General features: G+C 43.3%; 8 protein-coding genes, 2 long non-coding RNA genes and 2 other non-coding genes across 24 annotated transcripts; 10 read left to right on the top strand and 2 right to left on the bottom strand.

Moving 5' to 3' along the window:
- Positions 1–140,472: 140,472 nt before the first annotated feature.
- rapgef1b (Rap guanine nucleotide exchange factor (GEF) 1b) lies at positions 140,473–216,367 on the top strand. 2 transcript variants are annotated; one of them, XM_036976897.1, is made up of 27 exons: positions 140,473–140,786; positions 173,602–173,747; positions 178,144–178,322; positions 182,415–182,571; positions 182,921–183,012; positions 183,112–183,252; positions 191,263–191,377; positions 191,763–191,949; positions 192,634–193,176; positions 193,331–193,548; positions 195,977–196,135; positions 208,773–208,934; positions 209,478–209,570; positions 210,001–210,083; positions 210,396–210,504; positions 211,316–211,391; positions 211,777–211,861; positions 212,079–212,171; positions 212,554–212,668; positions 213,441–213,511; positions 213,640–213,724; positions 213,823–213,917; positions 214,102–214,180; positions 214,400–214,501; positions 214,660–214,757; positions 214,891–215,019; positions 215,383–216,367. In XM_036976897.1, exons 1-27 carry the CDS (start codon positions 140,759–140,761, stop codon positions 215,531–215,533), a joined length of 3,591 nt encoding a protein of 1,196 aa, XP_036832792.1. In that variant the 5' UTR covers positions 140,473–140,758; the 3' UTR covers positions 215,534–216,367. The 2 variants fall into 2 exon arrangements, with proteins under 2 accessions (XP_036832792.1, XP_036832793.1); XM_036976898.1 differs by lacking the exons at positions 195,977–196,135; positions 208,773–208,934 and having other exon boundaries at positions 140,474–140,646; positions 140,733–140,786.
- A 3,917-nt stretch (positions 216,368–220,284) lies between these two features.
- Positions 220,285–248,581, bottom strand: uck1 (uridine-cytidine kinase 1). 2 transcript variants are annotated; one of them, XM_036976892.1, is made up of 7 exons: positions 248,244–248,581; positions 225,095–225,254; positions 224,682–224,778; positions 221,270–221,412; positions 221,004–221,098; positions 220,755–220,803; positions 220,285–220,678 (listed from the first exon to the last, which is right to left on the bottom strand). In XM_036976892.1, exons 1-7 carry the CDS (start codon positions 248,445–248,447, stop codon positions 220,488–220,490), a joined length of 939 nt encoding a protein of 312 aa, XP_036832787.1. In that variant the 5' UTR covers positions 248,448–248,581; the 3' UTR covers positions 220,285–220,487. The 2 variants fall into 2 exon arrangements, with proteins under 2 accessions (XP_036832787.1, XP_021457547.2); XM_021601872.2 differs by lacking the exon at positions 248,244–248,581 and adding an exon at positions 226,158–227,164.
- Positions 227,778–230,204, top strand: LOC110523287. The gene is made up of 3 exons (XR_005051662.1): positions 227,778–228,267; positions 228,493–228,723; positions 229,926–230,204. It is a non-coding gene; the product is annotated as an uncharacterized LOC110523287 (transcript).
- LOC118964537 lies at positions 230,326–231,113 on the top strand (the record flags this gene model as incomplete). Its single annotated transcript, XM_036976528.1, has 1 exon — positions 230,326–231,113. A coding segment is annotated over exon 1 (729 nt), but the record flags the coding sequence as incomplete, so codon positions are not given.
- LOC118964536 (vicilin-like seed storage protein At2g18540) lies at positions 231,300–231,938 on the top strand. Its single transcript, XM_036976527.1, has one exon. The coding sequence runs from the start codon at positions 231,300–231,302 to the stop codon at positions 231,837–231,839; it is 540 nt and encodes a 179-aa protein (XP_036832422.1). The 3' UTR covers positions 231,840–231,938.
- Positions 232,346–234,297, top strand: LOC118936652. The gene is made up of 3 exons (XR_005051663.1): positions 232,346–232,530; positions 232,756–232,986; positions 234,019–234,297. It is a non-coding gene; the product is annotated as an uncharacterized LOC118936652 (long non-coding RNA).
- LOC118936653 lies at positions 236,439–238,209 on the top strand. The gene is made up of 3 exons (XR_005051664.1): positions 236,439–236,623; positions 236,849–237,079; positions 238,112–238,209. It is a non-coding gene; the product is annotated as an uncharacterized LOC118936653 (long non-coding RNA).
- On the top strand, positions 238,512–240,043 carry LOC118964741 (golgin subfamily A member 6-like protein 6). The gene has a single exon (XM_036979091.1). The coding sequence runs from the start codon at positions 238,571–238,573 to the stop codon at positions 240,041–240,043; it is 1,473 nt and encodes a 490-aa protein (XP_036834986.1). The 5' UTR covers positions 238,512–238,570.
- Positions 244,074–245,451, top strand: LOC110511258. Of its 2 annotated transcripts, none has more exons than XR_005051661.1 (3): positions 244,074–244,458; positions 244,654–244,716; positions 244,861–245,451. It is a non-coding gene; the product is annotated as an uncharacterized LOC110511258 (transcript). The 2 variants fall into 2 exon arrangements; XR_005051660.1 differs by having other exon boundaries at positions 244,620–244,716.
- Positions 248,582–248,739: 158 nt separating the features above from the next.
- On the top strand, positions 248,740–267,020 carry LOC110523286 (golgin subfamily A member 6-like protein 22). Of its 10 annotated transcripts, none has more exons than XR_005051658.1 (11): positions 248,740–248,941; positions 249,384–249,562; positions 250,720–250,824; positions 250,967–251,116; positions 251,344–251,583; positions 261,659–261,766; positions 261,992–262,222; positions 263,627–265,637; positions 266,183–266,294; positions 266,490–266,547; positions 266,697–267,020. XR_005051658.1 is itself a non-coding variant. In XM_036976882.1 (8 exons), the coding sequence occupies exons 2-8, from the start codon at positions 249,497–249,499 to the stop codon at positions 265,580–265,582; spliced, it is 2,856 nt and encodes a 951-aa protein (XP_036832777.1). In that variant the 5' UTR covers positions 248,740–248,941; positions 249,384–249,496; the 3' UTR covers positions 265,583–265,805. The 10 variants fall into 10 exon arrangements, 1 of the variants encoding a protein (XP_036832777.1); XR_005051654.1 differs by having other exon boundaries at positions 266,490–266,552; XR_005051657.1 differs by having other exon boundaries at positions 266,456–266,547.
- A 2,027-nt stretch (positions 267,021–269,047) lies between these two features.
- On the bottom strand, positions 269,048–278,927 carry LOC110519478 (low choriolytic enzyme-like). The gene is made up of 11 exons (XM_036976887.1): positions 278,794–278,927; positions 278,585–278,650; positions 278,386–278,439; positions 278,174–278,242; positions 277,990–278,039; positions 271,721–271,802; positions 271,499–271,613; positions 271,155–271,327; positions 269,831–269,912; positions 269,422–269,543; positions 269,048–269,310 (listed from the first exon to the last, which is right to left on the bottom strand). Exons 1-11 carry the CDS (start codon positions 278,828–278,830, stop codon positions 269,306–269,308), a joined length of 855 nt encoding a protein of 284 aa, XP_036832782.1. The 5' UTR covers positions 278,831–278,927; the 3' UTR covers positions 269,048–269,305.
- A 4,289-nt stretch (positions 278,928–283,216) lies between these two features.
- Positions 283,217–287,006, top strand: LOC110523297 (golgin subfamily A member 6-like protein 6). The gene is made up of 3 exons (XM_036976885.1): positions 283,217–283,303; positions 283,529–283,759; positions 284,824–287,006. Exons 2-3 carry the CDS (start codon positions 283,622–283,624, stop codon positions 286,777–286,779), a joined length of 2,094 nt encoding a protein of 697 aa, XP_036832780.1. The 5' UTR covers positions 283,217–283,303; positions 283,529–283,621; the 3' UTR covers positions 286,780–287,006.
- Positions 287,007–288,358: the final 1,352 nt, after the last annotated feature.

Below are 288,358 nucleotides of genomic sequence, written 5' to 3'. Positions count from 1 at the left end.
GACCCAGATAGAGGCAACAGACCAGCAGAATCTCAATGCTATTGAGTCCTGTAACCCTTCTGGTGGCCTGTACATTTGTTCTGATGCATTGACGTGTTATTGACAAGAAGCGGGACGGGGAACAGTGACAAATTCAAATGTCAACGGTGGCAAAGGTGAGTCCCCTCTCCTCCCCTTGCTTCCTCTCTCTGCGTCCTTAAGGTGGTGTGATGGGCTAACGGTTCCAACGATTGCCGATGAAAATGCTGACACCAGAAACAACAAGGACATCAGAAAGAGAGAGACAGGGAGAGTGAGAGAGACAGGGAGAGAGAGAGAGACATAGAGAAAGAAAACAGTGTTAGAAAAGGGGAGAGAGAAAGATAGACAAATGAAAGAGAGATGGAGAAAGAGAAATGCAGAGAGAGAAAGAGAGAAAGAGAGCAGAGCTAGAGGTGCATTTGACATTTACTCTTCCTGTTGTATACGTCACCTTCTCTGACTAGAGGATAAGACATTACAGTAGTACAGCATCTGAGAAACAAAACTCTTCTAACCAGGACACCTTCTCAGTGTCTTCTGGCCAGGACACCATCTGAGTGTCTTCTAACCAGGACACCTTCTCAGTGTCTTCTAACCAGGACACCTTCTCAGTGTCTTCTAACCAGGACCATTTCTGAGTATCTTTTAGTCAAGACACCTTGTGGCTTCTAGCCAGGATATAGATTCAGGAAGTTGACGGGTGGATCGTTGACAGCCGCCTGGCCTACCCGAGCGCAGCAGCAGAGGAAGTCTGGCCACAGAGGAACCCCTGTCAGCCAACCAGAGTTAAGGAGAGCCTGTGATTGACAGCTCTGTCTTGGTTGCCTCAGTTACATCTACATTAAGTCATTTCTGTTTGCATGACATGCATTTTAAAACTAGCGATATATCATTATTATGGGAACCGCTATAATTGGGTATTCAATAGTTTTTGTCTGGCCTGGCATGGTATCATTTTGTTTTAAGGAGTAGAATGTTAGCAGTAGTTTAATTTGGGGCCTGTATTGATAAAGCGTCTCAGAGTAGGAGAACTGACCTACAGTGGGACCTTTTGAATGAATGGATAGGGGGATATGATTCTAGATCGGCATTTCTACTCTGAGAATGGACCCTGATGTCAGATACAGATGTACCACAGTTGTTTGTTATATCTAGTCAGCTTTACCTGTACTGTAATGATGTGAGTGACAGTGTTAAGTCCAGTAGCTTCACCTGTACTGTAATGTTGTGAGTGACAGTGTTAAGTCCAGTAGCTTCACCTGTACTGTAATGTTGTGAGTGACAGTGTTAAGTCCAGTAGCTTCACCTGTACTGTAATGATGTGAGTGACAGTGTTAAGTCCAGTAGCTTCATCTGTACTGTAATGTTGTGAGTGACAGTGTTAAGTCCAGTAGCTTCACCTGTACTGTAATGTTGTGAGTACAGTGTTAAGTCCAGTAGCTTCATCTGTACTGTAATGTTGTGAGTGACAGTGTTAAGTCCAGTAGCTTCATCTGTACTGTAATGTTGTGAGTAGCAGTGTTAAGTCCAGTAGCTTCACCTGTACTGTAATGTTGTGAGTAGCAGTGTTAAGTCCAGTAGCTTCACTACACTAATAGATGGATGCATGATTAATATAATTCTTAAATACATTTCTTGGTAGTCCCAAAACATTGCTATCAGGTTGTAAATCACAGCTGGCCTGGGTCATTGTTTGCTGCCTCCATTCAGGATGCACTGTTTCAGTTTCAATGACTCAATACTCTGTACAAAAACTGTCGAATATAACTAAGGCTGTGAATGTCAACATAATCAAACTAGCAAGGGCAATGACCACAAGTCAGTCATAATGTGGCTAATAGGCTATGTATTTAGCAAGCTAAAAACACAGAGCCTAATGTTAGATGGCTACAGTAGCTAGCTAGTGGAGGATGTCATGTCTTTGGAGGTGTGAGCCAGTGACTTTTTCCCCTCATATACATTTTCAGTGGCTACCCTTACAAAAAAAGATTGCAGTCAGAGTACAGTATAACTGCAGTACACTGAAGGACAATTAAGAAATAAGGCGGTGTGGTATGTGGCCAATATACCACGACTAAGAGCTGTTCTTAGGCACAACGCAATGTAGCCTACAGCATAGAAATTGAACAATCATTATACGTCCTTCAGCCACACAATATGTAATGACCCTAAACCAGTCCGGCCTGCGGATATAACCACTGATATAACCACTGGGACTGCAGGTTATGAGTCAACTCGCACATCACTAGTATATGTCATTCCCAAACATTTTAAGAATTTATGAAAACGTGAAAAGGACCATATCTATGTGCTCGCTTGTCAGAAAATGTTTATAAAAAGTGTAATATTCTTCCTGGGGGTCTATGGTTTATATTAACCAATTTGAATAATATTTCATGTTGCTAAAATGCTGTCAGTTCCACTTGAAGTCTAGTAGCCTAGCACTGTACTGTTTGTCCTCAGCAGACCTGAAGGAGAAAACACCCTGTACACAAGCCACAACTGATACAGCTGCCTCAGGAAAATAGTTGTGTTTTATCCCTCCTTCTCTCCCTCCCTCTTCATATCTCTCCCTCTCTCTCTCCATCCCCAGATTCCCCACCCCTCAATCCTCCAGACAATTATATCCTCCTCCCTCCCTCCCTCCCTCCCTCCCTCCCTCCCTCCCTCCCTCCCTCCCTCCCTCCCTCTCACACTTTCTCCTACCTCCCTCCCTCCCTCTCGCATTTTCTCCTACCTCCCTCCCTCCCTCCCTCTCGCATTTTCTCCTACCTCCCTCCCTCCCTCTCCATCTCTCTTCCGGTGGTGGATGATTGGCCCAGACCCGTGAGCTATAGTCCTCCAGATGGCCGGACCACAACAACTGACTTAAGAACAGCTGATCTCCTATCCCACACATAACTTAATGGGTGTTACTCCAAGACACTGATCTAAGTTCCGTTGTATTCCCCCCCCTAATGGTTAGGGGTTGGATTAGGGAGGGGATGCTGGCTCTAGGTCAGTGTCAATGGTCACAGAGGAGAGAGACTGAAACAGGGACTATTTGAGTCTACATTATCCCTAAAATGTGTTGTGTTTTTTAAAAGTGAAAATAGAGATGTACGGCCTCTGTGTGTCCCCTCCTTATCCCCTATATAGTGCACTACTTTAGATCAGAGTTCATAAGAACACACCCTATCCCCTATATAGTACACTACTTTAGACCAGGGCTCCTAAGAGCACACCCCGCCCCCTATATAGTGCACTACTTTAGACCAGGGCTCCTAAGAGCACAGCCCACCCCCTATATAGTGCACTACTTTAGACCAGGGCTCCTAAGAGCACACCCCACCCCATATATAGTGCACTACTTCAGACCAGGGCTCCTAAGAGCACACCCCACCCCCTATATAGTGCACTACTTTAGACCAGGGCTCCTAAGAGCACACCCCACCCCCTATATAGTGCACTACTTTAGACCAGGGCTCCTAAGAGCACACCCTATCACTCCAGGGTTGTTTAAGGTCAGGAGACCTGTGAAGAGAGAGAGAAAGGGATGGAGAGGAGACCGATAGAGTGCTCACCAGAGCACGGCTGACAGCTTGTGATGCCACATTAGTCACGGGTTGCGTCTCAAATGACACCCTCTTCTCTCACCCTATTCCCTATATATATAGGGCACTACTTCTGACCCGAGCCGTATGCGTCTAGGTCAAAAGTAATGAACTAAATAAAGGAATAGGATGCCATTTGGGATGCATACAATGTGTGAGGAGTGGTGAAGAGACTTCTGGGGTGTGTGTGTGTGTGTGTGTGTGTGTGTGTGTGTGTGTGTGTGTGTGTGTGTGTGTGTGTGTGTAGCCTGTTTAGCGGCCATCTACACTGTCCGTCTCTCTTAATGAACGTTTTGGAGCAGGAGCAGAGCTGATGGCCCGTGTCATGTTACTTCACACACACACACACACACACACTTACATAATGAGTGTGTTGGAGGAGTAGAGCGGATGGCCATGTTCCTTCACGCCTCTCTCTGTGTTTAGAGTCTGTTTAGTAAATGGTTAGAGGGGGAAGGGGAGAGAGAGATCTGGTAGAGGGGGGAGGGGAGAGAGAGAGAGAGAGAGAGAGAGAGAGAGAGAGAGAGAGAGAGAGGGAGAGCGGTAAAAGATGGAGAGAGGGAGGAAAAGAGAGTGAGACAGTGGAAGAGCGAGAGAGTGAGTGAAAGATGGAGAGAAAGGGAGCAGGGCAATGCTAATTGGGCCAGAAGAGGCCAGGATCAAGAGAAGGAGAGAATGAAGGAGAGAAGGAGAGAGAGATGAGTCCTCTCCTCATCGTTTTGCTTAATGACGCGTCTCCGAGGTAATTAGCAGACTGTAATTAACGCCTGGATGACCCAGGTCTCTCTGGCTCTGGTCTCTCTCTCTCTCTCTCTCTATTTATCTCTCTCTCTCTTTCTTTATCTCTCTCTCTCTTTCTTTATCTCTCTCTCTGACACTCTGCTTCCACCTCGGACTGGCATGGACACCACAAACAAACCCAGATGCCAACCTATGGTTTAACTGCATTGTTCTCTTAGGAGTGTGTTAGCGATGTGTGTGGGTGTGGGTGTGGGTGTGTGTGTGTGTGTGTGTGTGTGTGTGTGTGTGTGTGTGTGTGTGTGTGTGTGTATACGTGCATGTGTGTATGGCAGGCAGGCAGGCAACCTGTGTTTGGTACACATGGTCTATTGTTTCGTGTTGAAGTGGGTCTGACTCCAGGCTATTTTAAATATTAAGACTGAGTGGTGTCTCCACATGTATATTTAACACACAGGCCTTTGTGCTGATGGAGAAGTAGCACAGGCCCATGTGCTGATGGAGAAGTAGCACAGGCCTTTGTTCTGATGGAGAAGTAGCACAGGCCCTTGTGCTGATGGAGAAGTAGCACAGGCCCATGTGCTGATGGATAAGTAGCACAGGCCTTTGTGCTGATGGAGAAGTAGCACAGGCCTTTGTGCTGATGGAGAAGTAGCACAGGCCTTTGTGCTGATGGAGAAGTAGCACAGGCCTTTGTGTTGATGGAGAGGTAGCACAGGCCTTTGTGTTGATGGAGAAGTAGCACAGGCCTTTGTGTTGATGGAGAAGTAGCACAGGCCTTTGTGTTGATGGAGAGGTAGCACAGGCCTTTGTGTTGATGGAGAGGTAGCACAGGCCTTTGTGCTGATGGAGAGGTAGCACAGGCCCATGTGCTGATGGAGAAGTAGCACAGGCCTTTGTGCTGATGGAGAAGTAGCACAGGCCTTTGTGCTGATGGAGAAGTAGCACAGGCCCTTGTGCTGATTGAGAAGTAGCACAGGCCCTTGTGCTGATTGAGTAGTAGCACAGGCCCTTATGCTGATGGAGAAGTAGCACAGGCCCATGTGCTGATGGAGAAGTAGCACAGGCCTTTGTGCTGATGGAGAAGCAGCACAGGCCTTTGTGCTGATGGAGAAGTAGCACAGGCCTTTGTGCTGATGGAGAAGTAGCACAGGCCTTTGTGCTGATGGAGAAGTAGCACAGGCCTTTGTGCTGATGGAGAAGTAGCACAGGCCTTTGTGCTGATTGAGAAGTAGCACAGGCCCTTGTGCTGATTGAGTAGTAGCACAGGCCCTTATGCTGATGGAGAAGTAGCACAGGCCCATGTGCTGATGGAGAAGTAGCACAGGCCTTTGTGCTGATGGAGAAGTAGCACAGGCCTTTGTGCTGATGGAGAAGTAGCACAGGCCTTTGTGCTGATGGAGAAGTAGCACAGGCCTTTGTGCTGATGGAGAAGTAGCACAGGCCTTTGTGCTGATGGAGAAGTAGCACAGGCCCATGTGCTGATGGAGAGGTAGCACAGGCCTTTGTGTTGATGGAGAAGTAGCACAGGCCCATGTGCTGATGGAGAAGTAGCACAGGCCTTTGTGCTGATGGAGAAGTAGCACAGGCCCATGTGCTGATGGAGAAGTAGCACAGGCCTTTGTGCTGATGGAGAGGTAGCACAGGCCCATGTGCTGATGGAGAAGTAGCACAGGCCTTTGTGCTGATGGAGAAGTAGCACAGGCCTTTGTGCTGATGGAGAAGTAGCACAGGCCCTTGTGCTGATGGAGAAGTAGCACAGGCCTTTGTGCTGATGGAGAAGTAGCACAGGCCTTTGTGCTGATGGAGAAGTAGCACAGGCCTTTGTGCTGATGGAGAAGTAGCACAGGCCTTTGTGCTGATGGAGAAGTAGCACAGGCTTTGTGCTGATGGAGGTTCCAAACAAAACTAACTTACCTACCAGCCTTTACCACGAGCAGGTCCTCCCCCTACCAGCCTTTACCACGAGCAGGTCCTCCCCCTACCAGCCTTTACCACGAGCAGGGCCTCCCCCTACCAGCCTTTACCACGAGCAGGTCCTCCCCCTACCAGCCTTTACCACGAGTAGGTCCTCCCCCTACCAGCCTTTACCACGAGCAGGTCCTCCCCCTACCAGCCTTTACCACGAGCAGGTCCTCCCCCTACCAGCCTTTACCACGAGCAGGTCCTCCCCCTACCAGCTCTCACAGTCTCACGTCAGAATTAGATGTTCATCCATGTTTCTCAAACGTCAAATGTCAAAGTTGTTGCGAACACCAAATTTCAAAATGTTCAAGGTTAAGTTTAGTCATTAACTTAACATTTTTAAAGGTTGGGGTTAAGTTTAGGCATTAACTCGGAATGGTAAAGGTTAAGGTTTGGGATAGGCTTAAAACAAACAACAGCAAAAAACGACTTTATATTGCTGGATTCAAACTGGCAACCTTTGAAATCAGAGGCAGATGCTTACGCCTATCCGCCATCCCCCCCACAATGCCCTAGCAAAACCGAAACCTATTTGAAGGTAACAGCGCTCAATGTTGCCCCTAGTGGTCGGTTTCCACGTCATCTACCGACATGCTCAGACATGGATGGACGTAGAATACTGACTTGTATTATGGGAGACCTGGAGGGACTTACAGCCTCAACATATGTCATACTCTACAGTATCTTTCTCTCTTTTTCTTTCTCTAAACACAATACATTACATTTTAGATACAGTATAAGCTTGTTAAACATAACCTTTCTGTATGCTGTTGTATGCAGTGTACACTTTATCTATGCACAAATGGATACACACACACATAGACTCACACAACCCCCCCCCAATACTGTAGAAATACACATACAGATGGTGATACCAAATACAAATATGCCTTTGTTGGATCCCCCGTCTATTTAGCATTAATAAACCATGGTATGTTGGGGAGACATTCATTTCAGACAAAACTAATCTCCAAACACACACTTTGTCGTTAATAATACAGGTTGGAATCTATCTATCCCCGTCGCCTTCTCTCATTCCGTCTGTGTCTGCACCCCTCTTTATCCCCCTCTCTTCCTCTTGTCCTGTCTGTTTCTGTCCCCTTCTTCCTCTCTCCTCTCACTCCCCCTCTATTCCTCTTGTCCTGTCTGTTTCTGTCCCCTTCTTCCTCTCTATCCCCCTCTCTTCCTCTTGTCCTGTCTGTTTCTGTCCCCTTCTTCCTCTCTCCTCTCTCCCCCTCTCTTCCTCTTGTCCTGTCTGTTTCTGTCCCCTTATTCCTCTCTATCCCCCTCTCTTCCTCTTGTCCTGTCTGTTTCTGTCCGCTTCTTCCTCTCTCCTCTCTATCCCCCTCTCTTCCTCTTGTCCTGTCTGTTTCTGTCCCCTTCATCCTCTCTATCCCCCTCTCTTCCTCTTGTCCTGTCTGTTTCTATCCCCTTCTTCCTCTCTCCTCTCTATCCCCCTCTCTTCCTCTTGTCCTGTCTGTTTCTGTCCCCTTCTTCCTCTCTCCTCTCTATCCCCCTCTCTACCTCTTGTCCTGTCTGTTTCTGTCCCATTCTTCCTCTCTCCTCTCTACCCCCCTCTCTTCCTCTTGTCCTGTCTGTTTCTGTCCCCTTCTTCCTCTCTCCTCTCTATCTCCCTCTCTTCCTCTTGTCCTGTCTGTTTCTGTCCCCTTCTTCCTCTCTCCTCTCTATCCCCCTCTTCCTCTTGTCCTGTCTGTTTCTGTCCCCTTCTTCCTCTCTCCTCTCTATCCCCCTCTCTTCCTCTTGTCCTGTCTGTTTCTGTCCCCTTCTTCCTCTCTCCTCTCTATCCCCCTCTCTACCTCTTGTCCTGTCTGTTTCTGTCCCATTCTTCCTCTCTCCTCTCTACCCCCCTCTCTTCCTCTTGTCCTGTCTGTTTCTGTCCCCTTCTTCCTCTCTCCTCTCTATCTCCCTCTCTTCCTCTTGTCCTGTCTGTTTCTGTCCCCTTCTTCCTCTCTCCTCTCTATCCCCCTCTTCCTCTTGTCCTGTCTGTTTCTGTCCCCTTCTTCCTCTCTCCTCTCTATCCCCCTCTCTTCCTCTTGTCCTGTCTGTTTCTATCCCCTTCTTCCTCTCTCCTCTCTATCCCCCTCTCTTCCTCTTGTCCTGTCTGTTTCTGTCCCCTTCTTCCTCTCTATCTCCCTCTCCTGCAGTGAGATTGGGTTATGTAGGGGCTACTCCATTACCCGTTCTAGTAATTCTATGTCTTTGGCCTGCTCCTTCAGGGGTGGTGAGGGGCACTGGAGATGTAATGTTGATCACTACTTAGTTATTAATTGAATTTTAAAGTGACCTTGCGCTGCTATTGATCTGCATTCATAAAAATATGACAAACACACACACACCCTCCACAGACTCAAGGTTACCGCATTAGCCAAGTAGCTAAGCGCAGTATCAGAATGCTTGGGTCTGTGGCAATGCTGTTGGGGTTTGGTGACGGCTGAAGTTTCAGAGTTTTGCTGAGCAGAGCAGTTAGGTAAGGGAGGGGAGAGGAGAGGAGAGGAGGAGAGAGGAAAGAGGGGGAGAGGAGGAGAGGAGAAAACAAAGAGCAGAAAGGTGTAAACATAGAGGGGGAGTGGAATGGTATTAATGAAGGCTGGGAAAGGGGGATAAAGAGATGGAAAAGAGTGTGTATGTGTATGCATGTGTGTGTGTGTGTGTGTGCGTGCCTGCATGTGTGTGTGTCTGTGTGTAGGCAAAAGTGCCTGATAGTTCTCTGACCTATTTTACTGAAGACGGAATGTATCTGGCCTGAAGACACACACTGAGACGCTCCCTCTGCTGTTTCACACTAGCACTGCAGCACAAACTGTCTCCCTTGTCAAACTCAACTCCTGGGCTCTGACTGAAAACGTTATGTAACGTTATGCTTCCACTGCTTCCATCACGTGGACTGGGAGATGTTTCGTATTGCGTCAGATAACAACATTGACGAATACGCTGATTCGGTGTGCGAGTTCATTAGAACGTGCGTTGAAGATGTCGTTCCCATAGCAACGATTAAAACATTCCCTAACCAGAAACCGTGGATTGATGGCAGCATTCGTGTGAAACTGAAAGCGCGAACCACTGCTTTTAATCAGGGCAAGGTGTCTGGTAACATGACCGAATACAAACAGTGCAGCTATTCCCTCCGCAAGGCTATCAAACAAGCTAAGCGCCAGTACAGAGACAAAGTAGAATCTCAATTCAACGGCTCAGACACAAGAGGCATGTGGCAGGGTCTACAGTCAATCACGGACTACAGGAAGAAACAGCCCAGTCACGGACCAGGATGTCTTGCTCCCAGGCAGACTAAATAACTTTTTTGCCCGCTTTGAGGACAATACAGTGCCACTGACACGGCCTGCAACGAAAACATGCGGTCTCTCCTTCACTGCAGCCGAGGTGAGTAAGACATTTAAACGTGTTAACCCTCGCAAGGCTGCAGGCCCAGATGGCATCCCCAGCCGCGCCCTCAGAGCATGCGCAGACCAGCTGGCCGGTGTGTTTACGGACATATTCAATCAATCCCTATACCAGTCTGCTGTTCCCACATGCTTCAAGAGGGCCACCATTGTTCCTGTTCCCAAGAAAGCTAAGGTAACTGAGCTAAATGACTACCGCCCCGTAGCACTCACATCCGTCATCATGAAGTGCTTTGAGAGACTAGTCAAGGACCATATCACCTCCACCCTATCTGACACCCTAGACCCACTCCAATTTGCTTACCGCCCAAATAGGTCCACAGACGATGCAATCTCAACCACACTGCACACTGCCCTAATCCATCTGGACAAGAGGAATACCTATGTGAGAATGCTGTTCATCGACTACAGCTCGGCATTCAACACCATAGTACCCTCCAAGCTCGTCATCAAGCTCGAGACCCTGGGTCTCGACCCCGCCCTGTGCAACTGGGTACTGGACTTCCTGACGGGCCGCCCCCAGGTGGTGAGGGTAGGCAACAACATCTCCTCCCCGCTGATCCTCAACACTGGGGCCCCACAAGGTTGCGTTCTGAGCCCTCTCCTGTACTCCCTGTTCACCCACGACTGCGTGGCCACGCACGCCTCCAACTCAATCATCAAGTTTGCGGACGACACAACAGTGGTAGGCTTGATTACCAACAACGATGAGACGGCCTACAGGGAGGAGGTGAGGGCCCTCGGAGTGTGGTGTCAGGAAAACAACCTCACACTCAACGTCAACAAAACTAAGGAGATGATTGTGGACTTCAGGAAACAGCAGAGGGAACACCCCCCTATCCACATCGATGGAACAGTAGTGGAGAGGGTAGCAAGTTTTAAGTTCCTCGGCATACACATCACAGACAAACTGAATTGGTCCACTCACACAGACAGCATCGTGGAGAAGGCGCAGCAGCGCCTCTTCAACCTCAGGAGGCTGAAGAAATTCGGCTTGTCACCAAAAGCACTCACAAACTTCTACAGATGCACAATCGAGAGCATCCTGGCGGGCTGTATCACCGCCTGGTATGGCAACTGCACCGCCCTCAACCGTAAGGCTCTCCAGAGGGTAGTGAGGTCTGCACAACGCATCACCGGGGGCAAACTACCTGCCCTCCAGGACACCTACACCACCCGATGTCACAGGAAGGCCATAAAGATCATCAAGGACATCAACCACCCGAGCCACTGCCTGTTCACCCCGCTATCATCCAGAAGGCGAGGTCAGTACAGGTGCATCAAAGCTGGGACCGAGAGACTGAAAAACAGCTTCTATCTCAAGGCCATCAGACTGTTAAACAGCCACCACTAACACTGAGTGGCTGCTGCCAACACACTGACACTGACTCAACTCCAGCCACTTTAATAATGGGAATTGATGGGAAATGATGTAAATATATCACTAGCCACTTTAAACAATGCTACCTTATATAAATGTTACTTACCCTACATTATTCATCTCATATGCATACGTATATACTGTACTCTATATCATCGACGGTATCCTTATGTAATACATGTATCACTAGCCACTTTATACTATACTATGCCACTTTGTTTACATACTCATCTCATTTGTACATACTGTACCCGATACCATCTACTGTATCTTGCCTATGCTGCTCTGTACCATCACTCATTCATATATCCTTATGTACATATTCTTTATCCCCTTACACTGTGTACAAGACAGTAGTTTTGGAATTGTTAGTTAGATTACTTGTTATTACTGCATTGTCGGAACTAGAAGCACAAGCATTTCGCTACACTCGCATTAACATCTGCTAACCATGTGTATGTGACAAATAAAATTTGATTTGATTTGATTTGATTTGATTTATTAGATCACTCCAATATGGTATCCTTCAGGACGGATACATTCTGAGTAAGGTTTTCAGATTGGTCCCGTGTAACGGGTAGTGCTTAGATTGTGGCTGACCCTGGCACTACTTCCACCTCTTCCTTTTCTTGGCTCATTCCAGATAGGATTCGCTTGGTAAGAGCGAACAAGAGAAGTGTACAAGAGAAGAAGTATACCCACAGATATTCAATAGCTTATAGCAGCTAGCTAGCTAGCCTTTCCATCAGAAGAGTCTATCAGAAGTAAACCTGCAGCTATTCAATAGCTTGTAGCAGCTAGCTAGCCTCTCCATCAGGGTGCTCTACTGTCCCCCCACTCGGTTTGGCTTGTGCCATTTTGTTTGGGGTTTGTCCTTGTTTTAATTACTTGTTACAGTCTACCAACCTGGGTGGTATTGGTTTGGTGGCGCTGAGGGTGTGTCCTAGTTGTCTGTGTAACTTGTCTGTCTGCCGGAACCCTCCCAGTTTAGCCTTCGGGCTCTGGCACCATGCCTAGATCGGGAAACTGTGTATGCTTCCCTGTGTTTTTGCCAGTCTTTTTGCAGTTCTCCCCTAGGAGTAAGCAAGGTGTTGCGAGGCGCACCACGTTTCATCTCTCACAGGGCACAGTCATCTTGCCTAGACTCTTGTGTTCCGCGCTGGATGAGCTATGCAGGACTAAGCACAGTTATTAACACTTCCCCTTAAGTCCTGCCAACCTGAACCCCCACCTATATAGCGGAGATAAGCTATGTGAGGTAGAATGCCCTGTCCCTTCACCATCAGGCAGTTCACACTCCACGTCTCCTTACTAATATACAGTATTGTGCAGTGTACACTATAGACACAGCAATATTACACTTTTGGCTTAATTTTCCACTATTGGGTTGAGTTTATGCTAGCCCCGCCATAGTGAAATTACACAGCTGATCTCCTATCCCTATCCCAGTTGCTGGGTTGCTGGGTTGCAATACTTTCTATTACACTATCTGACAGTGCAGACAGTAACTATCATAGTTTCCCATGGAAACACATCTCAGCTCTATTACACTGGGTTTACTGTAGTTCTGTTGCACTACTTTACAGTGCAGACAGTAACTATCCCTTCATTGGAAAATGACAGCACTATTACACTACAGCTTTTTTCACACAGTGTGTAGCTGGGTTTACTATAGTGTTTATGTTGCACTACTTTACAGTACAGGCAGGCACAATCCTAGCTAGTTTCCCTTGGAATCTCACAACTCAGCTTTCAGGTTATAGCTGAGTTAACTATAGTTCTGTTACAATACTTTACAATACAGACAGTAACTATCCTAGTTTCCCTTAATTCCCACAGCAGCTAGATTAAACTGCTGTGTGTGTATCTGGGGTTAACATATGTTTCTGTTACACGGCATGGCATAAACTACCCTTCTCTTTTTCCCACAGAGAGAAACGACCATTTCCAGTATGGTGTTTCGCCTTGAGAAATGCAAGGTGTCCCTGCCCACAGGCAGTGGACCAAGTCTCAGAAGGGTGGCACTAGGCAGTCACCTTGAGGTGCTTGCCACCGAGATTGGCAGTTTTTCACAGGGCCAAAGGTCAAACTGAAAGAGGTAAGTGGTATCCCCATAGGTACTGAATACAGTGATGGAAATTCTACAAATTCGATGCCAGCCACGGTTATAGTTCAGGCTCGTCTAATGTCTCAGGGTCTTCTTGTGTTGAAGCTCTGGTTGACTGAATGTTTCTGAATGAGATCAGATGAAAGGTGTGTCAACCCATTCTGGCCAAGGGTTCTGTATGACAACCACATGAACTGGTCATTACCGTTGTCCACATACACCACTCTCGCTGTTGCGGGTGAACTAGGAGCTTCCTTCCCCCAGTTTGTTGTGCCTGGCTGGTGCAATGGGCACTTAGTTTTCACAGATAGTACGAAAGCTTTATCAGTTTTCGTTTACTATGGTGAGAGAGTTCTGGACGTGGGCCTATTCAACCAGACTCTTACATTGCATGGTGAACACTGTTATTGCAGAATTTATATTGGCCTGCTGGCTTTTGCCTTTTGCTGTGGTGGCACATTCTACTGAAGGAGTAACTGTCTTACCTGGACGATTGGATATTCTGCCCATCCAGGTGAAGAGTCACCTGACCCCTATCTTTTTATTTCTTTTATTTTATTTAACCTTTATTTAATTAGGCAAGTCAGTTAAGACCAAATTCTTATTTACAATGACGGCCTACCCCGGCCAAAACCTAACCCCGATGACACTGGGCCAATTGTGCACCACCCTATGGGACCACCCCACGGCCAGTTGTGATACAGCCTGGAATCGAACCAGGGTCTGCAGTGACGCCTCTAGCACTGAGATGCATTGCCTTAGACCACTCGGGAGCCCCTACCTTTACCTTGGGATGTCCATAGACTCGACTCTCATGAGGGCACGTCTCCCTCAGGTGAGAGTAACAAAATGGAGCCATGCCGGTGTTAGAGTGCCAACAATTACTTGGCCTACTGACGGTGGCTTCACTGTTGGTTTGGCTGGGCATTCCCCATCAGGCCACTCCAGCAATGGTTCAACTCCCACAACCGACACACAACACAACACAGACACCGTCGACAGTTGGTGCTGAGTGCATGTTTGAGGACCCTATTGAAGTGGCTATCCCACTCCTTGCTATTAAAGGGGGTGAGCCTTTATCAGAGTCCACCACAGAAAGCTGGTGTGTTCTGAAGCTTCTCTCAGCACTACCCGGTACACAGGACCAATCTGAAATCCTTACTCGGAATGTAATCTGTCGTGCTGAGGGATACCATATCGGAGTGATCCAATAGCTCACATAACCATGGTTACATACGTAACATTTGTTACTAGCTATCAAATCCTTGCTTCCTCTGTCCTTGTATCCTCAATTCCTGTCAAAGCCAATTGAAGTCCGAGGGAGGGATCTTGGATCCTCTCCTTCAAAGAGTTTTGAGAGGAGTGGAGGAAACAAGGACAGAAGAAACAAGGATGTTCTCTCTAGAAAACATTTAAACGTGTTAACCCTCACAAGGCTGCGGACCCAGACGGCATCCCTAGCCTCGTCCTCAGAGCATGGGCAGACATGCTGGCTGGTGTGTTTACAGGCATATTCAATCAATCCCTATCCCAGTCTGTTGTACCCAGATGATTCAAGAGGGCCACCATTGTTCCTGTTCCCAAGAAAGGAGGGCTCTCAGAGAGTGGTGTCAGGAAAATAATCTCTCACTCAATGTCAGCAAAACAGAAGAGATGATTGTGGACTTCAGGAAACAGCAAAGGGAGCACCTGTCACGCCCTGACCTTAGATATCTCTGTTTTTCTATATATTTTACGTTAGGTCAGGGTGTGACTAGGGTGGGTACTCTAGTTTTTGTACGTCTAGGGTTTTTGTATGTCTAGGGGTTTTTGTATGTCTATGTTGGCCTGATATGGTTCCCAATCAGAGACAGCTGTTTATCGTTGTCTCTGATTGGGGATCATATTTAGGTAGCCATTTTCCTCATTTGTGTTGTGGGATTTTGTCTATGTATAGTTGCCTTAGTGCATTCAGTAGCTTCACGGTTCGTTCGTTCGTTCGTTCGTTCGTTCGTTCGTTCGTTCGTTCGTTAGTTTGTTTCAGTTTATTAAAATTATGTGGAACTCTACTCACGCTGCACCTTGGTCCGATCCTTACAACGAACGTGACAGCCCCCCCCTATCCACATCGACGGGACAGCAGTGGAGAAGGTGGAAAGTATTAAGTTCCTTGGTGTACACATCACAGACGAACTGAAATTGTCCAGTGTGGTGAAGAAGGCACAAACAGCGCCTCTTCAACCTCAGGAGGCTGAAAAAATGGGGTATGTCATCGAAAACCCTCATTACCTTTTACAGGTGCACTACTGAGAGCATCCTGTCGGGCTGTATCACTGCCTGGTACGGCAACTGCACTACCCACAACCGCAGGGCTCTCCAGAGGGTGGTCCGGTTTGCACAAAGCATCACCAGGGGGAAACTACCTCCCCTCCAGGACACCTACAGCACCCGATGTCACAGGAAGGAAAAAAAGATCAAGGACAATAACCACCCAAGCCACTGCCTGTTCACCTCACTTCCATCCAGAAGGCGAGGTCAGTACAGGTGCATCAAAGCTGGGACCGAGAGACTAGAAAAACAGGTTCTATCTCAAGGGCATCAGATTGTTCAACAGCCACCACTAACACAGAGAGGCGGCTACCTACTTACAGACTTGAAATCATTGGCCACTTTAATAAATGGAACACAAGTCACTTTAATAATGCCACTTTAAGAATGTTTACATATCTTCCATTGCTCATTTCATAGTATAGGATACAGTATATACATATCTATTGCATCTTATCCGCTCTCTCACTGCTCATCCATATATTTGTACATTTATATATTCTTATCCCATTCCATTACTAGATTGTGTGTATTAGGTTTTGTTGTGGAATTGTTGATATTACCTGTTAGATACTGCTGCACTGTCTGATCTAGAACCATAAGCATTTCGCTACACACGCAATAACATCTGCTAACCATGTGTATGTGACCAATGACATTTGATTTGATTTTAGAAATGTTGTCAGACAGCCCTGAATGATTTGATTTTAGAAATGTTGTCAGACAGCCCTGAATGGCTACAGTCTTTCTGATCAGTTTCTAATTTAGACCTTTAAAACTAGCCAATCAGCAATGTGCATTGCTAGAGGTGGAGATGAAAACCCACCTGCAGTCCTCGATGAGTATAGTCAGAGAAGGAAGAGGAAGCGAGACATCTCCTTCGCTTCTTTCTTCTGGTTTACACCAGTCATTGAAGTTGACCAGACCAAGCTGCTGTCACATTGGTGTCTACCGGTGATCCATCCCTTAAGTAGACCAGAACGGTCTAGGTAAGACATCTTCATTTATCCACCATCTTTGGTACAGTTTGATACCACCCCCACCCCCAATCTTTAGGATATATTATTTTGGCAAGTTCATGCAATGCAAAATTCACTCATTTGTGGAGCCCGTCTCTCTACTCAGTCAACTTGATTCCCCAACTGTGTATCCCTCCCTATGCATCTGTGCCAGAGGGCTCTGGTTAGAAATATATAATGTATGCTGTGCATACTCACGCAATTTCCCTCCTCTACCTCTCTCAGAGCAGTCACAAGCTTGCCGGGGACAACATGAGAGACACACGATCAAGAGAAAGTGGGGGAACGACCTCCCAATCTCAGGTGTGTCTCACTACAGTATCTTTCTCTCTTTTTCTTTCTGTCTTTCTTTTCTACCCAGCAGCCTGCCACCTCCCCATCTCCTTGTCTACTAAAACTTGGTATTGTTTGACTATTGAGTATTGTTTGACTATTTTTGACTATTTGTCATCCATTTTGAATCAATAGCCTATTTGCCTTGCGGATTACTAAGCACTTTTTAAATGGATAAGGGACCTCACCAACTGATAGTTAACTCAAATGTTTGAGGATTATATTAACAGTGGACTAATTACCAAAATAGAGTTTTTGAGTGAAGTTATACTTTAAGTAGGCTGATTTCACAAGTTGCCTGAAATCTGTTGGCTATCTTTTACATAATCTATTAACTGTAGAAACGCTGCGCCTCGATGGACCCCCCCTTCAAGATAATGAGTAGTGATTCTGACCAACATTCTAACAGGGTAACAAATATATTTACTATATGGTATCGCAAAAATGATGATTTTATTGTGTTTATGAAGATCTTGGCTAGCATTAGAATACGATTTGTATATTTCAAATAAAATAATAACATTTTCATTAGTTTGTTACTGAGCTAAACTGACAGACACACCTCCAACAACACATAAAACCTCATATAGTTCTGCCCAACTAAAAGTTGCTCAACTAAAAGTTTTGCGATTATGCTGCGGAACTTAGAGGTAATTTGTGGTTTAGTACGGTACCCTGCGTCACCACTTCATTGCTCCAGACCAGCGCAAGGCGGAGTTAGAGCACTGATTATGCTTTTGAGTCCCAAGGCGCTACTGTGTCTAACTGACAATGAAAGGCGACAAACTAAATAGAAACGGATAATTGTGCACGACTTCAAAATTGAATTTCATTGAACTGAATGATGAGGATGAAGGTGATTGAATTTCATGCGCACACCCTGAAAAATACACCCTTTTTTTGTTTCTACTCATCAGTATTACTTACTAAAACTGTTACTCTAAGGTTTTTATTCTAAGAGGAAATAAAATGTTCAATTATAGTCCATGATATTCTTAAGAATATATATGTATGTGTTATGTGTTGACTGAATATAAGCAAGTGATGTCTGCTAAATAATAAGGTTGATGGTGCAGTCATGTAGCCTCGGCACCTACATAAAGCTGAGTGACTCAGTCATGTAGCCTCGGCACCTACATAAAGCTGAGTGACTCAGTCATATAGCCTCGGCACCTACATAAAGCTGAGTGACTCAGTCATGTAGCCTCGGCACCTACATAAAGCTGAGTGACTCAGTCATATAGCCTCGGCACCTACATAAAGCTGAGTGACTCAGTCATGTAGCCTCGGCACCTACATAAAGCTGAGTGACTCAGTCATGTAGCCTCGGCACCTACATAAAGCTGAGTGACTCAGTCATATAGCCTCGGCACCTACATAAAGCTGAGTGACTCCGTCATGTAGCCTCGGCACCTACATAAAGCTGAGTTACTCAGTCATGTAGCCTCGGCACCTACATAAAGCTGAGTGACTCAGTCATGTAGCCTCGGCACCTACATAAAGCTGAGTGACTCAGTCATATAGTCTCGGCACCTACATAAAGCTGAGTGACTCAGTCATATAGTCTCGGCACCTACATAAAGCTGAGTGACTCAGTCATGTAGCCTCGGCACCTACATAAAGCTGAGTGACTCAGTCATGTAGCCTCGGCACCTACATAAAGCTGAGTGACTCAGTCATGTAGCCTCGGCACCTACATAAAGCTGAGTGACTCCGTCATGTAGCCTCGGCACCTACAAAAAGCTGAGTGACTCAGTCATGTAGCCTCGGCACCTACATAAAGCTGAGTGACTCAGTCATGTAGCCTCGGCACCTACATAAAGTTGAGTGACTCACTCATTCATGGCTTTGGATCAAAATAAATAAGTACCAACATTCTTTCTGATAGTCTTTAATAAAGAAATGTTTTGGTTATCCTGACCTGGACACCATGTATTATACTTGCCCGTTATGGGCTATTAGCAGGACAATAGACTCTTGCCAACACTTCTCTGTATTTTCATACTTTGTGCAAGGCAATTAACCTGCATTAAAAACTTTGTAGATGGGGCCTCCCGAGTGGTGCAGCGGTCTAAGAAACAAACTCCGTTGCTACAGATGCTGGTTCGATACCCGTGCCGGCAGTGGCGGATCTAGCTTGTATGGCTCCCTTCCTTGATGCAAAGTCATCAATTACATCATAAGAAATCTGCCCAGCTATTGCATGGTTAATACTGATGACAGCAAGGCCACTAAGGCGTTCTTGTGACATGGTGGACCTCAGGCAGGATTTGATGAGCTTCAGCTTTGAAAAGCTCCTCTCTGCTTCAGCTACAGTCACTGGAAGATAAAGACACATTCTGAAAGCTTCCTATGCAAGCTGTCTGCCATCCAAGTCTGAGTGTTCTTTATAGTGCAGTGTCATACTAAGGACCTCACATTGTTCTGTCAGCTCCTCATTTGAGAGACTTCGGAAGGTTGACAGCACTCCAAACTTCTCTCCCACATTTTCCAATGTGGAACATCTTTCCTGATGAGCTGAGGTTGCAGCATCAACAACGACATTGAAACATGTCACCTCCAGCTTCCTCAGTGCATCCTCCGCCTTTTTTGTTGTAGAACGGACTCTACGTTTATGCCCTCACAAATATCATTGGCTGACATTTGTGCAGTCAACACACTTGTTGCCCTGTAGTTGCTGAGACCTATGTCTGTCTTTCTGAGAAGACTGACTGCAACATCCACATGCATACTGGAAGACTGCATTAGCTTGCTCACATGTTGGATATGGCTTAAGATGTTATACCACTGTACAGATGCTGAAGCGGTATGATCCCACCTCCTCTGACAAGGACTGGGCCTCATTCTTTATCACAGGGTCTTTGATTTGATCCCTCACCTCAATCAGAGCCTCTCTCCCTGCTGCTGCCTGATACCTCAGTGGCTCAACACTCTTAACTTTACTCTCCAATCTTGTCTCAGTCCACATCTTCAAAGTGATGTCCACATGTTTTTTCAGGATGGTCACCAAAGCCCCGACTTGTATGTTCTTGACAGCTGGCCCTCGCTACATATTCGTCGCCATACCCACTGGATCCAGGTCATCTATAAGTCTACGCTAGGTAAAGCTCTGCCTTATCTCAGCTCACTGGTCACGATAACAACACCCACCCGTTGCACGTACTCCAGCAGGTATATCTCACTGGTCATCCCCAAAGCCAACACCTCCTTTGGCCGCCTTTCTTTCCAGTTCTCTACTGCCAATTACTGGAACGAATTGCAAAAATCGCTGAAGTCTTATATCCCCCTCACTAACTTTAAGCATCAGCTATCTGAGCAATTTACCGATCGCTGCAGCTGTACACAGCCCATCTGTAAATAGCCCATCCAATCTACCTACCTCATCCCCATATTGTTTATATTTACTTTTTTGCTCTTTTGCACACCAGTATTTCTACTTGCACATCCTCATCTGCACATTTATTATAATTTGCTAAATTGTAATTACTTCGCTACTATGGCCTATTTATTGCCTTACCTCCTTACTTCATTTGTACACACTGTATATATATTTTTCTATTGTTATTGACTGTATGTTTGTTTATTCCATGTGTAACTCTGTGTTTTTTGTTGCACTGCTTTGCTTTATCTTGGCCAGGTTGCAGTTGTAAATGAGAACGTGTTCTCAACTGGCCTACCTGGTTAAATAAGGGTGAAATAAAAAATCCAATTGAGAATCTGTGGTATGACTTAAAGATTGCTGTACACCAGCGGAACCCATCCAACTTGAAGGAGCTGGAGCAGTTTTGCCTTGAATAATGGGCAAAAATGTGATGTGCCAAGCTTATAGAGACATACCCCAAGAGACTTGCAGCTGTAAAAGGTGGCTCTACAAAGTATTGACTTTGGGGGGGTGAATAGTTATGCACCCTCAAGTTTTTTTGAAAGTCTCAAGTTTTTTCTGCAAATCAAATGATACAAACTCCCCAAAAATCCATTTTAATTTCAGGTTGTAAGGCAACAAAATAGGAAAAATGCCAAGGGGGGTGAATACTTTCGCAAGCCACTGTACATCACGTTTACATAAATGAATTATATCTAACGAGCTTTCAACATTGTCTCCCATTGTTCCCTATCTTGGACATTTATCATACACATCACTCCCAACTGTCTGCTTAAGCATGTAGGCACGCACGCTCTCAAACACACACACAAGCACACACACACACACTTGTCCAGCGAGAGGTTAATGGTGGATTGATCAGCTGTTGTTAATCACCAAGCTTTGTGATTACCTGGCAGGGTACTATTGATCCTACATCGATCGGCCATCTTTGCTCCATCTCCCTGTCCCTTAGCTCACTGTCATTTAGCGCTTCGCAGGCACAATATTGTAATTATGTCACCCCAGGCGTCTGCTCTTGGTCAATGACTCCCTGGCTGATAGTTGTGTTATTATACGCTGTGTCCACTCAGCTAAAGTCAGATTTGCAGAGCCGTGTCAGAGGGTTGAGTGTGAGTTGTAAATCTTGGAATGAGGTAACTTGCTGTCTCTTAGGGAAGCCTTGGATCTCTTTTTGTCTTTCAGACCTTACTGTTACTGAGAATGGTGTGGTTTTGCACACCCAACTGTAGAAAAGAGACTGGACAAGAAAAGTGTCAATGTTGCCATCCCAGAAGTTTCCTTCCACCACATTCAGACAGGCCAGGTAAGAGGCACAATGTGGTGTCCAACAGTTAAGTAATTTTCATGCTTTCTTAATGCTCCTGTGATCTTTCTCTTTCTCCATGCCCCCCCCCTTCTTTCTCCATGCCCCCCCCCCCCTTCTTTCTCTATCCCCCCACCTTCTTTCTCTATGCCCCCCCCTTCTTTCTCTATGCCCCCCCTTCTTTCTCTATTCCCCCCCCTTCTCTCTCTCTGCCCCCCCTCTTCTCTCTCTCTGTCTCCCTCTCTCTTACCATAACCTCCCGGTCTCCCTCTCTCTTTCTGGGGCCTGATGGTGCTTTGGCTGCAGCCTCCATTAAAAGCCTGTCTGAAGTAATGAGTTTAAACTCAGAGCACCTGTCTCAGGACAGGAGGGAGAGCTAGAGGTGTGTGTGTGCATGCACATACATGTGTGTGTATGCACATACATGTATGTGCATGCCTGTGTGTGTGTGTCAGAGCTTTGAGTGTGTTTGTGTGTGGGTGTGCAGCAAGGCTTTGAGGTATGCTTTGACAGCTGTGAATTTAATAAGCAAACGTTAAAGGTAGAAGGGAGGGAAAGAGGGAGGGAGGGATGAGTGGGGTCTTGCATATGAAATATTAATGACTGTTTCTGCATTTTCCTCAACGCTGCTTGATAATGTCTCTAGTTTCCAATTCTCCTGTTTCACCCTGAGCAGGATATACTTTAGAAATATCTTTCTTTTGTTGTGTCAGTTCAAACTGTTCAGCTGTTAAGTGTGTGTGTATTCTTGGCAGCTTTGTATGGCATAAGGAATGATGTTTTGGTGCCTTTTCAGGTGACTGTGTCTATGATAATTTGTGTTTGAAAGAAGTATGTCAACATCAGCCTATGATGTAAAATAGAGAAAATAATGACTCCTAATCCAGCATAAGGGATATTCAATATTAGGAACAGTTGAATATATGTTTTTTAAGATGATTTTTAAGATATTTTAATATGTACACTTGTGTTGGTGCTATCTCAGTGCTCTACCTCAGAACGATGGAGATGAATAGAGAACTATATCGGTACTCTTATCTTATTGAGTGGATGCTCACTCAGAGGAAAAGTCTAATTTGTTTGCGATCACAGAAATAATTTTCCTGGCTAATTTATTGGGCACTTGGGCACTATGACGCTAAACTCTATATCTCCCTCCCCCCTTCACTCCATTCCTCCTTTCCCTCTATCCCTCCCTGCTCTCCATCCATATCTGTCTCTTTATCTATTTTTCTCACTCTCTCAGACACACACATGCACACTCCTCACTGCATGCATCCTAATGAGAGAGAGAGTGAAACAGAGAGACAAAGAGAGCGAGAGAGAGAGAGAGGAATATTGTATTTTCTCTCACTTCATCTGCCAGTCGTCTTCATCCCTTTAGAGTGTGTTCAGTGATCATCTCTCCAGTTATCTTGAGACGAGAGGCCCTTTCATAGCTTCTGACTAGCTAGTGGGTTTCCAGCACCAGTTACACAGGACTAAATCACGTGTGTGGGACAGCAAGATGCTCCTCCTTTTAGGATCTGCTGGATCTAGTGCATATGCATATGTTCTGCATCAGCATCGAATAGCCCCTGTGATATGCAACTTTTCAGGGAATTTAGGAACCAATATACAGTCAGTTAGGAAAGCTAAGGCTAGCTTTTTCAAGCAGAAATTTGCATCCTGTAGCACAATCTCAAAAATGTTCTGGGACACTGTAAAGTCCATGGAGAATAAGAGCACCTCCTCCCAGCTGCCCACTGCACTGAGGCTAGGAAACATTGTCACCACCGATAAATCCACTATAATTGAGAATTTCAATGAGCATTTTTCCACGGCTGGCCATGCTTTCCACCTGGCTACCCCTACCCCGATCAACAGCCCTCCACCCCCCACAGCAACTCGCCCAAGCCTCCCCATTTCTCCTTCACCCAAATACAGATAGCTGATGTTCTGAAAGAGGTGCAAAATCTGGACCCCTACAAATTGTTCTGGCTAGACAATCTGGACCCTCTCTTTCTAAAATTATCTGCCGAAATTGTTGCAACCCCTCTTTTTCCTGTAGTCCACAATCATCTCCTTTGTCTTGATCACGTTGAGGGAGAGGTTGTTGTCCTGGCACCACACGGCCAGGTCTCTGACCTCCCTATAGGCTGTCTCGTTGTTGTCGGTGATCAGGCCTACCACTTGTGTCATCGGTAAATTTAATGATGGTTTTGGAGTCGTGCCTGGCTGTGCAGTCATGAGTAAACAGGAGGTACAGGAGGGAGCTGAGCACGCACCCCTGAGGGGCCCCTGTCTTGAGAATCAGCGTGGCAAATGTGTTATCTACCCTCACCACCTGGAGGCGGCCTGTCAGGAAGTCCAGAAACCAGTTGCAGAGGAAGGTGTTTAGTCCCAGGGTTCTTAGCTTGTTGATGAGTTTTGAGGGCACAATGGTGTTGAACGCTGAGCTGTAGTCAATGAACAGCATTCTCACATTGGTGTTCCTTCTGTCCAGGTGGGAAAGGGCAGTGTGGAGTGCAATAGAGACTGTATCATCTGTGGATTTGTTGGGGTGTTATGCAAATTGGAGTGGGTCTAGGGTTTCTGGGATGATGTTGATGTGAGCCATTACCAGCCTTTCAAAGCACTTCATGGCTACAGACGAGAGTGCTACGGGTCGGTAGTCATTTAGGCAGGTTACGTTAGTGTTCTTGGGCACTATGGTGGTCTGCTTAAAACATGTTGGTATTACAGACTCAGACAGGGTTGAAAATGTCAGTGAAGACACTTGCTAGTTGGTCAGCGCATACTCGCAGTACACGTCCTGGTAATCCGTCTGGCGCTGCAGCCTTGTGAATGTTGACCTGTCTAAAGGTCTTGCTCACATTGGCTGCGGAGAGCGTGATCACACAGTCTTCCGGTACAGTTGGTGCTCTCATGCATGTTTCAGTGTTATTTGCCTCGAAGCGAGCATAGAAGTAGTTTAGCTCGTCGGGTAGGCTCGTTTCACTGGGCAGCTCTTGGCTGTGCTTCCCTTTGTAGTCTCAGAATGGTTTGCAGGCCCTGCCACATCTGACGAGCGTCAGAGCCGGTGTAGTACAACTCCATCTTAGTCCTGTATTGATGCTTTGGCTGTTTGATGGTTCGTCGGAGGGCATAGCGGGATTTCTTATAAGCTTCCTCGGTTAGAGTCCCGCTCCTTGAAAGTGGTAGCTCTAGCCTTTAGCTCAGTGCGGATGTTGCCTGTAATCCATGGTTTCTGGTTTGGGTATGTACTGTACGTACAGTCAATGTGGGGACAACGTGATCGATGCACTTATTGATGAAGCCAATCACAGATGTGGTGTACTCCTCAATGCCATTGGAGGAATCCCTGAACATATTCCAGTCTGTGCTTGGAAAACAGTCCTGCAGCTTAGCATCTGCTTCATCTGACCACTTTTTTATTGATCTAATCACTGGTGCTTCCTGGTGCAGATTTGCCAAATGGAGCGCGAGGGAGTGTTTTGTCTGTGTGTGGAGTATAGGTGGTCCAGAGTTATTTTCCCTCTGGTTGCACATTTAACATGCTGATAGAAATGAGGTAAAACTAATTTAAGTTTCCCTGCATTAAAGTCCCCGGCTACTAGGAGCGCCGCCTCTGGGTGAGCGTTTTCTTGTTTGCCTATGGCAGCTCCTTCAATGCTATCTTGGTGCCAACCTCTGACTGTGGTGGTATGTAAACAGCTACAAAGAATATAGATGAAAACTCTCTCGGTAGATAATGTGGTCTGCAGCTTATCATGAGAAACTCTACCTCAGGCAAGCAATAGCTCGAGACTTCCTTAGATATCGTGCACCAGCTGTTGTTTACAAAAATACATAGACCGCTGCCCCTTGTCTTACCAGACGCCGCTGTTCTATCCTGCTGGTACATTGTATAACCAGCCAGCTGTATGTTGATATTGTCGTTGTTCAGCCACGACTCCGTGAAGCATAAGATGTTACAGTTTTAAATGTCCTGTTGGTAGTTTAATCTTCCCAATAACTTGTCCAAAGATTGCATGTTTGCGAGCAGAATTGAGGGGAGTGAGGGTTTAGTTGATCACCTCCTACTCCTCAGAAGGCAGCCTGCCCTCCGGCCTCTCTTTCTCCTCCTCCTCTTCACACAGATCACTGGGGTCGGGGCCTGTTCCAGAGGGAGCCGTATATCCTCCGCCTCGGGTTCGTCAGAGTCGTGAAAGAAGGAAAAGGATTCTGCTAGTCTGTTGTGATAAATCACAGTCCTGATGTCTAGAAGTTATTTTCGTTCATAAGAGAAGGTAGAAACATGATGTACAAAAATAGTAAAAAAAGAAGTTACAAACAACGCAGATAAATAAATAAAAAACGTTGGGGGCACGTAAAACATCTGCCTTCTGCTTCGGTGCCATTTTTACATCACTGTCACCAATGCATCCTTGTTGGCCGAGCTCACATACAGGTTTTTGTGTTCACTATGTTGTATCGACATACTCAAGTGTTGTGTGGTGCTGCAACTGTTAAATGATATACTACTGTTCATTGAAACAGGATTGTACAGTGAAATAGGGTATGCCGATTGTTTGATTTGGGATCTCTGGAAAACCATTCCATAGATGCGGGGAATGGGAGGCACACTTTATCTTCCTTTGTTTATATTAAATAAGTCAGATTCCAGGCCCCACCTCCATACTTACACTACTCCTGATTGGATGTGATATGAGCGCGTGTGTGTAGCTTTCCTTTCGACTCAGGCCAGGGAGTTTGAGTCCTTTTGAATAGACGACAATAGGCAATAAACTATGACAGGCCTTGATCATTGTGAATTACGGGAGGGGACCTAAGGCCCTGAAACTACCAGAGTATGGTAATGTGTGACTGTGAGGAGGGGAGAATGTTTGGGAGGAGGTGTGGGAAGGAAGAATGTGTGGGGGGGGTGGGAGGGGTGAATGTGTGGGAATGTGTGTATGTGCATTCGTGCATGTAATTATTAGGCATTAACTCCAAATGGTTAAGAGAGGCTTAAAACAAAAAAATCTAAAACAACTTTCTATTGCTGGATTCGAACACGCAACATTCATAATGCCCGAGCAAAACTGCCCAAGCAACAGTGCTCACTGTTGCCCCTAATGGCCGGTTTCCACTTCATCTCCCGACGACCAGGGACATGGAAGGACATTGAATACTGACTTGGATCACGGGTGACCTGGCTGAGCCACCGGAGGGCAACCCCGGAGGGCAACCCCGGAGGGCAACAGTATATAGACGTTCTTTTTTTTCTATTGTGTTATTGACTACGCTTGTTTATTCCATGTGTAACACTGTTGTTGTTTCTGTCGCACTGCTTTGCTTTATCTTGGCCAGGTCGCAGTTTTAAAAGAGAACTTGTTCTCAACTAGCTTACCTGGTTAAATAAAAGTGAAAAAACAACACAAAGAGATGCAACAATTAAAGTTTTTTCAGTCAATGACGTTTTGCTTTTGATGTGATGTGATTGGTGTGAAGCCAAATCCATACTGGCATCCCTTGACACTTTTTTGGGGTGTGCCAGGACCATTCACAGTTGAGCTCACTCAGTTTAGCTCAACGCTGATTTGCCGTTATTTATTTTTTTACTAAGGGAGACAGATCAGATAGATGGGGTACACATATAGAGAGAGCGGCACTGTTTCGCTTGCTCGGATGCTTTCTCCGGTGAGATACATTCAGCCTCTTGTGAATTGAAAGACAATTATGGAACACAGAGAGACGAAAGATTAGTTATTTTATATGTTTTTTCTTGGTAAATTGTTGGGGAAAGCCTGGCTTCCCTTGGCATCCATGAATACACACCACTATAAAACTAAACATCCAACTTTAAATGAATAAATAAATAAAACACTTTCTGCACACAAGTAAAAGGAAGGCTAACAAGGTCATAAGACAATTAACTTTGTTTGTTTTCCCATCCTATTCCCCCATTCCTAATGTACATTAGGCATTAATTCCACCCCCTCAACCCTAAGATTAGACTTCCCAACACGTCCCAGTAGGGGCGCCCACCCCCTTTCCCACTTCCCGCCTCGCACTGCATCACACCACAATAATAATACAAAAAAATCCACTGCCCTTCTCTCTCATTTCCCAGATGCCCCAGCGCGGTCCCCCATAGTGTCTGTGTGTACTGTCTCTCTCCTCTGTTCGTATAATACCCAAAACTGGCAGTGAGCCTAATAATATTATAGGCAGTGAATAGACAGTTCTACTCAAACACAAACACCCTCATTAGTAATCTCACCACACTAAGACAGCAGATAAAAAGCTCTGGTGTGCCTGTGTGTATTTAGTATTGTTTTATGATGAGCTTACGCTATGCATTACACCACTCATCTCATCAGAGTTAGGAGGCGTGTGTGTGTGTGTTGAAGCGTCGTTCGTAGAGACGAGGCGACGTGGAGCAGAGGGGAGGATGGGAGGGTGTGTGTGTGCATTAGTGATGGGGGGGAAAAAATTGCTACAGTAACATATCAAAATATAATTTGACGATATATCGTAAACTTATAGTTTTGGCAATATCGCAATATCATTTTTGTCTGTACCAAAACTCCAGTATTTTCCTTCATAGCTTGTTCTCCAACTTCTTTTTAAAAAGGGAGCCAATTTGTTTTCAGCACTTTCATGTCCATGACTGATCAAAACGTGTTGTCATGGTTCCCTCTTGTCCCTCTGCAGCAGACATATGATGAGCAATATGTTTGGAACCTTGAATCAAAATAAAATCACAGCATCGAATCACAATACATATTGTATCGGCACCAGAGGAGGCTGGCTGGAGGAGCTACAGTATAGGAGGACGGGTTCACTGTAATGACTAGAATGGAATAAATGGAACGGTATCAAACATATGGAAACCACATGTTTGTCTCTGTTCCATTTATACTATTACAGACATTACAATGAGCCCGTCCTCCTGTAGCTCCTCCCACCAGCCTCCTCTGATCTGCACCAAAGTATCATGATAACATCGTATCGTGAGAACGCTGGCAATTCCCAGCCCTAGTGTGTGTGTGCGTGTGTGTGTGTGTGTGTGTGTGTGTGTGTGTGTGTGTGAGAGCACAGTGAGGATGGGAAGGCCCACTGAGAGGCTTTTGTCTCTGGAATATATGTGATAAAGAGAATATATGGATGAAAAGAGGGAAGAAAGGATAAATGAAGTAAAGAAATAAAGATTAATTTGCAGGTGTCTAGGGGTCAGTGAATGTTCCAGAAGACAAGTTTGTGTAGTTAGACTGTTACAGTGTCAGTCACTATCTGCATCAGATCATAGTCCTACACCTGTATCCACAGAAACCTGAAAGTTAACATAATCTGCGGTATGTCATTTTCATATTTTGTTAATTGGATTGCCACAATGTTCCAGAAACTGAGTACATCCTTTTTGATCTATCCGTAAGTAGATTTTTTGTGGAAACCAACCCCAGAAATGTGAGTACTAATTTACTCTTTCTATCTGTCTGTCTGTGACTGTTTTACTCCCTTTCTCTCACTCACACACGTGCACAAACACACACACACACACACACACACACACACACACACACACACACACACACACACACACACACACACATATATATATATATATACAAACACACACAGACATATACACACAAACACACACACCTCTTTAGAGGTGTTAAAAGCCATTGTGGTGATTGGGTGGCTGTTGATCAAGCGGCTGATCAGAAGACCATACATTGTACCCCCGTACTGGGTTCTGGTCATACTGTATGGTTGTGGTAAAATAAAGCAAATGTATTTGACAGGAGAGAGAGAGAGTGTGTGAGTGTTACTAAAGTTATCTGTCCCCATCTAAGAATCACTGTCCTTACTGTCACCAATGCATCCTTGTTGGCCGAGCTCACATACAGGTTGTTGTGTTCACTATGTTGTATCGACATACTCAAGTGTTGTGTGGTGCTGCAACTGTTCAATGGTATACTACTGTTCATTGAAACAGGATTGTTCAGTGAAATAGGGTATGTCGATTGTTTGATTTGGGATCTCTGGAAAACCATTCCATAGAAGCGGGAAATGGGAGGCACACTTTATCTTCCTTTGTTTATATTAAATAAGTCAGTTTCCAGGCCACACAGCACGTTCTTACACTACTCCTGATTGGATGTGATATGAGCGCGTGTGTGTAGCTTTCCTTTCGACTCAGGCCAGGGAGTTTGAGTCCTTTTGAATAGACATAACATGAGGTAACTATGACAGCCGGGACGGCCCTTGATCATTGTGCATTACGGGAGGGGATGGCCCCGAAACTACCAGAGTATGGTATTGTGTGATTGTGAGGAAGGGAGAGGGGGGAATGTGTGGGAGGGGGTGTGGGAGGGAAGAATGTGTGGGTGGGGGGAATGTGTGGGAGGGGGAATGTGTGGGAGGGGGGATGTGTGGGAGGGGGTGTGGGAGGGGAGAATGTGTGGGAGGGGGGAATGTGTGGGAAGGGGGAATGTGTGGGAATTTGTGGTAGGGGGGAATGTGTGGGAGGGGGGAATGTGTGGGAATTTGTGGGAGGGGGGAATGTGTGGGAGGGGGTGTGGGAGGGGGGAATGTGTGGGAATGTGTGGGAGGGGGAGTGGGAGGGGGGAATGTGTGGGAGGGGGAATGTGTGGGAGGGGGGAATGTGTGGGAGGGAAGAATGTGTGGGAGGGGGTGTGGGAGGGGGGAATGTGTGGGAATGTGTGTACGTGCATTTGTGCATGTAATTATCAGCAAATACACCAGGTTTTCCCATTCACCACTTCATACACACAGATTATACACACAAATGCAAACACACTCGTACAGCAACACACACATTTAAATAAGTACATAAGCTGTCACATACATGAGGTATGCACACACAAAAACAACAGGATTTTAACGATACAAAATATACTAGGTGAATAATGAAAGTTTAATATTCAAAGTACAACAGAGAATTACACTGAGATTTAAAGTGGTTGCATCATCTACAACAGGGATGTCAAACTCATTCCATGGAGGGCCTCGTGTCTGTGGGATTTGGGTTTTTCTTTTCAATTAAGATCTAGACAACCAGGTGAGAGAAGTTCTTTACTGATTAGTGACCTTAATTCATCAATCAAGTATAAGGGAGGAGCAAAAACCCACAGACACTTGGTCCTCTGTGGAATGAGTTTGACATGTGATCTACAAGGAGCTGAACAGTGTTTGGAATGAGAAACTGAAACTTTACTGAAACTGAAGAGAGGAAGACTATCAACTAGACCAACTAGATGATCAAATATTTTGTGTGCCTTTCAAACTTTTTTGTCAGCGTTTTGTCACCTGTCTTTGTTTCTCGTGAATCAATGGTACATAAGTTAGCGTTCAAATAGTGTTCAGTGAAAACAATCAAAGTAAAATATACACTACAGGCCAAGGATCAGAACATGGATCAGTATGTCGATGGTCTCAGGGGTCCTTGGGACTCGGACGTCAATGAACGTGACAGATTATTCATTTAAATCTATCTTAATTTTCCACACATGGGGAGAATGTAGCTGTGCACCTTCCTTCCTTCCTCCCTTACTTCCTTCATTCCGTCTTTCCTTTCATACTTCATTTTGTACTTATTTTCTTACTACTTTCTTATTCCATCCTTCACTGATCTGGCATGACTGAATAGGTGAAAGCTATGTTGTGAAACCCTTCCATTCACCCATCCAGTTTTGTATCAGATAGTATTCAGGAAGACGTTTCAACATCTCTGTAGTATAAGCTGGGGCAATTTAAATTTGTACTACATAACTATGTGTGTACATGTGCTTTTTGGAGACCCGTCTGACGAGAAGTTCTAGATTTGAACATGATATCCCAGACACAAAAGAGCTGTATTCGAAAACTGATATCAACATACTGTACGCTACATACTCAATTAGTATACTACAGTTGAAGTTGGAAGTTTACATAAACTTAGGTTGGAATCATTAAAACTTGTTTTTCAACCACTCCAAAAAATGTCTTGTTAACAAATTATAGTTTTGGCAAGTCGGTTAGGACATCTACTTTGCATGACACAAGTCATTTTTCCAACAATTGTTTACAGACAGATTATTTCACTATCACAATTCCAGTGTGTCAGAAGTTCACATACACTAAGTTGACTGTGCCTTTAAACAGCTTGGAAAATTCCAGAAAATTATGTCATGGCTTTAGAAGCTTCTGATAGGCTAATTGACATCATTTGAGTCAATTGTAGGTGTACCTGTGGATGTGTTTTCAAGGACCTTCAAACTCAGTGCCTCTTTGCTTAACATCATGTGGAAATAAAAAATTGTAGACCTCCACAAGTCTGGTTCATCCTTGGGAGCAATTTCCGAAGTCCTGAAGGTACCACGTTCATCTGTACAAACAATAGTAAGCAAGTATAAACACCATGGGACCACACAACGGCTAACACCGCTCAGGAAAGAGATGCGTTCTGTCTCCTAAAGATGAACGTACTTTGGTGTGAAAAGTGCAAATCAATCCCAGAACAACAGCAAAGGACCTTGTGATGATGCTGGAGGAAACGGGTACAAAAGTATCTATATCCACAGTAAAACGAGTCCTATATCGTAATAACCTGAAAGGCCACTGCTCCAAAACCGCCATAAAAAAGCCAGACTATGGTTTGGAACTGCACATGGGGACAAAGATCATACTTTTTGAAGAAATGTCATCTGGTCTGATGAAACATATATAGAACTGTTTGGCCATAATGACCATCGTTATGTTTGGAGGAAAAAGGGGGAGGCTTGCAAGCCAAAGAACACCATCCCAACCGTGAAGCACAGGGGTGGCAGCATCACGCTGTGGGGGTGCTTTGCTGCAGGAGGGACTGGTGCACTTCACAAAATAGATGGCATCATGAGGAAGCAGAATTATGTGGATATATTGAAGAAACATCTCAAGACATCAGTCAGGAAGTTAAAGCTTCGCAAATGGGTCTTCTAAATGGACAATGATCCCAAGCATACTTGAAAAGTTCTGGCAAAATGGCTTAAGGACAACAAAGTCAAGGTATTGGAGTGGCCATCAAAAAGCCCTGACCTCAATCCTATAGAAAATCTGTGTGCAGAACTGAAAAAGCATGTGTAAGCAAGGAGGCCTACAAACCTGACTCAGTTACACCAGCTCTGTCTGGAGGAATGGGCCAAAATTCACCCAACTTATTGTGGGAAGCGTGTGGACGGCTACCCGAAACAATTTAAAGGCAATGCTACCAAATACTAATTGAGTGTATGCAAACTTGCGCCATCGTGCATACATTTATTTTGTCCGCCTACACCAAACGCGATCATGACACGCAGGTTAAAATATCAAAAAAACTCTGAACTAATGGCATTAATTTGGGGACAGGTCGAAAAGCATTAAACATGTATGGCAATTTAGCTAGTTAGCTTGCTGTTGCTAGCTAATTTGTCCTGGGATATAGACATTGGGTTGTTATTTTGCCTGAAATGCCACAACCGACCGGAGTGTGGACCTCAGTTCATCTTTCAATCGCCCACATGGGTATATGGTCCTAAAACCAATGAGGAGATGAGAGAGGTAGGACTTGCAGCGCATCGAGCGTCACAAATAGAACCAAATTCTGTTTTAGCGCCTGGCTACACTGACGCTCGTGAGCAGTGTGGGTGCAATTATTGAATAACATGTATGTGTACATTTATTTTGCAATGCTCCCAAACGCGACGTGTCCGGTCTGGTGAGCATGTTATGGACAAGATTGAAGATAACTTGATTCCATTTTAGCTGTAACGACGTGCGCTGAGAGTCGGGAAGCAAGTTCAGGGAGTGAGTGTTTGAAATAAATAAAATAAACATAATACAAAACAAATTTGAACAGCACACAGACAAGAACCAGAAACAGAAACAATGACGACTGGGGAAGGAACCAAGGGGAGTGACATATATATATAGGGAAGGAACCAAGGGGAGTGACATATATAGGGAAGGAACCAAGGGGAGTGACATATATAGGGAAGGAACCAAGGGGAGTGACATATATAGGGAAGGAACCAAGGGGAGTGACATATATAGGGAAGGAACCAAGGGGAGTGACATATATATATATAGGGAAGGAACCAAGGGGAGTGACATATATAGCGAAGGTAATCAAGGAGATGATGGAGTCCAGGTGAGTGTCATATTGCACTAATGCGCGTAACGACAGTGAGAGGTGTGCGCCTTAACGAGCAGCCTGGTGACCTAGAGGCCGGAGAGGGAGCACGTGACATTAGCAACAATGTCTTCAGAACAGGCACAAATGTATACATGTTACAATATTCACGTTGTCAGCCAGAATGGTAGCTAACGTTAACAATGTCAAGGTAGTTAGCATGGTTGATAATAGCTACCATGAATTTCCCTGCCTGTTAGGCATTAGTAAAAAAGCTGTGAAAAAGTTTGACTCTTAGCTCAGCATTCATGGAAAATAACTGTTGTGTACATGTTTTTTCAGTAGGATTCCAGAAGAGCCACAGACCGTCCAGGGGCACAGACAGGGGTGGAGAAAGAATTGGACAGGATAACCTTGAAAGGGCAGCCCGACAGCAAGAAGAGGCTGGTCGAGATGAGGGTTATTAAAAATCTTTAATCTGTGGTACTGTTTAAAGATATGTGGGACGCTAGCATCCCACCTGGCCAAAAGCCAGGGAAAATGCAGAGCGCCAAATTCTAATAAATTACTTTAAAAATCAAACTTTCATTAAATCACACATGCAAGATAGCAAATTAAAGCTACACTTGTTGTGAATCCAGCCAACATGTCAGATTTCAAAAAGGCTTTTCGGCGAAAGCAAACGTTGCTATTATGAGGATAGCACCTCCGTAAACAAAGAGAAGGCATATTTCAACCCTGCAGGTGCGACACAAAACAAGCTTCTTTTGTTGGCACTCGAATATGTCCCATAAACATCACAAATGGTCCTTTTGTTCGATTAATTCCGTCAATACATATCCAAAATGTCCATTTATTTGGCGCGTTTGTTCCAGAAAAACACCGGTTCCAACTTGAGCAACGTGACTACAAAATATCTCAAAAGTTACCTGTAAACTTTGCCAAAACATTTCAAACTACTTTTGTAATACAACTTTAGGTATTTTTTTATGTAAATAATCGATAAAATTGAAGACGGGATGATCTGTGTTCAATACAGGAGTAAAACGAACTGTAGCATGCTTTCTGGTCACGCGCCTCTATCTAACAGTACACTTCAAGTGACCCTTGTTCAATATGGCTGTACTCCTTCATTACACAAAGGAAAAACCTCAACCAATTTCTAAAGACTGTTGAAGCGACAGGAACTGCAAGAAGGTCCCTTCGAAATCTGGATTCCCAATGAAATTTAATTGAAAAGAGTGACCTCAAAAAAATAATAATCTGAATGGTTTGTCCTCTGGGTTTCGCCTGCTAAATAAATTCTGTTATACTCACAGACATGATTCAAACAGTTTTAGAAACTTCAGAGTGTTTTCTATCCACGTCTATTAATAATATGCATCTCTTATCTTCTGGGGATGAGTAGCAGGCAGTTGAATTTGGGCATGCATTTCATCCGGACGTGAAAATACTGCCCCCAGTCACCAAGAAGTTAACTGTTTCACAACATAATCATATATCACAACATTTGGCTGCATTCTGTAATTTCATGCTGACTTTATTCTTATCATTACAGGCTAAATTGCAAGAGCTGTCCTTTGACGAAAGGGAAGAGGTGCAGGAGCTGGCCGCTTTCCGTCTACCTGGAGTGATGATTTTTTCCATCATGGAGTACCAGAGAGCTATCCCAGGGTATCTGGACAACCTCGCTAGTGCACCTGCATGAATTGCAGGGAGACTCCTGCATCTTACAACACACAATTGCTGCCATTTCACCACTGCAATATTCCATTTATTTATTACCAAGCATGTTTACATAACAGGTTAACACTTTCCATGACTACACATTAATTTATTCTTCATTTGGATCCCAATTAGGAAAAATACTCAATGGGGATGTCTTGGTAAGTAGTTTTTTGTGATTTTTTTTCCTTGGTCTGGGTGATATCACTTTGTTAGAATGTTTCCCTTACATTGTGCTTTTGATATTTTGAGGAAGGTTACAGAGACTACCTTGTATTCTTGTTTATCTTTCTAATAAAATTATTTGAGCTGATCTGTGTATTCAGACCGACTTGTTTTGTACTATTTACATAAGGGTAGTCCATCCATCTTTCTGGATATCGACCCACTTGTACGTGTGCTAATTTGAAGTGTAAGAGCAGGGATATCCAGGAAAAGAGAACAGTTTAGTAAATCCTTCTAAAAAAATATTCTAAAAGTACAATAATGATAACTATACGCTAGATTAAAAAAATCACAAATATTGTTTCTTGCACAAGTTTGTTGCCCACACAAACTTCCCTTATTTATATGATTCATATATTTGGTTGTAGGCCCACCTCATTCAACAATAATGTTGAGTATTCTGTAGGTTTTCACACTTCCCGAGAACCACCAAATCTGACAGCCGGAAAAGCTCTGGTCCTTCCTAGCTCAAAGGTGTACTTGCTGCACCGTGTGTTGCGTGTCTCCTGGAAGTTGTAGCATTACTATCAGTGCAGAATTGTAGTGTTGACATATAACAGCGATAACATGTATAATATTGTAATGAGTTCTAATAAACTTTTTTTGTTTTACATTATTCAAATCTTTTTCACAACCAACACTTGCATCTTGTTGCCCTACGCATTCTCCAAGGCTGGACGATGGTTACAAAGGTTATAGTCATGTGCTAAGAGTAGGGTTCCAGCCTCATAGACTGGAGGACGGAAAGCAAACTGAGTACATGAGTATGTGATTCTGGAAGAACTCCAGCTCAGATGTAGACCTGGATCAGGGATGGCATACTTTTGCCCCAGACCCAGCTAACACATGACATCAATAATCAACTAATCATGGGCTTCAGTGTAGAATGCAATTAATTTAATCAAGTGTGATAGTTATGGGGCTGGGGGAAAGTGTAACACCAGGTGTATGAGTACTTTCCGACTGCACTGTATATCTAGCAAGATATATTACCTAGCTAACTATGTTTTACCTTTCCAGCAGAAAAAAAACAAATTCTGGTTCGGTTTTGAATCCCTTCAATTCTCTTAGTTCTCTCCTCTGTGTGAGCACAAATCCGAGGTGTACTCTCTTCTTCCCCCGGGCTCTATAGCTTTTCCCTTTTGCCTGTCTGCTTCCTTTGGCTTAGCTGGAAGAGTAACGCTAGTTGCTGCTGGGTCAAGTCATTTGCCCCTCGTGTCTGCCATGTCTGTAAGCTAGCTACAGTGCCTTGCGAAAGTATTTGGCCCCCTTGAACTTTGCGACCTTTGCCACATTTCAGGCTTCAAACATAAAGATATAAAACTGTATTTTTTTGTGAAGAATCAACAACAAGTGGGACACAATCATGAAGTGGAACGACATTTATTGGACATTTCAAACTTTTTTAACAAATCAAAAACTGAAAAATTGGGCGTGCAAAATTATTCAGCCCGCTTAAGTTAATACTTTGTAGCGCCACCTTTTGCTGCGATTACAGCTGTAAGTCGCTTGGGGTATGTCTCTATCAGTTTTGCACATCGAGAGACTGACATTTTCTTTCCACAGATTCTCGATTGGATTCAGGTCTGGACTTTGACTTGGCCATTCTAACACCTGGATATGTTTATTTTTGAACCATTCCATTGTAGATTTTGCTTTATGTTTTGGATCATTGTCTTGTTGGAAGACAAATCTCCGTCCCAGTCTCAGGTCTTTTGCAGACTCCATAAGGTTTTCTTCCAGAATGGTCCTGTATTTGGCTCCACCCATCTTCCCATAAATTTTAACCATCTTCCCTGTCCCTGCTGAAGAAAAGCAGGCCCAAACCATGATGCTGCCACCACCATGTTTGACAGTGGGTATGGTGTGTTCAGGGTGATGAGCTGTGTTGCTTTTACGCCAAATATAACGTTTTGCATTGTTGCCAAAAAGTTCAATTTTGGTTTCATCTGACCAGAGCACCTTCTTCCACATGTTTGGTGTGTCTCCCAGGTGGCTTGTGGCAAACTTTAAACAACACTTTTTATGGATATCTTTAAGAAATGTCTTTCTTCTTGCCACTCTTCCATAAAGGCCAGATTTGTGCAATATACGACTGATTGTTGTCCTATGGACAGAGTCTCCCACCTCAGCTGTAGATCTCTGCAGTTCATCCAGAGTGATCATGGGCCTCTTGGCTGCATCTCTGATCAGTCTTCTCCTTGTATGAGCTGAAAGTTTAGAGGGACGGCCAGGTCTTGGTAGATTTGCAGTGGTCTGATACTCCTTCCATTTCAATATTATCGCTTGCACAGTGCTCCTTGGGATGTTTAAAGCTTGGGAAATCTTTTTGTATCCAAATCCGGTTTTAAACTTCTTCACAACAGTATCTCGGACCTGCCTGGTGTGTTCCTTGTTCTTCATGATGCTCTCTGCGCTTTTAACGGACCTTTGAGACTATCACAGTGCAAGTGCATTTATACGGAGACTTGATTACACACAGGTGGATTGTATTTATCATCATTAGTCATTTAGGTCAACATTGGATCATTCAGAGATCCTCACTGAACTTCTGGAGAGAGTTTGCTGCACTGAAAGTAAAGGGGCTGAATAATTTTGCACGCCCAATTTTTCAGTTTTTGATTTGTTAAAAAAGTTTGAAATATCCAATAAATGTCGTTCCACTTCATGATTTTGTCCCACTTGTTGTTGATTCTTCACAAAAAAATACAGTTTAATATCTTTATGTTTGAAGCCTGAAATGTGGCAAAAGGTCGCAAAGTTCAAGGGGGGCGAATACTTTCGCAAGGCACAGTATCTCTACTAGTCTTTAGCCAAGTGTTGGCCATGGACTGAAGGAAAACACATCACTCATTTTGCGCCCCATAAAATCGGGCGGGAAAATCCGACCCAACAGGGAAAACTAGCGACTTATTGGAGCTTTTGAACATAAAAAAAATCCAAAAGTTACATATTGTAACTTTAAATGAATAGTACTAATGGGTAGTGAGAATGATGTAATGGGCATTTCATCGTACAATACTCCAGAGAGACTTCTGCCCACTCCTCCCCATGCTACAGGCTGTGTTCAATGGATCATAATTCACAGTTTCTCTGAGTATTCCCTGGTTCATCACTGTCAGTGTGTTTACTAATGCTGCTTGGAGGGCTGCTCCGGCACCCCACTATGTCCATATCCCTAGGGTCATATTTAGTACACTGATTAAAAAGCTAGCGTGTGTCTGTGTGTCTGTTCACATGTATGCATGGGTGTGTGTTTGGAAACCTTGTTGTGTATGGAGAGAGGGAGCGAGGGAAAGAGAGAGAGAGATGGAGCGAGGGAAAGAGAGAGAGAGATGGAGCGAGGGAAAGAGAGAGAGAGATGGAGAGGGAGCAGAGAAAAGAGCGCTATCAAATGAGGACTTCAAAGACTATCAGCCGCGTCTCCAGGGTAATTTGAGATCCTGCATTCTTTCGAACTTCAAAGGGTCCACTGCGTGTTGAAATACTGCAGGGGGGGGGGGGGGGGGGGGAATCTGATTTCTCTAATAAATGCTGACACCAGGCCTGTTTGATATTAGGATCAGGGAACAGTTTGATTTGTTATAGCCTTTTGAAAGTGTTCGGATGTCCTTCAGAGAAACAGTCTGACTAGTAGAGTACAACCGAGCTGCCGAGGAGGAAGGAAAGGCAGGTAGGGAGCGAGAGAGTGGATAAACTGATCCATTACGATACCCAGAACAAAAATGACTAGTAAATACATTTGATCAACTGATCAGTGTAACTAATTGATAGAATAATTAGCACAAAATCAATTGACCATATTGATAGTAGTCTTGATAAATCTTTGTCTGGAGTCCTTTTTTACCCTTTTTTTACCCCAATTGCGTGGTATCCAATTGTTAGTAGCTACTATCTTGTCTCATCGCTACAACTCCCGTACGGGCTCGGGAGAGACGAAGGTTGAAAGTCAAGCGCCCTCCGATACACAACCCAACCAAGCCGCACTGCTTCTTAACACAGCGCGCATCCAACCCGGAAGCCAGCCGCACCAATATGTCTGAGGAAACACCGTGCACCTGGCAACCTTGGTTAGCGTACACTGTGCCCAGCCGCCACAGGTGTCGCTGGTGCGCAATGAGACAAGGATATACCTACCGGCCAAACCCTCCCTAACCCGGACGACGCTAGGCCAATTGTGCACCGCCCCACGGACCTCCTGGTCGCGGCCGGTTACGACAGAGCCTGGGCGCAAACCCAGAGTCTCTGGTGGCACAGTTGGTGGCACAGCGCCCTTAACCACTGCGCCACCCGGGAGGCACTGTCTGGAGTCCTTGATGAGGACTAAGCACAATAAACACACATGCAAGCAAGCACACACACACACACACACATACACACAAGAGATGGATGGACTTTCCCTCAAAGAGATTCTGAATATGATTTGAATTGATTTGAGAGGCATTAATTAAAATTCTGTGCAGAGAAAATGGGCACACATAAACACAAACACACACACACACACACACACACACACACACACACACACACACTTCTAAAGTGATTCTAAGTGAAAAAGTATATAGATCATTTTCCTTTCTTAACTTCCTTCTCTATTTCTTTCCTTCCTCAACATGACAAATTAGGCTTGAAAATGATGCCTAATCGGCAGCAGTACACTCCTATGACTGCTAAAAATCCAAACACACACACACACACACCTAATCCTGCAGTCTCATTAGTGTTACAATGTGAACACAGAGCCATATGGGTGCTGCTACCTGCCAGCTCAGGTGGGTCTTTACAGGGGGAAAAGGCTGTTTTCCTCAACATCTGTTTCAACTGGATCAAAGAACCTTCTGTTTACTTCTCCGTCCCCCTCCCTCTGTCACCACTAAAACCTCCCTCATAGACACTTACAGACTAAACCTGTGTGTGTGTGTGTGTGTGTGTGTGTGAATGTCTGTCTCCTCCCCTCTTGTCACTTTCTCATTCCTTTCTTCCCTTCAGGATGTCACAAGCACTCTTCCACTCTAGTTTGTTTTGGTTCATTTCTTTGTAGTGAATGTGTTTGACGTGATTTGGTAATTTATCTCCTTTTTCGTACCTCAGCTGTCATTTGAAGTCTAAATCTTCAAATGTTTGTCTCCTGTTTTGGGTTGGTGCAGATCTTCAAGTGGGAGAAAACTGATTTTTCTTTGCATGTGTGTGTCTCATGATTGTCATATCAGTCTATGACCACATAGGTGTGTTTTCTCTGTCCAAACCACCCATGTCTACTTAGCCATTACTACCAGTTGAGGCTGCTAAGGGGAGAATGGCGCATAATAACGTCCGGAACTTAGCAAATGGAATGGCATCAAACACCTGGAAACCTTGTGTTTGATACCATTCCACTGACTCCGCTCCAGTCATTACAACAAGTCCGTTCTCCCCAATTAAGGTGCCACCAACCTCCTGTGATTACTACACATATGAAACCCTGAGCCTTACTGTCCAGCCAGCGCGGAATCATCCTCCAGATGTACAGCTTGTAATCAGATGCAGATGGCTCCCTTGCTGCTCTGCGAGACCCTAGTAAAACAGGACTATTGATATGTCATCCACTTTTAGAAAATGATCACGTTTGCTTTCGACCCGGTAACATAGCTGTTATGACATAGTGGTACTGAGCTCCTGTATTCTCTCCCTGGAGTCCAGTAGCATAACCTTTAAGCCAGGTGCTGTTGTTCAACAAGCTCTGTTCCCTCTAACGGAAGGGTTTCCCTGCATGAAAACACTGTTTACACAGTACACTGTGAGCACATGTATCCGACTTGGTAGAGGAGCTAAAGACTGTAGATAAAGCTTTAAATAAAGCTTTAGTGACATAGTAATCTCCTGGAGTGATAAATATAATTTTTGTCTTAATCTGTTGTTGTCTAGTACTGTCTTTTTGCTAGCTAAGACCATCTACTTTAAGTGCTGCCTGTCTTCCCTGCTGTCTACTCATAACTTGCAGATGATTGATGACACATCAACCAGGATTAAGGGGTGGGGCAATTTATGATCGTTGTGGTTTTGTTAATTAATCAGTGTCAGTCTTTCCCAGTTCACATTCAAGAACTGCCCTTCAGTCCCTAGATTTTTTGGCCCTGACGGAGACATGAATCACCCCAGAGAACACTGCTACTCCAGCTGCTCTCTCTTCATCTGACAACGTTTTCTCTCATAGTCTGAGAGCATCTGGTCGTTGCGGTGGTGGCACAGGGCTGCTCATTTCTCCTAAATGGAGATTTTCTCTTTTGTCTCTCACTCACCTGTCCATCTCCTAATTTGAATTCCATGCTGTCACTGTCTCTTGTCCACTCAAGCTTAACATTGTTGTCATTTATCGCCTGCCAGTTGCCCTTAGAGAGTTCCTCATGGAGCTTGACACCTTGATAAGCTCATTTCCTGACGATGGTTAACCGCTCTTTGTACTGCGTGACTTCAACCTTCTGATGTCTGCCTTCGATTCATTTCTTTCCAACTCTTTCTTTCCCCTCCTTGTCTATTTTGACTTCACCCTTTCCCAGTCCCCTCCCATGCACAAGGCAGGCAATATGCTTGTCCTCATCTTTACTAGAGGGTGTTCACCTACTAATCTCACAGCAACCACCCTCCAGGTCTCTGATCACTAATTATTTTCCTTTTCTGTCTCCCAAACCTAGCAACTTAGCCCCTACCCAGATTGTCATACGCCGTCGCAATCTTTGCTCCCTCTCTCCCACTACTCTCTCTTCTTCTCTCCTATCATCTCTCCCTTCTGCTAAATCCTTCTCTTTCCTGTCACCTGATTTTGCCTACTTTCCTCCCGATTGGCTCGGCCCTCCCCTCTTGCTACGTGACTGAGTGACTCATTGCGAGCTTACAGAACAGGGCTGCGGGAAAACTAAACTTCTAGAGGAGTTATCATCCTTTCACTCCCTCCTCTCTACCTTCTCTTCTCCCTATATCCACTTCTAAAGCCACTCTCTATCACTCAAAATGTCAAGCTTCAGCCTACTGTCATGAAGTTGGCCTCATTGGGTATAGCAAGCCCCATCGCCCTCTCCCTGCCTCCCCCTTGCCTCTTTTAACTAGGTTGCTGTGGTCAGAGAGACGTCGTAAATTCCTGAGGATCTCCTCATGGACACACAGTATAGAGAGAGTAGATTTTCATGGAGAACAAAGGAAATTCTTCCACCTCACAGAACTTGAGGTACGACCAAATTTCATGTTCCGGACAAAGTGTAAAAGATTGGTGAAGAATCCAGCTACGAACTGGTCCGTTTGTCACAACTTGGGGAAGCTCATGGGAGACGATGTGGCCACATTACCATAACGCTGTTTATATAATAGCCTCAGATATGAGGTTTACATCTAATTGTTGTATAAGATGAATGAGTGAGTATGATACTGTTTGTATAATTGTGTAATATGATTTTGGACTGTTTAATGAAGGAAAACTACAATCCCCTTTTTGAGTTAACTAAATCAGAGGACCGCCCCTGAGCCCAGTTAGGGTCAGGTGTCCTGGGACAGCCCTTTTCTGCCTTCCGAATAAAACCCCCACTCGGGTTTTCGATCAGCAGACCGAGCTTACCTCAATTACGAGATGGCTAAAGGTTGCAGACCATGCTTTTCTCCATTAGGAGAGTACAAAGGTTGTAGACCATTGCTGAATCTTTTAACCATACCACGTGGTTAAACTCCTAGACTATCCATACCAACAGAATAAGAACAAGTATTTGATATTAATTACTAGTCTGCAGCTAGGAATTCGGTATCATTGAACGCGAAGAACGACAACCGCCGAAACATTCATTCTATAACGAAACTAATGAATGTCACTGAACTATCCACATTTACCTTGTTTATTTGTTTATGCATTTCTGTGAATTACTTAGTTAGTAATAAATAAATGATTTAAGACAGTTGATGTATGGATGACTCATAGTGAAGACTGGGTTCGTGCAGATAACCAACAATTTATGACGTTTGGAATGAGACTAACTTGAGGTAAAGTAAATAATTCATTAATCAGAAGACTATGGATCAGATATGAAAATATCTGAAAGGTTATATTAGGAAATTATAACCCTGTAATCTGAATATTTTTCCTTGGTGCCCCGACTTCCTAGTTAATTAGTTACATGATTAATCAGTTGATCGCGTAATACTAATTACAGAGAATCTTTGATAACAACTATAAGTCTTCAGTTAATGATAGTAAAGACACGACACTACCCTAGGAAACACCTTTCCACCTCCACCTCCCTCCTTAATCTTCCACCCCCTCCCTCTCTGCGGACGATTTTGACAACCACTTTGAAAAGAAGGTTGACGACATCTGCTCCTCATTCACTCAGCCTATTGCGTCCACTAGACCCACTCACACAGAACTACCCTATGCCTTGTCCTCTTTCTCCCCTCTCTCTCCAGATGACATCCTGTGACTAATGAGATCTGGCTGCCTGACAACCTGCCCATCTCAACCCCATCCCCTTCTCCAGACAATCTCTGGAGACCTTCTCCCACTCCTAATTTCCCTCATCAACTCATCCCTGACCACTGACTACGTCCCCTCTGACTTCAAAATGACCAGAGTTGCTCCCTTCCTTGGGAAACCAACACTCCACACCCCTGACGTAAAAAGCTACAGACCGGTATCCTTTCTTTCCTTTCTTTCCAAAACACTTGAGCATGCTGTCTCTGATCAACTCCCTCATTTACTCTCACAAAACGATCTTCTTGACCCTAACCAGTCAGGCTTCAAGACGGGTCACTCAACTGAGACAGCTCTTCTCTGTGTCATGGAGGCTCTCCACACGGCCAAAGCTGACACTCTCTCCTCTGTTCTCATCCTCCTAGATCTATCCACTGCATTCAACAATGTGAACCATCAGATCCTCCTCTCCACCCTCGGAGGGCTGGGCTACCTGGCAGGCCGCTCCTAACAGGTGACGTGGAGAGGATCTGTGTCTGCGTCATGTACTCTCACTCCTGGTGTCCCCCAGGGCTAGGTTCTATGCCCTCTTCTCTCTATACACCAAGTCAATTGGCTCTGTCATATCCTCACCTGGTTGCTCCAATAATTGGTATGCAGATGACATTCAACTACTTTTCTTCTTCCACCCTTCTCACACTCATCTCTGCGTGACTGGCAGATATCTCAGCTTGGATGTCAGCCCACCACCTCAAGCTCAACCTCCACAAGGTGGAGCTGCTCTTCATCCCGGGCAAGGCCTGCCTGCCCCAAGACCTCTCCATCACAGTTGGCTACCTCTGGCCTCATGGGATCTCACAGCCCTAAATAAAAAAAGCCTTTCATGAACTACCACTCGCACTTGACTCTTTTCCCCCTTACTAGCTGACTTCAAAGAGGAAAAATGTACTTACTATGACCCTACTTTCTTTAGCCCCCAGGGACCAACCCTCTTTAACCTCCGGTGACCACGCACACCCTAGCCTCCTTAAACAACCCCCTAGGCTCTTTAACCTACACCCTAGCCTCCTTAACCTGCTCCGTAGACTTCTTAATCCATACCCTCCTTAACCCGCCCCCTAAACTCCTTAATCCACACCCTCCTTAATAACCCGCCCCCTAGCCTCCTTAATCCACCCCCTAGCCTCCTTAACCTACACCCTAGTCTTTTTACTACACTAGTGGACCCATCCGCTCATTGTCCAGTTGCTTCAGCATCATGTTCAGCAGGAGACAGACAGCTGAAGTATAAAACAAGGCTGCGCTGTCCAGTCTGCAGTCTGGAGCTGCTACCCACCACCTCCGTCTGAGCTCACCTGCAAGTAAATTCACTGTGACAGGTGCGATCACAGCATCTCGGCAGGTGGCTGCAGGCTGTAGTCTCCCGACAGTGAGGGAAAAAGAAGGTTGGAGTCATAGTTATGAGAGAGGGGCTCCCACAGCTGTAGCTTGGAGGTACAGTATATTCTACGCAACCAATGGAATAGGACAGTGAACATTGACTACAATGCTGCAAAGCCTGCTGTTGAATGTCTTTAGTCAGGTCTGTCTCGCTTGGGCTGCTATCTTGGGAGTTGGAACAACGCTCCCTTGGAAAGGGATTGTACATACTATATACATTTTATGACACAATGTATTTTACAATAGTTATCTTTTGTTTGTTTTTAATCCCATCCTCAACCCCTGCCATCCATCTCTGAAGACCATCCAGTTTGAGTTCTATTTTCCATATATTTTTAAATGTGCTGTTTCACAAAAGTTCTGGACCTACATACATTTTACAGACATAGCATGTTTTTACATTTGTTATCTTGTTGTTTTTAGTCCCACCCTTCAGCTCCACTCAACCACTCCCATCTATCTCTCTTTTTACATTTCTATTTGTCATATATTTTTCAACTGTGCAGTGATGTTTCACAAAAGTTCTCAACCTTTCTATTCTCATAGTTTCTACAGATTGTAAATTAAAGATAAACCTTTTTAATAAAATTATTATTAAGTTATTGATCGATTGACTATGACTTTTCAAATCACCCAGCAGTGCTATTTGCAGAGTAAGCTCCAGGTAAATGTTGCAATTCTTCAGCCATTCCTGAAACTGCGACCAAAAACAAGCTACATGTGGACAGTACCAAAACAAAGGATCTAATGATTCTGTCTCTTCGCAGCAAAATCTGCAGAGCTGAGATGGTTGTATCTCCCATATACCGTAAATAACATTCTATTGGTTGCAATCATTTTGTATAATAATTTCAAGTCAAAGTCTCAGTCTTAGCCTCAGTCTCACTTGTATGGATTAAGGACAAAAAAAAAACAGTCTGTAACGGTTTTCGTTGGTGGAAGAAGGAGTAGACCAAAACGCAGCATAGTAAGTGTTCATGTTGGAAATGTAATCAAAACTGAACACTAAACAAAATAACAACGAGGAATAACGAGAACGAACCAGTTCTGTCAGGTGATACACACAAAACAGAAAACAACTACCCACAACTCAAGGGTGAAAACAGGCTGCCTAAGTATGGTTCTCAATCAGAGACAAAGATTGACAGCTGCCTCTGATTGGGAACCATACCATGCCAAACACATACATATACAAACATAGAATGCCCACCCCAACTCACGCCCTGACCAACCTAAAACAGAGACATACAAAAAAAAAGGAACTAAGGTCAGAACGTGACACCTAATTTCCTACAGTAAGGTAACCTGATGAGAAGTGGGGTCAAATTTTACCTTTATTTAACTAGGCAAGTCAGTTAAGAACAAATTCTTATTTTCAATGACAGCCTAGGAACAGTGGGTTAACTGCCTGTTCAGGGGTAGAACAACAGATTTGTACCTTGTCAGCTCAGGGATATGAACTTGCAACCTTTCGGTTACTAGTCCAACACTCTAACCACTAGGCTACCCTGCCCCCAGTGTCGTCCCACTGCCATTTCATGACTATAGATCTCAAGTGTTGACCCTCAGTAAAAACTCACTGAAGGGATACAGAATAGATTGTTTTGGTCAATCTCCCTTTTCTCTTTATAATTACAAAAGCAACTCTGAATTTGAGACTGAAGATGACTTCAATCTGTGATGTTACTGCTGAGTGAACAGTTGCATTGGACAGTTTGTTCTTATTAAAATCCACTTTGTGGTTGAATCAAACTGGTGCTTCATTGCTACAACCATATACAGGTCTCAAATGGGATAGAAGTCTCATGTTAAATACTGTTGAAGTAATATGCTACAGGTTCATCTGCCTCACCTGAAGCCCATTCTTGTGGGAAGCTGCTATAAACCACCAAGTGCTAACAGTCAGTATCTGGATAATATGTGTTAAATGCTTGATAATGTATGTGATATCAACAGAGAGGTTTTCTGTGTGATTTAAATATTGACTGGCTTTTATCAAGCTGCCCACTCAAGAAAAAGCTTCAAACTGTAACTAGTGCCTGCAACCTGGTTAAGGTTATCAGTCAACCTACCAGGGTAGTTACAAACAGCATAGGAATGAAATCATCATGTATTGATCACTTCTTTACTAATGATGCAGAAATGTGCTTTTAATCACTATCCAGATCCATCAGATGAAGTGATCACAATATAACAGCCATATCTAGGAAAACCACAGTTCCAACGGCTGGGTTTCTACTTCTATACAATACGTTTTGTAGTGATTCCTATGTTGTTTATGTAAAGAATATTTGTTGGTCCATGGTTGTAATGAAGTAGCTGCACTTGACACATTTTTTAAATTGCTTACTAATAAGCATGAACCCATTAAGAAAATGACTGTAAAAACTGTTAAATCTCTGTGGATTGATGAGGAATTCAACAATTGTATGGTTGAGAGGGATGAGGCAAAAGGAATAGCAAAGAAGTCTGGCTGCACAACCGATTGGCAAACGTATTGCAAATTGAGAAATCATGTGACTAAACTGAATAATAATAAGAAGAAACTACACAATGAAACAAATATAAATGACATAATGAATGATAGTAAAAAGCTTTGGAGCACCTTAAATTCATTATTTTTTCAAATTAGGCATGACATGCCAGCAACAAACACTGACACTACACATCCAAGTATATCTGACCAAATTATGAAAGACAAGCATTCTCATTTTGAATTCAGTATAGTGAGTGTGGAAGAGATAAATAAATATATTGTTGTCTCTGAGGATAATAGCGGACGATATCGCCACTCCTATTTGACATATTTTCAATTTAAACCTACTAGAAAGTGTGTGTCCTCAGGCCTGAAGAGATGCAAAAGTCATTCCCTCAAAAGACCCCTTTACTGGCTCAAATTGCCAACCAATCAGCGTGTTACCAACCCTTAGTAAGCTTTTGGAAAACATGGTGTTTGACCAGATACAATGCTTTTAGCATTCTTATAGGGAAGGACATTCAACAAGAACTTACACAAATTATTGATGATTGGCTGACAGAAATTGATGATAAAAATATTGCTGTTTTGTTAGACTTGAGTGTGGCTTTTTACATCATCTATTATAACCTGCTGCTGCTGTGTTATGGCTTTACACCCCCTGCTATATTGGGGATAGATAAATAAATACTGTACTGTACCTGTCTAAAAGAACACAGAGGGTGTCATTTGTTGTATTTTTGTGTATTTTACCCCTTTGATTTCCCCAATTTTGATCTTGTCTCATCACTGCAACTCCCCAACGGGCTCCCCAAGGTTGAGTCATGTGTCCTCCGAAACATGACCCGCCTAACCTCACTTCTTAACACCCGCATTCTTAACCTGGAATCCAGCCGCACCAATGTGTTAGAGGAAACACCGTTCAACTGACGACTGCAGGTGCCCGGCCTGCCACAAGGGGTTGTTAGAGCACAATGAGCCAAGTAAAGCCAAACCCTGCCGACTCTGGGCCAATTGTGTGGCACCCTATAGGACTCACGATCACGGCCGGTTGTGATAAAGCACAGGATCGAACCCGGGTCTGTAGTGAGACCTCTAGCACTGTGATGTAGTAGCTTAGAGCACTGAGCCACTCGGGAGGCCCGCAGAGGGTGCTCTTAAATAGAAGCCTCTCAAACATAATCCAGGTAGAAACATACACATGGATTTAATACTGTAGATATGTGGTAGTGGTGTAGTAAGGGCCTGAGGGCACACAGTGTGTTTATGAAATCTGTGAATGTATTGTAATGTTTTTAAAACTGTATAACTGCCTTAATTTTGCTGGACCCCAGGAAAAGTAGCTCCTGCCTTGGCAGCCGCTAATGGGGATCCATAATAAATACAAATACAAACATTCTGACCCCAATAATGGCAGTTCATAGTTAGATAAAGGTTCATTTAAAAGTTCATATTTAGCAGGTTTGTTGGAGTGTAAACATGTATTTTGATGCTTCATTTCATACAGGAGCGGTTCTTAAATATGTCATGACCCAGTGGGATGGAGGAGAGGCGTTCTGGTCTTTGCAGGGAGGGAATTAAGAGTAGGTTTCTAAAAATAGAGCCTGGACTCGGGGTCAGTCCAAATGTTTGGACACTGGTGGTGGTGGTGTTGGGGGGGGCACGTGTGTGTGCACGTGTGTGTGTGTTTGTGTGGAGGGGGCATAACTAGGCTTATGGCTGGGGTTTATATCTCATCAACCTGGTACCAAAGTCAGTGGCCCAAAAACGGCAAAACCCATTGCCCCCCCCCCCACTGCTTAGTGTTATACTCTTTCCCCAAATGAAAAAGTAAAGGAATAATCCCTTTGTTTACATTTTTTCACTTTTTTTCTGCCTCTGGCCTGCTTTTCCAGATCGAAGTGAGGATGATGATGATGAAGAGAGACTAAAATGAAACAAGAGGAAAGTTGAGCATTGTATTTCATTACACCATTGTGTTCCTCTGTTAAACTTTGTTGTGCAGAGTTACTTCTCTCACCTTTCCTTCCCGTTGCCAATGGAAGTGTTTTTGACTTCACTCAGGTCCAAACACACTGGGGAGGGAAAGCGCTTATCCCCTCCCACTCCACCCTCCCCACTTCACCATCCCATCTCAGCTCCACCTCCATTGCAACTCAGCAAATGTAGCAGAGATTGGTTTCATTTTCTGGCCCCCGCCTCAGCTCACAGACTCATGCATGTTTCATCACATCATCCAAGCCCCACCCCACCTCCTCACCCCTCCCATTCCCCACCCCCCATACCCTAAAGCCGCTGCTGCACAATGCTATTGATTGGGGTGATTAATCTATCAAACTGTTATAAAGAGTTTCATATTTTAAAGGTGTTACCCCTTTTTCCACGTTTACGGTAGGGTAACCTACTAGAAGGGTTTGTTAGTTACCACTTCGACTTCCAGTCCCATTGGAACGTGATGAAGACTGACATCTTCTTATGCGATCATATGCCTATTGCAGTACCTGTACTTAGTGTGATCAGCCAATCAGCTGACTTTGCCAGGTTCAAACTCATTAGCGAGAACGAGAGGTTCATATAGGTAACCACCTAAAACTGGGATGTCTGGGATGTCTGATTAGTTGACCTATTTGTTGACGGTAATTTTCATAGATCTCTGGGGACCGGCATTATTGATGGTTCAGCTGTAATTGTAAGGAGTGCAGCTTGGAATCTGGAGTTTCCATTTGTAATGGATTTACTTTTTAGAAGTTAACCCCTGAGATGGATTCCTCTCTTCTCTTATCCTCCCCAGTGTGATACGTCTTCAGTTAATGGCATGGTATTCACAATAAATTACATTTTCCATAATTTAAAAAAATATTTATTTTAAAGTATTTTCTGATTTAGAGGATGACTGTGGAGAAAGATAGAGATAAATTGGGTCAAAAGGCAGTAGAGCAGATTCAAACTGTTTCTCTACTCAACTTCAAGTGTGTGTGTGTGTGTGTGTGTGTGTGTGTGCATGCATGTGTTACACGTTAGTAAAGGCTATAAAGGAATACAGGACATACAGAACTATTTCAGGTCACATACAGACTGTTATAATAGTAAGGAAATGCCCATCCACCAGCTGAATGGCTTAGGTTAGTACAGAGAGAGGTATATATAATAAGACTGTTCTACATTAGTACCAGACCATTGGCCTTGATTCAGTTATTCTGGTGTTCTACTTCAGGGCAGAAACACACACACACACACACACACACCTGGTTAACACGCTTGAGCAGTGCCCCGATCACTGTGATCACATGTGACAAACCGCAGCGGCACCCAATCAATATACTACTGTTCTGGGGTAGAGGGATTAATGCTCTACCGGAGTGTGTGTGTGTGTGTGTGTGTGTGTGTGTGTGTGTGTGTGTGTGTGTGTGTGTGTGTGTGTGTGTGTGTGTGTGTGTGTGTGTGTGTGTGTGTGTGTGTGTGTGTGTGTGTGTGTGTGTGTGTGTGTGTGTGTGTGTGTGTGTGTGTGTGTTTGCATTGTATCCTGATTTGGCCCACATTAGTATTGTGTCTATATTTTATGTACACAATAAAACGATTGTGATACATTGTATCTGAATAGATAAAGACAGGCTCTGGAGGTTCCACCCCCAGTTGCCATGGGGTACTATGTGGTCCAGAGGCTCAACCCTCCTTTGCCGTGGGGTACTGTGTGGTCCGGAAGCTCAACCCCTTGTTGCTATGGGGTACTGTGTGGTCCGGAAGCTCAACCCCTTGTTGCTATGGGGTACTGTGTGGTCCGGAAGCTTAACCCCTTGTTGCTATGGGGTACTGTGTGGTCCTGAGGCTCAAACCCCCATTGCCATGGGGTACTGTGAGGTCCGGAAGCCGACTGTTCTTTTAAAGAGCTTGGAAATTTCCAGAAAATGATGTCATGGCTTTAGAAGCTTCTGATAGGCAAATTGACATCATTTGAGTCAGTTAGAGGTGTACTTCTGGATGTATTTCAAGGCCTAATAATAATTATAATTATTATAAGAATAATTTTGCACGCCCAATTTTTCAGTTTTTGAATGTTAAAAAAGTTTGAAATATCCAATAAATGTCGTTCCACTTCATGATTGTGTCCCACTTGTTGTTGATTCTTCACAAAAAAATACAGTTTTATTACTTTATGTTTGAAGCCTGAAATGTGGCAAAAGGTCGCAAAGTTCAAGGGGGCCGAATACTTTCGCAAGGCACTGTATATCCACAGTAAAACGGGTCCTATATCGACAACCTGAAAGGCCGCTCAGCAAGGAGGAAGCCACTGCTCCAAAACCGCCATAAAAAAAGCCAGACTACGGTTTGCAACTGCACATGGGGACAAGGACCGTACTTTTGGGAGAAATGTCCTCTGGTCTGATGAAACAAAAATAGAACTGTTTGACCATCGTTATGTTTGGAGGAAAAAGTGAGAGGCTTGCAAGCCGAAGAACACCATCCCAACCATGAAGCACGGGGATGCAGCATCATGTTGTGGGGGTGCTTTGCTGCAGGAGGGACAGGTTCACATCACAAAATAGATGGCATCATGAGGAAGCAGAATTATGTGGATATATTGAGGCAACATCTCAAGACATCAGTCAGGAAGTTAAAGCATTGTCACAAATGAGTTTTCCAAATGGACAATGATACCAAGCATACTTCCAAAGTGGTGACCAAATGAACTGAACTGAAAAAGCGTGTGCGAGCAAGGAAGCCTACTAACCTGACTCAGTTATTCCAGCTCTGTCAGAAGGAATGGGCCAAAATTCACCCAACTTATTGTGGGAATCTAGTGGAAGGCTACTTGAAACGTTTGACCAAAGTTAAACAATTTTAAGGCAATGTTATCAAATACTAATTGAGTATATGTAAACTTCTGACACACTGGGAATGTGATGAAAGAAATAAAAGCTGAAATAAATCATTCTCTTACATTTATTCTGACATTTCACATTCTTTAAATAAAGTGGTGATCCTAACTTACCTAAGACAGGGAATTTTTACTATGATTAATTGTCAGGAATTGTGAAAACAATGTATCTGGCTAAGTTGTATGTAATCTTACGACTTCAACAGTATATCTTTATATATATCTTTTTATATATTTTTTCTTTGCAAGTATTTAAAAAATATTTTTCTTAACCCCAACTTCACCATACTCTCCTGCAATCCGCCTCACCCAATGTGGTATGGATCTGCTATTTTCTTTACTTTAGAACTGGAACCACCAACAGCACCTAGCCAGCTAACTAGCTAGTAGCTAGTAGTAAGCTAGCCACTGCTAGCGGTCATCAGCTAACCTTTAGCCCCGACAACTCCTGCCAGTCTGCACAGTGCGATTCAGCCCAGAGCTTATCGGTCTTCTTTTTCTCCATATTTCCGGATTCCTACCGCAAGCTCTGAACCTCTTCATCTGGATCATCGCAGCTAGCTAGCTGCTATCCGATTGGCTTCTCCTGGCTAACGTCTCTGTCCCGAAGCAAGTACCAATTAGCCTGGAGCTAGCCTATGCTAGGGCCATCTCCTAGCTAGCTGAAGTGGTCCATCAGCCACTCCTTGGGCTACAATACCTATTTTTCTAATAGGTGTTCAAATACTTATGTCATGCAATAAAATGCAAATTAATTACTTAAAAATCATACAATGTGATTTTCTGGATTTTTGTTTTAGATTCCGTCTCTCACAGTTGAAGTGTACCTATGATAAAAATGACAGTCCTCTACATGCTTTGTAAGTAGGAAAACCTGCAAAATCGGCAGTGTATCAAATACTTGTTCTCCCCACTGAATGTGTACTCCAGGCTGGTTTGCGCCGGGTTATTGTAACTTGTTTGTGTAAAGCTTTCTGAGTGCCGTGTTTTGTTCGCCTCAATAAAGGGCTCCGTTTGCTATCCATTTCTGCTCTCCTGCGCCTGACTTCCCAGCAGCCAGTTACACCCTCCATTACAAAAGAATCCTTCACTCATGCTGCAAAACATACCCTTGTTAAACTGACTATCCTACCGTTCCTTGACTTCGGTGATGTCATTTACAAAATAGTCTCCAACACTCTACTCAGCAAATTGGATGCAGTCTATCACAGTGCCATCCGTTTTGTCACCAAAGCCCCATATACTACCCACCACTGCGACATGTATGTCCTCGTTGGCTGGCCCTCGCTTCATATTCGTCGCCAAACCCACTGGCTCCAGGTCATCTAAGTCTTTGCTAGGTAAAGCCCCGCCTTATCTCAGCTCACTGATCACCATATCAGCACCCACTCGTAACATGTGCTCCAGCAGGTACATTTCACTGGTCATCCCCAAAGCGAATTCCTCCTTTGGCCACCTTTCCTTCCAGTTCTCTGCTGCAAATGACTGGAATGAATTGTAACATCACTGAAGCTGGAGACTCACATCTCCCTCACTAACTTTAAGCACCAGCTGTCAGAGCAGCTCCCAGATCACTGCACCTGTACATAGCCCATCTGTAAATAGCCCATCCAACTACCTCATCCCCATACTGTTATTTATTTATTTTTCTCATTTGCATCCCAGTATCTCTACTTGCACATTCATCTTCTGCACATCTATCCGTCCAGTGTTTAATTGCTAAATTGTAATTATTTTGCCACTATGGCATATTTATTGCCTTATCTCCCTTATCTTATCTCATTTGCACAAACTGTATATAGACTTTTTTCTATTGTTTTATCATTATGTTTGTTTATTCCATGTGTACCTCTGTGTTGTTATTTGTGTCGCACTGCTTTGCTTATCTTGGCCAGGTCGCAGTTGTAAATGAGAACTTGTTCTCAACTAGCCTACCTGGTTAAATAAAGGTGAAACAAAAAATAAAAAATATATTTTGTCAAGAGGGTGATCCTGTGCCAATAAACAACTTTGACTGCCTTTGAGAGTTTTCCTTAAAGCATCATATCAAGGAAGGTGTCAGAAGGGAATTACATTCAAATCAACCTGTCAACCTGCTTTATATCTTACAGATTAATCAGTTTCCTTTTACACAAAAAAACACAACTATGGCTTCTGATTACAGTATTGTCCTAATCAGTGAAACCCTGCTGGAAGGTTAGATTGGGAGATTTAAGCCTACAGTAGAAAGAAAGAAAATAAAACAAGAAAAAAAACATGGAAACTAAGACTGAAAGAATGAAGAAAATACAAAAATAAAGAAATAGGAGAGAAGGTAGGAGAGGTGGGTAGTCTTGGTAGAGAGAGTTAGAGATCGTGAGTGAGAGAGTGTGTGGGAGACATACTGTATACCGCTTGATTCAGGCAGGGGGGAGTTGCAGAACTCAGCCGGTTTCTCCGGAGGGAGAATGTTCACAGCTATATTCACACAACTCAGAGGGAAGATTTAGTTAGAGATGGCTTTGTTTGTCTTGGGCTACCTCCCCCTCGCCACGATAATAGTTCTGTCAATATGGGAGAAGAAGAAGCTTGGAGAGGTTTTATTTCATGAGTTTTAATGAGAGTGTATCTACCAGACATTCTGTACAGTTGTGTTGTGATTTGGGATAGTATATTTGGATCATGTTGTTTTTGTTTATGACTTTAATTTTTTGTTTTATTAATGAGTTAGGGTTTTATTCAATGTAATCATCAGATATTATATTTTAAAGTGATAATAAAACTCGGTCTAGTAAAATCAGTCTAATACAAACAGTCTAGTGAAATCAGTATAGTACAAACAGTCTAGTAAAATCAGTCTAGTACAAACAGTCTAGTGAAATCAGTCTAGTACACTCAGTCTAGTAAAATCAGTCTAGTACAAACAGTCTAGTAAAATGAGTCTAGTACAAACAGTCTAGTAAAATCAGTCAAGTACAAACAGTCTAGTAAAATCAGTCTAGTACAAACAGTCTAGTAAAATCAGTCTAGTACAAACAGTCTAGTAAAATAAGTCTAGTACAAACAGTCTAGTAAAATAAGTATAGTACAGTCTAGTAAAATCAGTCTAGTACAGTCTAGTGAAATCAGTCTAGTACAGTCTAGTGAAATCAGTCTAGTACAAACAGTCTAGTGAAATCAGTCTAGTACAAACAGTCTAGTAAAATCAGTCTAGTACTGTCTAGTGAAATCAGTCTAGTACAAACAGTCTAGTAAAATCAGTCTAGTACAAACAATCTAGTAAAATCAGTCTAGTACAAACAGTCTAGCGAAATCAGTCTAGTACAGTCTAGTAAAATCAGTCTAGTACAAACAGTCTAGAAAAATCAGTCTAGTACACTCAGTCTAGTAAAATCAGTCTAGTACAGTCTAGTGAAATCAGTCTAGTACAAACAGTCTAGTAAAATCAGTCTAGTACAAACAGTCTAGTAAAATCAGTCTAGTACAAACAGTCTAGTAAAATAAGTCTAGTACAAACAGTCTAGTAAAATAAGTATAGTACAGTCTAGTAAAATCAGTCTAGTACAGTCTAGTGAAATCAGTCTAGTACAGTCTAGTGAAATCAGTCTAGTACAAACAGTCTAGTGAAATCAGTCTAGTACAAACAGTCTAGTAAAATCAGTCTTGTACAGTCTATTGAAATCAGTCTAGTACAGTCTAGTGAAATCAGTCTAGTACAAACAGTCTAGTGAAATCACTCTAGTACAAACAGTCTAGTAAAATCAGTCTAGTACTGTCTAGTGAAATCAGTCTAGTACAAACAGTCTAGTAAAATCAGTCTAGTACAAACAATCTAGTAAAATCAGTCTAGTACAAACAGTCTAGCGAAATCAGTCTAGTACAGTCTAGTAAAATCAGTCTAGTACAGTCAGTCTAGTGAAATCAGTCTAGTACAAACAGTCTAGAAAAATCAGTCTAGTACACTCAGTCTAGTAAAATCAGTCTAGTACAGTCTAGTGAAATCAGTCTAGTACAAACAGTCTAGTAAAATCAGTCTAGTACAAACAGTTTAGTAAAATCAGTCTAGTACAAACAGTCTAGTAAAATCAGTCTGGTACAAACAGTTTAGTAAAATCAGTCTAGTACACTCAGTCTAGTAAAATAAGTCTAGTACAGTCTAGTAAAATCAGTCTAGTACAAACAGTCTAGTAAAATCAGTCTAGTACAAAAAGTCTAGTAAAATCAGTCTAGTACAAACAGTCTAGTAAAATCAGTCTAGTACAAACAGTCTAGTAAAATCAGTCTAGTACAGTCTAGTGAAATCAGTCTAGTACAGTCTAGTGAAATCAGTCTAGTACAAACAGTCTAGTGAAATCAGTCTAGTACAAACAGTCTAGTAAAATCAGTCTTGTACAGTCTATTGAAATCAGTCTAGTACAGTCTAGTGAAATCAGTCTAGTACAAACAGTCTAGTGAAATCAGTCTAGTACAAACAGTCTAGTAAAATCAGTCTAGTACTGTCTAGTGAAATCAGTCTAGTACAAACAGTCTAGTAAAATCAGTCTAGTACAAACAATCTAGTAAAATCAGTCTAGTACAAACAGTCTAGCGAAATCAGTCTAGTACAGTCTAGTAAAATCAGTCTAGTACAGTCAGTCTAGTGAAATCAGTCTAGTACAAACAGTCTAGAAAAATCAGTCTAGTACACTCAGTCTAGTAAAATCAGTCTAGTACAGTCTAGTGAAATCAGTCTAGTACAAACAGTCTAGTAAAATCAGTCTAGTACAAACAGTCTAGTAAAATCAGTCTAGTACAAACAGTCTAGTAAAATAAGTCTAGTACAAACAGTCTAGTAAAATAAGTATAGTACAGTCTAGTAAAATCAGTCTAGTACAGTCTAGTGAAATCAGTCTAGTACAGTCTAGTGAAATCAGTCTAGTACAAACAGTCTAGTGAAATCAGTCTAGTACAAACAGTCTAGTAAAATCAGTCTTGTACAGTCTATTGAAATCAGTCTAGTACAGTCTAGTGAAATCAGTCTAGTACAAACAGTCTAGTGAAATCACTCTAGTACAAACAGTCTAGTAAAATCAGTCTAGTACTGTCTAGTGAAATCAGTCTAGTACAAACAGTCTAGTAAAATCAGTCTAGTACAAACAATCTAGTAAAATCAGTCTAGTACAAACAGTCTAGCGAAATCAGTCTAGTACAGTCTAGTAAAATCAGTCTAGTACAGTCAGTCTAGTGAAATCAGTCTAGTACAAACAGTCTAGAAAAATCAGTCTAGTACACTCAGTCTAGTAAAATCAGTCTAGTACAGTCTAGTGAAATCAGTCTAGTACAAACAGTCTAGTAAAATCAGTCTAGTACAAACAGTCTAGTAAAATCAGTCTGGTACAAACAGTTTAGTAAAATCAGTCTAGTACACTCAGTCTAGTAAAATAAGTCTAGTACAGTCTAGTAAAATCAGTCTAGTACAAACAGTCTAGTAAAATCAGTCTAGTACAAAAAGTCTAGTAAAATCAGTCTAGTACAAACAGTCTAGTAAAATCAGTCTAGTACAAACAGTCTAGTAAAATCAGTCTAGTACAAACAGTCTAGTAAAATAAGTCTAGTACAAACAGTCTAGTAAAATCAATCTAGTACAAACAGTCTAGTAAAATCAGTCTAGTACAGTCTAGTAAAATCAGTCTAGTACAGTCTAGTGAAATCAGTCTAGTACAAACAGTCTAGTGAAATCAGTCTAGTACAAACAGTCTAGTAAAATCAGTCTAGTACAAATAGTCTAGTAAAATCAGTCTTGTACAGTCTATTGAAATCAGTCTAGTACAGTCTAGTGAAATCAGTCTAGTACAAACAGTCTAGTGAAATCAGTCTAGTACAAACAGTCTAGTAAAATCAGTCTAGTACTGTCTAGTGAAATCAGTCTAGTACAAACAGTCTAGTACAAACAATCTAGTAAAATCAGTCTAGTACAAACAGTCTAGTGAAATCAGTCTAGTACACTCAGTCTAGTAAAATCAGTCTAGTACAAACAGTCTAGTAAAATGAGTCTAGTACAAACAGTCTAGTAAAATCAGTCAAGTACAAACAGTCTAGTAAAATCAGTCTAGTACAAACAGTCTAGTAAAATCAGTCTAGTACAAACAGTCTAGTAAAATAAGTCTAGTACAAACAGTCTAGTAAAATAAGTATAGTACAGTCTAGTAAAATTAGTCTAGTACAGTCTAGTGAAATCAGTCTAGTACAGTCTAGTGAAATCAGTCTAGTACAAACAGTCTAGTGAAATCAGTCTAGTACAAACAGTCTAGTAAAATCAGTCTAGTACTGTCTAGTGAAATCAGTCTAGTACAAACAGTCTAGTAAAATCAGTCTAGTACAAACAATCTAGTAAAATCAGTCTAGTACAAACATTCTAGCGAAATCAGTCTAGTACAGTCTAGTAAAATCAGTCTAGTACAAACAGTCTAGAAAAATCAGTCTAGTACACTCAGTCTAGTAAAATCAGTCTAGTACAGTCTAGTGAAATCAGTCTAGTACAAACAGTCTAGTAAAATCAGTCTAGTACAAACAGTCTAGTAAAATCAGTCTAGTACAAACAGTCTAGTAAAATAAGTCTAGTACAAACAGTCTAGTAAAATAAGTATAGTACAGTCTAGTAAAATCAGTCTAGTACAGTCTAGTGAAATCAGTCTAGTACAGTCTAGTGAAATCAGTCTAGTACAAACAGTCTAGTGAAATCAGTCTAGTACAAACAGTCTAGTAAAATCAGTCTTGTACAGTCTATTGAAATCAGTCTAGTACAGTCTAGTGAAATCAGTCTAGTACAAACAGTCTAGTGAAATCACTCTAGTACAAACAGTCTAGTAAAATCAGTCTAGTGCTGTCTAGTGAAATCAGTCTAGTACAAACAGTCTAGTAAAATCAGTCTAGTACAAACAATCTAGTAAAATCAGTCTAGTACAAACAGTCTAGCGAAATCAGTCTAGTACAGTCTAGTAAAATCAGTCTAGTACAGTCAGTCTAGTGAAATCAGTCTAGTACAAACAGTCTAGAAAAATCAGTCTAGTACACTCAGTCTAGTAAAATCAGTCTAGTACAGTCTAGTGAAATCAGTCTAGTACAAACAGTCTAGTAAAATCAGTCTAGTACAAACAGTTTAGTAAAATCAGTCTAGTACAAACAGTCTAGTAAAATCAGTCTGGTACAAACAGTTTAGTAAAATCAGTCTAGTACACTCAGTCTAGTAAAATAAGTCTAGTACAGTCTAGTAAAATCAGTCTAGTACAAACAGTCTAGTAAAATCAGTCTAGTACAAAAAGTCTAGTAAAATCAGTCTAGTACAAACAGTCTAGTAAAATCAGTCTAGTACAAACAGTCTAGTAAAATCAGTCTAGTACAGTCTAGTGAAATCAGTCTAGTACAGTCTAGTGAAATCAGTCTAGTACAAACAGTCTAGTGAAATCAGTCTAGTACAAACAGTCTAGTAAAATCAGTCTTGTACAGTCTATTGAAATCAGTCTAGTACAGTCTAGTGAAATCAGTCTAGTACAAACAGTCTAGTGAAATCAGTCTAGTACAAACAGTCTAGTAAAATCAGTCTAGTACTGTCTAGTGAAATCAGTCTAGTACAAACAGTCTAGTAAAATCAGTCTAGTACAAACAATCTAGTAAAATCAGTCTAGTACAAACAGTCTAGCGAAATCAGTCTAGTACAGTCTAGTAAAATCAGTCTAGTACAGTCAGTCTAGTGAAATCAGTCTAGTACAAACAGTCTAGAAAAATCAGTCTAGTACACTCAGTCTAGTAAAATCAGTCTAGTACAGTCTAGTGAAATCAGTCTAGTACAAACAGTCTAGTAAAATCAGTCTAGTACAAACAGTCTAGTAAAATCAGTCTAGTACAAACAGTCTAGTAAAATAAGTCTAGTACAAACAGTCTAGTAAAATAAGTATAGTACAGTCTAGTAAAATCAGTCTAGTACAGTCTAGTGAAATCAGTCTAGTACAGTCTAGTGAAATCAGTCTAGTACAAACAGTCTAGTGAAATCAGTCTAGTACAAACAGTCTAGTAAAATCAGTCTTGTACAGTCTATTGAAATCAGTCTAGTACAGTCTAGTGAAATCAGTCTAGTACAAACAGTCTAGTGAAATCACTCTAGTACAAACAGTCTAGTAAAATCAGTCTAGTACTGTCTAGTGAAATCAGTCTAGTACAAACAGTCTAGTAAAATCAGTCTAGTACAAACAATCTAGTAAAATCAGTCTAGTACAAACAGTCTAGCGAAATCAGTCTAGTACAGTCTAGTAAAATCAGTCTAGTACAGTCAGTCTAGTGAAATCAGTCTAGTACAAACAGTCTAGAAAAATCAGTCTAGTACACTCAGTCTAGTAAAATCAGTCTAGTACAGTCTAGTGAAATCAGTCTAGTACAAACAGTCTAGTAAAATCAGTCTAGTACAAACAGTCTAGTAAAATCAGTCTGGTACAAACAGTTTAGTAAAATCAGTCTAGTACACTCAGTCTAGTAAAATAAGTCTAGTACAGTCTAGTAAAATCAGTCTAGTACAAACAGTCTAGTAAAATCAGTCTAGTACAAAAAGTCTAGTAAAATCAGTCTAGTACAAACAGTCTAGTAAAATCAGTCTAGTACAAACAGTCTAGTAAAATCAGTCTAGTACAAACAGTCTAGTAAAATAAGTCTAGTACAAACAGTCTAGTAAAATCAATCTAGTACAAACAGTCTAGTAAAATCAGTCTAGTACAGTCTAGTAAAATCAGTCTAGTACAGTCTAGTGAAATCAGTCTAGTACAAACAGTCTAGTGAAATCAGTCTAGTACAAACAGTCTAGTAAAATCAGTCTAGTACAAATAGTCTAGTAAAATCAGTCTTGTACAGTCTATTGAAATCAGTCTAGTACAGTCTAGTGAAATCAGTCTAGTACAAACAGTCTAGTGAAATCAGTCTAGTACAAACAGTCTAGTAAAATCAGTCTAGTACTGTCTAGTGAAATCAGTCTAGTACAAACAGTCTAGTACAAACAATCTAGTAAAATCAGTCTAGTACAAACAGTCTAGTGAAATCAGTCTAGTACAGTCTAGTAAAATCAGTCTAGTACAGTCAGTCTAGTGAAATCAGTCTAGTACAAACAGTCTAGAAAAATCAGTCTAGTACACTCAGTCTAGTAAAATCAGTCTAGTACAGTCTAGTGAAATCAGTCTAGTACAAACAGTCTAGTAAAATCAGTCTAGTACAAACAGTCTAGTAAAATCAGTCTAGTACAGTCTAGTGAAATCAGTCTAGTACAAACAGTCTAGTGAAATCAGTCTAGTACAAACAGTCTAGTAAAATCAGTCTAGTACAAATAGTCTAGTAAAATCAGTCTTGTACAGTCTATTGAAATAAGTCTGGTACAGTCTAGTGAAATCAGTCTAGTACAAACAGTCTAGTGAAATCAGTCTAGTACAAACAGTCTAGTAAAATCAGTCTAGTATTGTCTAGTGAAATCAGTCTAGTACAAACAGTCTAGTAAAATCAGTCTAGTACAAACAATCTAGTAAAATCAGTCTAGTACAAACAGTTTAGTGAAATCAGTCTAGTACAGTCTAGTAAAATCCGCCTAGTACAGTCAGTCTAGTGAAATCAGTCTAGTACAAACAGTCTAGAAAAATCAGTCTAGTACACTCAGTCTAGTAAAATCAGTCTAGTACAGTCAAGTGAAATCAGTCTAGTACAAACAGTCTAGTGAAATCAGTCTAGTACAAACAGTCTAGTCAAATCAGTCTAGTACAAACAGTCTAGTAAAATCAGTCTAGTACAAACAGTTTAGTAAAATCAGTCTAGTACACTCAGTCTAGTAAAATAAGTCTAGTACAGTCTAATAAAATCTATCTAGTACAAACAGTCTAGTAAAATCAGTCTAGTACAAACAGTCTAGTGAAATCAGTCTAGTACAAACAGTCTAGTAAAATCAGTCTAGTACAAACAGTCTAGTGAAATAAGTCTAGTACAAACAGTCTAGTAAAATCAGTCTAGTACAAACAGTCTAGTAAAATAAGTCTAGTACAAACAGTCTAGTAAAATAAGTCTAGTACAGTCTAGTGAAATCAGTCTAGTACAGTCTAGTGAAATCAGTCTAGTACAATCTAGTGAAATCAGTCTAGTACAGTCTAGTGAAATCAGTCTGGTACAAACAGTCTAGTAAAATTAGTCTAGTACAAACAGTCTAGTAAAATCAGTCTAGTAAAGTCTAGTGAAATAAGTCTAGTACAGTCTAGTGAAATCAGTCTAGTACAGTCTAGTGAAATCAGTCTAGTACAAACAGTCTGGTGAAATCAGTCTAGTACAAACAGTCTAGTAAAATCAGTCTAGTACAAACAGTCTAGTAAAATCAGTCTGGTACAAACAGTTTAGTAAAATCAGTCTAGTACACTCAGTCTAGTAAAATAAGTCTAGTACAGTCTAATAAATTCAGTCTAGTACAAACAGTCTAGTAAAATCAGTCTAGTACAAACAGTCTAGTAAAATCAGTCTAGTACAGTCTAGTGAAATCAGTCTAGTACAAACAGTCTAGTGAAATCAGTCTAGTACAAACAGTCTAGTAAAATCAGTCTAGTACAAATAGTCTAGTAAAATCAGTCTTGTACAGTCTATTTAAACCAGTCTAGTACAGTCTAGTGAAATCAGTCTAGTGCAAACAGTCTAGTGAAATCAGTCTAGTACAAACAGTCTAGTAAAATCAGTTTAGTACTGTCTAGTGAAATCAGTCTAGTACAAACAGTCTAGTAAAATCAGTCTAGTACAAACAATCTAGTAAAATCAGTCTAGTACAAACAGTCTAGTGAAATCAGTCTAGTACAGTCTAGTAAAATCAGTCTAGTACAGTCAGTCTAGTGAAATCAGTCTAGTACAAACAGTCTAGAAATATCAGTCTAGTACACTCAGTCTAGTAAAATCAGTCTAGTACAGTCTAGTGAAATCAGTCTAGTACAGTCTAGTGAAATCAGTCTAGTACAGTCTAGTGAAATCAGTCTAGTACAAACAGTCTAGTAAAATCAGTCTAGTACAAACAGTCTGGTAAAATAAGTCTAGTACAAACAGTCTAGTAAAATAAGTCTAGTACAGTCTAGTGAAATCAGTCTAGTACAGTCTAGTGAAATCAGTCTAGTACATTCTAGTGAAATCAGTCTAGTACAAACAGTCTAGTAAAATCAGTCTAGTACAAACAGTCTAGTAAAATCAGTCTAGTACAAACAGTCTAGTAAAATAAGTCTAGTACAAACAGTCTAGTAAAATCAGTCTAGTACAAACAGTCTAGTAAAATAAGTCTAGTACAAACAGTCTAGTAAAATAAGTCTAGTACAGTCTAGTGAAATCAGTCTAGTACAGTCTAGTGGATTCAGTCTAGTACAATCTAGTGAAATCAGTCTAGTACAGTCTAGTGAAATCAGTCTAGTACAAACAGTCTAGTAAAATTAGTCTAGTACAAACAGTCTAGTAAAATCAGCCTAGTACAAACAGTCTAGTAAAATCAGTCTAGTAAAGTCTAGTGAAATAAGTCTAGTACAGTCTAGTGAAATCAGTCTAGTACATTCTAGTGAAATCAGTCTAGTACAAACAGTCTGGTGAAATCAGTCTAGTACAAACAGTCTAGTAAAATCAGTCTAGTACAAACAGTCTAGTAAAATCAGTCTGGTACAAACAGTTTAGTAAAATCAGTCTAGTACACTCAGTCTAGTAAAATAAGTCTAGTACAGTCTAATAAAATCAGTCTAGTACAAACAGTCTAGTAACAGAGGGACAGAGGTTCACCTTCCAGCAGGACAATGACCATAAGCATACTGCTAAAGAAACACTCAAGTGATTTAACGGGAAACAAGAGACTTACAGCTGTTATTGCTGCAAAAGGTGTTTCTAAAAAGTATTGACTTTGGGGGGGGTGAATAGTTATGCACACTCAAGTTTTCCGTTTTTTTGTCTTATTTCTTGTTTGTTTCACAATAAAAAAATATTTTGTTTCCGGAGGCTCCGGACCGTAGATCGTCGCCGGAGGCTCCGGACTGGGAACTCCCGTTGGAGGCTCCGGACTGGGAACCGTCGCTGGAGGCTCCAGACTGGGAACCATCCCTGTAGGCTCCGGACTGGGAACCATCCCTGTAGGCTCCGGACTGGGAACCATCGCTGGAGGCTCCGGGCCATGGATCATCACTGGAGGCTCCGGGCCATGAATCATCACTGGAGGCTTCGGGCCATGGATCATCACTGGAGGCTCCGGGCCATGGATCATCACTGGAGGCTCCGGGTCATGGATCATTACTGGAGGCTCCGGGCCATGGATCATCACTGGAGGCTCCGGGCCATGGATCATCACTGGAGGCTTCGGGGCATGGATCATCACTGCAGGCTTCGTGCCATGGATCATCACTGGAGGCTTTGTGCGTGGAGCTGGCACAGGACGTACCAGGCTGGAGACACGCACTGGAGGCCGGGTGCATGGAGCTGGCACAGGATATACTGGACCGTGGAGGCATACTGGAGGACATCTTGGTCATGTTCTGTTATAATCTCCACCCGGCACAGCCAGAAGAGGACTGGCCACCCCACATAGCCTGGTTCCTCTCTAGGTTTCTTCCTAGGTTTTGGCCTTTCTAGGGAGTTTTTCCTAGCCACCGTGCTTCTATACCTGCATTGCTTGCTGTTTGGGGTTTTAGGCTGGGTTTCTGTACAGCACTTTGAGATATCAGCTGATGTACGAAGGGCTATATAAATACATTTGATGATTTGACTGGAGCGTAGAGCTGGCACAACGCATCCTGGACAAATGACCACCCTCGCACGGCAAGTGTGGGGAGCTAGCACAGGACGCACTGGGCTGTGAAGGCGCATCGGAGATACAGCGCGTAGAGCTGGCGCAGGATATCCTGGACCGAGGAGGCGCACTGGAGATCAGGCGCGTTGAGCCGGCACCACCCGTCCTGGGCAGATGCTCACTTTCGCACGGCAAGTGCGGGGAGCTGGCACAGACCGCACTGGGCTGTGGATGCGCACTGGAGGCACAGTGCGCATCACCGCAAAACATGGTGCCTGACCGGTCACACGCTCCCCACGGTGAGTACAGAGAGTTGGCTCTGGTTCAAACCCTGGCTCCGCCAACCACCCCGTGTCTCCCCCCAAAACATTTTTTGGGGCTGCCTGTCGAGCTTCCGTCATGGTCGCGAACCACGGTGTCGTCGTTGTTGCTCCTTCGCTGCTTCCGCCTGCTTCCCCGGCAGGCTTTTGTGTCTTGCCAAGACTTCCTGCAAAGTCCAGGATATTCTCTTCTCGACCTCCTCCAAAGACCAGGATGCCATCTCCTCCCAGGCACGCTGCTTGGTCCAGTTGTGGTGGGATCTTCTGTAACGCTCGTCGTTGTATGGATGGTCGGACCAAGATGCAGTAATCATTTTTTATTAATGATAACCAGCAACACAACCAGAAAGAGTAACCAACAAAACGTACAGCTTTGTAGGGCTCAAAAGCAACAATACAAAAACAAGATCCCACAACAGGTGGGAAAAGGCTGCCTAAATATGATACCCAATCAGAGACCACGATAGACAGCTGCCCTTCCGATCGCGAACCATACCAGGCCAAAAAAGAAATAAAAAACATAGATTGCCCACCCTAGTCACACCTAACCAAATAGAGATTATTATTTTATTTTTTTTACCCCGTTTTTCTCCCCAATTTCATGGTATCCAATTGTTTAGTAGCTACTATCTTGTCTCATCACTACAACTCCCGTATGGACTCAGGAGAGACAAAGGTTGAAAGTCATGCGTCCTCTGATACACAACCCAACCAAGTCGCACTGCTTCTTAACACAGCGCGCATCCAACCCGGAAGCCAGCCGCACCAATGTATTAACACAGACATGTTAACACAGACATGTGATTCCACCACGAAACTAGTTCATTATTGCCAGAGTTGGATATATCTGGAGTAAATCAATTGGGTAGGTGTATGGTTTTTATCAAGTTTGTGAAGTTTTCTCTCTAATCATGAGGCTCAAGGGTAATGGGTTGAGCCCTATGTTTTTCCTGGCCCCACTATCTGACCAGGGGAAAATTCTGAACCCAGATGATTATCTTGGTCAGACCTCAGCCAGCAGGAGGGCCGTAGTAACGATGACATTATGTGCCTGTGTTTAGTGTGGGAAGCTACAGTAGTGTGACATTGCCATTAGCTTACGCCTCATTACAACAGGAAGCTATTGACTCTGCTTAACAGACAATAAATTAGTCAAATCCATGTGTTGTGAGGATTTAGGAACTAATCAGTGACTGACTGGAGCATAAACTGGTGTCAGTGGTGTCAGTGATATACGATCTGTTGGACTGAGAAAGAGGTGAGAGATTAGGAGGTGGGATACAGTCAGAGATACACCATTTGTGAGTCAGATCTTGACATTGACATCACTGAGCCACCTGTTGCATGGGAAGGAGTTTACAGAGGGAGAAGTTCATGTCCTGGGAAGTTCATGTCAGCAGGAAAAACTCAGGGCCCTAACTATAATAGTATTAAATCAAAGTAACAGTAACAAGTCAAATTTGAGAAAGTATCTTTATGTCTACGAGATAATATCTGTCTCCTCACTGAGTCATAGTCATCACTCTACTCCAACATGATCCTGAGTCCCCTCTGTTCACCAAACTAACACGCACCATCACATAACTGTTGCTCTGCTCCGTGCGTCTTCGCTCTTCACCATGGAAGGAGGGGGGCGGCGGGCGGCAGGGGAGAGGGTTGGTGGAAGGGGGGGTTGGAGTCTGTCCCTGGGAGACAGATGGCATAGGGCTCCTATCTGTGCCAGGCTGTGGAAGGTTCTGGAAGCGCTCCACGTGCTGGATAGCGGGTAACTGGTGCCCGGGGCGGCCGTGGGCGTCACTCTGCTCCGCAGCTCGCAGTACAGCTCCTCAGGCGCAGGAGCCCTGCCTCCCCCGCCCCATCTGTTCCCCAAGTGTGTCCACACACACACACACACACACACACACACACACACACACACACACACACACACACACACACACACACACACACACACACATGAACATACCCATGCACACACATGCATGCACACACACGTCAAAGACCGCTCCCCACTAATAAACAAGACAGTGCTGAGTTCAGTCACAGTGCAGCCGGAATCCCCCCTCCACCACTTCCCTTCTGATGGCATCATATCCCCCACTTGTTTTGTAGCCTTAAACTTCAGTCTAGAAAGCAATCCCCACAGAATAATTTACCCACCAAATGATCATCAAAGAATCCCATTATGACCAGAGCAGCCTAATCCAAATGTCAGGACCTTAATTGGATTGTTGGCATCTGGGTAGTGTTCAGTAGAAATATAACATTTTGAAATTGAGTGAAACGGGAAGGTTCTACCTGAATTTGTCTAATCCATGGTAACAGTCTACTAAAAGGTGTACCCTACTGAACACGACCCTGGACCCAGATTTCAGATGAGCTACTCCTCCCTCTGTGGAAGTGATGGATGATATGTAGTATAGGGACTTCCAGTAAATGGGGGGGGGGGGTGGGGTGAAACTGGAGTCTCCAGAGCCCTGATGGAGTCAGACGAGAAACAGGAAGTCTCCATGTGTTTGGATCTGAACAGCAGACCAGAATGGCCGCCATAAGGCAGACACGTCTGAGGATGACAAGGCTCTATCTGTCACAGTCACAGTGACGATCGTCTCAAGATCATGGGCCAACAAAGGTTTGTCAAAATTACATTTTTAGACTGACTCATATTTATGATTATACATTTATAAAACAGGATTGTTACATTAAAGACGATGAGACGATGGACGCCACTCATGTTTTAAAATCGGGGCATTGTACTGATTTCTAGTCAGAGATTTCATGACACTTCACTAGAACATTCAAACTTGATAGTGGCATTGAGTTGTACAAATTGTATTTAAAACGATGCACCCCTTTTTTCCCTCAGATCAGCCTCAGATTGTCGGACATGGACTCTGGAAGATGTCAACAGCGTACTACAGGGTTGCTGGCCCATGTTGACTCCAATGCTTCCCACAGTTGTGTCAAGTTGGCTGGATGTCCTTTCGGTGGTGGACCATTCTTGAATCACACGGGAAACTGTTGAGCGAGAAAATCCCAGCAGCGTTGCAGTTCTTGGCACACTCAAACTGGTGCACCTAGCACCGTTCAAAGGCACTTAAATATTTTGTCTTGCCCATTCACCCTCTGAATGGTATATATACACAATCCATGTATCAATTGTCTCAAGGCTTAAAAATCCTTAATTAACATGTCTCCTCCCCCTCTTCTACACCGATTGAAGTGGATTTAACAAGTGACATCAATAAGGGATCATAGCTTTCACATGGTCAGTCTATGTCTTGAAAAGAGCAGGTGTTCCTAATGTTTTGTACACTCAGTATATGCACTGTATGTACATATCTACTTCAATGACCTCGTACCCCTGCACATCGACTCAGTACAGGTACACCGTGTCTGTATAGCCAAGTTACTATTACTCATTGTGTATTCATTCATTGTGTTATTATTTTTCTCTCGGCTATGTTATGAAGGGTCGTAAGTAAGCTTTCACTGTTAGTCTACACCTGTAGTTTACAAAGCATGTGACAAATATGGTTCTGAGCGAGCACTGCTGGTCCGGGTCCTAACATTGCTGGTGCGGGTCCTAACGTTGCTGGTCCGGGTCCTAACGTTGCTGGTCCGGGTCCTAACGTTGCTGGTCCGGGTCCTAACGTTGCTGGTCCAGGTCCTAACGTTGCTGGTCCAGGTCCTAACGTTGCTGGTCCGGGTCCTAACGTTGCTGGTCCAGGTCCTAACGTTGCTGGTCCAGGTCCTAAAATTGCTTTTAGCACCGTCTGTCTGAACGGCAGTTAGAAAAACATCAGACCTGAAATATGTACATTGCAACGTGACATTGGACTGCTCACTGAGCTGTGGTCTTCAGGCCAACTGGCAACGTGACATTGGACTGCTCACTGAGCTGTGGTCTCCAGGCCTACTGACAACGTGACATTGGACTGCTCACTGAGCTGTGGTCTCCAGGTCTACTGACAACGTGACATTGGACTGCTCACTGAGCTGTGGTCTCCAGGCCTACTGACAACGTGACATTGGACTGCTCACTGAGCTGTGGTCTCCAGGCCAACTGGCAACGTGACATTGGACTGCTCACTGAGCTGTGGTCTCCAGGCCAACTGACAACGTGACATTGGACTGCTCACTGAGCTGTGGTCTCCAGGCCTGCTGGCAACGTGACATTGGACTGCTCACTGAGCTGTGGTCTCCAGGCCAACTGACAACGTGACATTGGACTGCTCACTGAGCTGTGGTCTCCAGGTCTACTGGCAACGTGACATTGGACTGCTCACTGAGCTGTGGTCTCCAGGCCAACTGGCAACGTGACATTGGACTGCTCACTGAGCTGTGGTCTCCAGGCCTACTGACAACGTGACATTGGACTGCTCACTGAGCTGTGGTCTCCAGGCCAACTGGCAATGTGACATTGGACTGCTCACTGAGCTGTGGTCTCCAGGCCTACTGACAACGTGGCATTGGACTGCTCACTGAGCTGTGTTCTCCAGGCCAACTGGCAACGTGACATTGGACTGCTCACTGAGCTGTGGTCTCCAGGACAACTGGCAACGTGACATTGGACTGCTCACTGAGCTGTGGTCTCCAGGCCAACTGGCAACGTGACATTGGACTGCTCACTGAGCTGTGGTCTCCAGGCCAACTGGCAACGTGACATTGGACTGCTCACTGAGCTGTGGTCTTCAGGCCAACTGGCAACGTGACATTGGACTGCTCACTGAGCTGTGGTCTTCAGGCCAACTGGCAACGTGACATTGGACTGCTCACTGAGCTGTGGTCTCCAGGCCTACTGGCAAAATCTGTCAAACTCCAGAAAGCGCACTCCTATAGGCAAGAAGAAAAATTACTTCCAAGAAGAGTTGAGAGCCGAACTGGAATGTGCCACCATGACCAGAATGACCTCACGGCCAATACAGAGGTCACGGCCATTAGAGAGGTCGTATTACACTAGTTATGTAACCTCTCTCCTTTCTTCCTCTATCATTTATTTCTGTTTCTTTCTCCTCTTCTCCTCTCTCTGCCTTCTTCTATCATTTATTTCTGTTTCTTTCTCCTCTCCTCCTCCATCTTCTGTCCTCATTGTGTGTTGTGTTTGTTGTCTTTTACAGGTACGTATAGCCTTTATCTAGTTAAATAAAAAATAAACGCCTTAAAATGATCTAGGCCTGGGTTGCATACTGCACATTAGGGCATACCGTAGCAAAACATTTCAAAACAAGCGTTTCTTATCAGAAAAGTTCAGATAGAACCTCCTCGTTTCAGCCTGTTTTCATCCATTTCGTGCCCAGTGAAAACGACCCAGTGTATTCGCATTTTCCTTGAAATGCCTTAAATGCTGATTTGAAATAACCAAAGGCTTGTTTCAACAGTAATTGTAGATAGAACAACGAGTTATATGAATGAGACACTTTGTACCGTTTCGCTCTGTGAATAACTCTCAGCAACAGATGGCCGAGGGAGAGAGAGAGCAGCAACACGTTTATTTTCTCTGTCCTTGATATCCACACTAATTCTGCCTAATTGGATCCCCGTCATAACCCACATATTCCGGTTGCATTTTGATGTCTGTCCAACAGAAGATATTTTCATCTCTTTGACATCTCCATGACCAGATATCTGAAGGAAGATGCTTAATTGGCATTTGGAATCTTAGTTCTTTCTTGACATTTTTCTACTGAAATATAGAGAATATGCAAGACAAGGTCATTAGGGACATCCTCATCATCAACGTTGTCAACATCCTTTCCATCATTGTTAACCACCATGGTTACTTCATGTTCAGTCTCCTCTTCATCATAAGCACCGGCATTGTCCTCATGATCATGACCTCTCTCTCTCGCTCTCTCTCTACTGTCTCTGCACTCGCTCTCTCTCTCTACTGTATCTGCTCTCTCTCTCTACTGTCTCTGCACTATCTCTACTGTCTCTGCTCTCTCTCTCTACTGTTTCTGCTCTCTCTCTCTCTCTACTGTATCTGCTCTCTCTCTCTACTGTCTCTGCACTCTCTCTCTACTGTCTCTGCACTCTCACTCTTTCTCTACTGTCTCTGCACTCTCACTCTCTCTCTACTGTCTCTGCACTCTCATTCTCTCTCTACTGTCTCTGCACTCTCACTCTCTCTCTACTGTCTCTGCACTCTCTCTCTCTCTCTACTGTCTCTGCACTATCTCTACTGTCTCTGCTCTCTCTCTCTACTGTCTCTGCTCTCTCTCTCTCTCTCTACTGTCTCTGCACTATCTCTACTGTATCTGCTCTCTCTCTCTACTGTCTCTGCACTCTCTCTCTACTGTCTCTGCACTCTCACTCTTTCTCTACTGTCTCTGCACTCTCACTCTCTCTCTACTGTCTCTGCACTCTCATTCTCTCTCTACTGTCTCTGCACTCTCACTCTCTCTCTACTGTCTCTGCACTCTCATTCTCTCTCTACTGTCTCTGCACTCTCACTCTCTCTCTACTGTCTCTGCACTCTCTCTCTCTCTCTACTGTATCTGCTCTCTCTCTCTCTCTACTGTCTCTGCTCTCTCTCTCTCTCTACTGTCTCTGCTCTCTCTCTCTCTCTACTGTCTCTGCACTCTCTCTCTCTACTGTCTCTGCTCTCACTCTCTCTCTCTACTGTCTCTGCACTCTCACTCTCTCTCTACTGTCTCTGCACTCTCTCTCTCTCTACTGTCTCTGCACTCTCTCTCTCTACTGTCTGTGCTCTCTCTCTCTGCTGTCTCTGCTCTCTCTCTCTCTCTCTACTGTCTCTGCTCTCTCTCTCTACTGTCGCTGCTCTCTCTCTCTCTCTCTACTGTCTCTGCACTCTCTCTCCCTACTGTCTCTGCACTCTCTCTCCATACTGTCTCTGCTCTCTCTCTCTCTCTCTACTGTATCTGCTCTCTCTCTCTCTACTGTCTCTGCCCACTCTCTCTCTCTACTGTTTCTGCTCTCTCTCTCTCTCTACTGTCTCTGCTCTCTCTCTCTCTACTGTCTCTGCTCTCTCTCTCTCTACTGTTTCTGCACTCTCTCTCTCTCTCTCTACTGTCTCTGCTCTCTCTCTCTCTCTACTGTCTCTGCTCTCTCTCTCTCTACTGTCTCTGCTCTCAATTCAATTCAATTCAATTCAAGGGCTTTATTGGCATGGGAAACATGTGTTAACATTGCCAAAGCAAGTGAGGTAGACAACATACAAAGTGAAAATATAAAGTGAAAAACAACAAAAATTAACAGTAAACATTACACATACAGAGGTTTCAAAACAGTAAAGACATTACAAATGTCATATTATATATATATATACAGTGTTTTAACAATGTACAAATGGTTAAAGGACACAAGATAAAATAAATAAGCATAAATATGGGTTGCATTTACAATGGTGTGTGTTCTTCACTGGTTGCCCTTTTCTCGTGGCAACAGGTCACAAATCTTGCTGCTGTGATGGCACACTGTGGAATTTCACCCAGTAGATATGGGAGTTTTTCAAATTTGGATTTGTTTTCGAATTCTTTGTGGATCTGTGTAATCTGAGGGAAATATGTCTCTCTAATATGGTCATACATTGGGCAGGAGGTTAGGAAGTGCAGCTCAGTTTCCACCTCATTTTGTGGGCAGTGAGCACATAGCCTGTCTTCTCTTGAGAGCCATGTCTGCCTACGGCGGCCTTTCTCAATAGCAAGGCTATGCTCACTGAGTCTGTACATAGTCAAATCTTTCCTTAATTTTGGGTCAGTCACAGTGGTCAGGTATTCTGCCGCTGTGTACTCTCTGTTTAGGGCCAAATAGCATTCTAGTTTGCTCTGTTTTTTTGTTAATTCTTTCCAATGTGTCAAGTAATTATCTTTTTGTTTTCTCATGATTTGGTTGGGTCTCTCTCTCTCTCTACTGTCTCTGCTCTCTCTCTCTCTCTCTACTGTCTCTGCTCTCTCTCTCTCTCTACTGTCTCTGCTCTCTCTCTCTCTACTGTCTCTGCTCTCTCTCTCTCTCTACTGTCTCTGCTCTCTCTCTCTCTCTACTGTCTCTGCTCTCTCTCTCTATCTCTACTGTATATGCTCTCTCTCTCTCTACTGTCTCTGCCCACTCTCTCTCTCTACTGTTTCTGCTCTCTCTCTCTCTCTACTGTCTCTGCTCTCTCTCTCTCTACTGTCTCTGCTCTGCTCTCTCTCTACTGTCTCTGCTCTCTCTCTCTCTCTACTGTCTCTGCTCTCTCTCTCTCTCTCTACTGTCTCTGCTCTCTCTCTCTCTCTCTCTCTCTCTACGCCAAACATAATGTTTTGCATTGTTGCCAAAAAGTTAAATTTTGGTTTCATCTGACCAGAGCACCTTCTTCCACATGTTTGGTGTGTCTCCCAGGTGGCTTGTGCCAAACTTTAAACGACACTTTTTATGGATATCTTTAAGAAATGGCTTTCTTCCAGAGTGATCATGGGCCTCTTGGCTGCATCTCTGATCAGTCTTCTCCTTGTATGAGCTGAAAGTTTAGAGGGACGGCCAGGTCTGGGTAGATTTGCAGTGGTCTGATACTCTTTCCATTTTAATATTATCGCTTGCACAGTGCTCCTTGGCATGTTTAAAGCTTGGGAAATCTTTTTGTATCCAAATCCGGCTTTAAACTTCTTCACAACAGTATCTCGGACCTGCCTGGTGTGTTCCTTGTTCTTCATGATGCTCTCTGCGCTTTTAACGGACCTCTGAGACTATCACAGTGCAGGTGCATTTATACGGAGACTTGATTACACACAGGTGGATTGTATTTATCATCATTAGTCATTTAGGTCAACATTGGATCATTCAGAGATCCTCACTGAACTTCTGGAGAGAATTTGCTGCACTGAAAGTAAAGGGGCTGAATAATTTTGCACGCCCAATTTTTCAGTTTTTGATTTGTTAAAAAAGTTTGAAATATCCAATAAATGTCGTTCCACTTCATGATTGTGTCCCACTTGTTGTTGATTCTTCACAAAAAATACAGTTTTATATCTTTATGTTTGAAGCCTGAAATGTGGCAAAAGGTTGCAAAGTTCAAGGGGGCCGAATACTTTCGCAAGGCACTCTACTTCTTAAAGAAGAGTGTCTTGTTGATCGTATGGTTGAGCATGGTTTACTTCTTAAAGAAGAGCGTCTTGTTGATCGTATGGTTGAGCATGGTGTACTTCTTAAAGAAGAGTGTCTTGTTGATCGTATGGTTGAGCATGGTATACTTCTTAAAGAAGAGTGTCTGGTTGATCGGATGGTTGAGCTTGGTGTACTTTTTAAAGAAGAGTGTCTTGTTGATCGTATGGTTGAGCATGGTTTACTTCTTAAAGAAGAGTGTCTTGTTGATCATATGGTTGAGCATGGTGTACTTCTTAAAGAAGAGTGTCTTGTTGATCGTATGGTTGAGCATGGTGTACTTCTTAAAGAAGAGTGTCTTGTTGATCATATGGTTGAGCATGGTGTACTTCTTAAAGAAGAGCGTCTTGTTGATCGTATGGTTGAGCATGGTGTACTTCTTAAAGAAGAGTGTCTTGTTGATCGTATGGTTGAGCTTGGTGTACTTCTTAAAGAAGAGTGTCTTGTAGATCGTATGGTTGAGCATGGTGTACTTCTTAAAGAAGAGCGTCTTGTTGATTGTATGGTTGAGCATGGTGTACTTCTTAAAGAAGAGCGTCTTGTTGATCGTATGGTTGAGCATGGTGTACTTCTTAAAGAAGAGCGTCTTGTTGATCATATGGTTGAGCTTGGTGTACTTCTTAAAGAAGAGTGTCTTGTTGATCGTATGGTTGAGCATGGTGTACTTCTTAAAGGAATGTTCATTCAAGTTACGCTGCTTTTTTCTCCGTCAACAAGGGTAACGATTTCAAATGTACCGCTGTTTATTCCCAATGAGCTGTTGGAGCGCGAGCTATTATGGTTTGGGAAGATTGCAAGTTCAATTAAGATTGTCCCGTTGGGTTGCAAACACCAGGCTTTGAAACAGGTTATGTCGTTTTGGCGACAGGTGTTTATGTTTTTGGACTCACCGGAGCAGACTTTGTAGTTATTGTTTAAAGTCAAGTATGACAACAGACTGTATATGGCTCATGCTAATACGGGTAGTCAACGGTGTTCTGAGTGTGGTGATGTTGGCCATAAGCGACATGCTTGCCCGAAAAGGTAGAAGGCGGAGGGAGGGGCGCAGGTGGTCCTCGTAATGCCTGGGCCCACTGATGTAGGGAGAAGTGGGCCGACAGCGGTAGAGCAGCCTGTTGCTGAGGAACAAGTTGTCCGTGTTGAGGGCACGGAGTTGCAACTTGCACCAGAAGGGAATGTTATGCAGCAGAAAAATATTGTTGTAGAAGGTAAGGACAGATCTGAAGAGCTATTTCCTCAGACTGGTGAGGAGTTGCCCAGTACGAGTGATGGGGTACAGGAGGAGGTTCATGTGGAGCTAATCTCCCAGGTAGTGGAGGAGATGCCCGGTATGAGTAATGGGGTAAAGGAGGGGGTTCAGGTGGAGCTAATCTCCCAGGTAGTAGAGGAGATGCCCACTATGAGTAATGGAGTAAAGGAGGGGGTTCATGTGGAGCTAATCTCCCAGGTAGTGGAGGAGATGCCCAGTATGAGTAATGGGGTACAGGAGGGGGTTCATGTGGAGCTAATCTCCCAGGTAGTGGAGGAGATGCCCGGTATGAGTAATGGGATACAGGAGGGGGTTCATGTGGAGCTAATCTCCCAGGTAGTGGAGGAGATGCCCGGTATGAGTGATGGGGTACAGAATGGGGTTCGGGTGGGGCTAGTCTCCCCACCTGGAGGAGATGCCTGGTACTAGTGATGGGGTGCAAGTGGGGGGTGTTCAGAGGGATGTGGTAGAGGGGAGTCAGGGGTCTGTGGCCTCAGCTGAGGAGGATCAGGAGAAGGATATGGATATCTCTCCTGATACGATAGCAGCTGATGAAGACTCAATTTACAATCTAGAGGAGATAAATGGGTTCCTGGATCAGACTTTTGGGAAATCTGTCAAATTGGCAGATTTTTTTGATGTTGATAGATTTGTGAGGTCAGCTGTGATGTTACAGAAGACGGTGGGGTTAGTAGACCAGCTGAGTGAGAAGAAGTGTTTTCACTTGAGGAAATTTGCTACTGCTGTTACGGCAGCAAAAGGTAGTGGGAAACGTGGTCAAGTTAAGAGAAAAATAAAACAATGATGATGATCATGCCTCATAGGGTGTCTTTTTTCTCCTTGTCTGGGTTCTCTGTGGTGTCTTCTGCTTTTCCTTTCTCTTTTCTATATCGAGGTACTAAGGGTAGGTTCTGTCAATATTAATGGGGGAAGCGACATGAATAAGAGGGTTTGGGTATTAGAAGTAATAAAACAGAAAAGGCTTAATGTAGTTTTTCTACAGGAGATACATAGTGATGAGGCTAAGGAGGTTGACTGGGGTATGTGGTGGGAGGGGCAGCATATATTCAGTCATGGTACTAATTTCAGTGCAGTTTTAAAAAAAATGTTTATGCTCCTATTGAGGGTACAGATCGTATTGCTGTATTTGATCAAATAAAGGAAACATTAAGACTGTGACCAAGAGGGGTGTATGGTTTTAGGGGGGGACTGGAATTTTACAGTGGAGTTTACTGTTGACCGCACTGCTGAAGAACCTCATCTGCTGTCAGCAACTTGTCTGTCTGGTTTATTAACTGAGTTTGAGCTTTCTGATGTGTGGAGAGTAAGTAAGTAAGGCAAAAGTTAGGCAGTACACATGGTTAAAAGTGGTGTCAGTGCAGCAAGGTTAGACAGGTTGTATGTATCTGATCACTACTGTAGTAGGGTTGGAAGGTTAGACAGGTTGTATGTATCTGATCACTACTGTAGTAGGGTTGGAAGGTTAGACAGGTTGTATATATCTGATCACTACTGTAGTAGGGTTGGAAGGTTAGACCGGTTGTATGTATCTGATCACTACTGTAGTAGGGTTGGAAGGTTAGACAGGTGGTATGTATCTGATCACTACTGTAGTAGGGTTGGAAGGTTAGACAGGTTGTATGTATCTGATCACTACTGTAGTAGGGTTGGAAGGTTAGACAGGTTGTATGTATCTGATCACTACTGTAGTAGGGTTGGAAGGTTAGACCGGTTGTATGTATCTGATCACTACTGTAGTAGGGTTGGAAGGTTAGACAGGTTGTATGTATCTGATCACTACTGTAGTAGGGTTGGAAGGTTAGACAGGTTGTATGTATCTGATCACTACTGTAGTAGGGTTGGAAGGTTAGACCGGTTGTATGTATCTGATCACTACTGTAGTAGGGTTGGAAGGTTAGACAGGTTGTATGTATCTGATCACTACTGTAGTATGGTTGGAAGGTTAGACAGGTTGTATGTATCTGATCACTACTGTAGTAGGGTTGGAAGGTTAGACAGGTTGTATGTATCTGATCACTACTGTAGTAGGGTTGGAAGGTTAGACAGGTTGTATGTATCTGATCACTACTGTAGTAGGGTTGGAAGGTTAGACAGGTTGTATGTATCTGATCACTACTGTAGTAGGGTTGGAAGGTTAGACAGGTTGTATGTATCTGATCACTACTGTAGTATGGTTGGAAGGTTAGACAGGTTGTATGTATCTGATCACTACTGTAGTAGGGTTGGAAGGTTAGACAGGTTGTATGTATCTGATCACTACTGTAGTAGGGTTGGAAGGTTAGACAGGTTGTATGTATCTGATCACTACTGTAGTATGGTTGGAAGGTTAGACAGGTTGTATGTATCTGATCACTACTGTAGTAGGGTTGGAAGGTTAGACAGGTTGTATGTATCTGATCACTACTGTAGTAGGGTTGGAAGGTTAGACAGGTTGTATGTATCTGATCACTACTGTAGTAGGGTTGGAAGGTTAGACAGGTGGTATGTATCTGATCACTACTGTAGTAGGGTTGGAAGGTTAGACAGGTTGTATGTATCTGATCACTACTGTAGTAGGGTTGGAAGGTTAGACAGGTTGTATGTATCTGATCACTACTGTAGTAGGGTTGGAAGGTTAGACATGATGTATGTATCTGAACACTACTGTAGTAGGGTTGGAAGGTTAGACAGGTTGTATGTATCTGAGCACTACTGTAGTAGGGTTGGAAGGTTAGACAGGTGGTATGTATCTGATCACTACTGTAGTAGGGTTGAAAGGTGTGATATTACTCCTGTGGGTTTCTCTGATGACCATATTGTTACTGTTGATATTCACTTGTCCTGTCCACGAAGGTCATCACCTTATTGGTATTCTATTGCTAAGCTGTTACATGATGTCATGTTTTGTGAAAGGTCTTTGTTGTTTTGCGAAAAATGGAGGGTTATAAAAGGGAATTTTGAGTCCTTGAGACAATGGTGGGAATCCCCAAGCTGACAAGGTACAAATCTGCCCCTGAACAAGGCTGTAGTAGTTTTAACTAGTAGCCTTGTTAAATAAAAATAAAAATAAATAAATAAAAAGGTTGGGAAGGCCCAAATACGATTGATTGTTTTGTCAACAGTATACTGCTCTGTCTCCAATTGAAATTAAAGAGACTATTAGGGCCCTTGAACAGGACATCAAATCTATTGAAGTGAAGTTGCTCACTCAGAATGACCCCGGACTAGTCATGAACGTACAAGACAAGACTCTGACATTACTCTGCAGGAGCTGTCCACAGCAGTTATGCAGCTCTCATCAGGCCGAGCCCCTGGTTTAGATGGTTTACCATCTGAGTTCTATAAGCACTTTTGGGGGTCTATTGAGGAGGATTTTCATGAAGTGATGTGTGAATCTTTTCATGAGGGTTCTCTTCCTGTATCTTGTCAACATGCTGTGCTTTCATTGCTGCCAAAAAAGGGGGATTTGGCACTTATAAAAAATTGCAGACCTGTTGCATTGCTGTGCACAGAATATGAAATTGTATCTAAATGTCTCTCAAACAGGTTGAAAGAGTATCTGGGGCTGTTGGTCCGCATGGACCAGTCTTACTGTTAACCTGACCTCTCTGTTGTTGATGACTTGTTTCTAATAAGAGATGGTTTAGACATTTGTAAACTGTCTGATGTGAATGTGAGTTTACTTTCTTTGAATCAGGAGAAGGCTTTTGACCGTGTGGACCACCAGTACTTGTTCAAGACAATGAAAGCTTTTGGGTTTGGGGATGTTCTTTCTTGTCTTGGATGAATTTAATGTATGCTGGGGCCTCGTGTTTGGTGAAGGTGGGGGGTGGTTTGAGTTGCCCCATCCCCGTCCAAAGGGTTATCAGGCAGGGATGCCCAATTTCAGGACAGTTATATTGTTTAGCAATTGAACCAATGCTTTGTTTTTTAAGAGGAGGCCACGATAGCACTGTCTGCATATGCAGATGATGTGACAGTTTTTATTACGGGGTGGAGGATGTTAAGGTTCTCTCAAATGCTTTAAAGGTGTATGAGAGGGCCTCCTCAGCTAGAGTCAATTGAGGGAATCGCTGTGGGCAGGTCAGCTTCAGACGGGGTCTGCGCCACGGTTACCAGGGGGGCTTCAGACAGGGTCCGCTCCACGGTTACCAGGGGGGCTTCAGACGGGGTCCGCTCCACGGTTACCAGGGGGGCTTCAGACGGGGTCCGCTCCACGGTTACCAGGGGGGCTTCAGACGGGGTCCGCTCCACGGTTACCAGGGGGGCTTCAGACTGGGTCCGCTCCACGGTTACCAGGGGGGCTTCAGACTGGGTCTGCTCCACGGTTACCAGGGGGGCTTCAGACGGGGTCCGCTCCACGGTTACAGGGGGGCTTCAGACTGGGTCTGCTCCACGGTTACCAGGGGGCTTCAGTGGGGCAGAGATGGGATGAAGACTTTTTTTTTCTAGGCTCCGATGTATTTCAGAAAAATAACTGGGAGGGTGTAGTGGAAAAAGTGTGTGCCAGACTGTCAAGGTGGAAATGGGTGCTGCTCCAGCTGTCTTATAGGGGAAGGGTCCTGGTAGCTAATAATCTTCCTGCCTCTACCCTGTGGCACAGACTAATGATTTTACAGCCACCGTCTGATACAAGAGCTTCAGAGGACCCTTTCAATTTCTTCTGGTCTGGACAACACTGCATTAATGCTGCAGCCCTGTACCTGCCACTGCGCGAGGGTGGGCAAGGCCTGGTGGACATTTCTTCCAGGATCATGGCTTTCCGGCTTCAAGCAGCCCAGAGACTATTGCACAGTGACGGTTTTAGCTGGGCCTACACACTGATGAGGAGAGCGGGCTGTTTGGGCTTAGATAAGCACCTTTTCCTCTTAAAGGTGGAGGGGTGGAGGGGGGTGATTTTTCTGGACTGACTCTGTTTTTCGAGTCTGTTACGTAGGCTTGGGAAGTTCTTGTCAAGTCCCGTAAGGCCGGCACGCCACCAGGGATATGACTTTTTGAAGAGCCTCTTTTTTACAACACTGACATCCAGTCCCGTGCTCTGGGTTCAGCCAGCCTACGTTCATGCTTATTAGGTGTGGGGTGTACTAAGCTGGGTCATCTGATGCGGAGCAGGAGCAGATCGTTGGAGGAGCTGAGAGAAAGAGCAGGGATCCGATCATCTCGCCTACTGAGGAAGGTCGTAGATGAAGTCTGTAATTCCTTGCCAGTACTTCATCGACAATATGCGACTGACACTTCCAATTCTGACTGGTGGAAGGAGGGTCTGGATTATGTGTTCCCTGCAGTGATTGTTAGTGCTGCGGCGGGGACATTAGAGGAGGACGGAGGGTCAGGATTATGTGTTCCCTGCACTGATTGTTAGTGCTGCGGCGGGGGACTTTGAGGAGGACATGGGGATGCTGCTTTCCTTCGAGACCCCGGAGCTGGGGGAGTTAAAGGTGGTAGGAAAGAAGGCCATGTATAAAATCTGTGTAAAAGTGTCCTTTGCCTCTTCCCTGGAAGGGGTCAAATCGACTAGGTGGGCGGGTGTGTTTGGGTCAGGTGGCTTCCCAAAAGGCTGTTGGAGGTCTTTATACAAACTGCCTATTGAAAAGAGGACAGCTGACCTACAATGGAGGATAATACATGGAACCATAGCCACCAATATGCATCTGGTACACATGGATTCGACAGTTGAGGAAGGGTGTCCTTTTTGTGCTGAGTCTGAAACTCTGGCACATCTGTTTTTACTGTGTCCCAGGTTGGTCAGGATAATTGACCTGATCACTAATTGGTTCTCAGCTCTGGGAGAGGTTTTCTCTTCCCAACTGTTTATATTTGGGCTTAAGTACAGGTTTAGTTGAAAGAGTGTATTTACTATGCTTAATTTTGTGTTAGGGGCAGCCAAATTCGCAATATGGAAGACCCGAAAGAACAGTTTTCTGGGACAGTTGTCTGTGGATGTGGTGAGAATGCTGGAGGGAATGTTGGCAGTGAGACTGAGGGTTGAGTTGCCTATTACAAACTGGTTAACAATATTGAACTGTTTACGAGTATTTGGGGTATTCACAGGCTGTTATGTTTAGTTACTGTGGAGGAGAATTTGGTGTTGTGTTTTTAATTGATGTGTAACTATGGTTTTGTATGAGTGCTTATAGTTTTGTGGGTTCCCAGACCCAATAAAGATTACTTAAAACTCAAAACTCTCTCTCTCTCTTTACTGTCTCTGCTCTCTCTTTACTGTCTCTTCTCTCTCCTGTCTCTGATCTCTCTCTCTCTCTCTCTCGCTCTACTGTCTCTGCTCTCTCTCTCTCTCTACTGTCTCTGCTCTCTGTCTGTTTACTGTCTCTGCTCTCTCTCTCTCTACTGTCTTTGCTCTCTCTCTGTAAACTGTCTCTGCTCTCTCTCTCTTTAAAGGCTCTGCTCTCTTTCTCTTTACTGTCTCTGCTCTCTCTCTTTACTGTCTCTGCTCTCTCTCTCTACTGCCTCTGTGGTCTCTCTTTACTGTCTCTCTCTTTTCTGTCACTGCTCTCTCTCTTTACTGTCTCTGCTCTCTCTTTACTGTCTTTGCTCTCTCTCTCTTTACTGTCTCTTCTCTCTCTCTCTTTAAAGTCTGCTCTGTCTCTCTTTAAAGTCTCTGCTCTGTCTCTCTTTTTAAAGTCTCTGCTCTGTCTCTCTTTTTAAAGTCTCTGCTCTGTCTCTTTCTCTCTCTGTCTTTACTGTCTCTGCTCTCTTTCTCTGTCTTTACTGTCTCTGCTCTCTCTCTACTCTCTCTACTCTCTCTCTCTATAGTCTCTGACCTCTCTCTTTTCTGTCACTGCTCTCCCTCTCTTTACTGTCTCTGCTCGCTCTCTCACTCTCTCTGCTATCTCTCTCTCTCTTTACTGTCTCTGCTCGCTCTCTCACTCTCTCTGCTATCTCTCTCTCGCTCTCTCACTCTCTCTGCTATCTCTCTCTCGCTCTCTTTACTGTCTCTGCTCTCTCTCTCTCTCAATTAAATTAAATTCAATTTGATTTATTGGCATTACTTAATTAACAATGTACATATTGCCAAAACGTACTTTGGATATTTACAATATGAAAATAATAAGAATCAAAATTGTCAAAGGGACAACAGTAACAACAATAACCAAGGGTCAAAATAACCATACATTGAACAATAACAATAAGCATACAGTAGAGGACATGTGCAGGTTGATTGGTCTGTCAGACACTGTCCCTCAACTTATGGCAGGCAGCAATGTAGTGCGCTGCCAACCCACAGCTCTCTGCGTCCTCCCCCAACAGGACGGGTAGCCTATTCTCATCAGAGAGGTCGTAGATACCTTGAATAAGTGTCACAGCCGTCGTTCAAGGATGACCAAAGCGCAGCGTGGTGAGCGTACATTTATTTTTATTTAATTGTTATTTGTTTGTTAGGGGCACAAGGGCTATAGTGCCCCTAACAAAGACAACTTCCCACCATGACAAAAGGGGAAAAGGCTGCCTAAGTATGATTCCCAATCAGAGACAACGATAGACAGCTGTCGCTGATTGAGAACCATACCCAGTCAAAACATAGAAATTCAAAAACATAGAAAACAGAACATAGAATGCCCACCCAAATCACACCCTGACCAAACCAAATAGAGACATAAAAAGGCTCTCTCAGGTCAGGGTTTCAAATTTGGGGAAATTACACTCTCTAATTGTTTTATATTTTTCACATTTTGTCAGGAAATGCAGCTCCGTCTCAGGTTCTGCTGTGGTGCAGTGGTTGCACAGCCTTTCCTCTACAGGGAGCCATGTTTTCCTGTCTCTACCCTTCTCAATGGCAAGGCTTTGCTCACTGAGCCTGTACTTTGTCAAGGTTTTTCTAAGGTTTTGATCAGTAACCATCGTCAAATAGCTAGCCACGGTGTACTGTCGATTTAGGGCCAGATAGCACTGCATTTTGCTTTGTGCTTGTGTTTCCCAATAAGCAATGTAGTTTTGTTTTGACTGTGTTGTAATTTGGTTTATTCTGATTGATTGGGTGTTCTGGTCCTGAGGCTTCAGTGTGTTAGTAGAACAGGTTTGTGAACTCATCCCCAGCACCAGCTGGATGAGGGAACTATTTTCTTTGCTCAGCTCTTGGCATTGCAGGGCTTGGTAATGATATGAGAGGGGGGTCACTGTATTTTAGATGTTTCCAAAACTTAATGGCTTTTTTAAAAGTTTTTATTATTAGTGGATATTGGCCTAATTCTGCCCTGCATGCATTGTTTGTAGTTTCCTCTGGACATGTAGGAGAATCTTACAGAACTGCATGTAGGGTTTCAATGTGTGTTTGTCTCATTTGATGAAATCTTGTTATGCAAGTGGACCCCACACCTCGCTGCCATAAAGTGTAATTGGTTCAATGACACATTCAATTAGTTTTAGCCAAATTAGATTTCAATTTTTTTTTTATTTTTTTTTTACTCTGTTTATTAAGTTTTGAACATACACACACACAGACAAGACAAAGCAATATAAATAATATACTCAACTAGAAAAAAAAATACAAATAAAAATACAAATAAAAAAATAACTTTAAAGATACCATACTTTAGACAAGTTAAACACACCAGGCAGAAGGCTACAGAGGTTAAAGGGCAATCTATAGTACAGGGACAGAGCAAACACCTCACCATTGTTCCTGTAAACAGTCAAGGGATAAGGGTGGAGAAATGCAACCACTCACAGAGAGTCATGGCCACAGACCGACCATCCACTGGACAAAAAAAAAGTTTACAATGCTTTAAAATAAAAAAAATTAAATGATTATTCATGTAGGCGTGAACAAAATGTAAAAATAACTGGGAAAAACAAGCTCACACTTCAGTCTCTGCCTGGGCAAGATGAACAAGGCATCTGCGGACCACAATCAATAAGCACATGGACCTTAATGCCCCCCCCCCCAGCAAAAACACAGAGAGAAGCTCCTCCAACCCTTAAGTCACAGACTTATTTTAGTATTAATTGGAATGCCATCAGAGGATGGACTGTTTAAAGTAAGACCGGAATGGAGCCCAAGCCTCATCAAACAGTTTGGGGTTCCCACGTGAATTGAATTGAAATTTTTCTAGTTTCAGAGAGCACAACACATCCCTCACCCAATATTTATAAGATGGGGGAGCTGCCATCTTCCAGTTCTGTAGTATTAGCCGTCTAGCTAAAAGAGTTGTATAAGCAACAGTGTCCGACTGGATTCTTGATAGGGGGGTACCCATGGGCAGTACTCCAAAAAGGGCTGTAAGGGGAGACGGATCTCTAACAGTGTCATATATATCAGAGAAACATTTAGATATTAATTCCCAGAAACCTGACAGTTTATGACAGCCCCAAAACATATGCAACAGTGTGGCTGGTTCCACCTTACATCTGACACAGGTAGGATCAAAATCAGAGAACATTCTTCCAAGTTTGGCCACCGACCAGTGGATATGGTGAACCACCTTGAATTGAATGAGGCTGTGTCTAGTGCTAAAAGAGGACGAGTGCACCCTGTGCAGCACAGATTCCCAGGCGTCTTCCCCAAGTTCCTCCCCCAAATCCTTTTCCCATCGAGTCTTTAAAGGCACCAAAGAAGGGTCATGAATGATTGCATATACATCTGAAATTGCGCCCCTAGGAAGCTTGTTCAGCTCCAAGATGCTCTCTATAGCTGTATTCGCAGGCCTATTGGGAAATCCAGGTGTGTTAGCCCTGACAAAGTTTCTAGTCTGGAGATAGCGGAAAAAGTGGGATTGGGGGAGATTGAACTTTTCCTGCAGCTGAGAAAAAGAGGCAAATGTATCATCAAAGAATAATTGGGCTAGCGAGGAAAGGCCTAGTGAGTGCCAAATGCCAAAAGCCCCATCATTCAAAGATGGAGGAAATAAAATGTTCTGATTGATTGGGCCTGATAGAGAAAAGCCTCGGAGGCTAAAGGCTAAACGGAACTGATTCCAAATTTTAAGAGACTGCTTTACAATTGGGTTGGCACACCTTTTGCCTAGGGACACTGGGAGAGACGAGCACAGCACAGAGGAAAGTGCTGCAGGTTTACACGATTCAGACTCCATCTGGACCCAGAGTGGTCTAGGGCCAGTAGGATCAGTCTGCAGCCAGTACAGATCGGCTCTGAAATTTGCAGCCCAGTAGTATGTCTGAAAATTTGGTTGAGCTAAACCCCCCAATGACCTAGGCTTCTGTAAATGTTTTCTACCAATCCGTGGTACCTTGCCATCCCAAATAAAATGCATGAATGTTTGATCCAGTGGAAAAAAAAAATGTGGAATAAAAATGGGTAAACATTGAAATAAATATAAAAATTTGGGCAACACATTCATTTTAATGACATTAATCCTTCGGATAAGAGAAAGGGGTAGCGAATTCCAAAAAGTAAAAGATTGTTTCAATCTGTCTGCTAGAGCAACAAAGTTTTCCTGAAACAAATTTGAATATTTCCTTGTCACTTTTACTCCCAAGTAAGTGAATTGATCCCGGACAATCCTAAACTGAGAACTTGTGAAAGAGCACTTTAAAGCAGCCTTGTTTACCGGAAAAAGCTCACTCTTGCCTAGATTCAGCTTGTACCCTGAGATTGATCCAAACTTTTTAAGAACAGATAGGGCACGTGGCAATGAGGTATCGGGGTTGGAGATAAACAAAAGGAGGTCGTCAGCATATAGCGAGACTTTCTGCTCCCAGCACGCCCTGATTATGCCTTGAATGGCATCATTAGAGCGTAGTGCAATGGCGAGAGGCTCGATTGCCAAAGCAAACAACAAGGGGGAGAGTGGGCAACCCTGTCTGGATCCGCGGTGCAAGGGAAAATAGTCAGAGGACAAGTTATTAGTCCGTACCGAAGCCATGGGGGAAAAATAAAGAATCTTTATCCACGCAATGAATTTGGGGCCAAAGCCAAATCTATAAAGGGCAGCTGTTAGGTAATCCCACTCAACGCGGTCAAACACTTTTTCGGCATCAAGTGAGACCACCATCTCCGGGTCCTCCAACGCTGGGGAGTACAGTATATTCATAAGGCGCCTAACATTGAAAAATAAATGCCTATTTCTCACAAAGCCAGTCTGGTCAGAGTGTATTACTTGGTGCAGCAAGCCTTCCATACAGATGGCTAAAAGCTTAGCTAGGATTTTGTAATCACAGTTTAAAAGCGAGATTGGGCGATAGGATCCACATTCCAGGGGGTCTTTGTTTTTCTTTAGTAGTAATGAAATTGAAGCCTGATAAAGACTAGGCGGCAGCTTTGAAGTATTGAGGCACTCTGCAAATAGTCGGGACAAGAATGGGCAAAGCAGACCAGAAAACGTCCTGTAAAATTTGGTTGGAAAACCGTCCGGACCCGGTGATTTACCACTTTTCATTGCGGACACTGCTGTTGCAATCTCCTCAAGCGTAAATTATTCTTCTAGACAGTCATGGGAGTCTGTATCAATTGAAGGCATATTCAAGCCATTAAAGAAGGAGTCAATCAGCGAAGGGTCTTGAGGGGATTCCGAGGTGTATAGCGCAGAGTAAAATTGTTTAAATTGATCATTGATCTCTTTATGTATAACTGTGGTGGCACCAGACGGGGTCCTTATTTGTGGGATTAAACGTGAGGCCTCAGATTTACGGATCTGATGTGCAAGGAGTTTACTGGCCTTGTCACCTTGTTCATAGACTTTGTATCGAGCTCGCAAGAGTAACTGTTCAGCTTGCCTGGTAGAAAGCTCATCAAATTCAGATTGGAGTAGTTGGCGCTCTTTATGCAGATCAGGGGAAGGATCCGTAGCATACTTCTCATCCAATGTGGCTATGGACTCGCTCAGGTCCCGAAGTCGCTGGGAGCTAACTGTTTTGGTTGGCTGTATAAGAAATTATTTGGCCACGTAGGTATGCTTTGAGAGACTCCCATATGGTAGAGCAGGACATACCTGGTGTTGAATTAATTTCTAGGAATAAGGTAATTTCAGAAGAAATGAAATTGACAAACTCCTTATCTGAGAGTAAAATGGGGTTGAGACGCCATTGATAACACCTAGGAGGTCGCTGGGGAAACTCTAGTTCAAGCACTAATGGTGAATGGTCAGAGATAACAATACTCTCGTAAGTACACTGCCGAAGGTTAGGCAGAAGTTTTTTGTCCAAAAAGAAGTAATCAATCCGGGAGTTGGTTTGATGAACATGAGAATAAAAGGAATACTGTCTATCTGTAGGATGTAGGAAACGCCAGGCCTCAAACATAGCATATTTCTGAAGAAAGGATTGAATAAGTAGGGCACATTTAGATGGGCCTGTATTTGTTTGTGAGGACTTGTCAAGAACTGGGGACATTTTACAGTTGAAATCCCCCCCTAAAATCAACAAATGAGAATCTAAATTGGGAATAGCAGACAGAAAGGAAGAAATGAAACTTGTGTCATCCCAATTGGGAGCATAAACACTAGCCAAAACAAGAGGGGTAGAAAATAGTTCACCGGTTGCTATGACGTATCGTCCCTTAGGATCAGCAATAACCTCAGAAGCTACAAACAGAAGCTACAAAGTAGCCTTATCAACCAGAATAGCAGCACCTCTTGATTTACTATGAAAGTTTGAGTGGAACACTTGACCAACCCAGTCCTTACGCATCCTAAAATGCTCACCAGTCCTCAAGTGAGTCTCTTGTAGAAATGCAATATTTGCATTCAAACCCTTTAAGTGTGTCAACACCCTCTTACGCTTCACCGGGTTGTTAACCCCTTTGGTATTCCAAGAAATGTACTTGATCGTATTATTTCGGCCCCTCTGGGCATTCCCGTTATTCAACCCTGTCATTAGAGCATAGAATGGAAAAGCAATGAGCGCCCAAAACCCCCAGAATAACTTGTCTCAGAGTAATAATGTACGGTGGTAAATGTTTGGAAAAAGTACAGAAAAAAAAACAGAAAAAAAAACTAAAAAGACAGAATGACAACATTAGAACTGAACAATTCAACCTGCCCCCCCACCCCCTCCCCCCATCCCAGACAAGGCTCTCAGCCAAAAATCTAATTTGAAGTAAGGAAATCGTAGTAAGACAATCAAAAATAATAGTAATTATAATAGTAGTCTAGTTGAAGCTGAGACAGCTTACAACCAATATCAAAAAACTAAGTGTGCGCAACGTTGAACGTTTGCTGGGCATAAATGATGCTCAAAACTTTTAAAATTAAAGTGAGGCCCCAGAAACCGTGTAGCCTCGGGAGACATTTACTGTTTACTGGGTCAATGCAAACGGATGCAGTAAACAAATAACCAAAAATATTTTGAGTCACTGAGACAATGTGTAAACAAACTAAATAGGTGAGCGAGATAAGGCACGCACACTAGATGATCAAAACATTAGATCACATCAAATAAGCCTGAATAGTTTCACCAACTATACAAGACTAGCCTGTTATATCTAAACACAATTGTACCACAAGTGGGGTACTTACTATCCACAGTTCGCAAGCAACAGTTGCTGAACTGTGAGCATATTCAAGACTTCTTGATGTGATGTTGAATGTGAGCCATAGCCTCATCCGGAGATTCAAATGTGTAGTCTTTACCCTCATGGGAATCGCAGTCCATACTTCACACTTGGATGGTCCTGAAGTACTCGTTTGGCCTGTCCGAAAGCTGCGCGCTGCCTGGAAACAGTGGGGGAGTAGTCCTGGTAGATGGAAAAGCTCTGTCCTTGAAAGCTCAGAGTGGTATTGCGGGCTCGTCGGAGGATCTCCATCTTCTCATGAAAAAAGTGCACTCGAAGAATTATGTCAGGGGGCCTCTCCCCATCCCGGGGCTTTGGGCGCAGCGACCGGTGGGCTCGATCAATCAGGGGCTTTTCATCCAAGGCAAGAACATCCTTCAGCAGCCCTGAAACGAAATCCGTGGTGCGATGCATTCCCGCCGACTCTGGGACTGATACAAGTCTCAGATTATTGCAGCGAGAGAATCCCTCTAAACTCACACAGCTCTCCCTCACCTTTTTCAAATCCGCAGCTAAGCGTTTAACTTCAGCCTCCAGGGATGTAGTTAAATCGGAGACATTAGTTGCGGAGGTCTCCAGTGCTGCAATCGTTGTAGTGTGTGACGCAGTTGTTGTTTTGAGTAATGTGATTGCTGGCACAGTCTCGTTCCGCAGGATGGTTAAATCTGCTTTTAAAGTATCAGAAACCTCCTGTATTCTGGCCTCAATCGTAGCAACCACCTGTGTTTTCATTTCAACTATCTCAGAGCGTAGTAGTTTGATGGCCTCGAGATGTTCAGCGCCGCCAGGCCAAGCCGCGCCCCCGGGTAAAGTGTGCGTCCCCGGGCCCTCAGACTCAGGAGAGGGCGGTGATGAGAGCGGGTCTTGTAGGCCGTTTTTTCTCAAAGTTATGCTCTTGGCCTTATGTTTGGTCAACATGCTGACATTCGGAAGCAAAGTAGTCTTGGTTTTTACGGAAAGGGATCACCAAATTAATATTTGAAAATAAATACGGTTCTGCTGCAGAATTCACATAAACTTTAAGAATACCACGGGAGCAAACGGAAAACACGTCAGTCGCACATGGCGTCCCCTACCATCCCCAATTTGATTTAAATTTGAATTCAGTTTTTAATGGTGTAGAATGCCCTACGTGATTTCTCTCTCATTAAGGTGTCCAGTTGAGCTTATTTTTAAACCTAAGTAATTATAGTGTATGCACTACTCTACAGTGGGGCAAAAAAGTATTTAGTCAGCCAACAATTGTGCAAGTTCTCCCACTTAAAAAGATGAGAGAGGCCTGTAATTTTCATCATCATCATTTTCATCAACTATGACAGACAAAATGAGGAAAAAAAATCCAGAAAATCACATTGTAGGATTTTTAATGAATTTATTTGCAAATTATGGTGGAAAATAAGTATTTGGTCACCTACAAACAAGCAAGATTTCTGGCACTCACAGACCTGTAACTGAGGCTCCTCTGTCCTCCACTCATTACCTGTATTAATGGCACCTGTTTGAACTTGTTATCACTATAAAAGACACCTGTCCACAACCTCAAACAGTCACACTCCAAACTCCACTATGGCCAAGAACAAAGAGCTGTCAAGGGACACCAGAAACAAAATTGTAGACCTGCACCAGGCTGGGAAGACTGAATCTGCAATAGGTAAGCAGATGTGGGAGAAATTGTGGGAGCAATTATTAGGAAATGGAAGACATACAAGACCACTGATAATCTCCCTCGATCTGGGGATCCACGCAAGATTTTACCCCATGGGGTCAAAATGATCACAAGAACGGTGAGCAAAAATCCCAGAACCACACTGGGGGACCTAGTGAATGACCTGCAGAGAGCTGGGCCCAAAGTAACAAAGCCTACCATCAGTAACACACTACGCCACCAGGGACTCAAATCCTGCAGTGCCAGACGTGTCCCCCTACTTAAGACAGTACATGTCCAGGCCTGTCTGAAGTTTGCTAGAGAGCATTTGGATGATCCAGAAGAAGATTGGGAGAATGTCATATGGTCAGATGAAACCAAAATATAACTTTTTGGTAAAAACTCAACTCGTCGTGCTTGGAGGACAAAGAATGCTGAGTTGCATCCAAAGAACACCATACCTACGTCATGCTTTGGGGCTGTTTTTCTGCAAAGGGACCAGGATGACTGATCCGTGTAAAGGAAAGAATGAATGGGGCCATGTATCGTGAGATTTTGAGTGAAAACCTCCTTCCATCAGTAAGGGCATTGAAGATGAAACGTGGCTGGGTCTTTCAGCATGACAATGATCCCAAACACACCGCACGGGCAATGAAGGAGTGGCTTCGTAAGAAGCATTTCAAGGTCCTGGAGTGGCCTAGCCAGTCTCCAGATCTCAACCTTATAGAAAATCTTTGGAGGGAGTTGAAAGTCCGTGTTGCCCAGCAACAGCCCCAAAACATCACTGCTCTAGAGGAGATCTGTATGGAGGAATGGGCCAAAATACCAGCAACAGTGTGTGAAAACCTTGTGAAGACTTACAGAAAACGTTTGACCTCTGTCATTGCCAACAAAGGGTATATAACAAAGTATTGAGATAAACTTTTGTTATTGACCAAATACTTATTTTCCACCATAATTTGCAAGTAAATTCATTAAAAATCCTACAATGTGATTTTCTGGATTTTTTGTCTCATTTTGTCTGTCATAGTTGAAGTGTACCTATGATGAAAATTACAGGCCTCTATCATATTTTTAAGTGGGAGAACTTGCACATTTGGTGGCTGACTAAATACTTTTTTGCCCCACTGTATATATTTTGTACCAATTGAGAATTTCAATCTAATTCCCTGAGATCTGGATCTTCTCTGGAAAATCCTTATTTTAGTTTTTTGGGGGTTTACTGCCAGGGCCCAGGTCTGGCAGTACTGCTCTAGCTGGTCCAGGCTCTGCTGTAGGTCATGTGCTGTGGGTGACAGCAGGCATAGGTCATCTGTGAAGAGAAGGCATTTAACCTCTGAATTGTGGAGACTAACACCTGCGGATTTTTCTAGAATAGTGGCCAATTTTTTTATGTAAATAGTGAAGAGTGCAGGGCTCAGATTGCAACCCTAGCGAAGGCCCTGCCCCTGGTTAAAGAATTCTGTTCTTTTCTTGCCAATTGTAATGCTGCACGTATTGCCAGTAAACATTGATTTAATTATGTCATATGTTTTACACCCTACACCACTTTCAATAACTTTGTAGAACAGTCCTGTATGCCAAATAGAATCAAATGCTTTTTGGAAGTCGATAAAGCAAGCGTATATTTTGGTATTATTTTGGTGGACACGTTTATCTATCAGGGTGTGTAGGGTGTAAATATGATCAGTCGTGCGATGTTTTGGTATAAATTCAATTTGGCTTTTTCTCAAGACATTGTGCTTATTAAGGAAGTTTAGAACTCTTACATTTATAATACTACAGAAAACCTTCCCAGGTTACTGATCACACAAATGCGTCTTTAATTGTTAGGGTCAAATTTGTCTCCGTTCGTAAAGACTGGGGTTTTGAGTCCTTGATTCCAGATGTCAGGGAAATAACCTACACTCAGGATCAAATAAAACAGTTTTAATATAGCCAATTGAAATTTTGCACTAGTTAGTTTGAGTATCTCATTTAGGATGCCATCAGGTCTGCATGCTTTTTTATATTTGAGGGCCTGAGGTTTCTAATAGAGCTCCTGGTCAGTAATTGGGGAGTCCAATGGATTTTGATTGTCCTTTATAGCTTTTTCTAATCCATTCAACTTGTCATGAATTTTGCGTTGTTCTGCGTTTGTGTCAATTTGAACGGTGTTTTAAAATGGGTTGTCTATATGTCACCATTTTGTTTCGCTAATTCTTCTTGTTTAGATTTTTTTAGTTTTTTCGAATTTTGCCAGAAGTTGTTTGTGTTTATGGACTCCTCAATTAGTGTCAGCTGCTTGCTGTTGTACTGTGCTTTTTTGGTTTATAGAGTTTTAAAGTCTCACAGTAACGAAGGCGTAATTCACTATTATTTGGGTCTCTGTGCTTTTGGTTAGATAGTGTTTTTTCCTTATAATTTTACAATCTGCATCAAACCAGTTGTCATCTGTGGTCTTTTTTGTTTTGTTTTTTATCAATTTCAATTGTCCTTCTTTTGCCGTTTGCCTGAATATATAGTTGATGTTTTTTACTGCTAGATTGATGCCTTCTTTACTGTGAGTGAATGTGGTATCCAGAAAGTTATCTAAGAGTGTTTGGATATTTTGGTTACAGGTTGCTTTCTGGTATTCTTCTGTGCTGTTTTGGGCCCATCTGTATGAATTTCTGATGTTGTACAGCTTATTGGGCTGTGAATGTGTGGTTGTTTCCATGTTTGTTATTTTGAGGAACAATGTAATTTGGCTGTGATCAGACAGAGGTGTTAGTGGGTTGAGAGATAAGGGGTCAATGTCTCTGTGTCCAAGAGGTGAGCAATAGGTGATTCTCACCAAAGAGTCCCCCCGTAACCTTCCATTGACAAAGTACAGACCCAGGCTTCTACAGAGTTGCAACAGATCTCTTCCATTTTTGTTGACGGTGCTGTCACTGTTGTTTCTATGGGGGAGATGAAGACAGAAACAGTATGGCCTGTAATAAAGCTGTCCCCTCATGTGGTCGTTAGATCTGTAAGGGAACACCACCCTGAAATGGACAAAATTTAATGGGAAGTCATTGGGACTGTACGAAACATATACACGGTGTCCAATACCACTCAATTCGGCGTCATTTCATTCAAAGTTGATTGCAAATGCCATATGGCAAATGCCAAGTGTAACACTCCAAAAATCCAACAGATGGCGAGTGCGCTCCACCGTGATTTTTCATATTGAAAATGTAACACAAGTCAAGACCCAAGAGTAAAATGTTGAAAAATTTAACATTTTTCAAAACCTTATCACCCCCTTAAAAAAGTGCTTTCTGGACTGTTTTTTGAAATTCTTTCGATTTGTTTGTCAATTACACATGTGTAAGAACTGTATGAATATACTTTTGTCAAATTTTATTATCATAATTATTATATATAAATTGTTTTACTTGTGCATAAGGCATATGTTTTTACCATTTGCAATATGAATTCATAGGAAGTCAAAAGTCAAAAATGTGAAGAAAAAAAAAAACGTATTACCCCCTTAAAAAAGTGCTTTCTGGACTGTTTTAGGAAATTCTTTCAATTTTTTGTCAATTATACATGTATAAGAACTGTATGAACATACTTTTGTCATATTTGATTACCATATATATATATATTTTTTTTTTTTACTTGTCCATAGGGCATATGTTTTGTCCATTTGCAATATGATTTCATAGGAAGTCAAAAGTCAGTCAAAAGTCACTTTTTTTTTGGCCAAATGCCATAAGAAATGTCCAAATGCAATATGAAAGATTTGAAAGTGCCAAATCAGGATGTTATGTCTATTTGCCATGTACGATCAATGGAAGTCAGTTTACAAACCCAAAAGTCAGGTGAACCATGTCCAAAAGGCATTTATACTGCCAAAATGACCTATAGCACTATGTTAAGCCATGAATCAACCTAGATGGTCTATTTGTCATGTATGATGAGGGAGAAGTGGAACTGTTGTTTTTTAACAATTTTTTGAAAAACGTCCAAAATGACAAGGGGCACCCCCTATTGGATGGGCATGGGTGGGGGGGGTGCTCCCTACCCAACCGTGGACCCCTTGCTACCCCGTAATGGCATTAAAAAACATTTTAAAAATGTGCTCCTGGTAACCCGTTCCAATCACCAGGTGCACGGCTGTGCATTTGCAGTATGTTTCAATGTGCATTTACCATCACGAATTTGTCATGCTCAAAAATACTGCAGAAATGCAAAATTGACTGGACTGATGAACTCGGGATGGCCGGGCAGTGATAGTGGTTCCTCTCCATCGCTCGTTGTGTTGATTTCATCATGTCCATTTGCTGATGTTTTTCACGGTTGAATCATATTGCAAATGCACTGTGCATTTGCAATATGTTTCAATGGGCATTTACCATCAACAATTTGCCATGCTCAAAAACACTGCAGAAATGTGAAATTGACTGGCATGATGAACTCGGGATGGCCGGGCAGTGTTTCTGGTTCCTCTCCATCGCTCGTTGGTGTTGATTTCAGAACATCATTTTGGTGATGGTACCTCACTGTTTAAACATATTTCAAATGGACAAAAGTCAGCCAGCAAGTCACCATCCATCAGTTAAACCCAAGTTTCGGCTCGATAGGTTATTCGGTGCTCGAGTAAGACCTTAATTGGTGCTGAAAATCCACTTTTTCCATGCCTTGCTACGGGGTCCTTGAATGAGCTATCGGACAGAAACGTTGGGGTCCATATCTATGGGCCGAGCCGGTTTCAATGGACCTAGTCTTGCGACTCTGGGACTTTTCTAAATGTCGTAATTTTTGTAATGGTCTAAATTAATTGAAGTCGTTGTACGAATGTGTTTCTCGGTCCGAGAACCTTCTATAGCCACATAACTCACCACGCATTAAGTCTTTACGTTAAGAAATGACTGATTTACACAGGGTTGAATGCACTATTTCTATCAAACATCAGGTTTGGTATGGAAAAACAGTTTTAGTGTGATTTTAACCACTTCCGGTTGCTTCAGGAATCTTAGAATCGACACAGGTAGACCTCATAGTGGCCTAATGAATTGTCATCGAATACAGGTTCATAAGACATTCATAACCCACATAGGCTTCAGGTTGAATTTAGGGGTGCAGGCAATGTATTCCTATAGGGAGAGAAGTAATTAAAAACTGTTTGATGTCAACACCTTCTTTTAACTGTTAAGGGTTAATGCCACACGGTCAAGGTTAGGCTTGCACAGATCGGGAGGACCTCAGGAACGTACTTGAGGTCGAATTGTGCTTCTCACCCTAACGGTTCTCTAACTGTCACCCAAAAGCAAATTACATTTAGGGCCAGGCTTCATATTGGGCCTACTTTTTCTCATGGTCACTGCGCTTAGACCGAACGAGCTACGGTCAAGTGCGGCATCTCGTTGAACTCGGCATGGCCTTGAGATTGTGGTAATGCCATTGCAGGCTCTGAGTGTCTTTAAGCACCACACTTTGTCACTCCATCCTTGCTGTGTGTGTGCGTTTGAGAGGTTATTCTTTGACATCTGTTGGGAGAAATGACTGATTTACAGTTCATGAGGGTTACCTAGTCACACATATGAAGTTTTGGAAAGATGTGACTTTTTTTACCTTCAAAACAGACCCTGTGACCCCAATTAAAGGCACTTCCGGTTGGCACAGGAAGCTAAAAGTAAACACATATCCTCATTCGAGTATGCTTTTACAGAATCCTGAGTTTTAAGTCTATACGTTAAGAACTGACGGATTTACACAGGGTTGAAGGCACTATTTCTCACAAACTGCAGGTTGGGTATGGGGAAACACTTTTAGGGTGATTTTAACCACTTCCGGTTGCTCCAGGAAGCTTAGAATCAACACAGGTAGACCTCATAGTGGCCTGAGGGATTGTCATGGAAGACAGGTTCATAAGACATTCATAACCCACATAGGCTTCAGGTTGAATTTAGGGGTGCAGGCAATGTATTCCTATGGGGAGAGAAGTCATTGAAAACTGTTTGATGTAAACACCTTCTTTTAACTGTTAAGGGTTAATGCCACATGGTCACGGTTAGGCTTGCACAGATCAGAAGGACCTCAGGAATGTTCCTTAGGTCTCATTGTGCTTCTCACCCTAACTGTTATCCCGCTGTCACCCAAAAGCACCTGCAGTTTAGGGCCAGAGCTTTTCTTTGACATCTGTTGGGAGAAATTACTGATTTACAGTTCATGAGGGTTGCCTAATAACACATATGAAGTTTTGAAAAGATCAGACATTTTTAACCCTTCGAAACAGCACCTTTGACACCATTTTAAGGCCCTTCCGGTTTACACAGGAAGCTGAAAGTGAACACATCACCTCTTTAGGGTAGGCACTTATAGAATGTTGAGTTTTAAGTCTTTATGTTAAGAACAGACTTATTTACAGAGGGTTGAAATAGTGTGTGTTATTTCAGAAAATCACAGAAATCTCGCAGAGCTCGGAAACACAATTCAAAAAGATTAGTCTGAACATGCTGCAACTGGATCTGTAACCTTTTTTAAAAACAACAAATTTTTTTGAACATCACCAATTTGACATGGTACGATTTCTCTTAAATTACGATAGATAAATGTCTGGTTCTTTTTTTATTGACACTGTAGGTTAATTTACTATGACGTGAAGCGGAAAAATGATTGCTCCATTTTCATTTTTGACCTTTAATCCCAGAAAAATGGCCATAACTCAAAAACCGTTGAGGCCTGGACGCCATCTTGTTCGGGGCCAACTGCTCACTATGCTAAAACTATGCTCACCAATTTCGTCTTCAAAATCTTTTCCATTTAGAAATTAAGGCCACGTCGTGATTGGTGATGTTTTATACATTTGCAATATGATTCCATTCGCCCTCTTGTGGGATTTACCGGGAGAGCGGAAAAATGACAAAAATGTGAAAATTGAATAAAACGGAAACCGAATGTCCAAGAGAGTTCGTTTGATGACTTCCTGGAAGATCCGGCCCTGCTGCACGGCCCGACGCCGTCCGCGAATTTTAGAAACGTTAGAAACTCTTTTTTTCAGTTTTAACCATGTGATACAGTGCCTTGCGAAAGTATTCGGCCCCCTTGAACTTTGCGACCTTTTGCCACATTTCAGGCTTCAAACATAAAGATATAAAACTGTATTTTTTTGTGAAGAATCAACAACAAGTGGGACACAATCATGAAGTGGAACGACATTTATTGGATATTTCAAACTTTTTTAACAAATCAAAAACTGAAAAATTGGGCGTGCAAAATTATTCAGCCCCTTTACTTTCAGTGCAGCAAACTCTCTCCAGAAGTTCAGTGAGGATCTCTGAATGATCCAATGTTGACCTAAATGACTAATGATGATAAATACAATCCACCTGTGTGTAATCAAGTCTCCGTATAAATGCACCTGCACTGTGATATTCTCAGAGGTCCGTTAAAAGCGCAGAGAGCATCATGAAGAACAAGGAACACACCAGGCAGGTCCGAGATACTGTTGTGAAGAAGTTTAAAGCCGGATTTGGATACAAAAAGATTTCCCAAGCTTTAAACATCCCAAGGAGCACTGTGCAAGCGATAATATTGAAATGGAAGGAGTATCAGACCACTGCAAATCCCTCTAAACTTTCAGCTCATACAAGGAGAAGACTGATCAGAGATGCAGCCAAGAGGCCCATGATCACTCTGGATGAACTGCAGAGATCTACAGCTGAGGTGGGAGACTCTGTCCATAGGACAACAATCAGTCGTATATTGCACAAATCTGGCCTTTATGGAAGAGTGGCAAGAAGAAAGCCATTTCTTAAAGATATCCATAAAAAGTGTTGTTTAAAGTTTGCCACAAGCCACCTGGGAGACACACCAAACATGTGGAAGAAGGTGCTCTGGTCAGATGAAACCAAAATTGAACTTTTTGGCAACAATGCAAAATGTTATGTTTGGCGTAAAAGCAACACAGCTGAACACACCATCCCCACTGTCAAACATGGTGGTGGCAGCATCATGGTTTGGGCCTGCTTTTCTTCAGCAGGGACAGGGAAGATGGTTAAAATTGATGGGAAGATGGATGGAGCCAAATACAGGACCATTCTGGAAGAAAACCTGATGGAGTCTGCAAAAGACCTGAGACTGGGACGGAGATTTGTCTTCCAACAAGACAATGATCCAAAACATAAAGCAAAATCTACAATGGAATGGTTCAAAAATAAACATATCCAGGTGTTAGAAGGCCAAGTCAAAGTCCAGACCTGAATCCAATCGAGAATCTGTGGAAAGAACTGAAAACTGCTGTTCACAAATGCTCTCCATCCAACCTCACTGAGCTCGAGCTGTTTTGCAAGGAGGAATGGGAAAAAATTTCAGTCTCTCGATGTGCAAAACTGATAGAGACATACCCCAAGCGACTTACAGCTGTAATCGCAGCAAAAGGTGGCGCTACAAAGTATTAACTTAAGGGGGCTGAATAATTTTGCACGCCCAATTTTTCAGTTTTTGATTTGTTAAAAAAGTTTGAAATATCCAATAAATGTCGTTCCACTTCATGATTGTGTCCCACTTGTTGTTGATTCTTCACAAAAAAATACAGTTTTATATCTTTATGTTTGAAGCCTGAAATGTGGCAAAAGGTCGCAAAGTTCAAGGGGGCCGAATACTTTCGCAAGGCACTGTATTTACCAATTTTGAGGGGATCAATTAGATTTTGTAGTTAGAATTTGTACCAAATGATCTATCAGAGAGATCAGAGAGATCAGGGAGATCAGTATTGGGTGTCCCCATGTGAGCCTCCTCGTTGACTGTAGGTGTGGGTAAAGGATTGTCGGTAAGTGGGGGGTTGTGGGTAAAGGTGGGTCAGTGGGGTTGTTAGGGGTGGTGAGGGGCTGCAGCTTCTCTCTAGGAGTCTCTACAGCCTGCTCTCTGTGCTGCAGCACCCTCTTGATGACAGACAACTTCTTTGCCATCTCCTCCTTTACCTGCACCAGCTCTCTCCTCACGGTGGTCTTTACCTCCTCAAGCACTGTGGTAAGGCTCTCTCTCAGCTCCTGGACAGAGTTCTTCAGCTGGGTCCTGCACTGGTTGATCTGGTCCTGTAGAAGCTATGTGTCTGGGCTGGTGGTTGTGTAGCTGGGGGGCTGTTTTGAAGGCTGGTGGTAGTGTGTTCTTGGCTCTGGTGGTTGTAGGCTGTTGGGGTGCCTATAGTCTCTGCTCTCTCTTTCTCTCTAAAGCCTCTGCTCTCTCTCTCTCTCTACAGTATCTGATCTCTCTCTCGCTATACAGTCTCTGATCTCTCTTTCTATTTACTGTCTCTGTTCTCTCTTGCTTTACTGTCTCTGTTCTCTCTCTCTTCACTGTCTCTGCTCTCTCTCTCTTTTTAATTTGTTTTATTTTTTATTTCACCTTTATTTAACCAGGTAGGCTAGTTGAGAACAGGTTCTCATTTACAACTGCGACCTGGCCAAGATAAAGCACAGTAGTTCGACACATACAACAACACAGAGTTACACATGGAATAAACAAACATACAGTCAATAATACAGTAGAAAAGGAAACATCTATATATAGTGAGTGCAAATGAGGTAAGATAAGGGAGATAAGGCAATAAATAGTGGTGAAGTAATTACAATATAACAATTAGACACTGGAATGGTATATGTACAGAAGAGAAATGTGCAAATAGAGATACTGGGATCCAAAGGAGCAAGATAAATAAATGAATACAGTATGGGGATGAGGTAGTTGGATGGGCTGTTTACAGATGGGCTATGTACAGGTGCAGTGATCTGTGAGCTGCTCTGACAGCTGGTGCTTAAAGCTAGTGAGGGAGACCTAGCAGAGACTTGTAGATGACCTGGAGCCAGTTTGTTTGGTGACGAGTATGAAGCGATGGCCAGCCAATGAGAGCGTACAGGTCGCAGTGGTGGGTAATATATGGGGCTTTGGTGACAAAATGGATGGCACTGTGATAGACTGCATCCAATCTGTTGAGTAGAGTGTCAGAGGCTATTTTATAGATGACATCGCAGAAGTTGAGGATCGGTAGGATGGTCAGTTTTACGAGGGTATGTTTGGCAGCATGAGTGAAGGATGCTTGGTTGCGAAATAGGAAGCAGATTCTAGATTTAATTTTGGATTGGAGATGGTTAGTGTGAGTCTGGAAGGAGAGTTTACAGTCTAGCCAGACACCTAGGTATTTGTAGATGTCCACATATTCTAAGTCAGAACCGTCCAGAATAGTGATGCTAGACGGGCGGGCAGGTGTGGGCAGCGATCGGTTGTAGAGCATGCATTTGGTTTTACTTGCATTTAAGAGCAGTTGGAGGTCACGGAAGGAGAGTTGAATGGCATTGAAGCTTGTCTGGAGGTTAGTTAATAAATAATAAAACAGTGTATACAGGGCCAGATGTATACAGAATGGTGTCGTCTGCGTAGAGTGTGGTGGCATATTACTGCATTACCAAATGAGGAGAGTTACAAACTTCACACACCAGTCAGAGTTATACTTAAGATATATTTTTAATAATAATAAGAGCTTTGCAAAAGCCTTTTGACTTTCAATGATGCGCTATCTCTAATGAACCATTGAAAAGTACCAACAGAGAAGTGCAGAAAAGGTCAGATGTTCACACAGAACTGGTCAGATGTCCACACAGAACATCAGAACATAATTAAAAGGTCACCCACACAGTCAACCTACCGCGCTCACACAGAACGCTCCTACAAAGATTACCTAGTGGTCTCAAAACAAAATACTCACACAGAGTAACCCAGGGCATACCTGGCTAGCATATTTAAAATAATTGGAATTAATAATAATAATAATAAAAAATTATTGGAACACCACCTCTGAAGGTCACTTAGACAGTCACACAGACACTTTCAGAACGGGGTCCTTCTTCCAATAGGGCTTCACCAAGTACCGTGTTTCACACAGAACGCACAGTCACCCTGGCCCCTCACCCCCACAGACTGCACCAATCCCCACTGTGATCAATTCAGTGTCAGGACAGCTCTAAGTCACCCGCAACCAACCAGTGGCAGAGTATCTTTGAGTCCGCAAACTCTCAGATTACACTCCTCTGAAGGAGGAGTGTAATCTTACGCCTCCAAGGTGCCCTCCTCACAAAGGAATACACATTTAGAGCCTAGGTAACAGAGGCTTATTTAAAAACTCGACTTCAAGTGTGGTTCGCTCAACTCTTTCTTTAAAAAAACTATGTTTGAGATGTGGTATCCACTCGGCTCGAAGCCTCTCAGGTCAAAGGTGGGTCCATCTGCTTCGTTCCCGAAGTGTGGTTTTCCTGAGATCCCAAGTCTGAGGGATCCCTCGTGCACGATTTGCCCAGGTCGTCGGGAGCGGTCACCGAGTGAAGATTCACGTCCCATCCCCGTCGCCAAATGTGGTGGCATATTACTGCATTACCAAATGAGGAGAGTTACAAACTTCACACACCAGTCAGAGTTATACTTAAGATATATTTGTAATAATAATAAGAGCTTTGCAAAAGCCGTTTGACTTTCAATGATGCGCTATCTCTAATGAACCATTGAAAAGTACCAACAGAAAATATATTTTATAGCCAAGATGCACCCCTCTCAACTTACACGACGAACAACAGATACATATAATGGTCACAAGGTTAAGATTTGTATGAAAGATATATTTAAAACATAGCAGACAGCAAATGCTGGTTTAACAGTTTTCATTGTAAAGACCAGTGTCCTACTCCAAACTGGAACCCGTCTCACCCTGGTACGGTATAGCACAAAAACATTACCTCATGTTATCTGGAATGCTCTTTAGGCTTTATTGCCCAAAGACATGGTAAATCTCCTCTGTCAGTGTTATCTCATAGAGGCCCATCCTCAGTGGAACACACACACACGATAGTTAACAGAACACTCTATTCTGTCGAATAAAACGCAATACAAGCATTATAACATAATCTTGCAATTTTCCACTACAAGATGGTGGAAAGCATGGCCAGCCGTAGAAAAATGCTTATTGAAATTCTCAATTATAGTGGATTTATCGGTGAGGACAGTGTTTCCTAGCCTCAGTGCAGTGGGCAAGTGGGAGGAGGTGGTCTTATTCTCCATGGACTTTAGTGTCCCAGAACTTTTTTGAGTTTGTGCTACAGGATGCAAATTTCTGTTTGAAAAGGCTAGTCTTTGCTTTCCTAACTGCCTGTGTACTGTATATTGGTTCCTAACTTCCCTGAAAAGTTGCATATCATGGGGGCAATTCGATGCTAATGCAGAACTCCACAGGATGTTTTTGTGATGGTCAAGGGCAGTCAGGTCTGGAGAGAACCAAGGGCTATATCTGTTCCTGGTTCTAAATGTTTTGAATGGAGCATGCTTATTTAAGATGGTGAGGAAGGCACTTTTAAAGAACGACCAGGCATCCTCTACTAACGGGATGAGGTCAATATCCTTCCAGGATACCCGGGCCAGGTCGAATAGGAAGGCCTGCTCACTGAAGTGTTTTAGGGAGTGTTTGATAGTGATGAGGGGTGGTCGCTTGACCGCAGACCCATTACGGATGCAGGCAATGAGGCAGTGATCGCTGAAATCTTGGTTGAAAATAGCAGAGGTATATTTGGAGGGCAAGTTGGCTAGGATGATATCGATGAGGTTGCCCGTGTTTACAGATTTGGGGTTAGCCTAGTGGTTAGAGTGTTGGGCTAGTAACTGAAAGGTTGCAAGTTCATATCCCTTAGGTACAAATCTGTAATTCTGCCCCTGAACAGGCAGTTAACACACTGTTCCTAGGCCGTCATTGAAAATAAGAATTTGTTCGTAACTGACTTGCCTAGTTAAATAAAGGTAAAATAAAACGTTATTGGGGTCAAATTTTGTCTCCACTTTTGTGGATTGGGGTGACCAGTCCTTGGTTCCAAATATTGGGGAAGATGCCAGAGCTAAGGATGATGTTAATGAGTTTTAGTGTACCCAATTGGAATTTTTTGTCTGTATATTTTATAATTTCATTGAGGATACCGTCAACACCACAGGCCTTTTTGGGTTGGAGGGTTTTTATTTTGTCCTGTAGTTCATTCAAGGTAATTGGAGAATCGAGTGGGTTCTGGTAGTCTAGTTGATTCTAAGATTTGTATTTCTTCATGTATATGTTTTTGCTGTTTGCCAAAAAGATCGGAGAAGTGGTTTACCCATACATCTCCATTTTGGATAGATAGTTCTTCGTGTTGTTGTTTGTTTAGTGTTTTCCAATTTTCCCAGAAGTGGTTAGAGTCTATGGATTCTTTAATTACATTGAGCTGATTTCTGACGTGCTGTTCCTTCTTTTTCTGTAGTGTATTTCTGCATCGTTTTAGTGATTCGCCATAGTGAAGGCATAGACTCAGGTTTTCTGGGTCTCTATGTTTTTGGTTGGACAGGTTTCTCAATTTCTATCTTAGGTTTTTGCATTCTTCATGAAACCATTTGTCATAGTTGTTCATTTTCTTCAGTTTTCTGTTTGAAATGTTTAGATTAGATATGGAAGCTGAGAGGTCAAATATACTGATAACATTTTCTACTGCCAAATTTACACCTTCACTATTACAGTGGAACGTTTTTTCCAGGAAGTTGTCTAGAAGGGATTGAATTTGTTGTTGCCTAATTGTTTTTTGGTAGGTTTCCACACTACAGTCCATCTATAGAATTTCTTAATATTACTCAGTTCCTTTGGCTTTGATGCCTCATGATTGAGTATTGCTCTGTTCAAGTAGACTGTGATTATGCTGTGGTCTGATAGGAGTGTCAGTGGACTGACTGTGAACACTCTGAGAGACGATGGGTTGAGGTCAGTGATAAAGTAGTCTACAGTACTACTGCCAAGAGATGAGTTATAGGTGTACCTAACATTGGAGTCACCTCGTAGCCTACCATTGACTATGTCCATACCCAGCGTGCGACAGAGCTGTAGGAGTTGTGACCTGTTTTTGTTGGCTACGTTGTCATAGTTGTGTCTAGGGGGGTATATGCAGGAGGGAATTCTTTCAGCTCCAGGTAGGTGTTTGTCCCCCTGTGTGCTGAGGATGTCAGGTTCTTGTTAGGTTCTGGCATTTAGGTCGCCACAGACTAGTACATGTCCCTGGGCCTGGAAATGATTGATTTCCTCCTCCAGAAAAGAGAAGCTGTCTTCATTAAAGTATGGGGATTCTAGTGGGGGGATATGGGTAGCACAAAATGAGGACATTTTTCTCTTTTAAGATCATTTAATTTTGAATTTCTAGCCAAATGTAAAATATTCCTGTTTTGATGCATTTAATGGAGTGATCATAAAGGTTGTTCAAATCCAGGGTGGAGTGGTGGGCCAGTGAGGCACAGTCACAGGAAATACTTGCGTTTACCCGCTGTATGGTAGCAGGGTGGAAGTATTTTCGTGGTAGCGGGGTGGACATAACCACGTGTCCATTGGGGAAAGGAGAAGAAGCTTTTTCAATCAATCCCTTGAGTGGTATGGCCACCTTTTCCTGCTGTGATCTCAGGTCGTTTGTGCCTGCGTGTATTATTATGCGGATAGGTGAACCTAGTTGGTACTCAGACAGAAGATCTAGGGCGTGCTGCGTGTTTGGACACCAGAGTTTAGACTCACTGTGTTTGGAAAATGTTTGTTTTTTCTTGTACAGTGGCTTGCGAAAGTATTCATCCCCTTGGCATTTTTCCTATTTTGTTGCCTTTTACAACCTGGAATAAAATAGATTTTTGGTGGGGTTGTATCATTTGATTTACACAACATGCCTACCACTTTGAAGATGTAAAATATTTCTTATTGTGAAACAAACAAGATATAAGACAAAAAACATAAAATTTGAGCGTGCATAACTATTCACCTCAATACTTTGTAGAGCCACCTTTTACGGCTGCAAGTCTCTTGGGGTATGTCTCTATAAGCTTGGCACATCTAGCCACTAGGATTTTTGTCCATTATTCAAGGCAAAACTGCTCCAGCTCCTTCAAGTTGGACAACAATCTTTAAGTTGTACAACAATCTTTAAGTCATACCACAGATTCTCAATTGGATTGAGGCCTGGGCTTTGACTCGGCCATTCCAAGACATTTAAATGTTTCCCCTTAAACCACTCGAGTGTTGCTTTAGCAGTATGCTTAGGGTCATTGTCCTGCTGGAAGGTGAACCTCTGTCCCAGTTTCAAATCTCTGGAAGACTGAAACAGGTTTCCCTCAAGAATTTCCCTGTATTTAGCGCCATCCATCATTACTTAAATTCTGACCAATTTCCCAGTCCCTGCCGATGTAAAACATCCACACAGCATGATGCTGCCACCACCATGCTTCACTGTGGGGATGGTGTCATCAGGGTGATGAGAGGTGTTGGGTTTGCACCAGACATAGCGTTTTCCTTGATGGCCAGGAAGCTCAATTTTAGTCTCATCTGACCAGAGTACCTTCTTCCATATGTTTGGGGAGTCTCCGTCATGCCTTTTGGTGAACACTAAACTTGTTTGCTTATTTTTTTCTTTAAGCAATGGCTTTTTTCTGGCCACCCTTCCATTAAGCTCAGCTCTGTGGAGTGTACAGCTTAAATTGGTCCTATTGAAAGATCCTCCAATCTCCGCTGTGGAGCTTTGCAGCTCCTTCAGGCTTATCGTTGGTCTCTTTGTTGCCTCTCTGATTAATGCCCTCCTTGCCTGGTCCGTGAGTTTTGGTGGGTGGCCTTCTCTGGAAGGGTTTGTTGTGGTGCCATATTCTTTCAAAAATATTTATAGTGGATTTAATGGTGGATATCTACGTCCTCTCCATTTGGTTGGAGTAGACAGAGTGACTCTCCTGCCATTGTTGGGCTAAAGGGCTTTGACACCTCACACTTGACACGACAGTGCTAATTGAAGTTATATCAAGCTTGGCATCCTTAATTTAGCATTCAGTCCTTATAAAGTAATGTAATATATTTTTCTTCTTGGTTTTTGGAAATAAAATATAGCTTCAGACTAAACATTACTCACTTAGTTCCAGGTTGGATGGTGTTTTCAGGTTTCCGTTGTTTTCCAGAGCATTTGCTGTACAGCTTTGGAATAAGCCTTCCATGTGATTCCGTAATTCCGTCCAAAATCAGGTTGTAGGTTCTGTGCTTTGATTTTGAGGGAATGTTATGTGGTAAAGGGTAGCATCCTGTATATGTCCCTGACAAAAAAAATCCAAGTTTATCTGACTCTAAATCTATCTTTTTTCAAGAACATGCTGAAAAATGCAGGAGCTCATCTGCTCATGACCTCTCTCTCTCTCTCTCTCGCTGACTTCTCTTTACTGTCTCTGCTCTCTCTCTCTCTTTACTGTATCTGCTCTCTCTCTCTCTCTCTCTTTACTGTCTCTGCTCTCTCTCTCCCTCTTTACTGTCTCTGCTCTCTCTCTCTATCTCTTTACTGTCTCTGCTCTCTCTCTCCCTCTCTTTACTGTCTCTGCTCTATCTCTCTCTCTCTACTGTCTCTGCTCTCGCTCTCTCTCTCTCTCTTCACTGTCTCTGCTCTCTCTCTCTTTACTGTCTCTGCTCTCTCTCTTTACTGTCTCTGCTCTCTCTCTCTTTACTGTCTGCTCTCTCTCTCTCTCTTTACTGTCTCTGCTCTCTCGCTCTCTCTCTCTCTCTTCACTGTCTGCCCTCTCTCTCTTTACTGTCTCTGCTCTCTCTCTACTGTCTGCTCTCTCTTTTTACTGTCTCTGCTCTCTCTCTCTACGGTCTGCTCTCTCTCTTTACTGTCTCTGCTCTTTCTCTCTCTTTACTGTCTGTGCTTTCGCTCTCTCTCTCTCTACTGTCTCTGCTCTCTCTCTTTACTGTCTCTGCTCTCTATCTCTCTCTCTCTACTGTCTCTGTGCTCTCGCTCTCTCTCTCTTTACTGTCTCTGCTCTCTCTCTCTCTTTACTGTCTCTGCTCTCTCTCTCTCCCTACTGTCTCTGTGCTCTCGCGCTCTCTCTCTTTACTGTCTCTGCTTTCTATCTCTTTACTGTCTCTGCTCTTTCTCTCTCTCTGTACTGTCTCAGTCTCTGCTCTATCTTTATCTGTCTCTGCTCTTTCTCTCTGTAGTCTCTTTCTCTCTCTGCTCTCTCTGACTCTGCTCTCTCTTGCTCTGCTCTCTCTTGCTCTCTGTCTCTCGCTGCTCTCTTTCTGTCTCTCTCTCTCTGTCTCTATCTATCTCTGACTGTAATGTAATGAAGTCAACCTTGGAGACACCCTGTGGTGCTCCAGGTATGGAGAGCAACGCTGGCATTGATGTGTGCTGTGCATCCTCCTCTGACTCTGTTCTGAAGGGGATTAAAAGAGAGAGAAGAAACGAGGCAGCCACCAATACTCTAACTGGAAGTTCCACCCAAGAAAGAGATTGGGGGTTAGGAGAAGTCTGTGGGCCCATAATGGAGACAATATTGAGTGTGTGTGGAGGGTGGGGGGCGGTGTGTGTGTAGGTGTGCATGTGCGTGTGTGTGCACCCCCTTGCCTGTCTGCATGCATGTGTGTGTGTGAGCATCACATTATGTTGTTACACTACATTGTAGCCAGATAGCCAGCCGATCAGGCAGTTATGTGAAGAAATGCAAATATGAGAGGTGGGTTGAGACAGGGGGCCACCCAGAGTGACTGTAGAAAGTGCTGTGGTGGGTTCCGTGGAGAGATCGGGGGGACGTGTGGGGGGTCAATGATGTGATTCCCATCGATCCTGGGCCCCCTGACAAGTGTTCAGTGATTTCCTGTCCCTGGCAGAAATATTGTGCTTGTTAATCCATTTGAGTTGGAGCACCATGGGGGCTCGGGACGAGGGGTGAGGAGAGAGGGGTAAGGCGGGGTGTAAAAGGCTACAGCGGGTGGGTGGAGGGGGGGGGGGGGGTGAGGGGCGAAGCGCAGGTCAACGCTAACAAGATGCTAATGAGCCTGCGCTAATCAATGTGTGCTTAATCAGCCATTCAGCACGGGAGCGAGGAGAGAGAGGGAGGGATGGGGTGAGGAGGAGGAGTTCATGAGAAAGTGCAGGCCCAGAACCCTTCACTCTGATTCATTCTCTATTCTTTTTTGAGAATGTTCATCCTCCACTTCTTTCCCCTTTCCATTGCCGCCCGTGAAAGCAGGTTTCTCAATACACTCTGTTTCCTATAGACTTAATAATAGGTTGATGTATAAGTCATCCCATTAGTGATCCTCTAGTTTAACTATTGCAATCGGACCGAATATACTGCAGCATGATGATGTCATTATTGTTCATTCATTGGTCAATAGACAGGTCAATCAATAGTCATTAGCCAATAGATTGCCAAGGTCAGGAAAACCAGCATAAATTAAGTTGATTGATCACATTGGCAATGTAACTCCTCTTTTCCACTCCCTCTTATAGTCCAGGATTTTATCTCCTGGACGTCCCATTTAGACTGATCGAGCTAAGCCAGTTGATGAATGGAGGGTTGCAGTGATAATCTTATCTTAGTCATGTGCCAACCAGTATCTGTCTCTAGTGACTTACGGGACGGGACGGGACGGGACGGGACGGGGGGGGGGGGGGGGGGGGACACTGCATTGATCTTGTGGCTCTTTATCCTTGAGGTGCATTAAGGCAATTTCGGTTACCAAGTTATATAGTCATAACTGACCTACAAGTATCCACCTGTCATAACTGACCTACAAGTATCCACCTGTACAGAGGAATCACAAGTCAGTCATTCAACATACCTTTTGTAGTTATTTTAGACATGGAAGAAACATATCTGTATCACCTCTCATCAGATTTTTGGTTAATCCATGGCACACACACACACACACACACACACAAACACACCTACCCCCCACACACCAGCGAGTAAGGGTGTAGGTGTACTTACATTACATCAGACTACTGGTCTAATCTAAAGTAAATTGCTTTTGTTGATCAACTACTGTTATTTGACAATCCTTCTGCCTGTACGTCCTGCTTTACCCGGCTGTGTTTTCCAGGGAGATGGTTCTAGTGGTTGCACATTAATTCTGTTCTTTACCCACTCAGGAAAAGCCCACAAATCAATCAGTCTCCGTCCTCGGCAACGACGGCCTGTAAAAAATGACTCAAAACCTGAAGTTGACAGCCAAGAGATGGGAAGAGAGAAATTAACCTGCTGAAAGATCCAGAATAAAAAAAGGGAAAATAACCTTAAAAAACTGCAGCGGGACAGAAGAGCTGCCACGTGTTTCAAGTACACACCCTGTGTGTGGAGATGAGTGCACTGCAGTGAGCTGTAGGGTTCTGTCAGGGCCGGGCCTGTCCACAGTATGCTCTAATCTCCCTGGGAACCAGGGAACCCGGGGGCATGGCAGTTTATGAAGTGATGTCAACATGGTCTGATCCCAGAACAGCCGTAAAAATACTCCTGGTATGTTCAGGTGTTAATATTCTAGAGCAGATCTACATAGACATCCCAGTGAAGATGAGTGGTTCAACACACACTGGTACAGCACCAATGGAATCCATTATTTGGTTTCTTTCCTCTGCTAAATGGGATATGAACTGGAGTGATGGTGGAAGGCAACAACTGTGGTCAGGTTTGGATGTGGGGGGATGGGAGGGTGAGTGTGTGTATGCGTGCATGCATGTGTACCTGCGTGCGCATGTGTGTGTGTTTGTGCACCTCCGTGTGTGTGTGTGTATATGTATGTGTAGCTGTGTATATCCCATTTAGGCATTGTGCTAGCTCAAGTTCAGTGTTTTCACCTAAAGTGAGTGTGTGGGGTCTGTATTGGAATCTGGAAAGAGAAGAAAGAAATAGATGGAGAAGCCGATTGGGGGAGAGATAAATGGAGAGAGAGATATGCTATATGACTAAAAATGTGGGACTCCTGCTCGTCTTACATCATCAAATCATGGGCATTAATATGGAGTTGGTCCCCCCTTTGCTGCTAGAACAGCCTCCACTCTTCTGGGAAGGCTTTCCACTAGATGTTGGAACATTGCTGTGGGGACTTGCTTCCATTCAGCCACAAGAGCATTAGTGAGGTCGGGAACTGATGATGGCCGATTAGGCCTGGCTCGCAGTCGGTGTTCCAATTCATCCCAAAGGTGTTCGATGGGGTTGAGGTTAGGGCTATGTGCAGGCCAGTCAAGTTCTTCCACACCGATGTCGACAAACCATTTCTGTATGGACCTTGCTTTGTGCACAGGGGCATTGTCATGCTGAAACAGGTAAGGGCCCTCCCCAAACTGTTGCCACAAAGTCACAAGCACAGAATCATCTAGAATGTCATTGTATGCTGTAGCGCTAAGATTTCCCTTCACTGGGCCAAGCCCAAACAATGAAAAACTGCTCAAACCATTATTCCTCCTCCACTAAAGTGTACAGTTGGCACTATGCATTGGGGCAGGTAGCGTTCTCCTGGCATCTTCCAAACCCAGATTCGTCTGTCGGACTACCAAATGGTTAAGCGTGATTCATCACTCCAGAGAATGCGTTTCCACTGCTCCAGATTCCAATGGCGGTGAGCTTTGCACCACTCCAGCCGACGCTTGGCATTGCGCATGGTGATCTTAGGCTTGTATGCAGTTGCTCGGCCATGGAAAACCATTTCATGAAGCTCCAGACGAACAGTTCTCGACTTTTCTTCCAGAGGCAGTTTGGAACTCGGTAGTCAATGTTGCAACCGAGGACAGGTGATTTTTACACGCTACCCGCACTCAGAGGTTTCGTTCTGTGACCTTGTGTGGCCTCCCACCTAGCTGCTGAGCCGTTGTTACTCTTAGACGTTTCCACTTCACAAAAACATCACTTCCAGTTGACCGGGGCAGCTCTAGCAGGGCAGAATTTGACAAACGGACTTGTTGGAAAGGTGGCATCCTATGACGGTGCCACGTTGAAAGTCAATGAGCTCTTCAGTAAGGCCATTCTAATGCCAATGTTTGTCTATGGAGATTGCATGGCTGTGTGCTGGATTTTATACACCTGGTAGGGTGTGGCTGAAATAGAGGAATCCACTAATTTGAAGGGGTGTCCACATACTTTTGTATATACAAAGTGTAGATTCCTAAGATCCAAGCCAAAAGCTCAGGTCTTTGTAGAGGCTGCTGGGTGGGAGAAACCCCCCCCACAAACACACTCACCCTCACACACCTTTACACACCACACACACCCTCACACAAACACTCTCTCTAACAGAGGCAGTTTATCAATTCTGAATCATAACCTTCAATGCTCCAATGTCAATTTGTCACTCATTAAACATATATTGCACACACACACACACACACACACACACACACACACACACACACACACACACACACACACACACACACACACACACACAAACACACACACACACACACACACACACACACACACACACACACACACACACACACACACACACGTCTATCATCCTTTTATAACTGTATGCATCTTCAGTCATTTCCTCACAACCACATAACATTGTGAAATTTGTCAAGTCATTTGTCTCTTACTAAGCCGTGCCTGATTATAATAACAAACACTTTGTGTTGAGAACATCTGATGAGAGAACATCGTTACTGAGGGACTGACGGCTTTGTGAAGAAACAAATGAGCCAAATTCTGGGATGTGTTTGAGAGAGAGAGCTTAGCCATCATTAGCGAGTGTCCACAAACACACACACGCGAACAGACACGCGCACACACATGTGCACGCACACACACCTCTAATGATGCTTAAGCAGGCCCTGGCTACACACACACACAGAACACATACACACAAATGCAACCACCCACCCATCAACACTGCCGGAGTCGTTTGATGACCATGAAAAATATATATCTGAAGGAGTGTATGAAAAGGTGCATGTCCTAAGGTCTCCCATCCAGTACATCTAGTGAGGCTGATGACATTTTGTTGATGAAGCATGAGGGCTTTTTTTAATTCATTCACTTACAAAGAAGAGAGGGTTTAACATGCCACACAGAGTCTGATTGCCTGTCAAGATGTTCTTTGATCTCTTGCTGCTCCTGCAGCTTTTGAGGGGGTTTGAGTTAGAGTATCATCATTAAGGTCTTTCAATGAGTCACTTCCACTAACGGTTTCATCATTTTAAAAATTTGAGTCATTTAGTAGACACGCTTATCCAGAACGACTTACAGGAGCAATTAGGGTTAAGTGCCTTGCTCAAGGGCACATCAACAGATTTTTCACCTAGACGGCTCAGGGATTCAAACCAACGGCCTTACAGTTACAGGACCAACACTCTTAACAACTAGCCTACCTGCCGTCTCATCCTCAGTATAAGAGACTTGGCTGTCCACTCTTTTAAAGGGAAGTTGAGGTCTATGGGTTTTGTCCATTAGTGACCTAACATTTGCCAAATGTTACTGTTCTTTGACTGGTCCACAACACCATTGTTGGTCCCCTTTAGTTTTAGATGCCGTGTCAGTGTTCATGCCCGTGACTTGATGTACTGTACAGGTGTCCATTTTCTAGGTATCTTAGTATTGAACACTACAGTAGTATTTGCCTGTCACCTGATAAATTTGAAAACACACACACACACACACACACACACACACACACACACACACGCTAGCATTCCGTACTTGGAATCCGAACAAGGCGGAACACATTAAATATTCCTTTTGACTGGATCTCCAGCCGCATATTTTTACACAGAGGGATTTTGCTTTGCTGCTTTAACTCAATGTGCTGTACACAGGCACTTTGGTTGGCTGAACAAATATTTTCCCCCTGGCAATGTCTCAGCCCACCGGTGGTTTAGCACTTAATCCAACCCCTACAAATCCAGTCGACACATTTACAGCGAGGTGGGCGTGGGGCGGCGTTTTGCTACAAAGAGAATTATTGACATTGTTAAGTTGTGTTTACAGTATACAACAAGCCGTTTTACTTCTTACACAAGCTTGTGTGTGTGTATATGTATAATTTTCATTTCATAATTATGAAAATGACCTGAAATTCAGTGGATTGGATAGATAGGCCAGTTCTTAAGAAAACTGTTTGTAGTAGAAGCATCGTCTTGCAATGTGGTTCTCTTATACACCAGGTCTTCCGCTTAAAAGGCATTGGTCTTCTCATCTCTGACTCCGTTTTGAACACTCATTAGGAGCAGAGATCAAAGACTGGGGCAGAGTGGCCCGTGAATTGGGAAACTGTGGGGTCATTATCTATTTATCACTCACGGCTGCCATTTTGGCTCTGAAATGGCATGCAATCTGCATCCAGATTTCATTCCCTCTGCTCTCTGTGTGGCTGCCATTTTGGGGAAGGCCTGCAGTAGTGGCACTGTCTGGTTGCAGTGAGTTATTTCATTGATTCAATGCCCATTTTAATGGGATGCTGGACTGAACATGAAGAGTTGACCTGCCGTTTGGAGTAGAGGTCGACCGATTAATCGGAATGGCCGATTAATTAAGGCCGATTTCAGGTTTTCATAACAATCGGAAATCTGTATTTTTGGGTGCAGTTTAAATGTTTTATTCTTTTTACACCTTTATTTAATCTTTATTTAACTAGGGAAGTCAGTTAAGAACACATTCTTATTTTCAATGACGGCCTAGGAACGAGGCAGAACGACAGATTTTTACCTTGTCAGCTCGGGGGATCCAATCTTGCAACCTTACGGTTAACTAGTCCATGCTCTAACCACCTGCCTCACGAGGAGCCTGCCTGTTACGCGAATGCAGTAAGCCAAGGTAAATTGCTAGCTAGCATTAAACTTATCTTATAAAAAACTAAAACTGTCGTTGCTCCAAAGTGTACTTAACCATAAACATCAATGCCTTTCTTAAAATACACAAGTATATATTTTTAAACCTGCATATTTAGCTTAAAGAAATCCAGGTTAGCAGGCAATATTAACCAGGTGAAATTGTGTCACTTCTCTTGCGTTCATTGCACGCAGAGTCAGGGTATATGCAACAGTTTGGGCCGCCTGGCTCTTTGCGAACTAATTTGCCAGAATTTTACGTAATTATGACATAACATTGAAGGTTGTACAATGTAACAGGAATATTTAGACTCATGGATGCCACCCGTTAGATAAAATACGGAACGGAATAAACGTTTTGTTTTCGAGGTGATAGATTCCGGATTTGACCTAAGGCTCGTATTTCTGTGTGTTTATTATAGTTAAGTCTATGATTTGATATTTGATAGAGCAGTCTGACTGAGGGCTGGTAGGCAGCAGCAGGCTCGTAATAGTCAAAGGTATATGGTTTAGAGAGAAATAGTCGACGCGTTATAATTCCTGTAATAACTTGCGGCTGAACTTGAAAGGGGTTCCTTCGTTATTTTACCGTTCATGTCTTCCATAGAGAATGACTTGATCTACTTCAAATAAGGTCTGTGTTTCGTGCTTAAACCGCCTCAGCGTTTTGGTACCCGTGTAAATATCACTAGGATAAGGTAACGTTTGTCAACATATTTTCATAAATCCACTCTACAAAAAAAAATGATCTTCACTTATATTTAACCAATATTGATCAGAGTTACCTTGTCCTATGGATATCTACAGTTATAAAATTGGCAAGGTGGTGTAAGCCTACAGGATACACAGACCTTATTTTAAGTGAATCTAAAAATATCCTATGGAATAAATGAATGAAGGAACCGCTTTTCAGATTTTGCTAGAAGGTGTCATGGGAATTATGACTCGCCTTTGGTAGTCAATTCTTACCATGTCCATTATTAAAATAGGATTTCCTGCATATAGAAATTACAGTTTTTATTTTCAACATTCATCACAGGTAACTTAAACTCTATTTTTATTCAAACAGTTGAGAGTGTTTGTCTCCTAAGCAGACTCTTCAGTATCATTGTCACATCAGAGCTGTGTGTGTGTTTTACAGATGACAGAGAAAAGCAGAGCACCAGTGTGGGACTATTACATGGAATTGGCACCAGGGAAAACAAGGTGTCTTATTAGTGATAAAGATGTAAGCATGGGGTCAGCAACGGCTAAATCAAAAAATACCACCAACCTGTGGAATCACCTTAAGAACACCCATCCAAAAGCCCATATGTATTATATTAAGTTAAAATAAAAGTGTTCATTCAGTATTGCTGCAATTGTCATTATTACAAAAATGTATATACACTGCTCAAAACAATAAAGGGAACACTAAAATAACACATCCTAGATCTGAATGAATGAAATATTCTTATTAAATACTTTTTTCTTTACATAGTTGAATGTGCTGACAACAAAATCACACACAAATGATCAATGGAAATCAAATTTATAAACCCATGGAGGTCTAGATTTGGAGTCACACTCAAAATTAAAGTGGAAAACCACACTACAGGCTGATCCAACTTTGATGTAATGTCCTTAAAACAAGTCAAAATGAGGCTCAGTAGTGTGTGTGGCCTCCACGTGCCTGTATAACCTCCCTACAACGCCTGGGCATGCTCCTGATGAGGTGGCGGATGGTCTCCTGAGGGATCTCCTCCCAGACCTGGACTAAAGCATCCGCCAACTCCTGGATAGTCTGTGGTGCAGTCTGTGGATGGAGCGAGACATGATGTCCCAGATGTGCTCAATTGGATTCAGGTCTGGGGAACGGGCGGGCCAGTCCATAGCATCAATGCCTTCCTCTTGCAGGAACTGCTGACACACTCCAGGCACATGAGGTCTAGCATTGTCTTGCATTAGGAGGAACCCAGGGCCAACCACACCAGCATGGTCTCACAAGGGATCTGAGGATCTCATCTCGGTACCTAATGGCAGTCAGGCTACCTCTGGCAAGCACATGGAGGGCTGTGCTTCCCCCCAACGAAATGCCACCCCACACCATGACTGACCCACCGCCAAACTGGTCATGCTGGAGGATGTTGCAGGAACGTTCTCCACGGCGTCTCCAGACTGTCACGTCTGTCACATGTGCTCAGTGTGAACCTGCTTTCATCTGTGAAGAGCACAGGGCGCCAGTCGCGAATTTGCCAATCTTGGTGTTCTCTGGCAAATGCCAAACGTCCTGCACGGTGTTGGGCTGTAAGCACAACCCCCACCTGTGGACATCGGGCCCTCATACCACCCTCATGGAGTCTGTTTCTGACCGTTTGAGCAGACACATGCACATTTGTGGCCTGCTGGAGGTCATTTTGCAGGGCTCCTCCAGCTCTTCCTTGCACAAAGGCGGAGGTAGCGGTCCTGCTGCTGGGTTGTTGCCCTCCTACGGCCTCCTCCACGTCTCCTGATGTACTGGCCTGTCTCCTGGTAGCGCCTGCATGCTCTGGACACTACGCTGACAGACACAGCAAACCTTCTTGCCACATCTCGCATTGATGTGCCATCCTGGATGAGCTGCACTACCTGAGCCACTTGTGTGGGTTGTAGACTCCATCTCATGCTACCACTAGAGTGAAAGCACCGCCAGCATTCAAATGTGACCGAAACATTAGCCAGGAAGCATAGGAACTGAGAAGTGGTCTGTGGTCACCACCTGCAGAACCACTCCTTTATTGGGGGTGTCTTGCTAAATGCCTATAATTTCCACCTGTTGTCTATTCCATTTGCACAACAGCATGTGAAATTTATTGTCAATCAGTGTTGCTTCCTAAGTGGACAGTTTGATTTCACAGAAGTGTGATTGACTTGGAGTTACATTGTGTTGTTTAAGCGTTCCCTTTATTTTTTTGAGCAGTGTATATAAATTTAAAAAATCGGCCGATTAATCGATATCGGATTTTTTTGTCCTCCAATAATTGGTATCGGTATCGGCGTTGAAAAATCATAATCGGTCGACCTCTAGTTTGGAGCCACAAAAAAAACTCTGTTCCTGGCAGTCTCACCATCCTGACTGGTCGAGACTTGTGAAGCCGTGGTGGGTAATGGCCGTGGTGGGTAATGGCCGTGGTGGATAATGGCTGTGGTATAAATCGGTATAAACAACACTGGTCCTGTGGTGCAGGGTTTAGTTCCAACCAGGCACCACTTGACTCTATTATAATAATAATACATTTTACCAACTGAGTTAATTGATCAATATCAGTGATTAGCCAAAGGTGCCTGTGGTCCCCCGAAACCAGGGGTGGAAGCAAAGGGCGAATTATGGGGAAGTTTTTTGTGCAAGCATGAGACTCTCCCGAATATCACAGTATAATTTGCCACTCTGGGTGGAAGATCTTTACACCACTAAATGAGTGGTGAGTGGGAGGGGATGTTCCACGGGGATGCGCTTGAGGCCATTGCCATTCTGAGATCACTGAGGTGGCCTATTCTCCCCTGTCTCTTTGTCTCAGTCCTACACCTGATATACAGTATATCCTATGTATGTATAACTGTCACTCATATGGGGTCTTGTACCTGTCGTCCCCTGCTCCTGTGTTATTTGTGGATTTACTGAAACAACTCAAAACAACCACCTTGAGGATTACTCCTCTGCCTCTGAAATCACTGCACATCTATGTTCCAGCTATTGATCCTTCTCTAATCCCCTTTTCCACCACTCCTGATGATAATCTGCCTTTGTTCCAGTGGATGGATGGAGTGTTCAGATTAACGCTGGATCTAGGTGACTTTTAAGCCCTACTACTCTCTAGACCCATTTGCCCCTCTAATACCCCTTTCACTGTATCATGCTGACTGGAAACGTAATGTGCTGGCTGGCTCTGATATTTTCTTTAACATAAAGAACCAGGCCAGCGCAGTACAGCTGGGCTCAGCTCAGTAGTGAGAAACGGGTCTACCGGAATGAAGCAGCGGGTAATGGTTTTGATATGGGTCTGTCTGGGTCACTCAACAACACACACACACACACACACACACAGACACACACACACACACACACTCCCAGGGCAGTGACCTCAACACGAGTAAAGAGCAAACACGTAGACAAGCCAGCATACATCCTTCTTCAGCCATGGTATTTGGGCTTTGTAGACAGAGGGCAATTCCACTGTAATAGAATGACGCTGAGACTTCGATTTTCCACTTTAAAAGTATGCCAAACAACAACAAAAAAACATTTTATTGCGAAGTTAAACAAACCATACAACTATATGCACATGGACAACTTTTACAGTTTTTCTCGATTGCTTAAACACAAAAACTGGTTCCTGTAGATCAAAAACCCATACCCTTTATTCATTCCCAAAAACACACATTTCCCATAACCGTACACACTATTCACCTGGTTCCACATGTTTCAATATTCAAAACTCTTTCTGCTAAATCTTACAAAAAAGTGGACAAATAAATCATTTATTGCACTATACAGTGCCTTGCGAAAGTATTCGGCCCCCTTGAACTTTGCGACCTTTTGCCACATTTCAGGCTTCAAACATAAAGATATAAAACTGTATTTTTTTGTGAAGAATCAACAACAAGTGGGACACAATCATGAAGTGGAACGACATTTATTGGATATTTCAAACTTTTTTAACAAATCAAAAACTGAAAAATTGGGCGTGCAAAATTATTCAGCCCCCTTAAGTTAATACTTTGTAGCGCCACCTTTTGCTGCGATTACAGCTGTAAGTCGCTTGGGGTATGTCTATCAGTTTTGCACATCGAGAGACTGACATTTTCTCCCATTCCTCCTTGCAAAACAGCTAGAGCTCCGTGAGGTTGGATGGAGAGCATTTGTGAACAGCAGTTTTCAGTTCTTTCCACAGATTCTCGATTGGATTCAGGTCTGGACTTTGACTTGGCCATTCTAACACCTGGATATGTTTATTTTTGAACCATTCCATTGTAGATTTTGCTTTATGTTTTGGATCATTGTCTTGTTGGAAGACAAATCTCCATCCCAGTCTCAGGTCTTTTGCAGACTCCATCAGGTTTTCTTCCAGAATGGTCCTGTATTTGGCTCCATCCATCTTCCCATCAATTTTAACCATCTTTCCTGTCCCTGCTGAAGAAAAGCAGGCCCAAACCATGATGCTGCCACCACCATGTTTGACAGTGGGGATGGTGTGTTCAGGGTGATGAGCTGTGTTGCTTTTACGCCAAACATAACATTTTGCATTGTTGCCAAAAAGTTCAATTTTGGTTTCATCTGACCAGAGCACCTTCTTCCACATGTTTGGTGTGTCTCCCAGGTGGCTTGTGGCAAACTTTAAACGACACTTTTTATGGATATCTTTAAGAAATGGCTTTCTTCTTGCCACTCTTCCATAAAGGCCAGATTTGTGCAATATACGACTGATTGTTGTCCTATGGACAGAGTCTCCCACCTCAGCTGTAGATCTCTGCAGTTCATCCAGAGTGATCATGGGCCTCTTGGCTGCATCTCTGATCAGTCTTCTCCTTGTATGGGCTGAAAGTTTAGAGGGACGGCCAGGTCTTGGTAGATTTGCAGTGGTCTGATACTCCTTCCATTTCAATATTATCGCTTGCACAGTGCTCCTTGGGATGTTTAAAGCTTGGGAAATCTTTTTGTATCCAAATCCGGCTTTAAACTTCTTCACAACAGTATCTCGGACCTGCCTGGTGTGTTCCTTGTTCTTCATGATGCTCTCTGCGCTTTTAACGGACCTCTGAGACTATCACAGTGCAGGTGCATTTATACGGAGACTTGATTACACACAGGTGGATTGTATTTATCCTCATTAGTCATTTAGGTCAACATTGGATCATTCAGAGATCCTCACTGAACTTCTGGAGAGAGTTTGCTGCACTGAAAGTAAAGGGGCTGAATAATTTTGCACGCCCAATTTTTCATGCTCTCTGCGCTTTTAACGGACCTCTGAGACTATCACAGTGCAGGTGCATTTATACGGAGACTTGATTACACACAGGTGGATTGTATTTATCCTCATTAGTCATTTAGGTCAACATTGGATCATTCAGAGATCCTCACTGAACTTCTGGAGAGAGTTTGCTGCACTGAAAGTAAAGGGGCTGAATAATTTTGCACGCCCAATTTTTCAGTTCTTGATTTGTTAAAAAAGTTTGAAATATCCAATAAATGTCGTTCCACTTCATGATTGTGTCCCACTTGTTGTTGATTCTTCACAAAAAAATACAGTTTTATATCTTTATGTTTGAAGCCTGAAATGTGGAAAAAGATCGCAAAGTTCAAGGGGGCCGAATACTTTCGCAAGGCACTGTATATTCATTCAGCAAACACATGCTCTAAATATAATTAACTAAAGTCATCACAACCTAAACTAAGCCTCAAAATTGTTAACACACCAATCAGAATTGCAGGATCAATAAATAGGGCCTAGAGGCATGTCCATGCGCTTTGGAACAATGGATTCTAACAATGCCGAAGTTGCAAAACAATAGAGAGGAGGAGGACAACAACAACAACAAAGACAAGTAATCTCGGGTGAAATCCGTGCCACCCTAGTTCATCATGTGCTCATACATGTGAGGACTACGACAGAAGCTGGACAGCTAGTGGAACCCAACCTAAGCTGTTACACGGTTACATCCATTGTCCGGACTTTCAGAAGGGAAAATAGGTAATTTGCCTTGTTGTTACATGTTATGTTGTAGTGCATATAGACTGAATATCCACTTTGTTCTCAGGGGAGTTTTTCCACAGTAATGGATGACCAGTAATGGTAAATTCAAACCCCAAAATAGCTGAAGACCGGGTAGTCTTCCAAGGAATTGACACCATCAGCATTTCCACCATTGACCGGATCGTTCAGAAGAACCACATAAGGACAACCGTGTGCCTTTTGAAAGGAATTCAAACAGAGTTAAGGAGCAACGATTCCAATATGTGCAGGTAATTGTTATACTGTACAGAATTTTTACAATATCTAGTATGAGTATGGCCCATCTCTCCAGCATATCAATACAGTACTGTATAGTAATGTGATACTGTAACTGCAGTACACAATCTTTCATTCCAGTGCAGTAGGACAATACAGTACGAGGCAGGGTTCAACCTAACGAAAAGGCGCAAAAGAGGACGCAACATCATTGGTCACCATGTCATCATTCAAGTTCCTTGCCAGGAGGCAACGTCACCCTATGTGCAGCCATCAGCAATCCACCGCCATGTCAAAGTGGGTCCATACAACACGGCACAACTCCTTCAATTTCTAGATCAGCTGCACAATAACATTATTCAACAGGAAGGGGAGCAGGGCAACCAGAGCAAGCCCAAGATGTTGTCATTTGGGATAACGTGAGTTTCCATCGGGCTGGTTCAATGACCACCCCAGGTTCACGGTTCTTTTTTTGCCAGCATATTCTCCATTTCTGAATCCGATTGAGGAATTTCTCTCAGCATGGCGGTAGAGAGTGTATGACTGTAACCCCTACGCACAGCAAAACCTGGAGGCAATGGTGGACACCTGTGGTGATGTGTCTGTGGAGTCTATCGAGGGTTTTCTAAGGCACACAAGGGCATTTTTCCCACGCTGCCTGGCAAGAGCAAACATACTGTTTGACGTTGATGAGATATTGTGGCCTGACCCAGACCTGAGACGAGATGATGAGAATGCTGATGCTGAGTAACCTGTACATTTGCTGCATTTGGAAATAAAGCTTTTGGAAATTGGGTATTTTACTGTGCATGGACTCTTCCTTACATGTTTTGTCAGTGTGACATTTCAAAGGTCAGGTTTTTGACCATAACAGCATATACAGTAGTATTCCCTTATCCACTAATGGTATTTATTACAGTACTGTTTTGGAGTTCTCTCTCCAGGGTGTTCCTGAAAGCGTTTTAATTGCTCACTTGAATATATGCAGTTAAAGGAACAAGATTCATGAAATATAATCTCTAGTGTAGTAAAACAATATTAATGTATTGGCAATATAGTTAGATGGACGCTGAGATTGAAGACAGGAGAGACAGGAGAGGTTCTGACTTAGAATATGTGGACAACTACAAATACGTAGGTGTCTGGTTAGACTGTAAACTCTCCTTCCAGACTCACATTAAGCATCTCCAATCCAAAATTAAATCTAGAATCGGCTTCCTATTTCGCAACAAAGCATCTTTCACTCATGCTGCCAAACATACCCTAGTAAAACTGACTATCCTACCGATCCTTGACTTCTGCGATGTAATTTACAAAATAGCCTCCAACACTCTACTCAGCAAATTGGATGCAGTCTATCACAGTGCCATCCGCTTTGTCACCAAAGTGCCATATAGTACCCACCACTGCGACCTGTATGCTCTCGTTGCCTGGCCCTCGCTACATATCCATAGCCAAACCCACTGGCTCCAGGTCATCTATAAGTCATTGCTAGGTAAAGCCCCACCTCATCTCACTGGTCACCATAGCAGCACTCACCCGCAGCACGCGCTCCAATAGATGCAGTGGGGCAAAAAAGTATTTAGTCAGCCACCAATTGTGCAAGTTCTCCCACTTAAAAAGATGAGAGAGGCCTGTAATTTTCATCATAGGCACACTTCAACTATGTCAGACAAAACGAGAAAAAAAATCCAGAAAATCACATTGTAGGATTTTTAATGAATTTATTTGCAAATTATGATGGAAAATAAGTATTTGGTCAATAACAAAAGTTTATCTCAATACTTTGTTATATACCCTTTGTTGGCAACGACAGAGGTCAAACGTTTTCTGTAAGTCTTCACAAGGTTTTCACACACTGTTGCTGGTATTTTGGCCCATTCCTCCATGCATATCTCCTCTACAGCAGTGATGTTTTGGGGCTGTTGCTGGGCAACACGGACTTTCAACTCCCTCCAAAGATTTTCTATGGGGTTGAGATCTGGAGACTGGCTAGGCCACTCAAGGACCTTGAAATGCTTCTTACGAAGCCACTTCTTCGTTGCCCGGGCAGTGTGTTTGGGATCATTGTCATGCTGAAAGACCCAGCCACGTTTCATCTTCAATGCCCTTGCTGATGGAAGAAGGTTTTCACTCAAAATCTCACGATACATGGCCCCATTCATTCTTTCCTTTACATGGATCAGTCGTCCTGGTCCCTTTACAGAAATACATCCCCAAAGCATGATGTTTCCACCTCCATGCTTCACAGTAGGTATGGTGTTCTTTGGATGCAACTCAGCATTCTTTGTCCTCCAAACACGACGAGTTGAGTTTTTACCAAAAAGTTTTATTTTGGTTTCATCTGACCATATGACATTCTCCCAATCTTCTTCTGGATCATCCAAATGCTCTCTAGCAAACTTCAGACGGGCCTGGACATGTACTGGCTTAAGCAGGGGGACACGTCTGGCACTGCAGGATTTGAGTCCCTGGCGGCGTAGTGTGTTACTGATGGTAGGCTTTGTTACTTTGGTCCCAGCTCTCTGCAGGTCATTCACTAGGTCCCCCCGTGTGGTTCTGGGATTTTTGATCAGCTCTTTGGTCTTGGCCATGGTGGAGTTTGGAGTGTGACTGTTTGAGGTTGTGGACAGGTGTCTTTTATACTGATAACAAGTTCAAACAGGTGCCATTAATACAGGTAACGAGTGGAGGACAGAGGAGCCTCTTAAAGAAGTTGTTACAGGTCTGTGAGAGCCAGAAATCTTGCTTGTTTGTAGGTGACCAAATACTTATTTTCCACCATAATTTGCAAATAAATAAATTAAAAATCCTACAATGTGATTTTCTGGATTTTTTTCCCTCATTTTGTCTGTCATAGTTGAAGTGTACCTATGATGAAAATTACTGGCCTCTCTCATCTTTTTAAGTGGGAGAACTTGCACAATTGGTGGCTGACTAAATACTTTTTTGCCCCACTGTATATTTCACTGGTCACCCCCAAAGCCAATTTCTCCTGCGGCCGCCTTTCCTTCCAGTTCTCTGCTGCCAATGACTGGAACGAACTGAAAAAAATCACTGAAGCTGGAGACTCCCATCTCCCTCACTATGTTTAAGCACCAGCTGTCAGAGCAGCTCACAGATCACTGCACCTGCACATAGCCAATCTGTAAATAGCCCATCCAACTACTTCATCACAATATTGTTATTTATTTGATTTATTTTGCTTTTTTTGCACCCCAGTACTGCTACTTGCACACTCAACTTCTGCACATCTATCACTCCAGTGTTTAATTTTCCATACTGTAATTATTTCACCGCCATGGCCTATTTATTGCCTTACCCCCCTTATCTTACCTCATTTGCACACACTGTATATAGACTTTCTCTATTGTATTATTGACTGTATGTTTATTAATTCCATGTGTAACTCTGTGTTGTTGTTTGTGTCGCACTGCTTTGCTTTATCTTGGCCAGGTCACAGTTGTCAATGAAAACTTGTTCTCAACTAGCCTACCTGGTTAAATAAAGGTTAAATAAAAAAATACAAAAATGTAATGGTCTGATAACGGGTGTTCAATATGCATACAAAGATGGGCATTCTACGAGTACGGCCTCAGGACAAATGACAGATGATTGGTTAAAGAGTATGGATGACAAGAAGTTAGTTGGTGCAGTGTTGCTAGATTTCAGTGCTGCTTTTGATGGAATTGATCATGAACTGTTACTAGGTAAACTCAAATGTTATGTTTTTAAGTCTGCAGCTCTATCCTGAATGGAAAGCTATCTCTCCAGGAAGCTGCATAGGCCCATTTTTCTATCTTTACCAGCAAGACTGGTAATGTATGCTGATGACTCTACAATATTGCACAGCATCAGAATGTAATGAGCTAACAGATGTACTGAGTAGTGAACTAAGAATGGTGTTTGAGTGGGTTGAACAAATTAGTGTTGAACATTTCTAAAACGAAATGTATTGTATTTGGCTCAAGATATATGCTTGCTGATGATCCCCAATTGAATTTGTCGATGAATAGAACACATGGTCAGAACACATACAGTGGGGAGAACAAGTATTTGATACACTGCCGATGTTGTATGTTTTCCTACTTACAAAGCATGTAGCGGTCAAATTTGTTATCATAGGTACACTTCAACTGTGAGAGACGGAATCTAAAACAAAAATCAAAAAAATCACATTGTATGATTTTTAAGTAATTAATTTGCATTTTATTGCATGACATAAGTATTTGATACATCAGAAAAGCAGAACTTAATATTTGGTACAGAAACCTTTGTTTGCAATTACAGAGATCATACGTTTCCTGTAGTTCTTGACCAGGTTTGCACACAATGCAGCAGGGATTTTGGCCCACTCCTCCATACAGACCTTCTCCAGATCCTTCAGGTTTCGGGGCTGTCGCTGGGCAATACGGACTTTCAGCTCCCTCCAAAGATTTTCTATTGGGTTCAGGTCTGGAGACTGGCTAGGCCACTCCGGGACCTTGAGATGCTTCTTACGGAGCCACTCCTTAGTTGCCCTGGCTGTGTGTTCCGGGTCGTTGTCATGCTGGAAGACCCAGCCACGACCCATCTTCAATGCTCTTACTGAGGGAAGGACGTTGTTGACCAAGATCTCGCGATACATGGCCCCATCCATCCTCCCCTGATTATGGTGCAGTCGTCCTGTCCCCTTTGCAGAAAAGCATCCCCAAAGAATGATGTTTCCACCTCCATGCTTCACAGTTGGGATGGTGTTCTTGGGGTTGTACTCATCCTTCTTCTTCCTCCAAACACGGCGAGTGGAGTTTAGACCAAAAAGCTCTATTTTTGTCTCATCAGACCACATGACCTTCTACCATTCCTCCTCTGGATCATCCAGATGGTCATTGGCAAACTTCAGACGGGCCTGGACATGCGCTGGCTTGAGCAGGGGGACCTTGCGTGTGCTGCAGGATTTTAATCCATGACGGCGTAGTGTGTTACTAATGGTTTTCTTTGAGACTGTGGTCCCAGCTCTCTTCAGGTCATTGACCAGGTCCTGCCATGTAGTTCTGGGCTGATCCCTCACCTTCCTCATGATCATTGATGCCCCACACCGTGAGATCTTGCATGGAGCCCCAGACCGTCATATTGAACTTCTTCCATTTTCTAATAATTGCGCCAACAGTTGTTGCCTTCTCACCAAGCTGCTTGCCTATTGTCCTGTAGCCCATCCCAGCCTTGTGCAGGTCTACAATTTTACCCCTGATGTCCTTACACAGCTCTCTGGTCTTGGCCATTGTGGAGAGGTTGGAGTCTGTTTGATTGAGTGTGTGGACAGGTGTCTTTTATACAGGTAACGAGTTCAAACAGGTAATGAGTAGAGAACAGGAGGGCTTCTTAAAGAAAAACAAACAGGTCTGTGAGAGCTGGAATTCTTACTGGTTGGTAGGTGGTCAAATACTTATGTCATGCAATAAAATGCAAATTAATTACTTAAAAATCATACAATGTGATTTTCTGGATTTTTGTTTTAGATTCCGTCTCTCACAGTTGAAGTGTACCTATGATTAAAAAATTACAGACCTCTACATGCTTTGTAAGTAGGAAAACCTGCAAAATCGGCAGTGTTTCAAATACTTGTTCTCCCCACTGTAAATAATATTGTTATTAAGATGGGTAAGGGAATTGGTGTTACAAGAAAATGTTCAGAGTATGTAACATCTAGCACTCTGAATCAGGTGATTCAATCCCTGGTCCTATCACACTTAGAGTACTGTCCAGTTATATCGTCAATCCCTGGTCCTATAACACTTAGAGTACTGTCTGGTTATATGGTCATCTGCAGCAAAGAAAGATATAATAAAAAAGCTCCAAATGGCTCAAAACAGGGCTGCCAGATTAGCTCTTCATTGCTCTATTTGTATGAATATTATCCAAATGCATCAGAATCTCTCATGGCTTCACGTTTAAAACACATTACTATCATGTCTTCTGATTTTCTTTAGGAATGTAATATTTAAAAAAACCTTTTTCAGTCCAGTTTTACAACACGCGTAACCACCAAAACAAACACGTAAATTAAGGACAACCCAAGCCAAGGACAAATCGCCTTGAAACTACACTTTATACAGAGCAATAGCTGAATGAAACTCTTCACCAATCCATATTTCTCAGGCAAAAAGTAAACCTACCTTCCATACAAAAAAAAATAAATCTAAATGCGATAGACCAAATGACTGGACAAGAAATAGAAAGCATCAACTGAATGTTAAATGTGTTTCATGTCAGGTATTTGAAATTGTCTGTATTGTCTACTTGCTAAATGTTTGAAAAGTATTCATTTGTAATTGTTTGTAAAGTCTTATTAATTGATGTTGGACCCCAAAAAGACTAGCTAACGTTACGGCGTTAGCTAATGAGGATCCTAATAAAAAAAAATCCAACTCATCCCAAACCATCTCAATTTGGTTGAAGTCGGGTGATTGTGGAGGTCAGGTCATGTGATGCAGTACTCCATCACTCTCCTTCTTGGTCAAATATCCTTTACACAGCCTGGAGGTGTGTTGTGTCATTGTCCTGTTGAGAAAAACAAATGGCCTTCTAGGCAGATCTGCAAAGAAAAAGCCATATCTCAGACTGGCCAATAAAAAGAAAAGATTAAGATGGGCAAAAGAACAGACACTGGACAAAGGAATTCTGCCTAGAAGGCCAGCATTCTGGAGTTGCCTCTTCACTGTTGACGTTGAGACTGGTGTTTGCGGGTACTATTTAATGAAGCTGCCAGTTGAAGACTTGTGAGGCGTCTGTTTCTCAAACTAGACACTCCATAATTTTAAAAGGCTAATTGATCATTAGAAAACTAGGCTACCCTGCCGCCCCAGATCTTGCTCATTTGTGCACCGGGGCCTCCCTTTCTATTCTGGTTAGAGCCAGTTTGCACTGTTCTGTGAAGCGTTGTACAAGATGTTCAGTTTCTTGGCAATTTCTCGCAACAAGAATAGACTGATGATTTTCAGAAGAAAGTATTTTGTTTCTGGCCATTTTGAACCCACAAATGCTGATGCTCCAGATGTATTTTTTATTTTACCTTTATTTAACTAGGCAAGTCAGTTAAGAACAAATTCTTATTTTCAATGACGGCCTGTTCAGGGGCAGAACGGCAGACCTTGTCAGCTCGGGGGTTTGAACTTGCAACCTTCCGGTTACTAGTCCAACGCTCTAACCACTAGGCTACCCTGCCGCCCCAGATACTCAACTAGTCTAATTGCTTCTTTAATCATAACAACAGTTTTCAGCTGTGCTAACGTAATTGCAAAAGGGTTTTCTAATGATCAATTAGCCTTTTAAAATTATAAACTTGGATTAGCTAACACAACATGCCATTGGAACACAAGAGTGATGGATGCTGATTATAGGCCTCTGTATGCCTATGTAGATATTCCAATAAAAATCAGCTGTTTCCAGCTACAATAGTAATTTACAACATTAACAATGTCTACACTGTATTTCCGTATTTCTGATCAATTTGATGTTATTTTAATAGACAAAAAATGTGCTCTTCTTTCAGAAACAAGGACATTTCTAAGTGACCCCAAACTTTAGAACGGTAGTGTGTGTGTGTGTGTGTGTGTGTGTGTGTGTGTGTGTGTGTGTGTGTGTGTGTGTTTATATATATATATATATATAAACTCAGCAAAAAATAAACGTCCTCTCACTGTCAACTGCATTTATTTTCAGCAAACTAAATATGTGCAAATATTTGTATGACATTAAGATTCAACTGAGATATAAACTGAACAAGTTCCACAGACATGTGACTAACAGAAATTGAATAATGTGTCCCTGAACAAAGGGGGGGGGGGTCAAAATCAAAAGTAACAGTCAGTATCTGGTGTGGCCACCAGCTGCATTAAGTACTGCAGTGTATCTCCTCCTCATGGAATGCACCAGATTTGCCAGTTATTGCTCTGAGATGTTACCCCACTCTTCCACCAAGGCACCTTCAATTTCCCAGACATTTCTGGGGCGAAATGGCCCTAGCCCTCACTCTCCGATCCAACAGGTCCCAGACGTGCTCAATGGAATTGAGATCTGGGCTCTCTGCTGGCCATGGCAGAACACTGACATTCCTGTCTTGCAGGAAATCACACACAGAACGAGTAGTATGGCTGGTGGCATTGTCATGCTCCAGGATGAGCCTGCAGGAAGGATACCACATGAGGGAGGAGGTCTTCCCTGTAACGCACAGCGTTGAGATTGCCTGCAATGACAACAAGCTCAATCCAATGATGCTGTGACACACCGCCCCAGGCCATGACGGACCCTCCACCTCCAAATCGATCTCGCTCCAGAGTACAGGCCTCGGTGTAACGCTCATTCCTTCGTCAATAAACGCGAATCCGACCATCACCCCTGGTGAGACAAAACCGCAACTCGTTAGTGAAGAGCACTTTTTGCCAGTCCTGTCCGGTCCAGCGATGGTGGGTTCGTGCCCATAGGCGACGTTGTTGCCGGTGATATCTGGTGAAGACTTGTCTTACAACAGGCCTACAAGCCCTCAGTCCAGCTTCTCTCAGCCTATTGTGGACAGTCTGAGCACTGATGGAGGGATTGTGCGTTCCTGGTGTAACTCGGGCAGTTGTTGTTGCCATCCTGTACCTGTCCCGCAGGTGTTATGTTCGGATGTACCGATCCTGTGTAGGTGTTGTTATGCGTGGTCTGCCAATGTGAGGACGATCAGCTGTCCGTCCTGTCTCTCTGTAGCGCTGTCTTAGGCGTCTCACAGTACGGACATTGCAATTTATTGCCCTGGCCACATCTGCAGTCCTCATGCCTCCTTGCAGCATGCCTAAGGCATGTTTATGCAGATGAGCAGGGACCCTGGGCATCTTTCTTTTGGTGTTTTTCAGAGTCAGTAGAAAGGCCTCTTTAGTGTCCTAAGTTTTCATAACTGTGACCTTAATTTCCTACCGTCTGTAGTGTCTTAACGACCATTCCTCTCGTGCACGTTCATTAATTGTTTATGGTTCATTGAACAAGCATGGGAAACAGTGTTTAAACCCTTTACAATGAAGATCTGTGAAGTGATTTTGATTTTTACAACTTATTTTTGAAAGACAGGGTCCTGAAAAAGGACTGAGTTTATTTGCCTTAATTTCTCAAAAATAGACTCTTAGCTTTGATTTGACAGCAAATCTGATGTGCTCATATGAACTTTGTTAGTGCTCATGTTTTTTTTTAACATGAAAATTCCCCAGACAGTCTGAATTCTATAACACTGTAGAGATTGGGACAGAAAGAGACAGAGCCTCTGATGTCTGTGAGTCTACTGGTGTGTGTGTTTTGTTTGTGTGTATAGCTTTGGGAGGATCCCCTGTTTCATGTTTCTTATAGCAGGATTTGTTTTTGACAATTAAACAAATAGTATCCAGTGCAATACCATGGCTGTTCTATGAGGCTTCGGGGTTCCACTCCTACAAAGTGTAAACTGGGTTACTCAGTGTGCATAGAAGGAACCTGGAGTTCACCACACTACATCACAGTGAAAAAGACGCCTGAACAACCCAGTGACTGTCACAGTCTGTCACGGCTCAACAGATGTACCTTCCTTCGCAAAATGAGCTCCTGGAAAGTTGTCAACACAGCATAACAGTGCTGCCTGCCAGACTGACTGCTACTGTTCGCTGGAGTTTGGCATCTGCGGTTCTCAGTGGGACATTCAGTGCATTCGGGAAAATATTCAGACCCATTTACTTTTTCCATATTTTGTTACGTTGCAGCCTTATTCTAAAATGGATAAAATAAAAATCCTCATCAATCTGCACACAATAACCCATAATGACAAAGCGAAAAACAGATTCACATTTATTAAAAATAATGAACAGAAATACCTTATTTACATAACGATATTCAGACCCTTTGCTATGAGACTTGAAATTGAGCTCAGGTGCATCTTGTTTTTATTGATCATCCTTGAGATGTTTCTACAACTTGATTGGAGTCCACCTATGGTAAATTCAATTGATTGGACATGATTTTGAAAGGCACACCTATCTATAAGGTGCAAAAACCAAGCTATGCAGTCGAAGGAATTGTCCGTAGAGCTTAGAGACAGGACTGTTTCAAGGCAAACATTTGGGGAAGGGTATCAAAACATTTCTGCAGAATTGAACACAGTGGCTTCCATCATTCTTAAATGGAAGAAGTTTGTAAACTCCAAGAATCTTCCTAGAGCTGGCCACCCAGCCAAACTGAGCAATCGGGGAAGAAGGGCCTTGGTGAGGGAGGTGACCAAGAACCCGATGGTCACTCTGACAAATCTCTAGAGTTCCTCTGTGGAGATGGGAGAACCTTCCAGAATCTCTGCGGCACTCCACCAATCAGGCATTTATGGTAGAGTGGCCAGACAGAAGCCACTCCTCAGTAAAAGGCACACGACAGCTTGCTTGGAGTTTGCCAAAAGGCACCTAAAGGACTCTCAGACTATGGGAAACAACATTCTTTGGTCTGACGAAACCAAGATTGAACTCTTTGGCCTAAATGTCAAGCGTCACGTCTGGAGGAAACCTGGCATCATCCCTACGGTGAAGCATGGTGGTGGCAGCCTCATGCTGTGGAGATGTTTTTCAGCAGCAGGGACTGGGAGACTTGCCAGGATCAAGGGAAAGATGAACGGAGCAAAGTACACAGAGGTCCATGATGAAAACCTGCTCCAGAGTACTCAGGACCTCAGACTGGGGTGAATGTTCACCTTCCAACAGGACAATGACCTGTCATGACGTTGGCCTCTTTGGGTATAGCAAACCCCATCCCCCTCTCCCTGTCTCCACCTTTCCTCCTTCAACTAGGTTGCTGTGGTCAGAGAGACGTCATAAATTCCTGAGGATCTCCTCATGGACACACAGTATAGAGTTTAAGGGACGAACAAATTTCATGTTTCGGAGAAAGTATAAAAGATCGGTGAAGAATCCAGCTACGAACTGGTCCGTTTGTCACAACTTGGGGAAGCTCATGGGAGACGGTGTGGCCACATTACCATAACATATAATAGCCTCAGATATGAGGTTTACATCTAATTGTTGTATAAGATGAATGAGTGAGTATGATACTGTTTGTATAATTGTGTAATATGATTTTGGACTGTTTAATGAAGAAAAATACAATTCCCTTTTGATTTTAACTAAATCAGAGGACCGCCCCTGAGTCCAGTTAGGGTCAGGCCTCCTGGGAAAGCCCTTTTTCGGCCCTTCCGAATAAAACCCCCACTCGGGTTTTTGATCAGCAGACCGAGCTTACCTCAATTACGAGATGGCTAAAGGTTGCAGACCATGCTTTTCTCCATTAGAAGGAGACAAAGGTTGTAGATCATTGCTGAATCTTTTAACCACACCACGTGGTTAAACTCCTAGATTATCGATACCGACAGAATAAGAACAAGTCTTTGATATTAATAACTAGTCTGCAGCTAGGAATTCGGTATCATTGAACGCGAAGAACGACAACCGCCAAAACATTCATTCTATAACGAAACAAATGAATGTCATTCTGAACTATCCACTATAACCGCGGCAGAGAGAGAGAGGGAGAGAGATGGACAATTCTACAAAATAAATGTACTTTTCACCAGCGATCAAGACGACACACTGAGCGTAAATATATATATTGATTGCAATTGTTCCCGAATGAGTGAGCGTTCATGTGCAAAGGATTAGCATTTCAATTGTTATAATTAACTCTGTAGTGACTTCTTAGTGGACCCCCACTTCCCCTTTTGTCTAACAAGCCGCCATGCCGGTTTAGCCCACTAGGGCACATTCTCATTTCATGTAACCACATTTACCTTGTTTGTTTATTTATGCATTTCTGTGAATTACTTAGTAATAAATAAATGATTTAAGACAATTGATGTATGGATGACTCATAGTGAAGACTGGGTTTGTGCAGATAACCAACAATTTACGACGTTTGGAATGAGACTAACGTGAGGTAAAGTAAATAATTCATTAATTCGAAGACTAATTGATCAGATAAAATATCTGAAAAGTTATTTTAGGAAATGATAACTTTGTAATCTGAATATTTTTCCTTGGCGCCCCGACTTCCTAGTAATTACGGTTACATGATTAATCAGTCTAATTGCGTAATACTAATTACAGAGAATCTTTGATAAAAACTATCAGTCTTCAGTTAATGATAGTAAAGACATGACAGACCCTAAGCACACAGCCAAGACAACGCAGAAGTGGATTTGGGACAAGTCTCTGAATGTCCTTGAGTGGCCCAGCCAGATTCCGGTCTTGAACCCGATCAAACAGCTCTGGAGAGACCTGAAAATAGCTGTGCAGCAACGCTCCCCATCCAACCTGACAGAGCTTGAGAGGATCTGCAGAGAAGATTGGGAGAAACTCCCCAATACAGGTGTGCCAAACTTGTAGCATCATACCCAAGAAGACTCAAGGCTGTAATTGTTGCCAAAGATGCTTCAACAAAGTACTGAGTAAAGGCTCTGAATACGATATTTTAAAAAAAATTGCAAACATTTCTAAAAATCTGTTTATGTTTTGTCATTATGGGGTGTTGTGTGTAGATAGAGGGGGGGGGGGGGGGGGGGGAATTATTTAATCAATTTTAAAATAAGTCTGTAACGTAACAAAATGTGGAAAAAGTAAAGGGGTCTGAATACTTTCCGAATGCAGTGTATACTGAGAGGGAAGTTGAGGTGTGCGCGTGTTTAAAAATGTGTATCCGTTTATTAACGGGTGATGTGTGTATGCGTTTATAAACGTGTGTGTTTGCGTGCGCAGGTAGGGCAGCTCTACATTAATAATGACCTGTCAGTGTGTCTTTTCGCCCGACAGTGGAAGCGATTAAGTCTGACTTGCTCTGCATGTGACAGTCTGAGCCACACATTAAATATGTCAAAGAAAAAGCACCGCTTTCATTTTTCTACTGCAACACTTCATGAATTCATAAACCCACTCACCTACCTCATCCCCCCCATCAAACACACTTTTCACACCCTTCCTCTCAACCAGCTCTCACTCTTAACAACAGTACATTTTGGTTGTCATTTACGATTATTTAATAGATTATACAAGTAATAATGATTATTCTCAGATTGATTGTTGACATTTGAGGCCTCTGTGCAATGTGCAATTTTCTATTGGCAGAAAAACACAGCCATCTTATTCTACCCAAGGCTTGAATTGCGTGCAATACTATTCTTAATTGACCATTATAAACTGGGTCGTTTGAGCACTGAATGCTGATTGGCTGACAGCCGTAGTATATCAGACCGTATACCACGGGCATGACAAAACATGTATTTTTACTGCTCTGTTTACATTTGTAACAAGTTTACAATAGCAATAATGCACCTCTGAGGTTTGTGGTATATGACCAATATACCACGGCTAAGAGTTGTATCCAGGCACTCCTTGTTGCGCCGTGTGTAAGAACAGCCAATAGCTGTTGTATATTGGCCATATACCACACCTCCTCATGCTTTATTGCTTAACTAACTACATGATCCAATCCATTACTCACTTAATCAGTGGGCCTGGTACAGTGAACTGCCCTTCTGTGGACGATCAGACTGATAGTCATTGAGACAGTTGTCAGACCTACTAGGCAGTATAGCACCCCATGGGCAGACCACAGCAGGACCATAATAGATGAATAAACCACTACCTTCCACAGACTCCCTGCCTCTACAGACGCACAGACCACACTACCTCTACGGACCCACAGAACACCCCCCCCCCCCCCCCCCCCCCCCTCGACAGACACCCATGCCTCTACAAACCCACAGAATCCCCTGCCTCTAAAGACCCACAGACCACACTACCTCTACGGACCCACAGACTCCCCTGCCTCTACAGACCCACAGATTCCCTGCCTCTACAGACCTACAGACTCCCCTGTCTCTATAGACCACAGACCCCCCTGTCTCTATAGACCACAGACCCCCATCCTCTATAGACCCCCTTGCCTCTACAGACTCCCCTTGCCCCTATAGACTCCCCTTGCCTCTACAGACTCCCTGATTCTAGACCCAGACCCTCCTGCCTCTACAGACCCACAGCCTCTACAGGCCACCCTGCCCCTGTTAAAAAAAACATTTTGAGGCCGTGCTTGTTGTTTTTTGCCATCGGCACTCACCTAAAGTGTATAGTTTAATTAAATTCCAAACAAAAATGATAGGGAAGATATAGAAAACCTTGCAGGGAGCATATCCAACTGACAATCTCTAGAATTATTTTTACTATTGGAACCAAGACTTAAAAAGAACTGATGTTGGAAAAAGATGGAGGGAAAGTTGGAGCATAACTAAGGAAATTAAAGTATAAGCTAATGTATTACACAAGACACAAAATTCAGAAATTCTACAGCACGATGGCAGAGTCACATCTTAAATGTAAAACTAATAATGACTCAATAATCCATGTTTTCTGGGGTTACTATAAAGTCCGAAAGATGTGGGCGGAGCTAGAAAGTTGGCTGTCATGTAAACATACTTTTAATCTGTCTGTCTGCATATTTCAAGACATGGTATATGGGGGTGTAGTGAGATACCCAATGGCTTGGAGGATTCTCTTTTCATCACACATCTTGAAAAAACATATTCTTAAAACGTTTAAATCAATAAATCCACCATCATTAACACAATGGAAAAATCTAATGATTTAGTATTTAAATATTGAAAGTGCCTGGGCTACTGAGAGAAACAACATGATGCAGTTTCAGGCCATGTGGTGGAAAGTGATGCAGCGCTGGAGATGGGGGTGTGTGCTAGTGGGTCTGGGCACGTGGAATATAGTTGATGTTTGTATGATGTTGTCATTTGTATGTCTATGTTTTGTATTGTTAATAAAATATGTAATCGTACAAAATATTGAATATTGAATTCCAAATAAAATCTCTGTTGCCTAGGGGGGTGTCCTGTATGGCAGAGGTGGCCTTTAGAGGCGACTTCAAATGCTTCATTAATGCTTCCGTCCTGCATAGCTGAATAAAGGACAGGATGAATGGATGACATTTACTAAATGAGTGGAGAGAGTTAAGTGGAGATGTACCACAGGGATGTGTCTTGGGGCCGTTGCCACTCTATGGCCTGTAGACCTTGGTCTGTGTCCCACCCTGGTTTTCTTCCATTGACCTCTGAACTGAGGGTTCCTACGGGGCCTAGAGCTTGGCCTGGTTGCAGGCCTCCCTCTGCTCTGCTCTCGGAGTGAAATGTCAGTCTGGTGACGAAGACCACAGAGAGGGGTCAATCCCACCATTTGAACGTTCCACGGAGGGAGAGAGACAGAGACAGAGAGAGAGAGAGAATCCCCACTGTCAGGGCGATAGGACAGAGAGATCCTGAAAAGCAGCTCTGCTCTCCAAAAGCCAGGCAGGGCCACCACCCCGTAGCGCTGCAAAGAGCAGCAACACAATGCCTGGCTCAGCACAGAAATAATTCCCGTGTTAGAGCCTGTGTGAGTGTGTGTGTGTATGTGTACTGTATGTGTGTATGTCAGAAAGGCTGGGTGTGAGAGATTATTTTAACCTTTGTGTCTTTGTCTGTCTGTGAATAGGTGTGTAAAAATAGTATTTCATACAGTGCGTGTGACCTTGCACGTCTATCTATGTGTGTGTAAGTGTCTTTCAATAGCTCTGCTCCTCATCCCCTGACCTTGTCTCCATGTGTATCTGTATGTATGTATGTATGTATGCTTGTGTCAGTGACGGAGTACTCTACTCTCATGCAGTATTGAGTGGGTTCCAACCTAGACACTTCATCCTCTTTGCCCACGGCTCAACCCTCCAATCTCCTGGCTGTATCAACTAGGGTTCAAACCTCCCCCAACGCTATCTTGGGCCGTTTATCTTAATTCCGCCATTGAACAAAATGCTTCTGAGAAATGCAGTCGATGGCGTGTCATTGCAGAGGGGCCAAAGACAGAGGACTCCATTTGTTGTTGAGTGTTTTTTTTCTCCTTCTGAAAATGTATTCAGTCTTTCTAAGCCCCACTGATCCCTCCCTCTCTCTGCATCTCTCTGATGTGTGAGGGAGGGAGAGTCCCAGGTGGCTAGCCCAAGGTTAACGGACACCTAAACTGGGTTTAAGCTCTCCATTCTACGCTCACCATCGTGGAGATCAAACTTAGGCTACGTCTCTCTGCTCCCTCTGTACTAACATCATTCTATTCTAAAAACACGCTCACTATGCTCCTGAGATCCAGACCAAACCACTTGTTATCTACTGGTGGCCTTCGTGTAAAACAGATCCAGAACAGGTCAGTCCCGCAGTCAGAACCAAAACCAGTCCATCTCTGGAACTTCCACATCACCCCTGATTAACCGATTATTTGATCCATAAAGTCGAATTTAAACCTCTGACCACAAACCATACCCAAACTTCTCACAGTCTCGTTAAAGCAGGATAATAGTCTGATTTATCACATTATGTGAGAACAGGCACTTTGAATATGGTTAGTGCTATCCGGGATCCTTGGGACGTCCTGACCCTAAACCCTAACCGTTGTAAACTTCAACGGTATGATATCAGAGTTAGGACTTCCCAAGGATTACATTTAGACTTTTCCATTTGAATAATCAGAAAGTTCTTACAATACTACTTCCTTTGGGGGGGGGGGGGGGTTAGAGGTTTAATTAGATGTTATTACCATAGTAACAGTATACAGTACTGTTATTGTTCTGAAACCGGGTCATACAGAATCCAATCCAACATTTTGCACAATGTCCTTCTCCAATGGAGACTCAGTGCAGTCCTCCTCCAATGGAGACTCAGTGCAGTCCCGGTCTAAACATAGATGGATCTAACGCAGAACTTGAGCACCGCTTGGTGGAAAATAAAATAATGGCAGTGCTTTGCTTTTCATCTGTCGTTTTTTTGTCACTAAGAGTGTGTTGTCAAAGTGTGGCCCCTAGGTGTTCGCCAGTAGCTATTCTATTCTGGTTCTAGCAAAAGGGTGAAAACTGGAAACATGACTGTACAATCTTTGATTCTACCAAAAATGGCGACAAACCATAACACCACCAGGTGATCACTAGAAGCGGAAAGGCCAAAGTATGTTACATTGTCACGGTTTGGATTAAATGTGGCTGTAGAATCATGTACCAGGACCAGGACTACCTAACACTGGAATACAGTACCCGTAATGCTCTGTGGAAAATACCCTTATTAATACAGTGACCAACCCTTGAGTTGACTACACTGATATATATAAATATCATCATCAATATTCTACTTCCTCTTTCCTCTCTTCCCTAATAAAGTCCCTGGGCAAAGTTGGTCATATCTACTACACGCCACACCACTTTACAAAGTACACTAACATCTCTACATAAATGGGTGTGGGTGACACTATCAAACAAATCTTACCTGCAGCGAATGAACAACACTGTGGGTGACAATCAAAATAAATAATGTGAACAATATTGAATGGAATGACTAATCACTCAGTGATATGGAGTAAATAGCAGGAGCTTAGAGATACGTAGAAGAAAACGGCAGAGGCATTGGCTGTGCTGTATGTTGAGGCACCCATAGGGAAGCAGCTAACTAGCAGACAATCATTCTGTCAATGAGCAGAGCGCTATCCTGTCCTGACAGGATAGTCTCTGCTCAGGAACTCACTGTTCCGTTTTTCCTCTCTGGGATTTCACCATAGCCCCTGGAAATGCACTCCAAACACAGTGTACACACACACACACACACACACACACACACACACACAACCTATAGTCAGAGGGCAGACCTGCTGCCTGTGACTTAGTACACTCCTCTCACATTGTAAATATATCTGCCGCAATTACGATTGGCACCACACATTGATAGGACAATGTACTACTATAACTCAACAGTGATATACCAGAAATGCAGAAGATTTGGGAGAAAAGCTTGAGTCATGTCCATGTCAACCTCTCAGCTTGAGGTCCAAGATTCCACTCCATTCTTCATCCCTGGCCCCTCAGGAGATCAGCGGGTGGGTAAAGGATGACCCAGATCACTCAACACTGACAGGATGGAACACAGATCCACTCTGCCAGTCATATAAATTATTCAGAACAAGAAGATAAGAGCATCCTCACACTGACTACTTCATAATATGCCAGAGACTGCTTTGTGAGTGCTTTAATTTATGCACTAAACCAGGATTATGTCCTTTAAGTAGGCATATGATTGTGTGTTAGGACCACCAGGGTTGACAGACACTGAGCAACCACATACAGTATATTTTATGATTTATAATATATAATACTTAGACTTACAAAATATCCAGTAGAGGGCACTCTGACAACAGTTATATATAGAGCCACGGTTGACTTTATAAAGATTTCAAATAAACCTAAATACAAATGTATACGCCTATTGTATTTGGTTGGAGTATTGTTATAAACGGTTTTATTGTATTGGTCAGCTCTAAATAGCCCAAAATGCTTCACAGGTTGTTGCCACAGGGGGCACTTTCCATTGAAATCCTTCTTGTTGAAAAAATGACGTAGCTAATTCCATGCGCGAGGAGGTGCAGTTGTGCATCATGCCGAGGACGCGCGGGGTCAAGGCAGCGCTCCTGTGTTGGACTCTCCGCTCAGTGAAAATTGCTTGGAGACCGACAGAAACAGTTTCACACATCGATGTGTGTGCCACAAATCTGGTCTCGTACCTCCAACGAATTCATCTTACTGACACATGTGAGCCAAGAATAATCGAGGGAGACGCGTTGGTTTCTGGCTAGTTAAGTTTTTTACTTTTTTTTTATATATATATTTTTTTACAGCGAGTGAAATCACAGCTGGTTACGAAATGTCGGGGAAAATAGAGAGTAAGCAAGGTAAGCAGCCCAGCCGACTGGCCTCATCATACCCCTGCACAAAGTCAGGTACTGGGATATCACACATTGGGGATGGGTAGGCCCGGTTTGAGAGTCTCGTTCAGGGGTCTTCAAATTTTGTCCGACACACATAGGACAAGCTTTTTGCTAGCCGTGCTTGTGTGTAGGAGATTGGTCTTCTGTGTTATCCAGTCGAACAAACGGGTGTTCCATGCTAAAGATGTGAGTCGGGATAGCGGCATAGAAAAGCTAGCTAGTTAGCCAACATTCCAGCTAGCCCGTGCGAGCTCTTTACCTTACGTATCTTAAGCTGCAATCTTATATTTGGCTAAGTAGTCGAAGTAATGACTGTAAACATTAGTTATCAGCTTCATCAATTTACCCTTTCTCCTTTTCAGATGTTTCATACCTAAGGTTAGCTTAGCCCGTTGAAGAAAACGGTAGTTATCCGCTGCCTGGATGGATGATAAAAACAGTGGGACCACACAGCTGGCAAGCGTGTCTCGTGTGGTAGCCAATTACCTTGCAAGCTGGCTCCGTAACTTTAGCGCACTCAATTTATTAACCCACCAGCTGTAACTGGGGTTTCAATCGAATCGGAGTAATATCACACACTCCATGTGTTGTCAAATTGACTTTCCATTGTGAACGTGGCATATCTGCTTTTCGAGCAGTCTGGCACACAATTGACGGTATATCCACATTGGGATGAAAACGTTAACACTGTGCAATATAAAGCATATCATTACACACGGTGTTCAGTGCAATAGGATGTAAACAGAGGTGGGTCTGACACCGCTTTTGAAACTATTTCCCTACTAGTATTCCACCCCTCCAGCTGTCTCCCCGGGTTTCGCCTCTCAACCTTGGGCGGTGATGCCTGCAGCTCACTGGGCGAGGGTGGGGGTGGGGGTGTGAGTGTTGTCCATGGAGAGAGAGTACTCCAAACAGAGGTAAAGTTTCTGATTGTTGGTCAATTAGTTGTTATGGCAGTAGCCATGGATTGGCTGAGCTGCCGTGATGTGCACACACAGAGAGAGAGAGAGATGTGACTTTAAAGGTCGTATTTTGCCCACAAATAAAGTATAGTAATTGTTTTCTGTCCTATGAGTGAATGCCGTAAGTGGGGGGCTGTCTGGCTGGTCTCTTGGGCTTTTGCTACCTGCTCGTGTTTACCGGGTGACCTGTTTGAGCGTCACTTTCTGTTCCACGTGTGCCCATCGATCCCAGACACTGTATGCCCCCCCCCAGGGAAGAGCAACAGACTATGCTGGAAACCGGGACTAGGCCTGGCATGTGCACCACGGAAACAATGGAGGCAGATGCACACCAGTGGCATAGGGACTGGGTGTGTAGCAGAGCTGGTGAAAACAAAGCATATGTTTTGTTTGAGAGAGAGAGAATTTAAAGGAAGTGTTTATGGTGTGTGGGCCCTAAGGAGACTTCAGATAGCTCAGTCTCATGGTTAAGAGTAGATAATTTAACCAATTCCTTGACAGACAGAGCAGTACTTGAACTGAAGCAGATAGGAAGAGTGTGTGCTTACATATGACACTGGGGTAGTTTGCTGTTTACATTTGAGTTAGGCTACGTAGGCTGTGTTACTGATCTGCGTGCGTCTGTGCTAGTGTACATTTCTATCTAGCCTATTATTGTTCTGACAGATTCGTTGTCACTGGTGTTTGCACTGATGTCACAGGCCACATCAACACACTCTGTTTTCTCCATGGTCACAGTGTCCTGCTGCTGCTGTCTCAGGCCCAGTGGGGAGAAACACTATCACCTGTTTGAAAATGTTCTGTGTTTTTGTCTGCTGAAGGCACTAGGGATGGCATCCAGAGGGTGGCTGTCCTAACTGCAACCCAATCTTACACACACACACACCACCCATTCACTAGGACGGCTTCAACAGTAACAAATGCTGTGCCTCTGGTGTCGCCCATAAGCTAACAACCGCAGGAAGCCAATCTCACATCCTAGTGTTTTCCTCCGACAGTGAGAAAATTAACTGGGTGGAGGAAGAATTAAGTGTGTGTGTGTTTGTTGTGTTCTACTTATTTATATTTCTTGTGTGTTTTTGTTGTACTCAACTTTTTTTTATGCAGTACTGCATTGTTGGCAAAGAGCGAGCAAGAAATGCATTTTACTGTACTGGTGCACGTGACAATAAAACTTGAAACTTGTCTTAGCACCCTTAGCACTAGGGTAAACTGATGAAGGAAAGGGTTCCTCAATGCTGTTTTGAAGTGCTTTCGAATGAATGGGGATCCATTGTACTATACGACAAGCTGTGTGTGTGTGACAGCCTGTTGATTTTTCCTTTTTGCACCTGTAAATGTTTGTTGCTGTGACAGCTGTTCTCAAGGCTATATTTTTTTGTTAGTAAAATTTAAACAACTTCTACCCCTGGGGTGGAGGGGAACAGTGAAATAGGCCAGCAAGGGAACATCCTTCACCGTATAAAGAGACTTGTAGTTTGGGTCCAGTTTGTCACAGACTAGGTGGGGGTGGTGAGCAGCATTGGGCTGGACTGTTCGTTTGACTCTATCTAGGAGTAGGTTGTTTCAGGCTATTTCCCCCATAGATTCTTAGGTGTCGATATGATATGTACTGCGATTCTATATGTATCGAAAATGTGAGTTTATTGCGATTTGATGTTCCAGACATATTGCTCATATGTCTGCTACATCCCCCCCCCCCCCCCAGGCTTTATAATTAGCTCAGTGACTTCTCCCTGATTGGACAGAGCCAATGGAGCTGCCGGCCTTAGCGGAACATCAGTTCCTTATTTTAGCCACTCTGCCTGCCTTACCCCCAGCTGTGTGTGTGTGTGTGTGTGTGTGTGTGTGTGTGTGTGTGTGCGCGCACGCACACGACTTACAGACCAGGCAACAAGTCGTCTGGATGAGCAGGTAGCACAGTGACTGCTGACTGCATTAAAAAAATCAATCACAGATATTTTGCCTCTTTGCTGCACTATATAGACAGACACAGGCAGTATTCTCCCATCTCTAGTGTTCTACAAACAAACGGGGTACAGAGTATCTGTTATTGATATGACCAGAGTCATGTATTTAGAAGCTCTGGTTATGACTATAAGGTGTCTCACAGGGTTCATCTACATTTTGCTGACTACCAGGGTCTTCAGCTATAAGCCCTGGTGCTGCAATGTTGAGGTTTGGTGGAAATGAAGTATTTTTACTCACCCTTGTAATGAGACTTGCATTTACTCTATAGGCCTACATGGGCTGTAATTATGTGTTTAGGAGCGCACAAGTGTGTTGAGAGGGCGGAGACTGGAGGCCGGGTGAGAATGGAGTTACAAATGGATGGAGGAGAGCGATGCAGCGCTGAAGACTACATTGGAGGAAAGCAGTCTTTCTCTAACAGAACATTTTCATGGCCAAAATGTTTTTTAGTAGCTACTGAAGGACACACTCACTGTTGCATTTCTGGCGTCAGTTGTGGAGCCCTATAATAAATGTTTCCTGGAGTCACAACCATCTTCTCTTTATGGAACCACTCTTGTACAGGAACTTTTAGCACTGAAGTGACTTCTCACACGGGTTGTGCAACATCCAGCATCCACCCTTGTACCTGTTCCAGTGACTTCCTGGTTTTCCGGGGTGTTCTGTCATCTGATGTAGCAAGGCAAGTGATTTGATCACTGTGTTTACATCATGGACCCGGTCCTTGCGACCCCTGTGGTCTAAATGTCAATCAATATTCAATCAAGCCTTCTCTGGACGTCACTGATACAGACTGTCATGGACTGATGATTGTCCTGACTTGTTTATTGAGAAACACGAGAGTACGTGACTGCGGACATATTTCTCAAGACTTTAACTAGATTATTCCTCAACCTCTTGTGATTGGAGGAAACTTTTGATCCAGCTCATCGTAAAGGCTGTTCTATTTTTGATATTTCAGCCCATGTTATGTGGTCTGAGTCAAGCAGAGTCATGGGACGCAAGTTCAGTGACTGATTATTATGACTGACAGTCATAGACAGAAGATTGGCCAATTCACATTCTAAATGAACTGTGGAGTTCATCACACAGTGGTGGCTTGACTGTAAACAACAGTTGTGAAATTATTTTTACTCTGTAAATTGGTTGGTGATCATCATCTAGCCTAGGTTGCCTACATTCCATTGAGGTGACTGCAAACAGTGGTTGGACAGAACAAGCTCACAGTTGAATCAATCTGGACGACCTGGACCAAGTGTCTGATCAGAGGACTTCAGGTCTCCTGGATGGGAAACTTAAGCTGGAAGAGCCAAGGCTCTTCTGAAGATACAGAGTCCTCTTTACAGGGAGAACTAGATGAGGAACAGCCAGGTAAACCAACACACATGGTCGCATCAACAGCGATTGCTGTCATTTGATGACTACAGTGACGTGTATGGTTAAATTATGTTTCAAGAGTTTGGCGCTACTGAACACAAGACAAACTCAATGCACATTGATCTGGTACTGTATATAGCTTGATTCTTGTGTATTTTATTTCTTGTTTGACTATTTTTAGATACTTTTTAGAACTCTGCATTTTTGGGAAGGGCTCTTAAGCAAGCCTTTCTTGGTAAATTCTACTAAAAATTGAAGTTACCTTGAGCAAGGCACTTAATCCTAATTGCTCCTGTAAATTGCTTTGGAAAAGTGTCTGCTAAATGACTTAAATATAAAGCCAAATGAAAAATACTTCACCATTGCACCTCAGCAGGCCTATTTGTTCTTGTGCTAAATGTATCCATGCTTGCATTTTTCTTTTTTGGGGATGGATGGACAAACCTGGCTCTTGTGTTCTTTTCTTCTCAAAGACCAGCCTGTCAAAGCCATCCTGTTTTAGAGCTTTTATGTAAAGAAAAATAGAAGTGCTGGCAGAAATGAAGCGCTGGGGACATTCCTCCCTAGGTTTTTTGTGTAGTGTGGCTTTTGTGAAGGTGCTCATTTGCTGTGCTGAAGTCTAGGGTGGATCCAGCCAGCCAGAGGAGGCCACTAGCCACAGCTCTCTACAGCCTGCCCAGACTAGACTGCATGTGCCTAGGCTCTCAACACTGAGTTGTCTCACTGTTTCATCCATCTGTACATCCACCAACTTCAGAAAATGTTTTTTGGTTTAAATTTTGGTTAGGCTATTCCAAAAAATATAAACTGAAAACCATTGATTTCGCTTGTTCTTGGTCAGTTTTGTTTGGGGAGTCTCAAACTACTAGTCGGTGGCCTTGTCAATCTGTGCTATGGTAGCAACAACATTTACAATATTTAGCGTTAGCCATATTAGCCCTATTTATTTAGCTTCGTAATCACTGTCTCTTCGGCTCAGCCAGTTAGCAGTGTGTGAACCTAGAGACCCAGGTGTGCTGCTAGGCTTGCATGGAGAGAAGAGGCTCCATGATTGAGGTGGTTGAGTCCATGGTGTAATTACATAGCACAGAGTGGCGCAATGCCATGTTTTGAAAACACGGCGTGCGCCATCAAGCCTAATGAACTTTGCTGCTGCGTTTAACCTGACAGGTGGTAAAGACTGCCACTTTTCGCCTACATCACTCATTTTTTGTGGTTAACAGTGGTTACTCCATCACTCGAGGTTTTAAATGGTTTTTAGTGCATATTGTCACTTCTCCGCACGTTCCTGCTGCGTCAGAGGTGAAATGGACTGCTGTACCTAATTATTCTATGTTGACATTATCGAAAATGAATCTATATGTTTTTATATCGTTATTGAGGGATGTAATTACCTAATTATTGATATTGATTTAGCCCTACTACAACGTGTTAAGTGTTCCACAGCGATGCTGGCCGATGTTGACTACAATGCTTCCCACAGTTGTGCGAGATGTCCTTTGGGTGGTGGACCACTCCTGATACACACGCGAAACTGTTGAGCAGGAAAAACCCTGCAGCGTTGCAGTTCTTGACACAAACCGGTGTGCCTGGCACCTACTACCACACCCCGTTTAGAGGCACTTTAATATTTTGTCTTGCCCATTCATCTTCCAAATGGCACACATACACTCCATGTCTTACTCCATGTCTCAATGCTTTAAAATCCTTCTTTTAACCTGTCTCCCCTTCATCTAATGATTTGATTGGACTTTTTTTTTGTCATTTTACAGATGCTATTATCCGGAGCAATTAGGGTTAAGTGCCTTGCTCAACGGCACATCGACAGATTTTTCACCTAGTCGACTCAGCGATTCGAGCTAGGAACCTTTCGATTACTTGCCCAACGCTCTTAACGACTAGGCTACCTGCTGCCCTGTATTGATTTAACAAGTGACATCAATAAGGGTTCAAAGCTTTCACCTGGTCAGTCTGTCATGGAAAGAGCAGGTGTTCTTAATGTTTTGTACACTCAATGTACGTGCACATACACACACACCCACTTTATTGTCCTGTAGCAGACCTGGCACCAGGATAGAGTGACTTAAAGCTCTGCATGCCTCCCATTCAGAACAGTTCATGCGTATATTATGACGATATTTTGTGACGTTTTTGTTCATTTTGGTCCTTGGCAAGAGTTTTTTTTTTTCTCTTTTTTTTCTCTGCTGTTCATGAACACCAGGTTTTTTTCTCTGCTGTTTATGAACACCAGGTTTTTTTCTCTGCTGTTCATGAACACCAGGTTTTTTTCTCTGCTGTTCATGAACACCAGGTTTTTTTCTCTGCTGTTCATGAACACCAGGTTTTTTTCTCTGCTGTTTATGAACACCAGGTTTTTTTCTCTGCTGTTCATGAACACCAGGTTTTTTTCTCTGCTGTTCATGAACACCAGGTTTTTTTCTCTGCTGTTCATGAACACCAGGTTTTTTTCTCTGCTGTTTATGAACACCAGGTTTTTTTCTCTGCTGTTCATGAACACCAGGTTTTTTTCTCTGCTCTTTATGAACACCAGGTTTTTTTCTCTGCTCTTTATGAACACCAGGTTTTTTTCTCTGCTGTTCATGAACACCAGGTTTTTTTCTCTGCTGTTCATGAACACCAGGTTTTTTTCTCTGCTGTTCATGAACACCAGGTTTTTTTATCTGCTGTTCATGAACACCAGGTTTTTTTCTCTGCTGTTCATGAGCACCAGGTTTTTTTCTCTGCTGTTCATGAACACCAGGTTTTTTTCTCTGCTGTTCATGAACACCAGGTTTTTTTCTCTGCTGTTCATGAACACCAGGTTTTTTTCTCTGCTGTTCATGAACACCAGGTTTTTTTCTCTGCTGTTCATGAACACCAGGTTTTTTTCTCTGCTGTTCATGAACACCAGGTTTTTTTCTCTGCTGTTCATAAACACCAGGTTTTTTTCTCTGCTGTTTATGAACACCAGGTTTTTTTCTCTGCTGTTCATGAACACCAGGTTTTTTTCTCTGCTGTTCATGAACACCAGGTTTTTTTCTCTGCTGTTCATGAACACCAGGTTTTTTTCTCTGCTGTTCATGAACACCAGGTTTTTTTCTCTGCTGTTCATGAACACCAGGTTTTTTTCTCTGCTGTTCATGAACACCAGGTTTTTTTCTCTGCTGTTTATGAACACCAGGTTTTTTTCTCTGCTGTTCATGAACACCAGGTTTTTTTCTCTGCTGTTCATGAACACCAGGTTTTTTTCTCTGCTGTTCATGAACACCAGGTTTTTTTCTCTGCTGTTCATGAACACCAGGTTTTTTTCTCTGCTGTTCATGAACACCAGGTTTTTTTCTCTGCTGTTCATGAACACCAGGTTTTTTTTCTCTGCTGTTCATGAACACCAGGTTTTTTCTCGAGGCAACGTGAAGTTTGGTAGCCAAAGTCCACGCCCCTATGTCAGTCATTGGTCAACAGTAGTGATTATTCAATTAAGTGTTTGACATTCAATGATGGACGACTCGTTTTATGCACATTTTTTCACTTAAGAAATACTGCAAAAAATACTATCTTAGTTAGATGTAAAATGAGTTGTCTTAGATCTTTTCTAATTTTTTACTGAATAGCAGTTTGGCTTAGAATACCGACACAACTGTGAATGCGAACAAATTAATGTGAACAGAACAAAACGGAGCTACCAAATAGTAGGCCTAGTCAACAAAATATCAGCTCGATAAAGGCATGACACAATCTATATTTAGGCTAGTTACATTAACAGTAAACAAACACAGTAAACATAAGGTGAATGGAGATCCAAATAACCAAAACAGTCTACAGCCTACTACTGTGAGATGTAGCCTACAGCCTACTACAGTGAGATGCAGTCATGCACAGCTGTCTTGCCAAATAAATAGACCTATAGGCCCACTTCAGGAAAATCATGCCGCTCATGAGTTCAGCAACACGTTGTGATATGGCACAATACACTTCTGTGAATCAAATTCACCCCACGTAATCAATGAAGCAATGTCAGCCTATCATAAACACGTTTCCAATAAGGATAGTTCCATTACCTACCACAAAAACCAATTGGCTACCAAGAATAATTGGCTGCCATAATAGATCTATTTCTATGATGAAACATACCGAAACATACCGATAAGTACAAAAGATACATCATTTGGGTTCTTACAAGCAGAATTCAAAAGAATTCCAATGCATCACGCTATACCACCAGCAACAAAAGCTCATGCTTTTGACCAACAATTGACAGGTTGGCGTGAAATATCAGCACCGTGGACAGCGCCCTACACACTAAAGCAAGATTTTGATCAAAACCAACCAGCTAGATTGTTTTTTTTTACGTTTACGTGTCCTTAAAAACAGCCTATAACTAATTACTATTCCTTGTTTTGATCAGTAGCATATGCAAAACCTCAGCCTATTGTTTCATTGTTTTTTACTTTCCTAAAACAATAATTGTCCACCTCACTGTTCAGCTGTCTGAGATTTGAGGATTAAATGCATCAGGGCATTGCATACATAGGCCTATTGGCTTAGGTGTACACTATATTAATATTTAAAATGTATATACACTGCTCAAAAAAAAAGGGAACACTAAAATAACACATCCTAGATCTGAATGAATGAAATATTCGTATTAAATACTTTTTTCTTTACATAGTTGAATGTGCTGACAACAAAATCACACAAAAATTATCAATGGAAATCAAATTTATCAACCCATGGAGGTCTGGATTTGGAGTCACACTCAAAATTAAAGTGGAAAACCACACTACAGGCTGATCCAACTTTGATGTAATGTCCTTAAAACAAGTCAAAATGAGGCTCAGTAGTGTGTGTGGCCTCCACGTGCCTGTATGACCTCCCTACAACGCCTGGGCATGCTCCTGATGAGGTGGCGGATGGTCTCCTGAGGGATCTCCTCCCAGACCTGGACTAAAGCATCCGCCAACTCCTGGACAGTCTGTGGTGCAATGCGGCGTTGGTGGATGGAGCGAGACATGATGTCCCAGATGTGCTCAATTGGATTCAGGTCTGGGGAACGAGCGGGCCAGTCCATAGCATCAATGCCTTCCTCTTGCAGGAACTGCTGACACACTCCAGCCACATGAGGTCTAGCATTGTCTTGCATTCGGAGGAACCCAGGGCCAACCGCACCAGCATATGGTCTCACAAGGGGTCTGAGGATCTCATCTCGGTACCTAATGGCAGTCAGGCTACCTCTGGCGAGCACATGGAGGGCTGTGCGGCCCCCCAAAGAAATGCCACCCCACACCATGACTGACCCACCGCAAAACCGGTCATGCTGGAGGATGTTGCAGGCAGCAGAACGTTCTCCACGGCGTCTCCAGACTGTCACGTCTGTCACGTGCTCAGTGTGAACCTGCTTTCATCTGTGAAGAGCACAGGGCGCCAGTGGTGAATTTGCCAATCTTGGTGTTTTCTGGCAAATGCCAAACGTCCTGCACGGTGTTGGGCTGTAAGCACAACCCCCACCTGTGGACGTCGGGCCCTCATACCACCCTCATGGAGTCTGTTTCTGACCGTTTGAGCAGACACATGCACATTTGTGGCCTGCTGGAGGTCATTTTGCACTGCTCTGGCAGTGCTCCTCCTTGCACAAAGGCGGAGGTAGCGGTCCTGCTGCTGGGTTGTTGCCCTCCTACTGCCTCCTCCATGCCTCCTGATAAACTGGCCTGTCTCCTGGTAGCCCCTCAATGCTCTGGACACTACCCTGACAGACACAGCAAACCTTCTTGCCACAGCTCGCATTGATGTGCCATCCTGGATGAGCTGCACTACCTAAGTCACTTGTGTGGGTTGTAGACTCCGTCTCATGCTACCACTAGAGTGAAAGCACCGCCAGCATTCAAAAGTGACCAAAACATCAGCCAGGAAGCATAGGAATTGAGAAGTGGTCTGTCACCACCTGCAGAACCACTCCTTTATCGGGGGTGTCTTGCTAATTGCCTATAATTTCCACCTGTTGTCTATTCCATTTGCACAACAGAATGTGAAATGTATTGTCAATCAGTGTTGCTTCCTAAGTGGACAGTTTGATTTCACAGAAGTGTGATTGACTTGGAGTTACATTGTGTTGTTTAAGTGTTCCCTTTATTTTTTTGAGCAGTGTACATTACCAGTCAAAAGTTTGAACACCTACTCATTCAAGGGTTTTTCTTTATTTTTACTATTTTCTACATTGTAGAATAATAGTGAAGACATAACAACTATGAAATAACACATATGGAATCATGTAGTAACCAAGAAATTATTAAACAAATCAAAATATATTTTGTGTTCTTCAAAGCAGCCACACTTTGCCTTGATGACAGCTTTGCACAATCTTGGCATTCTCTCAATCAGCTTCACGTAAAATGCTTAAAGTTTAGGTGACTGAGAGAGTGTGGTGGAACAAGTTGTTGGGCATATCTTGCTAGCTGGATCAAATTCTCTGTTAGTTAGCCAGAGAAATGTTAAGCAACATTAGCCAACTTAACTGTTCAAATAATTGAGTTTATGGTGTGAAAATTAGCTGGCTAATAAAGTTTAAAAAAAAAAAGCTAATCTGATGTTAATAACCTAACGTTAGTAACCTAACCAATTCGCTAAGGTAACGTAAACTCACTCACGTTTGTACATCGCCTTGGTCCAATTGACCTTATTTTAGCACCCCAAAAACGTAATACTTCCAGATCAACTGTAATGTCAATACCATTGTAAAGCACAATTTCTCATCTTTCCAACAAAGTTAATGACATGACCTCCACGCTGCCCGTTTCTGCATAATTCAAGAAGGCAATGAGCTCCGTCGGATCTTTTTAAAAATGGTGGGTGGGGAAGCGAAACTAATGCGTGATAGTGAGAAGGAGAGATGTCGTGTGGGAAAACTGCTTTTTTTCACTCGATCTGTCCAATTTATCAACTTATCGCCTCTAAAATGTAAATAAAACAAGAGTTTATATAATGTGTCATTACATACCTATTTGAAGGTTTGTGTCGAATTTGAATCAGGTTTTTAGGGCGGTGCTAAAGTGATCTTCAGAAGTAAACATTGTCTTTTGAAATTCATGATCGCTTGCAGTGACATGCAAAAAATGACTAAGTATCCCCCCTTACCCCGTCACTGTCCCTTTCTTGTTTTTAAACTATGAGCGAAGTGGTACACCTGGTGGAGAGAGATTGTAAGACGGAAATAGTTGCCGTAATGTACAGCACGCGTAAAGCATGACACGTCACGATGTGACGGAGGGTCCGTTTTTTTCAACTTTTCTCCAATACTATAGAGCCATTACCATGTCGATCAACGCTTGAATAGAAACCTAGTTCACACCCCCGATTTTGGATTTTGAAGTCAACACAGTCACTACAGTCCCATTAGTTTTCTTAGCCTCGTTTGAATGTCGCGGTTGCGCACATTTGTACGGAATGGGGTGAGTATAAGTTAACTTGCCATCCCTCAAGTTATAACGTGTTAGTTGCTTACTGGAACCTGGAAATCTGTGTGAAATGTTAACTAGCTAACAAACTAATGTTTTCTCTCTACAGTATGTGGTTCATTTTCTGAATGAGAGAATTAGGTTAAAATGAGGCGTTGCTTGTTAAACAAGTGGATTCAGGGATTAAGTGGAGCTGGAGCTGGGCCTGGGCCTGGCTTAAACTGGATGCCACTATAGAGGTGAAAGGAACACCACACACTTCCCTCTTTCTCACTTTTTCAATACAGTGGATAAAAAAGGGGTATGCCAGGTGTACTCTGCCTGAAAGAGATCAATTATGCCAACAAAGGGTATCATAATCTGCTGGCATATTGTAGAACAGATGTCCACAGGCAGAAAGTGTACAATATAATAATGTGCCGTGTAGCCCAAAGATATTGCTTTTGTTGTGTTGAAATTGACAGTAACACGTATGTGTGAGTGAGGGGAGATTATTATTAATTATTTTTACTCCGTGAATGCTATTTTTACACACATGTAGCCTTGTTCACTTGATCAATGTCTACTATAGTGGCCACTATAATAGAGCAAAAATAGAATGCCTGTTTGTTTCATTTATGCTTTAAGATGTTTTTTTTCCTCCCAAGTGTAGTAGTGTGTGGGTGGTCACAAGCAGTCTATTATGAAGGCTCTCATGGCTAACTGCAATATTAGTGTATTACCAAGACTTGAGTGTCATTTGCAGTAAAGTCTAGGCAACAAATAACATTTTATTTATTTATTTAAATTTTATATTGATATTTATTTTACAATGGGCCTACTTATAACCATTTTACAACTGGCCTACGTAGAACCATTTTACAACGGTCTACGTAGAACCATTTTCAACGGTCTACGTAGAACCATTTTCAACGGTCTACGTAGAACCATTTTACAACGGTCTACGTAGAACCATTTTCAACGGTCTACGTAGAACCATTTTCAACGGTCTACGTAGAACCATTTTCAACGGTCTACGTAGAACCATTTTCAACGGTCTACGTAGAACCATTTTCAACGGTCTACGTAGAGCCATTTTCAACGGTCTACGTAGAACCATTTTCAACGGTCTACGTAGAACCATTTTTCAACGGTCTACGTAGAACCATTTTTCAACGGTCTACGTAGAACCATTTTACAACGGTCTACGTAGAACCATTTTACAACGGTCTACGTAGAACCATTTTACAACGGTCTACGTAGAACCATTTTACAACGGTCTACGTAGAACCATTTTACAACGGGCCTACTTAGAACCATTTTACAACGGGCCTACTTAGAACCATTTTACAACGGGCCTACTTAGAACCATTTTACAACGGGCCTACTTAGAACCATTTTACAACGGGCCTACTTAGAACCATTTTACAACGGGCCTACTTAGAACCATTTTACAACGGGCCTACTTAGAACCATTTTACAACGGGCTACGTAGAACCATTTTACAACGGGCCTACTTAGAACCATTTTACAACGGGCCTACTTAGAACCATTTTACAACGGGCCTACTTAGAACCATTTTACAACGGGCCTACTTAGAACCATTTTACAACGGGCCTACTTAGAACCTATCTTAAACTAAATACGGAGCACACTATTGAAAAGACAGATCAAACTTAATTTAGCTAAGGAAAATGTCTCAAAATAATTAAACGATGCACATTTAAAGAAATGGTTTGGATTAATAAATATGCCTACAATAATAATGATATACAATAAAAAAAATGTTTTATTAAAAAACGTTTAAATTCCAAAACTGTCAAAAAAAGTTGTGATATTGTAGTGGACTAAGATGACGCAGCCAAAGCAGGCTATTGAGCAACTCCCTATTGAGGTAGGATGCTCAATAGGGAGGTAGGATGCTCAATAGGGAGGTAGGATGCTCAATAGCCTGCTTTGGCTGCGTCATCTTAGTCCACTACAATATCACAACTTGTCCAACTAGCCCGGCTTCAGACTAACAGACTCCCCTGGTTGCACTGGGGCACGAGACCATAATTTGGTTGCACCACTTTTATTGCATCGAGCAATAGAAAAAATGATTAGTCCTGTAAAGTAAGTCACAGTGCTTTATTAAAAAGCGTAGTAGACTACTGAGAAATGGTGTTGAGTAAATGTTATTTCATTTTTTAAATTTAACCTTTATTTAACTAGCCAACAAATTCTTATTTACGATGACGGCCAAGGAACAGTGGGCAGATCGACAGATTTTTACCTTGCCAGCTTGGGTATTCGACCTAGCAACCTTTTGGTTACTGGCCCAACGCTCTAACCACTAGGCTACCTGCCGCCCCTTGGCAATGCGCATGGTGATATTAGTCTTGTGTGCGGGGGCTAGGCCATGGAAAACCCATTTCATGAAGCTCCCGACGAACAGTTCTTGTGCTGATATTGCTTCCAACGTCAGTGCTACGTGCTTGCTTCATCACTCAGTGGTCCCGTTCTGTGAGCTTGTGTGGCTTACCACTTCACGGCTGAGCCGTTGTTGCTCCTAGATGTCTCCACTTCACAATAACAGCACTTACAGTTGACCGGGGCAGCTCTAGCAGGGCAGAAATTTGACGAACTGACGGTGCCATGTTGAAAGTCACTGAGCTCTTCAGTAAGGCCATTGTACTGCCAATGGTCAACTACTCTAAAGATAGATCACTAACTCTCAAGATAATACCCACTCATAGTAGCCGTGTATTAATCGAACAGTACATTTCATTTCCTTATTTGTTTTGCAGTTGTAGCCTACCGTCTAATGAGGCCTAAGCACCCGCAATGACCAATGCTCATTTCGCATGCTCTGTATCTCCAAGCCATATTAAATATCTTTGTGAAATAGTTGCTATTGAGCTCATAGAGTTGAAAAATAAAACATTTACCTACAGAAAGCTGAGAACATCCTCTCTCCATCTGTGACAACAGGATAGCTGTGTTTTTCCAGCAATTGGATAAAAAAGTGGTATACAATCAGAGCACGTCTTTCTCCGGGAGCATTTGAAAGGAGAGAGAAAGTGGCTCGCTCGACACAGCAGCAGGCCCCAGTGAAACAGGTACAGGGGCAGGCAGGCAGACACTTTCATTACAGGAATCATGAGGATAATGTACTTTACTGTTTGACCAAATCATGGTTTTAGCCTCCTAAACAAAATAGGACGTTTTCAGTGAGGTGAATGAATGTGCAGCCTGCACCAATGCAACCAATAATTTTTTTTACTACCACAGCCGGGTGTCCTATAGGTTGCAAAATACAACTAAATGTAGGCTTTTCACTATAGGCGTACTCTAACTTTCGTTTTACTTAAATGAAAAAGGCCTCAATCTTTGCGATCAACAGTAACTTAGGCCAAGGCTCCTCTCTCGCTATGCTCACCAGCGTGGCAGGCCTGGACAATTTGGCCGGCTATAATTTTATTCATCAGCTTTTCATAAATGTTATTGTCCAAAAGCAGGTAATCACCGGCTAACGGAAACCCTGCACCCCAGTGGTTTTCCATAGCCCCCCTGCACACACCGCGCTCTGTCGATTGTGCTGACTTAGTGGAGATTTAGCAGGAACCTGTCACTTTTGGGGAATCTAAAATGAAAACCGAAGGGGAGCAAGTTTCAAATGACGGGGCTAAGCCCCCTTGTGGATCCGGGTACATCCTGCAGGAGTCGGTGTGTGTAGTGTAATGTGGTGTAGTGTAAAAGACTCTAAACCTCATATTATGTGAAATGTTTCTGTAGCCGGAGAAGAGGGGAGGGGAGCAGACATAGCACTGGCTTAGGCTGACTAGGGGATGGGACAAGGCATGTGGGGAATGTGGAACATCAGGGCTCCCTGTTTAGGCATGTCGGGGGGGGGGTGAAAAGGGGTATTCCTTCCTCCACTAATCCATTTCTGAATATTAGTTGAAATAGTAAGCAGAGAAGGGTGTGTGAGCTCTCTCCCTCCTCTCTTCCTTTCCCAACCCCACGGCAGCCCTGTGACCGCTCACCAATCTCTCAGACACCTGTGTCAGACAGTATGACACACAACCACGCACACACACTAGTCATCCCATCAGGCAGTGCGACGGTTGGTTGCTTTTAGCCCCTCTAGGAAGTGTGTGGGCTTTCTGCTTGAGTACATCGGGCTTAGCCTGACCCACTTCCTCATGTCCACGTCCTCTCCTGTTGCAACAGGCCGTCTGGAGGCTAGACCACAGCAGGGATTTCTCCTGGCCAGTCCTGCCCACTCAGAACATCTCATATGTGGAAGGATTCCCAGCTGATGCCCACTATCTCTCCATAGTTCTCATCTCTCTCAGCATTGACAGTGTGAGCTGAATGAACAGAGGAGGATTGTATAGGGAGTGACGGAGAGATGGGCTAGTAGTACTCTCTTCTCTACAATGTGCTTAAGGTCATTTACTCATATCATCATCAGTGCTTGCTCACACTTAAGTAGTGCTGAAGTACTTGGCTGATGTGGGGCTGTATGTGCTTTGAGTGTCTCTGTCTGAAGAGCTTTAGAGGCTCTCTCTCTATCTCCCTCTCTCTCTCTTCTCTCTGTCTTTCTGTCTCCCTCTCTTCCTCCCCCACCTCTCTGTCTTTCTCTCTCTCCACCACCAAACAACAGTGGTTCACGTCATACAGAGCTACTACTACCATAGGGCCTAGTGTTTATCTCCCTGGATCAGATGATATATGAATCTCTGCTCTCAGCTACTGTTAGATCTACTGACAGTATTTATATCAATACAGAAAAGGCCCTAAAGTCCATAAACAAGAGGAAAGATGGCTAATAAAGTGGCACCATTTCAGAATAAGAGACAAGAAGTACAAGGTCTCATTTTTCACCTCTCATTCATTTTCCTGCCATGTAGCTGACGTATGGACATTTCTATCTGTAGCTGACGTATGGACATTTCTGTCAGTTTGTAGCTGACGTACGGACATTTCTATCTGTAGCTGACACGTATGGACATTTCTATCAGTAGCTGATGTATGGACATTTCTATCAGTTTGTAGCTGACGTATGGACATTTCTATCAGTTTGTAGCTGACGTACGGACATTTCTATCTGTAGCTGACGTATGGACATTTCTATCTGTAGCTGACGTACGGACATTTCTGTCAGTTTGTAGCTGACGTACGGACATTTCTATCTGTAGCTGACGTATGGACATTTCTATCTGTAGCTGACGTATGGACATTTCTATCTGTAGCTGACGTATGGACATTTCTATCTGTAGCTGACGTATGGACATTTCTATCTGTAGCTGACGTACGGACATTTCTATCAGTTTGTAGCTGACGTACGGACATTTCTATCAGTTTGTAGCTGACGTACGGGCATTTCTATCAGTTTGTAGCTGACGTACGGACATTTCTATCAGTTTGTAGCTGACGTACAGACATTTCTATCAGTTTGTAGCTGACGTATGGACATTTCTATCAGTTTGTAGCTGACGTACGGACATTTCTATCTGTAGCTGACGTACGGACATTTCTGTCAGTTTGTAGCTGACGTACGGACATTTCTGTCAGTTTGTAGCTGACGTATGGACATTTCTATCAGTTTGTAGCTGACGTATGGACATTTCTATCTGTAGCTGACGTACGGACATTTCTATCTGTAGCTGACGTATGGACATTTCTATCTGTAGCTGACGTATGGACATTTCTGTCAGTTTGTAGCTGACGTACGGACATTTCTATCTGTAGCTGACGTACGGACATTTCTATCTGTAGCTGACATATGGACATTTCTATCTGTAGCTGACGTACGGACATTTCTGTCAGTTTGTAGCTGACGTACGGACATTTCTATCTGTAGCTGACGTATGGACATTTCTATCTGTAGCTGACGTATGGACATTTCTATCTGTAGCTGACGTATGGACATTTCTATCTGTAGCTGACGTACGGACATTTCTATCAGTTTGCAGCTGACGTACGGACATTTCTATCAGTTTGTAGCTGACGTACGGACATTTCTATCAGTTTGTAGCTGACGTACGGACATTTCTATCTGTAGCTGACGTACGGACATTTCTATCCGTTTGTAGCTGACGTACGGACATTTCTATCTGTAGCTGACGTACGGACATTTCTATCTGTAGCTGACGTATGGACATTTCTATCTGTAGCTGACGTATGGACATTTCTGTCAGTTTGTAGCTGACGTACGGACATTTCTATCTGTAGCTGACGTATGAACATTTCTATCTGTAGCTGACGTATGGACATTTCTGTCAGTTTGTAGCTGACGTACGGACATTTCTATCAGTTTGTAGCTGACGTACAGACATTTCTATCAGTTTGTAGCTGACGTACGGACATTTCTATCAGTTTGTAGCTGACGTACGGACATTTCTATCAGTTTGTAGCTGACGTACGGACATTTCTATCAGTTTGTAGCTGACGTACGGACATTTCTATCAGTTTGTAGCTGACGTACGGACATTTCTATCTGTAGCTGACGTACGGACATTTCTATCAGTTTGTAGCTGACGTACGGACATTTCTATCTGTAGCTGACGTACGGACATTTCTATCAGTTTGTAGCTGACGTACGGACATTTCTATCTGTAGCTGACGTACAGACATTTATGTCAGTTTGTAGCTGACGTACGGACATTTCTATCTGTAGCTGACACGTATGGACATTTCTGTCAGTTTGTAGCTGATGTACGGACATTTCTATCAGTTTGTAGCTGACGTACGGACATTTCTATCTGTAGCTGACGTACGGACATTTCTATCAGTTTGTAGCTGACGTACGGACATTTCTATCAGTTTGTAGCTGACGTACGGACATTTCTATCAGTTTGTAGCTGACGTACGGACATTTCTGTCAGTTTGTAGCTGACGTTCTGGTTCACTTTTTTAGGACAATGTAAACTCAAAGCTCTCCAGGTTCGATTGTCATTATTCCTGTACCTCACACTAGACTACTGCAACACCATTTCCCCTGCCATAAACACTCACATTGGTGACACAAAAGAGAAGAAGGGGAAAAAAATTGGGTATTGATTAACGATTGTCAAGGACGCACAGACGTTTTTAGTTCAGATTATTTGTTTGCAATATATGTGATCTATATACAGTACCAGTCACAAGTTTGGACCCACCTACTTATTCAATGGTTTTTCTTTCTTTTTACATTTTCTACATTGTATATTGCAATAAACCCTTGAATGAGTAGGTGTGTCCACACTTTTGACTGGTACTGTATATGTGATCTATAGGCTAAGAGCTTCATAAACTGCTTATGATTGTGGGGTTTGAATAGTGTGAGAAGGCTATATTTGGTGAGAATCACAGCATAAGGTTGTATAAACAACCATAGGGTATAAACATATATTCTAGCTCTTAAAGGAGCAGTAGCCTACCGTGGGTGTACAATTTTCATTTATTCTGCAGTTATTCTATTGCTATTTATTCTGTTACCAAACAAATTACAATTTATGTCTCATATTTTAACTGAATGTAATCTATTAGCTTCCAAAATGTAAGTAGGTATATCTAGCTGTCCGATAACACATTCTGACGTACGGACATTTCTATCAGTTTGCAGCTGACGTACGGACATTTCTATCAGTTTGTAGCTGACGTACGGACATTTCTATCAGTTTGTAGCTGACGTACGGACATTTCTATCTGTAGCTGACGTACGGACATTTCTATCAGTTTGTAGCTGACGTACGGACATTTCTATCTGTAGCTGACGTACGGACATTTCTGTCAGTTTGTAGCTGACGTACGGACATTTCTATCTGTAGCTGACACGTATGGACATTTCTGTCAGTTTGTAGCTGACGTACGGACATTTCTATCAGTTTGTAGCTGACGTACGGACATTTCTATCTCTAGCTGACGTACGGACATTTCTATCAGTTTGTAGCTGACGTATGGACATTTCTATCTGTAGCTGACGTACGGACATTTCTATCAGTTTGTAGCTGACGTACGGACATTTCTATCAGTTTGTAGCTGACGTACGGACATTTCTGTCAGTTTGTAGCTGACGTTCTGGTTCACTTTTTTAGGACAATGTAAACTCAAAGCTCTCCAGGTTCGATTGTCATTATTCCTGTACCTCACACTAGACTACTGCAACACCATTTCCCCTGCCATAAACACTCACATTGGTGACACAAAAGAGAAGAAGGGGAAAAAAATTGGGTATTGATTAACGATTGTCAAGGACGCACAGACGTTTTTAGTTCAGATTATTTGTTTGCAATATATGTGATCTATATACAGTACCAGTCACAAGTTTGGACCCACCTACTTATTCAATGGTTTTTCTTTCTTTTTACATTTTCTACATTGTATATTGCAATAAACCCTTGAATGAGTAGGTGTGTCCACACTTTTGACTGGTACTGTATATGTGATCTATAGGCTAAGAGCTTCATAAACTGCTTATGATTGTGGGGTTTGAATAGTGTGAGAAGGCTATATTTGGTGAGAATCACAGCATAAGGTTGTATAAACAACCATAGGGTATAAACATATATTCTAGCTCTTAAAGGAGCAGTAGCCTACCGTGGGTGTACAATTTTCATTTATTCTGCAGTTATTCTATTGCTATTTATTCTGTTACCAAACAAATTACAATTTATGTCTCATATTTTAACTGAATGTAATCTATTAGCTTCCAAAATGTAAGTAGGTATATCTAGCTGTCCGATAACACATTCTGATGTAAAGACTTGTCCTGCACTTTGTTAAAACCCAGCCTGCTTGAGTGAATGTTGGAAAAACATCTTGGTTCCTTTATAAACATAGCAATGTGAATGCAAAGAGGACTTCTGCATGGTGTAGCTTTAAAAACCTGCTAGATGTAAAATATTGTGCGCTGTAGCTGGGAAAATAAATATATGTATCTCTGCATGACAAGATAATGATGTTTGTTTCCAACATTAGGGCTGTTTTCCTAAAGAAGTTAAATCTTGCCACGATACGAGTATCGCGATACTTGTCCCAGCCCTAATTTCTATTTGTTTATGATGCTTTAGTTAGTCTGCTTTTCTCAGGTGACCCGCTGCAAGCCTCTCTCTCTCTCTCTCTCTCTCTCTCTCTCTTTCCCCCCCCCCCCCCTTGCAACATTCTGCTGAAACACAAAGCATGGCCGGCGGCCAAAATACACGCACCAAACTACAGTACACTTGAAGTGTGTGCGTGTCATGCATCTAATTTCTGTGTATGTGTGCATTGTGAGCCTGGCGATCCTAGGTTAGTCAGCATGTTGTATACCCAGGCAGCTCATGGCTGTGAAGCCGGGTAGAGAGGATGGGAGGGAGCCGGCGGGGGGAGGGGCAGGAAATAGTGGCAGTGACCTGGCTGACGTCAGGGGGGACGGAGCAGGAGGGGTACCCAGGCTGGAATGACACACAACCAGACCCCACACACACACGCACATCCAGCTAGAACAGTAGAAAACGTGACCACGTGACAGGGCCTACTGACTGGAGGTCATGTGACAGAAATTCTATAATAACCATAATCCTATCCTTGGTTCTGTGGACATCATGGCGTGAAGGAGTTTAGGCCTACATGTATGTAATGTATGGTCTGTCTGTCTGAGAGAGTGTGCTTGTTGTTTATGCTAGCATTTGGGTCACAGCCTCAATAGTAAAAGCTCTCTGCAAAGGCTTGTGAGCCATTTGACTGCAGTCCAGTTGGTTCATTCTTTCTTGTATTTGAGTCTTTTTGTTGAGTCAGGATGAATAGCCTCATGAATAGCCTAGATGTGTGTGTGTGTGTGTGTGTGTGTGTGTGTACAGGACAATTGAATGGCCCAGCACCCAGGCACCGTGCTGTCCCCATGGACACCCATACTGAGCTGGTGGCGTGCCAAGTGTTCCCATAAACTAATACCCCCCCCACCCCTACTGTCCATGATAAGACCTCAACCCAGATCTGATCCATATCAATAGAAGGATGAACATTCAAGAGAACACAAAGACCCTCAAAAGGATCTGTCTTCAAAAGTACATTTTACATGGATTCTATATAGGAGTACACACACAATGCTTGGGAGCATTCAATCCAATTAATTTAACTTAATTGGGAGCATGTCGAAAAGGGTAAAGTCCTTTGGAACTTTAGTTTCATCCGTGCTATGGAATATAAATCGTTGCCAGATAATCTGACCTAGTGTTTTTCCAGTCAGTTGCATATGGATTGGTTATAGGCCCAGGAGGCTTGATGTTAGTTGCTGGGCTGGTTGAATATGCTGAATAGGCTATACAGGACACACGCAGGTCTTTCATTTGTAACACCAGGCTATTCTCTTTGTGTGTGTGTGTGTGTGGAGAGATGCATAGATTTCATGTGTTTTGTGTATTTGTTTTCTTCCTCACCTCCGGGCCCTCTTGGTGTAGTAGTATGTTAATACAGCTTGTGCCTTGCACCATTCAACCATATAATCAACACGCCGTTAGTGAGAAATGACACTCCCCAAGGCAGAGAGAGAGAGCGATCGCAACTTTTGTTGTCTCCATACTTAGTTGAACAGAGGAGGCATTGAGGCATGTCTAAGGTCAATGTTTATGTGTGCCCCACACAATGTACACACAAGCCCTTATCCCAGCATTTTCCTTACTGTCAAAGTGCTGCTGTCCTACATTTTACACAGAATAGCTCCTCTGAGTCTGAATAGGTGTTTAAGCATGTTTCTTAAGACTGTCTTGATGATAATATAATAGGCCTGTATTACCCTAAAGCACACGTCTCATGGTTCCACTCTTCCAAGGAAGACCTTTGATTAAATGGGATCATTGGAGTCCTAACGCAGTGTATTGGAATGTAATTAGTGGGCTATGGCTCATTCAGTGTTTCTACAACATGTAGCTTAAGTTACTTATTTTATTAACCTTATAAAGTTCTGTGGCGGTGGTTTCCTGATGTCAAATAATATAATATTCAAGAGCTTTTAATTTCCTGTTTTAGAGTAGGGGTGTGAAAGTTTAGACAATCAAACTTTTTAAAGGAAGTCGGGATCCTTAATGTTAGGAAAAATCCTTAACCGGAAACAATGTTTTTTACTGCCACAAAGTTTAATTCTCAGTGCACTTATCACAAAACATTATTTTTCATGTAATATCCTAGCTAGACAATAGGCTATAAAGGCCTGGGGAAAGTTGTGTGAACTTTAGGCTACTTTGGTGAACTTGTGAGGCATCAAGACAAGACATTGCGAGATACAGAGTACTAAGATATTGTTTGTCTGCCCCCCTCTTCTCTTCCTTGTGCTGATTCGGCTGCTCTTGCTCTTCACTAATGATGTGTGTTCAGTCTTCACTCTGTTGCGTGTTGAATATTCTAGCCTATTCATTGATGATAAGCTTTGTTTTACTGAAGTTGCAAGACATTGCAAGCCCAAAAATGTAAAGATACAGCATTCCATTGCAAGATACAGTTTTTAATAGGCCTAGTGCACAGTTTTGACTGTCTGTCTGGTGGCCTACCTGCATATGCAGTTGAAGTCTGAAGTTTGCATACACCTTAGCCAAACACATTTAAACTCAGTTTTTCACAATTCCTGACATTTAATCCTCATAAAAATTCCCGGTCTTAGGTCAGTTAGGATCATCACTTTATTTTAAGAATGTGAAATGTCAGAATAATAGTAGAATGATTTATTTAATCTTTTATTTCTTTCATCACTGGCTGTTTAACAGTCTGATGGCCTTCAGATAGAAGCTGTTTTTCAGTCTCTCGGTCCTAGCTTTGATGCACCTGTACTGACCTCGCCTTCTGAATGATAGCGGGGTGAACAGGCAGTGACTCGGGTGGTTGTTGTCCTTGATGATCTTTTTGGCCTTCCTGTGACATCGGGTGGTGTAGGTGTCCTGGAGGGCAGGTAATTTGCCCCCGGCGATGCGTTGTACAGACATCACTACCCTCTGGAGAGCCTTACGGTTGTGGGCGGAGCAGTTGCCGTACCAGGCGGCGATACAACCCGACAGGATGCTCTCGATTGTGCATCTGTAAAAGTTTTTGTTTTTGGTGACCAGACAAATTTCTTCAGCCTCCTGAGGTTGAAGAGGCGCTGCTGCGCCTTCTTCACCACGCTATCTGTGTGGGTGGACCATTTCAGTTTGTCCGCGATGTGTACGCCGAGGAACACAGTCCATACGAGAGTTGCAGTGATGGGACAAGACTGTAACTACCAATTGGATATCACGAAATCGTGGAGAAAAATAAAAAGGGGTAATAAAATAAAAGTGGAAAAAGTCAAGGGGTTTGAATACTTTCTGAAGGCACTGTAATTGACAGAGCCGGATTTCCCCCTGATAGTCACATGATAGGCGTGCTCCCCTATCAGACTTGGGCATCTCCTCTTGTAGACATCTGCAGGCCTTATAGTTGTCATCTTTGAAACTTGAGGTTAGAGCCGAAGCATTTCAGGTTTGTCAGAAATAGATTGTAAGGGGACATCACAGCCATAGAGTGACATCAAAACACCGTAACACACTTGTCCATTATAATATTATACAATGGGTAGTTCTAATCCTGGATGCTGATTGGTTAAATCCTCATTCCAGCCGGTGTCTATTCCACAGGTAGGCAAGTTGAGAACAAGTTCTCATTTACAATTGCGACCTGGCCAAGATAAAGCAAAGCAGTTTGACACATACAACAACACAGAGTTACACATGGAGTAAAACAAACATACAGTAGAAAAATAAGTCTATATACGATGTGAGCAAATGAGGTGAGATAAGGGAGGTAAAGGCAAAAAAAAAGGCCATTGTGGCGAAGTAAATACAATATAGCAAGTAAAACACTGGAATGGTAGATTTGCAGTGGAAGAATGTGCGAAGTAGAAATATAAATAATGGGGTGCAAAGGAGCTAAGTAAATAAATACAGTAGGGGAAGAGGTAGTTGTTTGGGCTAAATTATAGATGGGCTATGTACAGGTGCAGTAATCTGTGAGCTGCTCTGACAGCTGGTGCTTAAAGCTAGTGAGGAAGATAAGTGTTTCCAGTTTCAGAGATGTTTGTAGTTTGTTCCAGTCATTGGCAACAGAGAACTGGGAGGAGTGGCGGCTAAGGGAAGAATTGGTTTTGGGGGTGACCAGAGAGATATACCTGCTGGAGCACGTGCTACAGGTGGTGACCAGCGAGCTGAGATAAGGGGGGACTTTACCTAGCAGGGTCTTGTAGATGACCTGGAGCCAGTGGGTTTGGCGACGAGAATGAAGTGAGGGCCAGCCAACGAGAGCGTACAGGTTGCAGTGGTGGGTAGTATATGGGGCTTTGGTGACAAAACGGATTGCACTGTGATAGACTGTTTAAGGCTTTGGGTTGGTACCTGGAGTTGTAAGGCATTGAAGCTCATCTGGAGGGTTGTTAACACAGTGTCCAAAGAAGGGCCAGAAGTATGCAGAATGGTGTCGTCTGCGTAGAGGTGGATCAGAGACTCACCAGCAGCAAGAGCGACATCATTGATGTATACAGAGAAGAGAGTCGGCAAAATAATTGAACCCTGTGGCACCCCCATAGAGACTGCTAGAGGTCCGGACAACAGGCCCTCTGATTTGACACACTGAACTCTATCAGAGAAGTAGTTGGTGAACCAGGCGAGGCAATAATTTGAGAAACCAAGGCTATCGAGTCTGCCGATGAGGATGTGGTGATTGACAGAGTCGAAAGCCTTGGCCAGTTCAATGAATACGGCTGCACAGTAATGTTTATCGATGGCGGTTAAGATATCGTTTAGGGCCTTAAGCGTGGCTGCGGTGCACCCATGACCAGCTCTGAAACTAGATTGCATAGCGGAGAAGGTGCGGTGGGATTCGAAATGTTCGGTAATCTGTTTCTTGACTTGGCTTTCGAAGACCTTGGAAAGGCAGGGTAGGATAGATATAGGTCTGTAGCAGTTTGGGTCAAGAGTGTGTCCCCCTTTGAAGAGGGGGATGACCGCAGCACCTTTCCAATCTTTGGGAATCTCAGACGACACGAAAGAGAGGTTGAACAGGCTAGTAATAGGGGTTGCAACATTTCCGGCAGATAATCTGGACCCTTTCTTTCTAAAATTGTCTATCCCGGCTGATTTTTAGGGGTCCAGATTTTTCAGCTCTTTCAGAACATCAGCTGACTGGATTTGGGAGAAGGAGAAATGGGGAAGGCTTGAGTGAGTTGCTGTGGGGGGTACACAGTGCTGTTGACCGGGGTAGGGGTAGCCAGGTGGAAAGCATGGCCAGCTGTAGAAAAATGCTTATTGAAATTCTCAATTATAGTGGATGTATCGTGGTGACAGTTTCCTATCCTCAGTGTAGTGGGCAGCTGGGAGGAGGTGTTCTTATTCTCCATGGACTTTACGGTGTCCCAGAACTTTTTTGTGTTTGTGTTGCCGGAAGCAAATTTCTGCTTGAAAAAGCTAGCCATGGCTTTTCTAACTGCCTGTGTATATTGGTTTCTAACTTCCCTGAAAAGTTGCATATCACGGGGCCGTTCGATGCTAATGCAGAACGCCATAGGAGGTTTTTGTGTTGGTTAAGGGCAGTCAGGTCTGGAGAGAAGCAAGGGCGATATCTGTTCCTGGTTCTAAATGTCTTGAATGGGGCATGCTTATTTAAGATGGTGAGGAAGGCATTTTTTTTAAATAACCAGGCATCCTCCACTGACGGGATGAGGTCCATATCCTTCCAGGATACCCGCGCCAGGTCGATTAGAAAGGCCTGCTCGCTGAAGTGTTTCAGGGAGCATTTGACAGTGCTGAGTGTAGGTCGCTTGACCGCTGACCCATTACGGATGCAGGCAATGAGGCAGTGATCGTTGAGATCTTGGTTGAAACAGCAGAGGTGTATTTAGAGGGCAAGTTGGTTAGGATGATATCTATGAGGGTGTCCGTGTTTGCGGCTTTGGGTTGGTACCTGGTAGGTTCATTGATAATTTGTGTGAGATTGAAGGTATCAAGCTTAGATTGTAGGATGGCTGGGCTGTTAAGCATGTTCCAGTTTAGGTCACCTAGCAGCACCAGCTCTGAAGATAGATGGGGGGCAATCAGTTCACATATGGTGTCCAGAACACAGCTGGGGGCAGAGGGTGGTCTATAACAGGCGGCAACGGTGAAATACTTGTTTTTAGAGAGGTGGGTTTTTAAAAGTAGAAATTCAAATTGTTTGGCTACAGACCTGGATAGTAGGACAGAACTCTGCAGGCTATTTCTGCAGTAGATTGCAACACCGCCCCCTTTGGCTGTTCTATCTTGTCAAAATGTTGTAGTTAGGGATGGAAATTTCAGAGTTTTTGGTGGTCTTCCTAAGCCAGGATTCAGACATGGCTAGGACATCCGGGTTGGCAGAGTGTGCTAAAGCTTTATTAAAACATTTTAGGAAGGAGGCTTCTAATGTTAACATGCATGAAATCAAAGCTATTACGGTTACAGAAGTCATCATTAGAGAGCGCCTGGGGAATAGGAGTGGAGCTAGGCACGGCAGGGCCTCGATTCACCACTACATCACCAGAGGAACAGAGGAGGAGTAGGGTAAGGGTACGGCTAAAAGCTATGAGAATTGGTTTTCTAGGACGTCCGGAACGGACAGTAAAAGGAGGTTTCTGGGGGGCAATAAAATAGCTTCAAGGTATAATATACAGACAAAGGAATGGTAGGATGTGAATACAGTGGAGGTAAACCTAGGCATTGAGTGATGATGAGAGAGATATTGTCTCTAGAAACATCATTGAAACCAGGTAATGTCATCGCATGTGTGGGTGGTCGAACTGAAAGGTTGGATAAGGTATAATGAGCAGGGCTAGAGGCTCTACAGTGAAATAAACACTAACCAGAACAGCAATGGACAAGGCATATTGACATTGAGAGGCATGCTTAGCCGAGTGATCATAAGGGTCCAGTGAGTAGTGAAGTTGGTTGGGGTCACGGCGATTCAGACGGCTAGCCGGGCCATCGGTAGCAAGCTGGCAGAGGATGGAGGTCTGTTTTTAGCCACCTCGTGCGTTTCCGTCGGTAGATTAGTGGGGTTCCGTGTGGTAGCGGGGACCAACCCAATTGACAAAATAGATATACAGTGCCTTGCGAAAGTATTCGGCCCCCTTGAACTTTGCAACCTTTTGCCACATTTCAGGCTTCAAACATAAATATATAAAACTGTATTTTTTGTGAAGAATCAACAACAAGTGGGACACAATCATGAAGTGGAACAACATTTATTGGATATTTCAAACTTTTTTAACAAATCAAAAACTGAAAAATTGGGCGTGGAAAATTATTCAGCCCCTTTACTTTCAGTGCAGCAAACTCTCTCCAGAAGTTCAGTGAGGATCTCTGAATGATCCAATGTTGACCTAAATGACTAATGATGATAAATACAATCCACCTGTGTGTAATCAAGTCTCCGTATAAATGCACCTGCACTGTGATAGTCTCAGAGGTCCGTCAAAAGCGCAGAGAGCATGAAGAACAAGGAACACACCAGGCAGGTCCGAGATACTGTTGTGAAGAAGTTTAAAGCCGGATTTGGAAACAAAAAGATTTCCCAAGCTTTAAACATCCCAAGGAGCACTGTGCAAGCGATAATATTGAAATGGAAGGAGTATCAGACCACTGCAAATCTACCAAGACCTGGCCTCCCTCTAAACTTTCAGCTCATACAAGGAGAAGACTGATCAGAGATGCAGCCAAGAGGCCCATGATCACTCTGGATGAACTGCAGAGATCTACAGCTGAGGTGGGAGACTCTGTCCATAGGACAACAATCAGTCATATATTGCACAAATCTGGCCTTTATGGAAGTGGCAAGAAGAAAGCCATTTCTTAAAGATATGCATAAAAAGTGTTGTTTAAAGTTTGCCACAAGCCACCTGGGAGACACACCAAACATGTGGAAGAAGGTGCTCTGGTCAGATGAAACCAAAATTGAACTTTTTGGCAACAATGCAAAACGTTATGTTTGGCGTAAAAGCAACACAGCTCATCACCCTGAACACACCATCCCCACTGTCAAACATGGTGGTGGCAGCATCATGGTTTGGGCCTGCTTTTCTTCAGCAGGGACAGGGAAGATGGTTAAAATTGATGGGAAGATGGATGGAGCCAAATACAGGACCATTCTGGAAGAAAACCTGATGGAGTCTGCAAAAGACCTGAGACTGGGACGGAGATTTGTCTTCCAACAAGACAATGATCCAAAACATAAAGCAAAATCTACAATGGAATGGTTCAAAAATAAACATATCCAGGTGTTAGAATGGCCAAGTCAAAGTCCAGACCTGAATCCAATCGAGAATCTGTGGAAAGAACTGAAAACTGCTGTTCACAAATGCTCTCCATCCAACCTCACTGAGCTCGAGCTGTTTTGCAAGGAGGAATGGGAAAAAAAATTCAGTCTCTCGATGTGCAAAACTGATAGAGACATACCCCAAGCGACTTACAGCTGTAATCGCAGCAAAAGGTGGCGCTACAAAGTATTAACTTAAGGGGGCTGAATAATTTTGCACGCCCAATTTTTCAGTTTTTGATTTGTTAAAAAAGTTTGAAATATCCAATAAATGTCGTTCCACTTCATGATTGTGTCCCACTTGTTGTTGATTCTTCACAAAAAAATACAGTTTTATATCTTTATGTTTGAAGCCTGAAATGTGGCAAAAGGTCGCAAAGTTCAAGGGGGCCGAATACTTTCGCAAGGCACTGTACATGTAGTTATAGTGACCCAAGAAAACTGTCCGATAGACCTATTCAGATAGCAGCCGATAAGACAGCTGACGATTAGCGGGCCGCAGATGGGCGTTCAGGTAACGTCGCGACGGAGGGGCCAGTTGGATAACACCCTCGGGCAGATAATGTTGGTAGTCCAGTCGTGAAGGCCCGGTGGGGCTCTGCGTCGGCAGTAAAACGGGTCCGGATAGGTGATTATAGCCCAGGAGTGGCTGATGGAACTCTTCAGCTGACTAGCTCCGGAATAATTGATAATTAATCCTTCTCTACTATATGGGAGTGGATGGAGAGTGCTCGGTCCCTGGAGTCCCAAAGGGGTGTGTACTGACGCCACACCCTTTAACACAATCTGACTTCCTGGCTGCCCCAGTGCTCCTTCCTGTGGCTCATTGTTCTGGACCGTGGCTCGAAACGGAAGCCCAACAGGAAAAACCCCACCAATCACTGGACAGGACCCAGTCCTCCATGATCCCTGCCAAGCCTACCCCAATATGAGGCAACACATGTATAGACATCAAAACAATGGCAATTGCATAAATCATTCACTCAGCATTCAACTTTTTTGGGGGTCTCACACGTGCCTTGAGAAGTCTTGCATTCCGTTCCATTTCTCTGTAGGTTTCTTATTTTAAACTTCACATCTGTTACTCAGTGAGGTCTTCATCTGTGACTAGAACAGCTTGAGTCTAACTGCAATAGCAGCCTCTGTGACGTGTGACCTGGCGGAACAATTTCAGTAATATATTTCATATATCTTGTAGGGTATCATGATACCCGTATCGCGATACTACGATACCTGATTTTCCTTGGCAAAAAGGAAAACACAAAGCAGACTAAACTCTTTGGTCCTTTAAAAACTCACTGTATGTGACATATAGTGTGCTTTAGCTTGGAAAAAGAAACATGGGATTCTGGGTGACAACATCAGGCTGCTTGTTACCAGCTTTAGGACTGTTTTCCTCAGGAAATTCAGTACGCGTCATGTTTTGTTTCTTTGCCATGATACCTCGGAGTATCGCAATACTGTTATCGTGACAACCCTAGTATCCTGAATTATAATTAATTTAGCCATGAATATCTATACTACATGTCAGGTCTATGAATTATGTGGTACACCCATGATGGTAGCATTCCAGTTCTATCCATTTCTAAGAAGAGTAGTATGTTTATGAAGTTCTGGTGATGGCAGATGCTGCTCTCGTAACCACACTACATCTAGCTGGGTTAATTTTCAGCTGACAGACTTCCCTCCCTCGGCCTGCAACATTTCAGATCCGGGAGTACGACTGCAACAGCTGATTTATCATCTCAATAGTCAGAAATAAGAGTGTGTTTATGTGTGTAGTCTCGTTATGTCAGTCACTTAGTGAAGCTGCTCTTAATGCTACTTATTGTGGGCTTTTAATTATGCATGTTTCTAAATCACTTGTGTTTTTATACAGTCACTCACACACACACACACACACACACACACACACACACACACACACAGAGCGAGAGAGTCTGTAGCTCCCCGAAGAAGAGAACACTCACCAGGAAGTGATCAGTAACTCTCTTAGTCATTCACCATGCATCATTTCTGCTAATATGTGCTTTGAGGAAATGAAGGGAGTCCCATTTTAAGCGGATGATTCACTCTCATTTAATCACCACCCAATCCTCTCTACTGCTTTTAGCTGATGTTCTCTCTCCATCTCTCTTCTCTGTGTTGCTCTTTCTCTCTGTTTTTTCACTTGCTCTCCTTCCCTTCTTTCAGTATATTGCTCTCGCTCGCTCTCTCTCGCTCTCTGTGTGTTTGTGAGGGCTGCTTTGTACTCTTCCCATTACTTAACAGCCGGCACTGAGACCTCTGTGACTTACTGCTGTCATTTAGCCTAGCAACCTCCAATTCTACACGTACACTTCCATTGAACATTCGAGCCCGACTGATAAATCGGTTGACTGATATTATCGGCCGATGTTAGCCTTTCACAGAAATATTTGTATCTGTCTTTATTCCACAGATAAAGGGCCAATTGTATTATATACAGTGGGGCAAAAAAGTATTTAGTCAGCCACCAATTGTGCAAGTTCTCCCACTTAAAAAGATGAGGCCTGTAATTTTCATCATAGGTACACTTCAACTATGACAGACAAAATTAGAAAAAAAACATCCAGAAAATCACATTGTAGGATTTTTTATGAATTTATTTGTAAATTATGGTGGAAAATAAGTATTTGGTCACCTACAAACAAGCAAGATTTCTGGCTCTCACAGACCTGTAACTTCTTCTTTGAGGCTCCTCTGTCCTCCACTCGTTACCTGTATTAATGGCACCTGTTTGAACTTGTTATCAGTATAAAAGACACCTGTCCACAACCTCAAACAGTCACACTCCAAACTCCACTATGGCCAAGACCAAAGAGCTGTCAAAGGACAACAGAAACAAAATTGTAGACCTGCACCAGGCTGGGAAGACTGAATCTGCAATAGGTAAGCAGCTTGGTTTGAAGAAATCAACTGTGGGAGCAATTATTAGGAAATGGAAGACATACAAGACCACTGATAATCTCCCTCGATCTGGGGCTCCACGCAAGATCTCACCCCGTGGGTGAAAATAGTGCCCCCTAGTTTCAAGAGGTTAAACTACAGATGAAGTGTGTGTGTGTGTGTGTGTGTGTGTGTGTGTGTGTGTGTGTGTGTGTGTGTGTGTGTGTGTGTGTGTGTGTGTGTGTGTGTGTGTGTGTGTGTTCGTGCGTTAAAAGTCAATATATATAAAAAAATATTTAAAAAAATAAAAAGAGTTCTTAATGGTGTGTGCGACCGACCGACCGACCGACCGCAATGTTATCAGCCGAGGGAAGTCTGTGGACAGACAGTGGAAATGAGAATGTGATAAGACCTGATAGCATCTCTGTTGCACCCTCAGCTGAACACAGACAGATAGGCCTACACTGCCTGCTGGGCCAATGCTAGTACAACCGCTAGGACCTTCTGCACTGACAGAAACACTGCTACCGCAATGCCATTTTGTCAGGGTTGTGATCATTTGATTGGCACTGTCTCTTATTGATCTCCCTCAGACTCTTATGGTTTTTCTATTTTATCCTGGGCTGTGTTCATTAGGGTAAAGCATTAGAAATTTTAGCGTTTCTCCCCATTTCTGTCTGTTTCAAATCGTTTCCTTTCATTTTTTGCTGGGTTTTTCCATGGTTTTTGCTTTAGCCTACTTCTCTGACATTCACTGTGGTGCTAAAGTCCTACATATCTACCAGGCTACTTCTATTTCCCCTCTCTGCCATTCTTTCTCCTCTGACTGACGTCTTATCTCTCTCTTCCTCTCCTCCTCAGACTCGCAGCGCTCCCACCTCTCCTCCTTCACCATGAAGCTGATGGACAAGTTCCACTCTCCCAAGATCAAGAGGACGCCATCAAAGAAGGGCAAGCAGTTGCAGGTCGAACCTGTGGTCAAGAGCCAAGAGAAACCCGTCAACAAGGTGTGTGTGTGTGTGTGTAGAATCGTCAAGAGGTCGACCGATTAATCAAAATGGCCGATTAATTGGGGCCGATTTCAAGTTTTCATAACAATCGGAAATTGGTATTTTTGGACGCCGATTTGGCAGATTTGTTTTTTTTTACACCTTTATTTAACTAGGCAAGTCAGTTAAGAAAATATTCTTATTTTCAATGACGGCCTTGGTACGGTGAGTTAACTGCCTTGTTCAGGGGCAGAACAACATATTTTTACCTTGTCAGCTCGGGGATTCAGTCTTGCAACCTTACAGTTAACTAGTCCAATGCTCTAACCACCTGCCTCACGAGGAGCCCACCTGTTACGCGAATGCAGTAAGAAGCCAAGGTAAGTTGCTAGCTAGCATTAAACTTATCTGATAAAAAACCTTAAATCAATCATAATCACTAATCACTAATATCATCAACACATGGTTGATGATATTACTAGTGTTATAATCGATGCGGTGCGCATTCGTGAAAAAGGACTGTCGTTGCTCCAACATGTACCTAACCATAAACGTCAATGCCTTTCTTAAAATCAATACACAGAAGTGTATATACACTGCTCAAAAAAATAAAGGGAACACTTAAACAACACAATGTAACTCCAAGTCAATCACACTTCTGTGAAATCAAACTGTCCACTTAGGAAGCAACAATGATTGACAATACATTTCACATGCTGTTGTGCAAATGAAATAGATAACAGGTAGAAATGATAGGCAATTAGCAGGACACCCCCAATAAAGGAGTGGTTCTGCAAGTGGTGACCACAGACCACTTCTCAGTTCCTATGCTTCCTGGCTGATGTTTTGGTCACTTTTGAATGCTGGTGGTGCTTTCACTCTAGCGGTAGCATGAGACGGAGTCTACAACCCACACAAGTGGCTCAGGTAGTGCAGCTCATCCAGGATGGCACATCAATGCGAGCTGTGGCAAGGAGGTTTGCTGTGTCTGTCAGCGTAGTGTCCAGAGCATTGAGGGGCTACCAGGAGACAGGCCAGTACATCAGGAGACGTGGAGGAGGCCGTAGGAGGGCAACAACCCAGCAGCAGGACCGCTACCTCCGCCTTTGTACAAGGAGGAGCAGGAGGAGCACTGCCAGTGCCCTGCAAAATGACCTCCAGCAGGCCACAAATGTGCATGCGTCTGCTCAAACGGTCAGAAACAGACTCCATGAGGGTGGTATGAGGGCCCGACGTCCACAGGTGGGGGTGGCATTTCTTTGGGGGGCCGCACAGCCCTCCATGTGCTCGCCAGAGGTAGCCTGACTGCCATTAGGTACCGAGATGAGATCCTCAGACCCCTTGTGAGACCATATGCTGGTGCGGTTGGCCCTGGGTTCCTCCGAATGCAAGACAATGCTAGACCTCATGTGGCTGGAGTGTGTCAGCAGTTCCTGCAAGAGGAAGGCATTGATGCTATGGACTGGCCCGCCCGTTCCCCAGACCTGAATCCAATTGAGCACATCTGGGACATCATGTCTCACACCATCCACCAACGCCACATTGCACCACAGACTGTCCAGGAGTTGGCAGATGCTTTAGTACAGGTCTGGGAGGAGATTCCTCAGGAGACCATCCGCCACCTCATCAGGAGCATGCCCAGGCGTTGTAGGGAGGTCATACAGGCACGTGGAGGCCACACACACTACTGACTGAGCCTCATTTTGTATTGTTTTAAGGACATTACATCAAAGTTGGATCAGCCTGTAGTGTGGTTTTCCACTTTAATTTTGAGTGTGACTCCAAATCCAGACCTCCATGGGTTGATAAATTTGATTTCCATTGATAATTTTTGTGTGATTTTGTTGTCAGCACATTCAACTATGTAAAGAAAAAAGTATTTAATAAGAATATTTCATTCATTCAGATCTAGGATGTGTTATTTTAGTGTTCCCTTTATTTTTTTGAGCATTGTATTTTTAAACCTGCATATTTAGCTAAAAGAAATCCAAGTTAGCAGGCAATATTAACCAGGTGAAATTGTGTCACTTCTCTTGCGTTCATTGTTCGCAGAGTCAGGGTATATGCAACAGTTTGGGCCGCCTGGCTCGTTGCGAACTAATTTGCCAGAATTTTACGTACTTATGACATAACATTGAAGGTTGTGCAATGAAACAGGAATATTTAGACTCAGGGATGCCACTCGTTAGATAAAATACGGAACGGTTCCGTATTTCACTGATAGAATAAACGTTTTGTTTTCGAGATGATAGTTTCCGGATTCGACCATATTAATGACCAAAGGCTCCTATTTCTGTGTGTTATTATGTTATAATTAAGTCTGATTTGATAGAGCAGTCTGACTGAGTGATGGTAAGCATTCATTCAAACAGCACTTTCATGCATTTTGCTAGCAGCTCTTCACTGTGCTTCAAGCATTGCGTTGTTTATGACTTCAAGCCTATCAACTCCCGAGATTAGGCTGGTGTAACCAATATGAAATGGCTAGCTAGTTAGCGGGGTGTGCGCTAATAGCGTTTCAAACATCACTCGCTCTGAGACTTGGAGGAGTTGTTCCCCTTGCTATGCATGGTTAACGCTGCTTCGAGGTTGGCTGTTGTCGATGTGTTCCTGGTTCGAGCCCAGGTAGGAGCGAGGAGAGGGACGGAAGCTATACTGTTACACTGGCAATACTAAAGTGCCTATAAGAACATCCAATAGTCAAAGGTATATGAAATACAAATTGTATAGAGAGAAATAGTCCTTTAATTCCTATAATAACTACAACCTAAAACTTCTTACCTGGGAAAATTGAACCACCAGCTTTCATGTGTTCTCATGTTCTGAGCAAGGAACTTACATCTTACATAGCACATATTGCACTTTTACTTTCTTCTCCAACACTTAGTTTTTTCATCTTTTAATCCAAATTGAACATGTTTCATTATTTATTTGAGGCTAAATTGATTTTATTGATGTATTATATTAAGTTAAAATAAGTGTTTGTTCAGTATTGTTGTAATTGTCGTCCGATTTAATCGGTATCGGCTTTTTTTGGTCCTCCAATAATCGGTATCGGCGTTGAAAAATCATATTCGGTCGACCTCTAGAATCGTGTGTGTGTGTGCTTGCTGTGGGAAACCCAGCTCTCCCACCTATCCCGTGCACTTGTTTACCTGTGTGTGTGTGGTTTTCCGTCCAGTACCTTGCTTTGTATTGTATTGCTCTGCCCTATTGTGTGAGTTTCCTGTGGTTTCCGAGTTGTTGTGAGTGCTGCCTTTGGATGGGTAACAGGTGCTACCACCAGTAGGTGTCCCCCCCAAATGGCACCCTATCCCCTATATAGTGCACTATTACCCATAAAGCCCTGGTCTAAAGTAGTGCACTACATAGGGGATAGGGTGCCATTTGAGGGACACAACCATACACACATGAATGGAACTGAAGCTGGCCAGTTTCCTGAATAAACTCCTCTCACTCCCAAGGCTTTAGTATAATGACTTCAATTCCCTGACAGTTTTGTACATACACTGAGTGTACAAAGCATTAGGAACACCTTACTAATATTTAGTTGCACCCCCTTTTGCACTCAGAATAGCCCCAATTTGTCGCGGCATGGATTCTACATGCCGTGACAAACATTCCAGAGGGATACTGGCCCATGTTGACTCCAATGCTTCCCACGGTCGTGGGAAGTTGGCTGGATGTCCTTTGGGTGATGGGCCATTCTTGATACACACGGGAAACTGTTGAGCGTGAACCCAGGAGTGTTGCAGTTCTTGACACACTCAAACCAGTGTGCCTGGCACCTACTACCATACCCTGTTCAAAGGCACTTAAATATTTTATCTTGTTTGTTCACCCTCTGAATGGCACACATACACAATCCATGTCTCAATTGTCTCAAGGCTTAAAAATACACAATCCATGTCTCCTCCCATTCATCTACACTGATTTGAAGTGGATTTAACAAGTGACATCAATAAGGGATAACAGCTTTCACCTGGATTCACCTGATGTTCCTAATGTTTTGTACACTCAGTGTATGTAGGATCTTAATTTGAGACAGGAAAATAATCCAACAGCAATGTGAAATGTGAATTATTATGTGGATTATAATTAATATATAAATATTTTTTTAGATTTTTGGACCATGCTAAATTACAATGTTGTTTTCGTCAAAGGGTGTGCTTTAATTTTAACGGAGCTCTCTTTGGAAATGGCATTTTCTCCATCCAGCAATTATTATGTCAAATATTGATTTCCTCCGAGCTTACCATGTTTCATTGTGTTCATTAGGGCCATTTTGCAACAGAAAACGACTGAGCGTACGTATCTCATTGGACAAGTTCAAATAGTACCTCCCCGTTTCACTCTGTTTCCATCCTTTTGTTGCCTACTGAACACAACTATTCTATTTCTTTCTGTTCTGTAGAAGGTGAGTCGGCTGGAGGAGCAGGAGAAGGAGGTGGTGAGCGCGCTGCGCTACTTCAAGACCATCGTGGACAAGATGGTGGTGGAGAAGAAGGTGCTGGAGATGCTGCCTGGCTCGGCCAGCAAGGTGCTGGAGGCTATTCTACCTCTGGTGCAGGTGGAGGCCCGGATAACACACAAGTACGTGGGCTGAGACGGGACAGGAGAAAGGCTAGTGTTCAAGATGGTATGTGCAATACCACTCAAAAAGTTTGGACACACCTACTCATTCAAGGGTTTTTCTTTATTTTTATTATTTTCTACATTGTAGAATAATAGTGAAGACATCAAAACTATGGAATAACACATATGGAATCATGTGATAACCCCCCAAAAAGTGTTAAACAAATCAAAATATACTTTAGATTTTAGATACTTCAAAGTAGCCACCCTTTGCCTTGATGACAGCTTTGCACACTCTTGGCATTCTCTCAACCAGCTTCATGAGGGTGTCACCTGGAATGCATTTCAATTAACAGGTGTGCCTTGTTAAAAGTTTATTTGAGTTTGAGCCAATCAGTTGTGTTAAGGTAGGGGTGGTATACAGAAGATAGCCCTATTTGGTATAAGACCAAGAACCGCTCAAATAAGCAAAGAGAAACGATGGTCAGTCAATCCGGAAAATTTCAAGAACTTTTAACATTTCTTCAAGTGCATTCGCAAAAACCATCAATAGATGAGCAGATGATGGTGTGTAAGTAGTGATGCTGGTGTGCAAAAGAGCAGCAAAGTAAATAAAAACAATATGGGGATGAGGTAGGCTATTTACAGATGGACTATGCACAGCTGCAGCGATCGGTTAGCTGCTCAGAGAGCTGATGTTTAAAGTTAGCAAGGAAAATGTAAGTCTCCAACTTCAATGATTTTTGCAATTTGTTCCAGTCACTGGCAGCAGAGAACTGGAAGGAAAGGCAGCCAAAGGAGGTGTTGGCGAGCTGAGATAAGGCGGAGCTTTACCTAGCATAGACTTCTAGATGACCTGGAGCCAGTGGGTCTGGCGACGAATATGTAGCGAGGGCCAGCCGACTAGAGCATACAGGTCGCAGTGGTGGGTGGTATAAGGCGCTTTGGTAACAAAACGGATGGCACTGTGATAGACTGCATCCAATTTGCTGAGTAGAGTATTGGAAGCTATTTTGTAGATGACATCACCTAAGTCGAGGATCGGTAGGATAGTCAGTTTTACTAGGGTAAGTTTGGCGGTGTGAGTGAAGGAGGCTTTGTTGCGAAATAGGAATCTGATTCTAGATTTGATTTTGGATTGGAGATGTTTGATATGAGTCTGGAAGGAGAGTTTACAGTCTAGCCAGACACCTAGGTATTTGTAGTTGTCCACATATTCTAGGTCAGAAAGAGGAGACCGCGTGAATCAGGCCTTCATGGTCGAATTGCTGCAAAGGAACCACTACTAAAGGACACCAATAATAAGAAGACTTGCTTCGGCCAAGAAACACGAGTAATGAACATTAGACCGGTGGAAATTTGTCCTTTTGTTCTGATGAGTCTAAATTTATTTTTTTTGGTTCCAACCGCCGTGTCTTTGTGAGACGTAGAGTAGGTGAATGGATGATATCCACGTGTGGTTCCAACCATGAAGCATGGTGTGGGGGGCTTTGCTGGTGACACTGTCTGATTCATTTTGAATTCAAGGCACAATTAACCAGCATGGCTACCACAGAATTCTGCAGCAATACCCCATCCCATCTGGTTTGCACATAGTGGGATGATCATTTATTTTTCAACAGGACAATGACCCAAAACACACCTCCAGGCTGTGTAAGGGCTATTTGACCAAGAAGGAGAGTGATGAAGTGCTGCATCAGATGACCTGGCCTGCACAATCACCTGACCTCAACCCAATTGAAATGGTTTGGGATCAGTTGGACCGCGGAGTGAAGGAAAAGCAGTCGACAAGTGCTCAGCATATGTGGGAACTCTTTCAAGACGGTTGGAAAAGCATTCCAGGTGAAGCTGGTTGAGAGAATGCCAAGAGTGTGCAAAGCTGTCATCAAGGCAAAGGGTGGCTACTTTGAAAAATCTAAAGTATATTTTGATTTGTTTTACACTTTTTTTTGTTTTTTTGTTACTTCATGATTCCATATGTGTTATTTCACAATTTTGATGTCTTCACTATTATTCTACAATGTGGAAAATAGTACAAATAAAGAAAAACCCTTGAATGAGCAGTTGTGTCCAAACTTTTGACTGGGTACTATAGGTCAAAGGAAATGGGCTTTGGTTAGTATTCAGCATTGGTGAGGGATCTTTGGCCCAGTATATGATCATACCATATTTTGTTTTTATTTTGTTGAGGTTTTTTTGTTACCAAATTTCTATTCACTTTGTTGTTTGTTTGTTGTGTCATATATATATATATATATATACAATTTTGAGCATTTAGGAGAGACCGTTGGTCATTCCTTACATATTGTTACCCAGTCATAGCCTAGGCATGTTGCCCCTTAGTGAGATGGGCTGCGTACTACATTCTCACAGAATGTTCTTGCTGTTTTGCCACAAAATAATGTAAACAAATGGTGTCTCCATTCCCCAAGACGTTATGTAACAACCTCATTGAAGTGGTTTGATCATCAACTGCTATCTAGCTGCTTTTGATGTGTCCTGTTGGAACGTTGCTCAAAAAGGAGAACGGATGTTGTGACATCATCAGGAGCAACACTTGGTGACATCATAGTGAGACATAATCACCTCAGGCTTCCTGGAGTTTTCAGTGTGTGTGTTCATCTCGTGTGCTCTGGTATTTCATATCTGGAAAGAGCTCCTGTTATTCTGACTGAGTTAATGTTTACCTATTTATTCAGCACTGTCAACACTTTTTTATGAGCCACACGCTTCTTCTTATCCACTCGTGCAACAAAGTGTATCGATAGACTTGTTTTGTTATTATTATTATTGTGTCTTTTTTAATATCAAGGAATATTTCCCGTTCTTTGGTCATAGGAGTAACAAATAATGAAGTGCTAACTCGAGTTTTGCCACCAAAAGGTTGGTGACAACCGTCCCAGATCACAACCCGCCTCAGGGACTCGAGTCCTACCCCTCTGCTTCTGGAACCACCTAGGTCCAGTGCCTGAATTCATAAAGTGTCTTAGACTAGGATCAGGTCCCCACTGTCCATGTTATCTTATTCAATGTGATCTAGAAATCAAATCTGATCCTAGATCAGCTGCACTTCTACTTTGAGAGGCTTTATTATGACTCCAGTTGTTATTGCTGAATGGTCTTTTGCTTGGCTGTCTCCTCTTGCCCACTTAGTTTGTTCATTGTGGCCACGAGCCTTAGCCCCGGTCTTAGGCTCCATTTTGCCCATACAGCCCTTAGCTCTACTGTAGCAGTGTCATAGAAATAGAATCTAGAGAAAAGGCTTGGAACATGTAACCCTTGAAATTTGACTGGTAAACTCATGGGGAGGACCGTTGTATAGATGCTATTTCTCTGAGCTGTATCCTGTAGAGACAGGAGGGATATTCCAGAGTTGTGAATCAGCTGCAGCGTGTTGTGACTGGTCTGAACCTCCACCACGCCCTACTGTTTCTCAATGGTCCATTCAGCACAGCCACATACACCTAGATCAGAACAGACACCTCACACCTAAACCAGAACAGACACACATTTTCCACTTAATACCACCACAAACACACTTTTTCCAGTCACACACACACACGCACACACGCACACACACACTTCCTCAATAAATCCCCTCGGGGGAGACATTGAGTTAACGCATATGGCTGTCAGTGCGGGAGAAGAGATGTGCTCCTTTAGTCTAGCTAGTTGTCCGTATTCTCAATCTACAGAACCTGACATGAAATGTGTATCTCTCGCTCCTCTTCCCTACACCCCCACTCTGTTCCCCTCTTCCATTCTCTGTTCCCCTCTTCCATTCTCTGTTCCCCTCTTCCATTCTCTGTTCCCCTCTTCCATTCTCTGTTCCCCTCTTCCATTCTCTGTTCCCCTCTTCCATTCTCTGTTCCCCTCTTCCATTCTCTGTTCCCCTCTTCCATTCTCTGTTCCCCTCTTCCATTCTCTGTTCCCCTCTTCCATTCTGTTTCCATCCCTCTTCCCTGTAACCCTGCCATCACTCTACTGTTCTACGCCCTCCCCCTTTTTTCTCCATCTTTACTTTTCCATTCCCCCCCTAATCTCAGCCTCCCCTTTCTGTCCATCTCTTCCTTCCTGTCATTTACTGTCACGTCTCTCCTGTCTCCTCAGTTCGGCTGTGTCGTCGTGTCACAACCGGGTGTACCAGAGCCTTGCCAACCTGATCCGCTGGTCCGACCACGTCATGCTGGACGGCATCAACCTTGATGACAAGGACAACGTGGTCGCGGTCACGACAGTCATCAAAGCCGTCCTGGATGGGGTCAAGGTAAGAGGGACAGTCGGTGGGTCTGTGAAACGATAGCTTGCAGCTTTCCACGGCTCTCAGAGAGGGTCATAGTGTCTGTTTCTCCCTTGCCGAGCTGGGGCAAATACATTTGTCAAATAGGCCTACTTTCAAATACGTATGCTGTGGTTTGGTTAGCTTGCCTGGTACAATGTCACCAAATGGAATGGTCCTGAAAGTGCAAATACTTCAAAAGTCTTTACAACTGAATGTATTTGACCCAGGTCTGCTCTCTGACCACTCAGGTTTTTGTCTAAATTATGTAATGAACACATCTTAATCTGATTGAAAACAGTATACTGTACACATTGAGGTTGTGTGGTTCTAACAGGAGCTGGTCAAACTCACCATAGAGAAACAGGAGCAACCCTCCCCCACCACACCCAACAGACCCCCACCACCACCTATCACTACACCAGAGAGGTGAGTGAACGCACACAAACAACCCTACATACACCAGACTTTTTCCTGTCAGTCTATCTCTGTCACACACACAGACTCTCTCTCCTGTTCTGTTCCCAGCAGGTCAGAGTTGCCACTGACAGAACGGGAGAGGGAGATCCTGAGTAAGACCCCGCTCACCGAGGCTGTGACGGACATGGCAGAGGAGGACGTAGCTCCGCCCAAACCCCCCCTCCCTGGCCTGAAAATGGATGCGCTCAGGTGAGTAGCACTGGACTCCCATCTTTGGATATAATCGACAGTGGCATACCAATAGTATGCACCAGGGCCCACTGGACCAGACTGAATCTTTAGGGGCTTTTAGTTTTAGGGCCCAGAGTTTTTCCCTTGGTCTTAAATATGGTGTATTCAACATTTTCAATTGTGTAGGGCTTTATCTTCTCATCGCCCTGTCCTCATCTGCAATTCACTGAATTGGCTTCTTCCAGATATTTAGAGTGAGATATTTATTTAACTTGGAAGAAATGAGGAGATGAAGCTACTTGAGACTATTGCGCACCCATGTAGCGTGAGATGTTTTTTCAGTACTGTCCCGCTCAGACTCTCTTTACCTTAGTGAAACAAAAACAAATAATATTTCACTCTCTGTATGAGTTGTCGCACACTGATTTCAATGAGTGAAATTGTCATTCTATCACTTTCAAGTTCCTGTTTCTGACTGTCTTAAAGCGGTCATGTTTGTTACTGTAAGTTCCCAGTGGAAAGAGAAGTTCTCCCCTGCCACAGTAATGAGAAGGAACCTGCAGTCTCGAGTGTCTGCAGTCAGAAAAAAAGCAGAAGCGGTCCAGTGCCACATGGTGTAAGTGACAGCTTCTGTGGTGCTGTTGCGTGGGCACTTCTGGAAGTTTTTTCTTTTTAGAATTCTGCCAAAGAGGAATTGAAGTGAAGATAAAACTGAAACGTTTGTGTTGGTCAGCATAAATCATTTTTTGTGCTGTTGCATGAGACCTTCTGAATGTTTTATTTTAGAATTCTGCCAGAGAGGAGGTGAAGTGTAGATAAACTGGAATGTTGATGCAAATCAGCATTAATCATTTTTGATTGACATGATGTCAGGGTCTATTTATGAATTAGGTCTAATTGAGTCTGAAACGTGTCATGGTATCTCGCAAATAGCACCCTATTCCCTGTGTAGTGCACTTCTTTTGACCAGGGCTGTAGTCTCTTTATCCATCATTTTCAAACAAATTTGGTAGAAAACTTTTATCTTAAAGAGGAATTCTATTAATCTACAACATACAGTGCCTTCAGAAAGTATTCACACACCTTGACTTTTTCCACATTTTGTTGTTACAGCCTGAATTTAACATTTTAAATTGATTAAATTGAGATTTTGTGAATTTCCCACAATGTCAAAGTGGATTTTGTTTTATTTGTACAAATTATTTAAAAATATATAAGTATTCAACCCCTTTGTTATGGCACGCCTAAATACAAGTCACATAATAAGTTGTGTGGACTCTGTGTGCAACAATAGTGTCTAACATGATTTTTGAATGACTACCTCATCTACATACAATTATCTGTAAGGTCTCTCAGTGAATTTCAAACACAGGTTCAACCACAAAGACCAGGGAGTTTTTCCAATGCCTCGAAAAGAAGGGCACCTATTGTTAGATGGGTAAAAATAATTAAAGCGGACAGTGAATATCCCTTTGAGTACGGTGAAGTTATTAATTACACTTTGGATGGTGTATCAAAACACCCAGTCACTACAAAGATACAGGCATCCTTCCTAACTCAGTTGCTGGAGAGTAAGTTAGTTTAATGGCTGTGATAGCAGAAAACTGAGGATGGATCAACAACATTGTAGTTACTCCACAATACTAACCTAAATGAGAGTAAAAAGAAGGAAGCCTGTGCAGAAAAAAAATATTCCAAAACATGCATCCGGTTTGCAATAAGGCACTAAAGTATTACTGCAAACAGTGTGTAAAAGAAATTAACTTTGTCTTGAATCAAAGCATTATGTTTGGGGAAAACACATCACTGACTATCACTCTTTATACACTACTCAAAAAAATAAAGGGAACACTTAAACAACACAATGTAACTCCAAGTTAATCACACTTCTGTGAAATCAAACTGTCCACTTAGGAAGCAACAATGATTGACAATACATTTCACATGCTGTTGTGCAAATGGAATTGACAACAGTGGAAATTATAGTCAATTAGCAAGACACCCCCAATAAAGGAGTGGTTCTGCAGGTGGGGACCACAGACCACTTCTCAGTTCCTATGCTTCCTGGCTGATGTTTTGGTCACTTTTGAATGCTGGCGGTGCTTTCACTCTAGCGGTAACATGAGACGGATTCTACAACCCACACAAGTGGCTCAGGTAGTGCAGCTCATCCAGGATGGCACATCAATGCGAGCTGTGGCAAGAAGGTTTGCTGTGTCTGTCAGGGTAGTGTCCAGAGCATGGAGGCGCTACCCGGAGACAGGCCAGTACATCAGGAGACGTGGAGGAGGCCGTAGGAGGGCAACAACCCAGCAGCAGGACCGCTACCTCCGCCTTTGTGCAAGGAGGAGCAAGAAGAGCACTGCCAGTGCCCTACAAAATGACCTCCAGCAGGCCACAAATGTGCATGTGTCTGCTCAAACGGTCACAAACAGAATCCATTAAGGCCCGACGTCCACAGGTGGGGGTTGTGCTTACAGCCCAACACCGTGCAGGACGTTTTTCATTTGCCAGAGAACACCAAGATTGGCAAATTCGCCACTGGCGCCCTGTGCTCTTCACAGATGAAAGTAGGTCCACACTGAGCACATGTGACAGACGTGACAGTCTGGAGACGCCGTGGAGAACGCTCTGCTGCCTGCAACATCCGCCAGCATGACCGGTGGGACAGTCATGGTGTGGGGTGGCATTTATTTGGGGGGCCTCCATGTGCTCGCCAGAGGTAGCCTGACTGCCATTAGGTACCGAGATGAAATCCTCAGACCCCTTGTGAGACCATATCCTGGTGCGGTTGGCCCTGGGTTCCTCCGAATGCAAGACAATGCTAGACCTCATGTGGCTGGAGTGTGTCAGCAGTTCCTGCAAGAGGAAGGCATTGATGCTATGGACTGGCCCGCCCGTTCCCCACACCTGAATCCAATTGAGCACATCTGGGACATCATGTCTCACTCCATCCACCAACGCCACGTTGCACCACAGACTGTCCAGGAGTTGGCGGATGCTTTAGTCCAGGTCTGGGAGGAGATCCCTCAGGAGACCATCCGCCACCTCATCAGGAGCATGCCCAGGCATTGTAGGGAGGTCATACAGGCACGTGGAGGCCACACACACACACTACTGAGCCTCATTTTGACTTGTTTTAAGGACATTACATCAAAGTTGGATCAGCCTGTAGTGTAGTTTTCCACTTTAATTTTGAGTGTGACTCCAAATCCAGACCTCCATGGGTTGATACATTTGATTTCCATTGATCATTTTTGTGTGATTTTGTTGTCAGCACATTCAACTATGTAAAGAAAAAAGTATTTAATAAGAATATTTAATTCATTATGATCTAGGATGTGTTATTTTAGTGTTCCCTTTATTTTTTTGAGCAGTGTATTTTCAAGCATGGAGGTGGCTGCATCGTGTTATGGATATGCTCATCATCGTCAAGGGCTAGGGAGTTTTTTGGGGGGGGGGGGGTGGAAAAGAGCTTAGCACAGGCACAATCCTAGAGGAAAACCTGGTTCAGTCTGCCTTCCAAACAGACACTGGGAGACAAGTTCACAACTGAAACTCAAAGCCAAATATACACTGGAGTTGCTTACCTAGACCACTAGGCCACTCAAGAACATTCAATGTTAAGGTTTTGACCTAAATCAGTTGGAAAATCTATGGCAAGACTTGAAATTGGCTGTCTAGCAACGATCAACAACCAACTTGACAGATCTTTTTTATTTATTTTGAGAACAATTGCGACCTGGCCAAGATAAAGCAAAGCAGTTTGACACATACAACAACACAGAGTTACACATGGAGTAAAACAAACATACAGTAGAAAAATAAGTCTATATACGATGTGAGCAAATGAGGTGAGATAAGGGAGGTAAAGGCAAAAAAAGGCCATGGTAGCAAAGTAAATACAATATAGCAAGTAAAACACTGGAATGGTAGATTTGCAGTGGAAGAATCTGCAAAGTAGAAATAAAAATAATGGGGTGCAAAGAAGGAAAATAAATAAAATGAATACAGTAGGGAAAGAGGTAGTTGTTTGGGCTAAATTATAGGTGGGCTATGTACAGGTGCAGTAATCTGTGAGCTGCTCTGACAGTTGGTGCTTAAAGCTAGTGAGGAAGATAAGTGTTTCCAGTTTCAGAGATTTTTGTAGTTCGTTCCAGTCATTGGCAGCAGAGAACTGAAAGGAGAGGCGGCCAAAGAAAGAATTGGTTTTGGGGGTGACCAGAGAGATATACCTGCTGGAGCGCGTGCTACAGGTGGGTGATGCTATAGTGACCAGCAATCTGAGATAAGGGGGGACTTTACCTAGCAGGGTCTTGTAGATGACCTGGAGCCAGTGGGTTTGGCGATGAGTATGAAGCGAGAGCCAGCCAACGAGAGCGTACAGGTCGCAATGGTGGGTAGTATATGGGGCTTTGGTGACAAAACGGATTGCACTGTGATAGACTGCATCCAATTTGTTGAGTAGGGTATTGGAGGCTATTTTGTAAATGACATCGCCGAAGTCGAGGATTGGTAGGATGGTCAGTTTTACAAGGGTATGTTTGGCAGCATGAGTGAAGGATGCTTTGTTGCGAAATAGGAAGCCAATTCTAGATTTAACTTTGGATTGGAGATGTTTGATGTGGGTCTGGAAGGAGAGTTTACAGTGTAACCAGACACTTAGGTATTTGTAGTTGTCCACGTATTCTAAGTCAGAGCCGTCCAGAGTAGTGATGTTGGACTATCCAGGTGTGAAAATCTCTTAGAGACTTACCCAAAAAGACTGTAATTGCTGCAAGATAAATAAATATATATTATTTCTTCCATTGATCAAAAATAAATAAATACATGTGTAGATAAAAAATAAGAAAAGACAATAAAATCCATTTTAATCTCAATTCGTAACATCAAAATGTGGAAAAGGTCAAGGGGTGTGAATACTTTCTGAAGGCACTGTAAGTCTAGACCAGGTATTCCCTAACTGGTTGACGCCCTATGCCAAATGTGATTCACATTTTCAAACAGGACATTTATTTCCATCGGGGCTATACATTTGGGTGAGTTTTTTTCTCTCGCCTGTGTAGCCTCGTTTCACTGCCAAAAATAAAATTAAACCATCTAGTGTTCAGCGAAATAACAACACAATGTCAAACACAGGTACCCATGTCAAATAATTAACATCCAATCACATTAACTGTTACTCTCTCGCGGGAAACCTTCACTCTTGCTCAGACATTTAGAAACGAAACATGACAATTTGAAAAATAAGCCAGGTGTTTTTTGAGTGAGAAAAAAATATGACTTTCGCATAGTAAGACATGTATAAAAGCAACAGATACCATTAATAAGAAGGGGCTAGAAGCGTCTTATATGGTGAGTTACCGAGTGGCTAGGACAGGCAAGCCCCATACTAATGTGGAGGACTTAATTCTTCCTGCTGTCGAGGATATGGCTGGGACATTGTTGGGGGAAAAGGCTCCCAAAAAACTATATAGACAATGTCTTCATCAAACAACACTGTTTCACGACGCATCAGTGACATGGCAGGAGATGTTTTGAAACAATTACTACTTTGCATACAAACCAGTGAATTATATGTGTTACAGCTGGATGAGTCACAGCTCCTGCTATATGTCCGTTAAGTTTATGTGGGGTCAATTAAGGAAGACAACCTCTTCTGAAAACTACTGGAAACCAGGACAACATGAGAGAATATTTTTAAAGTACTAGACAGCTTTGTGACATCAAATGGACTTTGGTGGTCAAGATGTGTTGGTGTCTGTACTGTTGGTGCAAAAGCCATGACAGGGAGACAACGTGGAGTGGTAATGGGCATGCAAGCACCCACTTGGGTAAACTGCAGCATCCACCGAGAGGGTCTTGCTGCCAAGGGAATGCCTGACAGCTTGAAAGATGTTTTGGACACAATAGTGAAAATGGTTAACTTTTTTAAAGCAAGGCCCCTGAACTCTCGTGTATTTTCTGCACTTTGCAATGATATGGGCAGCGACCATGTAACGCTTTTACAACATACAGAAGTGCGCTGGTTGTCAAGGGGCAAAGTATTGACACGTTTTTTTTAATTGAGAGACGAGCTTAAAGTTTTCTTTACTGACCATAATTTCCACTTGTCTGACACCTTGCATGATGATGAGTTTCACACACGACTGGCCTATCTGGGTGGTGTTTTTTCTCGCCTGAATGATCTGAATCTAGGATTACAGGAACTCTCCGCAACTATATTCAATGTGCAGGACAAAATTGAGGCTATGATTAAGAAGTTGGAGCTCTCTTCTGTCTGCATTAACAAGGACAACACAGGTATTTCCATCATTGTATGATTTTTTGTGTGCAAATTAAATCAAGCTTACGGACAATGTCAAATGTGAAAGCACCTGAGTGAGCTTGGGTGCGCAATTACGCTGGTACTTTCCCGAAACGGACGACACAAACAACTGGTTTCGTTATCCCTTTCATGCCCTGCCCACAGTCCACTTACCGATATCTGAACGAGAGCCTCATCGGAATTGCAACAAGCGGTTCTGTGAAAATGTCATTTAATTATAAGCCACTGCCAGGTTTCTGGATAGGGCTGCGCTCATAGTTTCTTGCCTTGGCAAATCGCGCTGTTAAGACACTGATGCCCTTTGCAACCACGTAACTATGTGAGAGTGGATTCTCTGCCCTCACTAGCATGAAACTAAATACAGGCACAGACTGTGTGGAAAATGATTTGACTGAGACGCTCTCCAATACAACCCAACATTGCAGAGTTATGTGCATCCTTTCATGCACACCCTAGTCATTAACCTGTGGTGAGTTATTCACAATTGTTGATAAACAAATAAGGTTTTATATGTAAGATGGCTAAATAAAGAGCCCTGGTCCTATAAGAGCTTTTCGTCACTTCCCATGAGCTGGGTTGTGACGACAAACTCACACTCATTCTTATGTTTAATAAATATATTGTATAGTGTGCGTGTGGCAGGCTTACAATGATGTCAAAAACAACATTTGAGAGTGCGCTGACCCTGGTGCTAGAGGGAGTACGCAGCTGGAGGTTGAACATTCGAAGGGGTACGGGACTATAAAACGTTTGGGAACCACTGGCCTAGATGATCTTCTCCTCTTTAGTGGAAAAAGGGTGGTCATAAGAGGTGGCGAAACGGAAGGTGGTAGACAGGCATTCATTTTCTGTGGGCTTAAGGAAGTGGAGCTATGAAAAATCCATAGGCCTTGGACTTGGCCGGAAGATTAGATCACAACCTTGAATACTACTACTAGGCTTTTGAGGTGCACTGCTGTCTGTCTCTCTTTACTTTTTCTTCTTCTCTCTCTTTCACTCTTTCTCTATCTACTTTCCATCCCTCTCTCCATGTTGTCCTGGGAACAGAGCATACTTGGCTAGTGGCCCCACTTTCGCTGGCCAACGGAGATCCACAAAGACTGACACGTACGTTAGCCAGTAGGGTCATCCCCCTGCATTGTGACATCCTGCTTCCTTAATAACTGTCCAATCCCGTCCCCGGAAGAGTCTTGATAGGTGGAGGGCCTGATTGGTGGAGTGTCTTGTCTTGCATGCTTGAGTTCCTAATTATGCGTCATTGCATCACGCCATACAATAAAGCCCTCATCCAATCAGGAAAAGCTTGGTGCATGAGTATGTACCAATGATGTCGTCATATAAACATTCATATATGTATCTGTTTGGTGTGTATATATCATAACTGTCATCACTTTCCTAGTCATGGTCCCACATGTATCCTTGACCTGCTGATTTTATGTTGTGCCTTTAAATCTGCCATTGACTTGTGATGATTGCAGTATGATAACCTGGAAAGCCCAACTTCTGTTTGGGCTACTCCAGAGGTGATCGCAAAAGAGGCATTAAGCAGGAAATGCTGATATTACCATAACAAACCCTCGGTGTCATATCCCACAATCTTGCTCAAGTAGCAGTAAACTGTGTGTTTTTTTGTCAGTCTGGTTGGGTATCAGAAGCCTAAAAACCTCCATTCTCACTGATTGTCCTACTTCTCTCTCCAGCCCTCCTCCAGCTTTGCCCCCAAAGAAGCGTCAGTCGGCCTCGTCGCCCACCCGTGTGGCAGTGGTGGCCACCATGAGCCGCGGCTCCAGCCTGCCCTGCAGCGTCCACAGTCAGGTACCACCAACCCACACCAAGGGTTATGGTTGAATAACACCCACTTACTCGATAGTAATAGTGTGGTCTTGTACACTGGTCTACTATAGAGCATCTGCATCAGAGTATGATCAGGGTGGATTACCAGACTATAGTGAAATAACGTGTTACATAACTATTGACTGACTAAATCAGATTTGATTAGGCCGGCCATTACTGGATCATATATCCACAAAGTGTTCTATTGTTTGATGAAACTGACTGTGTAGCTGACTTAACTGGTTTCTCCTTTGATTGTCTGTCTGTGTATATGTGCCTGTCTGTGCCTGTCTCTATGTCTGTCTTTGTCTCTGTCTGTCTGTGCCTGTCTCTGTCTGTCTTTGTCTCTGTCTGTCTGTGTGTGCAGCAGCAGGACTATGAGCAGGAGTTCCTCCAGAGGCGTTTCTCAGGGGGCAGCCAGTCGTATGGGTGCGACTCTCCGCGCCTCTCGCCCTACAGCAGCATGGGGAAGCTCAGCAGGTCTGAAGAGCAGCTCTGCTCCATGGAACAGGACAGTGGACAGTGCTCCAGAAATACTAGCTGTGAGACACTGGGTAGGGGCACAAACACATATACATACAATTAGACAGTTATCATAGTCAAATCAAATGTATTTATATAGCCCTTCGTACATCAGCTGATATCTCAAAGTGCTGTACAGAAACCCAGCCTAAAACCCCAAACAGCAAGCAATGCAGGTGTAGAAGCACGGTGGCTAGGAAAAACTCCCTAGAAAGGCCAAAACCTAGAAAGAAACCTAGAGAGGAATATGTGGTGTGGCCAGTCCTCTTCTGGCTGTGCCGGGTGGAGATTATAACAGAACATGGCCAAGATGTTCAAATGTTCATAAATGACCAGCATGGTCAAATAATAATAATCACAGGCAGAACAGTTGAAACTGGAGCAGCAGCACGGCCAGGTGGACAAGTCACGGTTGATCTTTATACACTGTCTGTACCGAAATAGAAAAACACACATTTTTGAACGTGCGTACTTTCTCGCACACAATGAATATACACACAATAGAATGTACACAAATGTTTTAGTAAAGATGGACAAAAATACATAGACTGAACAAACACCCACTTTACATGTCAACAGCCTCACCTAATCACAAACACTTGTTATTTTCTCTACAAATGTCCCCCTCTCTAACCTCTTGTCTCTCTCTCTTACAAAACATTTCACTGCACCTATCTGGTGTATGCGACAGTAAAAACCAATATTATTTTCTCCAGACAACACAGAGAGTTACGACCCCGACTATGACTTCCTCCACCAGGACCTCGCTGTCTTCACAGGGGACCCCTCAGTGGTCATGTCCCTGTCCCCCCTCCCCGAGTCCCACAGTGAGTGCTCCTCCCCCGTGCCTCCTCACGCCCGGTTCAGGTCACCACCCGCCCCACACCAACAACAACCCCACCCACCCCAGTCTGAGTACTGGACCCCCCAGCCCGGTTCCCACATCATCCCCTTGCAACTGTCCCGCATCAGTGCTCCTCCAGCATTACCCCAGAAGAAGCGGCGCAGCTCCCAGGTTTCACCTTATCAGGACGGGTGTGGCTCCTCGGGGGGACCCCTCAACGAGAGGTCCCCTTCCCAATACGAAAACCTGTCGGAGGAGGAGCTGCTGCACCCCACGCCACCCTTCCCCCTCTTCACTCCCAACTCGCCCATGCCCCAGAGCAACGGGGGGGTGTTCGTGGCCCAGTACCTGGCTAGCGAGAACGCAGACCTGCCCTCTAGTCCACCGCCACTGCCTGAGAAGAAGAACAAGCACGGTGAGTGGCAGAGGGAGAGATGGAGAGGGGGGGGTGTGCTTGAGAAAGGAAGGGATAGGACTGGAAGAGATGGAGGGAAAGAAAATTGGTAGTGTGCGTGTGTAACGTTTCACTTGAATCACTTTTAATCTCCTGCTATGTAATCTCCCTCCAGTCCTGGCGTACATGCAGTTTGTGGAGGACTACTCAGAGCCCCAGCCCTCAGTGTTCTACCAGACCCCACAGAATGAGAGCATCTATGAGCAGAGGAACAAACGCTTCCAGGACGTCTATGGCCTCAACGACTCCTTCAGCAGCACCGACTCGGTCCACGAGCCCCTTCCCATACCCCTCTTCCCGCCCCCCGCCCTGCCCCCCAAGAAGAGGCAGCTGGTGAGTGTGTGTGATCACCCTCAAGTCTTCAACCCCCCGCTCAAATATTCTGGGAGCCCTTATTGGCTACGCCACCTCAGAATTTCTCAATCCTCTATAGATGTCTTGTTTCAGAAGGACACTAGAGATTGATACATTGGTTGTGAAGGTGGAGCGTGCCAGTGCACACTATGGGAAAATTGTGAAGAATAGGGGCCCAAGGTTCTTTGTGTGAAGTCTCCTCTCCAGGTGGACATCCATGTGGTCATGGTTGAGTGCTGAATGGTTAAATGTTTTACTCATAGGGGTTTAAGGTTGATGATTTAACACTTCTAACTTAGTTCCATGTCAACAATTAAACATGGTAATCTAAAAGGTGAATGTTTAACCCCCTGTGGTGAAACCAAAACAGTGAGGTCATGGTCGTGCAACATTAGTTGCCTAGGGGTCAAAGGTGAGGCGTCAGATTTTCACTGGGGTCATTTATGCTGTATGACACCCCAGAAGACAGTTTACTGTCTATAGGTCATTTGCAACCAGAACACGTGTCAATGAAGAGCAGGGTCGTGTTCATTAGGGCATGTGATGGGAAAAAAATTCAAACGTGCAACAGAGGAAAGGAAAAGGGACCTTTCTTATTGGACCCTCTCTGTTTCAGTCCTTTTTGAACACGACCTAGAAGAAAAACTCTGAGGTAATTTGTACTCGTCAGGTTGGTTTTAGGCTGGTTGGCTGGAAAGGACAAGAGTCCAAAGCTGCATTCTTGCAGGAAGCCATTCCTCCATCCATCTCTCGCTGGTATCTCTCGCTGGTTTGGTTCAGTCTGCCTAGTCTCTCGTTCTCTTGTTTTTTCTTCTCTTGCTCTCATTTTTCTCTTTTTCTCAGTCAATCAGTCTATAGAGGGGAGAGCTGTGGGGGAGGGACTAGGGAGGTCAGATCGATTTTCAGGTTAATGGGGATTGATTCAACGTAACTGGGGATTGAGGTGTCAAGTGGTGAGGTTAGACTATGCATTAACCTGTATAGATAAAACCTTTATGGTGTCACCAGTTAGACACTTGTGTCATTTGATTTGTCAGACTAGACCTGGGTAGATGCTGGTGGGAAGAGCTATAGGAGGAAGGGCTCATTGTAATGTCTGGAACAGAATATATGGAACAGAGTCAAACATGTGGTTTCCATATGTTTGATGTGTTTGATACCGTTTCATCTCTTCCATTACAATGAGACAGTTGGTTGTATTTTTCCTTCATCTTCTTTTTAAAAAGGGAGTTCATTTGTTTTCAGCACTTTTATTTCCATGACTGATCAGAACGTGTTTTCTCATATCTCTCTCTTGTCCCTCTGCAGCTACATGTTTGGAACATCGAATCGCAATAAAATCACAGTATAGAATCGCAATACATATAGAATTGTGAGGATTGCAATACATATCCTATTGGCACCTAAGTATTGTGAGGCAATTCCCAGCCCTAACAGTAAGCAGACGTCACTTCATACAGTAGGACGACACTTCTGCTGTCCACTAACAACTCTCTATTTTAATAACACTTTCCACACCTTTATTTTGATGATTTCTGTTGTAAAGTATTAGTTTCCTCCAACTGTATTTCTCTCCTCCCTCTCTCTTTCCTCCATATCCTCCTCCTCCCTCTCTCTCTCCTCCATCTCATCCTCTCTCTCTCCTGGTAATCTTGGCTGGTGGTGTAGTGGACTTAATGAGGTTGAGGCCCGGGTGGGATAAGACTGGTTTACCTCTTCATCCTTTCCTCTTGTCCAATAAGCCACCATGTCACAGGATTTACACAGCTTTGTGAGAGAAAAAAAATGTTGACGGTGTGCCAGTCAATTAAGAAGACTGATGGGGGAGGAGAATCCTCTTTCAAGTGTGTTTTGGGCCTTGTAGTGGACCTGGTTTCTTTGAAGCTGTAGAGTTTGTACCGTAATCAGACCATGAGAGCTTGGTAGGTTTAGCATGCCGCAGTCAGATTTGAACACTGTGAGCGAATGCAGGTGTCTGGACTTTTTGGTAACTTCTAAGCTTCTGACCCCTAATGATGCCCTTTGACTTTTGCTGACCGTGTGGCTGAACTAATTACACAGGATTCATGTTCAGTGTCAGCAACAAGAAGTCTTCTCCTTTCTCCATTGATTCCCTTCTTCTGTGGTAGATTTCTGCATGTCTGACAGTCACCATCATTACTGGTTGCTGTCCTCTGCTAACTCTCTTTTCTGGCTCTGGTTCTAAAACGGCTGCTCCATCTGCTTTATATCTAGGGTAATAAAGTTTACTACTTTTCTTTCTCTTCTTAATCTCTCATGTATTTTTTCTTCCTTTTCTTCTCCTATTCCCTTTTGCTCCCTATTCTCACTGTTTCTGTCTCTTTCTTCTTATCTATCTTTCCCCATTCCTTTTTTTCTTCCATTTTCTCCTTCCTCTCCTCCTCAGGCCTCCCACTCTTCCTCCCCCTCTTCCTCCTCTCTGTCGTGCCACCTCCAGCCGTCATTGGTGGTGGCGGCGGAGGAGGCGGGCTCTGGCCTAGGCCTCATCCTATCGGTTTCTAGCTCCTCCTACCTGAGTGGACATGCCTCGCTGACCACGCCCATGGTGAGTCTACCTGATTGGCCCTGGCGGCCCAAATTGGCAGGCCTCCAGGGCTGTGTTGTCTGGATCTGACTGTTGATAGCCCTGAATGATGTGGTTGTGTTTCTCCTGAGGGGCTCACGGCCCCGCTGTTATGTTTAGCCGGTTATGATGCGTTTTGTTCGACTCTGGGCATGGTTCCAACATTGATTATGATAAAGGTGTGCTCATGATGAACAGGTAACTGCCAAAATAATGGAAACACCAACATAAAGTGTCTTAATAAGGCATTGGGTCACCACGAGCCACCAGAACAGCTTCAATGCACCTTGGCATAGATTCTGCAAGTGTCTGGAAATCTATACCATTCTTCCATCAGAAATTCCATCAACATGTTTTGTTGATGGTGGTGGAAAATGCTGTCTCAGGCGCCGATCCATAATCTCCCATAAGTGTTTAATTGTGTTGAGATCTGGTAACTGACACACACACACTTTAATTTGATGGGATGCTGATTGCTTAATTAAGATGACACCAGAGAAGAAGGCTGACGTTTTACTTGTTCCTATTTTACGTGTTCTTATTGTGTTTTTTGCATTTAAAAAAAAATAATAATTAAAACTTATTTTGTACATAATTTTGCTGCTACTGTCTCTTATGACCGAAAATATAATCTGCACATCAGACCTGCATAACTCACCACAAACTGGCAGAATCCTTTTTTTTCCTTTAACCTCTCTAGGGTAGGGGGCAGCATTCGGAATTTTGGATGAAAACCATGCCCAAATTAAATGGCCTGCTACTCGGGCCCAGAAGATATGATATGCATATAACTGGTAGATTTGGATAGAAAACACTCTAAAGTTTCCAAAACTGTTAAAGTAGTGTCTGTGAGTATAACATAACTGATTTAGCAGGCGAAAACCTGAGAAAAATCCATTCAGGAAGTAGTTTTTTTTGTTTGTAGTTTTCTATTCAATGCCATTACAGTATCCATTGACTTAGGACTCCATTTGCAGTTCCTCTGCCTTCCACTAGATGTCAACAGTCTTTTGAAATCGTTTCAGGCTTGTATTCTTATAATTGAGGGAGTAAGACCAGTCTGAACGAGTGGACCCTAACGCGACGCAGAGTTTTTTCAGGCGCATGTGCATTTCTTGTTTACCTTTTATATTGACAACGTTATTGTCCGGTTGAAATATTATAGATCATTTAGGCTAAAAAACAACCTGAGGATTGAATATAAACATCGTTTGACATGTTTCTATGAACTTTACGGATACAATTTGGATTTTTTGTCTGATTGTTTTGACTGAGTTTGAGCCTGTGGATTACTGAAGAAAACGCGCTAACAAAACAGAGGTTTTTGGATATAAAGAGACTTCATCGAACAAAAGGAACATTTATTGAGTAAATGAATGTCTTCTGATTGCCACCATATGAAGATCATCAAAGGTAAGGGATTAATTTTATCTCTCTTTCTGAGTTTTGTAACGCTTCTGCATGGCTGGTTACTGTTTGTAATAATTTGTCAACTGGGCTATGTTCTGGGCTAGGTATGTTCTGGGCTAGGTATGCTTTCGCTGAAAAGCATTTTATAAATATGACACTGTGGTTGGTTTAACAAGAAGTTAATCTTTAAACCTATGTAAAAAATGTTTTGTTTTCTGAATTTTTATAATGAGCATTTCTGAAATATAATTTGGCGCTTTGCAACCTCACTGGATGTTGGCCAGGTGGAATGCTAGCGTCCCCCATACCCTAGAGAGGTTAACAAATCCGAGGAGGCCGACGTGAATGACATACTGCTTTCCCGGGAACAGGCCCAGATCCCCGTCATTTACGTCAAGAGAAGGCGGAGAAAAAGGGGCCGGAGGCCAGGCTGCCTTCTGAGAATTTGAAGGCGATCGAATAAACTCCCACTGCCTTCCATTCTGCTAGCAAACGTACAATCTTTGGAAAATAAAATAGATGACCTACGCGGAAGATTAAACTACCAACTTGACATTCAAAACTGTAATATCTTATGCTTCATGGAGTTGTGACTGAACAACGACATTATCAACATACTGCTGGCTGGTTATGCGCTGTATCGGCAGGATAGGACAGCAGAGTCTAGGCAGACAAGCGGCGGAGGACTAAATATTTTTGTAAATAAGATGGTGCATGATATCTAAAGAAGTTTTGAGGTTTTGCTCGCCTGAGATAGTGTGGTCTACAGCTTATCATGAGATAACTCTCTAGGTAGATGGTTTCATCTGTATTTTTCGTAGCTGTCTACATACCACCACAAGCTGATGCTGGCACTAAGCTCGTACTAAATGAGCCGTATTCTGCCATAAGCAAACAGGAAACTGCTCACCCTTAGGCGGCGCTCCTAGTGACCGGATGTGGCAGGGCTTGCAAACCATTACAGGCTACAAAGGGAAGCACAGATGAGTGCTGCCCAGTGACACGAGCCTACCAGACGAGCTAAACTACTTCTATGCTCACTTTGAGGCAAGTAACACTGAAACATGCATGAGAACACTATCTGTTCCGGAAGACTGTGTGATCGCGCTCTGCACAGCCGATGTGAGTAAGACCTTTAGACAGGTCAACATTTACAAGGCCGCCGGGCCAGAAGGATTACCAGGACATGTACTGTGTGCTTGCGCTGAACAACTGGCAAGTGTCTTCACTGACATTTTCAACCTCTCCCTGTCCGAGTCTGTAATACCAACATGTTTTAAACAGACCACCATAGTCCCTGTGCCCAAGAACACTAAGGTAACCTGCCTAAATGACTACCGACCCATAGCACTCACGTCTGTAGCCATGAAGTGCTTTGAAAGGCTGGTCATGGCTCACATCAACGGCATTATCCCAGAAACCCTAGACCCACTCCAATTTGCATACCGCCCTAACAGATCCACAGATGATGCAATCTCTATTGCACTCCACACTGCCCTTTCCCACCTGGACAAAAGGAACACCTATGTGAGAATGCTATTCATTGACTACAGCTCAGTGTTCAACACCATAGTGCCCTCAAAAGCTCATCAACAAGCTAAGGACCCTGGGACTAAACACCTCCCTCTGCAACTGGATCCTGGACTTCCTGACGGGCCATCCCCCGGGTGGTAAGGGTAGGTAACAACACATCCGCCACGCTGATCCTCAACACAGGGGCCCCTCCTGTACTCCCTGTTCACTCATGACTGCACAACTCCAACACCATCATTAAGTTTTCTGATGACACAATAGTGGTTGGCCTGATCACAGACAACAACGAGACAGCCTATAGGGAGGAGGTCAGAGACCTGGCTGTCTGGTGCCAGGACAACAACCTCTCCCTCAACGTTATCAAGACAAAGGAGATGATTGTGGACTACGGGAAAAGAGGACCGAGCACACCCCAATTCTCATTGACGGGGTTGTAGTGGAGCAGGTTGAGAGTTTCAAGTTCCTTGGCGTCCACATCACTAACAAACTAACATGGTCCAAGCACACCAATACAGTCGTGAAGAGGGCACGACAAAACCTATTCCCTCTCAGGAGACTTTTAAATATTTGGCATGGGTCCTCAGCTCCTCAAAGTTCTATAGCTGCACCATTGAGAGCTGGTTGCATCACTGCCTGGTACAAAAAACAAGATTTCGTCCCATGTAAATATGGTCGTTTTTGTTTTTGTGTACGTTTCATTATATCTGTCTCTTTTTCCATTTTCAAATTAAATATACCTTCCTGCAACTCGCCTCACCCAGTGTGGTATGGATCTGCTATTTTTTAGACCTTATAGCTGAAACCTCCATCAGGAGCTAGCCAGCTAATTAGCTACTAGCTTTTCAGTCATTGTTAGCCACTGCTAGCGGTTTTTACCTTTTAGCTCGAACTTCAGCCGCTTTAGCCCGGATAGCCTGGATAATACATGCCAGTCTACACAGCATGATATCAGCTCTGAGCATATCGGACTGATCCCCCCCCCCCCCACTACATCACCAGAATTATCAAGGAACCTATCAGGTACAACCCCAAATCCGTAAACATGGGCACCGTCATAGATATCATCCTGACCAGCCTGCCCTCTAAATACACCTCTACTGTTTTCAACCAGGATCTCATCGATCACTGCCTCATTCCCTGCGTCCGTTATGGGTTCGCTGTCAAACGACCACCCCTCATCACTGTCAAGCACTCCCTAAAACACTTCTAATCGACCTGGCCCGGGTATCCTGGAAGGATATTGACCTCATCGCGTCAGTAGAGGATCCCTGGTTATTCTTTAAAAGTGCTTTCCTCACCATCTTAAATAAGCATGTCCCTTTCAAAAAATTTAGAACTAAGAACAGAAATAGACTCCAGCCACCCTAGTCATAGACTGTTCTCTCTGCTACCGCACGGCAAGCGATACCGGAGCGCCAAGTCTAGGTCCAAGAGGCTTCTAAACAGCTTCTACCGCCAAGCCATAAAACTCCTGAATATCTAATCAAATGGCTACCCAAGTATTTACATAGCCCCATCCCTCTTTTACACTGCTGCTAAGCTCTGTTGTTATCATCTATGCATAGTCACTTTAATAACTCTACATACATGTACATATTACCTCAATTGACTCTGTACCGGTACCCTCTGTATATAGTCAAGCTATTGTTATTTTACTGCTGCTCTTTAATTATTTGTTACTTTTGTTTCTTATTTTATTTTTTTTAACTGCATTGTTGCTTAGGAACTCGTAAGTAAGGTCTTCACTGTTGTGTTCGGCGCATGGGTCCAATACGATTAGAATTTTATTTTTTTTATTAACTCAGGAACCACAGCTGTGTGGAAGCACCTGCTTTCAATATTCTTTGTATTCCTCATTTACTCAAGTGTTTCCTTTATTTTGGCAGTTACCTGTAAGTGTGTGTATGTACTACGTGTGCATTTGTTGCAGTGTTCTAAGCCACCTCAGGCTTTGTATCATAGGATACAAAGTAATGCGTTTTGACTAAGAAACAACTGACACAGAAGTGGGTGCATACTGTGGAAAGAAGTGGGGATAAAGAGGAGTCAGATTTCATTCATACACCACTCCCTAGCATACTACTCACCAATGTCCAGTCTCTTGACAACAAGGTTGATGAAATCCGAGCAAGGGTTGCCTTCCAGAGAGACATCAGAGACTGTAATGTTCTTTGCTTCACGGAAACATGGCTCACTCGAGACACGCTATCGGAGTCGGTACAGCCAGCTGTTTTCTTCACGCATCGCGCCGACAGCATCTTTCTGGTAAGAAGAGGGGCCGGGGGGTATACCTTATGATTAACGAGTCGTGGTGTGATCATAACAAAATACAGGAACTAAAGTCCTTCTGTTCACCTGACCTAGAATTCCTCACAATCAAATGTCGACCGCATTATCTACCAAGAGTATTCTCTTCGATTATAATCACAGACGTATAATATTCTCCCCCCCAAGCAGACACATCAATGGCCCTGAAAAAACTTTATTTGACTCTATGTAAACTGGGAACCACATATCCTGATGCTGCATTCATTGTAGCTGGGGATTTTAACAAGGCTAATCTGAAAACAAGACTCCTTAAATTCTATCAGCATATCGATTGTGCAACCAGGGCTGGTAAAACCCTGGATCATTGTTATGCGACGCATATAAGGCCCTCCCCCGCCCTCTTCTCGGCTGACCACGACTCCATTTTGTTGCTCCCAGCCTATAGACAGAGACTAAAACAGGAAGCTCCCGTGCTCAGGTCTGTTCAACGCTGGTCCGACCAATCTGATTCCACGCTTCAAGACTGCTTCGATCACGTGGGTTGGGATATGTTCCGCATTGCGTCCAACAACAACATTGACGAATACGCTGATTCGGTGAGCGAGTTCATTAGCAAGTGCATTGGCGACGTCGTACCCACAGCAACTATTAAAACATTCCCAAACCAGAAACCGTGGATTGATGGCAGCATTCGCGTGAAACTGAAAGCGCGAACCACTGCATTTTAGCCAGGGCAAGATGACCGGAAACATGACCGAATACAAACAGTGTAGCTATTCCCGCCGCAAGGCAATCAAACAAGCTAAGCGTCAGTATAGAGACATAGTAGAGTTGCAATTCAACGGCTCAGACACGAGGTATGTGGCAGGCTCTACAGTCAATCATGGATTACAAAAAGAAAACCAGCCCCGTCGCGGACCAGGATGTCTTGCTCCCAGGCAGACTAAATAACTTCTTTGCTCGCTTTGAGGACAATACAGTGCCACTGACACTGCCCGCTACCAAAACCTGCGGACTCTCCTTCACTGCAGCCGATGTGAGTAAAACATTTAAACGTGTTAACCCTCGCAAGGCTGCAGGCCCAGACAGCATCCCCAGCTGTGTCCTCAGAGCATGCGCAGACCAGCTGGCTGGTGTGTTTACGGACATATTCAATCAATCCTTGTCCCAGTCTGCTGTCCCCACATGCTTCAGGAGGGCCACCATTGTTCCTGTTGCCAAGAAAGCTAAGGTAACTGAGCTAAACGTAGCTGAGCACTCATTTCCGTCATCATGAAGTGCTTTGAGAGACTAGTCAAGGACCATATCACCTCCAGCCTACCTGACACCCTAGACCCACTCCAATTTGCTTACCGCCCCAATAGGTCCACAGACGTCACAATCGCAACCACACTGCACACTGCCCTAACTCATCTGGAGAAGAGGAAGACCTATGTGAGAATGCTGTTCATCGACTACAGCTCAGCATTTAACACCATAGTACCCTCCAAACTCTCGACCCTGCCCTGTGCAACTGGGTAATGGACTTCCTGATGGGCCGCCCCCAGGTGGTGAGGGTAGGTAACAACATCAACCCGCTGATCCTCAACACGGGCCCCACAAGGGTGCGTTCTGAGCCCTCTCCTGTACTCCCTGTTCACCCACGACTGCGTGGCCATGCACGCCTCCAACTCAATCATCAAGTTTGCGGACGACACTACAGTGGTAGGCTTGATTACCAACAACAACGAGACGGCCTACAGGGAGGAGGTGAGGGCCCTCGGAGTGTGGTGTCAGGAAAATAACCTCACACTCAACGTCAACAAAACAAAGGAGACTTCAGGAAACTGCATAGGGAGCAGCCCCCTATCCACATCGACGGGACAGTAGTGGAGAGGGTAGCAAGTTTTAAATTCCTCGGCGTACACATCACGGACAAACTGAAATGGTCCACCCACACAGACAGCGTGGTGAAGAAGGCGCAGCAGCGCCTCTTGAACCTCAGGAGGCTGAAGAAATTCGGCTTGTCACCAAAAGCACTCACAAACTTTTACAGTTGTACATCCTGTTGGGCTGTATCACCGCCTGGTACGGCAAATGCTCCGCCCACAACCGTAAGGCTCTCCAGAGGGTAGCATCACAGGGGAAAACTACCTGCTCTCCAGGACATCTACACCACCCGATATCACAGGAAGGCCATAAAGATCATCAAGGACAACAACCACCCGAGCCACTGCCTGTTCACCCCGCTATCATCCAGAAGGCAAGGTCAGTACAGGTGCATCAAAGCAGGGACCGAGAGACTGAAAAACAGCTTCTATCTCAAGGCCATCAGACTGTTAAACAGCCACCACTAACATTGAGTGGCTGTTGCCAACATACTGACTCAAGTCCAGCCACTTTAATAATTGAAACATTTATGTAAAAAATGTATCACTAGCCACTTTAAACAATGCCACTTAATATAATGTTTACGGACCCAACATTACTCATATCATATGTATATACTGGACTCGATACCATCTACTGCATCTTGCCTATGCCGTTCTGTACCATCACTCATTCATATATCTTTATGTACATATTCTTAATCCCTTTACACTTGTGTGTATAAGGTAGTTGTTGTGGAATTGTTAGGTTAGATTACTCGTTGGTTATTACTGCATTGTCGGAACTAGAAGCACAAGCGTTTCGCTACACTGGCATTAACATCTGCTAACCATGTGTATGTGACAAATAAAATTTGATTTGAATGCCCTACTCTTTGAAGTTATGCACTTGTCTAAAAAACAACATTCCCCCCCTTTAACAACGCTAACGCTTGCTGCTGTTCTCCCCTGACCCTTGATCTCTAATGGATATGAGGCAGATGGTCTTGGGGAGTGGGCTGACTGCGTATGGCCCCTGGGTGTGGTGGGGGGCACGCTGAGGAGGTCAGGGGGAGGGGGTGTGTCCCTGTGGAATCACTCGATTTGGACCTGGCCTGATGCAAAACAGATTCCCTCTCCTGCTCTTCTTCTTCCTCCTCTACCCTTCTTCCTCATCAACCCTTCTTCTTCCTCTACCGCTCTTCTCCTTTTCTCAGTCCTTTTCACCTCAAACCATTTTTTCCCACTAAATCAAATCCAACTTCATTTACACATTAAACATTACTGTACACTTTACAATTTAAAACCACCTTTCTCCCGCTCCCAGTCTACTTCACCCTCCCCCTCTCTCTCTTACACCTCTCATGCCTCCCCCAACCCCTCAATCCCCTCCCAGTGTTTGTGCCAATGGAATGTTCACATTCCTCAAATCCTCGGGGCGTGATGTTATGGGGGGATGCCATGAGGATGGGAGGTCTGGAAGGAAATAGAAAATATATGCAATATATTTCATTTAGTAATTCGATTTAGTGCCAACAATGCCATTTCAGTGGAAAATCTTTCTGCTCCGCTCTCTCTGTGTGTGTGTGTGTGTTGTTTAGTATGTTTTATGGTTGTACATTGTGGGGAATAGTCGGAACATTTTGTTAGGTGGAAAGAATATAAACTGTCCTTAGTCTTCAGTGGAAACATCCTCATTCGTTCTCACTCCACTTTTGCATACCCATGTTGCTTTAGGTTTAGTGTCTCTTATGTGTGTGTGTGGGAGGGATGGTGTGTACACGCCCGCCTGTGTGTGGTTTTTATCAGTGATCTATGTAGGGTTGACCCCATTTAGCCTCGACTGGTCGATTGCTTGGTTTGTGGGGCAGCAGGTAGCCTAGAGGTTAGAGAGTTGGGCCAGAAACCGGAAGTTTGCTAGATTGAATCCCCGAGCTGACAAGGTAAAAATCTGTCGTTCTACCCCTGAACAAGGCAGTTAACCCACTGTTCCATTGTAAATAAGAATTTGTTCTTAACTGACTTGCCTACTAGTTAAATAAAAAATTGTAAAAAATTAACTAATATTGGTTGATAGGCTATTCGTCTGCCGAGACAAAATTATGACACGTCTTGATTGACGCCTGTCTCAGTGGACTAATCCATTTTGGAGGCTGCAGGGCTGGCACACCAGTAGTATACTACCGTTCAAAGTGTGGGGTCACTTAGAAATGTTTTTGAAGAAAAGTGCATTTGTTGTCCATTAAAATCACATCAAATTGATCAGAAATACAGTGTAGACATTGTTAATGTTGTAAATGACATTTGTAGCTGGAAACAGCAGATTTTTTATGGAATATCTACATATTCCATTAAAAGAAATCAGACGTTTCCAGCTACAATAGCCATTTACAACATTAACCATGTCTACACTTGCATTTAAGAGCAGTTGGAGGCCACGGAAGGAGTGTTGTACGGCATTGAAGCTTGTTTGGAGGTTTGTTAACAGTTTCAAAAGGGCCAGATGTATACAGAATGGTGTCGTCTGTGTAGAGGTGGATCAGAGAATCACCAGCAGCAAGAGCGACATCATTGATATATACAGAGAAAAGAGTTGGCCCGAGAATTTAACCCTGTGGCACCCCCATGGAGACTGCCAGAGGTCCGGACAACAGGCCCTCCGATTTGACACACTGACCTCTATCTGAGAAGTAGTTAGTGAACCAGGCGAGGCAGTCATTTGAGAAACCAAGGCTATTGAGTCTGCCGATAAGAATGCGGTGATTGACAGTCGAAAGCCTTGGCCAGGTCGATGAAGACGGCTGCACAGTTCTGTCTTTTGTCGATGGCGGTTATGATATTGTTTAGGACCTTGAGCGTGGCTGAGGTGCACCCATGACCAACTCGAAAACCAGATTGCATAGTGGAGAAGGTACGGTGGGATTCGAAATGGTCGGTGATCTGTTTGTTCACTTGGCTTTCGAAGATTTTAGGAAGGCAGGGCAGGATGGATATACAGTTGAAGTCGGAAGTTTACATACACTTAGGTTGGAGTCATTAAAACTCGGTTTCCAACATCTCCACAAATTTCTTGTTAACAAACTATAGTTTTGGCAAGTAGTTTAGGTCATCTACTTTCTGCAACGCAACATTTTTCCAACAATTGTTTACAAACAGATTATTTCACTTATAATTCACTGTATCACAATTCCAGTGGGTTAGAAGTTTACATACACTAAGTTGACTGTGCCTTTAAACAGCTTGGAAAATGCCATAAAATGATATCATGGCTTTAGAAGCTTCTGATTGGCTAATTTACATAATTTGAGTCAATTGGATGTGTACCTGTGGATGTTTTTCAAGGCCTACCTTCAAACTCAGTGCCTCTTTGCTTGACATCTTTTGATTTTCCCATGAAATCAGCCAATTGTAGACCTCCACATGTCTGGTTCATCCTTGGGAGCAATTTCCAAACTCCTGAAGGTACCATGTTCATCTGTACAAACACCATGGGACCACGCAGCCGTCATACTGCTCAGAAAGTAGACACGTTCTCTTAGAGATTAACTGAAATACCTTATTTATATAAGTATTCAGACCCTTTGATATGAGACTCGAAATTGAGTTTCCGTTGATCATCCTTGAGATGTGTTTACAACTTGATTGGAGTCCACCTGTGGTAAATTCAATTGATTGGACATGATTTGGAAAGGCACACACCTGTCTACACAAGGTCCCACAATTGACAGTGCATGTCAGAACAAAAACCAAGCCATGAAGTTGAAGGAATTGTCTGTAGAGCTCCGAAACAGGATTGTGTCGAGGCACAGATCTGGAAAAGGGTACCAAAACATTTCTGCAGCATTGCAGGTTCCCAAGAACACCGTGGCTTCCATCATTCTTAAATGGAAGAAGTTTGGAACCACTAAGACTCTTCCTAGAGCTGGCTGCCCGGCCAAACTAAGCAGTTTGGGGGGGAAGAAGGACCTTGGTCAGTTGACCAAGAGTTGACCAAGAACCCAATGGTCACTCTGACAAAGCTCCAGAGTTCCTCTGTGGAGATGGGAGTACCTTCCAGAAGGACGACCAATCAGGCCTTTATGGTAGAGTGGCCAGACAGAAGCCACTCCTCAGTAAAAGGCACATGACAGCCTGCTTGGAGTTTGCCAAAAGGCACCTAAAGGACTCTCAGACCATGAAAAACAAGATTATCTGGTCTGATGAAACCAATATTTAACTCTTTGGCCTGAATGCCAGGTGTCACGTCTGGAGGAAACCTGGCATCATCCCTACGATGAAGCATGTTGGTGGCAGCATCATGCTGTGGGGACTGGGAGACTAGTCAGGATTGAGGGGAAAGATGACTGGAACAAAGTACAGAGAGATCCTTGATGAAAGCCTACTCCAGAGTACTCAGGACCTCAGACTGGGACGAAGGTTTACTTTCCTACAGGACAACAACCCTAAGCACACAGCCAAGACAACGCATGAGAGGCTTCAGGATAAGTCTCTGAATGTCCTTGAGTGGCCCAGCCAGAGCCTGGACTTGAAACCTCTCTGGAGAGACCTGAAAATAGCTGTGCAGCGACGCTCCCCATCCAATCTGACAGAGCTTGATAGGATCTGCAGAGAATAATGGGAGAATCTCCCAAAATACAGTTGTGCCAAGCTTGTAGCGTCATGTGTAGATTGACAGGATTTAAAAATATATATATTTTAGAATAAGGCTGTAACGTAACAAAATGTGGAAAATGTCAAGGGGTCTGTATACTTTCCGAATGCACTGCATTAGCCTTGTTGATGTTTTAAATGTTTAAGTTGAAATGTAGCTGGAATAGTGGAGGCAGTGCTCCTGTTGTCTGTGCTGCCTTCCGGTAACTCTGCTTCTAAATCAGTAGTTGTATAGTAAGAGTAAGCTGTTAATAAAACATGAACTTGCTTGACCATGCTGCAGGTGATATAACTGTTTGTTACATGCAGTATTTGCTTTGTGGACTTCACAGGACAGATGTTGCTCTACAGTTTTGTGATGAAACAAGCCAATGTGTAGTTGAATTTATTCTGCCACTGTCGTCTTTTTGTTGTCACGGCCTTATTGTTTACCACGGTGGCGTATGAACGAATGGGTTATAGAGCAAACAACGCAATTATCACATAGGTTGTAATATGGCTTTTCACTGGCTTGGCTTCCTCTCTGATCTGGCCCATATACCGCTACTGTACTTAACAGGGTTGGTAGACAGTGCACATCATGTTACAGCAGGTTACTAGCTTTCTGCTTCTCCTCCTCACAGGAATCTGCACACCTGGTCGCCATGACTACACAATCTCAGACAAACACACACTCTGATTCACACTTACACACATACAGTCACATGGAAGGCATGGAAAGATTGATATCAGTCCATTGCAGTACGTTGAACCATACATCCACTTTAGTCCAGGAGAGGAGGTGCTGATGGGGACTTTTTTTCTTTCTACTTTTCAGCTTTAATTCTGTCTGATTTATTTTCTCAACCTGTCATAACACTGTCCTTCTCTCCTGATTCCTGGTTTCCTTTCCTACTTCCTACCAATCGCAGAGTTCAGACCAGGTCGCCTTGAGCAATGCCACTATATTGGATGGCAGCAGGGGCGGGCCCAACGGTTCCCTGGCCAACTCATTGGGCTCTGTGGCCATCTCTCTTCTTCCTCCTGAGACCACTTCTCTTCTAACTGACTCTCTCCTCCGCACCTCGGCAGTGGTGAGCTGACAGACAGACAGACAGACAGACAGACAGACGATAACAGGGAGATATGTTTCAGTAATAAGGAGTCATTTTAAGGTGGATGCCCATCAGACAATAACATTGTTGGTGACTCATTGATTTCCAGGAACATTTATCTTGTCATACCAGTAATCACAAAGCATCTAAACTGTGGACCATAGTGAAAGATTTCCTCCTGTTTTGGTGATTCTTGACTACTGCTTATTGTATTATCTTGACTGATTGTAGTTGTGGATCTAAATGGAACCCATAGAACTTTTGACTGTGTTTCACCTGTTCACCGTCATGTGTAACAGACACACATTATACTGAAATACTGTACACTCATTAAACACTAATCATGTACACCAGTGCCACCTGGTGGCCAATTATTGACACATCCAACCATACAACTCGATGTAGAAGTGCTTCTCCATACCTCACCGTAGCCCTGAGTTTGCTGTCCCCACAGTATGTTCTATGCTAAATTATTCTGTGGCCGTCCCTCTCAATCATGGTGTCCCTCTTCTCTTCCCGTAGAGCGTCGACGAGGGTGGCGAGGGCGAGTATGTCAACCTGTACTCATCCAGCCAGGCCAATGGGGAGCTGGAGCTGCCTCCCTGCCTCCTCAGAGTAAGTAACTAATGCACTCAACCTAGTAGGATTGTCACGATACTACAATACTCGATTTTCCATGGCAAAAAAATGAAAGCACAAAGCAGACTAAACTCGTTGATCCTTTAAAAACCTGCTTTATGCCAAACGTCTTGTGCTAAAGCTTGGGAAAATAAACACGTGACTACGTAAGGCAGTTTAGGACTGTTTTCTTGAAGAAATTACAGCTCTAGGATCAGATTATTGCAACAATACTAACTGTAACCATTAAGGGGATGAGCAAATATATGTATCAGTGTTTAATGACAACTTCTACCTATTACATTAGGGGTAGCTAACTCCATTTCAACTCTTTTGATGGAGACAGCCTTTGTGTAAATTATGTGTTGGTGTTCCATGATTCCTGCTCCTCAACCTACCTTGACAGAGCTTACTCTGCCCCTCACAGCCAATCGTTGCTGACGATGTCATTCAAGACCCCGCCCCACAAATGCACTCCTCCAATAGCAAGGAGGCTCTGGACAAGGACAGGTATGGGATAAAGTGACCGTTCAGGTCACATTGCATAAACACTCCCTCTCCTCTCTTCAGGCGTCTTTACTTGATCTGGTGATCCTAGAAGGTAAAACAGCAATTGAATGAAATGGATACTGATTAATGACCAATGCTAGGTCTATGTAAGCATAGAGAGAGAATTACTAGAAAAAACTAAGCCCCTTCTGACCAGTGCAATTTGAATGGAACATTTATCATGGGTAACAATTTTATTCTAGGTAATCATTCGATGTCTATGTAAGTTTAGGTAAACAGACCTAATGGTGCTTCTATCGGTCTTTCTGTCAGCAGGAGGCAGAAGTCGACAGACTCAGTCCAGAGCGATGAGGAGGAAGTGGATGAGCTCTCTCTCATCGACCACAAAGAGATCATGTCCCGGATAACACTCAAACAGGAGGTAATGCTGCCCTCATTCATGACTGAACTAACATTATTACCCATGTCTATTGGCTAAGTAAGCATTGTCTCTAGAAAGCTTGTGGTTGTCTTTGGCTACAATTTCTTTAAATGCTATTTTGTTCATGTTACATACTGTATGTGAAACTCTGACATAAGAAACCTTCACACTGGTGATATTCACATTTCACTCACATTCCTTCTTTCTCCTAGTCTACTACTGACCTCTAGAGGAACTGCAGGGGATGTTTCTCCATTCAAATTCCCCTTCCTTTTTGGTGCAGTCTGACAGACGTGTCTGTGTGTCTGTGTGTCTGTGTGTGTGTGTGTGTGTGTGTGTGTGTGTGTGTGTGTGTCCATTCTGCAAGGTCAGAAAGAGAGAGAGAGGGAGGTCTGGTTAAACAACAAAGGACAATTGTAGTATTGTTGGGGATCTGTCTGCTTGTGTGATCAGTGTATGTCCTGCGTATAGCAGCCCTCTCTCTCTCCCCCCTACTCTCTCATTCTCGCTCTCTCGTCAGTGGAGCTGGTGCAGGGCTTTGAGGGAGAGAGAGCATGGATAGAGAGGAGAGAGCCGCATTTTGGACTAGACTGCATTCCTGCCTTAATCCTCATAAAATCTCTCCCTAACCCTCTTTCTCTATCTCTCCATCTGCCTCGCTCTCCTCTCTCCCCTCTCCTTTCTCTATCTGCCTCATCCCTCTCTATCGATCTGCCTTGCCTCCCTCCTGTCTCTCTCTCTCTCTAGCTGCTCTCTTTTTCTCCATCTATTCATCTCTCCCTTCATCTCTCTCGTTCTCTCTTTCTCTCAGAATGACGATGGACCTGATGTGCGTGCTGGATCAGGGGATATTCTGTTAGTCCACGCCACAGAGACAGACCGCAAAGGTAGGTAGCATTTACCACCGTTCGACATCAGCCCCTATTAAAATGTGTGTTACTGTGGTTCTGGGTCAGTGGCACAGTGTGTTTGTGTGTGTGTCGTAGATGTCGTTCAAACCAGAGGGATCTGATCACGCTTTTTGTCTGTTAAATTGGTCTACAGTGAAATGTTAAGTTGTAGAATAGCTACAGTATGTCTTGACTTACAGCATGTCTTGACCAGCTTATTTCTCTGAATATCAGAGGTTACCAGACGTGTCCCATCAATTCATGTCATCCATGTTCTCTAAAGTTGAGATGATCCATTGTTAGTTGTCAACCCCAGATGATTTGGGGTGGACTTTTAAAGGGGTGGACTAAAGGGGTGGTGTTCTCCTCTGCTCCCTTCCAGATCTGGTGTTGTACTGTGAGGTCTTCCTGACCACATACAGGACCTTCATCAGCCCAGAGGACCTCATTAAGAAGCTCCACTACAGATATCCTTTTTTGGTCGCCACCAGCTAGAATGTTGTGTGTTGGAATACTAACAACTGAATGGATTTGGCTTGTGGTGATGAGATAAATACAGAAAAGGTGTGTAGGTAAACGTGATTGTGTCCCTACTATGTTGACACCTAAAGTGACTTCTGTGAATGTGGGACGTAATACTTGAGAGTGCAGGTCATTTCAGTGTTCTCCTTGACCATGGACCACATACACCAGGTTCTGTCACAGTCCAGACACGTTTAAGAAGCGGGTTAGCAAGAACACCTTCTTTGTGCTCGTTAGACTGGTGGACGAACTGTGGTGAGTATGGATGGACATATTCTATAGAATCTATACAGTACCTTACTCAGACTCTCAGTACAGCCACATATTATATACAGTACCTTACTCAGACTCTCAGTACAGCCACATATTATATACAGTACCTTACTCAGACTGTCAGTGCAGCCACATATTATATACAGTACCTTACTCAGACTGTCAGTACAGCCGCAGAAGTGGCTTTTCACTGTTTAAGCTCCAATCCTTCTAGGCAGTAGATAGCCCTGGGGATCCAACAGAATAGAAATTACTTCCAAAGAGTGTGTTGGAAGCAGACAACCCTCAATGTTAACTTACCTTTCAGTGTTAAGTGAATGAACTTCTCCTCCCTTTAATGTTCTCCCCTCCCCCTTTCCATCAGTCTGGTGGAGTTAACAGAGGACATCCTGAAGCAGCTGATGGACCTGGTGTTCAGGCTGGTGTGTAACGGCGAGCTGAGCCTGGCCCGCGTGCTCCGCAAGAACATCCTGGACAAGGTCTGTCCAACACCACTACCTTCCCCTCAATACCTTCACCTCCCTCAACACCTTCACCTCAACACTCTTAGCAGTTGATGTTATTCTTTAATAACACAGACCCCAATGCAAATCAGGGGGAGGAAAATAGGTTTATTCAAAGAGGATAATGTTATGCTGAGAGGTAGATAGTCATTCCTTCCCTGTCCTCAGTGATTCTCTCCACAGAACAAAGGGACAGGATGTACTTTATAGCCCAGCCCTAGCCTGTGATTGACCAATTAGAATTCCTTGCAATACAACTGGGCCGATGGACAAATAACAAGTGTCCTATTTCAGGTTGGACCAATGAGAACGTGCCACACGTAGCTATGAGTTCAGGACTGACATTCCTAACAGGCGTTGACCTGAAAACCAACTATTTCCATTGATAATTCCCTATTGACGTCAGTACCCTATTGACGTCAGTACCCTATTGACGTCAGTACCCTATTGACGTCAGTACCCTATTGACTTTTAGCACTCTTGACCTCTCGTCTTCTGCGTTGTGTATTTACCTTCAACATATTCTTACAACACCGTCAACACCCTCACCTACCTCAACAGCTTCACCTCAACACCTTCACCTCAACACCTTCCCCTTCAACACCTTCACATTGTGTTGCACTTAATAAAAGTGCTGTGGTGTATAGATCTATTGTTAATGTCAATTAGACTATTCAGGAAACGCTCTCATTCTGCAGTAGCTTGTGATTGGTATGTCTGTAAATGAATTGTTGTTATTGTTTTGAAGGTGGAGCAGAAGAAGCTGCTGCGCTGCACCAACTCCCTCAAGCCGCTGGCCGCCCGGGGCGTGTCCGCCAGGTAGGCGTCAACAAGGGGTTAAGGGTCAGGAGACAATGGGAGGGGCTATGACAACCTCTTCTTGCATTTGTTTGTTCCCATCCTTGTTTACTTTCTGTCATTAAGTGGTTTTGTGTGTGTGACCACAGGCCCGGAACGCTGCATGACTTCCGCAGCCATGAAATCGCAGATCAGCTCACGCTCCTGGATGCAGAACTTTTCTACAACATCGAGGTACCAGAGAGCCCTCTACTGTCCTTGTTTTGCTTCCAATTCTGATTGTGCTACAGTGATCTAACCCTATATCTCTCCCTCTTCCTCTGTCTGCTCAGATTCCTGAGGTGTTGCTTTGGGCCAAGGAACAGAACGAAGAAAAGAGTCCCAATCTGACTCAGTTCACAGAGCACTTTAACAATATGAGCTACTGGTGAGAGCTGGACCTGAGCCTATACTTACAGGCTGTCTATGCATTACATAACTCCCACCAGATAGACCTATTCACTCCTAAGTCACCTAGCTTTGCAATGGCTGTTCAACACCTCAAAATGGCAAAAGAAATTACACAGTCTCACTTTCTCTCTCACAGAACACTGTTTGTGTTTGTCCTCTAGGGTGCGCTCTCTAATCATTCAGCAGGAGAAAGGCCAGGACAGAGAGAAGCTGCTCCTCAAGTTCATTAAGATCATGAAGGTGACCAACCTCAACAGTCATACAACCACAGCTCTTCCTGTTAACTAAATATATATATTTATTTTTAACCTTTATTTAACTAGGCAAGTCAGTTAAGAACAAATTCTTATTTACAATGACGGCCTACCCCGACCAAACCCTAATATAACTTACTATACCTAGTTAATGACTAACTCTCTGGACAACTGTTCTTATCCTATTTCTCCTCTTCTTATGTAGCACTTAAGAAAGTTGAACAATTTCAACTCGTACTTGGCAATACTGTCTGCCCTGGACTCAGCCCCCATCCGCAGACTGGAGTGGCAGAAACAGACATCAGAGGTGATTCAAACAGCAGTGTATTAAGTCTAACATACAGATATGTGATATAGGTATAGTAGATATCCACACTCAAATGTATTGTATTTGTATTTCTATGGCATCTCTTTTTAATATACTATGGGTATAACACATTGTGACACGCTGTTGGTCTCTCCCAGGGATTGGAGGAATACTGCACTTTGATTGACAGCTCGTCGTCTTTCCGAGTGTACCGGGCAGCTCTGGCCGACGTGGAGCCTCCATGCATCCCATACCTGTAAGTCTGTGTATATGTACACCTGAGCTGGGTGATTTTTCATCACATTGGGTTTTAGTCTACTCTTCATAGGACTGTCTGTCTTTATCGCTATATCTCTCCTCTCTAAACTCATCCTCCTCTCTTCTCCCAGCGGTCTAATCCTGCAGGACCTGACCTTCGTCCACCTGGGGAACCCTGATCTCATCGATGGGAAGGTCAACTTCTCTAAGCGCTGGCAGCAGTTCAACATCTTGGACAGCATGAGGCGCTTCCAGCAAGTGTGAGTAGAAAGGTCATCCCAGGAGAAAAGCATCCACAAATCTCCAAACAGATAAATATGGTCTATTTCAGGGATGGGCAATTGGCAGTGCCCCCCCCCCCCTTTTGTAGGCTTGCTGAGCCACTGTGGCTCCTTTTTTGTGGCACCCATCAGTTGCCTTCCTTGGTCTATTTCATGTCAATCAATAAGACTACAATAGTCATCCCACGTGAGGTAAGCAGTGAACCAAATCTTATATAAAAACCTTAATATTAACCCCAATACAACAGAAGGTGGACCATTTCCAGTGTTCATATTTATATCACTTATCCATCAGCATCTAGTTGATCAACTTGTTATGTCTGTCTTTCCGACCCACCCCAGGCATTATGAGCTGAAGCGCAACGACGACATTGTGTGCTTCTTCAACGACTTCAGCGACCACCTGGCCGAGGAGGCGCTGTGGGAGCTCTCACTGAAGATCAAGCCTCGAAACATCACCCGGAGGCGGACAGAGCGCGAAGAGAAGACCTAGGGGGTGTAGGGGCACGGCGTGGTGCCCAAACCCGGGAACAGGTCCCGCCAAGGGACCTCCACTGTGTTACAGACACTAACTCCACTTTACTATGGACAGACATTCAGACAGACAGACGGACGGGATAGATGGATGGATGGACACAATCAGTTGGACCTAACTAACTTGGGAAGAGTGACTGACTAGGGCCGGACCAGAGCACATACAGTAGGTTGGAGGAAAAGACTGGTTTAAAATGACTCTGCACTGCTCTGCTACACTGGGATATTATGGGGGTTTTATGATTGACACTGCTGTTGGCAGGGGAGAAACTCCTAGCCAATGGGAAGAGAGAGAAAGACTTGTATAAGAGACGTCATGTGAGGAGGATGTGGAGATACCGCTCCCCGTCCTCTCCCATTTTAGTGTGTAAGTGTGAGGTGAATGCTCCTCTACACCCTGATACCAACACCCTATTCCCTTTTCTTCCTCCCTAAATAGTGTGTGGCACCATTGGGTCAGCCCCTACTGCCCCCCTCCCCTGACTTAACTTCCCTCCAACATTGAAGGAAGATCAAGTTCCTTGTATCCATGTATCCATGGAATCCTCAGTATTCTGGACTGCAGTCTAGGAAATGGGAATTTGAGGGTTAGTAGAGGTGGACTGGACTTGTAGCAAGAGTGTATTTGGGATATTGTGTATTATTGTTATTATTATTAATCATGTATGGTTGTGATGTATTATACAGTGCTCCTTTTGTTCTTAAAAAGGATGTTTATTATGCTATTAAGAGAAGCGCTCAGCTTCTACCCAAGTGCCATAATAATGTGCACTCTAAAAAGCAACGCAACAAACGCAACAAAAAAAAGACCCAAAAAGAGAATGACTAAAGATGCTGTGATCTATGTATGTCATATTGTCAATCATTGTGTGCCATGTTTGAGTGAGAGAACTGCCAGTAGTGTGTGTGTGTGTGTGTGTGATCTGTGTTTGTCTGTCCATTGTGTGCTGTAGTTCTTCATTCTGATTCCTTTGGAATAATCCTGTCATCCTCATCACACTATGCAATAAAACTGCTCAGTTTCTATGCATCACTGTGTATCACCATCTTAAGAGGTTTGACAGACTATGCTGCTTATATGATCCTTATGGGAAAAATCCCAACAAGATAGACGCTCTTAACTTTGACTTTTGCATGATCATGCATTGATATCAATGGAAGTCTTGTTGCGCTTGCAAGTTAGGATTCAGCCCCAACTGGTCATTCTGGTTAGACAACCACAAGCCACTGATAGTGAAGGTAATATATTTAATATTTCTTAAATATCATGGTCATCATTGGAAAATGCTTTACAAAATAAAGGCAAGTTAAGGCATGAATTTACCTTGGCATTGAGGAATGATCCAACAAATATACAGTTCATGAAGCAAAGTCTAAAGAATACTTAAAATGTGATACATATTGTATGAAATCCTTCATTTGTCTAATATTATGTATCAAGCATCTTGATACATGTTGCATTTATATATTTGTTCAGTATGAAACAAAGACAGTGAATCATGGTAGTACATGAAGTCTACTGCATTACTAGTTGTTGGCTGTGAAAGCCCAACAGGTAAAACATTATGTGCAAAGCCAAAATCAAAACAGACATTAACCTGAAACTAACATTATAAGGACAGCTTTCCTTCCTTCATCTCACCCTCACTCCTATTTCAGCCACAGAGGTAGTCAAGCCACCGCAGGGAAAAATGTCACATAGAAGACCAGAGTGATTAAAAAGTGGAAGAGTTGTATTGTGTACCTGTGGTTGCTCTGTTTCAATGGTATCTATTTCAGTAATATACTAATGAATCATTACTGATGTGTCAGACTCATTTTCCTCCAGACTTCCCTATCTGACTGGATGCTCTGCAGTCTGCAGGTGACAAGGGTGAGTTAAGGGCATTAAGGGCAGGCTAGTCTCCCCATCTCTCTCCCAGACCATGTCAGTAAAAGCATCAATGCTCAAATCCAACACACTATATATATATATATATATATATTCACACATAATACATAAATATACACACAGTGCCTTCAGAAAGTATTCACACCCCTTGACTTTTTCCACATTGTTAAAGCATGTGTCAAACTCATTCCACGGAGGGCTGTGTCTGCGGGGTTTTGCTCCTCCCTTGTACTTGATTGATGAAAGAAGATCACTGATTAGTAAGGAACTCCCCTCACCTGGTTGTCTTAACTGAAAGGAGAAACAAAAAAACAGCAGACACTAGGTCCTCCATGAAATGAGTTTGACACCCCTATGTTACAGCCTAAATTTAAAATTGTCACTGGCCTACACACAATAGAATACCCCATAATGTCAAAGGTATATCACCTGTTCAATCAAAGTATTCATCCCTTTTGTTATGGCAACCCTAAATAAGTTCAGGAGTAAAAATGTACTTATATGTTGCATGGATTCACTGTGTGCAATAAGTGTCTAGCATGATTTTTTTAATGACTACCTCTCTGTACCCCACACATACAATTACCACAGACCAAGGATGTTTTCCAATGCCTTGCAAAGGAGGGCACCTATTGGTAGATGGGTAAATATTTTAAATGCAGACATGAAATATCATTTTGAGCATGGTGAAGTTATTAATTACACTGGATGGTGTACCAATACACAGTCACCACAAAGATACAGGCGTCGTTCCTAACTAAGTAGGCAGAGAGGAAGGAAACCGCTCAGTGATTTCACCCGGTTAGTATTGTGAAGTAACTAATGTTGATCCATCCTCAGTTCTGCTTTCACAGCCATTGGCTGGTGACTTTAAAACAGGAAAGTAAAACTGCGGCAAACAAATGAACTTGGTCTTGAATACAAAACATCATGTTTGGGGTAAATCCAACACAGCACATCACTCGGTACCTCTATTCATACACTGAACAAAAACAAACGCAACATGTAAAGTGTTGGTCCCATGTTTCATGAGCTGAAATAAAAGATCTCAATGTGGTGCACAAATTTGTTTAAATCACTTTTAGTAAACATTTCTCCTTTGCCAAGATAATCCATCCACCTGTCAAGAAGCTGATTTAATGGCATGATCATTACACAGGTGCACCTTGTGCTGGGGATAATAAAAGGCCACTCTAAAATGTGGTTTGGTCACAAAACAATTCCACAGATGTCTCAAGTTGAGGGAGAGTGCAATTGGCATGCTGACTGCAGGAATGTCCAACAGAGCTGTTGCCAGAGAATTTAATGTTCATACTTCTACCATAAGAGTGGTTTCCTGACGTCAACATTGTGAACAGAGTGCCCCATGGTGGCAGTGGGGATATCGAATGGGCAGGCATAACCTACAGACAAACACAATTGCATTTTATCGATGGCAATTGGAATGCAGAGATACCGTGATGAGATCTTAAGGCCCGTTGTCATGCCATTCATCCGTCGCCATCACATTTCAGCATGATAATGCATGGCCCTATGTCGCAAGGATCTGTACATAATTCCTGGAAGCTGAAAATGTCCCAGTTCTTCCATGGCCTGCATACTCACCAGACATGTCACCCATTGAGCATGTTTCAGATGCTCTGGATCGAAGTGTACGACAACGTGTTCCTGCCCCCACCAATATCCAGCAACTTCGCACAGCCATTGAGGAGTGGCACAAAATTCCATAGGCCACAATCAATAGCCAACTCTATTCAAAGGAGATGTGTCACGCTGCATGAGGCAAATGGTCACACCTGACACTGACTGGTTTTCTGATCTACACCGCTACCTTTTTTTTTAGGTATCTATGACCAACAGATGCATATCTGTATTCCCAGTTGTGAAATCCATAGATGACGGCCTAATGAATTTATTTCAAGTGACTGATTTCCTTATATGAACTGTAAATCCGTCATCTTTAAAATTGTTGCAAGTTACGTTTATTTTTGTTCAGTAAATTTTCAAGCATATTGTGGCTGAATTATGTTATGGGTATGCTTGTCATTGGCAAGGACTAGGGATTTTTTTTAGGACAAAATAGAAACTGAATAGAGCTAAGCAGACAAAATCCTAGAGGAAAACCTGTTTTAGTCTGCTTTCCAACAGATACCGGGAGACAAATTCACCTTTCAGCAGGACAATAACTTTAAACAAGGCTAAATATTCACTAGAGTTGCTTACCAAAATGATATTGAATGTTCCTGAGTAGCCTAGTTATATTTGACTTAAATTGCTTAAATCTATGGCAAGATTTAAATTAATACTTATGTAAATGAGATTTCTGTATTTCATTTTCAATACACTTGTAAAAATGTCTAAACATGTTTTCACTGTGTCCTTTTGGGGTGTTGTGTGTAGAATTGAATACATTTTGAATTCAGGCTAACAACATATGTGGAATAAATCAAGGGGTGTGAATACTTTCTGTATATACACTGAGTGTACAAAACATTAAGAACACCTGCTCTTTAAATGACACTGACCAGGTGAATACTATGATCCATTATTGATGTCACTTGTTAAATCCACTTCAAATCAGGGTAGATGAAGGAGAGAAGACAGGTTAAAGAAGGATTTAAGCCTTGAGGCAGATTGTGTTTGTGTGCCATCAGAGGGTGAATGGGCAAGACAAAATATTTAAGTGCCTCTGAACGGGGTATGGTAGTAGGTGCCGGCCTCACTGGTTTAAGTGTGTCAAGAACTGCCACGCTGCTGGGTTTTTCAAGCTCAACAGTTCCCCGTGTGTGTCAAGAATGGTCCACCACCCAAAGGACATCCAGCCAACTTGGCACAACTGTGGGAAGCATTGGAGTCAACATGGGCCAGCATCCCTGTGGAATGCTTACAACACCTTGTAGAGCCCATGCTCCAACGAATTGAGGCTGTTCTGATGGCAAAAGGGGGTGCAACTCAATATTAGGAAAGTGTATATAGAAGTAGACTGTCAGTCAGAGTAAACACACACACAGAGATGGCTGCCTCAGTGGGGGCGACTGCTCGGCTCCAGTAGGACCCTCTTCCCTAGGGGAAGGTTGGTTGTGGCGTTGTCCAGGTCCCCCTGCTCCGAGAAGGCCCGCTTGAAACCACGGCTGTGCCCGTTCACCACTCCTCCATGCTGCCACTTACAGAGGTCCTCATTCAGGATGTGCTGCACGATGAGGTTGATGGCCACTGAGAATGAGAGGAAGATTAATAAGAGCGAGGGATATGGAGTCAGTCTCTAGGCTTCATCAGTGATATAACTTACCCATGTTGTCAACTCCTCTAGGAATAATTACATCTGCATATTTCTTGGTCTGGGGAAAAATAACTCAATGTAAATTTGGTAGCTAATGCTTTCAAAAGACTGCAATTAGAACAGAATATACATTTTTCACAAATTAGTCACGATGTTAAGTGTCATATTTTAAGTGTCCAGAATTAGCCCTATTAATAAAGAATGAAAGTGTCCATCATCGGTCTATGGTATTGGTGTGTGGCTCTGCTGGACATTTACAGGTAAACAGAACTCCTCGAAGGCTGGCTTGACAAACGTAGTGTACTGGTTAAGGATCTGCTCCAGGTCTCTGTCCCTCTTCATGTCCCGCAGAACTGCAGGTCAAAATCACAACCAGGTCAAGACCAAGACAACAACCACAACCAGGTCAGGATCAAGACAAATGTGGCAATTCAGTATATACATCAAATATGCTAGAGAAAAATGTGTCTATGCATAGTTGGTGCATCCCCTTGTTAAGAGTTAGTTGTGTTGGTCAGTAGTACCTCTGTGGGAAAGCCTGACATCAGAGTCAGTGTCCACAAAGAGCTTCATGTGAAACATGTCCCTCACTTCCTGAGAGTAGAATACCAGAATGCCCTCAAACAGAACCACGTCAGCCGGGTACACCATGATCCTGTCCGGCAGCCTGGAACACACACATTAAGCACCAAATGTATAGTACACAGAGGTATTCTATAGACAGACTAATTTTCACCTGAATGCATGATTGGCATGTGTTAGTTCATCTGCAAATGCAATGACATGTTTAAGGCTGCACACATCAGGACGATGAACGGCTGTCTGCGGTTAGTTCACAGCCTTGAGCCAAATAAGCCAGAGTAGTAGGGTGCTCTTCCCCAGCGAAAACTATAGTGAAGCTTAAGAAATACAAAGAGGCCTCCCGAGTGGCGCTAGAGGCATCACTAGACCCAGGTTCCATCCTGGACTGTATCACAACCTGTACGTGATCAGGAGTCCCATAGGGTGAGCTCAATTGGCCCAGCGTCCTCTGGGTTAGGGGAGGGGTTTGCCGGGGGAGCTTTATTTGACTCATCGCGCTCTAGCGACTCCTTGTGGCAGGCCGGGCGCCTGCGGTATGACCTCGGTAGTCAGGTGAACGGTGTTTCCGGTTTAAGCGGGGGGTGTTAAGAAACACGGTTTGGCGGGCCATGTTTCGGAGCCCATTGGAGAGTAACAGCGATGAGACAAGATTGAAATTGATTAGAAAAGGAGGAAAAAAAGACTAATAAAAGAAATACAAATAGCTTGAGTCTAGTCTGGGCAGTGCGTAAAGTGGGGCTGACCCCATTTAGTCGACTTGTTGATTGTTTGGTTGATTGGCTGTATTTTTTTTGTAGAGCAGTGGCAAATATGTAAAACAAATGTATGGCACACGACACCTGTCTGATACACGCCTGTCTCAGTGGACTAATCCATGGCACACGACACCTGTCTGATACACGCCTGTCTCAGTGGACTAATCCATGGCACACGACGCCTGTCTCAGTGGACTAATCCATGGCACACGACACCTGTCTGATACACGCCTGTCTCAGTGGACTAATCCATGGCACACGACACCTGTCTGATACACGCCTGTCTCAGTGGACTAATCCATGGCACACGACACCTGTCTGATACACGCCTGTCTCAGTGGACTAATCCATGGCACACGACACCTGTCTGATACACGCCTGTCTCAGTGGACTAATCCATGGCACACGACACCTGTCTGATACACGCCTGTCTCAGTGGACTAATCCATGGCACACGACACCTGTCTGATACACGCCTGTCTCAGTGGACTAATCCATGGCACACGACACCTGTCTGATACACGCCTGTCTCAGTGGACTAATCCATGGCACACGACACCTGTCTGATACACGCCTGTCTCAGTGGACTAATCCATGGCACACGACACCTGTCTGATACACGCCTGTCTCAGTGGACTAATCCATGGCACACGACACCTGTCTGATACACGCCTGTCTCAGTGGACTAATCCATGGCACACGACACCTGTCTGATACACGCCTGTCTCAGTGGACTAATCCATGGCACACGACACCTGTCTGATACACGCCTGTCTCAGTGGACTAATCCATGGCACACGACACCTGTCTGATACACGCCTGTCTCAGTGGACTAATCCATGGCACACGACACCTGTCTGATACACGCCTGTCTCAGTGGACTAATCCATGGCACACGACACCTGTCTGATACACGCCTGTCTCAGTGGACTAATCCATGGCACACGACACCTGTCTGATACACGCCTGTCTCAGTGGACTAATCCATGGCACACGACACCTGTCTGATACAAGCCTGTCTCAGTGGACTAATCCATGGCACACGACACCTGTCTGATACACGCCTGTCTCAGTGGACTAATCCATGGCACACGACACCTGTCTGATACACGCCTGTCTCAGTGGACTAATCCATGGCACACGACACCTGTCTGATACACGCCTGTCTCAGTGGACTAATCCATGGCACACGACACCTGTCTGATACACGCCTGTCTCAGTGGACTAATCCATTGGAGACCACAGGGATGGCACACCAGTATCACCAGTAGTACATTTACCGTTAAATCCCATAATTTTGAATTATGTTTGTTTTCGGTAGTTTCTGTGAAAGCCGTTTTTATTTTAATGCATTCAATATATTATTATTACAGTGTTAGCGTTGTCATTGTAGGAGTGGACACGTTGTTTGCAGAGTGTACAACCTAGGTTTATTTCTGAGTTGTCAATAAATGTATTGTCTTTTGTTTGGAGTGCTCCTGTCAATCTTGAGTGCACCTGGTAACTCATAGAAGTAGGCCTAGGCTACCTGGCCTGCACGCAAATGTAGACCTATAAATGTGCCTATTTAGGGATCAGATACTATTTCTGATTGTCTTAACTCACCATCACTGTGGAGCTTCTCATAGTAATTTTTTCTTCACCTCAAACAGAATGTAAATTAATTCTGTTTTTACATCCATTGAGAACCACTCGGCATGAAAGGCAAAAGAAAATGTAATCCTCTGATCGGTGGAAACGTCACAATATAGGCCTGCCTGATTATTTCTCATCCCCTGCGCAAAATAGCCTACAGTCTACATATAGTTTACTTTATTCAAACACACACCCCCTATCTAAGGAAAAATACACTTTTCAAAATATCGATCAACTGATTGGTCGAAAGAACAGACTCTCGGTCGACCAAGATTTGTTTTACTCTGGAACTGCACCTAGTGTGCAGCGTGTCAGAAAACATGTAAGAGATTGCAGCAGACAACTCAGAGGCACTCTGTAGCAGGAGTGTATTCATTAGTCTGATTCCATTGCAAAACATTTGGTCTTTTGCCAAACATTTTGCAACGGTAACCGTTTACTTTAGGGACCAAACGGAAGTACACAGACTAAACAAAAAGGGGAAAGACCTATATGAATTAAATTGTTTTCACTGCACAAAGTTTTCCATTTGGAGTAAACGCTATTCATTAGTCTGATTTCATTGGATTAGTCCATATATAAAAATGTATAGCACACGACACCTGTCTGATACACGCCTGTCTCAGTGGACTAATCCATTGGAGACCACAGGGATGGCACACCAGTATCACCAGTAGTACATTTATTGTTAATTCCCATAATTTCGAATTACAAATGTTTGTTTTCGGTAGTTTCTGTTAAAGCTGTTTTTATGTTATGTTTATGTTTTTATATTAAAACGTTTTTCATTGGATTAGTCCATTGCAATCAGACTAATAAATACACCTAGTTATTTTGGTTTTTCTTTTCAGTCATCTATCTGGGCTCTGTAGAATGTGGGCATTTTTTATCCCGTCTGTCTGAATTCAAGAATGGGATTTCTAACTCTGTTACACTGGGTCTGGATGGAATGTTTCCTTCTCACCTGGAATGCGTGACAAAGTCATATGTCGGCACCTCCACCACACTCCCCTCCACAATATCCTTCAGGGTTTGGTACATCAACTCGTTGTCAAAAGCGTCTGTAATAAACATTTCAAGGTTATTAGCTCAATTACACTGTTCGGCCAGAACATTAGCCATTTATAATTCTAGCTAAGATTAATTAAACACCATGATGAACTAAATCCACGTTATCTAAGTGATAAGTGACTGATGGAGAGCTTATGTTATTACAACGATCATACTTATATTATTACAATATTCATACAGGCCTGTAGGTCATTTTACATTTAAGTTTTAGTCATTTAGCAGACGCGCTTATCAAGAACGACTTACAGGAGCAATTCAGGGATTCGAACCAGCGACCTTAACAGCTAAGCTACCTGCCACCCCTACCTGGGTGGTCAAAGTTGTACTGGCCCTTGAGTGCCTTGGCCTTCTGGTCAAGTGTCAAGACTCTGTAGAAACTGTCTTGGCTGACGATAGCAACTTTCCTCTGATGATGGTCCACCTTGTTCTGGCCCAGTAACTCCATGATTTTGGCACATACGGTAGACTAAAAAACAGACAGGTTTATTATTTCCTAGATTATCACAATTTACCTAAAAATCTATCACGTAGAAAGGGGTTGTGTATTTCAAGTTGTGAGTTGAGTAAAGTTCCCATGAATTGTGTGTAATATGCCATGTGAAAGACCTGTTACATGCAGTTGGCACATTTCAAAATAATCTCAGACAGAAAACAAGACACTAGTTGAATTGGTGGCAAGAGACATCCTGACACCCCCATCTCACATCACATCAAGAGTTATCCTATTCCTGCATGACAACCAAGCTAAGAGGGCGCAATCATTCTAACTAGTTAGCTGCATACCATTAGCTAGCTAACATCTTATTGCCTTAAATTAATGAAAATAGACGTTTGTGAATTATTAGGCCAAAGAAAAAAATATATACAAATTGTTAACACTTTGGTAAAGGGGCGTGTCTGCTCTCAGTTCGCGGGGAAACGAAAGCTAACGTTTGCGACTGTAATGTTACTGATTGTTGACACGACCTAACGTTAAAGGCGTTTGATGGTCAATTTGTTATCTGCAATGGCCGTGCAGCATTTACGGTGATATGGCCTTTACAGAAGTCAAGGCATTCATTATTCTTGCGCTTCGCGGAGCAGAGCTGATGTGAAGAAGTTAAAGTGAGTTTGTGTTTACACAGGACCTTCCGCCCTCAATAATGTCAACGCGGAGCAATACTACTCCCGCAGCATTATTACAACATTTGAGAGACGCAAAGCGATGCGGTACAGAGCTCAATTTGGCCTCTACCTGCCTCCAGAGGCTCCGCGATGGCGTCACACCATCAATACGGCGCCCCCGAACACATTTTTGGATCAAGCATAAACTGTCTCTTACTAACCCATACAGCTAGATACGGTACACTAGTTATTATTAGTTACCTACCTTGCCACTGGCAGTTCCTCCGCTAACACCAATCAGAAACGGACGGTGTCTTGGACGCTCCATCTCGAATGGTCTGATAGCAGTCATATCGGGTCGATTAACAGCAGGCTTATCGTCGCTTGTTTAGAAAGCTTCCTTGTTCTTGAAAGTTCTATGGCATCCCACCAATTGGTGTATTGCTGTACGGGGACTTCTTCTTTGATATTATGGCGGTCAGCAAAAACAAATTATATTGGTGCATGCCGCCACCTACTGTTTTGGCTGTATATCTGGCCAAACAATTAACAAAATAAAACTGAACAAAAACAAAAAACTCGATGTACTCCTTTATTCGATTCAACTGCCAACGCCCATCCCTACAGGCACTGGGGCCAGAGAAAAAAAAGAGCATCTTCGGACAGTATTCTTTGCACTGAGCAGTGTAGACCTTGAAACCCAAAAACCTTTCATCCGCAGATACTATTATGTCCAGTTTCTTAGTTCGTTTGTGCATTACAATTAATCACATGCCCGAATAACACCATATAATCCACCTTCTTCACAATCAGCCTATCAGTTTCCCTCGACTGTTGAACAATACTGAATCTCCCCAGTCCACCTGCTTTACAAAACAATCTGTTCACATTCAAATGTGCGAGAACATGGACATCACTTCCTTCAGAAAAATAATGTTTGTAAAAACATCAAAATTAGGATACTTATTTTGAAACTCATTAAATAAGTGTGTAAAAAAATCTGTAATGTTGCAATTATACATTCAATTGGCCACCATGTCGTTTTTGTAATAATGCTCTATTGCATAGGCCTACTGGTTCTCTGAAGCATGCAGGAGAGGACTACAATGATTGCACGAGTGCGTATAAAAGAAAGTGGTCTTTTCGGGCCCAAATACACACAGGAGACCCCTCAGGAAATACAAACAATTATATATATTTATATGAAATAAATACAATTTATATGAAATAAAAACAATCATAATATGCATCAAAGTCCATGCTTGTAAAGGGATGTACAATGATGATTATCAACCACTCAACAGTTGTTCAAGTGTTGATTTTCTACATGTATTGTAGTACAGCTTCTAAAGAACCCCTGTTTTCAGGGAGGGTACAACAAGAGTTACCTTGGAATCTACATTGAAATTACAATGTGTACATTTTTTAAACTTATGAATGCATTTCTTTCTTGCTGTCCCAGGATTTTCATTTAGCAAAAAATATGTAATATCAACGCAAAACTGATCATATTGTATAGTACACTACGTAGATAATAGAATGCCATTGTAGGACACAGACCCTAGAGACATCCTGGCTATCAGAGGACACCCACTCATGATGCATCATGGACAGTAGCTGTGAAGTGATAAACATAGTAAAAACCACACTGTAGCAATGTGTATGAGCTTACTAGTACTAAATATACTGTATTTCAAACATAGAAGTGGATTAATTGGTTAATAGGCCTATGTGGCTCTGGTGAGTTGTTGTCTGTCAGGGTGGGTGTGGCTTCCCATGGCACCACATTATATCACAATTGTGATGTCATAAATGATTGTATTCTGATGATGACAGCCTAAATGGTTTGCCAAAGCGTTACTGTCACATTACGGCAACACAGTTCAATTCAAGGTCAAAATCATTGCTATATTTTGGATGGTTATTTTGGTGGTAAGTAGTTGTGACCACTTGTGATTTAGTGTGAAAAGGCCTACTTTGTGGCACAATTTAATTTAGATGATTTGAATAATATAATAATATTTTTAAGCCATATTGTATCTTTTTCAGGATTACTGTAATTGAAGGAACTATGGGAAAGTTCTCCTTTCCAAGGCTCATCATAAGAATGGTTAGAATCTCTTTTCTCTCACCACCCCCATAGTCAAAACTCCAGTGATTTAAAATCATCACTTTGACATATGAGCTTTTCTAAGATTGAAAATAACAAGCTTGTATCATGATAACCTCATTTCTGACTGCATGTTTGTCATCATTTTCATTTCTAGCCATGGGCAAATCGGACTGCACAGGATGATTTCTGCACAGGAACTAGTGAACTCCACAGGCCCAGAACACACCAGCCTCACAACTCCTCACAACTCCCCAGCCTTAATGTAAGTCCCATCTGCAGGCTAAATCTACGACCCACTAAAGTGGTCCAGACTAATCATGTATGGCCAATCAGTGTAAACTTTGTACAAACTACGGATTGATCTAGTGTCAACATTATACCTTATTGATATTCTATATCAATGAAATACAATGGAAGGCACATAATAATCCAATGAGTAAAATAAAATATACCATGTTCTATTCTCAATATCCCTACTGCCCCAAAGGTGTGTAGGCAGGACAAGGAGAACACCGATTCAATCCAGAAGAAGAGGAAAAAGAAGAGGCTAAATGAGAAGGGAACCCAGGTTGAACTAGGCATGCGGGAGGATATCCATGACCTTGACCTCGCCCATTGGAGATTGGCTAGAGAGACATGGAGAACTGAGCGAGGAAACATGAGGGAGATTAAGGCGCTGTATGGAGAAATATTTAGGCTGCACCAACTCTTGGAGGAGGTAACAAGAGCCATTTTCTTTAATCAGACTTTCATATAAGTAGATATACTGTAGTTGCTTTAGATGTTCCCAATCCTGATACACAGAAATGAGATCTAAATAGATAGAATAGTGAAATAAGAAGGCAAGAAAAAGAACTGCACACTGGAAGTATTCTGAGGAAGGTCTGCATTCTGCACTGGTAGTATTCTGAGGAAGGTCTGCATTCTGCACTGGTAGTATTCTGAGGAAGGTCTGCATTCTGCACTGGTAGTATTCTGAGGAAGGTCTGCATTCTGCACTGGTAGTATTCTGAGGAAGGTCTGCATTCTGCACTGGTAGTATTCTGAGGAAGGTCTGCATTCTGCACTGGTAGTATTCTGAGGAAGGTCTGCATTCTGCACTGGTAGTATTCTGAGGAAGGTCTGCATTCTGCACTGGAAGTATTCTGAGGAAGGTCTGCATTCTGCACTGGTAGTATTCTGAGGAAGGTCTGCATTCTGCACTGGTAGTATTCTGAGGAAGGTCTGCATTCTGCACTGGTAGTATTCTGAGGAAGGTCTGCATTCTGCACTGGTAGTATTCTGAGGAAGGTCTGAATTCTGCACTGGTAGTATTCTGAGGAAGGTCTGCATTCTGCACTGGTAGTATTCTGAGGAAGGTCTGCATTCTGCACTGGTAGTATTCTGAGGAAGGTCTGAATTCTGCACTGGTAGTATTCCTAGGAAGGTCTGCATTCTGCACTGGTAGTATTATTAAGAAGGTCTGCATTCTGCACTGGTAGTATTCTCAGGAAGGTCTGAATTCTGCACTGGTAGTATTATTAAGAAGGTCTGCATTCTGCACTGGTAGTATTATTAAGAAGTTCTGAATTCTGCACTGGTAGTATTCTTAAGAAGGTCAGAATTCTGCACTGGTAGTATTCTTAAGAAGGTCAGAATTCTGCACTGGTAGTATTCTGAGGAAGGTCTGTGTTCTGCACTGGTAGTATTTTTGGGAAGGTCTGCATTCTTATAATAAAGTTGAAAAGGAATGGAAGAATTTCTAAATTGGAATGATTCCAAAAGTGTGGACCTTCCCATTTTCCTAAGAGGCTAATATACAGTAATAAAACGTGTTTTCTCTATGATATTTATTACCCATACACATGTAATTGTTTTAAGATAGTAATAACAATAACCATCAAGCTATTAAGTAATAAAAGTGTGTCTGTCATCATACAGATTGGGGTGGATAAAGGGGTGATCAAGCAGCGCTCCACCTCCTCCATTATTTGTCCCGTCTCCCCGACACTGCCAGCTTTCCCCTGGTACAACCACCACAGGTACCTCGCCAACAGCCAATCGGAGCCTGACCAGCATGCTGCCGGCACCCAGAAGGACCCACCTAAGAAACACTCAATCTTTCCCCCTCTGGACACACAGAGCTGCACCTCCCCTGATAAATGGCCTCATTCTCCGTCCAAGACGTCATACCCACACACTTCACACCGATTTGCTGTCCCATCCCACCTCCTGGCTCCCGGCCCTCCTGCCCGGATGAGACAGACCCATCCGCAGGTCCACCCCAGGTCCCCATTGACTGGCCAGGCAAAGGTCAAGGATGAGGTTAAGAGGCCAGAGACTGCATCGTCTGAGGAATTGTCTGAGGAAGTTCAACGGAGAGGAGCAGAAATTGCAAGCATGTATAAAGCACAGCTGAAAGAGAGGATGGCCCAAAAGAGAAAGGAAGAGATTCTGAAGAAAATGGCAAACAACGATGACAAGAACGATGACACTGAGGCCTCCTGCTCCTCTGCAGTAAAACGATCTAATACCCCTGCCACAGCCCCCGAGCGCCCGGCCAGCCCAGAGGCCACGCCAGTGGCCGCCCGAGAAGACACTCAGGGGGACACCCAGCAGGACCTGGCAGAGGTTGTGAATGTGCTCAAGAGGCAATCATCTGATCTATACCTGCCTGACGACGTTTGTGAGGAGTCACTCACATGGAAATCCATTTACGAGGAGCTGTGCCCGCTCGCTCACAGAGTGAACACAGAAGCTGACTACATCAAGGCGCTTCGCGTCATCACTGAGAATGCTGTGACTCCCTCGTGCTCGTCTGAGGATGATGTGTCTCAGAGTGTGAGTGAGGACACAAGTCAGGAGGGGAGTAGTAAAAGTGAGGAGAGCATGAGTGGACAACAGCAGAAATGTCTACACAGGGATCCTTATGGTAAGAGGGACAGGAAGGAGATTGATAGTGGTAAAATGGAAGGGAGATTTGCAACCGCCAATGCAATGTGTATGATGGCGAGCCGAGGGATAGAAGAACTTAATGCCATGAGCTACGCAGACAGGATCAAATATTTCAAGTATGAGGCTAAGATTGAAAGGAGGAAGGAAAAAGCCAGGGACGAAGAGCTCAAAAAGTGGGAAAAGAGACAGAAGAAATTGAATGAGGAGGAAAGGAAAAGGACAGAAAATATGGAAAAAAACAAGTTAGAGGAGCAGAGGAAAAGGGAGAAGGCAGAGATGAAACTAAAGATCGAACATGAGAAAAAGAGACAAGAGCAAGAGAAAAAGATGGAGAAACAGAGGGCAGAGGAAGAGAAAAAGATGGAGAAACAGAGGGCAGAGAAGTTGAAAAAGATGGAGAAACAGAGGATGGAGGAGGAGAGGGACAGGGAAAAGGAGAGAATGAAGGTGTTGGAGATGCAGCAAAAGGCACGAGAGAAAGAAGAGAAGAGGAGGAAAGAGGAACAGAAAAGGAGATTGAAGATACAACAGGAACAAGAGAAGGAGGAACAGAAAAGGCAGACAAGGATACGGGACGAGGATAAGAAGAGAGCAGAGTTTCAAAGAATAAAAGATCACGAGGCCAGGTTCAAGATGGAGATGGAGAAACTGTATGAGAGAGAAGAGAGGAATGCACAGATTGAAAGAGAAAAGAGGCGTGCGCTGTGTCAGAAAAAAGGACAGACACAGAGAGCAAAACAGGTGGTGGCATACGAGGTCACAGCGTCTACATCTGACGCCTCTGTGCGGAGGGAAGAGAGGGAGCAGCGTCCAGAGACCGCTCACGCACAGTCTGCAAAGAGGAGAACAAGGAAGAAGCAGAAGAAAGCGGCGGACGAGGCATCGACAACTTTTCAGTAGATGACAAAAGAAAGGGAGCAGACAAAAGAAGAAATGTACAAGTCAATGCTCCTAGGTATGTTGATAGATGTAAATAAACAAGAGTTTTTTTTAAGAGAAAAAACAAACAAAAAAATGAGAAAATAAGTAAAAGGAGGAACAAATTATAAGGAAGCCAGACATGAGGGTGAAGAGGAGGAAACATGAGAGAGGAGGAAGAGAGACCAGAGTGGTTTATCAGGAGGGAAGTAGGAGATATAGAATTCAAGTTCTGATGGACAGAATCAGGAAGGACCATGGGATAAAAGGTCAAGTTAAAGTTGCTTTGGCTTCCTTTTGTCCTCTTTCTAAGCCTGTTCAAGTCTGAGATAGATGAAAAGAGCAGCCAAAGAAACATCTGTTGAAGCATCAATTGGAAAGGATGGGAGGGTTGGAGGAGGAGCACAGCTGAATGACTTCATTAGGTAAGTGTTTACTATCAAAGCCTGTTCTCTGTAGACAACTGTATTAGTTGCTTTCTAAGCTTTCTAAGATTGAAAATAACAAGCTTGTATCATGATAACCTCATTTCTGACTGCATGTTTGTCATCATTTTCATTTCTAGCCATGGGCAAATCGGACTGCACAGGATGATTTCTGCACAGGAACTAGTGAACTCCACAGGCCCAGAACACACCAGCCTCACAACTCCTCACAACTCCCCAGCCTTAATGTAAGTCCCATCTGCAGGCTAAATCTACGACCCACTAAAGTGGTCCAGACTAATCATGTATGGCCAATCAGTGTAAACTTTGTACAAACTACGGATTGATCTAGTGTCAACATTATACCTTATTGATATTCTATATCAATGAAATACAATGGAAGGCACATAATAATCCAATGAGTAAAATAAAATATACCATGTTCTATTCTCAATATCCCTACTGCCCCAAAGGTGTGTAGGCAGGACAAGGAGAACACCGATTCAATCCAGAAGAAGAGGAAAAAGAAGAGGCTAAATGAGAAGGGAACCCAGGTTGAACTAGGCATGCGGGAGGATATCCATGACCTTGACCTCGCCCATTGGAGATTGGCTAGAGAGACATGGAGAACTGAGCGAGGAAACATGAGGGAGATTAAGGCGCTGTATGGAGAAATATTTAGGCTGCACCAACTCTTGGAGGAGGTAACAAGAGCCATTTTCTTTAATCAGACTTTCATATAAGTAGATATACTGTAGTTGCTTTAGATGTTCCCAATCCTGATACACAGAAATGAGATCTAAATAGATAGAATAGTGAAATAAGAAGGCAAGAAAAAGAACTGCACACTGGAAGTATTCTGAGGAAGGTCTGCATTCTGCACTGGTAGTATTCTGAGGAAGGTCTGCATTCTGCACTGGTAGTATTCTGAGGAAGGTCTGCATTCTGCACTGGAAGTATTCTGAGGAAGGTCTGCATTCTGCACTGGTAGTATTCTGAGGAAGGTCTGCATTCTGCACTGGTAGTATTCTGAGGAAGGTCTGCATTCTGCACTGGTAGTATTCTGAGGAAGGTCTGCATTCTGCACTGGTAGTATTCTGAGGAAGGTCTGAATTCTGCACTGGTAGTATTCTGAGGAAGGTCTGCATTCTGCACTGGTAGTATTCTGAGGAAGGTCTGCATTCTGCACTGGTAGTATTCTGAGGAAGGTCTGAATTCTGCACTGGTAGTATTCCTAGGAAGGTCTGCATTCTGCACTGGTAGTATTATTAAGAAGGTCTGCATTCTGCACTGGTAGTATTCTCAGGAAGGTCTGAATTCTGCACTGGTAGTATTATTAAGAAGGTCTGCATTCTGCACTGGTAGTATTATTAAGAAGTTCTGAATTCTGCACTGGTAGTATTCTTAAGAAGGTCAGAATTCTGCACTGGTAGTATTCTTAAGAAGGTCAGAATTCTGCACTGGTAGTATTCTGAGGAAGGTCTGTGTTCTGCACTGGTAGTATTTTTGGGAAGGTCTGCATTCTTATAATAAAGTTGAAAAGGAATGGAAGAATTTCTAAATTGGAATGATTCCAAAAGTGTGGACCTTCCCATTTTCCTAAGAGGCTAATATACAGTAATAAAACGTGTTTTCTCTATGATATTTATTACCCATACACATGTAATTGTTTTAAGATAGTAATAACAATAACCATCAAGCTATTAAGTAATAAAAGTGTGTCTGTCATCATACAGATTGGGGTGGATAAAGGGGTGATCAAGCAGCGCTCCACCTCCTCCATTATTTGTCCCGTCTCCCCGACACTGCCAGCTTTCCCCTGGTACAACCACCACAGGTACCTCGCCAACAGCCAATCGGAGCCTGACCAGCATGCTGCCGGCACCCAGAAGGACCCACCTAAGAAACACTCAATCTTTCCCCCTCTGGACACACAGAGCTGCACCTCCCCTGATAAATGGCCTCATTCTCCGTCCAAGACGTCATACCCACACACTTCACACCGATTTGCTGTCCCATCCCACCTCCTGGCTCCCGGCCCTCCTGCCCGGATGAGACAGACCCATCCGCAGGTCCACCCCAGGTCCCCATTGACTGGCCAGGCAAAGGTCAAGGATGAGGTTAAGAGGCCAGAGACTGCATCGTCTGAGGAATTGTCTGAGGAAGTTCAACGGAGAGGAGCAGAAATTGCAAGCATGTATAAAGCACAGCTGAAAGAGAGGATGGCCCAAAAGAGAAAGGAAGAGATTCTGAAGAAAATGGCAAACAACGATGACAAGAACGATGACACTGAGGCCTCCTGCTCCTCTGCAGTAAAACGATCTAATACCCCTGCCACAGCCCCCGAGCGCCCGGCCAGCCCAGAGGCCACGCCAGTGGCCGCCCGAGAAGACACTCAGGGGGACACCCAGCAGGACCTGGCAGAGGTTGTGAATGTGCTCAAGAGGCAATCATCTGATCTATACCTGCCTGACGACGTTTGTGAGGAGTCACTCACATGGAAATCCATTTACGAGGAGCTGTGCCCGCTCGCTCACAGAGTGAACACAGAAGCTGACTACATCAAGGCGCTTCGCGTCATCACTGAGAATGCTGTGACTCCCTCGTGCTCGTCTGAGGATGATGTGTCTCAGAGTGTGAGTGAGGACACAAGTCAGGAGGGGAGTAGTAAAAGTGAGGAGAGCATGAGTGGACAACAGCAGAAATGTCTACACAGGGATCCTTATGGTAAGAGGGACAGGAAGGAGATTGATAGTGGTAAAATGGAAGGGAGATTTGCAACCGCCAATGCAATGTGTATGATGGCGAGCCGAGGGATAGAAGAACTTAATGCCATGAGCTACGCAGACAGGATCAAATATTTCAAGTATGAGGCTAAGATTGAAAGGAGGAAGGAAAAAGCCAGGGACGAAGAGCTCAAAAAGTGGGAAAAGAGACAGAAGAAATTGAATGAGGAGGAAAGGAAAAGGACAGAAAATATGGAAAAAAACAAGTTAGAGGAGCAGAGGAAAAGGGAGAAGGCAGAGATGAAACTAAAGATCGAACATGAGAAAAAGAGACAAGAGCAAGAGAAAAAGATGGAGAAACAGAGGGCAGAGGAAGAGAAAAAGATGGAGAAACAGAGGGCAGAGAAGTTGAAAAAGATGGAGAAACAGAGGATGGAGGAGGAGAGGGACAGGGAAAAGGAGAGAATGAAGGTGTTGGAGATGCAGCAAAAGGCACGAGAGAAAGAAGAGAAGAGGAGGAAAGAGGAACAGAAAAGGAGATTGAAGATACAACAGGAACAAGAGAAGGAGGAACAGAAAAGGCAGACAAGGATACGGGACGAGGATAAGAAGAGAGCAGAGTTTCAAAGAATAAAAGATCACGAGGCCAGGTTCAAGATGGAGATGGAGAAACTGTATGAGAGAGAAGAGAGGAATGCACAGATTGAAAGAGAAAAGAGGCGTGCGCTGTGTCAGAAAAAAGGACAGACACAGAGAGCAAAACAGGTGGTGGCATACGAGGTCACAGCGTCTACATCTGACGCCTCTGTGCGGAGGGAAGAGAGGGAGCAGCGTCCAGAGACCGCTCACGCACAGTCTGCAAAGAGGAGAACAAGGAAGAAGCAGAAGAAAGCGGCGGACGAGGCATCGACAACTTTTCAGTAGATGACAAAAGAAAGGGAGCAGACAAAAGAAGAAATGTACAAGTCAATGCTCCTAGGTATGTTGATAGATGTAAATAAACAAGAGTTTTTTTTAAGAGAAAAAACAAACAAAAAAATGAGAAAATAAGTAAAAGGAGGAACAAATTATAAGGAAGCCAGACATGAGGGTGAAGAGGAGGAAACATGAGAGAGGAGGAAGAGAGACCAGAGTGGTTTATCAGGAGGGAAGTAGGAGATATAGAATTCAAGTTCTGATGGACAGAATCAGGAAGGACCATGGGATAAAAGGTCAAGTTAAAGTTGCTTTGGCTTCCTTTTGTCCTCTTTCTAAGCCTGTTCAAGTCTGAGATAGATGAAAAGAGCAGCCAAAGAAACATCTGTTGAAGCATCAATTGGAAAGGATGGGAGGGTTGGAGGAGGAGCACAGCTGAATGACTTCATTAGGTAAGTGTTTACTATCAAAGCCTGTTCTCTGTAGACAACTGTATTAGTTGCTTTCTAAGCTTTCTAAGATTGAAAATAACAAGCTTGTATCATGATAACCTCATTTCTGACTGCATGTTTGTCATCATTTTCATTTCTAGCCATGGGCAAATCGGACTGCACAGGATGATTTCTGCACAGGAACTAGTGAACTCCACAGGCCCAGAACACACCAGCCTCACAACTCCTCACAACTCCCCAGCCTTAATGTAAGTCCCATCTGCAGGCTAAATCTACGACCCACTAAAGTGGTCCAGACTAATCATGTATGGCCAATCAGTGTAAACTTTGTACAAACTACGGATTGATCTAGTGTCAACATTATACCTTATTGATATTCTATATCAATGAAATACAATGGAAGGCACATAATAATCCAATGAGTAAAATAAAATATACCATGTTCTATTCTCAATATCCCTACTGCCCCAAAGGTGTGTAGGCAGGACAAGGAGAACACCGATTCAATCCAGAAGAAGAGGAAAAAGAAGAGGCTAAATGAGAAGGGAACCCAGGTTGAACTAGGCATGCGGGAGGATATCCATGACCTTGACCTCGCCCATTGGAGATTGGCTAGAGAGACATGGAGAACTGAGCGAGGAAACATGAGGGAGATTAAGGCGCTGTATGGAGAAATATTTAGGCTGCACCAACTCTTGGAGGAGGTAACAAGAGCCATTTTCTTTAATCAGACTTTCATATAAGTAGATATACTGTAGTTGCTTTAGATGTTCCCAATCCTGATACACAGAAATGAGATCTAAATAGATAGAATAGTGAAATAAGAAGGCAAGAAAAAGAACTGCACACTGGAAGTATTCTGAGGAAGGTCTGCATTCTGCACTGGTAGTATTCTGAGGAAGGTCTGCATTCTGCACTGGTAGTATTCTGAGGAAGGTCTGCATTCTGCACTGGAAGTATTCTGAGGAAGGTCTGCATTCTGCACTGGTAGTATTCTGAGGAAGGTCTGCATTCTGCACTGGTAGTATTCTGAGGAAGGTCTGCATTCTGCACTGGTAGTATTCTGAGGAAGGTCTGCATTCTGCACTGGTAGTATTCTGAGGAAGGTCTGAATTCTGCACTGGTAGTATTCTGAGGAAGGTCTGCATTCTGCACTGGTAGTATTCTGAGGAAGGTCTGCATTCTGCACTGGTAGTATTCTGAGGAAGGTCTGAATTCTGCACTGGTAGTATTCCTAGGAAGGTCTGCATTCTGCACTGGTAGTATTATTAAGAAGGTCTGCATTCTGCACTGGTAGTATTCTCAGGAAGGTCTGAATTCTGCACTGGTAGTATTATTAAGAAGGTCTGCATTCTGCACTGGTAGTATTATTAAGAAGTTCTGAATTCTGCACTGGTAGTATTCTTAAGAAGGTCAGAATTCTGCACTGGTAGTATTCTTAAGAAGGTCAGAATTCTGCACTGGTAGTATTCTGAGGAAGGTCTGTGTTCTGCACTGGTAGTATTTTTGGGAAGGTCTGCATTCTTATAATAAAGTTGAAAAGGAATGGAAGAATTTCTAAATTGGAATGATTCCAAAAGTGTGGACCTTCCCATTTTCCTAAGAGGCTAATATACAGTAATAAAACGTGTTTTCTCTATGATATTTATTACCCATACACATGTAATTGTTTTAAGATAGTAATAACAATAACCATCAAGCTATTAAGTAATAAAAGTGTGTCTGTCATCATACAGATTGGGGTGGATAAAGGGGTGATCAAGCAGCGCTCCACCTCCTCCATTATTTGTCCCGTCTCCCCGACACTGCCAGCTTTCCCCTGGTACAACCACCAACGGTACCTCGCCAACAGCCAATCGGAGCTTGACCAGCATGCTGCCGGCACCCAGGAGGACCCACCTAAGAAACACTCAATCTTTCCCCCTCTGGACACACAGAGCTGCACCTCCCCTGATAAATGGCCTCATTCTCCGTCCAAGACGTCATACCCACACACTTCACACCGATTTGCTGTCCCATCCCACCTCCTGGCTCCCGGCCCTCCTGCCCGGATGAGACAGACCCATCCGCAGGTCCACCCCAGGTCCCCATTGACTGGCCAGGCAAAGGTCAAGGATGAGGTTAAGAGGCCAGAGACTGCATCGTCTGAGGAATTGTCTGAGGAAGTTCAACGGAGAGGAGCAGAAATTGCAAGCATGTATAAAGCACAGCTGAAAGAGAGGATGGCCCAAAAGAGAAAGGAAGAGATTCTGAAGAAAATGGCAAACAACGATGACAAGAACGATGACACTGAGGCCTCCTGCTCCTCTGCAGTAAAACGATCTAATACCCCTGCCACAGCCCCCGAGCGCCCGGCCAGCCCAGAGGCCACGCCAGTGGCCGCCCGAGAAGACACTCAGGGGGACACCCAGCAGGACCTGGCAGAGGTTGTGAATGTGCTCAAGAGGCAATCATCTGATCTATACCTGCCTGACGACGTTTGTGAGGAGTCACTCACATGGAAATCCATTTACGAGGAGCTGTGCCCGCTCGCTCACAGAGTGAACACAGAAGCTGACTACATCAAGGCGCTTCGCGTCATCACTGAGAATGCTGTGACTCCCTCGTGCTCGTCTGAGGATGATGTGTCTCAGAGTGTGAGTGAGGACACAAGTCAGGAGGGGAGTAGTAAAAGTGAGGAGAGCATGAGTGGACAACAGCAGAAATGTCTACACAGGGATCCTTATGGTAAGAGGGACAGGAAGGAGATTGATAGTGGTAAAATGGAAGGGAGATTTGCAACCGCCAATGCAATGTGTATGATGGCGAGCCGAGGGATAGAAGAACTTAATGCCATGAGCTACGCAGACAGGATCAAATATTTCAAGTATGAGGCTAAGAGAAATGAAGAGATGAAGATTGAAAGGAGGAAGGAAAAAGCCAGGGACGAAGAGCTCAAAAAGTGGGAAAAGAGACAGAAGAAATTGAATGAGGAGGAAAGGAAAAGGACAGAAAATATGGAAAAAAACAAGTTAGAGGAGCAGAGGAAAAGGGAGAAGGCAGAGATGAAACTAAAGATCGAACATGAGAAAAAGAGACAAGAGCAAGAGAAAAAGATGGAGAAACAGAGGGCAGAGGAAGAGAAAAAGATGGAGAAACAGAGGGCAGAGAAGTTGAAAAAGATGGAGAAACAGAGGATGGAGGAGGAGAGGGACAGGGAAAAGGAGAGAATGAAGGTGTTGGAGATGCAGCAAAAGGCACGAGAGAAAGAAGAGAAGAGGAGGAAAGAGGAACAGAAAAGGAGATTGAAGATACAACAGGAACAAGAGAAGGAGGAACAGAAAAGGCAGACAAGGATACGGGACGAGGATAAGAAGAGAGCAGAGTTTCAAAGAATAAAAGATCACGAGGCCAGGTTCAAGATGGAGATGGAGAAACTGTATGAGAGAGAAGAGAGGAATGCACAGATTGAAAGAGAAAAGAGGCGTGCGCTGTGTCAGAAAAAAGGACAGACACAGAGAGCAAAACAGGTGGTGGCATACGAGGTCACAGCGTCTACATCTGACGCCTCTGTGCGGAGGGAAGAGAGAGAGCAGCGTCCAGAGACCGCTCACGCACAGTCTGCAAAGAGGAGAACAAGGAAGAAGCAGAAGAAAGCGGCGGACGAGGCATCGACAACTTTTCAGTAGATGACAAAAGAAAGGGAGCAGACAAAAGAAGAAATGTACAAGTCAATGCTCCTAGGTATGTTGATAGATGTAAATAAACAACAGAGTTTTTTTTAAGAGAAAAAACAAACAAAAAAATGAGAAAATAAGTAAAAGGAGGAACAAATTATAAGGAAGCCAGGCATGAGGGTGAAGAGGAGGAAACATGAGAGAGGAGGAAGAGAGACCAGAGTGGTTTATCAGGAGGGAAGTAGGAGATATAGAATTCAAGTTCTGATGGACAGAATCAGGAAGGACCATGGGATAAAAGGTCAAGTTAAAGTTGCTTTGGCTTCCTTTTGTCCTCTTTCTAAGCCTGTTCAAGTCTGAGATAGATGAAAAGAGCAGCCAAAGAAACATCTGTTGAAGCATCAATTGGAAAGGATAGGAGGGTTGGAGGAGGAGCACAGCTGAATGACTTCATTAGGTAAGTGTTTACTATCAAAGCCTGTTCTCTGTAGACAACTGTATTAGTTGCTTTCTAAGCTTTCTAAGATTGAAAATAACAAGCTTGTATCATGATAACCTCATTTCTGACTGCATGTTTGTCATCATTTTCATTTCTAGCCATGGGCAAATCGGACTGCACAGGATGATTTCTGCACAGGAACTAGTGAACTCCACAGGCCCAGAACACACCAGCCTCACAACTCCTCACAACTCCCCAGCCTTAATGTAAGTCCCATCTGCAGGCTAAATCTACGACCCACTAAAGTGGTCCAGACTAATCATGTATGGCCAATCAGTGTAAACTTTGTACAAACTACGGCTTGATCTAGTGTCAACATTATACCTTATTGATATTCTATATCAATGAAATACAATGGAAGGCACATAATAATCCAATGAGTAAAATAAAATATACCATGTTCTATTCTCAATATCCCTACTGCCCCAAAGGTGTGTAGGCAGGACAAGGAGAACACCGATTCAATCCAGAAGAAGAGGAAAAAGAAGAGGCTAAATGAGAAGGGAACCCAGGTTGAACTAGGCATGCGGGAGGATATCCATGACCTTGACCTCGCCCATTGGAGATTGGCTAGAGAGACATGGAGAACTGAGCGAGGAAACATGAGGGAGATTAAGGCGCTGTATGGAGAAATATTTAGGCTGCACCAACTCTTGGAGGAGGTAACAAGAGCCGTTTTCTTTAATCAGACTTTCATATAAGTAGATATACTGTAGTTGCTTTAGATGTTCCCAATCCTGATACACAGAAATGAGATCTAAATAGATAGAATAGTGAAATAAGAAGGCAAGAAAAAGAACTGCACACTGGAAGTATTCTGAGGAAGGTCTGCATTCTGCACTGGTAGTATTCTGAGGAAGGTCTGCATTCTGCACTGGTAGTATTCTGAGGAAGGTCTGCATTCTGCACTGGTAGTATTCTGAGGAAGGTCTGCATTCTGCACTGGTAGTATTCTGAGGAAGGTCTGCATTCTGCACTGGTAGTATTCTGAGGAAGGTCTGAATTCTGCACTGGTAGTATTCCTAGGAAGGTCTGCATTCTGCACTGGTAGTATTCTGAGGAAGGTCTGCATTCTGCACTGGTAGTATTATTAAGAAGGTCTGCATTCTGCACTGGTAGTATTCTCAGGAAGGTCTGAATTCTGCACTGGTAGTATTATTAAGAAGGTCTGCATTCTGCACTGGTAGTATTATTAAGAAGTTCTGAATTCTGCACTGGTAGTATTCTTAAGAAGGTCAGAATTCTGCACTGGTAGTATTCTTAAGAAGGTCAGAATTCTGCACTGGTAGTATTCTGAGGAAGGTCTGTGTTCTGCACTGGTAGTATTTTTGGGAAGGTCTGCATTCTTATAATAAAGTTGAAAAGGAATGGAAGAATTTCTAAATTGGAATGATTCCAAAAGTGTGGACCTTCCCATTTTCCTAATAGGCTAATATACAGTAATAAAACGTGTTTTCTCTATGATATTTATTACCCATACACATGTAATTGTTTTAAGATAGTAATAACAATAACCATCAAGCTATTAAGTAATAAAAGTGTGTTGTCATCATACAGATTGGGGTGGATAAAGGGGTGATCAAGCAGCGCTCCACCTCCTCCATTATTTGTCCCGTCTCCCCGACACTGCCAGCTTTCCCCTGGTACAACCACCACAGGTACCTCGCCAACAGCCAATCGGAGCTTGACCAGCATGCTGCCGGCACCCAGGAGGACCCACCTAAGAAACACTCAATCTTTCCCCCTCTGGACACACAGAGCTGCACCTCCCCTGATAAATGGCCTCATTCTCCGTCCAAGACGTCATACCCACACACTTCACACCGATTTGCTGTCCCATCCCACCTCCTGGCTCCCGGCCCTCCTGCCCGGATGAGACAGACCCATCCGCAGGTCCACCCCAGGTCCCCATTGACTGGCCAGGCAAAGGTCAAGGATGAGGTTAAGAGGCCAGAGACTGCATCGTCTGAGGAATTGTCTGAGGAAGTTCAACGGAGAGGAGCAGAAATTGCAAGCATGTATAAAGCACAGCTGAAAGAGAGGATGGCCCAAAAGAGAAAGGAAGAGATTCTGAAGAAAATGGCAAACAACGATGACAAGAACGATGACACTGAGGCCTCCTGCTCCTCTGCAGTAAAACGATCTAATACCCCTGCCACAGCCCCCGAGCGCCCGGCCAGCCCAGAGGCCACGCCAGTGGCCGCCCGAGAAGACACTCAGGGGGACACCCAGCAGGACCTGGCAGAGGTTGTGAATGTGCTCAAGAGGCAATCATCTGATCTATACCTGCCTGACGACGTTTGTGAGGAGTCACTCACATGGAAATCCATTTACGAGGAGCTGTGCCCGCTCGCTCACAGAGTGAACACAGAAGCTGACTACATCAAGGCGCTTCGCGTCATCACTGAGAATGCTGTGACTCCCTCGTGCTCGTCTGAGGATGATGTGTCTCAGAGTGTGAGTGAGGACACAAGTCAGGAGGGGAGTAGTGAAAGTGAGGAGAGCATGAGTGGACAACAGCAGAAATGTCTACACAGGGATCCTTATGGTAAGAGGGACAGGAAGGAGATTGATAGTGGTAAAATGGAAGGGAGATTTGCAACCGCCAATGCAATGTGTATGATGGCGAGCCGAGGGATAGAAGAACTTAATGCCATGAGCTACGCAGACAGGATCAAATATTTCAAGTATGAGGCTAAGAGAAATGAAGAGATGATGAAGATTGAAAGGAGGAAGGAAAAAGCCAGGGACGAAGAGCTCAAAAAGTGGGAAAAGAGAAATTGAATGAGGAGGAAAGGAAAAGGACAGAAAATATGGAAAAAAAACAAGTTAGAGGAGCAGAGGAAAAGGGAGAAGGCAGAGATGAAACTAAAGATCGAACATGAGAAAAAGAGACAAGAGCAAGAGAAAAAGATGGAGAAACAGAGGGCAGAGGAAGAGAAAAAGATGGAGAAACAGAGGGCAGAGAAGTTGAAAAAGATGGAGAAACAGAGGATGGAGGAGGAGAGGGACAGGGAAAAGGAGAGAATGAAGGTGTTGGAGATGCAGCAAAAGGCACGAGAGAAAGAAGAGAAGAGGAGGAAAGAGGAACAGAAAAGGAGATTGAAGATACAACAGGAACAAGAGAAGGAGGAACAGAAAAGGCAGACAAGGATACGGGACGAGGATAAGAAGAGAGCAGAGTTTCAAAGAATAAAAGATCACGAGGCCAGGTTTAAGATGGAGATGGATAAACTGTATGAGAGAGAAGAGAGGAATGCACAGATTGAAAGAGAAAAGAGGCGTGCGCTGTGTCAGAAAAAAGGACAGACACAGAGAGCAAAACAGGTGGTGGCATACGAGGTCACAGCGTCTACATCTGACGCCTCTGTGCGGAGGGAAGAGAGGGAGCAGCGTCCAGAGACCGCTCACGCACAGTCTGCAAAGAGGAGAACAAGGAAGAATCAGAAGAAAGCGGCGGACGAGGCATCAACAACTTTTCAGTAGATGACAAAAGAAAGGGAGCAGACAAAAGAAGAAATGTACAAGTCAAAGCTCCTAGGTATGTTGATAGATGTAAATAAACAAGAGTTTTTTTAAGAGAAAAAACAAACAAAAAAATGAGAAAATAAGTAAAAGGAGGAACAAATTATAAGGAAGCCAGGCATGAGGGTGAAGAGGAGGAAACATGAGAGAGGAGGAAGAGAGACCAGAGTGGTTTATCAGGAGGGAAGTAGGAGATATAGAATTCAAGTTCTGATGGACAGAATCAGGAAGGACCATGGGATAAAAGGTCAAGTTAAAGTTGCTTTGGCTTCCTTTTGTCCTCTTTCTAAGCCTGTTCAAGTCTGAGATAGATGAAAAGAGCAGCCAAAGAAACATCTGTTGAAGCATCTATTGGAAAGGATGGGAGGGTTGGAGGAGGAGCACAGCTGGATGACTTCATTAGGTAAGTGTTTACTATCAAAGCCTGTTCTCTGTAGACAACTGTATTAGTGTTGATAGAAGTATGTTTAGGTAATGTCTTTCAACTCAACCACTACAATTCCTGATCTCATGTGATTATTCACCTCATGTGAGTGGGCATTCGGATGTTTTTTCCCGAAACAGATTGTGGCATATGAGGTCTCTTTATCTGTTGAAGCATCAATAGGAAAGGATGAAAGGGAGGGAGGCAGGAAGAGGAAAACACAGAAGAGCAGGTGAGGTAAGTGCTTGGGCTTGTGATGAGAGGATAGGGGCTCCACAACTGGGGTTCATGATTGACATTTCTCAGACAAATTGTATTACTGTGAATCCCATTCGTTCAATGACTGTTTGATTAATTCCTGACGGAATAATTGTTTTACAGGAGCACTCTATGTTCTGCTTCCATGTGGATTGACAGCATTGCTTTCATGAGCTTCTGGAGGACACCATGGAGGAAGAGGGAGAGGGTCTATGATAGGCAGTTTGCCATGGCCCTAAATGGGCCTTTGGATGTTAATTCTTCATGCTTTATATCATACAACTTTACAATAAAAATGAATTGCAAGCATCAGCCTCTTCTGTTGTGTGATCAGTGCAGTAGTAGTAAGAATGGTGTAAACCCAAGGAATATTCTGGCAGTAGTGTTCAGTTGGTATAAAATAGTGTGATAAGAAATTATCAACATCGTATGAAAACAATATGGAGATAGAAATATCAAAAGAAGTGTTACATTTACTTAGTAATATCAATTTTTCCCCTCATAGAGAACGATGTCCTTGTTGTGCGCACACACACCCACACCCACAGAGAGTTAGTCATGATTTCCCTGAGTCATCAGACTCTGGTGAAGGTTTCTTTGCATCTTGAGCAGTCCGTGTTGTATCCTTGCCGGACTCATCTATAACAATCTCGAAGGCCGCCTCTTCTTCTACCCTCTTCACTTTCTCCCCTTTCGCTGCAAGGATTTCCTCAATGTTCCCATAGGAAAAATAACCAACATGAATAATAAAATAGAATGATTCAGGAATAATACGGGGACTTCTTCTTTGATATTATGGCGGTCCGCAAACAAATTATATTGGTGCATGCCGCCACCTACTGTTTTGGCTGTATATCTGGCCAAACAATTAACAAAATAAAACTGAACAAAACAAAACTCGATGTACTCCTTTATTCGATTCAACTGCCAACGCCCATCCCTACAGGCACTGGGGCCAGAGAAAAAAAGAGCATCTTCGGACAGTATTCTTTGCACTGAGCAGTGTAGACCTTGAAACCCAAAAACCTTTCATCCGCAGATACTATTATGTCCAGTTTCTTAGTTCGTTTGTGCATTACAATTAATCACATGCCCGATAAACACCATATAATCCACCTTCTTCACAATCAGCCTATCAGTTTCCCTCGACTGTTGAACAATACTGAATCTCCCCAGTCCACCTGCTTTACAAAACAATCTGTTCACATTCAAATGTGCGAGAACATGGACATCACTTCCTTCAGAAAAATAATGTTTGTAAAAACATCAAAATTAGGATACTTATTTTGAAACTCATTAAATAAGTGTGTAAAAAAATCTGTAATGTTGCAATTATACATTCAATTGGCCACCATGTCGTTTTTGTAATAATGCTCTATTGCATAGGCCTACTGGTTCTCTGAAGCATGCAGGAGAGGACTACAAATGATTGCACGAGTGCGTATAAAAGAAAGTGGTCTTTTCGGGCCCAAATACACACAGGAGACCCCTCAGGAAATACAAACAATTATATATATATATATACACACACACACAGTGCCTTGCGAAAGTATTCAGCCCCCTTGAAATTTGCGACCTTTTGCCACATTTCAGGCTTCAAACATAAAGATATAAAACTGTATTTTTTTGTGAAGAATCAACAACAAGTGGGACACAATCATGAAGTGGAACGACATTTATTGGATATTTCAAACTTTTTTAACAAATCAAAAACTGAAAAATTGGGCGTGCAAAATTATTCAGCCCCTTTACTTTCAGTGCAGCAAACTCTCTCCAGAAGTTCAGTGAGGATCTCTGAATGATCCAATGTTGAGCTAAATGACTAATGATGATAAATACAATCCACCTGTGTGGAATCAAGTCTCCGTATAAATGCACCTGCACTGTGATAGTCTCAGAGGTCCTTTAAAAGCGCAGAGAGCATGAAGAACAAGGAACACACCAGGCAGGTCCGAGATACTGTTGTGAAGAAGTTTAAAGCCGGATTTGGATACAAAAATATTTCCCAAGCTTTAAACATCCCAAGGAGCACTGTGCAAGCGATAATATTGAAATGGAAGGAGTATCAGACCACTGCAAATCTACCAAGACCTGGCCGTCCCTCTAAACTTTCAGCTCATACAAGGAGAAGACTGATCAGAGATGCAGCCAAGAGGCCCATGATCACTCTGGATGAACTGCAGAGATCTACAGCTGAGGTGGGAGACTCTGTCCATAGGACAACAATCAGTCGTATATTGCACAAATCTGGCCTTTATGGAAGAGTGGCAAGAAGAAAGACATTTCTTAAAGATATCCATAAAAAGTGTCGTTTAAAGTTTGCCACAAGCCACCTGGGAGACACACCAAACATGTGGAAGAAGGTGCTCTGGTCAGATGAAACCAAAATTGAACTTTTTGGCAACAATGCAAAACGTTATGTTTGGCGTAAAAGCAACACAGCTCATCACCCTGAACACACCATCCCCACTGTCAAACATGGTGGTGGCAGCATCATGGTTTGGGCCTGCTTTTCTTCAGCAGGGACAGGGAAGATGGTTAAAATTGATGGGAAGATGGATGGAGCCAAATACAGGACCATTCTGGAAGAAACCTGATGGAGTCTGCAAAAGACCTGAGACTGGGACGGAGATTTGTCTTCCAACAAGACAATGATCCAAAACATAAAGCAAAATCTACAATGGAATGGTTCAAAAATAAACATATCCAGGTGTTAGAATGGCCAAGTCAAAGTCCAGACCTGAATCCAATCGAGAATCTGTGGAAAGAACTGAAAACTGCTGTTCACAAATGCTCTCCATCCAACCTCACTGAGCTCGAGCTGTTTTGCAAGGAGGAATGGGAAAAAAATTCAGTCTCTCGATGTGCAAAACTGATAGAGACATACCCCAAGCGACTTACAGCTGTAATCGCAGCAAAAGGTGGCGCTACAAAGTATTAACTTAAGGGGGCTGAATAATTTTGCACGCCCAATTTTTCAGTTTTTGATTTGTTAAAAAAGTTTGAAATATCCAATAAATGTCGTTCCACTTCATGATTGTGTCCCACTTGTTGTTGATTCTTCACAAAAAAATACAGTTTTATATCTTTACGTTTGAAGCCTGAAAATGTGGCAAAAGGTCGCAAAGTTCAAGGGGGCCGAATACTTTCGCAAGGCACTGTATATAAATACATAAATAAATATAGGACAAAACACACATCACAACGACAATACATGTACATTTTCATATATTTTTATCCCAGCAGAAGGTATTTTGCCTTTTGGTATACTGTCATTGTAAATAGGAATGTGTTCTTAACTGACTTGCCTAGTTAAATAAAAATAAATACAAAATAGAAATCCATCACACTCCTACTCTGAGATGTTTTGAGGATACGGGCCCTGAGTACCAATGTTTTGATCACCTCACCAACCAAATCTTGATTGCCAAATCATGCTACGACTGTCACTGTAGAAACATGATGTAAAAAATTACTTATCTTCCATTTAAAATCTCATCCATTACCTTGCATGTGTAAACCAAGTGGTAATGCGTTGAATGAATCTTCCCAATAGAATCGCTGCAGACGTGTGTTGTGGTAGAGAATTGGTTATGTAGAGGTACGTCTCTTCGGACCACTGCTGTCTTGACTGTGAAGAGGACCATTGACTGGTCCCTGATGCAAGCGGTTGTACGTGCAGTAGTATTGTCCTTGATAACTGAGTCCATGATCTCGACAAATTATAACTTCTATGCCAAAATATACGATTCGTAACCCGGATTGTATTCTGTTGAAACATTGAGGAAAATTGCTACGAAAATATTTTACATTCGGTACCGTCAAGCGTGTTGTCCTCAACGTGATTGAGTCGCAATCTAATGACGCGTAAGAAAATGGTTGATTGGCTTATATTCGAAACCAATCGTTTGTTTCCATTTTAGTGACGGACCTCGCGTTACACCAATGAGAAACCACCATTTTAAGAAGGCGGGTTTATTGATCCGCACGTGAACCAATTAAATAATCGCAAACGTTACCGCTTTAGTTTAGCTAGCGACATTTTTTGAATGTTTATATGTATTGGTAGCAGATTATAAATAAAAATGAGCGACGAAGCTGTATTTGAAACAATTGAAGAGGTCAATAAGCATCTCACACGTGGAAGAGTCAACCTGTGTGAAATATATTTCTTACCGTGTGGACAAGCGATTCAATGACCAAGGTAAACTAGCTCTCGACGTTAGCCAAAGAGTGTGCTGCCTGTAGGAAACGTGCATTGATCAAGCTGCAGAATGTGCAAACAATCACCAGAGTAACATGGCTATCGTTCAGCAGTTCCATACTATTTAGCTACCTACATTTGATTGATTAATATTCTTATGTAGTGATGTAACCTCCACAAACTACTGGTGTATTCATTAGTCGGATTCGACGTTGTTGCATTTTGCAACGGAAACAGTTTACTCCAAACATAAAACGTAAAACGTAGTTTTCTATTGGACACATTCAGGTAAGTCCCTCCCCGTTTTAGTTCTGTTTGGTTCCTAGAAAGTAAACGGCTTCCGTTGACAAAACGTTTTGCAACAGAAAATGTTTTGCTGCAAATCAGACTAACGGAATACACCTCTGGACTCATGGCTCTTTCAATGTGTTCTGCTAAACAGGTTGGAAACCACAGGACCACAAGAACCGGTTATACTGGGAATGGAAGTACGGCAAGAGTACTCCCTCTATCCCCTTTGACAGAGTACCCTTCATGTTCATTTGACACAAACTGATGGGATGCCACAGGGGCCGGGCAAAGTGTGGATTCAAGAAGAGGCAGGAACTTGAGGATCAAAGGGTGCTACTATCTATGATATTCTGAAATGGTTCGAGTGTTCCATGTAGCTACATACAGATTGTTACACCAGATAATGTGATGAACAAAATATTTTTGGTATCCATTACTGGGAGTTACAGGTTAGATACCGTTTGGTGTAGCACAGAGAATTTTCCACCAACCTTATATTGGCAATGCTGTCTAGGTCCTTAAATCTTTGGTTAGATCACATTATCAGGTGTAACAATCTGTAGCTAGGATGTATTTTGCATCTAGACCTGAAACAAATTCATTGGGGCACTATGGAAAAGCGTTAAAAAGCATTGTGCAACTGAAAATGTAAAGGAGCTTTTCTTATTGGAGTAATGGTTGTCCCTCCCTATTTAATTACATTTTCTTCCATATGGTGCCTAATGAATACAACCCTGGTTCCATCAATGCTTCTAGGTAGTTGAGGTTCACAACCAATCTCAACAATTCCATTCTTACCTACCACTAATTTTCTCAAATCCTCAAAAAGTTCTACAGCTGCACCATTGAGAGCATGCATGCATCATGGCTTGGTATGGCATCAGCTTTGTATCTGACCGCAAGGCGCTACAGAGGGTAGTGCGTACGGCCCAGTACATCACTGGAGCAGTGCTACCTGCCACCCAGGACCTCTATACCAGGCAGTGTCAGAAGAAGCCCCTAAAAATTCAGACTCCAGCCACCCATGCCATAGACTGTTCTCTCTGTTACAGCACGGCAAGCGGTACCGATGCAACAAGTCTTGAACCAACAGGACCCTGAACCGCATCTACCCCCAAGCCTTAAGACTGCTAAATAGTTAATCAAATAGCTACCCGGACTATCTGCATTGACCCTTTGACTCATCTCAACTCCTTTGACTCATCACATACGCTGATGCTACTGTTTATTATCTATCCTGTTGCCTAGTCACTTTACCTCTACCTATATGTACATATCTACCTCAATAACCTCGTACCCTTGCACATCGACACAGTACAGGTACACCGTGTATATAGCAAAGTTATTGTTACTCATTGTGTATTCATTCCTTGTTATTGTTTTTCTGTTATTTTACTTTGTTGTTGGGAAGGACCTGTAAGCATGTCGCTGTTGGTTTACACCAGTTGTTTACATGTGACAATTAACATTTGATTTTGATATTTCAGGAAAAAGATGGCAAGGAAAAAAGAAACCTGTTGCTGAAAACCAAGAAAGTAGCATGCCCTGCTGTGTTCACAATCAGCCGCATTGTGAAGTTCCCTGGATTCAAGGTACGGGTGAAACTGTGTTTATGTTTATGTTTATTATGTAACTCCAGTGACCGTGCACCACAGTCAACATTAGAATGCACATCAGACTAATATACATAAATATATCTGTGTGTGTGTGTGCGCTCGCTCCATACTGCATCAGTTGGAGAAGGACCCATCGCGGTTGAGGAGGGTCATGTCTATTTCCATCAAACAAGCTCTCCAGACAGACCCAGCCTCGGTGCAGTGGAAGATACAGTATTTCCTCAAAATACCCAGTTTCACTGACCACAAGGGCCATCCTATTGGAAAGGTATGACTATGTTATTACTATACTATGACCATGGGATCTATTGCATTGGACTCTCTTTAGGCTACATAACTAGTATCTGTATGCCTGTATGTCTGTTCGGTACACAGATGTAATAAAACCTTGATCTCTTGAAATTCCCTGTGGAATACAAGTATCTGACCCTGTAACAGTGGTTAGGGGTATTTTCTCCCTACTTAACAAAAGCCACTCTCTCCTCGTTCCCTCAGGGTGCAGATCAGATGGACGACAGGGTCAAAGGTTACATCCGAGCGTTGGTGCAGCAGGGGGTGAGGAAGGTGAAGGAGGTAAAGAACCAGATGGTCCAGTACGTGCGGACGGAGCTGTTCCAAGACACGACCCCGCCGCCACTGAGGCGCTTCTTCCCCACAGAGAAAACCATCCACGCCGTCATGGCTCAGGTCATCGCGGAGGAACACTACAGCAAAATAGACCTGGTCAACCTGCTGGTGAGAAGGCTGTGCTGCACTATCATTCCCACCTATTCATCAGATATTTGGATTGTCTTCTGAGATAAGGCCATTGGGGCTTGTGGTGTTAGCTGTATGTTTTCACTGCAATTTATGAACAGTTTGTATGCATGTCACCCACCCTCTTTGAAACACTTGTTTAAAGGGGCATTTTACTCACTATTGTTTCATTAGTCTTTTTGATATAGTCCCAACAGTCTGCATGAACACAGGAAAAGGAAGGAGAGGTTGTGAATTAACTAAACTGCTGGGAAGGAGATAATGTGTTAATGTGCCCCCTTTGGACTCACCCTGTCCCAGAGATGAACTTGATGTAGTTAATCTCATTGGTGTATTCGTGGAAGAGGATACACGTCTGGTCTGAAATCATCTTGAACGCTGCTAGTATAGTTACCTTTCTGTCCACTGTGTGGATCAGAGACAATCTACCATTAGACGGTGCATACCATTCCCACCAGTGGTGTAAAGTACTGAAGTCGTTTCGGGTATCTGTGCTTTTACTTCACTACATTCATCAAGAAAATAATGTACTTTTTACTCCATACCTTTCACCTGACACTCTAAAGTACTCATTACATTTTGAATGCTTAGCAGGACAGGAAAATGGTCCAATTCACACACATGGTCCTCCCTCATCTCTCTGATCTGGCAGACTCACAAAACACAAGTGCATCTTCTGTAAGTTATGTCTGAGTGTTGAGTATGCCCCCGGCTATCCACTCATTTTTAAAACAAGAAAATGATGCCGCCTGCTTTGCTTAATAGAAGGAATTTGAAATGATTTATTCCTTTGATACCTCTGTATATTTAGAACCAAATACTTCGACTCAAGTAGTATTTTATTGGGTGACTTACTTGAGTAACGTTCTTTTAAGGCCTCTTTACTTTTACTTAAGTACGACAATTGGGTACTTTTTCCACCACTGATTCCCACTGTATTAAAAAACATCTAGTGTTAGTGTTCATCTCTCCTATTGTATTCGACACTCACCCAGATCATCGTTGATCTTGTAGGGGATAGAAGCGACGCCATCTTTCTCCGGCCAAAGTGACTTCACAGCTAATCGGTCTTCCTGTAGAACAAATCAACACCTCGTCTTAAATCCATCTGTCGCTAGAGTATTGGCCTTGGATATTAACTCATTCAATTATTTCTGCGTTTCCAGAAATCATTTAACATTCTGAATGAAAAAACCTTTCAGTGTCAACTTAAATGACTAAACCAGATTAAGTATATAGAAAAGGTAACGAAGCAATATACAGTGTACAAAACATTAGGAACACCTGATCTTTCCATGACAGACTGACCAAGTGAAGGTTTTGACCCTTATTGAGGCCACCTGTTAAATCCACTTCAAATCAGTGTATATGAAGGGTAGGACCAGGTTAACCTCTCTAGGGTATGTGGGACGCGTCCCACCTGGCCAACATCCAGTGAGATTGCAGAGCGCCAAATTCAAATACAGAAATACTCATTATAAAAATTCAGAAAATATACAACTATTTTGCATAGGTTTAAAGATTGACTTCTTGTGAATCCAACCACGGTGTCAGATTTCAAAAATGCTTTACGGCAAAAGCATACCTTACAATTATTTGAGAACTTAGCCCAGCAGACAAATCATTACAAACAGTAACCAGCCGAGTAGAAGAGTTACACAAGTCAGAAATAGAGATAAAATTAATCACTTACCTTTCATGATCTTCATATGGTTGCCCTCAGAAGACATTCATTTATTCAATAAATGTTCATTTTGTTCGATAAAGTCTCTTTATATCCAAAAACATCCGTTTTGTTAACACGTTTTCTTCAGTAATCCACAGGCTCAAACGCAGTCACAACAGGCAGACAAAACATCCAAATTGTATCCGTAAAGTTCATAGAAACATGTCAAACGATGTTTATATTCAATCCTCAGGTTGTTTTTAGCCTAAAAAATCAATATTTCAACCGGACAATAACATTGTCAATATAAAAAGGTAAACAAGAAAGGCACTCTCGGTCGTGCTCATGAAAAAGCTCTGACACGGCAGGGTCCACTCATTCAGACTACTCTTACTCCCTCATTTTTCAGAATACAAGCCTGAAACTATTTCTAAACACTTGACATCTAGTGGAAGGCATAGGAACTGCAATTTGAGTCCTAAGTCAATGGATACTGTAATGGCATTGAATAGAAAACTACAAAAAATCCTACTTCCTGAATGGATTTTTCCTCAGGTTTTTGCCTGCCAAATCAGTTCTGTTATACACAGACACTATTTTAACTTATGGCTGCAGGGGCAGTATTGATTAGCTTGGATGGAAGGTGCCCAGAGTAAACGGCCTGCTCCTCAGTCGCTAATATATGCATATTATTATTATTAGTATTGGATAGAAAACACTGAAATTTCTAAAACTGTTTGAATGATGTCTGAGTATAACATAACTCATATGGCAGGCAAAAACCTGAGAAATCCAAACAGGAAGTGAGAAATCTGAGGTTGGTCGATTTTCAACTCAGGCCCTATTGAATTCACATTGGGATATGAATGAAGTTGCACTTCCTAGGGCTTCCACTAGATGTCAACCGTCTTTAGAAACTTGAAATGAGGCTTCTACTGTGTGGTGGGACTGAATAAGAGCTGAATGAGTCAGGTTACTAGTAGCTCCTGTAGACAAAGGAATCCTCCGGTTGGAACTTTATTGAAGATTTATGATAAAAAAGATCCAAATGATTGATTCTATACTTAGTTTGAAATGTTTCTTCGACCAGTAATATAACTTTGAAGTTTTTGTCCGAAGTAATGCACAAGCGTTTGGATACGTGTACGTAACGCTAACTAAAGTAGCTACTTGGACATAAATAACGGACATTATCGAACAAATCAAGCATTCATTGTGGAACTGCGATTCCTGGGAGTGCATTCTGATGACGATCAAAAGGTAAGGGAATATTTAGCATGTAATTTCTGGTTTGTTGACTCCAACATGGCGGCTAATTTGATTATTTTTCTGAGCGCCGTCTCATTATTGCATGGTTTATTTTTACGTCAAGTTTTTGAAATCTGACACAGCGGTTGCATTAAGGAGAGGTATATCTATAATTCCATGTGTATAACTTGTATTATCATCTACATTTATGAGTATTTCTGTTGAATCGATGTGGCTATGCAAAATCACTGGATGTTTTTGGAACTAGTGAACGTAACACACCAATGTAAACTCCAATTTTTTTATATAAATATGAACTTTATCAAACAACACACATGTACTGTGTAACATGAAGTCCTATGAGTGTCATCTGATGAAGATCAAAGGTTAGTGATTTATTTTCTCTTTTTGTGACCACTCTTTGGCTGGAAAAATGGCTGGGTTTTTCTGTGGCTTGGCGGTGACCTAACAATCATTTGTGGTGCTTTCGCTGTAAAGCATATTTGAAATCGGACAATGTGGTGGGATTAACATCAAGATTACCTTTAAAATGGTATAAGATACATGTCTGTTTGAGGAATTTTAATTATGAGATTTGTTCTTTTGAATTTGGCGCCCTGCACTTTCACTGACTTGTCATATCATCCAGGTTAACGGGATTGCAGCCCTTTAAAAGGAGGCTTGTTAAGCCTTGAGACATGGATTGTGTATCTGTGCAATTCAGAGGGTGAATGGGCAAGACAAACATTTAAGTACTGATGGGATGATGACTTGGTTATGGAGAAACCCACGAGTACATGCATCTATCATGCCACTTTTCAACATCGCAGGCTGGTGGTGCCATGCTGTGGGGTGCATTTTCATGGCACAAATTGGGCCCCATGATATAAGTGGCGCAACGTTTGAATGCCACAGGATATCTGAGCAGCGTTGAAAAGCAGGTGCATCCCTTCATAGCAGCAGAGTATCCATCTACAAATACTTTTTTTCAGCATAATGCACAATCTCCGAAGGCTAGGATTGTCTAGGAACGGTTCCACGAACATTACAGTGCATTAAGCTTACTGCAGTGGTCTGACCAGTCACCAGATCTCAATCCAATTAAGCATCTGTGGGATGAGATGGAACAAGTTATTTCATAGTAGAGATCCACTACCAGCCAACTTGGTAGAACGGTGGGAAGCATTGGCAAAATCATGGGAACAGCATTCCTGTGGAACACTTGACACCTTGTAGAGTCCATGCCCCGACACATTGAGGCTGTTCTAAGGGCAAAAGGAGGTGCATCTCAATATTAGGAAGGTGTTCCTAGTGTTTTGTACACTCGGTAGATATAAGATTTGATAACTAATAATCACCTAAATACGTTTTTAAAAAAACATTCTGGGAGAATCTAAAATGGCATGAATGGGGGCCCCATTGATTTTATAATGATTGAGTCACTCAGAGCATAACAAGCAATAACACTGGCCTACACACAGTAACCCTTAATAATGTCAAAGGGGAGTTATTGTTCCATTTTTACACTAATTATACATTTAAAGCTAAAACATCTTGAGTCAATAAATATTTCAACCCCTTCGTTATGGCAAGCCTAAATCAGTTCAGGAGGAAAAATGTGCTTCACAAGTCAATAATTTACATTGACTTACTGTGCAATTGTTTTCAGCATGATTTTTGAATGACTACCTCATAATTGTACCCCACGCATACCATTATTACCTTAGTCCCTCAGTCGAGTAGTGAATTATAAACTTACCCGTAGATTAAATTCAAATGTAATTTTAGTCAACATTCTGTCTTGAACGATTGTCCAGTCATTAGTTTCAGGCTGTGTATATCAGAAGTTGGTATCACAGTTTGATTGATTCATCATCCTAAAACACAGTAACAGGACTTAGGCAATAGGGATCATAGACTCACCGAAATCATTATGTCTCCCTCCACAACAGCAATGTCGAACTGTAAGTCCTCTGTAACAGGGACAGAGGGTGTGAAACAACCACACTGACATGACCTGGTTACAAGTCACTACCTCCAGTGCCATTAATAAAGTCCAAACCTCATGAGCGGTCCAGGATAGTGCACTTCATCTAATGAATGTGTTACCTTCTCTGGTTTCAGCCATTTTAACCCAATCATTTTGTCTGTGATGTGGCCCCATTGAGGCAGTAGAACCTAAAGGGAATTGTTAACACATTTTGCAATATTTTATTTTTGATAGATAAGCCATGAACTTCAAGGCACATCAGCCCAAGAGATTGACTTGAGAATCACAGTAGAGACCTACCTGTGGCAGTGAAAGGCTCATTTGTAGAATTGTTGATGGTGTTTGTAGAATTGTCCACTGAAATACAGAAAGAAAATATTATAAAGTGGAACAGAACAACAGTTTTGCAGTGGGGCTGGCCTACATTAAATATACATGGAAAACAGGCCTAGCTTTCAGCCTGTCATCTAACAAAATGACTGGTCCCAAATGCAGGCCTGCCTACCTGTGGCAGGGAAAGTAGCATTTGAAGTAGTAGCATTTGTGAAATTGGTGATGGGAACACTGCCCACTGAAATACACAAGGGGAACATAATACATGTTAGATAACAACATGATGAACCAATTGGCGTCCGCAGTGGGGCCGGCCACGCCTACCTCAAATGGAAAACACTCAAGAACAGGATGTCACATAACCAAAATGACTGGTCCTACCTTGGACAAACCAGATGAGAATCAGAAACCAAACCATGTTGCAACAACAATTGTCCCCCAAGATTTGGAAAAAAAACAACCAAAGAAAAAGCATAAACAATTGTGTGGCATAGCTCTCCTTCCAGTTAAATAGTGGGCAGGGCAGCAATCACAAAAGAACAGGTGCATTCTTCTTCTTCTGCTTCTGTGAGGTTTAAAGACGGTTGGCATCCAATATGTTGCATTATCGCCCTCTACTGAACTATTGTATGAATCCATTACCTTTGTGAAACAAAATTGGAAAGGGGAAATGTGAAGAAAAAAAATATATATATATATATATATTAATGACCCTTCTAACTAACCCTACACTCATTAAAACCCATCACCTTATTCCACTACTTTAACCCTATCTTATCCTACCCCAGGCCAACGACCCGAGAGGACGGGACACTACAACTCAACACACCCTGTAACTCTTCTGAAATCTAAACTCATACCCCCAAGTACTTCTCTGCAGCTGCCACCACAACATCTATTTTCTATGACTTACGTATCATCTCTGCGGTACAACCGATAACAATGGCTATGAATGCTAAGCCAAACTCACTGAAACATATATCACTCATTGGCCTATCCCTCTGTTCTGGCAAAGATCTACTATTCACAGGGATCCTCTCAGAATCCCTCACCCTTGATCCACCCTCCACTTCCTCTGCATACAACATCTTCTTCACTACAATGACCCTGGCCACCTCAACCTGCTTCTCTCGCACCAGACACCTCCACTCAGGGTTACCTTCACCGACTCAATGGCACCCACCATCTTTTCCACCCAACTTGGAACTGACCATGGATCAGACAAAAGGCCTGGTTCCACCTTCTTCAAAAATCTTACTCCCACTGAACCAATCGTATCTTTATCATAGCCATGCCCATCAATGGAAGGCTTGGGCTCCAAGCTCCTCACAATACCTTCTGCCCCTTCCATTTCACCTCCAGAACTCAAACTGGTGTCCGGCCCACTTTGTTTCAACTTGATACCAATCTTCCTCGACATTCCCTCTCCCTTGTCATTGCTATCTTCAACAGATACAAACCCATCCTCTGCCTCGCTCAGTCTTTTCAACCTGCTCTATCTTTCCCTCCAATCCTCCTCCCTTAAACAATTGCCTGACTCCTGAAAATATTCAACTTTTCCAAGTCAAAATCTTTTTTAGCCTCCTTGAGGGACATACTAAGCCCTGTACTCCCTCCACTTCAAACTCCTGTGTCACCAGAACAGATGCAGGTGGGAGCACTTGTTTTTAAGTCATCAACCTCAACAACAGATTGTGCATTATAGACAGTGTTAATGTGCATCCATAGTATATAGTGAACAGTACTGTGCATAATGTAGCAGGTGCAGGAATGCCCTCATGCAGGGACACCCCGAAATGTGGGCTGCAGTTGCACACTATTGACAGAAAGAGACATCAACCTCAGATAAATCATCTGAGAAGGCAGAACAGCGCTCCTCTGTCTTAGTATGTGTAGGCCATGTATCTGATGCCGTCTGTTCAAAAAGAGTATGGCATGTCATACAGCCACAGTTGTAGAGGGGTCAGACTTCCTGGATGTTTAGTTCAATCCTGTGTGTTCTCTGGCCCATCTCTGATATCTTGTTGTGGATCTTGGCTAGGATGGTGGGCTCCCCATTGACAGAAAATAAATATCTGCTGTGGGAAACCGTGTAGACAGTGTTAGTGTTCATGTATAGTGCAGTATAGACAGTGGTAATGTGCATCCATAGTATAGAGCAGTGAATAGTACTGTCCATAATGTAGCATAGAGCCCATGTCGTAAGTCCAAGGTGTTCCCAGAGTGGTATACCAAGAAGCAAGCTAGATCTACCCAGGGTCTTTTAAATCTAGCCAGCTTCAGTTAGCTTCACTTTGCAGCTCAGGCTTCATCCGTACTACGATGGTGGATTTTGCTCGTCCACCTTCCGTAAAAGGCTGTCACATGCTTCCCAGTCAAAACACTTTAAGCTTATACATTTGGTGAAGTTTTTGTTCATTTTGGTGTTCGGTAGGTTATTTTCAACTGTTCGCATGTACCAGTTTTTTTTGTTGAGGCAAGTGGAAGTTTAGTAGTCAAAGTCTACACCCCTTCATCAGTGATTGGTTTACAGTAGGGGTGGGAACTATGGACGGGATTCTTCAATGAAGTGTTTGCTATCATTCACTTGAGAATTACTGCACTAAACGGATGTGTAATTGCACGACTAAGACCTCCTCTGCAAAAACGAAAATAATTCAATACAGATGTCTTGATGTATCAATTTTGAGGAAGTGTTTCTGGCTATATTGTTACTACGGTGGCTCAAGAGAGACAAACAATAATATTGCCTCTTTCTTCTAGTTTTTCAAGCGAAGGTCTTTAGGGAGTGTGAGCACAGAAGTTTGCATCGCCTAGCCCAGTTCTGCTTGGAGCAAACTGAACCTATATATGGGGATGTTTTTACTCTAGAAAAGTTATTGTAAATTTCATCAGGCTATGGTGTAAAATAGTCCAAATTAGAGCCATCTTATGGGCAAAAGTGACATATTTTATTACCTATTGTTAACTTATTTTGAGGTGCTTATCAATGCACAAGCCCCCTTTTCCCCCACTCCTATCGATCTGATTTCATTGGTCCTTAACTCGCAAATCAGACAATTCATTCAGGATATATGAGAAAGCTCAGAGTTAGCCTACCCCAGAGAAGGTTAGTTTTAGAGGATGTGTTGCCTTGGAAATGTACACTGAACAAAAATATACACACAACATGTAAAGTGTTTGTCCCATGTTTCATGAGATGAAATAAAACATCTCAAAAATGTTTCATATGCAAAAAAAGCGTATTTTCTCATTTTGTGCACAAATGTGTCTACATCGCTGTTAGTGAGCATTTCTCCTTTGCCAAGGTAATCCATCCACCTGACAGGTGTGGCATATCAAGAAGCTGATAAATAGCATGGTCATTACACAGGGGCACATTGTACTGGGGACAGTAAAAAGCCCCTAAAATGCACAGTTGTGTCACAACACAATGCCACAGATGCCTCAAGTTTTGAGGGAGTGTGCAATTGGCATAATGACTGCAGCAATGTCCACCAGAGCTGTTGCTAGATAATTGAATCTTAATTTTTCAACCATAAGGTGCCTCGAACATCCTTTTAGAGAATTTGTAGCCACGCTGGGAGGGAGGCTGACAAGTATTTGCATATAATAATGCCTTTTTGTGGGGACAAACTCATTCTGATTGGCTGGGCCTGGCTGCAAGTGGGTGAGTCCTCCAAGGCCCACCCAATGGATGCACCCCTGTACAGTCATGTGAAATCCATAGATTAGGGTCTAATTAATTAATTTCAATTGACCTATATATGGACTGTAACTCAGTAAATTCTTTGAAGATGCGTTTATATTGGCCTTCCGAGTGGTGCAGCGGTCTAAAGCACTGGGAGTCCCATAGGGCGACGCACAATTGTAGAAATTCTGTAATGTTGCAATTATACATTAATGCAGGAGGAAATACAATGATTTCACTAGTGCATATGTGTGAAAGTGGTCTGCACACAGCATATTATCCCCAGAGATGCCAAACTCAGGCAAAATGTCCACAGTGATGTCATAATGAGTGGGAGAAAAAAACACCTGCATCAGAGACAGTGCAAAGGTTTTCATACTCTGCCACATCCTGAAGAGTTACAATGTAGGGAATAGGGTCCCATCAGAGGACAGCCACTCATGATGCATCATGAACAGTAGCTGTGAAGTGATACACATTGCTACAGTGTGGTTTTTACTATGTTTATGAGCTTACTAGTACTAAATATACTGTATTTCAAACATAGAAGTGGATTAATTGGTTAATAGGCCTATGTGGCTCTGGTGATTTGTTGTCTGTCATGGTGGGTGTGGCTTCCCATGGCACCAGATTACATCACAATTGTGATGTCATAAATGATTGTATTCTGGTATGATGACAGCCTAAATGGCTTGACATAGCATTACTGTCATATTACAGCAACACTTACAAGTTCAATTCAGGGTCAAAATCATTGCTATATTTTGGATGGTTATTTTGGTGGTAAGTAGTTGTGACCACTTGTGATTTAGTGTGAAAAGGCCTACTTTGTGGCACAATTTAATTTAGATGATTTGAATAATATAATCATATTTTTAAGCCATATTGTATCTTTTTCAGGATTACTGTAATTGAAGGAACTATGGGAAAGTTCTCCTTTCCAAGGCTCATCATAAGAATGGTTAGAATATATTTTCTCTCACCACCCTCATAGTCAAAACTCCAGTGATTTAAAATCATCACTTTGACATATAGGCCTATGAGCTTTTCTAAGATTGAAAATAACAAGCTTGTATCATGATAACCTCATTTCCGACTGCATGTTTGTCATCATTTTCATTTCTAGCCATGGGCAAATCGGACTGCACAGGATGATTTCTGCACAGGAACTAGTGAACTCCACAGGCCCAGAACACACCAGCCTCACAACTCCTCACAACTCCCCAGCCTTAATGTAAGTCCCATCTGCAGGCTAAATCTACGACCCACTAAAGTGGTCCAGACTAATCATGTATGGCCAATCAGTGTAAACTTTGTACAAACTACGGCTTGATCTAGTGTCAACGTTATACCTTATTGATATTCTATAATAATGAAATACAATGGAAGGCACATAATAATCCAATGAGTAAAATAAAATATACCATGTTCTATTCTCAATATCCCTACTGCCCCAAAGGTGTGTAGGCAGGACAAGGAGAACACCGATTCAATCCAGAAGAAGAGGAAAAAGAAGAGGCTAAATGAGAAGGGAACCCAGGTTGAACTAGGCATGCGGGAGGATATCCATGACCTTGACCTCGCCCATTGGAGATTGGCTAGAGAGACATGGAGAACTGAGCGAGGAAACATGAGGGAGATTAAGGCGCTGTATGGAGAAATATTTAGGCTGCACCAACTCTTGGAGGAGGTAACGAGCCGTTTTCTTTAATCAGACTTTCATATAAGTAGATATACTGTAGTTGCTTTAGATGTTCCCAATCCTGATACACAGAAATGAGATATAAATAGATAGAATAGTGAAATAAGAAGGCAAGAAAAAGAACTGCACACTGGAAGTATTCTGAGGAAGGTATGCATTCTGCACTGGTAGTATTCTGAGGAAGGTCTGCATTCTGCACTGGTAGTATTCTGAGGAAGGTCTGCATTCTGCACTGGTAGTATTCTGAGGAAGGTCTGCATTCTGCACTGGTAGTATTCTGAGGAAGGTCTGCATTCTGCACTGGTAGTATTCTGAGGAAGGCCTGTGTTCTGCACTGGTAGTATTTTTGGGAAGGTCTGCATTCTGCACTGGTAGTATTCTGAGGAAGGTCTGCATTCTGCACTGGTAGTATTCTGAGGAAGGTCTGCATTCTGCACTGGTAGTATTCTGAGGAAGGTCTGCATTCTGCACTGGTAGTATTCTGAGGAAGGCCTGTGTTCTGCACTGGTAGTATTTTTGGGAAGGTCTGCATTCTGCACTGGTAGTATTCTGAGGAAGGCCTGTGTTCTGCACTGGTAGTATTCTGAGGAAGGTCTGCATTCTGCACTGGTAGTATTCTGAGGAAGGTCTGCATTCTGCACTGGTAGTATTCTGAGGAAGGTCTGCATTCTGCACTGATAGTATTCTGAGGAAAGCCTGTGTTCTGCACTGATAGTATTCTGAGGAAGGTCTGCATTCTGCACTGGAAGTATTCTGAGGAAGGCCTGTGTTCTGCACTGGTAGTATTCTTGGGAAGGTCTGCATTCTGCACTGGTAGTATTCTGAGGAAGGTCTGCATTCTGCACTGGAAGTATTCTGAGGAAGGTCTGCATTCTGCACTGGTAGTATTCTGAGGAAGGCCTGTGTTCTGCACTGGTAGTATTCTGAGGAAGGTATGCATTCTGCACTGATAGTATTCTGAAGAAGGTATGTGTTCTGCACTGGTAGTATTTTTGGGAAGGTCTGCATTCTGCACTGATAGTATTCTGAGGAAGGTCTGCATTCTGCACTGATAGTATTCTGAGGAAGGTCTGCATTCTGCACTGGTAGTATTCTTGGGATGGTCTGCATTCTGCACTGATAGTATTCTGAGGAAGGTCTGCATTCTGCACTGGTAGTATTCTCAGGATGGTCTGCATTCTTAGAATAAAGTTGTAAAGGAATGGAAGAATTTCTGAATTGGAATGATTCCAAAAGTGTGGACCTTCCCATTTTCCTAATAGGCTAATATACAGTAATAAAACGTGTTTTCTCTATGATATTTATTACCCATACACATGTAATTGTTTTAAGATAGTAATAACAATAACCATCAAGCTATTAAGTAATAAAAGTGTGTCTGTCATCATACAGATTGGGGTGGATAAAGGGGTGATCAAGCAGCGCTCCACCTCTTCCATTATTTGTCCCGTCTCCCCGACACTGCCAGCTTTCCCCTGGTACAACCACCACAGGTACCTCGCCAACAGCCAATCGGAGCCTGACCAGCATACTGCCGGCACCCAGAAGGACCCACCTAAGAAACACTCAATCTTTCCCCCTCTGGACACACAGAGCTGCACCTCCCCTGATAAATGGCCTCATTCTCCGTCCAAGACGTCACACCCACACGCTTCACACCGATTTGCTGTCCCATCCCACCTCCTGGCTCCCGGCCATCCTGCCCGGATGAGACAGACCCATCCGCAGGTCCACCCCAGGTCCCCATTGACTGGCCAGGCAAAGGTCAAGGATGAGGTTAAGAGGCAAGAGACTGCATCGTCTGAGGAATTGTCTGAGGAAGTTCAACGGAGAGGAGCAGAAATTGCAAGCATGTATAAAGCACAGCTGAAAGAGAGGATGGCCCAAAAGAGAAAGGAAGAGATTCTGAAGAAAATGGCAAACAGCGATGACAAGAACGATGACAGTGAGGCCTCCTGCTCCTCTGCAGTAAAACAATCTAATATCCCTGCCACAGCCCCCGAGCGCCCGGACAGCCCAGAGGCCACGCCAGTGGCCGCCCGAGAGGACACTCAGGGGGACACCCAGCAGGACCTGGCAGAGGTTGTGAATGTGCTCAAGAGGCAATCATCTGATCTATACCTGCCTGACGATGTTTGTGAGGAGTCACTCACATGGAAATCCATTTACGAGGAGCTGTGCCCGCTCGCTCACAGAGTGAACACAGAAGCTGACTACATCAAGGCGCTTCGCGTCATCACTGAGAATGCTGTGACTCCCTCGTGCTCGTCTGAGGATGACGTGTCTCAGAGTGTGAGTGAGGACACAAGTCAGGAGGGGAGTAGTGAAAGTGAGGAGAGCATGAGTGGACAACAGCAGAGATGTCTACACAGGGATCCTTATGGTAAGAGGGACAGGAAGGAGATTGATAGTGGTAAAAGGGAAGGGAGATTTGCAACCGCCAATGCAATGTCTATGATGGCGAGCCGAGGGATAGAAGAACTTAATGCCATGAGCTACACAGACAGGATCAAATATTTCAAGTATGAGGCTAAGAGAAATGAAGAGATGATGAAGATTGAAAGGAGGAAGGAAAAAGCCAGGGACGAAGAGCTCAAAAAGTGGGAAAAGAGACAGAAGAAATTGAATGAGGAGGAAAGGAAAAGGACAGAAAATATGGAAAAAAACAAGTTAGAGGAGCAGAGGAAAAGGGAGAAGGCAGAGATGAAACTAAAGATCGAACATGAGAAAAAGAGACAAGAGCAAGAGAAAAAGAGGGAGAAAAAAGAAAGAAAGCAGCAGGAGATGCAACAGAAGGCCCGTGCAAAAGAAGAGAAAAAGAGGGCAGAGGAAGAGAAAAAGATGGAGAAACAGAGGATGGAGGAGGAGAGGAACAGGGGAAAGGAGAGAATGAAGGTGTTGGAGATGCAGCAAAAGGCACGAAAGAAAGAAGAGAAGAGGAGGAAAGAGGAACAGAAAAGGAGATTGAAGATACAACAGGAACAAGAGAAGGAGGAACAGAAAAGGAAGACAAGGATACGGGACGAGGATAAGAAGAGAGCAGAGCTTCAAAGAATAAAAGATCACGAGGCCAGGTTCAAGATGGAGATGGAGAAACTGTATGAGAGAGAAGAGAGGAATGCACAGATTGAAAGAGAAAAGAGGCGTGCGCTGTGTCAGAAAAAAGGACAGACACAGAGAGCAAAACAGGTGGTGGCATACGAGGTCACAGCGTCTACATCTGACGCCTCTGTGCGGAGGGAAGAGAGAGAGCAGCGTCCAGAGACCGCTCACGCACAGTCTGCAAAGAGGAGAACAAGGAAGAAGCAGAAGAAAGCGGCGGACGAGGCATCGACAACTTTTCAGTAGATGACAAAAGAAAGGGAGCAGACAAAAGAAGAAATGTACAAGTCAATGCTCCTAGGTATGTTGATAGATGTAAATAAACAATAGTTTTTTTAAGAGAAAAAACAAACAAAAAAATGAGAAAATAAGTAAAAGGAGGAACAAATTATAAGGAAGCCAGGCATGAGGGTGAAGAGGAGGAAACATGAGAGAGGAGGAAGAGAGACCAGAGTGGTTTATCAGGAGGGAAGTAGGAGATATAGAATTCAAGTTCTGATGGACAGAATCAGGAAGGACCATGGGATAAAAGGTAAATGAGATTAGCAGTAAAGAAGAGCTGAGTGGATCGAAAGAAAGTTATGGAAAACACAAGGGGGAGGCAAGATAAACAGAGACCCAGAGAAAAGAGGTGAAAACACTTTAGAAGAGTAATAGAGAGGAGATTGAACTAGAATTCTGATGGACATATGGCCAAAATAACTATTTAAATAACTAAGGATTAGCAGAAAAGGAGAAGACCAAGAGCACAGGAAAAATAGCCAACAGACGTCAAAAAGAAAAGAAGTCTGCCTCTTCTACTTCTCTTTTAAAGTTGCTTTGGCTTCCTTTTGTCCTCTTTCTAAGCCTGTTCAAGTCTGAGATAGATGAAAAGAGCAGCCAAAGAAACATCTGTTGAAGCATCAATTGGAAAGGATAGGAGGGTTGGAGGAGGAGCACAGCTGGATGACTTCATTAGGTAAGTGTTTACTATCAAAGCCTGTTCTCTGTAGACAACTGTATTAGTGTTGATAGAAGTATGTTTAGGTAATGTCTTTCAACCCAACCACTACAATTCCTGATCTCATGTGATTATTCACCTCAAGTGAGTGGGCTTTCAGATGTTTTTTCCCGAAACAGATTGTGGCATATGAGGTCTCTTTATCTGTTGAAGCATCAATAGGAAAGGATGAAAGGGAGGGAGGCAGGAAGAGGAAAACACAGAAGAGCAGGTGAGGTAAGTGCTTGGGCTTGTGATGAGAGGATAGGGGCTCCACAACTGGGGTTCATGATTGACATTTCTCAGACAAATTGTATTACTGTGAATCCCATTCGTTCAATGACTGTTTGATTAATTCCTGACGGAATAATTGTTTTACAGGAGCACTCTATGTTCTGCTTCCATGTGGATTGACAGCATTGCTTTCATGAGCTTCTGGAGGACACCATGGAGGAAGAGGGAGAGGGTCTATGATAGGCAGTTTGCCATGGCCCTAAATGGGCCTTTGGATGTTAATTCTTTCTGCTTTATATCATACAACTTTACAATAAAAATGAATTGTAAGCATCAGCCTCTTCTGTTGTGTGATCAGTGCAGTAGTAGTAAGATTGGTGTAAACCCAAGGAATATTCTGGCCTTCTAGGCAGAGTTCCTCTGTCCAGTGTCTGTGTTCTTTTGCCCATCTTAACATTTTTATTGGCCAGTCAGATATTGCTATTTCTTTGCAACTCTGCCTAGAATGCCAGCATCCCGGAGTCACCTCTTCACTGTTGACGTTGAGACTGTTTTTTTCAGGTACTATTTAATGAAGCTGCCAGTTGAGGCATCTATTTCTCAAACTAGACACTCTAATGTATTCTTGCTCAGTTGTGCACCAGGGCCACCCCCTCTTTCTATTCTGGTTATTGCCAGTTTGCACTGTTCTGTGGAGTAGTACGAGATCTTCAGTTTCTTGGCAATTTCTCGCACAGAATAGCCTTAATTTCTCAGAACTAGAATAGGCTGACGAGTTTTTAGAAAAAAGTTATTTGTTTCTGGCCATTTTGAGCCTGTAAACGAACCCACAAATGCTGATGCTCCAGATACCCAACTAGTCTAAAGGCCAGTTTTATTGCTTCTTTAATCAGAACAGTTTTCAGCTGTGCTAACGTAATTGCAAAAGGATTTTCTAATGATCAATTAGCCTTTTAAAATTATACATTTGAATTAGCTAACAACGTGCCATTGGAACACAGGAGTTATATTGCTGATAATGGGCCTCTGTACAACTATGTACAGTTGAAGTCGTAAGTTTATATACACTTAGGTTGGAGTCAATAAAACTCGTTTTTCAACCACTCCACAAATTTCTTGTTAACAAACGATAGTTTTGGCAAGTCGGTTAGGACATCTGTGTGCATGACACAAGTATTTTTTCCAACAAATGTTTCTAATAGATTATTTCACTTATAATTCACTGTATCACAATTGCAGTGGGTCAGAAGTTTACTTACAGTAAGGTGACTGTGCAAACAATAGTACGCAAGTATAAACACCATGGGACCACGCAGCCATCATACGACTCAGGAAGGAGACACATTCTGTGTCCAAGAGATGAGCGTACTTTGGTGCAAAAAGTGCAAATCAATCCCAGAACAGCAGCAAAGAACCTTGTGAAGATGCTGGAGGAAACGTGCACAAAGTATCTATATCCACAGTAAAATGAGTCCTATATATGCTTGATCGCAACTTCCAACTGGACAATGACCCCAAGCATACGTCCAAAGTTGTGGCAAAATGGCTTAAGGACAACGAAGTCAAGTTATTGGACTGACTTCAAACTTATAGAACATCTGTGGGCAGAACTGAAAAAGCCTGTGCGAGCAAGTAAGCCTACAAACCGGACTCTGTTACAACAGTTCTGTCAGGAGGAATGGGCCAAAATTCACCCAACTTATTGTGGGAAGCTTGTGGAAGGCTACCCAAAATGTTTGACACAACTTAAACAATTTAAAGGCAATGCTACCAAACACTAATTGAGTGTATGTAAACTTCTGACCCACTGGGAATGTGATGAAAGGAATTAAATCTAAGAGCTTGATTATGCTGACATTTCACATTCTTAAAATATAGTGGGGATCCTAAATGACCAGTCAGGGAATTTTTACTCGGATTAAAAGTCAGGAATTTTTGAAAACGGAGTTGAAATGTATTGGGCTAAGGCGTATGTGAACTTCCGACTTCAACTGTAGATATGCCAATCAGCTACAATAGTTATTTACATTGTCTACACTATTTCTGATCAAGTTGATATTTTAATGGACAAAAGGCTTTCAAAATCAAGGACATTTCAAGTGACCCAAAACTCTTGAACAGTAGTGTGTTTATACATCTTTATGTATATTTGTTTAGTATTCGTTGCTAAATGGTGAGCCACATATATGGTTGAGCTCAAGAGTTTGCCAAAGTTCGTCAACTCCAACAGGTTTCGTAGTACACCCTTCCAGAGGGTGACATTCTGATTTTGGTGACTATGAGCCCTGCTGTCTAAGTCCTGTTACAGCATCATCTTTTTAAAATAATTTGTTGCCTAGCTAGCCAGCCAGGTTTTATACCTTAAATCACCATTAATTTAAGTCATCTCTCCTGCTATGCTAGATCTACTTCATCTCTGATCCCACCTTGGGATGCATGATGAGCATAGCTGAGAAGGTCCATTATAGAATGAAATAGAACACTGCAAGAAACATCACTGACTGGATCATTTGATTTATTTCCAAGACAAGTGCAGTGGAATAGGCCTAATTCAAGGCAGCAAGAGCACACAGGACAAATTAAACTACCTACTGCTGAACACACATACAATACATCAGAAAGCTTTAAGGGACTTGTTCAACTTATTCATTGTTGAGAAGTTAAAATGTCAGTGCCATTTGTGTTGGAATCTTCAGTTGACAGCAGCGGTGTTGAAATCTTCTTGGATGGTGCAATAAGTGATAAACTGTGCATTGTTATTCTGTAACAGGACATGAACATGGTTAGAATACAGTGCGATAATGACTGCATTTACAAAGGCAGCCCAATTCTGATATTTTTCCCGTCTGTCTGTGTGTGCGCATGCCTTTACCACATTGATAGAGTTTGTTAAGGCGTGTTATGTCCAGGGGGCTCAGGTGATTTCTCTGTCCAATCTGGACTCCACTCTTCGTGGCGTCAATAGTGGGGTTCCGGTTTGATGAGAAGTAGTATCTGCCAGGAGAAACCCAACAATGGGGGATTAGAGGACTTGCTACTTTAACACAAGAACTGCGTCACAATGCCACCCTATTCCCAATAGTGCACATAGTTTGACCAGAGCCCAGGTAAAAAAAAGTGTGACGTAAAGAGGGAACCATTTGGTACGCACAGGGAAATGTTACTGGAGCTGGATACCGTACAGTCACAGTAAAACTAATATTTACTCATTGCTAGCAGTTTAAAAACAAGGTGAGTAAAATTAGGACTTTAGTGGGAAGGAGGAGAGTAGTGTGACTGACGTTCCGTAGTGCATTATGGAGTCGTAGTCATAGGGCAGGTCCTGAGTGTCTCCTTTCTTCACCTTAAAGTTCTCTTGTTTTCCTGGAAGTTAAAAGAGTTACAAGAAGCAGATGTGACTGGTGGACACTGCTGGGTGTGAATGTGATATAGGTGAATGAAAATGGAAATGTATACAAGTTGAGATGGAAAAACCATTAAGTTGAACCTCTAGCAGGAGGAAACTACATGATTCAAGGCATGAATATTTCATCTTACCTAATGAAACCCATTGCGGGTGGTAATGTAACAAAACTGCCCTCAAAACGAGCTTACATGTTATCCCAGGATACCCATTACGGGTGGCAACTGTAAAAGGTATATTTTACACCAGGATAGGTGGTAACTGTAGATGACAATGTAGAGTTATTCGCGTCAGGCAAATTTAGCGAACAAGGTTGCTGCAATCATGCCAGAAGAAATTCACAGGAGTTAACGAATTCAGTTCAATTCTACATAATTGGAAATTAGTCTATGAAATACATAGTATTGGTCTCAAACTGAAGAACACTGATGGTTACTGGTGTAAGATTCTCTGGTGTTTACATAACTGGTACTGTGAGATTAGGATATCAGGATTCAAGGTTGCTATGATATTAGGACATCGGGACCTGCTTAGACAAAGCAATTTCAACAGTAGAGGAAAGGGTTGCAATGTGTGGGGAAATAAATGGCTGCAGTATTTCCGTTATAATAAGTACATGATAAATGGAACATTAAGGCATAAATGTATGAAAGACTATTCTTATTTTAAACTAATGTTGTTCTGTCCTTGTGGTGCACTGTCTATTCATGTTATGTAGTGTTTCATGGTGTGTGGAGCCCAGGAAGAGTAGCTGCTGCTTATGTAACAGTATAACTTTAGACCGTCCCCTCGCCCATACCAGGGACCCTCTGCACACATCAACAACTGACACCCACGAAGCATCGTTACCCATCGCTCCACAAAAGCCACGGCCCTTGCAGAGCAAGGGGAACCACTACTTCAAGGTCTCAGAGCAAGTGGCGTCACCGATTGAAATGCTATTTAGCGCACACCACCGCTAACTAAGCTAGCCGTTTCACATCCGTTACACTTAGGCAGTACCTAATAAAATATTAAATGTCAATAGTTAGTTATTCTGTACGGTCTTCAGACCACAAAAAGCTGAATCAGGTATGTTAGTGTTGGGCTAGTACTAAAGCCTACACACTGCAGCTCTTCAGGGGACAAATTGACCAGCCCTGCCCCTGATCCACATGTAATGCCAGTGAGGTGGTTTAGTATGTTGTGTTGGTGTGAGTAACCTGGGACCACGTTGTCCCACTGTATGGTGACGTATTGGTCACGGTCTGGCCGTGTGTGCTCGTGGTGCAGGCCCAGGGCATGCATCAGCTCATGGCACAGGTTCCCCACGTTACAGGCTCTACCGAAGTACAGAGACTGGGCCCCGCCCTGAAAACCTACATACGACGCACAGCTAGAGTTAAGGGAAGAAAGAGAAAGGTGAGAGAAGGAGGAGAGAGAGGGGATATGACAGGAAGAGAGAAAAATAAAGGATTGAACACAGGAAAAAGGAAGGAGAGGTTGTGAGTTAACTGTAAACTGCTGGGAAGGAGAGAATGTGTTAATGTGCCCACTTTGGACTCACCCTGTCCCAGAGATGATGTCTATGTAGTTAATCTCATTGGTGTATTCGTGGAAGAGGATACACGTCTGGTCTGAAATCATCTTGAACGCTGCTAGTATAGTTACCTTTCTGTCCACTGTGTGGATCAGAGACAATCTACCATTAGACGGTGCATATTATTCTCACTGTATTAGAAAACATCTAGTGTTAATGTTCATCTCTCCTACTGTATTCGACACTCACCCAGATAATCGTTGACCTTGTAGGGGATAGAAGTGACGCCATCTTTCTCAGGCCAAAGTGACTTCACAGCTAATCGGTCTTCCTGTAGGACAAAACACCTAATCTTAAATCCAGCTGTCGCGAGACAGCATAGGCCTCCGATTAATTCAATTGTTATTTCTGCATTTCCCCTATGAATGTTTTTAAATTCTAAAATGGTAAAACTATTTCAGTATTAACTTAAATGACTAAAACCAGACTAAGTATGTAGAAATAAAGGAGCAATATACAGTGTACTTTCCATGACAGACTGACCAGGTGTATGCTATGATCCTTACAGAGGTCACCTGTTCAGTGTATATGAAGAGACCGGTTAAAGGAGGATTGTTAAGCCTTGCGACATGGATCATGTATATATGCCATTCAGAGGGTGAATAGGCAGGACAAAATATTGAAGTACCTTTGATCAGGGTATGGTAGGTACCAGGCTCACCAGTTGAGTGTGTCAAGAACTGCAATGTTGCTGGGTATTTCACACTCAGTTTCCAATGTGTGTGAAGAATGGTCCAGCACCCAAAGGACATCCAGCCAATGGCAGTCCAGTGGTCGAAAATGGGTGACACGAATTGTGCAGAGCAACAGACGGGCTACAGTTATATTCAATTGACCGTCCAGTAAAACATTCGTGCCCAAAGAATGCTCAACTCGTAGAATCTTGACACAAATGGGGTATGGCAGCCGACAACCTTACAGAGTACCACTTCTTTCAGCAAAAAACATGTTGCAGTGGACTAAGGAAACACTGCACACAGGAGATTTGGAAAAACGTCTGGTCTGATGAATCCCGTTTTTTTTGTTGCAATTTCACACTGATGGGAGGACTAGGGTATGAAGAAAACCACATGCAGCCATCATGATGTTTGTCAACATTGCAGGCTAGAGAGTGGCAGTGGTGGAGTGATGCTGTGGGGTGCCTTTTCATGGCACACGTTGGATAAAAGTTCCGCAACGTTTGAATGTCTTAACAATTGAAAATCAGGTGCATCCCTTCATGGCAGCAGTGTATCCATCTGAATTTATTTTTTCAGCAGGATAATGCCCCAAGCCACAAGGCTAGGATTGTTCCACAAAAATGACAGTGAATTCAGCTTAGTGCAGTGGCCTGCCCAGTCACCAGATTTCAATCCAATTAAGCATCTGTGGGATGAGATGGAACGAGAGATCCACTACCAGCCAACTGGGCACAATGGTGGGAAGCATTGAGGACATCATGGGGCCAGCATTCCTGTGGAAGAGTCCATGCCCTAACGAATTGAGGCTTTTGAGGGCAAAGGGGGGTGCAACTCAATATTAAGTGTTCCTAATGTTTTGTAAACTATATCTATTTTAAGATCTTTTAGAAGAAAATTCAAATCAACTAAAACCGTGCCACTACGATTTAAATTGAGATTGTCGTCACTTGCCGACACACAAATATTATTTGCATGACTTACTGTGCAATAGTGTTTACATGAATTTTGAATGACTACCTGATCTCTGTAACCCACACATACAGATAATTGTAAGGTCTCAAACAAGCAGTGCATTTCAAACAGATTTAACTACAACGTCCTGTTGGTTTCAACAACTTGCACAAGGCACCTATTGGTAGATGGGTAAAAAAAGGCAGACATTGAAGATCCCTTCGAGCGTGGTGAAGTTACACTTTGGATGGTGTTTCAATACACCCAGTCCATACAAAAGATACAGGTCGTCTTTCTTAAGTCAGTTGCCAGAGAAGGAGGAAACCGCTCAGGGATTTCACCATGAGCCCAATAGGGACTATAAAACAGTTAGACTTTAATGGCTGTGATAAGAGAACCAAATAACATTTTAGTTACTCTACAATACTAACCTGATTGACAGTGAAAATGAAGCCTGTACAGAATACAATTATTCCAAAACATGCATCCTGTTGACATCAAGGCACTAAAGTAATACTGCAGAAAATGTGGCAAAGCAATTATCTTTTGGTCCTGAATACAAAGTGTAATGACAGGCAAAACCAAAAGATTACTGAGTACCACTTCATATTTTCAAGCATTGTGGTGGATGCATCATGTTATGGGTATGCTTGTAATCATAGCGGACTGGGGAGTGTCAGGATAAAAAAGAAACGTTATGAGCTAAGCACAAGCAAGATCCTAGAGGAAATCCTGGTTTAGTCTGCTTTCTACCAGACACTGGGAGCACAATTCACCTTTCTGCAGGACAATAACCTAAAACACAAGGGAAAATCGGCACTGGAGTTTCTTACCAAGAAGACAGAATGTTCCCGAGTGGCCAAGTTACAGTTTTGACAAATCTACTGCAGGACCTGAACATGGTTGTTTAGTAGTGATCAACAACCAATTTGACAGCTTGAATAATTTTGATTAGATTGAGAAGTTACACAATCCAGATGTGGAAAGCTCTTAGACTTACCCAGAGAAACTCACAGGTGTAGTCGCTGCCAAAGGTGCTTCTACAAAGTATTGACTCTGGGATGTGACTAGTTGAGATATTTCTGCATTTCATTTTCAAGAAACTAGCAAACATTTCTAAAGCATTTTCACTGTCATTATGGGTTATTTTGTGTAGACGGGTTAGAATTTGTATTTAATCCATTTTGAATTCAGGCTGTAACAAAATGTGAAATAAGTCAAGGGGTATGATGCTTTCAGAAGGCACTGTACCAGCTTCTGGTATACACAGACTGAAATTAATGACTGCAAAATCATTTAAGGTTTCTTTACAAGCACACTCTGCTAACCCTGATGTCCTTGCCGTGTCTGAATCCTGGCTCAGGAAGGCCACCAAAAATTCTGAGATTTCCATACCCAACTATAACATCTTCCGTCAAGATAGAACTGCCAAAGGGGGAGGAGTTGCAGTCTACTGCAGAGATAGCCTGCAAAGTAATGTCATACTTTCCAGGTCCATACCCAAACAGTTCGAACTACTAATTTTGAAAATTACTCTCCAGAAATAAGTCTCTCACTGTTGCCGCCTGCTACCGACCCCCCTCAGCTCCCAGCTGTGCCCTGGACACCATTTGTGAATTGATCGCCCCCCATCTAGCTTCAGAGTTTGTTCTGTTAGGTGACCTAAACTGGGATATGCTTAACACCCCGGCAGTCCTACAATCTAAGCTAGATGCCCTCAATCTCACTCAAATCATCAAGGAACCCACCAGGTACAACCCTAACTCTGTAAACAAGGGCACCCTCATTGACGTCATCCTGACCAACTGGCCCTCCAAATACACTTCCGCTGTCTACAACCAGGATCTCAGCGATCACTGCCTCATTGCCTGTATCCGCTACGGAGCCGCAGTCAAACGACCACCCCTCATCACTGTCAAACGCTCCCTAAAACACTTCTGTGAGCAGGCCTTTCTAATCGACCTGGCCCGGGTATCCTGGAAGGACATTGACCTCATCCCGTCAGTTGAGGATGCCTGGTCTTTCTTTAAAAGTAACTTCCTCACCATTTTAGATAAGCATGCTCCGTTCAAAAAATGCAGAACTAAGAACAGATATAGCCCCTGGTTCACTCCAGACCTTACTGCCCTCGACCAGCACAAAAACATCCTGTGGCGGACTGCACTAACATCGAATAGTCCCCGCGATATGCAACTGTTCAGGGAAGTCAGGAACCAATACACACAGTCAGTCAGGAAAGCTAAAGCCAACTTCTTCAGGCAGAAGTTTGCATCCTGTAGCTCCAACTCCAAAAAGTTCTGGGACACTGAAGTCCATGGAGAACAAGAGCACCTCCTCCCAGCTGCCCACTGCACTGAGGCTAGGTAACACGGTCACCACCGATAAATCCATGATTATCGAAAACTTCAACAAGCATTTCTCAACGGCTGGCCATGCCTTCCGCCTGGCTACTCCAACCTCGGCCAACAGCTCCCCCCCCCCCCCCCCGCAGCTACTCGCCCAAGCCTCTCCAGGTTCTCCTTTACCCAAATCCAGATAGCAGATGTTCTGAAAGAGCTGCAAAACCTGGACCCGTACAAATCAGCTGGGCTTGACAATCTGGACCCTCTATTCCTGAAACTATCCGCCGCCATTGTCGCAACCCCTATTACCAGCCTGTTCAACCTCTTTCATATCGTCTGAGATCCCCAAGGATTGGAAAGCTGCCGCAGTCATCCCCCTCTTCAAAGGGGGTGACACCCTGGACCCAAACTGTTACAGACCTATATCCATCCTGCCCTGCCTATCTAAGGTCTTCGAAAGCCAAGTCAACAAACAGGTCACTGACCATCTTGAATCCCACCGTACCTTCTCCGCTGTGCAATCTGGTTTCCGAGCCGGTCACGGGTGTACCTCAGCCACGCTCAAGGTACTAAACGATATCATAACCGCCATCGATAAAAGACAGTACTGTGCAGCCGTCTTCATAGACCTTGCCAAGGCTTTCGACTCTGTCAATCACCGTATTCTTATCGGCAGACTCAGTAGCCTCGGTTTTTCGGATGACTGCCTTGCCTGGTTCACCAATTACTTTGCAGACAGAGTTCAGTGTGTCAAATCGGAGGGCATGCTGTCCGGTCCTCTGGCAGTCTCTATGGGGGTGCCACAGGGTTCAATTCTCGGGCCGACTCTTTTCTCTGTATATATCAATGATGTTTCTCATGCTGCGGGCGATTCCCTGATCCACCTCTACGCAGACACCATTCTATATACTTCCGGCCCGTCCTTGGACACTGTGCTATCTAACCTCCAAACGAGCTTCAATGCCATACAGCACTCCTTCCGTGGCCTCCAACTGCTCTTAAACGCTAGTAAAACCAAATGCATGCTTTTCAACCGTTCGCTGCCTGCACCCGCACGCCTGACCAGCATCACCACCCTGGATGGTTCCGACCTTGAATATGTGGACATCTATAAGTACCTAGGTGTCTGGCTAGACTCTAAACTCTCCTTCCAGACCCATATCAAACATCTCCAATCGAAAATCAAATCAAGAGTCGGCTTTCTATTCCGCAACAAAGCCTCCTTCACTCACGCCGCCAAACTTACCCTAGTAAAACTGACTATCCTACCGATCCTCGACTTCGGCGATGTCATCTACAAAATTGCTTCCAACACTCTACTCAGCAAACTGGATGTAGTTTATCACAGTGCCATCCGTTTTGTCACTAAAGCACCTTATACCACCCACCACTGCGACTTGTATGCTCTAGTCGGCTGGCCCTCGCTACATATTCGTCGCCAGACCCACTGGCTCCAGGTCATCTACAAGTCCATGCTAGGTAAAGCTCCGCCTTATCTCAGTTCACTGGTTACGATGGCAACACCCATCCGTAGCACGCGCTCCAGCAGGTGTATCTCACTGATCATCCCTAAAGCCAACACCTCATTTGGCCGCCTTTCGTTCCAGTTCTCTGCTGCCTGTGACTGGAACGAATTGCAAAAATCGCTGAAGTTGGAGACTTTTATCTCCCTCACCAACTTCAAACATCTGCTATCTGAGCAGCTAACCGATCGCTGCAGCTGCAGCTGTAAATAGCCCACCCATTTTCACCTACCTCATCCCCATACTGTTTTTATTTATTTATTTTTCTGCTCTTTTGCACACCAATATCTCTACCTGTTCATAACCATCTGATCATTTATCACTCCAGTGTTAATCTGCATAATTGTAATTATTTGCCTACCTTCTCATGCCTTTTGCACACAATGTATATATAGACTCCCCTTTTTTCTACTGTGTTATTGACTTGTTAATTGTTTACTCCATGTGTAACTCTGTGTTGTCTGTTCACACTGCTATGCCTTATCTTGGCCAGGTCGCAGTTGCAAATGAGAACTTGTTCTCAACTAGCCTACCTGGTTAAATAAAGGTGAAATAAAAATAAACAAGACAGAATGTTAAATAAAATGACATTGAAACTTACTCTACTGGTGGTCCGTGGTGTCGATCCTTCAGATGGTTAAAAATATCCACAGGAAAGTACTGTTAAAACAACTTTAGAGTGGCGGTACTGAAGTTGGAATTTCTATCACCTGGCACTTCAGTTATTATGCATGCATTGTATATTTTCCTGTGGATATATTGGCTCAAATTGCAACCATCTGAAGGACAAACACCATGGACAACCGGTAGAGCACGTTCAAATGTAATTCTGTTCAACAATCTGGCTTGAATGATTTTGGAGTCATTAGATTCAGAATGTGTAAATCAGAAGGTGGTATCAATTAGATTCATCAGCCTAAAAGATGCAGTAACAGGACAGAAAGCAGGGGTAACAGACTCACTGAAACCAGAATGTCTCCCTCCATGATAGCAAGGTCGAACTGTAAGTCCTCTGTAACAGAGAGAGATGGTCTGAAACACTGACATGACATCTACTAGTTACAAGTCACTACCTCCAGTGCCATTAAAGTCCAGACCTCATAGTAGAGGTCCAGGATTGTGCGCTTCATCTAATGAATGCGTTACCTTCTCTGGTTTCAGGCGTTTTAACCCAATCATTTAGTCTGTGGCGTGTCCCCATTGAGGCAGTAGAACCTAAAAGAAATTGTGAACAAACTTATTTTGTAATATCATTATGTTTATTGATAGACAGGCCATAAACTTGAAGACAGATTTAATTGTTTCTTTAGGCCCCATCAGCCAAAGTGATTGACTTTAGAATCACAGTAGAAACCTACCTGTGGCAGTGAAAGTCATATTTGTAGAATTGTTGGTGTATGTAGAATTGTCCACTGAAATACAGAAAGAAAATATTATAAAGAGGAACAGAACAGTTTTGCAGTGGGGCTGGCCTACATTAAATATACATGGAAAACAGGCCTAGTTTTCAGCCTGTCACCTAACAAAATGACTGGTCCCAAATGCAGGCCTGCCTACCTGTGGCAGGGAAAGTAGCATTTGAAGTAGTAGCATTTGTGAAATTGGTGATGGGAACACTGCCCACTGAAATACACAAGGGGAACATAATACATGTTAGATAACAACATGATGAACCAATTGGCGTCCGCAATGGGGCCGGCCACGCCTACCTCAAACGGAAAACACTCAAGAACAGGATGTCACATAGCCAAAATGACTGGTCCTACCTTGGACAAACCAGATGAGAATCAGAAACCAAACCATGTTGCAACAACAATTGTCCCCCAAGATTTGGAAAAAAAAACAACCATAGAAAACGCATAAACAATTGTGTGGAATAGCTCTCCTTCCAGTTAAATAGTGGGCAGGGCAGCAATCACAAAAGAACAGGTGCATTCTTCGTCTTCTTCTTCTGCTTCTGTGAGGTTTAAAGACAGTTGGCATCCAATATGTTGCATTATCGCCCTCTACTGAACTATTGTATGAATCCATTACCTTTCTGATACAAAATTGGAAAGGGGAAATGTGAAAAAATAAATATATATATATATTTAATGACCCTTCTAACTAACCCTACACTCATTAAAACCCATCACCTTATTCCACTACTTTAACCCTATCTTATCCTACCCCAGGCCAACGACCCGAGAGGACGGGACACTACAACTCAACACACCCTGTAACTCTTCTGAAATCTAATCTCATACCCCCAAGTACTTCTCTGCAGCTGCCACCACAACATCTATTTTATATGACTTACGTATCATCTCTGCAGTACAGCAGATAACAATGGCTATGAATGCTAAGCCAAACTCACTGAAACATATATCACTCATTGGCCTATCCCTCTGTTCTGGCAAAGATCTACTATTCACAGGGATCCTCTCAGAATCCCTCACCCTTGATCCACCCTCCACTTCCTCTGCATACAACATGTTCTTCACTACAATGACCCTGGCCACCTCAACCTGCTTCTCTCGCACCAGACACGTCCACTTAGGGTTACCTTCACCGACTCAATGGCACCCACCATCTTTTCCACCCAACTTGGAACCGACCATGGTTCCACCTTCTTCAAAAATCTTACTCCCACTGAACCAATCATATCTTTATCATAGCCATGCCCATCAATGGAAGGCTTGGGCTCCAAACTCCTCACAATACCTTCTGCCCCTTCCATTTCACCTCCAGAACTCAAACTGGTGTCCGGCCCACTTTGTTTCAACTTGATACCAATCTTCCTCGACATTCCCTCTCCCTTGTCATTGCTATCTTCAACAGATACAAACCCATCCTCTGCCTCCCTCAGTCTTTTCAACCTGCTCTATCTTTCCCTCCAATCCTCCTCCCTTAAACAATTACCTGACTCCTGAAAATATTCAACTTTTCCAAGTCAAAATCTTTTTTTAGCCTCCTTGAGGGACATACTAAGCCCTGTACTCCCTCCACTTCAAACTCCTGTGTCACCAGAACAGATGCAGGTGGGAGCACTTGTTTTTAAGTCATCAACCTCAACAACAGATTGTGCATTATAGACAGTGTTAATGTGCATCCATAGTATATAGTGAACAGTACTGTGCATAATGTAGCAGGTGCAGGAATGCCCTCATGCAGGGACACCCCGAAATGTGGGCTGCAGTTAAACACTATTGACAGAAAGACACATCAACTGCAGATAAAGCATCTGAGAAGGCAGAACAGCGCTCCCCTGTCTTAGTATGTGTAGGCCATGTATCTGATGCCGTCTGTTCAAAAAGAGTATGGCATGTCATACAGCCACAGTTGTAGAGGGGTCAGACTTCCTGGATGTTTAGTTCAATCCTGTGTGTTCTCTGGCCCATCTCTGATATCTTGTTGTGGATCTTGGCTATGATGGTGGGCTCCCCATTGACAGAAAATAAATATCTGCTGTGGGAAACCGTGTAGACAGTGTTAGTGTTCATGTATAGTGCAGTATAGACAGTGGTAATGTGCATCCATAGTATAGAGCAGTGAATAGTACTGTCCATAATGTAGCATAGAGCCCATGTCGTAAGTCCAAGGTGTTCCCAGAGTGGTATACCAAGAAGCAAGCTAGATCTACCCAGGGTCTTTTAAATCTAGCCAGCTTCAGTTAGCTTCACATTCCAGCTCAGGCATCATCCGTACTACGATGGTGGATTTTGCTCGTCCACCTTCCGTAAAAGGCTGTCACATGCTTCCCAGTCAAAACACTTTAAGCTTATACATTTGGTGAAGTTTTTGTTCATTTTGGTGTTTGGTAGGTTATTTTCAACTGTTCGCATGTACCAGTTTTTTTGTTGAGGCAAGTGGAAGTTTAGTAGTCAAAGTCTACACCCCTTCATCAGTGATTGGTTTACAGTAGGGGTGGGAACTATGGACGGGATTCTTCAATGAAGTGTTTGCTATCATTCACTTGAGAATTACTGCACTAAACGGATGTGTAATTGCACGACTAAGACCTCCTCTGCAAAAACGAAAATAATTAAATACAGATGTCTTGATGTATCTATTTTGAGGAAGTGTTTCTGGCTATATTGTTACTACGGTGGCTCAAGAGAGACAAACAGTAATATTGCCTCTTTCTTCTAGTTTTTCAAGCGAAGGTCTTTAGGGAGTGTGAGCACAGAAGTTTGCATCGCCTAGCCCAGTTCTGCTTGGAGCAAACTGAACCTATGTATGGGGATGTTTTTACTCTAGAAAAGTTATTGTAAATTTCATCAGGCTATTTGAAAATAGTCCAAATTAGAGCCATCTTATGGGCAAAAGTGACATATTTTATTACCTATTGTTAACTTATTTGGAGGTGCTTATCAATGCACAAGCCCCCTTTTCCCCCACTCCTATCGATCTGATTTCATTGGTCCTTAACTCGCAAATCAGACAATTCATTCAGGATACATGAGAAAGCTCAGAGTTAGCCTACCCCAGAGAAGGTTAGTTTTAGAGGATTTGTTGCCTTGGAAATGTACACTGAACAAAAATATACACACAACATGTAAAGTGTTTGTCCCGTGTTTCATGAGATGAAATAAAACCTCTCAAATGTTTCATATGCAAAAAAAGCGTATTTTCTCATTTTGTGCACAAATTTGTCTACATCGCTGTTAGTGAGCATTTCTCCTTTGCCAAGGTAATCCATCCACCTGACAGGTGTGGCATATCAAGAAGCTGATTAAATAGCATGGTCATTACACAGGGGCACATTGTACTGGGGACAATAAAAAGCCCCTAAAATGTGCAGTTGTGTCACAATACAATGCCACAGATGCCTCAAGTTTTGAGGGAGTGTGCAATTGGCATAATGACTGCAGCAATGTCCACCAGAGCTGTTGCTAGATAATTGAATCTTAATTTTTCAACCATGTGCCTCGAACATCCTTTTAGAGAATTTGTAGCCACGCTGGGAGGGAGGCTGACAAGTATTTGCATATAATAATGCCTTTTTGTGGGGACAAACTCATTCTGATTGGCTGGGCCTGGCTGCAAGTGGGTGAGCCCTCCAAGGCCCACCCAATGGATGCACCCCTGTACAGTCATGTGAAATCCATAGATTAGGGTCTAATTAATTAATTTCAATTGACCTATATATGGACTGTAACTCAGTAAATTCTTTGAAGATGCGTTTATATTGGCCTTCCGAGTGGTGCAGCTGTCTAAAGCACTGGGAGTCCCATAGGACGACGCACAATTGTAGAAATTCTGTAATGTTGCAATTATACATTAATGCAGGAGGAAATACAATGATTTCACTAGTGCATATGTGTGAAAGTGGTCTGCACACAGCATATTATCCCCAGAGATGCCAAACTCAGGCAAAATGTCCACAGTGATGTCATAATGAGTGGGAGAAAAAAACACCTGCATCAGAGACAGTGCAAAGGTTTTCATACTCTGCCACATTCTGAAGAGTTACAATGTAGGGAATAGGGTCCCATCAGAGGACAGCCACTCATGATGCATCATGAACAGTAGCTGTGAAGTGATACACATTGCTACAGTGTGGTTTTTACTATGTTTATGAGCTTACTAGTACTAAATATACTGTATTTCAAACATAGAAGTGGATTAATTGGTTAATAGGCCTATGTGGCTCTGGTGATTTGTTGTCTGTCATGGTGGGTGTGGCTTCCCATGGCACCACATTACATCACAATTGTGATGTCATAAATGATTGTATTCTGGTATGATGACAGCCTAAATGACTTGCCATATTACAGCAACACTTACAAGTTCAATTCGGGATCAAAATCATTGCTATATTTTGGATGGTTATTTTGGTGGTAAGTAGTTGTGACCACTTGTGATTTAGTTAAAAAAAACAGGCCTACTTTGTGGCACAATTTAATTTAGATGATTTGAATAATATAATCATATTTTTAAGCCATATTGTATTTTTTTCAGGATTACTGTAATTGAAGGAACTATGGGAAAGTTCTCCTTTCCAAGGCTCATCATAAGAATGGTTAGAATATATTTTCTCTCACCACCCTCATAGTCAAAACTCCAGTGATTTAAAATCATCACTTTGACATATAGGCTATGAGCTTTTCTAAGATTGAAAATAACAAGCTTGTATCATGATAACCTCATTTCCGACTGCATGTTTGTCATCATTTTCATTTCTAGCCATGGGCAAATCGGACTGCACAGGATGATTTCTGCACAGGAACTACTGAACTCCACAGGCCCAGAACACACCAGCCTCACAACTCCTCACAACTCCCCAGCCTTAATGTAAGTCCCATCTGCAGGCTAAATCTACGACCCACTGAAGTGGTCCAGACTAATCATGTATGGCCAATCAGTGTAAACTTTGTACAAACTACGGCTTGATCTAGTGTCAACGTTATACCTTATTGATATTCTATAATAATGAAATACAATGGAAGGCACATAATAATCCAATGAGTAAAATAAAATATACCATGTTCTATTCTCAATATCCCTACTGCCCCAAAGGTGTGTAGGCAGGACAAGGAGAACACCGATTCAATCCAGAAGAAGAGGAAAAAGAAGAGGCTAAATGAGAAGGGAACCCAGGTTGAACTAGGCATGCGGGAGGATATCCATGACCTTGACCTCGCCCATTGGAGATTGGCTAGAGAGACATGGAGAACTGAGCGAGGAAACATGAGGGAGATTAAGGCGCTGTATGGAGAAATATTTAGGCTGCACCAACTCTTGGAGGAGGTAACGAGCCGTTTTCTTTAATCAGACTTTCATATAAGTAGATATACTGTAGTTGCTTTAGATGTTCCCAATCCTGATACACAGAAATGAGATATAAATAGATAGAATAGTGAAATAAGAAGGCAAGAAAAAGAACTGCACACTGGAAGTATTCTGAGGAAGGTCTGCATTCTGCACTGGTAGTATTCTGAGGAAGGTCTGCATTCTGCACTGGTAGTATTCTGAGGAAGGCCTGTGTTCTGCACTGGTAGTATTTTTGGGAAGGTCTGCATTCTGCACTGGTAGTATTCTGAGGAAGGCCTGTGTTCTGCACTGATAGTATTCTGAGGAAGGTCTGCATTCTGCACTGATAGTATTCTGAGGAAGGCCTGTGTTCTGCACTGGTAGTATTTTTGGGAAGGTCTGCATTCTGCACTGGTAGTATTCTGAGGAAGGCCTGTGTTCTGCACTGATAGTATTCTGAGGAAGGTCTGCATTCTGCACTGGAAGTATTCTGAGGAAGGCCTGTGTTCTGCACTGGTAGTATTCTTGGGAAGGTCTGCATTCTGCACTGGTAGTATTCTGAGGAAGGTCTGCATTCTGCACTGGAAGTATTCTGAGGAAGGTCTGCATTCTGCACTGGTAGTATTCTGAGGAAGGCCTGTGTTCTGCACTGGTAGTATTCTGAGGAAGGTATGCATTCTGCACTGATAGTATTCTGAAGAAGGTATGTGTTCTGCACTGGTAGTATTTTTGGGAAGGTCTGCATTCTGCACTGATAGTATTCTGAGGAAGGTCTGCATTCTGCACTGATAGTATTCTGAGGAAGGTCTGCATTCTGCACTGGTAGTATTCTCAGGATGGTCTGCATTCTTAGAATAAAGTTGTAAAGGAATGGAAGAATTTCTGAATTGGAATGATTCCAAAAGTGTGGACCTTCCCATTTTCCTAATAGGCTAATATACAGTAATAAAACGTGTTTTCTCTATGATATTTATTACCCATACACATGTAATTGTTTTAAGATAGTAATAACAATAACCATCAAGCTATTAAGTAATAAAAGTGTGTCTGTCATCATACAGATTGGGGTGGATAAAGGGGTGATCAAGCAGCGCTCCACCTCTTCCATTATTTGTCCCGTCTCCCCGACACTGCCAGCTTTCCCCTGGTACAACCACCACAGGTACCTCGCCAACAGCCAATCGGAGCCTGACCAGCATGCTGCCGGCACCCAGAAGGACCCACCTAAGAAACACTCAATCTTTCCCCCTCTGGACACACAGAGCTGCACCTCCCCTGATAAATGGCCTCATTCTCCGTCCAAGACGTCACACCCACACGCTTCACACCGATTTGCTGTCCCATCCCACCTCCTGGCTCCCGGCCATCCTGCCCGGATGAGACAGACCCATCCGCAGGTCCACCCCAGGTCCCCATTGACTGGCCAGGCAAAGGTCAAGGATGAGGTTAAGAGGCAAGAGACTGCATCGTCTGAGGAATTGTCTGAGGAAGTTCAACGGAGAGGAGCAGAAATTGCAAGCATGTATAAAGCACAGCTGAAAGAGAGGATGGCCCAAAAGAGAAAGGAAGAGATTCTGAAGAAAATGGCAAACAGCGATGACAAGAACGATGACAGTGAGGCCTCCTGCTCCTCTGCAGTAAAACAATCTAATATCCCTGCCACAGCCCCCGAGCGCCCGGACAGCCCAGAGGCCACGCCAGTGGCCGCCCGAGAGGACACTCAGGGGGACACCCAGCAGGACCTGGCAGAGGTTGTGAATGTGCTCAAGAGGCAATCATCTGATCTATACCTGCCTGACGATGTTTGTGAGGAGTCACTCACATGGAAATCCATTTACGAGGAGCTGTGCCCGCTCGCTCACAGAGTGAACACAGAAGCTGACTACATCAAGGCGCTTCGCGTCATCACTGAGAATGCTGTGACTCCCTCGTGCTCGTCTGAGGATGACGTGTCTCAGAGTGTGAGTGAGGACACAAGTCAGGAGGGGAGTAGTGAAAGTGAGGAGAGCATGAGTGGACAACAGCAGAGATGTCTACACAGGGATCCTTATGGTAAGAGGGACAGGAAGGAGATTGATAGTGGTAAAAGGGAAGGGAGATTTGCAACCGCCAATGCAATGTCTATGATGGCGAGCCGAGGGATAGAAGAACTTAATGCCATGAGCTACGCAGACAGGATCAAATATTTCAAGTATGAGGCTAAGAGAAATGAAGAGATGATGAAGATTGAAAGGAGGAAGGAAAAAGCCAGGGACGAAGAGCTCAAAAAGTGGGAAAAGAGACAGAAGAAATTGAATGAGGAGGAAAGGAAAAGGACAGAAAATATGGAAAAAAACAAGTTAGAGGAGCAGAGGAAAAGGGAGAAGGCAGAGATGAAACTAAAGATCGAACATGAGAAAAAGAGACAAGAGCAAGAGAAAAAGAGGGAGAAAAAAGAAAGAAAGCAGCAGGAGATGCAACAGAAGGCCCGTGCAAAAGAAGAGAAAAAGAGGGCAGAGGAAGAGAAAAAGATGGAGAAACAGAGGATGGAGGAGGAGAGGAACAGGGGAAAGGAGAGAATGAAGGTGTTGGAGATGCAGCAAAAGGCACGAAAGAAAGAAGAGAAGAGGAGGAAAGAGGAACAGAAAAGGAGATTGAAGATACAACAGGAACAAGAGAAGGAGGAACAGAAAAGGCAGACAAGGATACGGGACGAGGATAAGAAGAGAGCAGAGCTTCAAAGAATAAAAGATCACGAGGCCAGGTTCAAGATGGAGATGGAGAAACTGTATGAGAGAGAAGAGAGGAATGCACAGATTGAAAGAGAAAAGAGGCGTGCGCTGTGTCAGAAAAAAGGACAGACACAGAGAGCAAAACAGGTGGTGGCATACGAGGTCACAGCGTCTACATCTGACGCCTCTGTGCGGAGGGAAGAGAGAGAGCAGCGTCCAGAGACCGCTCACGCACAGTCTGCAAAGAGGAGAACAAGGAAGAAGCAGAAGAAAGAGGCGGACGAGGCATCGACAACTTTTGAGTAGATGACAAAAGAAAGGGAGCAGACAAAAGAAGAAATGTACAAGTCAATGCTCCTAGGTATGTTGATACATGTAAATAAACAACAGAGTTTTTTTTAAGAGAAAAAAACAAACAAAAAAATGAGAAAATAAGTAAAAGGAGGAACAAATTATAAGGAAGCCAGGCATGAGGGTGAAGAGGAGGAAACATGAGAGAGGAGGAAGAGAGACCAGAGTGGTTTATCAGGAGGGAAGTAGGAGATATAGAATTCAAGTTCTGATGGACAGAATCAGGAAGGACCATGGGATAAAAGGTAAATGAGATTAGCAGTAAAGAAGAGCTGAGTGGATCGAAAGAAAGTTATGGAAAACACAAGGGGGAGGCAAGATAAACAGAGACCCAGAGAAAAGAGGTGAAAACACTTTAGAAGAATAATAGAGAGGAGATTGAACTAGAATTCTGATGGACATATGGCCAAAATAACTATTTAAATAACTAAGGATTAGCAGAAAAGGAGAAGACCAAGAGCACAGGAAAAATAGCCAACAGACGTCAAAAAGAAAAGAAGTCTGCCTCTTCTACTTCTCTTTTAAAGTTGCTTTGGCTTCCTTTTGTCCTCTTTCTAAGCCTGTTCAAGTCTGAGATAGATGAAAAGAGCAGCCAAAGAAACATCTGTTGAAGCATCAATTGGAAAGGATGGGAGGGTTGGAGGAGGAGCACAGCTGGATGACTTCATTAGGTAAGTGTTTACTATCAAAGCCTGTTCTCTGTAGACAACTGTATTAGTGTTGATAGAAGTATGTTTAGGTAATGTCTTTCAACCCAACCACTACAATTCCTGATCTCATGTGATTATTCACCTCAAGTGAGTGGGCTTTCAGATGTTTTTTCCCGAAACAGATTGTGGCATATGAGGTCTCTTTATCTGTTGAAGCATCAATAGGAAAGGATGAAAGGGAGGGAGGCAGGAAGAGGAAAACACAGAAGAGCAGGTGAGGTAAGTGCTTGGGCTTGTGATGAGAGGATAGGGGCTCCACAACTGGGGTTCATGATTGACATTTCTCAGACAAATTGTATTACTGTGAATCCCATTCGTTCAATGACTGTTTGATTAATTCCTGACGGAATAATTGTTTTACAGGAGCACTCTATGTTCTGCTTCCATGTGGATTGACAGCATTGCTTTCATGAGCTTCTGGAGGACACCATGGAGGAAGAGGGAGAGGGTCTATGATAGGCAGTTTGCCATGGCCCTAAATGGGCCTTTGGATGTTAATTCTTTCTGCTTTATATCATACAACTTTACAATAAAAATGAATTGTAAGCATCAGCCTCTTCTGTTGTGTGATCAGTGCAGTAGTAGTAAGATTGGTGTAAACCCAAGGAATATTCTGGCCTTCTAGGCAGAGTTCCTCTGTCCAGTGTCTGTGTTCTTTTGCCCATCTTAACATTTTTATTGGCCAGTCAGATATTGCTATTTCTTTGCAACTCTGCCTAGAATGCCAGCATCCCGGAGTCACCTCTTCACTGTTGACGTTGAGACTGTTTTTTTCAGGTACTATTTAATGAAGCTGCCAGTTGAGGCATCTATTTCTCAAACTA

The sequence above is a fragment of the Oncorhynchus mykiss genome, chromosome 5, assembly GCF_013265735.2.
Source record: "Oncorhynchus mykiss isolate Arlee chromosome 5, USDA_OmykA_1.1, whole genome shotgun sequence".
NCBI lineage: Eukaryota > Metazoa > Chordata > Actinopteri > Salmoniformes > Salmonidae > Oncorhynchus > Oncorhynchus mykiss.
This window is presented reverse-complemented; position numbering and strand designations above follow the sequence as displayed.

Excerpts from the sequence above, each read along its gene's own strand:
- rapgef1b (XM_036976897.1), top strand. The coding sequence starts at position 140,759 with ATGTCGGGGAAAATAGAGAGTAAGCAAG. Across the intron at positions 193,177-193,330 it reads TGAGAAGAAGAACAAGCACG|TCCTGGCGTACATGCAGTTT; the intron begins GTGAGTGGCAGA and ends ATCTCCCTCCAG. Across the intron at positions 211,392-211,776 it reads CACAGAGACAGACCGCAAAG|ATCTGGTGTTGTACTGTGAG; the intron begins GTAGGTAGCATT and ends GCTCCCTTCCAG.
- LOC118964536 (XM_036976527.1), top strand. The coding sequence starts at position 231,300 with ATGGAGAAACAGAGGGCAGAGAAGTTGAAAAAGATGGAGAAACAGAGG.
- LOC118964741 (XM_036979091.1), top strand. The coding sequence starts at position 238,571 with ATGTATAAAGCACAGCTGAAAGAGAGGATGGCCCAAAAGAGAAAGGAA.
- uck1 (XM_036976892.1), bottom strand. The coding sequence starts at position 248,447 with ATGGACTCAGTTATCAAGGACAATACTACTGCACGTACAACCGCTTGC. Across the intron at positions 224,779-225,094 it reads GTACAACTTTGACCACCCAG|ACGCTTTTGACAACGAGTTG; the intron begins GTAGGGGTGGCA and ends TGTTTATTACAG. Across the intron at positions 220,804-221,003 it reads TCGAGGAGTTCTGTTTACCT|ACCAAGAAATATGCAGATGT; the intron begins GTAAATGTCCAG and ends ATTTTTCCCCAG.
- LOC110523286 (XM_036976882.1), top strand. The coding sequence starts at position 249,497 with ATGGGATGCCACAGGGGCCGGGCAAAGTGTGGATTCAAGAAGAGGCAG. Across the intron at positions 251,584-261,658 it reads TAGACCTGGTCAACCTGCTG|CCATGGGCAAATCGGACTGC; the intron begins GTGAGAAGGCTG and ends TTTCATTTCTAG. Across the intron at positions 261,767-261,991 it reads CACAACTCCCCAGCCTTAAT|GTGTGTAGGCAGGACAAGGA; the intron begins GTAAGTCCCATC and ends ACTGCCCCAAAG.
- LOC110519478 (XM_036976887.1), bottom strand. The coding sequence starts at position 278,830 with ATGGTTTGGTTTCTGATTCTCATCTGGTTTGTCCAAG. Across the intron at positions 278,440-278,584 it reads TGCTACTTTCCCTGCCACAG|TGGACAATTCTACATACACC; the intron begins GTAGGCAGGCCT and ends TCTGTATTTCAG. Across the intron at positions 278,243-278,385 it reads TATGACTTTCACTGCCACAG|GTTCTACTGCCTCAATGGGG; the intron begins GTAGGTTTCTAC and ends AATTTCTTTTAG.
- LOC110523297 (XM_036976885.1), top strand. The coding sequence starts at position 283,622 with ATGCGGGAGGATATCCATGACCTTGACCTCGCCCATTGGAGATTGGCT. Across the intron at positions 283,760-284,823 it reads TGCACCAACTCTTGGAGGAG|ATTGGGGTGGATAAAGGGGT; the intron begins GTAACGAGCCGT and ends GTCATCATACAG.